Source organism: Anopheles cruzii, chromosome 2, assembly GCF_943734635.1.
Source record: "Anopheles cruzii chromosome 2, idAnoCruzAS_RS32_06, whole genome shotgun sequence".
In the NCBI taxonomy this organism is placed as follows: Eukaryota; Metazoa; Arthropoda; class Insecta; order Diptera; family Culicidae; genus Anopheles; species Anopheles cruzii.
In genome coordinates, this window is record NC_069144.1 from 40,041,981 (window position 1) to 40,308,403 (window position 266,423).

The 266,423-nt window shown below is 49.3% G+C and overlaps 45 protein-coding genes and 1 long non-coding RNA gene across 58 annotated transcripts in view; 23 read left to right on the forward strand and 23 right to left on the reverse strand.

Annotated features, from left to right (window-relative positions):
- The window catches only part of LOC128278342 (protein prune homolog 2), a 3,476-nt gene extending 2,195 nt beyond the window's left edge, over positions 1-1,281 (reverse strand). Inside the window, exons 1-2 of the mRNA XM_053017055.1 lie at positions 1,220-1,281; positions 1-900 (exon numbers count right to left, since the gene is read on the reverse strand). The exon at positions 1-900 is cut by the window's left edge and continues 726 nt beyond it. Of these exons, the coding sequence (XP_052873015.1) occupies positions 1-900; positions 1,220-1,224 (905 nt within the window). The 5' untranslated portion in view covers positions 1,225-1,281. The remainder of the gene's footprint in view (positions 901-1,219) is intronic.
- Positions 1,282-2,169: 888 nt separating this feature from the next.
- LOC128267866 (uncharacterized) lies at positions 2,170-3,621 on the reverse strand. Of its 2 annotated transcripts, none has more exons than XM_053004814.1 (2): positions 3,497-3,621; positions 2,170-3,423 (listed from the first exon to the last, which is right to left on the reverse strand). In XM_053004814.1, the coding sequence occupies exon 2, from the start codon at positions 3,351-3,353 to the stop codon at positions 2,340-2,342; it is 1,014 nt and encodes a 337-aa protein (XP_052860774.1). In that variant the 5' UTR covers positions 3,354-3,423; positions 3,497-3,621; the 3' UTR covers positions 2,170-2,339. The 2 variants fall into 2 exon arrangements, with proteins under 2 accessions (XP_052860774.1, XP_052860775.1); XM_053004815.1 differs by having other exon boundaries at positions 2,170-3,420; positions 3,497-3,538.
- A 1,959-nt stretch (positions 3,622-5,580) lies between these two features.
- On the forward strand, positions 5,581-9,600 carry LOC128276245 (bone morphogenetic protein receptor type-2). Its single transcript, XM_053014718.1, has 6 exons — positions 5,581-5,699; positions 5,845-5,993; positions 6,071-6,164; positions 6,246-6,654; positions 6,724-6,869; positions 6,949-9,600. The coding sequence occupies exons 1-6, from the start codon at positions 5,636-5,638 to the stop codon at positions 8,865-8,867; spliced, it is 2,781 nt and encodes a 926-aa protein (XP_052870678.1). The 5' UTR covers positions 5,581-5,635; the 3' UTR covers positions 8,868-9,600.
- Positions 9,601-9,745: 145 nt separating this feature from the next.
- On the reverse strand, positions 9,746-11,754 carry LOC128279056 (zinc finger and BTB domain-containing protein 41). The gene is made up of 3 exons (XM_053017777.1): positions 10,423-11,754; positions 10,032-10,349; positions 9,746-9,963 (listed from the first exon to the last, which is right to left on the reverse strand). Exons 1-3 carry the CDS (start codon positions 11,752-11,754, stop codon positions 9,826-9,828), a joined length of 1,788 nt encoding a protein of 595 aa, XP_052873737.1. The 3' UTR covers positions 9,746-9,825.
- A 625-nt stretch (positions 11,755-12,379) lies between these two features.
- LOC128269409 (casein kinase II subunit alpha) lies at positions 12,380-15,174 on the forward strand. Its single transcript, XM_053006865.1, has one exon. The coding sequence runs from the start codon at positions 12,554-12,556 to the stop codon at positions 13,580-13,582; it is 1,029 nt and encodes a 342-aa protein (XP_052862825.1). The 5' UTR covers positions 12,380-12,553; the 3' UTR covers positions 13,583-15,174.
- A 565-nt stretch (positions 15,175-15,739) lies between these two features.
- LOC128279058 (zinc finger protein 652-like) lies at positions 15,740-17,955 on the reverse strand. The gene is made up of 5 exons (XM_053017778.1): positions 17,725-17,955; positions 16,710-17,659; positions 16,428-16,635; positions 16,047-16,361; positions 15,740-15,978 (listed from the first exon to the last, which is right to left on the reverse strand). The coding sequence occupies exons 1-5, from the start codon at positions 17,893-17,895 to the stop codon at positions 15,787-15,789; spliced, it is 1,836 nt and encodes a 611-aa protein (XP_052873738.1). The 5' UTR covers positions 17,896-17,955; the 3' UTR covers positions 15,740-15,786.
- An 854-nt stretch (positions 17,956-18,809) lies between these two features.
- On the reverse strand, positions 18,810-22,966 carry LOC128277972 (gamma-tubulin complex component 2 homolog). The gene is made up of 7 exons (XM_053016590.1): positions 22,914-22,966; positions 22,696-22,845; positions 20,617-22,606; positions 20,401-20,544; positions 19,694-19,798; positions 19,004-19,155; positions 18,810-18,929 (listed from the first exon to the last, which is right to left on the reverse strand). The coding sequence occupies exons 1-7, from the start codon at positions 22,964-22,966 to the stop codon at positions 18,887-18,889; spliced, it is 2,637 nt and encodes an 878-aa protein (XP_052872550.1). The 3' UTR covers positions 18,810-18,886.
- Positions 22,967-23,439: 473 nt separating this feature from the next.
- Positions 23,440-26,063, forward strand: LOC128277686 (aspartate--tRNA ligase, cytoplasmic). Of its 2 annotated transcripts, none has more exons than XM_053016182.1 (5): positions 23,440-23,557; positions 24,008-24,132; positions 24,204-24,939; positions 25,008-25,242; positions 25,321-26,063. In XM_053016182.1, exons 2-5 carry the CDS (start codon positions 24,025-24,027, stop codon positions 25,865-25,867), a joined length of 1,626 nt encoding a protein of 541 aa, XP_052872142.1. In that variant the 5' UTR covers positions 23,440-23,557; positions 24,008-24,024; the 3' UTR covers positions 25,868-26,063. The 2 variants fall into 2 exon arrangements, with proteins under 2 accessions (XP_052872142.1, XP_052872143.1); XM_053016183.1 differs by having other exon boundaries at positions 23,446-23,557; positions 24,005-24,132.
- Positions 26,064-26,734: 671 nt separating this feature from the next.
- LOC128277921 (WD repeat, SAM and U-box domain-containing protein 1-like) lies at positions 26,735-32,272 on the forward strand. 2 transcript variants are annotated; one of them, XM_053016525.1, is made up of 9 exons: positions 26,735-26,858; positions 27,306-27,420; positions 30,138-30,337; positions 30,407-30,528; positions 30,590-30,679; positions 30,746-30,983; positions 31,056-31,387; positions 31,452-31,651; positions 31,722-32,272. In XM_053016525.1, exons 1-8 carry the CDS (start codon positions 26,755-26,757, stop codon positions 31,619-31,621), a joined length of 1,371 nt encoding a protein of 456 aa, XP_052872485.1. In that variant the 5' UTR covers positions 26,735-26,754; the 3' UTR covers positions 31,622-31,651; positions 31,722-32,272. The 2 variants fall into 2 exon arrangements, with proteins under 2 accessions (XP_052872485.1, XP_052872486.1); XM_053016526.1 differs by having other exon boundaries at positions 31,727-32,272.
- Positions 27,463-29,718, reverse strand: LOC128277920 (anaphase-promoting complex subunit 5). Its single transcript, XM_053016524.1, has one exon. It carries the CDS (start codon positions 29,716-29,718, stop codon positions 27,463-27,465), a length of 2,256 nt encoding a protein of 751 aa, XP_052872484.1.
- A 5,829-nt stretch (positions 32,273-38,101) lies between the features above and the next one.
- Positions 38,102-40,238, forward strand: LOC128277604 (probable 3-hydroxyisobutyrate dehydrogenase, mitochondrial). Its single transcript, XM_053016085.1, has 3 exons — positions 38,102-38,370; positions 39,217-39,456; positions 39,530-40,238. The coding sequence occupies exons 1-3, from the start codon at positions 38,203-38,205 to the stop codon at positions 40,112-40,114; spliced, it is 993 nt and encodes a 330-aa protein (XP_052872045.1). The 5' UTR covers positions 38,102-38,202; the 3' UTR covers positions 40,115-40,238.
- A 92-nt stretch (positions 40,239-40,330) lies between these two features.
- Positions 40,331-41,684, reverse strand: LOC128279059 (programmed cell death protein 2). Its single transcript, XM_053017779.1, has 5 exons — positions 41,502-41,684; positions 41,322-41,425; positions 41,176-41,257; positions 40,886-41,116; positions 40,331-40,807 (listed from the first exon to the last, which is right to left on the reverse strand). Exons 1-5 carry the CDS (start codon positions 41,682-41,684, stop codon positions 40,331-40,333), a joined length of 1,077 nt encoding a protein of 358 aa, XP_052873739.1.
- Positions 41,685-58,056: 16,372 nt separating this feature from the next.
- Positions 58,057-64,889, forward strand: LOC128279060 (uncharacterized). Its single transcript, XM_053017780.1, has 10 exons — positions 58,057-58,318; positions 58,400-58,626; positions 58,684-58,888; positions 60,753-60,848; positions 61,501-61,548; positions 61,621-61,730; positions 61,834-61,968; positions 62,046-62,793; positions 62,875-63,079; positions 63,161-64,889. Exons 1-10 carry the CDS (start codon positions 58,057-58,059, stop codon positions 64,887-64,889), a joined length of 3,765 nt encoding a protein of 1,254 aa, XP_052873740.1.
- Positions 64,890-70,953: 6,064 nt separating this feature from the next.
- LOC128269179 (vacuolar protein sorting-associated protein 51 homolog) lies at positions 70,954-73,607 on the reverse strand. 2 transcript variants are annotated; one of them, XM_053006565.1, is made up of 4 exons: positions 73,474-73,607; positions 72,337-73,410; positions 71,300-72,255; positions 70,954-71,223 (listed from the first exon to the last, which is right to left on the reverse strand). In XM_053006565.1, the coding sequence occupies exons 1-4, from the start codon at positions 73,552-73,554 to the stop codon at positions 71,115-71,117; spliced, it is 2,220 nt and encodes a 739-aa protein (XP_052862525.1). In that variant the 5' UTR covers positions 73,555-73,607; the 3' UTR covers positions 70,954-71,114. The 2 variants fall into 2 exon arrangements, with proteins under 2 accessions (XP_052862525.1, XP_052862524.1); XM_053006564.1 differs by having other exon boundaries at positions 71,300-73,410.
- A 546-nt stretch (positions 73,608-74,153) lies between these two features.
- On the forward strand, positions 74,154-86,631 carry LOC128269211 (polypeptide N-acetylgalactosaminyltransferase 1). 2 transcript variants are annotated; one of them, XM_053006613.1, is made up of 6 exons: positions 74,154-75,155; positions 75,255-75,751; positions 83,845-84,058; positions 84,122-84,432; positions 84,502-84,607; positions 84,686-86,631. In XM_053006613.1, the coding sequence occupies exons 1-6, from the start codon at positions 75,021-75,023 to the stop codon at positions 85,208-85,210; spliced, it is 1,788 nt and encodes a 595-aa protein (XP_052862573.1). In that variant the 5' UTR covers positions 74,154-75,020; the 3' UTR covers positions 85,211-86,631. The 2 variants fall into 2 exon arrangements, with proteins under 2 accessions (XP_052862573.1, XP_052862572.1); XM_053006612.1 differs by having other exon boundaries at positions 74,154-75,751.
- Positions 86,632-86,862: 231 nt separating this feature from the next.
- LOC128267702 (dynactin subunit 6) lies at positions 86,863-87,625 on the forward strand. The gene is made up of 2 exons (XM_053004592.1): positions 86,863-86,938; positions 86,999-87,625. The coding sequence occupies exons 1-2, from the start codon at positions 86,919-86,921 to the stop codon at positions 87,558-87,560; spliced, it is 582 nt and encodes a 193-aa protein (XP_052860552.1). The 5' UTR covers positions 86,863-86,918; the 3' UTR covers positions 87,561-87,625.
- Positions 87,626-88,349: 724 nt separating this feature from the next.
- Positions 88,350-98,108, forward strand: LOC128279061 (homeobox protein unplugged). The gene is made up of 4 exons (XM_053017782.1): positions 88,350-88,637; positions 93,427-94,342; positions 97,302-97,528; positions 97,614-98,108. Exons 1-4 carry the CDS (start codon positions 88,350-88,352, stop codon positions 98,106-98,108), a joined length of 1,926 nt encoding a protein of 641 aa, XP_052873742.1.
- Positions 98,109-107,524: 9,416 nt separating this feature from the next.
- On the reverse strand, positions 107,525-130,211 carry LOC128269172 (PTB domain-containing adapter protein ced-6). 2 transcript variants are annotated; one of them, XM_053006556.1, is made up of 11 exons: positions 130,097-130,211; positions 128,603-128,973; positions 112,017-112,272; positions 111,774-111,938; positions 111,389-111,693; positions 111,039-111,319; positions 110,866-110,966; positions 110,464-110,803; positions 110,274-110,398; positions 109,371-110,120; positions 107,525-109,088 (listed from the first exon to the last, which is right to left on the reverse strand). In XM_053006556.1, exons 3-11 carry the CDS (start codon positions 112,161-112,163, stop codon positions 109,023-109,025), a joined length of 2,280 nt encoding a protein of 759 aa, XP_052862516.1. In that variant the 5' UTR covers positions 112,164-112,272; positions 128,603-128,973; positions 130,097-130,211; the 3' UTR covers positions 107,525-109,022. The 2 variants fall into 2 exon arrangements, with proteins under 2 accessions (XP_052862516.1, XP_052862517.1); XM_053006557.1 differs by lacking the exon at positions 109,371-110,120.
- A 2,457-nt stretch (positions 130,212-132,668) lies between these two features.
- On the forward strand, positions 132,669-133,783 carry LOC128277690 (NADH dehydrogenase [ubiquinone] 1 alpha subcomplex subunit 8). Its single transcript, XM_053016187.1, has 3 exons — positions 132,669-133,002; positions 133,142-133,317; positions 133,394-133,783. The coding sequence occupies exons 1-3, from the start codon at positions 132,874-132,876 to the stop codon at positions 133,614-133,616; spliced, it is 528 nt and encodes a 175-aa protein (XP_052872147.1). The 5' UTR covers positions 132,669-132,873; the 3' UTR covers positions 133,617-133,783.
- Positions 133,784-134,079: 296 nt separating this feature from the next.
- Positions 134,080-135,470, forward strand: LOC128279062 (uncharacterized). The gene is made up of 3 exons (XM_053017783.1): positions 134,080-135,003; positions 135,219-135,320; positions 135,390-135,470. The coding sequence occupies exons 1-3, from the start codon at positions 134,080-134,082 to the stop codon at positions 135,468-135,470; spliced, it is 1,107 nt and encodes a 368-aa protein (XP_052873743.1).
- On the reverse strand, positions 135,309-136,159 carry LOC128267289 (39S ribosomal protein L54, mitochondrial). The gene is made up of 2 exons (XM_053004094.1): positions 135,949-136,159; positions 135,309-135,875 (listed from the first exon to the last, which is right to left on the reverse strand). The coding sequence occupies exons 1-2, from the start codon at positions 136,040-136,042 to the stop codon at positions 135,568-135,570; spliced, it is 402 nt and encodes a 133-aa protein (XP_052860054.1). The 5' UTR covers positions 136,043-136,159; the 3' UTR covers positions 135,309-135,567.
- A 179-nt stretch (positions 136,160-136,338) lies between these two features.
- LOC128267471 (uncharacterized) lies at positions 136,339-137,687 on the reverse strand. The gene is made up of 5 exons (XM_053004308.1): positions 137,560-137,687; positions 137,134-137,497; positions 137,003-137,044; positions 136,852-136,936; positions 136,339-136,781 (listed from the first exon to the last, which is right to left on the reverse strand). Exons 1-5 carry the CDS (start codon positions 137,615-137,617, stop codon positions 136,494-136,496), a joined length of 837 nt encoding a protein of 278 aa, XP_052860268.1. The 5' UTR covers positions 137,618-137,687; the 3' UTR covers positions 136,339-136,493.
- Positions 137,688-137,808: 121 nt separating this feature from the next.
- LOC128268114 (uncharacterized) lies at positions 137,809-139,050 on the reverse strand. The gene is made up of 2 exons (XR_008269128.1): positions 138,897-139,050; positions 137,809-138,841 (listed from the first exon to the last, which is right to left on the reverse strand). It is a non-coding gene; the product is annotated as an uncharacterized LOC128268114 (long non-coding RNA).
- Positions 139,051-139,244: 194 nt separating this feature from the next.
- LOC128268929 (acyl-coenzyme A diphosphatase FITM2) lies at positions 139,245-144,936 on the forward strand. Of its 5 annotated transcripts, none has more exons than XM_053006235.1 (3): positions 139,419-139,510; positions 139,587-139,648; positions 139,721-141,905. In XM_053006235.1, the coding sequence occupies exon 3, from the start codon at positions 139,765-139,767 to the stop codon at positions 141,139-141,141; it is 1,377 nt and encodes a 458-aa protein (XP_052862195.1). In that variant the 5' UTR covers positions 139,419-139,510; positions 139,587-139,648; positions 139,721-139,764; the 3' UTR covers positions 141,142-141,905. The 5 variants fall into 5 exon arrangements, with proteins under 5 accessions (XP_052862194.1, XP_052862195.1, XP_052862196.1 ...); XM_053006237.1 differs by lacking the exon at positions 139,419-139,510 and adding an exon at positions 144,748-144,936 and having other exon boundaries at positions 139,513-139,648; positions 139,721-141,033; XM_053006239.1 differs by lacking the exon at positions 139,419-139,510 and having other exon boundaries at positions 139,513-139,648; positions 139,721-141,033; positions 141,496-141,905.
- On the reverse strand, positions 141,454-144,277 carry LOC128268930 (ganglioside-induced differentiation-associated protein 1). Its single transcript, XM_053006240.1, has 4 exons — positions 144,137-144,277; positions 143,876-144,056; positions 142,931-143,123; positions 141,454-142,860 (listed from the first exon to the last, which is right to left on the reverse strand). Exons 2-4 carry the CDS (start codon positions 143,963-143,965, stop codon positions 142,199-142,201), a joined length of 945 nt encoding a protein of 314 aa, XP_052862200.1. The 5' UTR covers positions 143,966-144,056; positions 144,137-144,277; the 3' UTR covers positions 141,454-142,198.
- Positions 144,937-145,411: 475 nt separating the features above from the next.
- LOC128268701 (nucleosome-remodeling factor subunit NURF301) lies at positions 145,412-163,100 on the reverse strand. Its single transcript, XM_053005893.1, has 15 exons — positions 162,758-163,100; positions 157,636-162,231; positions 157,156-157,563; positions 156,789-157,076; positions 156,484-156,704; positions 155,100-156,405; positions 154,808-154,980; positions 148,920-149,349; positions 148,172-148,848; positions 147,430-147,875; positions 147,152-147,361; positions 146,918-147,085; positions 146,631-146,826; positions 146,471-146,555; positions 145,412-146,378 (listed from the first exon to the last, which is right to left on the reverse strand). The coding sequence occupies exons 1-15, from the start codon at positions 163,098-163,100 to the stop codon at positions 146,095-146,097; spliced, it is 9,831 nt and encodes a 3,276-aa protein (XP_052861853.1). The 3' UTR covers positions 145,412-146,094.
- Positions 163,101-165,415: 2,315 nt separating this feature from the next.
- LOC128267490 (islet cell autoantigen 1) lies at positions 165,416-167,379 on the forward strand. The gene is made up of 5 exons (XM_053004333.1): positions 165,416-165,552; positions 165,611-165,716; positions 165,780-166,191; positions 166,256-166,531; positions 166,610-167,379. The coding sequence occupies exons 1-5, from the start codon at positions 165,489-165,491 to the stop codon at positions 167,258-167,260; spliced, it is 1,509 nt and encodes a 502-aa protein (XP_052860293.1). The 5' UTR covers positions 165,416-165,488; the 3' UTR covers positions 167,261-167,379.
- A 150-nt stretch (positions 167,380-167,529) lies between these two features.
- On the reverse strand, positions 167,530-171,484 carry LOC128278282 (armadillo repeat-containing protein 8-like). Its single transcript, XM_053016972.1, has 9 exons — positions 171,379-171,484; positions 170,547-170,967; positions 169,791-170,476; positions 169,650-169,721; positions 169,354-169,581; positions 169,098-169,280; positions 168,871-169,014; positions 168,652-168,809; positions 167,530-168,567 (listed from the first exon to the last, which is right to left on the reverse strand). The coding sequence occupies exons 1-9, from the start codon at positions 171,400-171,402 to the stop codon at positions 168,522-168,524; spliced, it is 1,962 nt and encodes a 653-aa protein (XP_052872932.1). The 5' UTR covers positions 171,403-171,484; the 3' UTR covers positions 167,530-168,521.
- Positions 171,485-171,941: 457 nt separating this feature from the next.
- LOC128268489 (coatomer subunit epsilon) lies at positions 171,942-173,285 on the forward strand. The gene is made up of 4 exons (XM_053005605.1): positions 171,942-172,178; positions 172,246-172,517; positions 172,585-172,750; positions 172,824-173,285. Exons 1-4 carry the CDS (start codon positions 172,077-172,079, stop codon positions 173,199-173,201), a joined length of 918 nt encoding a protein of 305 aa, XP_052861565.1. The 5' UTR covers positions 171,942-172,076; the 3' UTR covers positions 173,202-173,285.
- Positions 173,286-173,359: 74 nt separating this feature from the next.
- Positions 173,360-176,535, reverse strand: LOC128279063 (valine--tRNA ligase). The gene is made up of 4 exons (XM_053017784.1): positions 176,481-176,535; positions 174,222-176,407; positions 173,477-174,124; positions 173,360-173,416 (listed from the first exon to the last, which is right to left on the reverse strand). Exons 1-4 carry the CDS (start codon positions 176,533-176,535, stop codon positions 173,360-173,362), a joined length of 2,946 nt encoding a protein of 981 aa, XP_052873744.1.
- Positions 176,536-176,878: 343 nt separating this feature from the next.
- On the forward strand, positions 176,879-179,795 carry LOC128268488 (vacuolar protein sorting-associated protein 53 homolog). The gene is made up of 4 exons (XM_053005604.1): positions 176,879-177,674; positions 177,746-178,256; positions 178,333-178,611; positions 178,679-179,795. Exons 1-4 carry the CDS (start codon positions 176,879-176,881, stop codon positions 179,784-179,786), a joined length of 2,694 nt encoding a protein of 897 aa, XP_052861564.1. The 3' UTR covers positions 179,787-179,795.
- An 89-nt stretch (positions 179,796-179,884) lies between these two features.
- On the reverse strand, positions 179,885-180,337 carry LOC128268490 (calmodulin-beta-like). Its single transcript, XM_053005606.1, has one exon. It carries the CDS (start codon positions 180,335-180,337, stop codon positions 179,885-179,887), a length of 453 nt encoding a protein of 150 aa, XP_052861566.1.
- Positions 180,338-182,446: 2,109 nt separating this feature from the next.
- On the forward strand, positions 182,447-187,255 carry LOC128279064 (serine-rich adhesin for platelets-like). The gene is made up of 2 exons (XM_053017786.1): positions 182,447-182,552; positions 182,622-187,255. Exons 1-2 carry the CDS (start codon positions 182,447-182,449, stop codon positions 186,449-186,451), a joined length of 3,936 nt encoding a protein of 1,311 aa, XP_052873746.1. The 3' UTR covers positions 186,452-187,255.
- A 411-nt stretch (positions 187,256-187,666) lies between these two features.
- Positions 187,667-189,045, reverse strand: LOC128267499 (splicing factor C9orf78). 2 transcript variants are annotated; one of them, XM_053004344.1, is made up of 4 exons: positions 188,868-189,045; positions 188,688-188,802; positions 188,456-188,613; positions 187,667-188,362 (listed from the first exon to the last, which is right to left on the reverse strand). In XM_053004344.1, the coding sequence occupies exons 1-4, from the start codon at positions 188,999-189,001 to the stop codon at positions 187,876-187,878; spliced, it is 894 nt and encodes a 297-aa protein (XP_052860304.1). In that variant the 5' UTR covers positions 189,002-189,045; the 3' UTR covers positions 187,667-187,875. The 2 variants fall into 2 exon arrangements, with proteins under 2 accessions (XP_052860304.1, XP_052860305.1); XM_053004345.1 differs by having other exon boundaries at positions 188,688-188,795; positions 188,864-189,045.
- Positions 189,046-189,252: 207 nt separating this feature from the next.
- Positions 189,253-190,048, forward strand: LOC128268059 (uncharacterized). Its single transcript, XM_053005064.1, has one exon. The coding sequence runs from the start codon at positions 189,254-189,256 to the stop codon at positions 189,980-189,982; it is 729 nt and encodes a 242-aa protein (XP_052861024.1). The 5' UTR covers position 189,253; the 3' UTR covers positions 189,983-190,048.
- Positions 190,049-190,107: 59 nt separating this feature from the next.
- On the reverse strand, positions 190,108-191,550 carry LOC128279065 (uncharacterized). Its single transcript, XM_053017787.1, has 5 exons — positions 191,519-191,550; positions 191,337-191,455; positions 191,083-191,270; positions 190,359-191,023; positions 190,108-190,303 (listed from the first exon to the last, which is right to left on the reverse strand). Exons 1-5 carry the CDS (start codon positions 191,548-191,550, stop codon positions 190,108-190,110), a joined length of 1,200 nt encoding a protein of 399 aa, XP_052873747.1.
- A 137-nt stretch (positions 191,551-191,687) lies between these two features.
- On the reverse strand, positions 191,688-193,888 carry LOC128268620 (armadillo repeat-containing protein 6 homolog). Its single transcript, XM_053005753.1, has 5 exons — positions 193,696-193,888; positions 193,489-193,638; positions 193,085-193,377; positions 192,555-193,026; positions 191,688-192,494 (listed from the first exon to the last, which is right to left on the reverse strand). Exons 3-5 carry the CDS (start codon positions 193,370-193,372, stop codon positions 191,860-191,862), a joined length of 1,395 nt encoding a protein of 464 aa, XP_052861713.1. The 5' UTR covers positions 193,373-193,377; positions 193,489-193,638; positions 193,696-193,888; the 3' UTR covers positions 191,688-191,859.
- A 68-nt stretch (positions 193,889-193,956) lies between these two features.
- Positions 193,957-197,399, forward strand: LOC128268621 (presequence protease, mitochondrial). Its single transcript, XM_053005754.1, has 2 exons — positions 193,957-194,035; positions 194,129-197,399. Exon 2 carries the CDS (start codon positions 194,136-194,138, stop codon positions 197,190-197,192), a length of 3,057 nt encoding a protein of 1,018 aa, XP_052861714.1. The 5' UTR covers positions 193,957-194,035; positions 194,129-194,135; the 3' UTR covers positions 197,193-197,399.
- On the reverse strand, positions 197,301-200,198 carry LOC128268622 (peptidyl-prolyl cis-trans isomerase FKBP8). Its single transcript, XM_053005756.1, has 7 exons — positions 200,105-200,198; positions 199,368-199,750; positions 198,920-199,294; positions 198,685-198,852; positions 198,517-198,606; positions 198,294-198,434; positions 197,301-198,222 (listed from the first exon to the last, which is right to left on the reverse strand). Exons 2-7 carry the CDS (start codon positions 199,719-199,721, stop codon positions 198,142-198,144), a joined length of 1,209 nt encoding a protein of 402 aa, XP_052861716.1. The 5' UTR covers positions 199,722-199,750; positions 200,105-200,198; the 3' UTR covers positions 197,301-198,141.
- Positions 200,199-200,741: 543 nt separating this feature from the next.
- Positions 200,742-202,046, forward strand: LOC128277387 (transcription factor BTF3 homolog 4). 2 transcript variants are annotated; one of them, XM_053015838.1, is made up of 2 exons: positions 200,742-200,783; positions 200,880-202,046. In XM_053015838.1, the coding sequence occupies exon 2, from the start codon at positions 200,919-200,921 to the stop codon at positions 201,390-201,392; it is 474 nt and encodes a 157-aa protein (XP_052871798.1). In that variant the 5' UTR covers positions 200,742-200,783; positions 200,880-200,918; the 3' UTR covers positions 201,393-202,046. The 2 variants fall into 2 exon arrangements, with proteins under 2 accessions (XP_052871798.1, XP_052871797.1); XM_053015837.1 differs by lacking the exon at positions 200,742-200,783 and adding an exon at positions 200,789-200,823.
- A 731-nt stretch (positions 202,047-202,777) lies between these two features.
- LOC128277887 (eukaryotic translation initiation factor 3 subunit J) lies at positions 202,778-204,810 on the reverse strand. The gene is made up of 6 exons (XM_053016490.1): positions 204,650-204,810; positions 204,398-204,483; positions 204,074-204,190; positions 203,672-203,984; positions 203,450-203,589; positions 202,778-203,380 (listed from the first exon to the last, which is right to left on the reverse strand). Exons 1-6 carry the CDS (start codon positions 204,663-204,665, stop codon positions 203,318-203,320), a joined length of 735 nt encoding a protein of 244 aa, XP_052872450.1. The 5' UTR covers positions 204,666-204,810; the 3' UTR covers positions 202,778-203,317.
- A 325-nt stretch (positions 204,811-205,135) lies between these two features.
- Positions 205,136-205,828, forward strand: LOC128277776 (60S ribosomal protein L29). Its single transcript, XM_053016298.1, has 4 exons — positions 205,136-205,208; positions 205,289-205,349; positions 205,456-205,520; positions 205,610-205,828. Exons 2-4 carry the CDS (start codon positions 205,313-205,315, stop codon positions 205,736-205,738), a joined length of 231 nt encoding a protein of 76 aa, XP_052872258.1. The 5' UTR covers positions 205,136-205,208; positions 205,289-205,312; the 3' UTR covers positions 205,739-205,828.
- A 57-nt stretch (positions 205,829-205,885) lies between these two features.
- Positions 205,886-207,304, reverse strand: LOC128279066 (E3 ubiquitin-protein ligase TRAIP). Its single transcript, XM_053017788.1, has 2 exons — positions 207,189-207,304; positions 205,886-207,125 (listed from the first exon to the last, which is right to left on the reverse strand). The coding sequence occupies exons 1-2, from the start codon at positions 207,299-207,301 to the stop codon at positions 205,886-205,888; spliced, it is 1,353 nt and encodes a 450-aa protein (XP_052873748.1). The 5' UTR covers positions 207,302-207,304.
- A 1,477-nt stretch (positions 207,305-208,781) lies between these two features.
- Positions 208,782-214,919, forward strand: LOC128269321 (protein rogdi). Its single transcript, XM_053006760.1, has 5 exons — positions 208,782-208,792; positions 209,806-210,178; positions 210,760-210,963; positions 211,045-211,533; positions 212,146-214,919. Exons 1-5 carry the CDS (start codon positions 208,782-208,784, stop codon positions 212,212-212,214), a joined length of 1,146 nt encoding a protein of 381 aa, XP_052862720.1. The 3' UTR covers positions 212,215-214,919.
- A 4,290-nt stretch (positions 214,920-219,209) lies between these two features.
- On the forward strand, positions 219,210-225,757 carry LOC128279067 (NADPH-dependent 3-keto-steroid reductase Hsd3b5). The gene is made up of 4 exons (XM_053017789.1): positions 219,210-219,240; positions 224,420-224,527; positions 224,627-225,046; positions 225,144-225,757. The coding sequence occupies exons 1-4, from the start codon at positions 219,210-219,212 to the stop codon at positions 225,755-225,757; spliced, it is 1,173 nt and encodes a 390-aa protein (XP_052873749.1).
- A 9,075-nt stretch (positions 225,758-234,832) lies between these two features.
- LOC128279069 (uncharacterized) lies at positions 234,833-250,057 on the forward strand. The gene is made up of 10 exons (XM_053017790.1): positions 234,833-234,965; positions 245,154-245,583; positions 245,665-246,144; positions 246,295-246,510; positions 247,765-247,913; positions 247,991-248,186; positions 248,254-249,096; positions 249,174-249,409; positions 249,473-249,653; positions 249,730-250,057. Exons 1-10 carry the CDS (start codon positions 234,833-234,835, stop codon positions 250,055-250,057), a joined length of 3,192 nt encoding a protein of 1,063 aa, XP_052873750.1.
- The last annotated feature ends 16,366 nt before the right edge of the window (positions 250,058-266,423 follow it).

Sequence of the window (266,423 nt, forward strand, 5' to 3'; positions counted from 1 at the left end):
GCATCCTCCTGTTCCGAGTCACTGCTGAAAAAGTCCGAACCGTTGTCCTCCTCGTGCCGACGCACTGAGGCAGCACGGGTCGATGGTGACGTGCGGTTGGACGTTGAGTGTCGCTCCTTCTCGCCCTTCTGCACGCTGCTACTGTGCATCGCATTGTTTATAACATCCAGCGTTGATGTGGCCACCACTGAATTGCCATGCGCTCGCTTGCTAGCCTTGACGGATGATTTCACCGACGAAGATTTCAGTCTTGAAGGCGTCACCACAGCGGATGAAACCTCATCCGCGATGGTGCTGTTCCTTTTCTCCACATGCTTACGGCCGGAGTAGGGGCCCGATAGGCGCAGGGGTTGCTCACTCACCGGCACCACATCCGGATAGTGGTAGTAGTTGCGATTCGCGCCATTGCCCTCATTTTCGAAACGCCGCTGATGCTGCCCGACGATGTCCGACACATCCGACTCGCTGCCCGTCGGTGACATCATTAACGGGTGGCTGGACACCGGCGTCAGACCGGACGAGGAAGTAACGATGCGCGATGGCGACGGCCCTCGGCTGCCGACATCTCCGTCCCCCGTCGTCGTAATGGCGAGACTGTTGGTCGGCAGTTGGCGAATTTCGATCGATCCGGGTGTCGTAGTAGTGGTAGCACCGAGACGAGAATCCATCTCAGTGATGCTACTGTGCGATGCTATGCCAGGCTTCGGCGCCATGTCCGTTTCGCTCATAAACAGTACCCGTTCGTCGCTGGCATCATCATTACAGTGGCGCACGTCCGCATCCGCATCGTCCTCGTTGTCTGGGGAGAAGTCATCGTCGACCGGTGGTGATTCATGCGAGGTGGTGTTCTCAGATATATCCATTCTATTGTCCGACAGAGGACTGTCCTCCAAGCACTGACTGTAACAAGCGGCCCAGAACAAAAACTTTGGATTAGCACCAAAACACGTACGAGGAAACTATTTCTCAAACCAAATAACCATTTGCTTCGAGCGTACACCAAGAACCCGTTCTAACGAATAAGCAAATAAGGGCAGTAAGTGACGCAAAGAAACCCGATTAGCAAGAAATCGATCACAGCAATCATAATTTTCTCGACTGCTTTGCTTCGTATTGAAATGGGAACGAATAACAATTAACGAAACGGTATAGCGAAGGATGCTGATTGCAATGGAAAAGGATTTGCTTTGCTGACAGCCAATACACTTGCAATACTCACCTCATTTACAAGTCAAAATAGTGACTGGTTTATTTAAAAAAAATACCCCTAAACGATTGAGCCTTTGGTTTAGGGGGCTTCAGCACCGAAGTTTAAGACAGGAGTCAATTATGACGCACGCTCGTGATTACGTTTTACTACGCCCGGAATGCTTTGTTTACTTATGTTTTCTTCATACTACCGATACTACCGACTAGTGCAGCTTTTCGTGGGTTTCGCGAAGGGAAAACACTGGCACAATGAAGCACATAACAAAACCGTTCTCTACACGAATGCATCGATAAAACATCTTCACTGATCGTTTGTTGGTTTGGAGTGTAATCACCTATCACTGTTACTATCTATTAGAAGGTTTGCCCGTGAGTTGTTTGCACTGAAATCAATTGCCTACTGCAGCAGCAGCTCTCGCCCGCACATCTTCACCCCGTTCCAGAATGTCTGAAGTTTTCCAAGAAAGCTGACAGCAAAACAAACTCCCTTTTTCACCGCAGTGCTGCCAGCGGACTACTTTTCAAAGAAAGCAGTTTTGAAAATTCGGACGAACGAGGTACGACTTTTGCGCGCCGAATCCTTGCATATAATTAGTTATCGCACATAATTGAATGTTATAAAAGAAATGCGCCGATTTACACACGGTGAGTCGCACATTAGGCTTCCTCTCTCAAAACGGGATTTAAATCCTTTCATTCCGTTATGATTCATTTCGAAGCGCCAGCAAGTTTAGAATGTTTATGCTTCTTCGTGGGAATGTTTACGTTGCAATTCTCATGCGCACAATTCGTATTGCTTACTCACGTAACATCTAACACGTAACTCGTTCTTCGCTAAATAATTCGTTGAAATTGAATAAACATAAATTGATTACCGAAACCCAAAACCAATAGATAGAAGAATTACAAAACATAATAAAAACTATTTATTAGTCATCTATCGATTTGCTTCATGTGTTACTGTTAATGCCGCATGAGAAGTGAGCTTTTTCGTATTCATCAGAGTATTTACATTACAGTTTTCAAGAAATAATAACCAATATTCTCAACAGTTCACGCTCAACAACATTCCAACACTTTCTTTTGCTTATCCCTTGCATCCCGTTATCATACAAACGAAGGCTTACTTACTACGTCACATGGTTGGCATAGGTTTCGTCACCACACATCGACGGCCCATGGCACGAATCCCCAATCAATCGATGTTTTGCTTCCATATGTTCATCCAACCGATCGGCCGAAGAAAAAAATTCGGCACACTCCACACAGTAGTTGCTAAAATCACTACAAACATCGACGCTGGCCGATTGAGGGGCTGTTGTTCGATTGAACGATTGCTGACGCGATACTGGTACACTGGCGCTCTTGTGCCGCTCGATCGTTTCTGCTGAGATCAGCAAAATGCGGCACAGCTCGCAATCGTATGGCACAGCGGGAGAGTCCGGTTTCTTGCCCGAGTGGGTTGCGCTTGACACTGCGGCCTGCGCCGGTTTCAGCAAGGGTAGCTCATCGTAGTTGATCCAATCGCGCGACAACGATGGCGGTTCACCGTTGGGAATATACTCCGAGGTTCCCAGAAACTGATCGTCGCTCACTGAAGGCTCTTGGCAACAGTCGGCGGACGATGATGGCAACGGACCCGTGGCAAGCACCGCTGAAGTGGAAGTTGGCACATCGGCTGGTTCATCGATGAAACGTATGTGGTAAACCTGACCATCTTTTACCACCACCTCCTCTGCCATTCCGGTATTTGGAACCACTTCATGGTTTCTCTGTAGCGCGGGAACCATCGACGTAGATTGCTCCAACCCATTGGCGGCTGGTTCTGAGAAGCAGCTTAGATCGGAAAAACTAGAAGCCGATGTAGGAATGTTTAAAGGAAAACTCTGCTCCAAAGGTTCTTCGAATGGGGCAAACTGCATCGCTGGGGACGCGATTGGTGTGGCTGAAGGTTCGGCGAATGCAGAGCTTGGGTGCAAATAGTCTGCCATTGGAGATGGCTCCAAAGGCGGCAGTGTTCGGGTCTGTGGTAGTGGCGGGACATCATGATTGGTAGCTTGCGGAAGGCTGAACGGCCCACTCCAAAGGTTCGGAGTATACGGTGACTCGCTGGGGCGAAATCCGGCCGCGTGGATCGGCTGCATGCTTCTCAGTACATACCGCGTAATTTCACTATCGAATCGACCATCGGCTCCGAGCTACATGCTGGTGCTACTGAAACGTGAAAAGGTCAAAAGTTAGATAATAGTTCAAGTGAAGCACTGTTTTCTACGGGTAAATCACGCACCAGCACAAATAATAAAATGTTCTCCACTTGACTTGACGTACTTAACTCGTGCAAGATTTTCATTCAAATGAATTGCTTCGTACAAAAACACACGAACGCCAGTGTTGCCAAACGAACCGGCGCCACCGGCCTCTGACGGTGAATTTCAAATCGCCGTTTGCACTATAATGAGAGCCAGTTTTGCATTGGTTTTGTTTCAACAAACAATATTTCATATTTCTGAGGCTCTGCAATAAAATGTTTGTTCATGAAGAAACATTTGCACCGGAATAAACAGATATCAGTCGCGAACGTAAGTAGTGCCATCCTGCTTTCGCCCTGGCTTCTTTTCTCTCTGCAGCGCACGCCAAGCAACAACATAGGCGCCACCGCGCAAGTGTCAACCCGTGACGGTACGCACCGAGAACCGAACCAGTCCGGTAGTTCGGTATTCGATTGCTTTGCACTGCTGCTAGTCGGAAGTGGAGTGTTGCCGATTGTAACCCAGAAAGAAATTTTCTCTAGCACCCAAAAAACAAACCGCAGGCCGGAATCGGAAGGGAAAATCGCTCCCTTATCACGATATTCGCGTATTGCGTTGTGCAACGAGTGCAACACACGCACACGCCTGGTAAGAGAACAATATTCGTTCTGTGGCAGCAAAACACCACTGCCCCACAGGACAACGCCTCTGTCTTCGGTTGCGTTCTTGCACGGTGGAAAAATCAATATCCTTGAGGAACCGTAAGGATGATGCAGAGTGAGTGCGTATGGCAACGGGCGCAGTGGAGGTGTGGCGGTGCCCCGTCTCGAGTGTGTTCAAGCAGTGGAACTGCGGTGCAGTGATAACAGCGAATGGAAATAGTTTAGCATATACCAAAATTGGCCCAGACCGGTGTGCTCAGGGAAGAGGCGCATATCGCCTGTTTGGGCCATGTTGCTGCTAAATTCACCGAACACAAAAGTCTCGCCGCACGGCCTGGCCATTCATACGCGCGCGCTTAAGTGTACGCTGCGAAAACATTCAAACGAAGCGATGACGATGTTTTGATATTGTTCCCTGAGAGGAAACGAAAGGGACACACTCTTTCCCTCTCTTTCATTTCTTGGCAATTTAGCAATTTATTTGTTTCATTTCATTAGGAAAACGGAACCTCTCGCAGCGTTTGCTGTACCAGATACAGATGGTAAACATAGAAACTGTACGCAGAAGAAGCAAACCCGAAAAACGCGTGCTAATGTCGGATGTTACTTTGATTCACGTGAGGATCGCGACCACCTTGCCCGTGGCGCGGGGGCCCATGTTATTGGTGAGATAATATCTGTGTACCAGACAAAAAATGTCTACTGCGACTGATAACAGTAGTGGGCGCCGTCCGTGTCTATGCTGGAGATTTTCGAACACCATCCTCAGACGGTGGCACTTAAAACCAGTGATAAGACGCACCCCGTACTAGGCGGGATACTAGAACAGCTGGATTTGTAGTTAATGCCAAACGAAATATTGCATTTTTCCAACATAATGTAAAAGCGCCCTTCGTGTGCTATGTTTTATCGAGGTTTTCAATTTGCTTAATTCAATTTGAAGCCTATGACTATATTAAAAAACACATTTGCCTAGTAAATTTTATACGTTAGTCATATAAGACTAGGTTACTCCATTTTATGGCGAATAAGTTTTAATGCGTCGCTCACTCATTGTCCTCCTGAGCATTGTGCTACTTGGCCTTTCTCCAATTTTGTTGGCATCTTGCCCAACGGTTTCCGTAGAAATGTTTTTTTGTTAGTTGCAAATATGGCTTATTTTAGATACAACCATTTGTAACCAGGCTGTGCTCGATTTCTGAACATTCTTTCGTATCCAATTTTACAGATCGTTTGGGCGATTCGCTTAAAGGCACAATGGATGGCTACATCGGTGGGAGCCGTCAGGCCGATTAAGCTGCCCCGAACCTGCAACCTTCAATCGAACGGTTAGGCAAAGTACTCCACAAAAGGATAAATTTATTAATACTCACAAAAAATACTAGTCGCCAGATAAGTCAGTATTCGACGGGGAAAAACATAATGAGTTTAAAAATCAACGTTAAAAGTTGCGCAGTGCCTTCCGACGAAGTGAAAAGGGCTATAGTTATCCGTGGCCGAGTTCACCAAACATCGATGGGAAAGCTAATCAGCCTGGGCCTAGTACTGATGTCGGTTTCACTATTCGCAACAGGACAAGGTATGATTCTTGGGAAGCATATTTTCAGTAGGCCAAATCAGAAAAAGCAGCTTCAGTTAATAAGCAATTTCTCGGGCTTTCGAACCATGAAACTAGCAACAATGGAAACACGTTTTAAATTTTCTCCTCACATTGTTTGATGTAGCTACACCGTTGAAGAACCGTTGCTATCAGTACGGAACAACTTCTACAACCAATACGCAACAGAATGGACAGGAAATATCGGACGATTACGACGAGAGCTACGATGATCAGCCGGAAGCATCGGATGAACCAGTGTTCGATAAGGACGTTGTGAGTTAAATTTGTCTATACCCTGCCGTTGGGCACAACTGTAATGTTGACCCCTTGCTCTCCGATATCTTTCATAGTCGACGGAGGTGGCCTGCTCGCGCAACGCGCCGTACTGCTACTCACTGTGGACATTCGATGAGACGAAGAACGTAACTCGCGTGGTCGCCCAAGGTACAAATGGTTTCGTTAATTTTGCGCCACAAATTACTTGATTCTGTTTAGTTGGTTACTAACCACTCTTTTCTACTCCAGGATGTTGGGGATCGTCGGACAACCACGAATCGTGCAGCGACACCGAATGCATTAGTACGATGGAAACACAGAACAAACTGTTCTTCTGTTGCTGCAGTGGAGACATCTGTAATGGAAACTTTAGCTACGCGCCACCACCAACAACACTGGGCGGCCTACGGGAGGTCGATCCGGGTGGCATCAGCCCGTACGCACCGGAATCTTCCATTTGGATGGCACCGACAGTGTACATTTGCTTCGCCCTCGTCGCCATCTTCCTGCTGGGCAGCGTGGGTATCTTCCGGTGCCGTCAGCGACCGAAGAAGGGTATTGCCGAGCTCGAGCAAATGGCCCCGTCGGGCCCGGGTTACAGCGCGAATCTCTACAACGTCGACAATCTCAAGCTGGTGTCGATGATCGGTCAGGGCAAGTGAGTGAGCGCACCTGTGCCTGTGAAAGGACAGTGCATGAAACCTAACATGTCCTGTCTTGACTCTAGATACGGCACCGTCTGGAAGGGGATCGTAAATGAGCAGCCGGTTGCGGTTAAGATTTTTGCCGGCCAACACCGGCAATACTTTCTCAACGAGCGTGACATCTACACGGTGGCCCTGATGGAATCTCCCTCGCTACTCACGTACTTTGGTAAGTCAATCGCGAAATAAGGTTCCGCCATTAGACGCAATGAATATCGTATTTTAACGAACCGATTCGACCCTCAAAGGTTCCGACGAGCGACGCACGATGGATGATCGCGTGGAGTTTCTGTTGGTTCTTTCACTGGCACCCCTTGGCTGCCTACAGGACTGGCTAGTTGACAATCGGGTGCCGTTCGGTACGTTCTGCCGTATGGGCAAATCGATCGCAAACGGGTTGGCTCACCTCCACACGGAAATTCGAAAAGGCCACCTGACGAAGCCGTGCATTTGCCACCGTGATCTCAACACACGCAACATTCTCGTCAAGGCGGACCTCACGTGTTGCATCGGCGATCTAGGGTTCGCGCTGAAAACGTACGGCGCGCGGTACGAGTACCGCGGTGAAATAACATTGGCCGAAACGAAGAGCATCAATGAGGTCGGTACGGTACGCTATATGGCGCCGGAAGTGCTCGAAGGTGCCGTCAATCTGCGCGACTGTGAATCGGCGCTGAAACAAATAGACGTGTACACACTGGCTCTGGTACTGTGGGAATTGGCGGCACGCTGCGAAGATTTCTATCTCCCCGGGACGCCCGTTCCAGAGTACCGGGCGCCGTACGAAGAATACGTTGGGGCTCACCCGACGTTCGAGCAAATGCAGGTGCTGGTGTCACGCAACAAAGCACGCCCATCGTTTGCGCCACACTTCGAGACCAGCATTGCTGCACGAATTGTGCGCGACACGTGCGAAGATTGCTGGGACCACGATGCCGAGGCCCGTCTGACGGCGATGTGCGTTCAGGAGCGTCTGCAAGAGGTAGCCCAGCTTAACCCGAAAGCACAAGTATTGGTGAAGGAGCACTACGACGATGATGCTATCATTCCACCGCCGGGCACAGGGGTGAAGAATGTCCTCTACCATCAGCATCTACAAGAAAACACCGGCGGAACGGGAGGAATGGGTCAACAGCTGCAACGGTACAGTCCCGATGGAACAACCACCTTCCTAACGCCACCGAATCAACAAATCCTGCCGCCATTGGTGGCGGTTGGTGGCTATCGGGATGATACGACCGGTTCGTACGGTAAGCTCATCAACGGCAATAGTAGCCACAGCACCAGTAGCACCAGCAGCACCAGCAGCCGTAGGTCTGCCGGTAATCCAAACTCGGATGAAGATGACGATCAGAAGGAGCACAAACATAAAAAAGACTTGCACATTACATCTGACCCGACGAAGCGCAATCTCGGGTTAAACACCGTGAAGGTGATGCTGCAGAAAACATTCCACAAACCCGCCCTACACCAGCAGCTAGCGTACGAGACGCATGGGCGCGACGATTCTAGCGACGATCGTTCAAACTTGGTGGTAGTAGTCGAAGCCACCGAGGGCTCCATTTCCGTACAACAGCAGTTCGACTCACGGGTTATGCCGGCGGAGGACGAGTTCGGAAGCTTAAAGCGACGCCCAAACAACCTCGATCTCGGTGGCAGCGGTCGGTACGAAAGCAACCTTTTGGTGCACGATGCCACAACCGTTGACGGACAGTACGCTAAGTTACTCTCGGGGGCCGAGTTTGCCGATCATTCACTGTTGACGACGATGCTTGTTGCGGGTGATGGAGGAGAGGCCGGTGTTGCGCTGGGTGACAGTCTCACGGAGCAGAAGCTGCGGCTTGTTGTGAGCAAATCGGCGAATGCGATGCACAACACCGCAACAACGGACCGGCACGGAGCACGACTGTTGGCAGCCAACGTCGCCGCTGCCGAGTCAAGCGAAGATTCGCGTGCATTAAAGCGCCAACGCTCACTTGAAGTGTTTCACGAGGTGTTCGCACCGAAAGGAAGCATCGAGCGGCTGCGTAATCCAAGTCAACGCGTTAAAACACCCGGCGATGTGCCACCGTCGGTGCGGAAAATCCGTGCATCTAAAACACTGTCGTTGTATGACGACCGTATGATGACAGTGGGACCGGGAAGCCGGCTCTCGAATTCCGTATAGCACGAGGAGGTGCTACTACTCGAGCTGTAAGCCGTAGCTGTAGTATCACCCCCGGTTAGGGAGTGAGGACACAGTGTCCGCACGAAAAAAAAAACTATAATTCTCAGAGAGAAATCTTATTTGCTATTTATTCCACGATCGTGAGGTGTGATGGATAACCAAAACAAGGAAAACGAAAGCATCACACGAGAAATCGACAAAACGATTGCTAAAAACTAGTCTGAATGGGGCAACCCTACTCTACGCACGGCAAGAGATAAGCTTGAAATGCAACGAACGTGGATGCAAAGGTACAAGGAATGGTACGCAAAAATTTAGATGCCGATAAAAACAGGATATATAGGATGCAAAGCGATCCTATCTTAGGCAAGTGTTTACTAAGTGTCTCTATTTAGGCGTGAGGAGGGTGTTTAGGAATTATCCTCCCACTTTTCTCAATTGTAACTACTGCAACACAGCGCCATGTGTGCCGCCTTAGCACAACTGTAATGCAAAACCGTTCGGTAACACACGATCGAAGACTCTCCTTCCCTTACGGACGGACGGGGTCAGTATTGCGAGCGACCACTGCTGGTGTCCGCCAGCTGGGGGTGGCGAAGAAGATTCTGGCTTTTTCTTTAAAAACCAAACCAAAAGTAATGACGAAATTAACCAAAACAAACCATTGGCAGATCTATAGATATAAGCTGGTAAAGTTTAGCGAAAAGTATTATTAGACTTGCATAATATAGTATACAGCACTTTTATCATCGTTTGATTGGGCCACTCGTACCATTTCTTTCTGAGCACATCCGAAACCGTTTACAAATTTCCTATTTTATGATCAAGTGACCATAGCAAAGACGGTAAATTGTTTACCTTTACTGCTTTGCTTTGTTTGCACATTATTCTATACAATTTTTATTGTAAGGACCTATTAAAATTTAGCTATTGAAATAGTTGTTGTGTGAGAAGTTGTTCATCGATGGTCCGGAGAAAATTCTCTGGACATCTCTGGAGTGCAGTATTCCTCAACGTAACAAATGTGTTGCTTCTTCTCGGCCTCCGTTCGATCAACGTGGCCACACATCGTGCAGCTAGGAAGTGATTTTTTATTCTAGAAAGAGGTAAACTTCTATTACACACGGATGATGGGAATAGATTGCGTTGGTTTCAACTACTGACCGCAATTCGAATGGCCCGCTCCTGACCGGTTAGTAGGTTTGGCTTCGGTTTCACCCTAGCGTTCACCTTGACGCCATGTACCCTTTCCATGTGTGTGTTAAAAAGTCGGTGATGCTGAAATGTACGCCCACAGCACTCATAATTGTCCTGGTAGGTGATGCACACGTGGTTGTCGTACTCCTCCGGGGAAACAAAAGCGACCAAGCATACCCCGCACTCGAGGTGCTTCGGATTGGCGTGATATTCCCGGTGTTCCTGTAGTGCCTCGTCCGTCTCAAACGATCGTACGCAAATGTCGCACACGAAATACGTTTGTATCTGCATGGAACGGGACATTAGGAAAATTTAGAAACAGCAGCCTGGTGGGACCATGCCAGACCATACTCCTTACCATATGTTTTTTCTCAATGTGCAAACGCATCCTATCCTTGCGACCGTACTGTTTCCCACAGTACTCGCAGCTGAGCCGTGTACCTTCGTGCACCATTTTCACGTGTCTGTAGCGATGATTGGCCGTCTTAAAAGCGCGCTCACATTGATCGCACTGGTACTTCCGCTCGGATCCGTGTGAAAAGAGATGTTGCTGCAGTAACTTTTTGCTACTAAAGCAGGCGGCGCACTGATCGCACTGCTCGCGATCCAGGTTCAGGTGAATAGACCGCTCGTGGTTATTGCGTTCCGTCTGAGTGTGAAACGAGGAAGAACAGTATCTGCACGTCAACTGTGTCATACCGGAATGTCGTTCCAGATGAACGTCATAGGTGGCGCGCCGCGTCAGTTGAACGCCACAAAATTCACAAACGAACAGGTTGTGATTGTTCTTTTTCTTGTGTTGCGCGAACTGAAGCATCGTTCTAAACCACTGCAAACAGTACGGAAACGGACACTCGTATCCGCCGCTTGGGTTACTCTCGTTTCTTTTGTGCTTCTCGCAGTGCAGTTGGAAGGCCACCGTGAACCTGGTTTTATAGGAACACTTGTCACAGTGAAGACGATCAGCTTGAAGCGAAGTTCTTGTACGTTTTGAGCGATTCCGCCTAAAATGATCGACTTGATCCTGTTCGTCCGAAAGTTGTGATTCACTGCAAGCCGCATCGGATGGTTCATTCTCCTCGTCTTCATATTCTTCCCCTAGCACCAAAGTATCACTATCCTCCTCCGTTTGCGATGTAGTTCTGTGGAAACCTTTTTCGTTTATCTCTATCTGGAGTATTTTGTCCACTTTTGCAACAGGCACTAAGCTCTCCTCTCCTCCTTCTGGTTGATAGCAGTCATCGTCCACCGGTACCGCAGCCAGCATGTACTGATCGAACTCTGCAAGCAAGTCATCAACGGACGCGTTTTCCTTATTACAAAGTCCCAGATCGCTTAAAAGTATGTTTAGCTGTTCCACACGGCTTTCGAAAAGGTCCACCATGCGGGTTTTATCACCGAGCTTCACCGCAACGAGCGCGGCCATGAATTCGTGCAGGTACATCATCTTTCGGCGATATTTGAAGAAAAACTCCATCACTTCCATGCACTCGATGCAAACGCTGGTCGGGAGATAACGATCAAGTTCCGGTGGAATGGTGAACGTAATTTGCTGCAGAAACGCTCCAATGCTCTCCTGAAACTCCTCACGATCGATCGATCGATCGAGTGCTACCATCTCCTCGGAAGGGGTGGGTTGTAAGCACGCCCGACACACGTTTGGAAATGTGACCAGATTGAAGATGGTCATGGTATTCGTTTTTAATAAAATTACAATCGAATCCGGGGGGTAAGCGTCGTATAGTATAGAACTCCCGACCCTGTGCAGATCTATTTTTGTTGTTGTCCTTGTTGACAGATTGAAAGCTTTTTCGTTAATTCCCGCCATTTCGAAAACTCTGGCGGGGAAATAGTTTTCAGAAATCGCTACAATTTGGCAGTCGTTCGAAATAGTCAGTTTTCGCTACGAGCTGCGATTATGGGTTACTTTTAAATGAATTTATTTCTTCCGACCTATGGCGATCAGGAAAACGATTGATTAGTACCCTTTTCTTTCTACAAAGCTGAATCGTTTCTGTCGAAAATGAGAAGCTGACATCCTTACAGCGGGCCAAACAAGCTCGCCTCCGAATGCATCGTATAAGTGGGAACCAAAAGCCTTAAACTTACACATCGTTTCTGATTGGTTTATAGAACAAAACAATAACCGATAATCAGGCAAAAATAATTGGTACTATTTTTTTCTCAATCTGTTCATCGGTGGTACCGTAGTATCGAACGATACAATGTAGACGTGCGCGAACCATTGTCACGCCTCTGTCATCTACGTTTGCGACGTCTGTCGTTTGGGAGTTTTTTTAGAGTTGCGAAGAAAAGTTGCCGTAGGAAAGAGCAGCAGCAATAGCAGTAAAAGCAAAAGTAGCAGCATTAGTGGCAGCCGCAGCATTCCGGACGCGATTCAGCATTATTTCACGGCATTCCGGACGCGAGCAAGTGCGGCAGCAAAGTAAAAACGCCACCAGCCCAACGCCTCGGCGCCCCGCAGCATAATGACGCTGCCTAGCAGTTCCCGGGTGTACGCGGATGTGAATTCGCACAAACCACGTGAATATTGGGACTACGAAAACTACATCGTCGACTGGGCGAACCAGGATGACTACCAGCTCGTGCGGAAGCTCGGCCGGGGCAAGTATAGCGAGGTTTTCGAGGCGATCAAAATGACGAGCAGCGAGAAGTGTGTGGTGAAAATTCTGAAGCCGGTCAAGAAGAAAAAGATCAAACGCGAGATCAAGATCCTGGAGAACCTCCGGGGCGGCACCAACATCATCACGCTGCTGGCGGTGGTGAAGGATCCGGTTTCGCGCACCCCGGCCCTCATCTTCGAGCATGTGAACAACACCGACTTCAAGCAGCTGTACCAAACGCTTACCGACTACGACATTCGGTACTATCTGTACGAGCTGCTGAAGGCCCTCGACTACTGCCACAGCATGGGCATCATGCACCGCGACGTGAAGCCGCACAACGTCATGATCGATCACGAGAACCGCAAGCTGCGCCTGATCGACTGGGGGCTGGCCGAGTTCTACCACCCGGGCCAGGAGTACAATGTGCGCGTGGCGAGCCGCTACTTCAAGGGGCCGGAACTGCTGGTGGACTACCAGATGTACGACTACTCGCTCGACATGTGGTCCCTCGGGTGCATGCTCGCGTCGATGATCTTCCGCAAGGAGCCGTTCTTCCACGGTCACGACAACTACGACCAGCTGGTGCGCATCGCGAAGGTGCTCGGTACCGAGGACCTGTTCGCCTATCTCGACAAATACAACATTGAGCTGGACCCGCGCTTCAACGACATTCTGTCGCGCCACTCGCGCAAACGATGGGAGCGCTTCGTACACTCGGAAAACCAGCACCTGGTGTCGCCGGAGGGGCTGGACTTCCTCGACAAGCTGCTGCGCTACGATCACTTCGAGCGGCTGACCGCGCGGGAAGCGATGGAGCATCCCTACTTCGCCATCATCGTCAACGGCCAGATGCCGCCCCCGGCGACCTCGTCCACCAAGGGCAACAACTAAGGGGGCGGCCACCACCTTCGCCACCTGCAGCACCCATCGCCAGCCTCCGTCTCCCGTGCGAACGCTCGTGCGCAGTTCGAGCCGTTCCGCTTCCGTTCCGCCTCCCCGAACCTTGCCCTCCGCCCTCGGTCCTACCTTCTATTCCGGGGTCTTGTGCCGACCGTTACACGTCTCTGCGCCACCACCACGCCACATCCCGTGGGTCGAACGGTGGCCACCATGCTCGGGTTCGTCATCGGCGGAGCAGCGCACGGAGTGGGCTGGACGAGCGTTCGTTACGCGCGGGGAAAGGAATTCATATGGGGGAGGACCGATGATCGGCAGTAGCACTGCTGGCCGCCGCCGCAGCAGCAGCAGCCAGGGGGAGTAAGTAGCGCTTCGATTGGTGCCTCTGCTTTTTGTTGTTTTTTGATCGTTTTGGGTGGCAAACGAGACGAGTGGCCGCAGCAGTGTTTGGTGTGGAAGGTTGTTTTCGGTGGTAACATGGAGGACGACAGTGGAGAGCGTAAAGTACGTATAACCAGGCTTGAATCGACTAGATTAGAATAGGGTCTCAAATTCAGGAGCGAAAACATCAGACTAGTAAACCGCGAGGAGAGCGCGCAAAAGAGCGCGAGAGAACGGAAGAAGAACAAAATAATAACAATAACAACACCTTCCTGTTCCTGTTCCTGTTCCTCTTTTCTATCCTTCTTTTCAACCACCCCCCCCGAATCCCCGTCACGTTTCACATCCAACAGCGTAAAGAGCAACAAAAAAAAAGCATAAAAATGGGAGAAAATTGAACGAAATATGGAGCAGTGTTATTTGTAGAAATAGTGGATGGTTTAGTAGACTCTTCAACCGCAGGGCCGGCCACACTAACGTGCGCTAGTGAACTTGTTTAATTTGCCAGGACAACCGTTTCCGTTACCGTTCCTTAGCCTCTAGCAAAACCACCCAAAACGGCCAGTTGGCACCGTCGCCTGGTGTCGGTTTGGTTCTGTTTTCTACATTCGTTTTCATGCGCGCCTCGTAACGTAGCTTCCGGCTATGGTAGTGTTTGCGTGGCTTCATTTTTTTCTGATATCTATTTTGCGACTACCGTTATCGTCTACCTTTTGCCATGGCAGGGGATTTAGCAGTTTTATTTCTTCCGAGACAGTGCAAAATACTGTACCGCCGAGAAGCTAGTAGAATTACCATCCCGCGGACATTTACACAGCGTTAGTAGTTCATTACTTCATCAGTTCCGGCGTTTCCGGCTCCCGATATCATTCGCGTGCACTGTTATTTCCTCCGCGCTCGCCTCACCTTTTACGTTCTTTTCCTTGCGGAAGCTAAGTTTATAACATTTTTTTCTCTGTCTTTTGTAATTAAAGAACGAAATCCATTAATAAAAACAAACACAACATACCCCCAAAAAACCAGTCCGAGTATGCGCTGCGCTAGAGGAGCACGAGGCAGGGACTATGTTTGGGCCTTCCCCGCCATTAGTTATCCCCTCTTTACAATCCTGCAATATCCCGATGGTTTGTATCTGTATCAACTGGGTTCCATTGTTTTACTTGTGCCGTTTCCGATCGACCTACAATATAGATCCCGATCATCGAAGATGCATTTCCGCTCCTCGGTGTCTCGGGTGAGCTAGTAATCCCTCAATCTAAGCTAGCGGTGAAAATCAAACGTCCCGTGATATCATAGTGCCCCACCGTGTTGGTTTCCGTGTGTTGGTAGAGAGTAAATTGATCTCACACACTTTAGACTGGCCTAATGCGTGAATATTCGTGTTGTGTAAGAAGATCTTCACCGCGAATGATGAGTAACGCGGGTATTCGTCATTGGAATGCGAACGCCAAACTACTACCAAGTTCAGTGGCAACGAGGCAATTTATTCATCTTCACACAACGAATGCCCGATTCACAATTTGCGCTCACTAATGGGTATCAGCTTTTGTCAGCTTTTGCTAGTGATCATGGGATCGTTAAATTATTCGCTTGTATTTAAAGGTTAAAGGCCCTCATGAGGACCGCACCTAGTAGCCCAATTACAGTACAAAACAATAAACACTGTTGTTTGGACAACTGATTTTTTCCATAGTTTTTATTATCTGTATCCAGATAATACACTTAAGAAGCCAATTTTACCTAACAATACTCGGTAAAACATGTGTCGAACATTGAGCTTAATGGTAATGGCCAAACTGGTTGAGAAGCTTCTTCCTTCATGTCACGTCCTCAAGCTTTACCGTTGGTTCTATGCTTCCTTCCGGTTGCTCATCTCCGCAAAGCAGCTCAATACTCAGCATGTCAAGTGGATTCCCTGTGTTTGCCTGTCGGCACACCTGCAGATGCTGTCGAAGAGCCACCTTCTTCTCGAACCTTTCGTCACAATTTTCACATTGGTGCGGGTGCGGCTACGAACGAAGGAAAAGGGGTGTTTCAAGTACGGCTTGTAACCCGCGTTACGCTTCCACGCGACTACCTTGTTCATGGCGCGAAACTGACTGAGCAGTGCACCTTCGGGCGGTTGTACTCGTACGTTCACCTTCATCCCGTGGCGAATCAGCATGTGGTGGTTGTAAAGTCTGTGCTGGCGAAAGTCCTTCCCACAGCACACGTAACTTTCGCGGTACGTGATGCACAAGTGCTGTGCCAACTCCTGTTCGTTGAGAAACTCCTGCAAACAGGTGCCACACTCCAAAGGGCGGGGTTTTCTGTGCCGCTGCTGGTGCCGTTGCAGATCTTGGTCCGTTTCGAATGTCGCCAGGCAGATGGAACAGTAGAAGTAGCTTTGAAACTGAAAGGAAGCAATCAAACTGGTTAACGATGACTGGCCTACAGGGAACTAACGGGTGCTACGTACATTATGTGCCACTTCCAGATGGGCCCGCAATATATCCCGGCGGCTGTAATCCTTATCACAGAACGTACACTGATAGCGAAGATCCTGATGGATGATCTCGTGATGGCGCCGCATATGGTACAATGTTTTGAACGTCATTGGGCACTCAGGACAAGCGAACATTCGATCGGACAGATGTAATCGACGGTGGCGCGCGACATGTTTGTTCCTGTATCGGGAAGGAATGTTATTATTAGCTGATCTGTGGACAAGATTCCCATCTTGAGTCGACAAACCCCTTACCCACGGAACACCATTCCACAGTCATCGCACTGCCACTCGATGTCCGGGTTGCGCACGTGCTCCTTTTTCAGATGATCAGCCAGTTCGTCCCGGTCTTCGAATGCCGTCCGGCAATAGACACACTGCAGCGGGTTGCTCTGCTGGTGGCGTTCCATGTGCCGCTTATGCTGTGCGAACGATGGCTGCTCGTTGCCGCATATTTGGCACTCGTACAGTTGGTGCTGATTCTGGATGTGTCGCCGGCGGGTACCCTCATTCGGAAACATATGCTCGCACATCTCGAAGGGGCATTTGAGCATTTCGGCCTCGGCCTCTTGCTTCACTGCTTCCTCCATTGGTTTGCGCTTTGGAATACATTTTTTCTTCATGTAGTCAACGTCCCGTGGTACTTCCCTCGCCAGCGATTCTTTACCCACTAGGGGTGTACCACGTTTTCTTTTTCCCAGCGGGGCGGGACGTGTTGTTTTTCGAACACCGGAAGTGGTGGTTTTTGTTTTTGCTGCTGGCGAAAGATAGCTGTTGACCAGTGCCTCCGGATCGGATCGTTCATTGCGATCGTCCTCCGCACCTGAGAGCGGTTCAGGTTCTGCTTTAACAATCCTATGGGGAATGGGCAGCGGTGATTGATCCTTTACATTGGCTTCGTCATCCTCCATAGCGGACAGCTCGAACGAAGGTAGCTCATCGAGAAGGGTGGCCAGCGTGGCATTTTTAATTTGTTTCCCACAAACGTTTAACGATTGGAGCACCTGCAGTAGGTATTCGCCATCGTTCGCGAACAGCTCCACAAGCCGCCTGGAGTTGGAATATTTCAGTTCGGCCAGCCCAACACAGAAGCGCCTCACGCATCGTAACTTTCGCTGGTATTGATGAAAGATGAAGAGGGCTTCAACACACTCAGCGCAGACACTAGCCGGTAGCAAGCGTTCGAGATGATCCGGTGCAATATTCTGCTAAGTGCAAGGAATGAAACTGATAAGAACTGCGACACGGAACTGCAGTGGGTAGCGCTTACCTTTGATTGGTCCTGGCACAGACCGATCACTTCATCGAAACGTTGTTCGACCGTACCATCAAGTTTGGTCACGTGCTCACGAATGGAGGTAAATCGTGCTCCAGAATTAAGATTTGGCCGCAAACAGTGGGCGCACACGTTGGGGAATCGTTGCAAACGATACGTTACCATCTTTCATCCGGCGTAGCCCTACAACCTTCGCTCAATTGGTATTTGTTTGTGGTACCGAAGAAAGTTCCAAAACCAAAGCACTGTAAAATCCGTTGGCTTTAACGCCCCACGGTGATCGTACGACGGAACAAGCACAGCATCACTGTCGATTGTTTTTGGATATCGATCCCGTCATACGTTTGTATACAAACGGAAGGGCCAAAGAACTGAAACACTGAAATTGACAGCTCTTTTTTTACCATGAATTTGAATAAAAGGTAACCGTCGCCAGCGAATGGAGTTCAACGTTAATATACTCCCAAATTTATTGATTACCTTCATGTATTTTCTATTTTAACATTCGTTCGAGTTTGCGTTGACAAAAAGCAACAGAATAGCAGTAACGGCAATTCCAATACAAGCATGAAATCGGGATGTGCTAATCGAAGGCTCTAGCTGTCAGTTGTCCTTTCAAAGTAATGCTTCATTGGCAACACTGCCTTGTTTTGAATCTCAACTTAAAATCGCGAAGTTAAAAGCGCGAATTCCGGACACCATAGATTTCTGTTACTGTTTGATGAAAACTGCAGCAGAATCGCATCGAAGCACTGGTTTACCCTCGTTCTGGAGTAGCTGGGATCGCAGACCAGCGCCACAATTCGCTACTAAAATGCGGCTTCAAGAATGGTTTTGCTTCGATAGAGGAACAATTCTTTTGCCTTGGCCTTCACAAATTGCCAGAGTGCGGTGGCAAATACTTTTAATAAAACACTTGTTCATTTAAATACAATAAATATGTTTATGTATTTTTCTGGTTTTATACTTTTACACCTTCAGTTTTACTACGCGACAACACAACAGAAGAATAAATTTAAATCGTGAACATGATTATTAATAACCGTGAACTGAGTGGATACTGAGATTGGCTAGAGAGTTACTGAGGTACAGGAGGGCTGTGTAGCAAAGTGGACGAATTTGACCGCCAAAACTGGAGAGAATTGATTTAAAGCCTTCAGTTTTCGTTTCCCTCGCTGTAGTACGAGTTGAAGTTGATTCTGTTGGGAAAAGGAGAAAGAAAGAATGGGTAAATGGAAAGACTCGTTTTGGAAAAATAATAAGACCATTTTACCTGTGTATGAGATTGATGAACCTCTCCGAAGTGCTGGACGTGGCAGCTTCGTTGATTTTTCGCAAAAGCGTCATCAGTTGGTTGGTGAAATCGTGACGAAACTGTTCGACCCGCCCGGAGAACGTTTCGGTCGGTGCCATTGTAGTAGCATCCTGGAAGCAGAATCACCAAACGGGTGTGCAGTGTTAGGGCCGGAGTTAACCTTTTTTTATCGTGCTAGCACCGAACGTAGGCAGAAAACGATGACCATGAATCGGTAGTAAAATAGAGAATGTGCTGGATGAAATTGTGCACCTTGAACTACGCAGCTATAAATTTAACGGTTGATTAATTGCGAGATGGCGTGTGGAGAAACGCATCAAACTTGATAAAGTTTTGTTCACATTTTGCGTTCCCAACAGTCTTAAGGCAGCGGCACGAAGAATCATTCGAGGTTTAGTTCATTAGGTTTATCGTTAGTTAGCGATGTGTGTCCACAGCCAAACATGCCCCTATGACCACCGATGCATACACCACGACTAGCTAAATGGGGACATTGTATTAACGGTGTACTGCTATGACGAACCGATGATTGAAATCCATCGTTAGTACCATTGTTTAAGGCAGTTCGGTTAGGACGTTGGAAATTGGAATGATGTGACAAAACGGTAACAATTTTGCTGCAAAGATCAATCCCCCCGGTGGTGGTACCTGCGATGCGTATAGCTCGTAATCGGACTCGGAAGACAGTGAGTAGTCGTCGCCCGAGGCAATCATGCACGTCAGCTCGGCGTCAACGAAATGGCGCTGTGATTCCTGCGGTGTATGTATTCGAACCCAAAATGGAAACAGGCAACACACAAGGACAACTCGAATTGATGCAGCAAGCAGTTCGATGCAGCCCCGATTAGCATCGTCCATCCACGCGGAAGACATGTCCGGTCACGCGTTCGGAGAGGCCGCAGGGAGGCGCAATGAAGTTGGAATTTGAAAGGAATGGATCAACCAAAGCGAAACAGGAAGCGTCCAACAATCCACGGGAAAAGAAACAACCAAAAATCCACACCAAAATTCAAGTCCAAACAATCCAAGGAAAGACGAAACAACCGAATGTTATAATTAAAGTAGAATTAATAATTTTATCAAACCATTTAAAAAACGTGACAAAATTATTTGGAACCAACAAGGACAAAAATGTAAAACAGAGCAAAATGGCAAAAAGAGGAGAGAGAGAGATAGAGAGAAAGAGAGAGGGAAGAAAGAGAAAAAACGACAAAGGTTGAAATACTGTTTCACAAACACTTTGCCCCTTTGCTCATATTAGTTCTTGGTCAAAAATCAAACCCGCCTAATTGCTACCAGACTACCAGAATTGGGATTTGTTTCGAAAAACTTGAGCAACTACCGCCAACACTTACCGCCAGAAAGTCGCAAAATTTGATACAAATATTGCATAGATTGATAATCGGTTTCAACAGCTCCGGTGTGGTCAGCGTACAGTTCTTCAGACACTGGTCCAAAAAGTCCTGATGATAGATCAGAACGTCGTCGATATTTTTCACCTGTTAAACGATGGAAGGAGCAAAAAGTTATCAGTGATTGTAACCTGGTCACTTAGCGCCGCCGCTTCTTGCCTGTTTCATGTTTTGATAGAAGATATGCCAATTCGGTTCGATCACCTCGATCATCATGTAGGACTCGAAGCTCTGGATTGCGATCAGCATCTTTTGGCGCAACGTAAACGCCGATCGATACAGCTTCGCCGTGTTGGGCGCAAACTGACGTGTTTTGTTGTTGTCGATCCACACACGGCACAGCATTCGTTCGACGTACTTCAGGTAAAACAGTTGCCGAAAAATCATCTGATACTTGGAGATTGTCCACAGGTTCAGCACTATCGAGACGGGCCACTTCGCTTTGTACGAGAAGGCGAAACACTCGATTCCCTTCAGCTGCGAAGTATCCCCGAGCGCATCGCCGAACGCATCCTCATTGTCGACGATCTTCGAAATTTGCGTAACGATCCCGTACGGTAGCAGTGTCGTCTTGAGGTCATCGTGATATTCGTCGTGCTTGGCGGACGACAATCCCAGTGTGACGTCGAGCAGATTGGCAATCCTTATCGGGTGCAAACTGTCCACATCCTTCCGCAAGTCGTCCTCGACGGCGTCCATGAATTCGGTAATAAAGTCTCCCTGTTGCAGGAGGAAGTAGTGCTTGACGGAAAGCAGACGGCCCATCAGATCGTACTTGTTCATGATCAGGTTCAGCAGGGACGACGAAGCAAAGTTGTACGCCTCCTCGATCGCATCGATGTACGACTGATCGGCGTGCCGGTAGCCGAACGGTTTGCTGACGGGAGAAATGGCCGGGTGGAGCTCATCGGCGCTGCCGCAAACGCGCACCACGTTCAGATACTTTCCGGTGCGCAGTATGATATCGGCGTGTTTCACCAGGAAGCACGGTACCTTCTCGCATCGGATCGTGTACTGTTTCTCCCAGTAATCGAGCAGTTCGTTCTCGCTCAGCTCCATTACGTTGTGCTCGATAAGGAACTCCTGCTGCGGATCATTGATCACCCCACGGTGGATCCACAGCTGCAACATTTCCATGAACGGCACGGCTGCGGCCTCAATGAGCCGCTCGAGGACACGCTGCGTGTGATTCGTGCCACTCGTGGCCGTGATGCGATTGTACAGCAGTGTAAGCACTTGGCCCCCGCGGCAGTTAGTGGCCCGTATCTCCGAAACGGTCGCCGCCAATTCTTCCATCGTGGGAAAGACGGGTTTCAGAAACTGCAGTAACCGCTGCATGGTGAGGCCAGGGCGACACCGCAAATCGTCGAGCTGCGCGATGGAAAGATAATAATCGGTCATGATCGCTTTCAGCACGGACCGGAGTGCCTGCAGCACGAGACCCCCTTCGAGGATGCTCGACTCTTCGATGAACTGCTGGACGCAGGCAAAGTTCGTGGCAAGCGGCAGTATTTCCTGGACCATATCGCGACACGAATCGGCAAGTTGGGGCGAAAGTTGAAATTCGACACGTGCCGCCGCCGCCAGAGGATCGGCCGAACAGGAGGGAGATTTTTTCGGCACGATTAGCGAACCTTTGACACCCACCAGACACCGGAGCAGTTCCTTCAGTACGATCGGTTCCTGCGAGGCGACGGGAATTGCGGCCACGTTTTTGCTTTGCAGCGGATACAGCTCGTCGTAGTTGAAGTTCCACGCCACTATCGGGGCTTTCTGGTGGGTGAACTCAAAGTACGGTCGTCCCAGCTGATGGTGACTGGGGTCAAGGGCGCATGCCGTCAGAGAGGCAACATTCGAAGAGGATAACCGATTGATTGCACCGCCCGTTGTGGCCTGCACAAGCTTCTCCTTAATCTCTTGCACATTTTCTGGGGTCACTTGGTCGTTTACGATGCGTGTGGACGAGAGTGGGGGACTTTCGAACAGAGAAACACGTTTTTGAACCGGTTCAGATCCCGTGCCCGGAACCGTTGTTGTTCTCGCCGGGGGCTGCGATTGCTGGTTGTTGGTGGCTTTCTCCAGTTTTGCGTTTTTCAAATCTGTCGCAAAGCGCATTAACACCCGAACCAGCACGGGATACGGCTCTTCTCTGCAAGAACACGGGTGATGTGCGAATTATTAGATGAATAGTATATAGTATATAGTATATAGTATATAGTCCCTTGATTCTGTACTTACGCATTGGCCTTGGCGAACATTTGCACGTACTTGGTACCATTGGGGATGCCCTGGAATAGCTGATCCAACAGGGCGGAGAGCTGCTTTTTCGTGAACTTGCCATCCCGATTGAGAAAAATCTTTACGATAGTGTCCACCGAATGTGTGGCACTGAAACAAAATGGTGTTGATAATGAGAAGCTGAAACATGCCAATTCTACGGAAATTGCGGCACACACCCAGATGTTTTTATCAGCTCGCCAAGCAGCTTCTTCACTACGGTTTCCGACATGGCACACGCACAGCTCGGACGACCGAACGCAGAGTCGTTTTTCGAACAACCCTCAGCGGCCTGTTCCACAAATTGGTGCACAATATCTGTTTATACTAAGTTACTTAAATACAAACTCTGTGGTCTGTTTACACACATCTGACGCGATGCACGAACCGGCAGCTGACACTTTGACAAGTGTTTTGAAACCACACCAACGGTTTCTGTACCGTTCCGTACCGAAGTAAAAGATGCGTGTCTGTTGTTTTGGCGTTATTTTCATGCAATCCTTATTTCTATTTCCTTAAAGTTTTACCTTATATTAATTTGAGAACGATCAATCGAAGAAAATCTGCATCACAAGGCGCGCGTCGACGAACGATGGGTTGTTGATCGATTGTTCGATGAATGCATTCGGAAGCGACCCTGAAACTGTCAAACGTGAACGTCAATCTCACTTCTCATCAGCATTCTCGCAATCGTTTTGCGTGTCTGGATCAGTGAGATTTCTCTGCACGAAGTATGCGATAGTATCAGACTAAAGTTGCGCTTTCTACAACTTTTCTTTGAGTTTCTAAAAAGTTTGCCCCTCTCTCGGTTTATCTTCCAGTGGTAAGTTGTAGGAACATCTTCACACGGGCCTTTTTTTGCTACAAGTGCTATCGATTTGAACGAAACGAGGTTAGAACAGGATCGGTTGCAGATGCCGGGTGGTTTTTTTCTTCCTACCTCTTGAGGGATACTCTTTCGCGACAGTAGCATTATTGTGATAAGCTCGTTGCCGGTGCCTTCGTGGCTTCTTGTAAGCGATAAGGAAGACACTTGCACCGCACACGAAATCAAACCTACACATTTCCTGACCCCGTATTAGGCGCATGGCAACGTGCCAGGTGGGAAGAATGATGCAAATTATGCAAGCTTCTTCGTCATCACGCCTTCTTCCGGCAAGCTAAATAAACGTCGTCTCGTTGATATATGACGCAGAGCCCAGCAAAGTCGCGTGGTGCAATGTCGGGAAAAACTGACGTTTGATCCAATATTTTTTGTTTTCATCTCAAGCAGTGAAACAAGTTTGAAGAATGGTTACTGAGACAGTTAAAGAGGAACCTGTTGGTTGCGAGGCAACCGAGGAACCATCGAAGAAGGCGTCCAAGAAAGCAGCAAAGGATGCGGCAAAAGCCGCAAAGGTAAGACTCCTTTCTAATTTCCCAGGGCTTTCGAGGTCTTTACAGTACGTTCGCGTGTGTCCTAATTTTAGAAAGCAGAACATAAGGCAGCCGCAGCGGAAGCTTCCGGTGCGGCCGATGCTTCCGTCGATGATTCAGGCGTGGATTATGCGGCGGAAAGGTATGGAGTGATGAAAATGATCCAAAGCGTCGAAAGGTACGCCGACCGTTCGTTCGTCGCAGTTTCGGAACTGGCCCAATGCAAGCGGGAAGCGGTGGTGTGGGTGCGGGGCCGTGTCCATACGTCCCGGTGCAAAGGCAAACAGTGTTTTTTGGTGCTACGCCAGCAAAGTAGCACCGTACAGTGTTTGCTCGCCGTCAACGATACTGTCTCGAAGCAGATGGTCAAATTTTCTGGCAGCATTCCGCGCGAAAGTATCGTCGACCTGAAGGCACGCGTTATTCCCGTCGAGCAGCGTATTGAGTCGTGCACGGAGCAGACGCTTGAACTGCACGGTCTCGAGCTGTTCCTGCTTTCGGCTGCCAAGGCGCAGCTTCCGCTACAGATCGAGGACGCGTCGCGGCCCGAAAAGTCTGACGACCCCGAAGCGTTAAAAATTCGCGTCAACCAAGACACCCGACTGGACAACCGAGTGCTGGATCTACGCACCCCCGCCAATCAAGCCATATTTCGGCTGGAGGCGGGCGTTTGCAAGCTCTTTCGCGACGTGCTGACGGCGAAAGGTTTCACGGAGATACACACGCCGAAAATCATCTCCGCTGCCAGCGAAGGTGGCGCAAACGTCTTTACGGTCAGCTACTTTAAAGGTAACCGAACCGAAAGCAGCAAAGAAGTCGAAGAAATTGAACTGATGATCTTTCGTTCCTTATCGCAGACTCGGCGTACTTGGCACAATCGCCCCAGCTGTACAAACAGATGGCGATTGCGGCCGATTTTGACAAAGTGTTTACGGTCGGAGCGGTGTTTCGGGCGGAGGACTCCAACACCCACCGGCATCTGACGGAGTTCGTTGGATTGGATCTGGAAATGGCGTTCAAGTACCACTACCACGAGGTCCTGGATACGATCGGCAACACGTTCACGGAGATGTTTAAAGGGTTGCGCGATAAGTACGCCTTCGAAAGCTAGCCCGGGGCTCGTATCTCGGTCTGGCTAATTGAGTGTCATTTTGAATGTTTTTCTTTTAGTTACGCGAAAGAGATTGCCGCCGTCGGTCAGCAGTACAACGTGGAACCGTTTAAGTTTCTGGAACCACCGCTAAAGCTCGAATTTGCCCAAGCGGTCGCAATGTTGCGTGAGGCGGGCGTTCAGATGGAAGACGAGGAGGACTTGTCGACGCCGAGCGAAAAGCTTCTGGGCCGCCTGGTGAAGGCAAAGTATGACACCGACTTTTACATGCTCGACAAATTTCCACTCGCCGTGCGGCCTTTCTACACGATGCCCGATCCGACCAACGCCAAGTACTCGAACTCGTACGATATGTTTATGCGCGGCGAGGAGATCCTTTCCGGGGCCCAACGAATACACGACCCGGACTATCTGATCGAACGCGCGAAGCTGCACGCGATTGACCTGTCGAAGATAGCGGCCTACATCGATGCATTCCGGTACGGATGTCCACCGCATGCCGGCGGTGGAATCGGTATGGAGCGAGTGGTGATGCTGTACCTCGGGTTGGACAACATTCGCAAAACATCCATGTTCCCGCGCGATCCGAAACGGCTAACGCCGTAATCGTCAGAAACGGTTCCCATAAATGAACATCATGCTTAAATAAGAAGAAGGATGCAAGATCGAGACCGGAACGGGTTAGACCTGACGCACACATCGAGCACCGACTGACTGGCTGGAGGGGCCTGAGTTTATTCGACGTAAGAATGGTGAAACGAAAATCAACACTACCTTGGGAATAAATTAAACAAAATCTTATCCACGAAACTAAGAAGTACGGATTTTTTTATCGTTTTTTTCGGGGTAACTAGACCATACTCTAAAGGCTTAAAAGCTTTAAAAACAAAGCACGTGAAACGCACTGGTATTGGTGGATCAAAGGAGGCGCGTGCGTCAACTACGGAATCGTCCTTTCAACAGGTGCTTGCTGCCGGTGCGAGGTGAAATTGTTTATTCATGCCCTTGCCGGTACTTTGCGACGGATGTAGATGTGTCGTCCGCAGTTGTGACAGTGGCGGAAGTCAACTCACACTTCTACCAGCATACAACTACACACTATGATGTGTCAAGTGGGTGGGGGGAAGTGGGCGAACGGTGGGCTCACAACTGACTCAGAGTCGAGAATCACAAGCTGGAAACCAAAACATTACCCCGAGCAACGATAAATCGGCAATGTAATCGGTTCTGTTCCTCGCAGTACTCGCTAGGCTCAGTAGGCGGCCGTTACTCTGTTCCTTCGTCGATTAGCGAAACGCGTAGTTTAGTATAACAAAGAATAACATCACCCTGCGACATCGTAGTGCAGCCTCTGGGGGGCGTGTGATAAGATACGACAATCTTTGCATGATTACGCTTGTCTAGAAGCAAATTTCAGCGATTTTTCCCTGCAATTCAACTTTGGCGAGAGTAAACTCGGCTTTTCAAGGACTTTCGACCCAAGAGCGAGAACAATGAGTGCCTCAAAAACTAACGTTCTTCAAAAACTAACCGCCAATACGAGCGACGTGACGTCGTTGGACTTCTACGGCAGTTCCCTGCTAGTGTCGGGATCAAGGTAAATCGAAGCAACCCAACATGTGACACATATTCACCAGGAGTCTCATCATGTGGTCGGATCGGCCTTTCGTTTGCTGCTTAATTATTCAACCGTAGCGTGTAATCGATAATTCGCAATCCTATCATCACCAGTAAGGGATTCATTAATCCTTCGTTTCGATTCGATGCGTTTCTTTTTTTATTTTATCCTTTGGCCATTTCATCATTCTTTCGCAACCGAAGGTGGTGCTCCGCTCCGCTTGTGACGCACGTGGTTCGAATGTGTACTCTCCATTGCCCAATGGGGCACACTGTTGTCCATTTTATTATTATCAGTACCCATTGTCAATCATTGCTCATCCACAAAACCCACCAACTACTCAACACGCTGAATATGTAGAATAAATGATTTATTTGCCTTTCTTCCATTTCCTCTTTCTTTTCCATATTTCCGCATCTTGGGCAGTGACAAAACAGTGCGTGTATGGCGTTGGACACCGGGCAGCGGTTTCCAGGAAGCTTCCTTCTCGCCCCTTCTGGGTCACCGTTATGGCGTCACGAGCGTACGAGTGTCCCCGAAGGTAGGCACAGCTTCGTTAGAGTGCCTGTTCTGCCTTCCCCCGTTACAGAAACACGTTCAGGAACTGCTTTGGGGTTGGATGTTCAACCTCCAGCAACCGATAGCGGCAAGCATAGCCATTCCTTTCGTCCACCAGCCCCAGTTCGTGATATGCGAAAGCGAGGTACACGTAAACGTCCTTCGCTTTGCTGTAGCATTCAAGCTTTTCAAACAGGCCGATCGCTTGCTCGAACATCGGTAACATAGTGGTTAGCTGCTGCTGCTGCTGTCGCCGACGATGCGCCTGTTCGCCATCGGCGCCGGCACGTTCGCCTTCCGGTGCCCCATTCGCTGCCGCTTCGATTGTGCAGCGGGCAAACAGGAACAGTGCCCGCGCCTTGTCGTATGCCGGTCCGTCGGCTAGAATGGTGTCGAGACCGGCCCGTAGCGTTACCAGGGCTCGGTGAGGGACGTGGAAAAACGATAGCAGCAAGTACGCGTAGTGTAGCTCCACGACTGCACGCTCGTAGTCCAGATGGAACTGCTCGGCCACCTGCTGCGCTTCGCTCAGTACGTTGAACGCTTTGGTTTGCCCGAGCTGTGCTTGCACGTTGGCCGACAGGATGAGTGTCCGGACACGGGTCGTAGCACTGATGGTGTGATCTGCCAGCAGTTCGCGGATCAGGTCACGAGCCGCATTGTAGTCCTGCTTGGCGAGTGTTACGTGAGCCAACAGCAACCGGGCCAGCTGGTTGTCGAGTGGGTACAGCTGCAAACATTCGCGCCGAGCCTCGGCCCAGCGTCCACGGTAGATGGCACGCAGCGAGGACACGTAATGGTCAGCCACGAGCCAGTGGTGCGACTGGGGATAACGCGGGAACCGATCCTTTGCGTGCTGTAGAGTGACGATCGCCAAACCGTAGTCGCCCAGCAGCGCCAGCCGTACGACGGTGGCACAAAGCGCTTGACAGATGCCGTCACCGTTATACGTTTTATCGAGTGACTTCAGACTCCCGTTCAGCAGCACCTGGGCGCACAGTGATGCCACCTCGTGTTTACCGTACACGGTCCACAGGGCAGTCCGTTCGGCGATCCCGATCGCCACGAGGTCCATCATCGATTTTTGTGCGTTCAGGTGATCGTTAATCATCAGCACACTGAATAGCCGCGAAGGAAGCTCGCCGGCCGTACAGGACGTGCGCAGCTGTGCCACGATGCGGAGCGAGGTGGCGTGCAAGAGCTTTGAGTTGAGATTTTTCTCCGGCAACGGAGGCCGGTGTCCGTCTAGCTGATACAGCCAAGCGTGCGCCAGATGCAGACACGTGTGGTCACCGCTTTCCTGTGCCAGCATGATGCACTCGCGCAAACTAGCCAACGCCTGCTTCCGGTGTCCGAACTGGGCGTGCAGAATGGCAAGGTTAAGACTCGAGTACTGATAGTCTTTGTTATCCGAGAACGCCAGAGCACCGGCGCCGGATGTACGATCGAAGAAATTGTGCAGCGATTGGAGGGCGTTAAAAAAATCCCGCACGCGTACCGCGTTCAAGTAGCTCAAAAAGTAAACCCGCGAGTAAAGCGGCCGATCGTGGATGATTTCATTCACCCGTTCCTGTAGTTCGCGCGGCGGCAGTGCACGCACCTCGTTCTCCTCCAGCAGCGACTTTTGCTGGGCGATGAACAGTTCCGATTGCTTGATGGACCACTTGGACGCGAGCGTCCCGTGGTCGGGCGGATCGATCGGCGTGTACTGATTCGCTTTCATAAAACTGTCGCAATCTGAGAGCGACTGCTGGCCGAGAAGGCGTAACACACGCACCCCCTTCTCGTAGTACGCTAGCGTGGTCCGGTACAGGGCAATCATCTCCTGGAAGTTCATTTTTTCCAGCATCACAAACACTCGGCGCAGGTAGAGACTCACGATATGGAAACTGTTCGAGTTGTCGATGATCAGCTTGTCGATTTCGTTGTACAAATCGAACAGAACGTCGATGCCGACAGATTTTAGCGTCTTCATCAGCTTCAGAAACTCTTCCAGGTGAACTCGGTGCAAACCGTACACGGGCGATACAAGCAAACCGTGCAGCTCCTTGTACGGCATGTCCGGGCATTGGATGAGCTTAAGTAGCAACAAACAGAACCGCTTTCGGTCACCCGGTCCAAAGTCGGGCGGTTCGTTCGTTGTTTCGACCGCCTTCTTGAGATGCATGTACTCCTGGATCAAAAACACTACGGCCAGCTTGTGGGGCGTCAAGGCATCGAGCTTTTTTATGCACTGGTTTGGCAACCAGAAGCACACGTTTTCCGATTCTTTTTTGCTCATGGTCGTTCGCCGATAGTGTTGCGAAATATAATTTGGCCTTTTGGTAGTGCTGTGCGTCACTTAAACACATTCGATGGTACTTCTACACGCGTGAAACATAGAAAGTCTTTAGAAAATAGGCGCCTGTAGTCCGAAAAGTTGTAAAATTGACCGGTTTACGCTGTAGAACCGCGAAAGGTTGGGTTTGTTTTGAAGCACAGTTTGACGTTTCTCTTTTGACAGCACGCTGTGCACCACACAAGGGCTAATTTCACACCCTTCACTGTACCCTTCACATGGCGCAATGTCAAATAGATGAAAAAGAACGCTTAATGGACACTTTACGATATATTAACAAGCATCGTGTATGTTATAAGATTTCTATTGAACTCCTATGCTGATGGTTAATGTTTTACTACATAAAATTACATCATTGCCAGGGTGGAGTACTAGCTTCCGCGTCGGTCGACGGAACCGTTATCCTGTGGAATCTGAATAATGGCGAGATATGTAACATCATTACTCAGGAAGGTGGTGAATCCATTCGTGCCTGCATTTTTAGTCCCAACGGAGTGTCGATCGTAGGCTCTGACGATAGTGGTTCGGTATGCATCTGGGGACAGGATAGACAACTCATCAGGTAAATCAGTTTGCTGGTCTAAAGTGCTGTTCTGGATTGTACCCTAAAGTACTTTGTACAATTTCATAGACACGTGAAGGTGCACGATGAAGCCGTTCATACCATGGCTTTTTCGAGCGATTCAAACATTTTCTTGACAGCGTGTACTTTGGGGAACGTTCGACTCTACGCCGTAGAAAATAATTTCACCAGTGAGTTAATTCCGTAACCAGCTTACCGGCGGGTGCCACTGATTAATACCTTTTCTTAAAGATGAACTTGCTGCAGCCGACTGCTCGATAGACGCGGCTCATGATATGGGTGTTCTTTCGGCGGACTTTTGCAAAATAGTTCACACCGATCGTAGGTTTATCTCATTGTTATTGGCTCAGAGGAGAGTTTAAATATATTGTTTCCGAACAATTGCAGCCACCGATAAACGGTCGTTAATCTACACCGTAGCAACGTGTGGCACCGATCATAACATCAAAATTTGGCGCGTATTCTTCATGCCAAGCAACATTGATCGTAGTCGGGGTTCCCGACTGATACCGACAACGCCTCAGGAACATTTCGCTGGCCAATCGTCCATCTACAGCACCGTGGTTATGAATGCTAGTTGTGCTCAAACGATTTCGGCCCATGGGAGCTCCGTTACATGTGTGCGGTTAGCATTATCCATGATTCCGGGACGCAAGTTCCGTTAGTGAACCTTTCTACCACGTATTTGTCTCTGCAGATTCAACCCGACCGGCACACTGCTGTTTTCCACCAGCCTAGACAAAACAATCAAAATCTGGAACCAACAGGGCACGTGCTTGAAGACGTTGATGGCACATTCCCGATACGTTAACTGTCTGGCGGTAAACAGCAACTCATCGGTGATTGCCTCTGGATCGAACGATCGTACCGTTATCATCTGGGATCTCACCGGAAATCTAACGCTCGACTCACACATCAGTGACGTTCGGTCACTGTTGTTTTCGATGGCGTCGAAAATGGCCGAAATACCGCTCGAGTTCACCTGCCCCATAACGCACGAGCTAATGAAGGATCCTGTCTATGCCGAAGGTAGTGACCGAAAGGCCACGCCAGGGGTGCAACATTCAAGCTTTCTAAATGCTCCAACTTTCAGACGGATTCACGTACGAACGGGCTGCTATCGGGGAATGGTTTTCGCGGGAGAAGACGATCTCGCCGATGACAAATATGGAGCTTTCGACCGACGAGTTGGTGGAAAACGGCAAGCTGAAGCAAAAAATCGAGGACTACATTCGTGCCCTAGAAGGACCAGAGAGCGTTTAGAGTGTCCATTCAATGAGCAGGGATTTTGAAGTAACTATGAGAATGATTAAAACCATTTTTATATGTTCGACTAATTTTACTCTTTATTGGTTTGTCGCAGTACAGCATTCGGATCAGTCCTAGTGGCATTGCTTGTTTGTAAGATTAACTAATTCATAATGCCGTTGTATGCCCGCCATGCTCCCGACACGTGCCACACCGCTGTAGGCTTTTGAGTTGCCTGTTTCCGCCTAGCTGGTGATAAAATGTGATAGCGCCGCATTGCAACGCGCCACGTACTTACCTTAACGACTTACCGAAAAAGGCTGCAGCCCACGAAACCACGCACACCAACATGGACCATTAGAGAATTCCGGTATAAACCTGCGTGTGCGTGCAATAACGGGTGGTAGCAATCAATCGAACTTACCATATCTTGAATTGTCCTAACCCTTATGTCGAGAGGTGTTTTTTTAGTTCTGCACCTGCAACAAAATGTAGTAATCGCTTCGAACGAGCAAATGGTGTTTTAATAAGTGCCTGAAAATGTGTGACTAACTGGGGTAACCATTTTGTGCAACTCACAGCGCTGCGGGTACCGAACCGATACCGTGCACGTGTACCTCACTGCGTTTGTAGCGTACAAAAGAACAGCCAGAGGGGAAGTGTTGAAAAGAAAAAATAAACCACGATAATGAGCAACTCATGTGGACCCTCGTTATTTCTGCAAATTAATATCACCAGTTTACGCATACGACACCAGGTAAGCATCTTCGTTTCTAGTCACTTGTGTCGATGCAACGTGCCACGATCACGTGCTGTTCAGGGCGTTTTCGTAGATGTAATAGCTGCACTTTCTCCGGTGACTATCGAATTGTACATAAAGAGAGCAATTCCATGACAGTGAATTATATCCCTACTGTCGACGGATAGCTCTCTTTATTTTCACATTCGATTGCAACTTCTTTGCAGCGCTGCTTGGCGGAAACGTGGAACACTCGGAAACACACACACAAGCGCGCGACCACCGACAGCAGGAACCATGGTCCGAAAACGTGGTTACGTTGTGGGTGCTAACTTCTGTGTTAATTCTTTCCATTTTGCTTCCTCCTTTGCTTACAGGTGGTTTGGGGAATACACAAAATGGCGCATCAGAAAACGTGTTTCCTCGAAAGTTTCTACAATCGTAATCGCCACCATAAGCAACGATGTGTTGGCTGCTGCTGAACAGCTACTGGCACCTGCGTCGTTGGAGACCTCATCTGGGCTTTGGGGCTGGGCATTACATTTGTTGACACAAACAATCGAGCGTAACCAATCGACGGAAAGAGAGAAGGAGAGCGAAGAAAAGACCAGTATGCGCACACGTCATGCACCAACAAAAGCCAGGTTGCACCATGGAAAGTTCCCTAGTGTTTTCTACAATATATACAGAAGGAAAGAGAAACGAACGGGCAAAGGAATCGAGTAACCCTACTGAACTAAACACCACATAAACTTTTAGCACACATTTGTCTACTGCCCTTAAGTGCCTGCGCCAGCGCACGGTTAGCTATCTTGAGATAAACTGTGGCGCTGCTAGAAAAAAAAACCACGCAATATACGCCATCCGGGCGCGTGTTACTTCGTCCACGTTTGAGCACCAAATGAGCTGACGTGCTGCGGTAGCTTCCTAATAGCCTTCCGGAATGTCCGGTGACACCGCAGCAGCAGAAGTGCCACTTGTGTACCTTTGGCTCCAGCTTGCCATCATTACCATCACCACTACCACCACCACCAGTGGCCAACCGTTGGCCGTGCCGCATCCACCCTTTGTAGCTCCGGGACGGCTCTTCCGACGCACGCAGCTCGTAGTAGTCGTTGTGCTCCGCGCAGGTTACCGGTGCGATTTCGATTTGGGTTTCGGTTGTCTGGTCGCTCGGAGCAGTTGTGAAAAAAGCAAATATGTGATAATTGATAAGATATCTACACACTTGTTACGGACGTTCACCATACCCTAATGGCCTCCTCCATTCTCCTTCTCTCTCTCTTGCTTGCTCTATCTCAGTCTCTCTTTCTCGATTCCAATGGCTTCTTATCGCATGACCGTTCTGGCCATCCGATAGCGCACAGGTGCCATAGAGAGTGTGCGTACCTTTGTGGGTGCTCGGACGCACATCACTTTGCCTACGAAACCGGCTGCCTACCAACACTATACGAGAGAACAATATGCAAGGAACACAGATCTAATGCCTCCCCCAGCCTCGGTACTCGTATTTGCATCCTTTTCTCACATGCGTTCTTTCCCTTTTTGCTTCTCGCGCACATCGTTTGCAAGTGTTCGAGCTGAAAACTCTTGGATAAACAAGCCCATTACTTCTGCAGGTCTGCAGGCCGGGTTTTGTCTCTGAAATTGCACTATCGCACATTCATTGGAACACGTGGATGACTATCAAATGTAAGGTTGTCATCCTTTAGAACCTGTATGGTAACTGTTTTAAAACACAACCGATCAAAAAGTAATGTAGTTTCAAATGTTCCAATATCACAGGATGAAAACACTAATCTTGACATTATTTTTCGCTTCGTTAACGCCACGGGTAGCACTTTCTTATCCTCCGACGGCACAACCATGCAAACAAGATAACGCGCAAACGTTTGCGCGGTATTGCAACATCTTCCGTGAGGCTGAAAGCTTTAGAAAATATTCGCGCAGGACTTTACTAGTACCAAAATCGTGCTGCGAAAGAAGAAATGATCGTCATTACTTTCTTTCTCTGCACTTCCCCACCTAAAATTGTAGTTTATTTAAACTATGATATAATTTTGAACAAAAAATGAGTATTAGTATTGGGTCGGTTAAAGCAAACAGCATCTTTCGATGATCTACAGCAACGGCACGATCCTCTACTCTATCTCTCTATCTCTCTCTCTTGCCCTACCTTGATAAGCCTTTGTCGAAGTTTTTCAGAAACGATCGTTTCTTTTTGGGGGCGATCGTCTGATCGAAGCAATGAAGGACGTACAACACACGAAGGCAGATCGAGTAACGAGTACTGTCCTCGCTAACGGTACGACTGGCTGTGTATGTAGTCTGTTTGTCTAACATGTTAACACGGTTTGCTTAACGTACGTATAAGCGGCACAGGTGATGTGGGTTTGGGAAATATACATGTGTGACCCGTTATGGATCTTTCCGGTCTTTGCCCGAGTTACAGCTCCATCCAGCGGCACTCCGGCGTGCAGAAGACTACACCCCTTGCCTTACAGGTCGGATACGAATGTGCGCAACGATATACTGATATACTGCAGTGCGCGATAAGTCATGGCTTTATAAGTTCCTTTCTTTTGCCGATGTTGCAGAGGCTCTTCACCTCCTGCCCCGGCCGCGTACTGTCACGATAAAATCACGACCAGGGCAACGTTGGGCTTCGAGAGCATCGAGCAAGATGAGACACGGTGGTGGAGCAATCATCACGCACATGACCGCGCCATTATCACCGTCGAACGATAGGCTGCGGCGTGTTTGCTGTTCTACTTTGCCGTAGCAATCTAATTTCGAGCACACAGGACCACGACCAACCGCTTCGGACCGATGGTACCGTCATCGGTGGAAAATGTTCCAAATACGCGGCCTCAGCGCGTGTGGCACTCGTCCGTTGCGTCAGCACCCAGGGGTCGGTTCCGTCGTCGCCCGCTGGCCACCAAGGCTTTTGGCGTCATCACAGGAAAAGTGACAACTTCTTCCCACTATCCGACATGCTCGTGAGGATGTAGCGCCAACAAACCGATCGATCATCGATCGCACGAAAGCAATCAGGTTATGGGGTCGGCCCTTTCCGAAAGGGTCTAATTAGTGGAAGTAGCTTTCGCACTCGCTCAACTGACGACCCGTGCAAAGAAAGAAAACAACAGAATGGTACTATTTTTGTACTTTGTTTGACTATGGCGATCACGCGTTGTGTGTATCGAATTTAAATAGTAACGGTACCTGTAGGAGTTTTGCAAGGAGCTATATTATGAAATGGAAATTCCTTTGTGACTATTTGTGGCTGGGGTTGTGCAATAAAATAACCACAGACGGTGCAGGTCACATTGCGTTTTTTCCTCGTAGTGAGTAACAATTATAAAGTGCAATAAATTTTAAAGCATCCCGTTTTCTAGCAGAAATAGCTGGCTTGCTTGAAGTTAGTCGAACAGCAAGAGTATGGCGACGATCAAGAAAAGTACTACTTTACTGGAACCGTTGTTTTAAGTTTTTTACCTCTCTTATTTACGGTGGAACGATGCACAGATAAGATAAGGCAGACTGTAGAAAGGGGCTTCACTATCAGCCTGTTGGTTGATACAGTAAAGAAATATCACATTGTTGAGGGTGAGCTCACATTGTCCACGACAGCGGTTGGTCATAATTATATTGCCCAATGCGACTGTGTGCTGCTAAAAAGCGCTAACACTTGCTCGACTTACTCCATTTAACTATCATTATGACTGTTCACATTATTATTGGTGGTACAGGTCCCGCTTTTATCTCATGTTTGAAGCAAAAATGACAGACCAGGTGATTGCAGAGATTTCCGTTCCGACTGTTTGTCATGATGGCGCCAGAAGGCTCTGGAGGATTGCTCTCGTCATCTTGAATTTGCTGTCTGTCCCGGATGCCAACAAAACAAACAGACCTCTGATGCGAGAGGCATACCAAGGATTTTGAATATTTCTACATATTTTAATTTCTACTAATTTTCGTTTTTGTTATTTCTTTCTTAAGTGAAAAAGTTTCGGTGAATAAGCAATCGTGTTACTGTCTTGGTAATCAGAGCAAATTCATCAAACTAACGCCATCATAGAAGGCTGCGTGATTTGGGCCTTGCCAATTGCGCTCCTCACTTCTCAACATGCCTCGCCGGCACTCAGGTTCCAAATCGCCCTCTTACCCAAAATCCCCAACTGGGCCACACAAAACGGCCACAGCTCCTGTTCACCACACCCCAAAAGAAACCCCGAAAACAGAAACCAAAGCCGGGAGCCCCGGGCAGAGTATATTCGCCCAAATGGCAGCAACAGCCGGTGGAGTCGCGATCGGATCCGCCTTGAGCCGAGCTTTGGGTGGGTTTTTCGAACCAAAGGAAGAAAAAATAGCGACGAACGACAACACTCAGAACACTCCTGATGCCGGTCCAAGTGATACTCTTTCCGATCAGGCCGATTCTAACCGCTGCCATTGGGAAATCAAGCAGTTCCTAGGCTGCCTCGATGAGAATCACGACACGAAGTTGTGCGAAGCACTCAAGGAAGCGATGCAGCAATGCAAGCTCAGAAAATCGGTTGAATCGTCCACAGTTTGAAAAGAATGAAATCGACGTGGTTTACGAGGATACAACGCAGGAAAATTCTGTTTTAAGTAACGAACTTTGAACGAAAAATTATTCAGTGTTTCAGAGGGACCAGAAATATTTCGAATCATGTCAAGAGCAGCGCGACCAATGATTAAAATAATTTGAATAATTTGTAGTCGTGCGAAAGCTGGCATTGAAATGACTTTAAGAACATAATTCAAAATATTGTTACAAAATTTAAAGAATAAAATATTCGTAAAAAATCTCACACACAGAGGGCGCCCGAGAATGGAGCCAAGCTTTGCGGATTGCCTAACTTCGGCGCAATGCTGCGATGTTTCAATTTTTTACTATCGCAAATCGCGCGAACCGACGCAAGACGATCATCATTTGCCGCGGTCTGCGTAAATTGCCTTTAATCAGCGACGATCATGATTGAATTACACTGCTTTGGACGATACAGAACGTTGGGCTGTGTGCGTTTTATGTTTAATTCAAAACTACAGTGCATGGCGAAAAGAAGTTTAACTCCTGAACACTTGAATAATATGAGAAAATATGAATACGTCTTCTATTTGAGTGGCTCTTTTGAGACGTTGAATGTTAGTTTGGGGTTCTAATAGCAACATTTGGGCGATAAAATGACATTTAGATGTAATCTAGTAGCTAGGTCAATTTGAGCACGACGAAAATAAGTTTAGTTTAAGTTGGAAGCTTGATGTTTGCAGTTTTTCACACCAATTCCTTCGTTTTGCTCGGTCATAAAGCAAGTAGAGTACTTTTTTTTTAATTTATGAGCAACAATAACGTGATTAGAAGAACTAAAGCTGAGAAACGCACGGTAAAGAATTCACAAGACATTATGCTATTTCTCAGCTTGAAATATGGTAGAACCCTCTAAATATCCCAAGTTAACCAATTAACCAGAAACTAAACTTCTTTTCGTCATCCACTGTATGTTGAACTTGCCCCACGCAATCCGCAGTCTCTGCCGCCGCCGTAACACGTCACGCACGATCTCGGGTGGCATGCAACAATGTTAAGCCGGTTTCTAACCCCACCGGGACCGTTGTTGGTATTGGTGTATCGGCCGAAATCGCACACGCGCACGGCCGGCAGTAGTGCGTTGCTATCGGCTCCAAAGCACCAACTGCGCGGACGGATTCGGGTGCGCAGTACAGTGCAAATAAACGACCCTGGCGGACTGTTCTCGCGATCGCTCCACCATCGCTCAGTGATTCACAGTGTTTTCGGGCCAACCCCACAGCAGTAATAAGTCAAGTAAAAATGGCTTTCCGCGTTCTAACCCGTTCCACCGTCGGCAATCAGCAGCAGCAACAGCTTAAATTGCTGTCTGACCTGTTGATCCGATCGTTCAGCAGTGGCCCGAAGAACGTTGGTTTCATTGGGCTCGGTAATATGGGCGGTCCGATGGCGAGCAACCTGATGGCCAAGGTAAGATCGTGCTGCCGTCATTCACCAAGAAATCTGTTACGTAAATATGGATCGAAAAAAAACATATGAACTCTTACACTGACCCACGTGCCCCCGTCATATATCCTGCAAACACGCCCACAGCTTCGCACACACACACACAGAAGGGCCATAACGCACGTTTGCCGCCACCCTCAGCTGTGGAACAACCTTTTATCAGGCGACCGAACGACTATTATCGGTTTGATAAACGTTCGTAAGTAACTTTTGACGTACGGAACCCGGTCGGGTCGGGTTGCAGGACGTCACACACGCGCCCATTGCTGATCTGCGGTGTGGCTCACGCAAACGCAGGGAGCATCATCCGATCGGCAACGTTGCTAATGACTGATAACTGATACACCGCCGTGCCCTTGTGTGGGTCATCCCCCTGGAGGGTGTGTGCCGAAACATGTGTTGAACCTCAGCCGCAGGAATCGCCGGTTCGAAACTGCAGCAGCAGGAAGATGGTGGTCGGCGGTGCAAACTATTCTTAGTTCGACCTTGAAAAGCGATAACATTGCTCCGCGCTCACAACCAAAGCCGGCGTCAAGATGAAAGTGAAATTCGATAGAACATAGTTATGTTTGTGTTAATGTTTCGCGATCAGCAACTGCGCACATGCGGCTCAAATCGTTTCCTCTAACGACAGCTTCAATTAACTGGGACTCTGTAAAGTGGCACAATCTATCATTTCATCTCGTCAATAGTTTCGATGTTTTTTTTGCTGCAATTACACATAAATTAGGTTTCAACATAATGTACTGATATTTTTAAAAAATATTTGAATATACTTTACAAGATATTACAACTCTTTCCGTTCGATAGGGACACAAATTGCACGTGTTCGATATTTCCGCCGATGCCAAGAGCGCCATGAAGGCAAAAGGTGCCACGCCGTACGATAATGTAGCAGACTTGGCAAAGGCATCCGATTTTGTGGTAACGATGCTGCCGAACAACGATATCGTGGCCAACACATACGACAGCATTATCGGTGCCGGTGGTGTGAAAAGCAGTACTGTTTTCATCGATTCCAGCACAATCGATCCGAATGTGGCCAAGGCAGTAAGTACCTAGTGATTCGGAAACTCATGGTCGCTACCAAAATACCGGTTCATTTTTGTTGTTGTTCTTGTAGGTCCAGAAAAAGGTAAAGGCAGCCGGTGCCACGTTTGTCGATGCGCCGGTATCGGGTGGCGTTCCTGGAGCCCAGAACGCCACGCTTACCTTCATGGTCGGCGGAAGCACGGAGGAATACAACGCGGTGAAGGATCTGCTCGAGGGTATGGGCAAGAAGATAACGCACTGCGGCGGCTACGGTATGGGCCAGGCGGCCAAGGTCTGCAACAACATGATGCTGGGCATTTCGATGTGCGGCCTGGCCGAGTGCATGAACCTCGCGATTCGTCTCGGTCTCGATGCGAAAGTGTTTGCCGATATCATTAATGCCTCAACCGGTCGTAGCTGGGCCTCGGAGGTGAACAATCCCGTGCCCGGTATCGTACCGACTGCTCCGGCCGGCAAATCGTACGCTGGTGGTTTCGCTACCGGTCTGATCACTAAGGATTTGGGCATTGCGTCGGCCGTGGCCACTACGTCCAACACACCGATTCCACTTGGTGCGCTTACTCACCAGATCTACCGCCAGTTGATGGCCAAGGGCCTTGCCGATAAGGACTTTTCCGTCGTGTATGACTTCCTCAAGAACAACGAGGGCAAGTGAGAGGCTCAGAACCGGGCTGCCATCAGGAGTGTGACATAGAGACCTCTTTAAGACGTCTTCCAGAGAGTGCATTTATAACATCGTAAAATAAACCAGAAACTGCGTTCAGTTTTTTTCCTAATAATTCTATAACAAAGCATGAAATAACTGACAAACATTCGGCAAAACATTAATATTATTTAAAAGTTTAGCACGGTCGTAGTAATTGTACACATTTCATCCCTCTGACTGATGCGAGCCTGCGGTAGCCGTAGTGTCAAGAACATCTTGCCGGAAGAGAAACTCCTCTGCGTAGCCTTCCACACTGCAGCTAGCTTTACATGTAAAACAAGCGAGCGTACCCCAGTCCAGCTTTTCTCTATCCAAATAGCTCAACAATTGAGGCATAATTTGGAACTCGAACATCCTTTCTCCGCCACAGCGCCCGCATTTCGGAACCTCTTGTGGCTCGATCGGTGAAAGCCACAGGGGTTTACCGCCTCGCTCGTACCGCAACACTTGGCGTGGAGCATTTGCGATTCGCTCCTTGAACCGAGCAAACACTTTATCTTCAACCTGGTCCTCCGCATACTTGTCCAACTCGGCTTCCGCGAGATCGTCTAGCACTCCTGCCTTGCCTTCACGTTTCAATCGCTCGAACTCTTCCATCTGATGTTTCTCGTTCTCCTCTTCCGATGCCTTCGGCTTAGGTTCCTGTGAGGGTGCCAAGCAGAAAACAAGAATGATAATTTTGCAACTTTTATCCGTTGGTGGTTAGCAAAGATACAGTACGTAGTCATCCGGTTCGGTGACGATCTCCATTTCTGGGAGAACGAAAGTATTGTGCTGCTCTTTGATGGTTTCAACAACGGTTTCCTCACCGCAAGCGGCTTTATGGGCGACCTTCCAATCGTGCCGTTGATGGACAGGGCCACAATAGTTTACCGATTGACAGCGGCCACACCGCTTTGGGCCGTGACACCCACAAACGACACACAATGGCACACCAGACTTTACTGCGGGCTAGAAAAGAGGGAGTTGCATTGAATAAGGTGAAATGGGGCAAAACTAGAGATGCTTACCGATTCCACCGTTTCATCGGGAGGATCGTAGTTGTAAAATTCGTTCCGTCGCGGTAGCTGACTTCGATATACTTTCATGTTGCTAAAATGAATACAATTCTTGAGCTAGAACGGGCAACCGTTTTATGCAAAACAAACCCACCTACCGACAACTCGCGTTCAAAGAAGAATCGCAGGATTCATCCATACATATGAAAATGTACAAGGTTCTGTGGAAGCAGTTTTCATTGTCCTCGATCGGTGCGTAAATCTGATGGCGAAAAGGTTTTCAAACGTGGTTTAACGTGTTTGCAATAGTTTAAATGAATAAAACACTCATAACGTACCTGGCAGAGAAAAGACAGCGGTTTGGTGCAACGCTCGCACAGCAAATCGGTAGGTGACGGTAGGTTCTTTAAGTCCAGCCACGCCGGTTTACCTCCCAGTTTGCTGGGAAAAAATTTATTCGTTAGCAACCACGGTTCGCAGGATTCAAGAAAACCCAAATCAATCGACGAATTCTGGTCCATGATGATTCCGAATCAGCGTGGCCGGTTCAACATAAACAGCACGTGCGTTTTGACAGCTCAACTGACAACCGCACTCACGTTGCGTGCTTCAGAAAAAAACGATTCCACAACTGCGAAATATGCTTAATCTTGATCAAAAAACGTTCATTATAGTCTCACAGTGAAGCAGATTTTTTTAGAAACCCAAAAGCAGCATCCTCTCGCCAATTCGGCCTCAATAGGCCTTCTCCAGTTAGTTTTTGCACCACAACCAAATCAACATTCTGCAAAGGAAACGTTTGCTTGCTGGCGTAGCATCGTGACATGACAGGTAGGAAAAGGATCGACAATTGTGCCACAAATATTTACCAGCTGAAAATGATCGAACACAAGGGCAAAGAAAAACGGAAAAGGTAAATAAAATTCTAACATAATTCGGGATAAATTGATTAGCGAAAATGCCACAGTTGATCGGAAGGGTCGCAAGTATGACATCATCAGCAGCGGTACCCTTCGCGAAAGGGGTCATCCTTTTCTCGCACACTTCGGCCGGGCCTGGCGGTCTGTCAGTTTGTAAAATGTGCCCAGCATGCGAACGATGCGCAAGAGCAGCCAAGCTAGCTAGTCTAGCGGCAACGGCACCACCGGGCACCGGAATCGACTGTGGCCCATTGTGAGCCGGACGGCTTCGAAGGCAGCTCGTAGCACAACGTCGCCGAACGTACGGACGCACGGAACGGATCGCTATCGGGTTTCGTTGTGGTGTCAAATTTTATTCGTTTTCGTAAGCACCTAACCCCGGACAGGAAACAATGGACCGTGAACAATATCGGTGGTGCTGCTGCAGTTGCATTTACCAGTGCGCAGTCTAATGGTGGTGGTGGTGTAAAACTTTCGCACCGCAGCCAAAAAACAGGCCACCTCGGAAGGGAAAAAGAAGGAACCGAGTTTGCTGCTCTGCAGTCGCCTCTCTCAGCGCGGGTGCGGCGGTGTGTGTGGTTGTGTGCGGTGCTTCGTTTCCGTGACGATTTTCGCTCTCCCTCTGGCTCTTTCGTTTCGCTTCGCTCCGCTCCGCTCCGCTCTTGCCCACACGCGCGCCGGACACTCAGCAGCAGTGTGTGCACGCTGGTCTTCCTTCCCCGGCAAGGACGTCTTAACCAGCTGCTGGCTGTGTGTGGTGCGTGCACGCGCAAGCTCCAACAAGCTCCCGTGCGTTGGGAAGCATCGAGTGTGTGTGCGTGTTCGTGTGCCGTGCGTGCGTGCGTGCACTGGAGAGCTTGTGTGTGTGTGTGTACACGTTGTCGTCGCTCAATCCAGTAGCCATTGGCAGCCAGCGGTGGCAGAGCCGTAGTAACCACTCAGTTGAAGCAGCAGCCCGCCGTGGTAGTGTAGTGGCACAGCAGCAGCAGCACGGCCTGTCCCCAAAGAAAGGACAAAGAAAGTGGCGTGTGTGTGTCTGTGTGTGCCTGTGCGTGTGCGCTGTCGTTTCATCTCCGTGTTTCGATCGGGTTTTGCAAAGCAGAACCAGTCGGCCGTGCCATCCAACATCACACACAAACGAGAACGCAACGCTACCAAAATTGACCGTTTTGACGGCAGCTTGCTATGATTTGCCGATGTTCGAGGTAATTGTCACTCTCAAAAATCTACATTAAATCCGTTGCGAGATGACCAGATTTTCAGGCTGGCTGCTCTCTGTTGCTCGGGAAAGGCGGACGACGACGAAACAGGACCGCAGGACACGAGGGGGGACAGTGTGGTGGGGATGGAAAAGTACTCAACGTTAATCCGAGGCGAAGGTTGTGTGCGTTCACAGCAGAGAGCACACACCGCGAACGGCCGCCGCCGCCGCCGCACGGTAGACAGCTCGTCAGTTTCACGTTTAAATAATGGAATATATGATAGACGGTAGGGGGGGGGGGGGGAGGTTGTTGCTAAAGGGGGACGGAAGGGAGGTGGTGGTGCGGCGCGGGAGTAGAGCAGCGCGCAGCATATGAGAGGATCGAAAACGGAATGAATAGCGGGTGGAGAGCGATTAACCACAGCCGATGCGAAGAAGCGATGGGATCGGGCGGTCGGTCGGGTGGTGTGGTGTCCCCAGTAGCTGCTGCTGCTACCATTGTATGCGCAGCACGTATGTAGGTGTGTGCGTGTGTTAGAAAAGCATCGGAAGGTGCGTACCACTCCCGCTGTTGTTCACCTTCCCGGCGCCCGGTACGGGAACCAAAATTTATTCCATTGTGAATTGTGACTCCGTTGAACAGGAAGCGACACAAACCCTTTGAAAGGGGGAGGGGAGGGGGGGGTGAGCCCCATGAAGCAACAGCGCGAAACCGGTGTGGGGCGAAGGGTGGTTGCGGTGACGCGCTCTCGGTGGCATTAGGAGCACCACCGCTAATCGTTTCGAGGAAAATCCTCGAAAAGAGGCCTACTTTGAATATACAGAAATCGTCGAGTGAGGAGTACGTTTTCTCGTTTGTCTCGCTTCTTCTCGCCTGATACCGCTGTGCGCGAGTATGAGAAGGCCGGACCGGATTGTAAGCGACTGTGTGACTGTCTCGTTCACTCCGCGCTGATGCTGAGTGTTTGAGAGTGTGTGTGCTTGGGTCGCCCATTCGCGCATGTAGGTGAACTCCTCCTCTCCGTGGTGTGTTCGTCGAGGTGTTTCTTTCTTGCTCTTCTTCTTTGTCGCGGCTCTCCCCCCTCGCGGGCGAACGCGAGTAGTTTGCCGTGGAAACGTGTTTGGTGCGTGTGTTTGTGCACATATGGCCGGCGGTGTAGATGGGTCGCCGCGTTTGGTGGTGAGATGTGCGGCCAATTCAGCCCTCGAGCGATAGATGCCGGAGTATAGGAAACGCGGACGACGGCGCTGCCTACTTTGTAGCGACGCGAAGCATTGGCACCCGCCGCCGCCGCCGCTCTCTACAACGACACACGCTCACTCGCTGGTCACCGCGGTGACAGTTTGTGCTCACTTGACGACGCCGCAAAGTAAGCGGATGAAACAGAAAAGAAATGGGTAACTGCAAGGGGGGGGGTTGGTGTGGTCGCCTGTGTGTGTGTGCGCCCCTCTTGCGAAAGATGTGGCCTCTGTGCCGTGCCCGCGCACACATTGTTTCATCCGGCGGTAGCAACATAGTTGACTGCTGCGATTGACAAAAAGGAGTTTAAAATGGTAATCAAACTGTGTGCCTGTGTGTGTGTGTGCGTTTGTTGCTTGTATAACCTTTTCGGGGACGCGTTTGGAGAAGGGGACACCCCGTCTTTCCGCGCCTGTGTCACTGCCGTTGGTGTGCGGTCATCGTACGATACGAGGCACACCGAGAGATGTCAGCGAAGGAAGTGAACTTTCTCGAATCCTGTCAAATATCGTGCTCTTCTGCCGTCCAGGCACACGTCGCCAGAAGGGGGGATCGTTTCGAGATCGAGGATCCTTTTCGCGTGTGGTGGCGATGCTACCAATAATCCAATGATCTCTCTGCTGATCAAGTGGTTATGACGTGTGACGACGGAGCACGAATACTGGACGGCGAGTGGAGAAGCTGAAAATGTAAATTTATCTCATCAAAGAAGAAGATTCCGCTGGCGAAGTGTGTGAGAGCAGCACATGTTGGAACCCGGCCTGGCCATGTATTGGTGTGATGTTGCCCCGTGCCCCACTGCTGTGCCGCGAGAGCAGCGGTCAATGATTGGGCTGCCCGCGATGGGTGGGTGAGGTGTGCTGCGATTCCGGTTGCGAAAGCGAACATGAAATTGAGAGTTTGCTGCCGGCCGCCCCGCCAGCCAGCACATTCGCCCTGACGATTGTACGGGGCTGGTTCTCCATTGAAAAGAAGGATATTTCAGTGTTGAAAAAAAAGGAAACACCAATAATCATAAGTAAAGGGTCGGGAGAAACTTTCTTCTATTCGAACGCTGGTAACTTTTCTTTCTCTCACCCGTCATAGGCAGCCGACGAAAGTATCTCATTCTCTCTCGCTCTTTTCCACACGTCGAGCAAAAGGGCCTACTGCGCTGCTGCTGCTGGAAATGGAGAGCGATTTTTGACGTTTCCATCGTGTTTCTTCTCACCTTGAAGGACTCTCGCAGCAGCAGCACGCGAAACTGGCTGTGACTGACTGACGTTTCACCCGGACACATACCGGTTACGACAAGAAAGAAGAGGGCCTGATGAATGCTGGCCAAAAAGCTACGACGACGACGACGAGATGATCCTTTTGCTTTCCGATGTTTCGTAAGAGGAGAGGTCTCTTGCGTCTCGAGACCCCCCCCACGCCACTCTCAAACGGAGGTCAAATTGCAATCGGAGCAATTAAACTTGTTTCGTTTGATTTGCATAATGTGCCGACCGGCGAGCTCGACTCGACGACCAGTCCTCCATCGAAGCTTCTGACGTTCTTGTTCGCCTTTCTCGAAGCATTCCGTTTCTAGCTCTCAACCCTACAGCAGCCACACGTGCCGCCGCCGCCCGCGAGTGCATTTCCTGTTTCTTCATATGAAAATGGTGTTCGCGGTTCACAATCCTGTCACCAGTAAAACATATGGACCACGAAGGTTCCGACGACAGCAGCAGCATGATTCAAGGTTCTCTTCGCAGCGACGATCGATCAGAGCGTCGTGCTCTCGTCGATTCGGCAGCCACCAGATGTTGATTGTTGATTGAACAATGATCATGTTTTCAATTTACCTAAAACTTATTAAATTTGTGCACAAATAGTGGACAGAGCCCGGCTGACTGCTTGCCGCCGCTACGGAAGTTGCTTCGATCATCTTTCGTGTGTTCATCACGCCATCATCATCATCGTCGTCGTCTGCTGTGTTAAGAAGGTGGAGCTCTTGGATTGGGTGGTTGTGTGTTTGTGTCGACGCAAAGTGTGTGTTGGTTGGGGCCACACTTTTTTTTCTTACCTTTGGAGCGACCAAATCAAGTCGCGAAATGCGATCACGACGGACCGGTCGTGGGCCCGGGGGTCGTCTACATGTCGGCCCCCCACCAGTGCTTGGCTATCGTGTGTCCCCGGCCGCGCCGTATGTGTGGCTTTTTCCGGAATCTGATTCAGTGGCCCCCACCCCACCACCAATCAAGAAAGACAGGAAGGAGCGGCCGGTGTGCGACGACGACGAGGACGTATTGAAATTGTGTTAATCACGCACACACCGATGGCGCGGGGCGCGCGTACGGTGTGAATATTTATACTCCCGACATGCACACGGAACGGAGCACCGCGCCGCGCACCACACTCATCAAATCCCGCGGCACGGCATCTCTCTGTCCACATACACACACAACCGCGGAACCGCGTTTTTACATTCAGCGAACACGAACGATCGGCCGGCGACTACTCCCTCTCTCTTCGCGCTGGCTCGTGCCGGTGTGGAGGGGGGGGGGGGACTTGATGCCGCCGTGCTCCCCATCACCACCGCACGTGTGCATTGCTCAGTAGGCGAAAGTTAGCCGAAAAGACGTATCTCTAACAGCACATGAGAATGCGCGAAGCCAAGCAGGCGGCGGACGGACGGACGGACACAGTAGCACCAACTATCGGTCCCAGCATGGTGGTGTGTGCACTCGGATGTATGTGTGCACACACACACACTTTGAGTGTGTGAAGGAGCGAATGTAGCGCCCCGAAACGTGTGGTTGCTGAGGCGGCGGCGCCGCGCCGGTAGCGAACAATTTGTCCTTGAGCAAGGAACATCACATACACAAGCGAGCGCGCGCGCCAGTGTGTGTGTGCGTGAGCGTATACACGCGAGCGAAGCTGCTGTTGCGCTTCACACAGCATGCCTTGGCAGTTCTACCCTCTGCCGGGTGTACGTACGCGTTTACCGTAGCGGGTCCGCTACTTTGCCGGATGGATCGATGTTTCCGTGCTGGCCGCCGGTCCCAGGCACTACACCCCTACACACATTTTTCCTCTTTCTCTCGCTTTCGGGACTCTCGTCACTTTGTTGAGCGACATCAAATCAGCAACGAAGACGACGGTGACGCCGGACGCCGATGGCGGATGGCGTAAACTACTCTGCGGGGGGCGGCCGAACCCAGGTTGGGCTGTGGACCGGGTCTTTCGAGTGGCCGCCCCGCGCGATCGTTGTGTGTGTGTGTGTGTGCGCGAGCGCGATAAATATTCTAAATTCATTTTTTTTCTTCTGTGTTTCAGAACGCCATTTGGTTGGCATTTGGTCGGTGGGTCGCCGGTCCTCTCCGACGACGACGACGATGCTGGTCGCGCGCACACACTGTTGGCCTTCTTTTCTCTGCTTCCTACTGTTTTACGCACCACCGGGCTTCTCTTGCGTGTGTGTTTCCGGCCGCCTGGCATCGTCGTAATACGTTGCCTTTTTTTTGGGCCGGTTTTGCGACGTGTGTAGCTCGGCGTCCCTCTCCTGGGCCGCCGCCTCCTGGGGTTTCATTGCATAATTTGTGCCATTCGCGTCGTCCTCCTCCCGCCCCACCACACTCATCGTGTCCTGGCGCTCGATGGCACGATGCGCCGTGGCCTTGGCAAACGCAACGAAACTACATCGCGCGTCGCGCTCAAGAACTGCGCTTTTTTTGTTGCCTTTGCCCCCTTCTGGAGCCGACCGCAGATTTGGGTCTTTTTTGTTTAGCGAACGACTTTAGCTGCGACCATCTCACCACCGCCGATATTACGATCGAGTTCCGAACCGAAACACGAGGCGGCTCTCCTGGAAATGGCGTTTGCTATAGGCGGTGGCCCACGAAAAGGGGATAGTCCCCCCCACGGGAACGATTGCTATTTGGCTCAAGGTCGCCAACTATCTGCGTGCGTGTGTCCCCGCGCCTAACCGAATCAGCAAGGCTCCTCCCCAGGCACAGCAAGATTACTTTTGGGGCTTTCTAATACACTATTCTGGACAAAAAAATATTGGGAATTCGCTCGCAAAATGTACCTTTATTTCTCTAAAACTAATTTACCTACAAAACATGCAATACGTCAATGTCCACATTTGTCCTTTTTAGGGGAAGCCTTCAACACATTCTTCGTTTCGGCCCTCGATGTATCGCAACTATTGACTGTAAAATGTGCCCAGGAAGCAGCCGATTGGAAAGAATTAATAATGCACCAAACCACGATAATCGAAAACAGCTGGTTCCCGTTGCTTTTTGGCCACAGTAGTATTGGCCCCGTTTGATAGAGAGTAGCCGGTAACGTCGTTCGTCGTTGTCACGGAGTTGTTGTAATTACCGGATAAGAAGACGAAACACTTGTCACGGCGTCAAAGAAGGAGAAGTATGATGCGGCGACGGCCAATTCCAGGTGTCCATGAGGAGGTGCCTGGTGCCGGCCGGTGTGTTAATTTGTTGTAATGCTGTCCGTGATTATGATTGCCTTTTAATGGTTGTTTGGTGAAAACTTACATCTGACGCGCGCCTTCTCCGCTCAAATTCTGGACCCCTCCGAGGACAGGGGGGTCTACCCCCAAATGGGGCTTTGTTGCGCAAACAATCCGCAACTTCTGGGGTGACCGATCTTGGAGAAATGTGTCCCCGGAAGTAAATCATTTTTGAACCGAAGCGAGCGGCTGAATGTGAAAATGGGGCTCGTCTTCTCGCGGGGTAGTCCGCAGTGTCAGTGTCTTATCTCACAAGGAACGTGACACTCCGGTGCTCTAGTAGAAAAGTCACCGGGAAGACCGGCTGAGGGTGAATCGGGTCAACGCCACAAAGCGAACGCGATTTCTCAGCTTTTCTTCGTCCGCGCGCGCTGTGTTATCTCTGTGGTTGCGCCCCCCGCGGCAGCCCATTCGAACACTCCTTTCGCCCCGGTTGTCTCTCGTTCTGTCTCTCTCTCTCTTTGGTTCCTTTTCCGTTGTCCATCTACCTGGGCGCGCGCATATCTTCTCATCGCTCACCGGAGAAATGTTCTCATTCATTCGATTTCTTTGTTATTTGTTCTTGCCTTCCTTTTGGGGGGTTCGATTCGAAGGACATTGGATTGTGGGACACGAACGGGACGGGGGATGGGTGTCCAAAATCGGTGCAAATCGGGCGCATGCGCGACTTGTACCGGTTACAGGGTTGACTTCTTCCCCACAACTCTGTTGCTCACTTCGGTTCCGTGGATTTGAATGATTCTCTCGCGCGGTCGCCATCACTCTCTCACCCGTTTCAGCACAGAGAGAAACCTACCACAGAGTCTTCCAGCACAAAAACGGGAGAGACGGATGATTCTCCATTCAATTCGATATCTAGTTACCTTTGCAAAATAAATTGAAAGTCACCCCATCGGGACACACCGAAGTAGTCGCCTGCTTAAATCAGCTACACCAACAAAGGTTTCGTGCAATTTCCAGTTTACTCTCTGCCTGACGCTCACTTTCACTAACACCGGTCTCACTTCCGGCCGGCCGCGTGCACTCCACGCACCACCTGGCTCTCCGTCGACGACGACCCGTTACTGAAAGAGCCAGGCCACCGCGAAAAGAACAACAATCGAGGAGGCGGTGGTGAAGGGATCATCCCCCCCTATGTTCTGGTGCAGCTTTTAGTTTTAATAGTTCTCTGCCATTCGTCCGGGTTCTCCTTCGTTTTGGCAGCTTTTTTTGGTGTTCCGTTCCGCGGTGGCAGGAGATGCAGTTTGTGTTGTGCTGCGGAAGGTCAATCCGAACCTTTTCTACGCAGCGGCAACTGTCAGAATCGCGGCGACCTGTCATCGATCGCGGACAGTAACGCGAAAGTGTGTTCGCGAAGGAAGTGATCGGTGTGCTTTGCTGCAAAAGCTTCCCTGAGAAAAAAACCTGACCCAAGATATCAGCCCGTGTCCTCTCTCCGGTGGTGGTAATTATGCAAAAATTGTTGCCATTTTTGGGGCACGGGTTGGGAGGGGAAATGACCTTACACGTGTGCCACCAGCTGGCCCGTGGCTGTGACTTTGTTGAAGGTCCGCCGTTGCCCGGTTGGTTCAGTGACTTTCTCGACGTCATCGCGCCTGTCTCTCACTGACAGAGTTTGTAACTAATTTCGGATGAATTCATGGCGCTCTCGGTCCCCCCACCCCACACTCGGCGCCTGCGATCAAACGATCATCATCCGGTGTGGCCGCTGCTGCTGGCGCACAAATCGAAATCTCTCTCTTCTTTGCCCTGCTACCATCGGCGGGTTTCTTTCGCCACGACGACGACGGTGACGATGATTTGGTGATGATGACGCAAGCAAAGTCGGTCGACGGACCGATTCCGTGCGCGCCCTCTCACGCTCTCTCTCAAGGACCATCGTGTCAAACGTGGCGCGGCCCCGATCTTCGACTAACCGGCCGGCCGGCAAACGCGCACGCCGGGCGCGCGCCCCGCGACCTCGCGCGAGATTCGCAAGAAAGATAAATTTTTATTCCGATAGCCACCAGCGCGGCGGAGGATTATAATAGTTACTTGAGTGTGCCCGTGTGTCGTGGCCTCGTGGCCGCGTAGGTGGCGCTCTTCATTGCGATGAGGGAGTGGCGAATGCGAGAAGTATCATCAGAGAGCAGTGATCGTCTTGAGCCATCAAGGTTTTTAAGAACCTCCCTCTTGGCTCCTCGGCCAAGATTAAAACACCGTCTTTGGGGCGCTGGTTTTACGTGTCCTCCTCGACGATACGGCGGGCTGTCTTTGGGTGCCGGTTGCCCACATTTTTGAAGGCTTATACTCCGAGCTGGTTGTAGTTCTATATGCGCCACGTGTTGTTACGACCTTGAGCCGGTTTCTGATCTTTTCCCGAACACCACAATATTATTCGTTTCCCGGAGATGGACGCGCGTGTATCGGCTTTGGTTATTTCGGAGTTACTCCACCAGCAGCAAGAATGAAGGTTCCGCCCGGGAAGCCATTTCGTGTCAACTCGCGCCCAACCTACCAATGCGTGAAATGCGCCATTGATCCTCTGTGCGCGTCGCGCATAACACGTGTTTCACATTGGAACGCACGGCACGGTGTTCAGGGGTCAATTGTTTTGGATTACAGGTCCTCCATGGTGTCTTTTCATCCATGCCTCTGTTCATTCAACATTATTTATTTGAAAGGTTCATTCATAAAATTTATTGGTGAAAAAAATGTCCACCACGGCTGGCTTGGCCCATTCCGTCGACCTATTTTTAAGTACATTTTCGATTGTATCTGGTCCTACCTCGGCAACGGCAATTTGCATTTCGGTTTCGGTAGGTCGCCAATAGCTGCTGGTTTGTTCACGCAACATATTTGTCTTCCACCGCCCAAAATGTCTTCCAAAATAATAGTCCAATGATGTCAAATCGCCGCTTTTGTTTGAAGGTCAATTCACAACACCATTTTTGTTGATTATTCACTGTCCGAAGATCGCTGTATGGCACGTAGTGCGCCGTCCTGTTACAACCAAATGCCGTCCAAGTTCTCGGCTTCAATCCAAAGAACCAATCAACCAACATCCGCACCAAACAGTCACTCGATTTGGGTGCATTGGCTTCTCTTGCACGATATGTGGGTTTCTCCGAACTATAATACTGCTTATTAACATGGACAACGGGGGGTGGAAATGGGCTTCAATGAAATGTGTCAATCTTCAATGAACTTTGTAAAAAGATTTTTCATATCTCCCAATTTTCTGCAACCAAAATAGTATTTTATACATAAATGCCATGAATTACCCTTTCAAATAAAAGTTCAAGCACCGAAAAATATTCAGACGTTTTTTACAGCCAAATGAAAAAGTACACGTTAATTAGCTCAGCCTGTATTTCCCAATTTTCGCCAAGTTTTAAGCGTCCCATTTTGTAAATTTCAAAGTTTTTACTATATGTTTACAACTTCCAGAAGGAAGTGTGACGTTTTAAAAGTCAAATAATCGGTAGTTCAGAAAAAGAACGGTAGAGGGGCTACCCCTTTGCCATATTTAATCACCTTGAAGGCGGCCCACCTTGACCACCACCGGCCGGCCTGGGGGTCGCTCACATGTCCTTCCGGTGTGAGCCTCTTCGACTTGACTCGCCGATTTTTATTTTTCACCTTTCATGGCCTGTCTCTGGTCCAGTAGATGGTGTCGGTGACATTGCCGGTCATGCCATTTCCATCCTCCACTGGCTTGATTATCACGAGTGCAAAAGAGAGTCTACCCCGGGTCGGGTGGGTGGTGAAAACACCATCTGCCACCGGGCAGACTAAGTGTCACCCGGGGGGGTGTGAAGAGCGAATTTTTAGACTGTGCTAATGAATAAAGCAAAATCCATTAATTTGTGCGGGCACGTCACTCGCGACCGCGCGCGAGGATTGATCGTCGTCGTTGTCCTGTCGGTCACCAATCGATCGCTAATTTCGTCGCGCTGATGCTATATTCCCCGCGAGCGGCCGCCTCCAGAGGGCGTTCCGGTCCAAGTTGGTGGGGTGTGCCCCAAATATAAGATTCGCACACAACACAGCACAGCATCTCTTTTCGGCCGGAGGTGTGTACGGGCGCGCTAAGTGCTAATGAGCGCAGGAATCATGGGGCCAAATCACCGAGAATTGTGAAGTAATGTGTTTGTTGTGAGGTTGTTGTGTGTTAAAAATAGGCTCCGCACTGTCTTCTGAGTAGTGGAGCGTGATCTTGCATTCGAAAAATTTGTTAAATGATCGTTGCTAAATAAAAATTCGTTAAAATCAATCTTCTCTTTTCCCGGGGTGGCTCTGGTGGCCACACCTATCTTTAATTACCGTCCCGGAACGGGGGTCGCATTGGGCAGTTTATTTTTGCGGAACCTTTCCAGGGTCCCCCCGCTGACCACTTTTCTGGCGATCGAAGTCCCGGGAGTGACATGACACGATTTAAAATAATCTCATCAATCCCTCTCGGTCAAAAAAAGATACGGGGTCGCGTCCTACAATCGGCGCGGTCAACGCTTGATATGCTGGTTCTTTATGGTCCGATTAAAATATATTCTCGTTCCCCCCCGTGTTCCATTCATAACACCGTCCCCGGGTGTGGATTAAACACAAATTAACAAAGAAAAGGTAATCAAAGCGTGCGCAACCCTCCTAACTTAACTGTCCGGCTGATAAGCGGCACGATTCCGATTGGCGATATCTGTTCGACGCTTGTCTTTTTCTTTTCTTTTGCTAAACCTCTGCCTGGGTCTAATCTTCTTAGACCAGCGGCGGCAGTCTCGTGCGTAGCAAGGTCTGTGTCCAAAACGACGAAAATCGTGTGGCCAGTACTTCTTCCACACGAGGGAGATGCACCCGAACTCTTGTGATGACGGCATTCACTTCTGGCTGGGGTCACTTTTAGGGGTCCCGCAGTCGCACCGGCAGCAGTGATAGGACGCCAAATGTCAAGGTGAAAATATGGTTCCACTGGAGGAGATTAACGTGGCCGCCTCCCTAATGCTGCAGCTCTTTTCGGCTTCCAGTTTGGTCCGTTTCGTTCGCTGGCTGGAATTTTACACTCATCCATCCGAGAAGGGGTCCGATACATTTTCGGGAACCTGAATTTGCATTCGTTCTCTCTGGTTTCGACACATCTGTCCAAATACTCGGCGCGGAACTCGGTGGTGGTGGATAACCCTTTGTGGGTCGGTTTTGGGGGAGGCTTACCCCGGTTCTTCCCGTGCCTTCGCAGAATTTATGCTGTCCCCCCTCCGTGTGTGTGTGTCATTTCGTCTAGGCCTCTCGTCTGGGCCCTTGACGAGACTCCGCCGTCGAGCAGTCTCGCCCTGCTGTGTGGCTCCTAAGTGCCCTCGGCTGCGGAGGCAAAAAGTGTGGAAGGAACTTATCAAACACAGTGCCAAGAAGCCAACACAACACAGGCCATTGGAAACGTGTTCGCGAATGTGTGTGTCGTGGGGCGATAAATGGATGATACCGCAAGATAACAGCCTTTTTATCTATCGGCCGGGTGGGGTGGCGGGAACGAATGATTGAGTTTTTCCTTCGCCCCACCTCCGGACACACTTCTGGCCGGGCTGGCAGACTTTTGGGCAGGGCTAAAAGAGGCCCACGTGAAGCTGCGCTCTCCTCTCCGGTCCGGTCACCGTCAGAGCCTTATCAGACGGTTGCGGTCGGAGCAGGGAAAAGTAAATAAGAAAGCAGCTTGTCGTGTCTGACTAAGCTAGAGAAGAAGAAGATCTCTAGGCGCGCCGCCAAGGTGTGTGTGGGTAATAACCCGGCTTCCGATCTTATCTTATCGCACGCTCGCCGCGGCGGCCGAAAGAAAGCCGACGAAGAAGAAGAGGCGCGCGCACGGCAGACAATCGGGTGCGGCAAACGAGAGGAGGATACCGTAAGCTGTGTGGACAGTGTGCTAAGAAAAGTACACAACACGGTTTTCTCGTCGCGGCGACCTACGTGTTTTTTGGAAGGTAAAGCGCGCTCCTCTCCTGGACTGGACACCCGGGGAATTGTGTAATATCCCCACGGATATGGTGATGAATAGCGGAAGAGTACTATAAAAACGTGTTTGCTGTCCTCGCCTCGCTGTGTTATCACACCCGCAGTGCCACCGGATACACGCACGAGGCCTTGAAGAGATGTGCCGCGAAAGCCGCGTCTCCTCCGAGCGAAGAACCCTGTTGGAGGATCACGCGCCGTTTCTAATTTTACTCAAGATCACAGTTTTAAAATCCATCCCAATTTCGCGCACTGCTTTGGGGGGGGGCGCCCAGTGTGTCCTCTGCACTTTATAAATCATTTCGCTCTCGCCGGCGATCGTTCCGCATTCTCTCCCACACACGCCCGACACGCGCCACGCGAAGTGAGGGGATCACTTCCTGAGAGAGACTGTGGCCCGAAGAGGGATTTCGAAACGAAAATAACCCCCCATCATCGCGCGCAGAATTTAAGGGTGTACGCCGCGGGCGGCAACAGCAGCGGCGGCGGCGGCGGCGGCGGGGAGCCCACTGTTCCTTGAACTTTTTTGCAGAGAAAGAATTGCGTCGTTCCGTCGCCGTCGGCCAGAATCAGAAGGGAAAAAATCCGCGTGACTACTGCCCGGCGGCCGCCCAGGGGTCCTCTATACTCCATTCTCTATACAGAACGCGATAGAGAGAGAGATCGCGAAAGGCGAATCGCGAGAGGACAATTGCGCGTCGCGTTTGCGAATCACCCTGTGCCTGGTGACGATTTCGATCGGATTCCGGAGCGCTCCAGATGGCGAGCATATGCTGCTGTTTACACGCAACACAACATACCGCGCGCATTCCTTTCCCGATTCTCGGTTCCTGGGGTTTTTCACACGTTTGTTTTGGTCACTCTTTTGGCATTTATTTCGGGTCTCCCCCGATACGGTACGCGTGTTTGAGACGATCGTTAACTAGACGTCGTTACTTCCGGACCCACGCGGCCCCCTGCACGTTACTGGAGATCACCTCGATCTGGAGTGTTTCTCGATCGCCATACCTCTCGCCGCACCACCCGGGTGGAAAGAAGTCGTCGTGAGGTCAACTGGCTGGAGTTGTGGGGCTTGCTTTCAATTGCCTGGAGTGCTCCGGGAAGTAGATGGCGCTTTTCCGCGCCTTCACATACTAACAAGGGTCGCGTGTGAGTTATGACGATGATCATCGCGACGACGACGACGACGTTGCTGCTTCTCAGCGCTCCGAGAAACAACGGGATCAAGTGAGCGGAATGAATAATACGGAGGGGGACTCTCGAAGGTGTCTCTGCCGCCCCCTGGAACCTGAAAGCGGGAGAAGAGAAGCCAGAAGGTGATGCCAGAGGGTGGAAGGTGGTTTGCAGAATGAAGTCAGCATTCCAGCACCCAGAGCTACGTAGAAATCAGAATCTGACTCGGATTTGTGTGCGTTTATCGTGGCTTAGTTTGCTTTCCTTTGAGCAGCTCTCGGGTTCTCCGGTGGATAGACTTTGTCAATTAAAGGACAGATCATCAAGAAGCCGTACGTGGCGGTGGGGTGGTGCACGGTACGGTTCCGTGTGAAAACAACGTGTTTTTTCCCTCGATCCTCTCCGGTGGGGTCTACCGTCCTGTGGTGGTGTGTATAATTTATCCAGTTCCAGTTCGATGCGGTTTTGGAATAAATAAAATTCCAGATTTCGTTTCGCGCGCGCCTTCCGTTTGCCAATCGGCGGAGTGGCGCTACGCACACAGGCTCAGGCTGTCTGGGGATCACTGAAAGTAAGGAGTCGTCTCTCGTGGGCCAGGATACACTCACACATATGAAGCGCGTAGTGGCTCTTACTTATTCGTTCGATTTGCTGTCAACAACACACCCCGCTGCGGTGGCCATAAACGTGACCTATAGAAGCCGGTTCATTTGTTTTGATCCAGAACACTCCTTCTTCCGGTGGGGGGACCCCTTCTCGATCATTCACGATCATTTACACGACAACCACCGTCTAACCTTTTCGTGTCTCTTCTTCTCTCTTTATAGCAATGCTGCGACAGTTTGGTGAAAATCAATCGTTACCCATCATAGGCGATCGCCAGCAACAACAGCAACACCACCACAATCAGCCACGCCATTAGTTGCTCGGACCGCGGACCAAACCAAACCCCGGAACCACCCCACACACACACTCTGTTCGAACTAACTGCGCGATGCATCGCAAGAAGCGGAAGTGTAGATTGTTTGTTCCTTCTTCGTGAGCGCGCTCCCGTCTCATCCTTGTGCCTTATCTTGCGTGTGGACAGCAACAGGAAGTGGCATAGTGGCGCAGTGTCCTGTGTGATCAAGAACCACCACGTACAAAGCAACAACAACAACACAACGAGTAAATTCATCGTTTCAAAGAGTTTGACACCAAGCGGCCACCACGATGTTGTGTGTGTATGAAATGGATCTGAGAAACTGCGAAGGACGATGATGACGATGATGATGCTATTGAAAGATCTGGAGGAAGTGATCGCGCAAGTACAACGAACCGGCTTTGCAACGGCAGCAGCAGCGAGAGAAGGAGCAGCTTCGCTAGGAATCTGAACCCGGTCGGACAAGGGAGAAATGGGGAAATAATAAGAGAGAGACAGAGAAGCTGAAGCAGAAGAGTGAGACGATACGTCCTGTAAGGAAACCCGTAGTACAACGTAACCGTAACCGGCTTGTCGTAGACAAGCGAGACACTTAGCTTTTAGGGACGACACGCGCGAGACGCGCTCGTCGACACAACGCAACGCCATACGCACACCACCACGATCCCCCCCGGGGCAAGAACGGCCCCCAGCATCCCAGCCAGCAATCTTCCCAAGGAGTTACAGACCGTTGTTTGGCCGAGCTTAGACGAAGGGACGAAGAATACACCCCGCCGCGCGCGCGCCCTACATGATCGACCGATCGCGCATTCGGCAAAGTGAACGCGCGACGATCGGCGGCAGGGTGAAAGCGGAGGCCGTAGAGACACCGATCCGGTGTATGTAGTGTCCGCCCGGTCTAGGGCACCCGGCAGGAGACGAGCGGGTTGTATGTGCGAGGCGAAGGCGTTCGCTTAGAAGAGGATGGACGAAACGGGCGGCCAGCAGATGCAGGGCGAACAGCAGCAGCAACAGCAACCGCAGACGGGCTTTGCGACGTTCTGTGCGGGAGCGGAAAATGCCGCGCCCCAGTCACCGGACGAGCTTGCGTACGAAAAGGATGACGAGCTGCACGTGTGGATGCCCCCGACGACCAAACCGCCGACCACCACCTCCGGCGGCACGCAAACCACGGCCTGGTACAAGGCCACCAACGTGCGCACCAAGCAAACGGGCTTCGTCCAGTGTAAGTGTACCGTCGAGCATATTTTTCGCGCAAAACCGATTCTTTTCTAATACACGATCGCTCTCTCTCTCCCCCGGACAGTGCATCAACTGGTGCTGGTTGATAGGGCTCCGTATGGAGCGGCCACCGGTCAACCGACGACGGTGGTAGGTAGTGGCGGCAGTGTCTATCTGTCGATTTCGAGCATCGTCGATGGTGGTGCTGGCGCACAGTCCACGGCCACGGGAGGAGCGCCGCCTGGTGGTGGAACCGGACCCGGAACGAACGCTGGCGGCGGCAATGGTGGCCCCGGAAGTGGTGGCGCCCCGGTGCCCGCCAGTGGCGGTGGCTGCGTTTCGATCGGTTGCGCGTGCGTTACCCAGCAGCAGCAGCAACAGATGGTCGATGCGTTGTCCGGCCTGCGGTTGAACACTAAATCGGCGGCGACGGCGAAGGACGTCGAAGGTGGTGGCACCGCCGATCCAACGGTGGTAACCGGCAGTGGTGGCGGTGGAGCCGCACCGGAAGATCTCTACGTGAAGTGTGTCACACCGGCCACGGTGGCTACCGTCACGACGCTGAACGATCCAGGTACGTGCGCGCGCCGTGTGCGTATGTGTGTGGTGCTGCGGGGGAGAAAGAGAACCGGCGGGGGGGCGCGCCTCCCCCCCGCCGGGGGGTGGTGGAAATGAACGAACGAATGACGACGGCGGCCGCAAACATTCACATATCCCTTTGGGGGTTTTGTTTCGTTGTTTGACCACAGTTCCTAGTGTCCGTCCCCGTGCGTCTAGTACTTGACCACACGGGGAACGGATCATCGGAACGGATTGAAGCGTTTGATTTGTCTCTCTGCTTATTGTTTGTGTTGTGGTGGGGTTGTTGCTGTTGGTGGTTCTACTGCACTCTAGGCTGGGTTTGCGTTGCGAAAGGTTTACGTAAAAAGGTTTACCACCGCGCACCGCGAGTAAAGCAAATAACGGACACTTTCATAATCGAAGAATCGTCTCGATCGTCGATAGAGCCCCCCGAGGCGGGCCTGACCGACAGCCGGTGACCCCTTTAGGCCCACGCCCGAGTCCGATAGCAGCATATCATCACTCTGTTAACATCATATCACGATCATTATCACCATCATCATCATCAAGCACACGCAAACAACTACACACACACACACACACTGGCACACAGACAGAGAGAGAGGAGAGAGACGCATTGACATAATGGAGAGAGAGAGAGAGACATGTTTTAAAGAGTCGAAGAGACATTTCGGCGGTGGACCATTTTCACACACGCGGATGGCTTGCCGACCTTCGGGCGGACAAATGTAGTGCAGGAAATACGTTTGAATCGCGATCTTCTGTTTGTTGCTAATGCCTTTGTTTTATCAGTGCCTCCGACCTCCAAAATATGGTCAAATTGTGCCATTGTTTACGAATTTATTTACCTTTGCCTCGGTTTCATTGTCCCCCCATTTTTTTTACGTACCCAAAAGAGAGAAAGAGAGTGTCGGTGTCGCTTATGGGCCGCCCGTTGGCCAAGTCGCAAATTAGGTGCGCGATTACAGACGCGCGAGATGATCGAGAGAGTGGCGCGCTGCTTGTTGTCCGAAGACTGATAAGGCGGATGATTGTATTGGAAAAGATTTTACACAAAAAAAAACTGTACAACATTAAGCACCAAACGTGTGTGTCCGTGTCCACCGTTGTTGGTGGCGGCCTTGATGGCCTGGAATTTGCTCTCAAGTTGTTGCTGCTCTCCTTAGTTTTTGAGAGAGCCTTTTCGGTGTAGATTAGAGTATAGAAATATTTTTTTGTTCCCTCCTTGGCACAATCCTTTCGGCGGAGGAGTTAAGCTAGGCTGAGATTGTGTTCGTTTCCGTCTAAATAAGTAATAGACACAGCCAGAGTGCTGCTGCCGCCCGAGGTGGGGACACTCTTTTTTTTCTGCCTGCTGTGTGTGTGTGTGTTTGGCCGGTCCGTTTGCTTATTTGTTTGTTTAAAAGCACCTTCCTTCATTCGCTCCCGCTTTCGCGCTCTCTCTCTATTCCTTCTCTCCCTCTCTCTCTCTCTGTCTCGCTCTGTGCATCTGTGCATTCCCTCGCGATCCTTGCGATCGCGCGCAAACGATAAAAAAGAACAACCCAGACACGCCACCGCGGGTGTCCTCTTCGCGCGATACAAGTTGATTTATACTTTTCTCTTTTTTCTCTTTCTCTCTTTCTCTTTCTCTCTTTCTCTCTTTTTCTCTAACTTTCTCTAAACACTACACCACCAAATCACGCTCTTGTTCTAAAAAACGCCATCTGTTGCCGCGGTTCCGTTTATCGCTGTCCCTTTGTGTTTTCGTTATGTTTTATTTTTCGTTGTTTTTCATGTTTTTAACCGATTGACACTCAACGCAACTCAACCCAACCCAACCAAACACCACCTCTCATTATGCCTCTCATGCATAGTTGGTAAACGGGACGAACTTACTAGCAGCAAAGCCTACAGCAAAGGTCATGCCCTCGAGTTTGTTTACTTTGTCACTCCCATTATATGTTTGTTTTGTAAGTATACACTACTATTGCACATCACCCCCCAAAAAAAAGAAGAGGGCACAGGAAAGAGAAGGATGAAAGAATGAGAGTTAGGTGCTGTGGTGGGTGGTAGGACGCAAGTGAAGAGGAAAAATTGGTCACTTAGAAACCCCCAGTTCTAACTTCTCCAACTCTGTGTGTGTGTGTGTTTGATTGGGTGGGCGTGAGCTTTTTGGTTGGTCACCGTTGGTCTTTCGGGGGTCGGGTTAGTTTTTTAACCGAACTTTGTTCTTTTCGCAACACGATCAGGAGGATCGTGTGGGGTCGCGTGAATGTTGTGTCTTGTCTGTTTGTGATGAGAGTGAATGGAAAACAAAACGAAACAAAGCAACAACAACAAAAAAGCATAGAAAAGAACAATAGAACTAACGGACTCTACTGTATGTTTGTTTATTTTCTTTTCTTTGGCTCTTTCTTTTCAATTTGTCTATATCTTATCCATTTTTTTCTCTTTCTCTTCTTTCTGTGCCTCTCGTTTCTCTTTTCCTATCTCTGTCTCTCTCTCTTTCTCACTCTGTCACTATCCCTGCGATCGTCAATGTGTTCGTCCTACCAAAAACCATCCTTTCGATGTTTTCATTCGGTTGGCGATCATCACCCTTTCCTGCTCCCCACCACACAGGTCGAGATTATATCTGGGGACTTGGAAGGCAAGGAGGACAGTGTAGAAGTAAGTACAAGGCGGGCGAGCAGAAGGAGCCCCCTCCGAGGACAGTGTTTGATACTATTTTCTTCGCCGCAGAATGTGCATCATGTTTCCACATCAAATGCCTGCCGCTAGCCATCTACGAGCCGTGCCAAAGAAATTCGGACATGTACCCGAGTATACCGAATACTTTCAAGACGGAAAAGGTACGTCGCGTCATAAGCGTCGTCCTCGATGCCTCGGATGCCTCGGATGCTAACTTGCTCGGATTGCTCGGATTTTTATGTTTCCATCTCTTCACTTTTGCAGTCAATTAACGAATGGACGACGGCAAACGTGTTGGAATGGCTGGCCGCTGTCAATATGTATGACCACGTGGAGGTATTCAAAACGAAAGCTATAAAAGGCTGTGATTTACCGAATTTGGATCGTGATAAGCTTGAAGTGAGTTCGGAAGGACTGGCGGCAGTGTTGGGACAGCTCACAGTTTGCTGACATGTCTCTGTCTAACCCTCTTCCAGCAAATGGGTATTAAGAATGAATTCCATCAGCAAACCATCCTGGCGACGATCAAACATCTGCTGACCAGTGCGGAGCTGGCGTCGGGGCTGCCCGCGGACAGCAGTGCGGCCGATTTGGTCGGTCCGCCACCGGCCGCCGCCCTGTGCAGCCATGAGCTAGGGCAGCTGGGACACCACCAACACCACCAGGGCCACAATTTGATCGACGGTTCGTTCACGAAGCAGCAAAAATGTGATATGTGCAAGCAGTACCTTCACGGACTGGTCCACCAGGGTCTATGCTGCACCCAGTGCAATTTGATCGTCCACCGCCAGTGCTCGGTGGCCGGCGGGTTGAAGCCTTGCTGCGCCCCGACGGCGGCCGGAACGACGACGGCCACGACGGCGGTGGTGGTACAGCAACCGCAACAGCAGCAGAATCGGTACGTCTTCGGTAAGGGCCTCTGCCTGCAGTTCGATCTGTCGCACGTCCAGCCGGCCCCGCTGGTGGTGATCGATCTGTGCATGGCGCTCGAGAAGAAAGCCCAGCTGGACAAGGGACTCGATCTGTACGTCGTGTACCGCACGACGCCACCGCGCTACGACGAGGTTAACAAGCTGCGCGACGCACTCAACGAGAATCTGCTCAACATCGATCTGACCGGCTACACGGCCGAGTGCGTCGCGACGGTGTTGAAGAAGTTTTTCCACGAACTGCCCGACCCCGTCATACCGGTCGTGCTGTACGAGTCGTTCATCGAAGCGTCCAGTAAGTACGCCGTCGTCTCTATTTGAAGTTTGAAGTCCCCTTCTAATACGGCGCATTATCGCTTCTTCTCTCGCCCAACAGAGCAAGGCGATATGCAAGCGGCGGAACAAATGAAGAACCTCATTCAGCAGATGCCCCAACATCACAGCAAAACCCTACGGTACATCGTGCGCCATCTGATCCGGATCTGTCGGTTGCAGTTCCTGCGCGGCAACAAGCAGCAACCGACGATGTTGCTGCAAGTTTGGTGCCATATTTTGATGCGCCCGGCTTGGGAAAGGATTGTGTAAGTGGTCCGGGCGGGTAGTGGTCCGGTTTCTAGGTGGTTCGGGAACTTTTTTTTTAAACGGTATTTTTCACCTGTCAGGCAATTTGTGACCAACATCAAGAACCATCTCCGGATTTTGGAAATTCTTATGTACAAACTGGACTGGAACGAACCGCTGCCCGAGTTTCTGTCGATTCCGGCCGTTCCCCCGAGGAAGACTTCGCGCTCCAGCGTGACCAGCAGTGGCAGTGGTGGCAGCAGCAGCAGCGCCAATGCCAGCGCCGCCGGGAGTGGCACGTTGATAAAATCGCTCCTCACATCATCACTGGGCATGTCGGAAGCCGCTGGCAGCGGCAGCAGCAGCAGCTTAGGATCATCGTCCCAGTTGTACAGCAGCTCCACTGTCTCAGAGTCCTCCGCCACTACTGACAGTTCCGCGGCTCCGACGACGACGACGGTGGGCATGGGTGCGGGGCTGCTAGTGACGGATCCGAATACACCCCAGGAGCTGCGCGACGCCGAGTGGTACTGGGGTAAGATATCGCGCGACGCGGCCAAGGAAAAGATGATGGACGCACCGGATGGTTCGTTTTTGGTGCGCGACGCGATCAACGACGCGGGCGAGTACACGCTCGTGCTGAAGAAGGACGGTGCCGATCGGCCGATCAAGATCTTCCACAAGGCGGGCCGGTATGGGTTCACGCACGAGTGCACCCACGACAGCCTGGTGGCCCTGGTGCACGAGTTCCGCACGACCACGCTGAAGGATTACAACACGATCCTGGACATCAGCTTGCTGTACCCGGTGTCGCGGTTCGATGACGATGTGTACCCGGCCGAGGAGGACGTGCACAAGCTAGCGAAGGCCCTGTACGAGACGGTGCAGATGTGGAAGGACTTGGTGAACGAGCGGGAATCGATTGCCGAGGCGTACAATCAGGCGCAGCTGAATCTCGATCTCCGCCGGCAGGCCCAGGACGCGTTCGTGCACGCGGAGAAGCTGTTCAACGATCAGCTGCTGCTGCAGGCCCAGTACGAGAAGGAGGCGCAGCCGCACGAGAAGCGCGGGCTGAGCTTGAACAATCAGCTGATCCAGAACCGGCTGGCCGAGCTGAAGGAGTGCAAGAAGAGCCTGGAGAACGCGATGGAGCGCGAAAAGGAGCAGATACGGGAGCTGCAGCGTGACCTGATGAATCTGAAGCCCGAAATTACGAACCTGAGCAAGCGCAAGGACCAGTACTTGGAGGTGCTGAAGCGGCAGGGCATCACCGACGGGCAGCTGAAGCAGATACTCTCCGACGGGTACCTGTCCACGGCGAGCCAGCGGGCCGAAGAGATGCCGCACCTGGACGAGACGACCTGGCTGCTGGAGGGCTGCAGCCGGCAGGAGGCCGAAGAAAAGTTGTCCAAAAAACCAACCGGCACGTTCCTGATACGACCCCGCAGTGCCGGCCACTACGCGCTCTCGATCGCGTGCAACGGCGTGACCAATCACTGCATCGTCTACGAAACGGAGCGCGGGTACGGGTTCGCCGAGCCGTACTTTATCTACGAATCGCTGAAGGCGCTCGTGGTCCACTACGCGACCAACTCGCTCGAGGAGCACAACGATTATCTGCAGACGACGCTAAAGTATCCGGTCTTTGCCCCGATTCCCACTGCCGCCACCAGCAGCGGTGCTGGAGCAGCAGGCACCGGAGGCGGTGGCAGTGGCAGCGGAGGTGGAAGCGGCAGTGGAAATGGCAGTTCCCAACCCGGAGCATCATCGTCGTCATCACGACAGCAGCAGCCACAAGGTTCGGGTATGATGAACAACTTCGCCTCCTAAAAAGGCGCGGGGGATGATGGGTTAGGACGCGCGGGACCAACGAGCACACCTCCTCTCAATGCCAGTTTTTTTTTCGGATTCAGATGTCCTCTCCCTCGTTGCCGTCGTTGCAAGTTTCTAAGTTTTCCACCCGTCAGCCGTCGCTTGAACTGAGTTTTGGGTTGCACGGAAGTGGGAAAGTATTTTAAAGAATTTTATCAACATGTTGTGTGCCCCGAAAATAAAGCGGTAGTGTGATCAACGGTGGCCAGGGGTCTCAGGGGCGGGGTCAATGAAAGAGAAAGGTATGTGGCCGAAGCCTCTCTTTCTGGGTACGATGATGTTCTGCACAAAGGCACACAGCGGGTCCCACCACCGTTCCCCTGTCCGCATGTTTTATTTACTTTACTTCAATCGATTCTACCCTTGAAAGAGAGAGGACACGCAAGCGACGCACGTGTTTTGAGTTAGTTTAGTTAGGCTCTACTAGGTTAACCGGGACGGGGGGGATCAGGAACGACGATCTGTTGTTCCTTTTGATTGACCCGTCGTGTCCCTGTCCCTGCTTGTTGCTCTCCATATTGAACTCCATGAGTTGGCCAGGACGGATCGGCGCATACGCAGGGGACGCCAGCAGGAACAGGCAAACACACTAAACCTCACACACACACACACACAAATACACGGGTGATAGAAGGGCAAACAATGATAAACGTAATATGGTAAGCAAAACACTCGATCATAAACATAGAACTTGAACTCAGCTATATATATAGAGGGCGAGAGGGAGAGAAAGAGAGAGATAGAGAGAGAGAGCCAGAAGAGGAACCAGAAAAGCGTTGGGGTGATAAAACACATTAAACACTACAATATAAATGGGCCAAAACGGGGAATGATGAGGGAGGAATGGCGTAGAACGCACCACAAACACGAGGCGTGCTGCGCCCGCCGACACGTGGCCGCCAGAATGCGCAGGAAGAGAGTCGCTCCCAGTAGTGTGCTCGGCGCCAAGGAGTCAAACGGTTCGGTTCGAGAACGGTTTCGTTAGGCGGTTACTTCCGATGGAGAAGTAATCGCCCGCAGGACGACAACGGCGACAGCGGTCATTTGTGGCGTGAGTTATTTTATTTTTCTTGAGTCGCGGCGAGACGAGTCGACGGACGAGGTGAGGTGTGTGTGTGCGAGATACGAGTCTCTGGGTCCGCGGTCCGTGGGGCAGGCGGTGTACTCTAGCGAGTTAAGATGGGATCATACGTAAAAGTCCCCGTGATTAGTAGTGTAGGCCAGGCGAAGAAGGTGTGTGCGTGTGTGTGTGTGTGTGTGTATAATGGGATGGACAGGAGGACACGTTAGTCGACGCGCTCTAGTTGTAGGAGGCGAGGGGGGCGGAAATCGAATGAATGTTTTAAGATATGTGTGGATGTGTAGGAATCAAACAAATATTGCGTAACTGTGTTAAACTTTAGCTTTAAGGCTCTACATAAGAGAAAGCAACAAAACAAAACATAAAATATGCGTAAACATATATCTGTACATCCAATACATATATGCAATACCGTAATACGTTTACATATATGTAGGTGTATAAATATATATATATAGGTGCATTAGCCGCGCGTGTGTGATGCGCTCGGTTTAGGATCGGAAATCGGAATCGCGAGCGGCACCTTCTTCGATATAATCAACCGCAGCACCGCAATCGTTGTGATTCGGGGGAACTACTCTACTAGGTGTTGTCTAGCCGGGGACTGCGGGGTTCTCGGGCGTCCCTAGTGTAACTAGGGCCGGGAACGGAAACGTGAGATAATAAGATGAGGGAACAGCATAGCAGGCGAGGAAAAGGCGGAAAATCAAAACTAACGAACGAACGAACGGGAGGCTGCAGCGGCAATGTGTAAAAACCCTTTATAGTAGACGTTTTTTCAACTAGTGAGTGGCAAAAGCGGAGGGCTGGCTTTTTCATCTGTTTGTGTTTTTAGATTGGAACACAGGGATGCGCACACGACGCAGTAACGAACACTCTATTATGAAACCGTCTGGAGGTTCGATCGAAACAGACAGAGTATTGTGGGGACAACAATTGAAGGCGACACGATGAGGTACAGGGCGTTCTCCTTCTGAGTGAGAAATAAAGACGCTTACCGCGTATGCGAAACAACATCATTCTGTGGGGCGGTGATATGAGATTAGAGAACCTTATGAGATATGAGAACAGTGACAAAGTTTCCCGAGAGCGTTGTTGGAGCGTGTTTGTTCTGCTTGTGAACAAAAAGGTACAAAGTAAAATCTACTAGACTACTAGACTCAACTAAACACAAACGTAGAGAAGAACAAAAAATACTAATTATTGTGGTAACCAAGGGGGGCCCCATTTGCGGGTCGCGCAAACAGCAACGGACGGAACAAAGGCCCGCGAAACACAGGATGTATGATGTGTGTTGTTGTTGTTGGGATGAATGGACGAATAATAGGGCGGGGGGCCGCATGTGACGGTTGTCTCTAGTCCTTATAGAATGGCAACAAAAAACAAAGCAAGCCCTCCACAAAACACGTAGCAACTTGCGGCGAGGATTGACAGCAGCGCCTGCTTTTACTAGTAGCGCGTTGCTCGCGCTACAATTGTACGTTGGTGTGAACATGTTAATGATATGGGTGTCATGTTAATGTTTTCAAGTAGCGATTTTCGTTCACTTCCTCGTCGTCCCGGTTACGCGTTTGGCGCATTTCGACACCGGCGTGAGTGAGCATGGTGATCTTCACACGCTTTTCCCCAGTAGCGTATCTCCCGTTCTCCCGCCAAAGGGCCGTGTCCGTAGCGTAGTGCGCACCACAACACCCAACACGCCCCAAAATAAGCGCAAAATCTTAACCACAGTAGTAAACTGGTTTTCTCTAAGCAAAAAGTAGTAGCAAAAAAAAAACAAAGTGTAGAACCCGCGAGATAGAAGCTAAAACAAACAAAATAAAAGAACAACAACAATCAGCTAAACAAAAAATAAACAATAGTAGCACGCGCCGCAGCAACATGCATCACGACAGCAATGGCGGTGCAACACACTCACACACACACACACAGACAGGCGAAGGCGCTTTACTCTGACACTCTTTATTGTACACTACGTCCTGCTTTTTAGTAGTCAAGACAACGGCGGCGCGCACACTGAAGTCTCGCTCTTGGGATATAAAGAACCGAAAGGGAGCGCTCTACTATTGGAAGAGAGAAAGAAAGCGATATCATCTTCCAAACAGCATCGAACATTGCGGAACCGATCGAACGTGCAGAAGAAAGGAACACACACACACACACACACGCAGTACACGAAGAACGACAAACGACAACAAAATAAAATAAATAATACTTATAAAACAAAATCCAATCGGTCAATGTGAACGCATAGCATGTGAAACATGTACAAATTTAATATTAATATTGATTACAATAATAATAATAATAATGATAACGACGGGGCGATGAAGGTAAACTATAATAACATTACTAAACATTGATACAAAAAACAATAAAAGAGACACGCGAATGTTTTGCGGCGGACACACGAAACTACACACTAACAATGGGACAAAAGTATCAAACCCCATTCGGCGGAGGTCGCGCGCGCGCAGAGAAACTGTGGAACTTTTGAAACAAAATTACAAAAAACACCGACGAGAGACCGTGTGATGCTGTGGCTAATGATGATGATGCTCTTTGGCAATAAACAAGATACAAAACAACTCGTTCAAAGAAAAGGGTATGCGCGCAAGTACACGCGACAAAGTGTAATCCCATCAGCGCGGTTCCGGAGCGCCGCCCGCGCACTGTTTTGTTGGGGCTAAGAGAGAGACAGAGAGACGATCCGTGATCCGTGATTCGCGATCCGTGATGTGTGTGGTGTAGAGCGGTCTAGAGAGTAGTTTTATTTTATAGTGTGTAGCACCGGACGGATGCTGGAACCGAGATGTGGTGCGCGATGTTAGGAAGAGCGCTGGTAACATTAAAACGTAGCTTGTAAACGCACATAATTTAATACGAAGCAAACCACAAACAAGTGTTTTGTGTGCGAACGAGAAAAAAGGGAGAGATGGAACGTGAGAGATTGTGGGGAAATTTAGTTGTTTCCTATCATTGAAAATACCTCTATAATCGCATTTGTTGGTTCTTATTTCGTTTTAAGAACGTTTCTATTTTGTGTATAACGGACAGACAAACACACACACAATTATTACTCTCGGATAAGAAGGTGGGCAAGTAGTTCGCGCGTCGTGACGTGATGTGTGTTGTTGAAACGACGACGACGACGACGGATTTATTGACAAAGGCCTTGGAGGTGGCCAAATCGTAGAGCTCCCCCCTACAGCCCCTCGTTGTGCGTTCGTGCGGGTTTTGGAGGTAAAAAGGAATATTAATATAGTTAGCGCTAGGGACAGTGAGAATGAGCAATGAATGGGGCGGCGACACACGATGTTGTTGCAAGTAAAACCAATAAAAGGGAACCGCGCGGAGGCAAAGCTTCCACCAACAGCAGCCAACGGAACCGGACACACGAACACACGAACAGCGCAACCAATTCTCGAACAAGCGCAGCGAACGAAAAAGCCGCGGGAAATGGCGATATCTATCTAGTGTTATAAGCAGCCGCCACCACGAAGGGGAAATCCCTGTGGGTGTGTTGTGTCTCGTCGGTCCAGATTTTCCCTCCCGACGTGAACGGTTCTGGTGATACTTCCAACTTCCGATTTTATAAACGTGTTTTGTTTTGTTTTTACCCCGTCTTTGTCAGCTAATTCCGGTTAGTGGCGATTCTTGTTGTTCTATAGTACCTTGCTAGGGGTTCTGTTTCCTGAAGTCACCCGGTTACTTTTTGCCCGGTGCTTCGTCAATTCCTTGGTTGCTCTTGCGTTGAAATGCACCACGCGTTGTGTGACGCACGTGCGTACGAGACTGTTGAGAGACTAGTGAAGTGAAGTGTAGAAGTGCAAACTGTCGAGAAACACACACCAGGCGCGGGCGTTGGGCGCGCTGCCTAAAGATCTGTCGAATTTTATTTTTACGCGACAAAACGGAACACTAAAATGTGGTCGGCGGGATGTGATACGTTTTATCACTGGTTCGGCAATACTCTTGTGTTCTCTCACTCGAAAAACGAAAAGGCATGTGACACACACCCAGCAGCAGAGCAGTGGCGAGAACATGATGATGATGATGATGATGGCGAAACTTGGTGGTAACTGTCCGTCTTAGTGCAGGAGGTTGATATTGGATAACTTTGGGAATCGGTGAATCGCGTGCCGTGGCGGCGGGATCTCACCACCGTGTTTCTTTCCTTTTGGTACAAATTTCCAGTAGAGATGTTCCGCTGCTGGTAGAATAAAGAATAAATTTTAATCTCTTATCTTATCGACTCATTAGAGAGAGAGAGAGACACACAGTGAGGCGGAGAGACAAAAACGAACGAACGAGAGCACGAAATAGAGGGAAAGAAGATTGAACAAACAAACAAACAATAGGTGGTGCAAAGTGCCCTGCGAAGATCGGTAAAATCAAAATTGAACGCTATCGAAACAATTCCTTCCGGAAGTCGCCAAACACACACACACACGAGAAGAAGCTGCGATGCGAGCTGAACAATGAAAGTACACACAACCACCATACACACACACAAAACACCCTTTGTGCTTTCACGCCGCAGGAAAGTTACGATCGACAAAAAGGATCGATCGTGGAAAATCGCGGAAAAGAATGAACGGCTCATGAGAAGACCCACCACTGGGATGGGTGATCATGATTTTTAATTCACATAAACTGAGCAACCACTGAGGGTGCCACGTTGGATGAAAACAACGAGTGTGTGTGTGTGTGTGTGTGGAGTTAACAATGGGCGAGAAAGAACTGCTGGGAAAAAAAGGAAGAAAAGTGAAACAAACACACAAACACAACACATGATAAAAAACAACCCCCAACCCAAACACAAGATAGAAGCAAAACAACAAAACAAATTAAAGATTAATGTGATTGTATGTACATACATTTGTATTATAAAGAAGCAAACAAGAAAATGTGGAATGAAAAACTCCAACCCGAAAATTATTGAGGAAAACAAAACGCTGCTCTTTGTGTTGGCCTTTATTGCACTTCGCGGATCCGAAACGACGGAAAACGATCCGATTCGAGGGAGAAGTTACCGCAAATGGTTCGCTAATCTAATTCTGCTAACAGCTTGGAATGTCACGAAGCACCGCGTGTCTGGTTTAGTTGCGTTCGCAGATAATTTCCACGGCATTCGGTTCCATCAGGATCGGCTCGAGACAGCGAAGAACGGCGGAACCGAGGATTTCATCGAGGAGCACGTGTATGAGGCTGTAGAGAGAGTGCGAGAGGGCGGCGATGAATTGCTTTACCAGTCGGTCGGTACGAATCTTTTGACCCCACTTACTTTTCGTCGTTCACGAAGCGCCACAGGTTCATCTGCAGGTAGTGTGCATCGACTTGAATCTGCTGCAATCCGTAGCGGCTGAAGGTGCGCAACCGTACGCACTCCAGCAGCGTCTTCAGGCACAGCTTGATGATCCCGGTAATGATGGACACCTTAGAGAACTCGACCGGGGCGAAGAGTTCAATCTTTTCCGAAAACAGTCGCTGAATGTTCGACACGAAGCTGCTGTCCAGCTGCGAAGGCGTGTACGTGGACCACGTCGAGCGGTACTGTTGCGATTGCTTCGAGGCCGCAATACTGAAGTGCGTTTTGCGACTGGAATCACTGCTGGCCGCCGTGCGGGCCCCCGCACCGTGCACGGAACCATCGTAGAGCTGACCGAGCACCAGATCGATCGCGGACATTTCCTCGACCACCCGCTTCATGACGGCACGCACCGAACGGGGCTCGAGGCAGTTAAGCCAGTCGCGCGTTTCCACGCTTTTGCGCAACATTTGCGACAGATTCAGTCCCTGCTGGCGGACGTACGAATCGAGCAGCTGCTGGGCAGAATCACGCATCTCGGTACACAGTTCCGACTCGTGCACCAGCGTGGCGCTGCGCTCGGAATCCAGATTGTACAGCTCGTCGACGAGCGACGTTAGCGTGTGGACGCCGGCCCGTTCCATCTCGAGGCAAACCTTCGACAGCACCAGCAGCAACGTAGGTGGAGCGGCCGAACTCACGCTCCCGTAGCTGGTAACGGTGGCGCAAAAGTGGTGCAAAAAGGCGACCAGTAGGTTCTCGCGAATACCTTCGATACACTGGACACCTTTCGGGTCACCCTTCAGATTGAACGACCACTCGGGCTGCAGGAAGATCAGCAAGTCCTGCATCAATCCTTTCACCTTCTCGATCGTGGACACGTACAGATTGGAAATGAGCTCCCGGAGGCCACCGTTGGCCGTGGTGACTGTCTGCGCACCACCGACGACTGGCAGTCCCGCCGTGGAACCACTTGGCGACGCTACCGGGTTGCTTGTGGTGGCCTGCGAAGCCGCGGATGACACGAGGGCTAACCGAACGGAACTGAGACTGTCGGTGAGATGATCTTTCAGCGATTTCATGTGCGCCAGGCAGAGTTGCTGGGCCGCGTTCACAATGATATCGAGCCCGGACCGGGTCATTTCGAGCGATCGGCTGAGCGTTTTCATGGCCGTCATACGCCGGTGCAACCGATCCAGACCGCGCAGTATGATTTGCGAGTCACCGTGACCGATCTCCAGCTCGGCACGGTCTTGCACCAGTGCCAGATACTCGTCGACGTTGCGGTTCACAAACTCATTCAAATCGAGCCGAGCGATCTGCTCGAAGTTGTCCGCCTCCTGTTCGAGGTGACGCGTGAGGAACATATCGTTGTACGAGCTGATCACCAGCGTGAGGTCCTTCAGGAAACCCTCGATACCGAGATCGATGAACTCGATCATGTCGCGATCGGTTTGATCCTGCAGCATTACAATCTGCTCGTGCAGCCGTTTGGACGCACACTCGAGCATCTCCTTCGCTAGCGTTGACGGCTGTTCGCCGAGCTGAAGCAACAGTTCGCCGATTTCCGTGAGCGATTGTGCCGGCTTTCCCGTTTGACGGAAATCACTCTTCAGGCGACCCTTTAGCTCATCCAGAATCTTAACGCAATCATCCTGAATGCCCTGGAACGAGGGTTGCTGACCGTACTGTTGCAGTACCTTCTGGGCGTGCGAGTACTCTTGCACCGCTTGTTGATAGTTTTCTTCCTCGATCAGCGTCTTCAGCTTGGACGGTAGCGAAGAGAGAAACTGTAGCTTCTTGAGCAGCTGGTGCTTGCCGGACAGTCGCGTGAGTTGGGACCGCGTGCCCTGGAGCGTGTCCGTGATGCGTTCGCTAAAATCCGTAATCGATTCCATGTTCACCATCAGCAGGTTCATCTCGGTTTCCAGTAGATTCATTTCGGTCTTCATCTTGCGGATCGTATCGGTGGCCGAGATAAACTTGTTGTAGTTTTCGTACACCAGCGTTTGCATGTCGCTGTGCAGGGTTTGCGTTTGCCGCACGATTCCTGCCTCCGTGTCCATTATCTGCTTCAGGGAACACTCCTGTGTGTGCGATTGAAGGAGACAGTCGTAGACGCGGGGACGGATGTGGCTGTCGATTCTTACCTTTAGCAACTTCTGCAGGTAGCGGTCGGCATCAAAGGCCGGGCCATCCATGTCGTACGGATTTCCCGACTTTTCGCCCATATTGTGGCCCGTATTTGCTGCGGAAAAGAGGAAATTATTTATGCTGCTCGCCGTCGACGTTTCGTACGTGGAACCATCTGTCAAAGGATTTGTTTACAAACAGTGACACAAAGTGACAGTTCTCGCAACTGTCAAAGAAATGGTGCTTTTGTATTTCCACTGGGTTTTCGTCCTCAGAGCAGGTTATTTTCAATTGTTAAAAATTGGCGATAAGTAGATAGTGATAATAGAAACAATTGCACGCAAACAATCGGTGGAAACAATCGGGAACAATCAACAGGCGAGTTGGCGAGTGACATTCGCCTCGTCGTTGCTCCTTCTCTTTCACGCGCGAACCAGCTGTTTTATTTTTCTTCTTCTTGTTTTCGAATTCGAATTCGAAATTTCGAATTTTGGAAAGAGCCCGGGAACGCAAAACACACAAAACATAGTCAAGATGTCAGAAAGTACAGAAACAGAAAAGGGTTTATTTCAACATCCGGATGATCAACATCAACATCCGCTAGTGGTTAATGGGAAGAGCTATTTGATTATAAAACTGCTCATAGCGTTTGAAGCGGTGCCTTCAATCTTTTCAGGCTCGCTATAGAAGGCGACGATCCGCGTTCGGTCTGTGTTAATTCGTTCCTTTTGATTCCCTCGGTCCCGTGAAATTACCCGTGATTGTGATTCATACTGGCTTTCGGGCAACCGCGGCGTCCGATGTTGTTGATAATCGCTGCGAACGCTAACCTTGGACGTGAACCGTGCGGTGAGCGGCGATAAGAGAAAGCACAAGTTCGTCCGTGTCGTAATGCTTTTCGTGTTCTTGGCTTCCTACCGGTTCGGAATATCGATGTGAATAAAGTGCTGCTTTTGCGTCCGTTTCTATTATTACCCTTGCGCGTGTGCCGGGTTCTGAGTTCTCCCGTTGTCCGCCACTGGATGCTGGAAAAAAATCTGTTCGGCTGCATCCCGATGGTTTCTTGCGACAGGTGTTGGGGTAGTGTGGGTCGCTCAATGCGCTTGTGCATCCGTCCTTGAGAAATTGGAAAGTAAACGCTGGCCAGACCACTCTCGCACACGCGGAACCATCGGGTGCAAAGTGCGGCTTACACACGACGATTCGATTTGCTCACATTCAACAGTCTCAGCCCAGCATCCGTCGGTGCGCGAGAGCGAGAGGGGCGCGATTGTTGATCGAATTATTTGGTTGGCCATCTGCCAAAGCGCCCAAACGCAAACATTGGGCAAATCGATTGGAAGCGGCTGACATCATCGACGGGAACATGCCGCAGTTGAGCAGCTGAGGATCGTTCGATTGGTACGACAGAGGAGCGCTACGGTTGCTCTCGGGAGCATCCGGATGATCGGCGACGGTGGAACGCAGGGTTCCCGTTGGTGCCACAGCTGACCAAGCGAGAGGAAAACTGGAATATTCCATTCCCCCCCCCAGAAAGCCCTAGCGCAGCAGCACGTGCCGAACGATGTTCTTCCGCGGAGGGCTCAGCATCCGGCGCAATCTGTACTCGAAGGTGCTGCTGCTGCTGGCTCTGGGGCTGTTTGCGTTGTTCTACTTCAAGAATCTCACCGGATCACCGAACGCACTCGGGACCGACCCGGTACAGCCGCCGCAGCAGCATCCGAAAGCAGCGCTCGGGCTGGTGCAAAGCGACAGTCGGAGCGCCGGAGGCGATGGTCAACTGCTGCTGGCGGCCGAGGCAGCCCTGGGCAGCGTGCTGAACAAGGGTAACGTGCTCACCGGAAACAGTGACGCCCTGTTCGAGCAGCTGATACGGGCCGATCTGGCCAAACAGCGGCCCGGTCTTGGCAACAACGGGGAGGGCGTCGAACTGACGGGCGACGCGAAGGAGATCGGCGAGAAGCAGCTCGCGACGATCGCGCTGAACGAGGAGCTGAGCGAACACCTGAGCTACAACCGGACGCCACCGGATGGGCGACATCCGGCCTGCAAGCGGAAACAGTACGACATCGCCAGCCTGCCGTCGACGAGCGTGATCGTCATCTTCTACAACGAGCCATACTCCGTGCTCCTGCGCACCGTTCACAGCGTGCTGAATACGGCCGATGCGCGGCTGCTGAAGGAGATTGTGCTCGTCGACGATGGCAGCACGAACGTGGAGCTCAAGGCGAAACTTGACTACTACGTCAAGAGCCGGTTGCCGTCGAAGGTGAAGGTGCTCCGGCAGCGGCAACGGTAGGTTTAGAAAGAATGTGGGGCGAAGAAGAAGAGCGCCACTATAGTCAACCAAAACGTGCGCGCGATCGCGCAGGAACACGCACACACCGATTAAACGGCGTGAGCACGCATCGCCCGACGACGAACCGCCACGTAGAACGGCGGCCACCCGAAAAGGTGGCTGCGACGTGGCTCCGGTTGTCATCTTGCGCGTCTCGCTCTGCCACCTGGCCCGGCCATGGGGGTATATGGAAAAACTCGGACCACGGTCACGGTTCCAATCATTAAGATTTTCTCGTTTTTATTCCGCGCGCTTAGCCCCTTCAACAAGGGGTCACTTTGACTTGATGGCCGCCACAAACTCTGTCTGCGTGTGTGTGTTTGTGACCGAAAAGTAATTACATTCCCGGGGCGACCCGGGGGCAGCTGGGGAACTCTGCTTTCTCGAAAGTCAAACACTCTGGGATGCACCTTTTTGCTCCCTTTCGCTGTACTACGTGTCACGGCGGCACCCATCCCTGGTGGTGGCCCTGGTGAGACTTTACATATACGCTGCAGTAAGGAATGCTTTGAACTTTGGCTTGCCGCGGATGCCGGCTCTCGTTGGAGCGATGCCAACTGGCCCGGTCCCGGTGAAGCTTTCCATTTTGGAAGAGGCGCACTCCCAAAAGGCGGCTTCGCGTGGGTTTATCTTTTATTCAACAGTCGTCCACTCCCCGAACGGAGTCGGAGTCAACGTACGTTCCGTCTGACGAGAGTGCCGTCTCGGTGTTCTCCGGTGGAGCGCGCGCGCGCCGCTACATTCTGGAGAGTGTTCAATACACCTCCTCAGAAACTCCGTCCGCTATGTAATTTCTTAACGCTCCGTGATCCGCAGCAAACAGCGACCCATGACGGAGTTTGGGGTCTGAAGGGAAGGTGAGGTCGGGTGCGCGACCGAAGTCAAAGTGTAGGGTCTAATGGTAGCTAATTTACGGTCGCTGCCGCTGCTGCCCCAGGCCATTCCGTTCGGCCATTCCGATTGCGCGATTACGGGCCAATAGATGGGCTGATAATGATCGGCTTCTTGCAGCCCAGTTGCGCCACCGTGCGCCAAGATAAACATTTATTATTTTCAAACCCTGGCAATTGGCAATGGTTCCGACACCTTTTCCTAACACCTCCGGTAACGGGTGCTTGGTTTCGGATTCTTTCCGCTTACAACATCAAACTTTATTGGCCATTTGATCGTGATCGTTGGCTTCGTGCTTTCGAATGTGCCTTAACGCTAAAACTGTGACCCAGCCACAGAACTGAATCACCTTTTCAGGGAGGAAAATTTAATGATCCAAACGGAATACCTTTCCGGCATATTATGGACACATGGTGCCGGGTGGGACCCGTTATGTTTATCGTCCACGATTGGCCAGTATGCGACGGTTGGCGCATTTATGCATATAGCTTCTATTGTTCCAGCATCCAGCTATCGCAACTCACACACGTGACCAGCCCGTATGACCTCACGGTTCCCAGAAATCAATGCTGTCCCTCCCCGCCCGCGAGCCCACAAAGGTCGTAAGAGGTGCGAACCGCCACGTCACCGGCGACGGGGACGATAATCAGCCGCGGGAGTGAAAGTGTTTTCTCCCCGCGATCCTGGGGGGGAAGGGCACGCGCGGGAATGGTCAAACATTTGCGCCACCATTTTACACACAACGGGCCACAACGGGGAAATAATAGACCCGCGATTTGCGCGAGGCGTGCGCCCCCCCCGAGAAAAACGAATCTCCCAACTCGATTATCTTTCTCCGCGGTTGCGCGGCGTCATGCCCCCCCAACCGATCGGTTCTCTCGGGGGTAATCCGATCGCCACGGTCCGGTTCGTAGTCCGCTGGCCCGTTGAGATCTTTCGTTCGTGCCCGAAGACGGGGCACAGAGTAACGGAGGCCGTAATTGTTTCACGGAGCCCCCAGGAGAGCACCTCCAGAAGGTGGTGTTTTTGGGCCTTTGGGCGCCTTGCGGATGTGCGGTGCGTTTTGATTTCCTCCCAAATTGGATGATGGCCGCTTCCCGTTTAGAGGATGGGTTCGCCCGGGTTTTGTTTACTTCATTGGCGAGGTTGACGATGTTCCACGCATTGAGGTGCTACGAGTACGAGTGAAACTCGGAGACCATGCTCGTCGAAATGGTTCCCAGCGTCCAGCGCCCGACGGTCAGTCGATGCGCTGCGGACCGACCGTTTAGTGGTTTCTTTGGACTTTGGGTTTGGTTTTGTACTTTTTGAAATTAGTGTTACCCATGCGGCTCTAGCGTACTAGTGTTAGGGGCAGTTTCACCCTTTTTGCGTCGTCCAGCTTTGTCGTAATGCAGCGCGCAACGCATGGTTGCGCCGTGGAGCAGCTGGCCCTTCTTCGGTATGTTTATGCGTGCTGCGTTTTGGATGGCGCTACCGCGCTCGGATTGCTCGGAAAAGAATGCACAACCCTTTTCACCCTCGGTGCTGCGATCGCTTTCACTGTTTTCTGGTGGTGGCTAGCTTTGCCAGCCATTGACCAGTCAGTTTGAGTCCGTTTCTTTGTCAATCCACACTGTAAGGTGACTCCCGTAGTCACAGTGACTAATTCCGGAGATTTTATTTTCCGAGTCCACCCTGCCCTGAGTTTGGTGATCATTTTGCTTGCAGCACATTTCTGCGCCACGCGGCCCAAGAAGAAACACACCGGTTTGGGGCGCGCGACGCATAACTCACCCATTCATTAGCTAATGAAAGGTCATCCTTATGGGACGTACGGGGCGAAGAGATGAAGCAATTGTACAGCGCCTAACCTGAGCCACCAAGACGCGGAGGGTGCCGGCTCAATTTAATGCACCAGTTGTGCGATATGGAAGAAAGGCGCGCGGGAATTGAATGGTTGGATGAGTCTCTTGGTTTGTTTCGATGTGCTTTGAAGCGCCCGAAGGCGCTCTGTTACTCAAGTCGTGTTACGTTAGCCGACGATGAAGCTAAGCCCTGCGCCCTGGGACGGGATGTTGCGTAAGAGTTCTGTTTTGTCGAAAGTGTAGCTACTAAAACACAACCGACGTGTGTACAATACGTGCCATTAATCCGAAACAGAGGGTCCAAGGACACGCTGCGGCAAGTTGGTGGCCGAAACCGACGGTTTTTCAAGTCGGTTTGGTGGACTGAAACTACGTTAAATTCGTATTTAGACATGGACGCCATCCAGGCATTGGTGGATTGCAGCTAGAAATATACAGTGGATGGCGACAAGAACTATAGCCCAAGAGCACAAAAGATATTAGGAAATACGAGAATGAAACATTTGCTTTAATTAATCAAAAATCAAAAAAAGAAATATTAGATGTGTAAATGATAGTGTTTTACACCTCCTAATGATTGTTTCCTAATGATGATTTAGACCCCACATAGCAGAACATTTCAACTCCTTATAATGATAGTTTGCCATACCATTTTGATAGCCATACCATTTTGAATATGAAAACATGTGAAAAATCATGTTATTATTGCTCATAAATTTAAAAAATGTGCTCTAGTTGCTTTATTACCGAGCAAAACGAAGGAAATTGGTATGAAAAACTGAAAACTTCAAGCTTCCAACTTAAACTAAACTTTACAGCTAAACTAAACAGCAAATTTAGTTGAAGAAAAGTTGTAAATTTAAAGAATGTTTCTCCGCCACATAATCGTCAGTGACTCAACCCAGGTTGTGACTGACCAGTCACCACTAAACCGTCGTAGATCCGTTGACGTTGCGCCACGGGTTCGGTAGTTCGTGGCGCGGCAATCTCTCGCTCTCATAAGCATAAATATTCAAATTCAGTACCATGCCGCCGTCACGCGTACAGGATCGACGACGATCTGTAGTGGTGGTGCCGTGTGACCCATCAGAAACCGGTTCGTATATCAATCTTTATATACACGGAAAGATTTCCCTGAAATCGATCAGCCACTCGATCGTGAACCACAGCACAGTCCGTGATTCGATCGATTCCGATCCAAATTTTTAGATCTTCTTCCCGAGCTTCGATCGTGATTCGCGTGATCGGCTCTGGGGGCTGTTTCGTGCTCCGTGACACTGTGCGTTTTGCGTGCACGAAGATCACACTAAACCAGCTTTAAGGCGATCGCCTTCAAAGTTGTAAGTTTTGGGTCCGAAGAGTGGTCCCTTTTATGCTTCCTCGGATTGATGCTCCGGTTGACATCGTTAACGCTAGAAGCGCGTGTGAAAGTTGTTTTTTGCTGTTTGTGGTATTCAGCTTTCGGAACCCAACAGAAAGCGGAATCAAAATTGTCGACACACCCGAAAGTTGTTTGCTGGGTGTGTTTATTTCACGATCGCCAATCTCGGGAATATGTTCTCACAATTATCGCGAAACGATTGTCTTCCGCTGCTACTTAATGAAACAACGGGCGGCGGTCCCTTTTTAAATTTTAGAACACATTTTCGGAGAAGATCGTTTCCGAGCGATATAGACGAGAGGGAGATGAGGTTGTGCTTTCGTGGTAAAAGACTTTGTAACCCGCAAGTCGCACCGCTTGGCTGATTGAAGAGGCTCCGTACACTCTGCTAGAACCCGCCCCGTTCCGGTGGAGCAATCAATCATTCTTCGCCCCCGGGTTAGCCACCGGGGGCCGTGGAATGTGGCCGGTGATGTAGGTGCGGTGGCCGTAGCCAGAAACCGCGGGCCGTGAATACCTCTATTCATCGCTTCCGTGGGTCGGCCACCTCATCTCGATCGACGTCGTTGTTACGACACACAATCGAGTGACAGAATGGACCGCGAGACGTGCCGTGACGGGCTGGAGGTGTCGCTTTACGAAATCTAACCGCTCTTCGGTCCTTTGCAGTTGCGGCCGTTGCAGAATCGGGCAAATTGCAACCGATCCCGCAAGCGAATCTTCGGCACGGATTGCCGTGTCGTTCCCAATCCGTCGGAGATGTGATGCTCCCGGCCCGGCATCCCGCGAAAGGAGGTCACTTTTGAAACGGGGACACGTGCCGTCGGGCGGACAGAATTTGCATACGGGTTGAAGAGAAAGCTCAAACCGGTCGAAAAACCAGAAGGACATCCCGGTGGCGTCCATTAATTATGCCGCGGGTCAAATTGACCGAGACAGACCGGGCAGCCTCGTAGAAAGTGCGATAATCTACCCTGTCCCGTCCGTTTTACTGTGTTTTATGATAAAAGTGCATCGGGATGTGCGCTACAAGGTGACAAACGCAATTTAGTGGCCCCCCTTCGAGCCACTCTGCGGTTCTCGGTGGAGCATGCCATCGTGCAGCTTTCCATCAGCGGAAAGAGAGTCTAATGGTTGGTGGGTTTTATGCTCGATAGTGCGGCAAAATCAACGCACGGCAGCCTGCGGGTGGGGAGGAAGGGAATTTTAATTAAAGCATTAATCGGCCCCACCAGATCGGGGGTTCCGGTGAGGTGTAATTCAATTATGGCCGCTGCTGGAGCGTTCGGCCATTACAATAATGTGTTCGACATTCAACACACATCGCCTTATCGCGGCGTTTGTTTGGTAATTAAATTGTTCTTTATCACGCCGTATCAACGAGTGGGATCGCTCGATTGGATGTTGATAGTGTACCCTTTACCCGAACGTATTGGCTGAGTGATGTTTAATGTGGTTTTAAACATTGTTCCGTACGACTGTTATCAGACATGATTTTATCAACGCACTTGGAAAGTGTGACAAGTAACAGTGCCGTTGCCTGATAAGAAACAGAACATTGATTCCACATGGATCGAACTGTTTGTCGATATGTTTCTGATACTTCATGTCTTGCATTGCCTATAATGCAGGAAAAGGAAGTCGACCTAAAGGGAGTTCAGTTATAGTCCCAGTGCGTTCAATTAACTTCAAAAGATTCAATTTCTCCCGTTTGACGTCATCGGCAAAAGTCGAGGAAGGATTCCGTCTGTTCGCTGCGCTTTTCTCCGCTTTCAATTGAGCAACTACCGCTTGGCATCATCAATTCGATCTGTCACACTGTACCCTGCGCGTCTAGGGAACCATCAATTAGGGTATCGTTCCATCTCCAACTGGGACACATATATGTCCCTAAGGAGGGTTTGAACACAATATTCAATATGAGTGGTTGAAGTGACACTTTAAACCTATAGTTTGATTACTTTCTTACATGTATTGGGATGGTTTTACTCTGGTAAAATTAATTGTCAATGCTCTCTGTTTAAATTTCGATATATTTCTACATCGGCTTTCAAGTATTGTTGTTTCTTGATTGTGAATGAGAGTTCAATTTAATCCTGTGAAGCTCAAGAGTATTTGGTTCAATTTACATCTCTAAACCCGTCCGAATCGGTCCGCTTTTTTGGACTGTTGTATCAATGGTTAGGACCCTTAGTAAATGTGTGAAAAGAAATTCAATTCTATCAAAAACTCTTAAAACAGTTCTTTACAAAGCTTTCCAAACGCGACATCATCATTTTGTTGACAGGTTTTCCCAATTACTATTTATGCATTTCATTACTCAACGTTCGATTGAGATTGCAAGTTAAGTTTAATAATCCTTGCTGCCTCAGGGGAACACAGGACTTTTGGAAGCTTCCATCGAACTCCTTACTGGGCCGAATCGAACTGGGTTACTCTTTGATCTGCACAGGGGACAAATATACGTCGGCTCAACTGAGCTCGTTGGTAAGCCTCTGGCATCATTACAGAACTCAGTGCTTTGGAGCTGAAGCTTATTAGTCCTTATCTCACATGAGTGTATCAGCACAGACTTGAGACATTTGATACCGTAAGGATAATGGTTGTCTAGAAAGAATGCCAGTTGATTGAATCTACGGATTATGATCATGTTTTAATTGAAGCTTTTGTGTTTTCAAATAAAACAAACGTACATTTTGGGCGCCCAACATTTGCTATTATCCATGATAACATTTGGGATTCTATATCGTGTTTCAAAATTTGCCAAATTTTACAATTGGACTGATTAAGAGATCTCCTATAATGCTGTTTCGATTATCCAAATTATTTCTTGCTGAAGGAAAGGAAAACAGCGTAAAGAAAACGATTAGATTACGTTGCAATTGCCACAAAATGATCGTTGTAATCCTCAAATGACTTTATTATTTGCGTTCGAAAAGTCATCAACACTATCGGCGTTGGCCTTCGCAATTGTCCTTCTTCACTCACATTACAATCCGTAACCATCATTGGCGTGATTGATTAATTTGTACATCCGATAGATAATGTACTGTACTCCCCAGTACCGGTTCGCAGTTCCATTTCAGTGCCCAGCACAAGCGTGGCCACCGGAAACGGTAATCTAATTTCCATTACCAACGGCCTGGGAGCGACAGTTAATCTGTTTGAGCGCTCTTTTCGAAAAAAAAAGAGCCCCACGCTGTACGATCGGCTGGATGCCGGTTGGACCGTGTCGGGGGCATTGTCGGAAGGAGCTGTTGAGCTGGGCGTCGGTGCAGTGCCCGGCACTTTGGCCATCTAATCATTTCATTTTGCGTCTTTAGCCGAAGAAACAAGCGCCACCCGCCAACCGAGTGTGAGCGGGCAGACGAATAAACAACCGACTAATTTATGTCACTGTGTGTGTGTCCCAGGGGGGAACGGGCGTACCGACGGGGGCGTCGTCGGGCGCACTCCAGTGGCCACGGGTGCGAAACAATAGACTTGCGCGCACAGATACGAAAGTGAAATTGATGGCGCACTCCACGCAGCAAGATCCGATGAGGAGGTGCGGTTCGAGTGGGACTCAGTTGTTGTTGGGTCGAATTCATTGCGGCATCATTGTGCCGGTGGCGACACAGCATTGCATAAATCTTTGTTTTTTTTGTTTTGTTTCCATAAAAAACGTGGCGAAATTTAAAATGCATTTGGCGGTGTTTATCACCGTCGGAAGTTGTAGCCACAGAACTGGTTCACTGGGGAGGAGTCTTTTCGCACCCCATAGCCACAGACAATGGTCGCTCGGGTGAGATAGATGGAGAGAAGCTACTCGACATCCGTTCGGGGGTCCGTTACATTCGATGCAATTGGAACTTCCTTTTTTTGATTACAAATTTTAGTATTCTTTAAAAAACAAGTTAATCATTAACAAGTAATCTTCTCTCATCGACAGTGTTGGACTGATCAGGGCCCGCCTGGCCGGGGCTCGGCTCGCGAAAGCGGATGTACTAGTCTTCCTCGATGCACACTGCGAGTGCATGCCGCAGTGGCTGGAACCACTGCTCGAGCGGATCAAGGAATCGCACACCAGCGTCCTAGTGCCGATCATCGACGTGATAGAGGCGAAAAACTTCTACTACAGCACGAACGACTATAACGACTTCCAGGTACGATCCTTCCTTCAAACGGTGGAGCTGTGATAACATTCCCCTTCTCTGTCCCGCTTGCAGATTGGAGGGTTCACCTGGGACGGACACTTTGACTGGCACGATGTGACGAAGCGAGAGCGGGAACGGCAGAAGCGCGAGTGCCAGGAGAAGGACGTCGAGATCTGTCCCACGTACAGCCCGACGATGGCGGGCGGTTTGTTTGCGATCGCGCGCGACTACTTCTGGGACATTGGCAGCTACGACGAGCAGATGGATGGCTGGGGTGGCGAAAATCTCGAAATGTCGTTCCGCGTGTGGCAGTGCGGCGGAACGCTGGAAACGATCCCCTGTTCCCGCATCGGGCACATCTTCCGGGACTTCCATCCGTACTCGTAAGTGCACCTTTGATGATCGATTACCGCATTTCCGGCCTGATTGCGATCGTATTCCTGTTCTTGTAGATTCCCCAACGATCGCGATACCCACGGTATCAACACCGTCCGGATGGCCGTCGTGTGGATGGATGACTACGTGGAGCTCCTGTACCTGAACCGACCCGATCTGAAGGTAAGCGTCGGCGGCGGGGTGAGGGCACACTAACGGTGGCTAACTAACAATGCTCGTTGGTCCTCTTCGTTTACGCAGGATCATCCGGAACTGGGGGACGTAACGCACCGGAAGGTGCTGCGAGAGAAGCTGCACTGCAAGAGCTTCAACTGGTACATGACGAACGTGTACCCGGAGAAGTTCATTCCGACGCGCAACGTGCTCGCGTTCGGCCGGCTGGCGTCGCAAGCCGACAGCCTGTGCCTCGACACGCTGCAGCAGAACGCGGAAAAGCCGTGGAATCTGGGCATCTACACGTGCTTCAAGCCAGAAGTGTCCGCTTCGCAGCTGTTCTCGCTCACCAAGCGCGGTGTCCTGCGCAATGAGCGCAGCTGCGCGACGGTGCAGGCCAGCAAGTCGGAGTCCAAGTTCGTGGTGATGATACCGTGCATCGACGATGACGACATCGACGACACGTGGGAGTTTACCGAGCACCGGCAGTTGCGCCACAAGGAGTCCGGCCTCTGCCTGGACAGTAGCGACCTGTCGACGAAGAGCTACGTACACGTAGCGACCTGCCATCCGGGAATCAAGACCCAGAAGTGGGAGTTTCAGCACCAGTAGTGGGCGGCGAGAGTGTGAACGAGTGAGCGTGAGCGGAGATGCGTGAATGCGTGTTAGGATAGCTAGGGAACGTATCGAATGGCAGGATTTAGGTTTGGTGGTGGCACCAACGTCACTGAAAGCATCACAACCCACTACCGTAGACCACTATTAGTTCGCCCGTAAACTAATACTACTAACCGTACTTCGACTGGAAGCAAAACATTACCTCGTTAAACGTTGATAAACCTCGGGGACGCCTGTCCGCGTCAGGCGAGGGCAATGGAATGGTTCCCCGTTTCGGGTCCCGGGTTACGGCATCGCTGAACTAACAGTGTTTTCGTATTTAGGTTTCGGTTTTGAATGCGTAGCTTCCACAGGTGCGTTCCATTCTTTTCGTTGAAAGGTTAGTGAAGGCCGGAAGCGCGTTTAGATCGTGAAGGGTGAATCTTTTGCATTTTCGGCAGATTGATTGGAGAAACCCACAACCACCCAGCCAGAGTGCTAGAAATCGAAGTATTTTTTCTGCTCAAAACATAGACAACTAATTACCGGTAACCACGGAACTGAATGGATCTTTCATGCTCAAAGTAAGGACAGATAAAACCGAAACCTCCGCACGTTAGGAAGCACTTTTGTCCGTGATTTTAAAAAGGTGAATCATTTTTACAACCTCATCGTTTTAAAAGCATGTTTCTCTACTAACACTGCATCACGCAACCACCTACGAACGGTTTGAAACATCACCCACGAGTACTATATTGTGATACGGTGCACGGGAGACACGGGGTCGGTTCCCTCTAGAAACAGGTAATAACGCAACGCGACAGGATAGAAGATCGACTGCTTTTCAGCTTCTCTTCGACGGAACGGAACAGTGGAATTGAAAGTGCCACGGAACTTATGCTTAACGTAGGGAAGCACCGGGAAGGAAACAGTTGGCACCACAGTAAACCAGCTACACAGCCGGGCGCTAGGGTGGAGAATGTTTATGTAAAAAAGGGTATTATACTTAAAACAACGCACGGAAAGAACTCTGCCAAATTGCTGCGCCATTCTGAACGCCAAATGCGCTTCTTTTGCGCATCCCTCTTTAGTTGCGTATGAAGAGTAACAAATATCACGAATAGGCGGGCAACACAATCCTTGTATTGACCAAGATGCTCGAATACCGGGTCGTTGCCGTTGGCAGCGTCTCCGTGAACCTTCCATTATTTAGCGCGTACTACCGAATGTCCTTTGATAGAAAACCGTTGGATTTGAAACGAAACATTCTTCCTACACAACAGTCCCTGGAACGGAGTCAGCTGTTGAACGAAAGCGGGAATTGGGAAACAATTTTACACACGTAATGCGAAAATTGTACAATAAAGCACCGAAAGATAGTGGACGGACTGGCACGAGCGATTTGCTCGTAGAAAGGTTGGTAAAAAGCGGTAGGATAGGAAGAGAAAACATTGTTACAATAAACTATTTGTTTAAACTATTGTGTAAAATCGGTCTACATCGGATTTGTGGGATAAAATTAATCGTTTCATCACATTTACTTTTCGTAACGTATTTTCAAATCCCCTCAGTTTGGTTGTTGACAGCCTGTCTCGAATGTAATCGTTTCCAAAGGGGCATAGCCGATGACGTTAAGCCTTTGACAGTTCACAGCTGAGAAGGTTTGTTTACAACTCAATCGACGCAGCGAGCTGTACCGAAACAGCAATTTTTCAAGCCAACCATGAGTGCTGCAACAAATGAGTAAGTAATCTGGCCGACAGCTTTACGAGACCATTATTTGAATATTGTTTCATTGTTTAGCTTCAAGATAATGCCACGTTCGATGGTGTGCGAGGACAGCAACCTTCGCGGAGACATCACCATCTCGAGCGGGTGCGTCATCCATCCGAGCGCAACTATCATTGCCGAATCGGGACCGATCGTGATCGGAGAGAACTGCATTCTAGAGGAGTATGCCACGGTGCGGTATCGGATACCGACCGACCATCCGGCCGCCGCCGAACGCACCGCTGACGGGGAACCGAAACCGCTCGTCATCGGGCCCGATAATGTGTTCGAAGTCGGGTGCACCGTAGAAGCACTTTCGATCGGCGAACGGAATGTGTTCGAGTGCAAGAGCTACGTGTCGGTAGATGTTACGATCGGCAGTGGGTGCGTCGTGGGAGCCGGTTGCCGGTTGGTCGGAAAGCAAACCCTGGCGGACAAAACCATCGTCTACGGCGGATCGTGCCTGCAGCGGGAGGCGATGGACAAGCAGAAAACGCAAATGATTCAGCTCGACTACCTGCGGAAGATACTGCCAAACTATCATCACCTGAGGAAAGTTAATTATGATCCCAAGAAAGTGCGTGCCCAAGTTTGAGCGAACCGAATCATTACCTAAAAAACCACTAATTTATTAATAAATATTAAACGCTTAAAGATGAATAAACCAGAATCCCTTTAAATGGTCCTTTTTGCTAAACATCTCCGAAATTTACGACTAAAATTGTAAAAAAACAAAAAAATACTTTCGGCAATATTTCAATCAATTTGCCCTGTCCCGTATTTGCCCGTTCTCCAGTCGTTCCTGTTCCCCTGGTCAAATTTCGGATTTTTCGGGTTTCGGGTTTTTGTCAAAATAATGTTTGGATTGGTTTTTGCGTATCACTGGTGCTACCTACCAGTCGCTCCTGCTCCCCTAGTGTTCCAGAAAACCGAATTTTTACTGGTCGGAGCGTCGCCGTGGCTGGGACGTTGCCGCAGCAGTTTTGACGTATTTACGGAGCGGATTTTTCCGATTAAAAAAAATGACCGCCCAAGACACTGGAATGGCTAAGAAGTGGGGCAGCATGCGAAAACCTCTGCGTCAGGTCGAGAAGGAAAGCACGAGTAGCGTTTTCTCGAATATTTTCCCTGAAGCCTCCAACGGAAACGGATTTTCTTTCGTGCATTGCTACGAGTCTTACCTTACTTTCCTCCCCCATTTCTTTCGATGGCCAATTTCTTTCCAATTTCATCGGAAATAAAGAAAATTCTTAACGCGGCTTTCGTGGTTTTAACAGAAAATGTTTGGAATTTATTTCCACGGTCACAGGGTGCAGGCCAAGGGTCTTAAGGAGAAACACTACAATCACACAGCTGGCCCCCACCAGGCCAGTGGCCCGTAAAGATGTTCTCCTCCTGCGGTGGCGGCACCCTGTTCCCGAAACCGATCTCCGACAATGCTGCGGATCCGCTGGAGGCCCAGCTTCCGGTTGATTACGCCGGACCGCGGACGTCCTGGCCCGACAGGCACTTGCCCTGCGTAATGATGTCCTGCGAGGGGAGCGCCGGCTGCTTCCAGTCGATCGTGCTGGAAGATGCTGGCCCTGTCAGCGCCGCCGATCTCCGGAAAGCACAGCAGCGTGGTGGATCGATAGAAGGTTCAGCGATCCACGCCCTCCCTGGTCACTATGAGGTTGTCGCTGCTGACCGCCGCCACCGCCGACTCCTGTTCCATTGTTCGTCGTCGAGTGTTCGACTTTGAGCAATCCCTTGTGTGACATCGTACTCGTGAATGGTCCTTGAAAGAAAACGAAAAAAGGAAACAAAAAAAAAGGTTGATCATTAGGTTGGTCGGAAATTTGATTGTATTTTTTGGAAGGAGATGCTGATGCAGAAATATCAATAAATACGTAGTTAGAAGTTGTTCCCTTGGATGCGTGTCGTAAAAGTATTCGTAAAACTCGGGACCTTACATTCAACAAACACATTTTGTTTATTCGTAAAACCTTAGTTCGTGTAATTCTGGGGGTTTACCGGTTCTTCGTTGCATCGGCGCATCATGTTGCTACAGTACAGTTTCTTATTTTTTATTGGTAGGCGAGTTCTCGTTATTCTGCTTATGCTTCTCCTAGGAAAAGATCCTGTTGTGGGATTTCTAATCAATGAGATCTCCGTGAAATTATTTTTACCGTGCTTACTATGTATGAAATGCTCAATGCATTTAAAATTCCTACACCACCAGCAGGTGTGTGTAACATCGCGCTATCTAGTGTTTCTCTAGGGTGCGATCACGCCCTCAAGGTACCATTCATACGATCAGCACACCGAGTGACACCGAGAAGATGTCACGTTTTCGCAAGCCTAGCTAAAGAGATGCAAGAGATAAGTCAAGAATCCTGTGGGACTGCATCAAAAGAATTTATCCGTCAGACGCCGCCATGGCTACAAGAGTCGCCGGTCGATTGAAGCAATGTGGCCACCGTAAGACGATGCAGCACACCATTGCCGATCTCGTGGCCAGGAACCTACAAAGCGAAAACATCGGCAGTCAAGCGAGTGTCAGTTAGGTAATTAATATTCACAGATGGCACCGGGATCCGCCGACGACGCCCCTAGACTGACTGGGAACGCGGGAACGCACATTTTGCGGCAAATCGCTTCTCGCTGTGACGTCCTCCGGGTTCCGCGCTGATCGGCTGGGTTTGAGCATATTAATTTACATTGGAATTTAATGTAATTATGGCAAACGGTTGCACTGCCCGCGGATGACCATAAGAACGCAGGCATATTTATGATGTGTTTCCTTTAAATTTAACGACTCTCTTCCGCCCGTTAGGGCCGGGGCCTGGACATCAAAGCGATGTGGCGAAAAGTCTCGGTTGATTGATGGGCAAATCGGAAAGGAATAATAAGCAGACACATAGCTTCGATTCGAGCTTTGTCGGCACCACGACAAAGCGTTTGTCTTTAATGGTCTATTAGGGACCGTGATTGTGACCTTGTACTAACTAAAAAGACACTGTTGACGGCGAAGAACCTTTCTAACGGATTGTGGATTATTTCATTGAGTGACACCCCATTTACCTTCACGAAAATCTTCAAGTTCTCTGCATTATTCGAGTGTGATGGTTTTCGAAGATCAACTATGAATATAAAAAATAGTGACGACCGCAGGACCTTGTGGACACCAGAGACGATAGAAGTTTAAATGGCTTCGTTGAATCGAACCCAATTGAGTTCTATTGACTTACATTTAAACAAGTTTGAAGCATTGACCGTTGAAGATCAAATGTCCCTTCCGAATGATCCCAACATTATTCAAACTGTAATGCTTTTATTGAAATAAGTTGTATAAATATTAATCCCAACCAATCATGAGGTCATGTGACGCATTTGTCACTTTCGAAACAAAAATATTAGTGTTGATTAACAAACCAATCCGTTAACAAGGTTGTCCGTCCCCGTGTGCCGATCGGGAATGTTTTCCGTTTCCACAGGCCGTGTTGCGTGACGATTGCGCTCGGCGTCGTCCTCGGATAATCTGTCACATCTAACAGCTCGTGAGCCTCGTTTGCGGCACAGCTCGTTTGCGGTAATTAATGAGATGAAAATTTAAATTTAATTTTCACACCACGATCTCCTCATTTCGGGTGCCACTCCCGGTTTTCCCCGATCGTTGTTCTCGTTTCGGAGTCGTTGAATGATGATTTTAGACCAAATTGCACTCCACCCGTTCGCGTTCGCTCGGCATCGAACAGGATTACAACAACCTCGACCCTAGCGGGCAAGGTTGCAACGTTTTAATTTGCTCCGTTTGCTCCCTGGTTTGGGCAGGCCCTCTTGGCCCCGCAACGGCTGACGTTGGTTTAATTTCACGCCAAGTTAACGCACGCCCGCCGTCGGGACCGCATACCGGATGAAGGCATTTTTCGGAACACTTCAGTGCGGCCGAGGCATGTGTGGCGCATATGTGACGAGCGGTGCATATGTACCGTTACACCCAGAGTTGGTCCGCGTTGGTGAGCAGCAATTACGATATATGGTAAGGATCCAACTTTCTCCGCTATCAGGCGTGAAACGAGGGCAAACCAAAGCCACGCGTGGGGTATTTTGTGTTTAACATTCTTCGAAGGAGGCCACATCAACTCGGCAGTGGAGGTCCCGGAAAGTTCGATCTGGTTCGATCCAGCAACAGTGAAGTTCAAACGGGGGGAAAATTTTACTCGCGCGATCGATAGTAGGACCAAAAAAAAAACACGAATTCGGAAGCACAAAAATCAATAACGAGACCGCTGAGCCACTTTCCACTAACCGTTTAATGGTGGACCAAACTGCCCCTACTGCCGCAGGGTTTGCGGGTTTGTAAAGCCAGAAACATGATGTTTCGGGCGCGGGTAACAGCGTTTAAATTGACATTAACATAAAACAAACATTCTGCCATGTAGTCGCTTAGCCACAACCGCCTGTAATACGTCGGCACTTTTTTTTTCGAGGGGGTTGTTGGTTGTTCTCAATTTTTAACCATATTTCAATAGTGAAACCCCGATGTGTCCTTCGACCTAACGACTGTACCATAATTGAGTGCGGGAGTGCGGGAGTTAGTGAAGGCCACCGAAGGTTGGGTATTTTCGTAAACCATAATCAACGGGGAATCGTGTCCATGTTTTACCCTCTGTAGGGTGAACTGTAGTAATTGTTGATTTTCCCAACAGGTGACGCATTCGGTAATCAATTAGAACGATGGTAAATATTGGTGGACCCCATTTCAATTGACCTACCAGTGCGTGCCTACGCACCGCAAATGATAGACCAGGCGGGCAGCATATTGCGTACGTTGGACTTGAGCACTATTATTAGGGTTGGTGGTTACGGTGGTCGGTGAAACCGGGTATGAGGGCGTCATTTAATTATACTTTGTATGGTGTGTTCAAAACACAACTTTGCCAATAATATGAAAAAAAAAAAACGTTTCCTTTTTGGTAACGGAACCAATGGTTTAGTCCGAAATTACACTCTGATATAATAAATTTTGAGTCAAATGCGTTTTACGGTTTCCAAAGTCCCTAATTGAGCCACCGTAATTGTTCCACCGGAAACTGACACATCAATTGATGTGACGCTAATTAAGCAAACACATTTCAACGTTCAATTCGCGAGTTTTCCACGGGTCGCAACGACCTAACGACTGCCATTGTTAGACGCCACACTTTCGCGTGTGGTGTAAATGTGTGTCGGAATGTGATTTTCCGTCTGTGTGGGAAAGCAAATCGATATTTGAATGATCGGAAAATGTGCGCGCTTGCGCTGCTGAATTTTCACCCTTTGACAGAGTAAAACGTACGCAGCCAACCAATCATGGCGCCCCTGGCTGGTTGCAGTGGGCGTGGCCAGCAGGCCGGGGGTTTCTGTTTTTCTTTACATTCCGGTTTTCAGCAACAAATTACCGGACCCTTCCGGGGAAATGGTTTTCCCAGCAAACACAGTTGGCAACACTCTGACACATTGTACCGAAATTGTCTAGCAATTAGAAAGCAATTTTTATTACTCTCGCGTAACAGTGTGAGTAATAAATTGTGGAACCTTTTGGGTGCGAGAGGACAGTAAAATGGAACATGTTTATTGCAACTAGGCTACACTGTGGCACTTGTTTTCAAAGTATCACTGTGAGTGAATCGAGTGAGTTTCTAAAAATAATTGACACAAAGTAAGAATAAACGAGATAGAATTTAAATTGAATCTTTTGACAAGGTTTTCCAAATTGTAGAGGTTTATCTAATGGTTTAAGTTTCAGGGAATGTATTAATTGCTTCAAGATTATAAAAGAAAGTCACGAAGAAAACCCTTGGGCTCTTCTAATAACAATCACCCGTTCTAGATTTGACGCCTCAACTTAATCTGCTACCATCGTTAGCACCGCTCGAGCAGCCAACGTGGCACATTTTAATCAGGTTGTAATCAAGTTGTGTTTCCCACCAGATTGTGGGATGACAACAAAAGGGCGGCGATGGCGAAACAACGGCCATTAAAGCGGTCCGAATCTGGCCACATCTTAATCGAATTATCCTCTGACACGGAGAAGCACACACACACACACACAAACCCAGACATCACGTCCTTTGTTTTTCCTTTTTCTTAACACTTCGTACTTCGTCCTTTTGAGCTTAACGCACTCAGCCCAATGCATAGTGAGTGAGCGAGAGAATGCCGTCGCGAGAGAGGGAATGCGATGACTAGCTGTCATCACCGTGGCGTTGTGTCTGTGCCTGTGTGTGTGTGTGTGGCGAGTCTTCGCCATACTGGTTCCGGGATCGTTGGGACGCGCACATCAAATCAGTCGAAAAGTGTCGCGCGCTGGTTGTCGATGTCGGATCGGATCGGTGGACGTCCCGAGATTTCCGTTCGCGTTCGTTTGGTGAAGCAAGTGACTGGATCGTGAATCGCTTGATGCGCCACCGGTGATTGTGGGTTCGGACGTGACGCAGTCTGGCCAGGCGATGGATAAACTATCGACCGCACCGTTGCCGACGATGGGGCACACGGAAGTGAAATATGCACGACCCCTTCCGAGCACATCCTTTTCGATCGAAAACCTAATCGCGGTTAAGCGCCGTCGCACCGGCAATACACCGCCACCACCACAACCACCTGTGCCCCTTTCGCCCGTGATTGACCCGGTGGAGGACGATCGAGGATCGACGTCGTCACCCACCGAGCCGGAAGTGTCCTCTCAGCAGCAGCAGCAGCAACAATATTTGGCGGCGGCGGCCGCAGCAGCCGCGGCCGGCTACAGTGCCGCTATGCTGTCGTTCGGCAGCAACTTCAATCCCCCCCTGTACCACCCGTGGACGGTCGGGCTTCCGGTGGGCTATCTGTCACAGGCGGCCAACGAGAAGCTGTCGGCGTTGCTGGGCCACGATAAATCGCACACAGCCGACCCGAACTCACCGCCCGGGAGCCGCGTTCGAAGTGGTGATAAATTTCACGCCAACGACGTCGGTCTGCTGTCGAAGGTGTACGCCGCGGCCGGATACGGTCCCGGGTATACGGGATACCTACGGGCCGACCATCAGGCGATACCAACGTTTGCGGGAGTGCTCCCGAATGGCGACTCTTGTGACTATTTACGAGCGGCGGCCGGGAATCGAGAGCCATTCATCAATGGGCCGGCGGGAGGTGTCTCCCCGGATCAGCCACCTCAGCTACCAGCGGCAGCAGCTCCGACGACACGGCCTGCCGTGACAGGACTATCGCAGGATGCCGGCTTAGATCGGTCGACGGCGGCCGAGGAAGACGGTGGCGCACCGGCGGACGGTGCGGACAGTGCCGACGGGTCGGCGTGCAGTGACGGGGACATCAGTCTGTCACTTTCACCGTCCGGTTGTGGTGGCAAAAATCCCGGTAAGTCCCGCGGCTCGGCCGGCGAGATTAATGACCGACTCGTGAGTCATCGGAATCGATCGGATCGGAGCAGTCCGACTCGAAGGCACTACAAGACTTTTTTACTCCGGGTTTGGAAAATGATTGGTCACGATTTAATTTGATTCGACGCGACTGGTTGTAACGGGTCGCGGCATTGTGCTCCTTAAGCGGTCCGTAATTGATACATAGTTTGCGCCGGGTTTTCTTTCGCGGTTGTTTCTTTTCGCCCCGTACTATTATGATAGCCAAATTCAATTTGTTCCATTGCGCTGAACGCGTTGAGAGTGGCTGTAGATTGCTAAAGATGCCTGATTTCAATTGATTCGATACGCCAAACGATGTAGTTTTGATCGGTATATCTAATTTATCGTTTTATCTATTAAGTGTCTTTGTTAATCAAATACAAGCCGACTATTTCGAATCGATGCTGTATATTTACGAAAATACAGCATTATCCATTTTGTAGTTTCGAAATCACAGGACTGGCACTTCACAATTTCCGAATATAATTATCAATCGAAGTACTAAACTTTTAGTAGAATGTATCTCATTTTTGAAAATGAATCGCTTAACAATAGAACAATGTATTAAATTTTTTTAAACTAGGGTCCTTGACGTAAACAAGCAAACTTACCGGGGCACTGAAAACCCTCAATTGATTGAAGAGAGGTCGTTACATCCAGAAAAACTGACTTTATCTTTCCGAAAACCACAAAGGGACAATCCGAGCGATAGCGCCAGATGAAAGCATAATTGTTATGGCCTGCAATTAAGATATGGACTTAGAAGATATGTGATTTCAGCAAGACGAGGCAACGAGCAAAACACAAGCTGTTGACGGTTGAAAATTATCTTATCAGAATCGACTGTTGACGAAGAACGCTCGGGAGCCAAGAACAAACTTTACGATAAAAAAATTACTTCAAAAACATAATTTTTCATGTGTTTTTTAAAGTTCTTTTATGAAAAAAGAGAATTAATAACCCTGTATTATTCTAAACATTTCTGTAGGCGCAAAACGGGCATAACGGGTTATCATAATCAGTAACTGATATTTACTACCTCATTTAGTTGAAAAAAGTACAGAATCAAAGAAGAAAGAAGCCTCGAAAAGCTGCATTCACGACGCTGGCCCATCATCGCCATAGTTGTCATACGCAGCCCTAGGGGGCAATATTTTTTGTGATAAATCAATCATAGTTAAAAATAATTTGCTTCATTTAGCTAACAAGTTTCTACAACCCTTCAAAAGCATTAGAGAGACTATCGTTTACTAAACAAAACTTAAAGCTTGGCTTCTAGAACTATCTAAAGTCAAACAGCCTTTAGAATTACAATTTTGAAGAAGTGCTGACTTCACTATGACTTATCATAAATGCCGTCCTCTTATGTTGTGCCTTTCAAAGAGACTTGTAAAATTTAAAATAAAAGAAAAATCCAAAACGAATCGATTAATTACGCTTTGTCAGGGTTCCCTTGTTTCCATCCAAAACACTTAAAACGCTGTCGACGGTTGACATCCTCACAGCTCGTGGCCGTTTGAACCGTTTTTGAAACATATTCTCGCTCAGATTGCAGCGCAGGATGCACCCAAAGGGCCCACTCCCCCCCACCCGAGAGACGGCTTCATGGTCGGCCCTCGCCCTCGTGACTCTCCCTCGCACCGGAAGGAGTGTGTTAATATTCACTTAAACGGATTATGAATAATTTACCGTTCCGGAGCGCACGTTTTGAAGCCGTCGTTGTCTTCGGCCGCTGGCGTCACGTGGCTCCGGAGGGTTGTCCGGGTCCGGACGCTGTTGACGCTACGCACACGGCCCCGGCAGGACGTTCGCGGTGGCGAATTATGATTCGATTATCATCGTTACGGGGTGGTGGCCACAGGAACGGCCACTTGCCACCGCTGCTAAATTGACTTTCACTGTAGGTGGTAATGAAAACTGGCGCCTTCGCGTGGCGCATCCCTTTTCTTGCCGTTTTTTTGTCGGTCGCCTTGCCGCTCTTTTCGAGATGAGCAATCCCCTTGCGGGAGGGTGAAAACTTGCGACGTTTGCGACGGCTGAATAGAGGGCATTTTTCTCACTCAGTCCGTCGAGCCGACGGCCGTGTGCCGGGCCACCTTTCAACCCCTCGGCGGGGGTTGACGAAACATTATGAGCTACAAATTGGTGGGATCAGTCGTTCGTCGAGTGGGTTATCGAGTTAAAGGGGCCTTTGACTCACCGCACGGGCACTGATTTACCAGGACATGGAGTGCGTTTGGTTGAGGACTTATTTCTCACCGACACACTGTATCGTTTAACGAAGATTAATGGTGTTGATCCAGGAGATTCTGCAAGCCGAAGGGGGCGCCAAAATGTGTACGTAGATTACATGATTACTGGATGTTAAATTGTTTTACTTGTTTACACTTGTTTCTTAATTGGTTGAGATCACTACAGGGTTCAATATAATTGAAGAATCCACTTGTCACTGAAAAAAGAACTAAGAATAATATTCTTTTGCTGAAATGATGAAGTCGCTATGGGCCAAATCTGGTAAAAACGGTGGATACTCCAACAATTCGAACTTGAATCCATGGATTTTTGCCACTTTCAAAATGCTCTTGTGACAGGATGCATTATCCTTGCAAGTAATCCGCTAACCAAATTCCATTTGCATCCCAAAAAACTAATGCTAACACCTTTTCGGGCCATTTCTGGACACGAACTCGTTTCGGAGCCGAAGAACCTGGTTCACACCACTCCTTAGCCTGGTTCCTGATCCACTCCACTACTCTTGGTTCCTGGTTCCTTCCACTCCTCCTGGTTCACTCGGACCTTATACACTCCACTCGTCATGTACTGATTCAGGTTTATGGGGATAGATCCAAGGCTCATCCTTAACTAAAATCCCTAACCCTTACTGTTTTTCTTACTTACCCACCCAATTCCTTCAGATCTCGGTGATTCCGATTCCGATGCATGCTCGGAGGACGATGGCGGCCCAAACGCATCCTCGAAACGGTCCGGGAGTGGCAACGAATCTTCCAAATCACGCCGCCGTCGGACGGCCTTCACGTCGGAGCAGCTGCTGGAGTTGGAGCGAGAGTTTCACGCCAAAAAGTATCTCAGCCTCACGGAGCGAAGCCAAATAGCGACGAGTTTGAAGCTGAGCGAAGTGCAGGTTTGTAGCGTCCAAGGACTTTTACCGTCCGGCCATTTGGCCCCGCCGACATAACGTCACTGCCGCCTGATTGTTCCGTTTGCAGGTTAAGATCTGGTTCCAGAATCGGCGGGCCAAGTGGAAACGGGTAAAGGCCGGCCTCAACTCGCACGGTCTCGGTGGCCGTGGTGCCGGCGGTTGCAGCGCTGGGTCCGGCGCGACCAACAAGATAGTCGTCCCGATTCCGGTGCACGTGAACCGTTTCGCTATCCGCTCCCAGCACCAGCAGATGGAGAAGATGAATCTGGTCGGACCGAAGGCCGAACTGCGGAAGGCCGACCTTGGGTTCGAGTCGGGGGGCTTCGAGCGATTCGGGGCGAACAAACCGCCCAAAGCGCCGCTGGCGGAAGTGCCTACGAGACCGGACGGAGGACTGCCGCTCGGTGGCGGTCTACCGACCGATGGAGGCGGACCCGGACCCGGTGGGTTCGCCGCAAGTGGGGCCGCGAGATTCGGATGTTCGATCGGTGCCCAACCACCACACAGTGCCTCGCTACCCGCGGCTCATCCAGTTCCAGTAGTCAACCCAAAAACGTTCTGAATGCGCGGTGGAGTGGTGGTCGTGACAAAAGTGGCTGATCGTGATCGCGCGAGTGGGCACAATCGTTCGTTTCCGGAAGTGACGACGGTGGCCAACACACAAATTACTTCCTGATTTCCCCGTTCGGCTGGTGACAGAAAACAATTTATATCAACTCAATTAAGAGCAGGCCCCGGGGCAGACCGGACACGGAACATGTGCCACTTAAAACTGCTGCGACTAGCGTGGGACAGCCAACAACCGTAATTGCCTGTGTCGAAGTGTAATTGTTAAGTGAACGTTAAAAAAGAGCGATTTTTGATTGGTGTGTTGGTTCAAGTTTATTATGGAACGTGGCGATCTTTTCGTTTGTTTTACCTCAAGTTGATCTCAGTGTGTAGCTTTCTTAAAGCCAGTGAAAATGGAAACCGGGTCTCCTCCGGAACAAGGTCCTTTAGCAATTCTTCCTTCATCAGCGGTGTCAGACTAGTCAGCATTAAAATCCATTCAAAATCTATTAAGCCTCTCTAACACCTTCGATCGATCTATGGTTTATTTTATTTTTAATGTCTTGACTTACCAGAAAACTAAAAACAGAAATAACGAAGCGATGGGAAAGGTCCAATTTGCTACGCGATAGAAACAACATGCAGCAACATTAGGTTGAGTGCGAAGGGAACAACGGCGCGTCGTAATTGAAAGCAATAGTCGCGTACTTTAAATTAATTTAATTGCACAAATCAGAACCAGAATGTGCTGGTGGCCAACAACATGAGGTCCGAGAGGCTCCAGACGAACCCAAATTGAGCGATAACCAAACTGGCGTTCGGTGCAGTGGCCGGCAGTCGGGGCTGAGCTGGGGTCTAGTGTTATGCCATTTAACTATTAAAATACTTAAAACTCTTTTGTGTCAAGCGATAAAAATAGGGAGGTAGCTAAGCGAAAGTGTACTGTAAAGATTTTACTCGATAAGTGATTAATAAAAGGAACAAGAATTCAGCATAATTCAACGTTCAACTGAGAACTAAAATTATAATTACTAAAGTTTGTATAATTTGTCCAGAACCCAATTCTATATGCCTCTTTCCAGATCTTACAGCAGCGAACAGGAGGGAGGCACAAATGCACGGCGCCTTTAATGTAAATAACGCCGATCGTGACGGCCTCCGATTGGTCACACCTCGTCGTGCATAAAATTAATCACGGAGGACCAAAAAGCCATCCCGGGTCCCATTACGCGCGATCGCGTCTATTTTGGCCTCTTGCAGCCCACAGATGGGCGCCCTCGGAAGGACTCTCGGCAGTGATTTCGGGGCGGGATCTAACGCCGGTGTGCCCGGAGCAGTGAATTACCACCATTAATTGTTGCCCTCTCTTGCCGGCCGATTAGCCCGATTAGAGCCCTGTTCCTGCCGGTCGGTTTCCTGCTCCTCGGTCGGCTATTGTGGCGGTGCGCATTTGTGGCGGGATTTAATTTATTTTATGCTGCCGTCCTCCGTCTCGTGGTGCCCCCGGGATCCGGGAGCGGACAGATGGGTTCGTGTGCAGGGTCTGCCTAGCTCCCGGGGGCACTTATGCGCGCGAGGCAGCGGCACCGGAAATAAAACAACGACCATCGATTAACGGGCGAAAGTCAACACACCAGGTTCTAGTGGCCGTGACGAAGTGGGCCAATTTCACGCACCAAATTGTCGTTAACCGGGTGGCTGCTCCTTCTCACCGTTTATGCGACCCACCAACACCACCAGAAGGGCGAACAGTTTTTTTCCCGAATCGGCCCTCCGATCCGGGCCCACAGTCACGGGCCGGTAGCCCGTTCATTCATCTCCATCCAGGTGTCTCACGCCTTTTCCCTGTTCTCGAGCTGCACGCTTTCTTCTCGGCTCGAATGAAAAGGACATCCCGAACATCGCTCGGGTCCCAAATGGATGTTCACGCCTTCGACGCCGGTTTTGGGCACTCCGCAACACTGGCTTTCGGGGCCGGTACTGCTTTTGATGTGGCATCCGACGGTACGTGCCCTTTTCACCGGAGACACCGATTAGGAGGGGTCCGATCCGGGATTGATCTTTTGTCCCTTCGCGCCAACTGACTTCCGAAACGGCCAAACGTGTGTCACCGTGCACGGCAGGATGCCGCCGCTTCACCGTTCACCGCGCGTTTTGCAACGTGAACGAGAATTAACAAATTAAAATTATTACAGAGGAAGGCCGAAAGGGAGCGATAATTTGTCATCGTTCACGTAAGTTTCCTCCCCCCGTCCAGCCGGTCGGATTTGCTATTGTTTCGCGCATCGCCCATCGATAAACAGCGCAGTCGTGATGAAGTGTCAGTGAAGTGAGTGACACTTAGCACTGGCTTTCGTGCCTGTGAAATAATGGCAAACTTTGGCTCCGTCGAATTGGCCGATCGATCAGCAGCGTTGCAGGCGATTTGCAGGCATTTTAAGCGCAAAATGCATCAGTGGCAAGGGTTACGGCGGTTGGCGGTGGTGATTGGGGATGATGCTTTCGAAGCAAACTTCTCGAAGTTCGCAGGATTATGTTCCATTGATAGACAAAAGCGGTCCTACGAAAGATGATTGATAGATGTAATGGGCTACGGGATCAATAAAAGGACCCAAGCTTAGTAGAAGATAATTATATAATTCACTTTGGCAGATTTAAATGAACAGAAATTTTAATGCGAGTATGTGCGAAAATGTATATAGATGGTTCTAAGCGAAATGTATGGCAATTTGGAAGAACATGAGTTCCGTTTTTTGAATTATCAAACGACAGAACAACAGATTTATTAATACTAAAGTAAAAACTATAGCCGAAACTGTAATGTTTTTGGTAGTGTTTGGGTCGTCAATTAGTAATATAAAGCTAGCCAAAGGGATCAAGATCATATTTTGCTACGAACTACGAATGAATCATAGCATCGTGGGCTGGAGCGAATTTAATTAGAATCGTGGTGTTTACAACAAATTAATCACCCCAGGAACCCCAGCCGCTCGGGTAGGAATTTTGCCCGGTTTGGTCGGCTCACATGAAAGTCGGCAAACTGCTTCAAAATCCTTTGACCTACGCGCATACCACTATCGGGCCATCGGACCAAGCGAACTGCGACGGAAAGTAGTCAAGATCAGTGAAGCATCCCAATGGCCCGGCACACCCATTGGAAACACATTCGGTCGGCGTTTGTCGCGATTTCTGTGGTCGCGCCCGGGTCGTTTGAACATTATCCCAATTTTGCCGAAGACCACCACCGAAGGACGGGCGTGCAATATTAATTAACGCCTTTCCTTTGAATGTACCGAACGGCCGCCAGGGTCCTGTCCGTAGCGGTGCGTCAGCTGGTTTGCAGATGTGGCTCGTTTGGCTTGGGTTCCAAAAGTGTCCTCAAACCGGCCTCCGCGGCCAACGGAGCAAGGCCAAGACGTTTGGTGGAAGGATTGGGCACGCTCAATTTAACTCTTTCACACATTGTTTGCGTTGCGCCTGTGGGTTATGTGGGCCCGTTACTCAACCTTCACTTATGCTCACTGCGCCGGCGAGAACCGTTACGTTGAACGCCGCAAAGGCGCAACAAAACAATTATGACTCTGTCAGGAGGTCCTTAAACATCTCATGGATCAATAATTAAGTCCTCAGGAGTCGGTGGGATTTTCAGAAACGGTTTATGCTAAATTTTGCCCAGCTGGGGAACTCGTTGAAAAACCGAGGAGAACCGAAATTCCTAACTCTGTGAGCGGAATTAAGTAGGTTTGCGGTCGCGTAGCTCGCAGCGTCAATCTCGAGCGAGATGGATAAATAACTCCCGAACGGTGCGGCCACTGCCCCTTTCAGCCCGTTTGATATATCGGGTTACATATCGTTAAAAATCAATCAATAAACCTATCGCATAAATCGTGACCGTGACGTTCCACCGACGACGACGGCGACACCGATCAGCGTTTTGTGATTCGTGAGAGCACGCGGACGCGAACGATTTGGCGGGCCACGCGGAGTCCGGGGCTTGAATTGACAATTGAACAAGAAAACACGCCGTTGCGTGGTTCGCTTGGGAAGCTTTGGGTGTTTTTGGGCGCAGTGCAACGCCATAGTGTGCCTATGATTCTGTGTGGTTCCGCTTTAAGGTTGGATCCTGTCATAAATCAACCGAACCTTCGCATAATTGGATTCGCACGTCCACGTACTTTCAATCAGCAACACTAAGGTATGCAGCATCTATAGCAAGATCGATACGTTATTATCCTCTGTGTTCGTGGCTTCGGATTGGATTGGAAGTGTTGGTAATAGTCAAACACCGCGACCGTTCCGTATCTTGAAGTCCTTTATTATCGATCACGAAAGAAGCGAACCGAAAGAAGCGATCCGAAAGAAGCGACTCAAAATTAGTCCGTCTGGTCCGGCGTTTCGCTTATCACTCAGCTGTCACTTTGTTGTTGTGATGTGTTGTGGCGGCTAGCTGGCTCTACCAATAGCCGCGGCTATTGGTAACAGGAAGACTCAATAAAAAGTCCCGACGACCACTTCACCGACGACGAGCAGAGTCAACAGATTAAAACACGGTCCAGCTTCGACTTCCCGCTGCGCGTGAGCAAATTGCTGTGGCAAAATTCACGACCTCTGCAGTGCAAAACCATTGCCCATCCTCGCCAAAGTCCGCAAAGGCCCGGTCGGCAAGGCACGCACTTCATTTCGGACTTGTGCTGCAATGTAAGCACAAAAAAACGTCCTGCTAGCGACGGCAGCAAGGAGCAGATACAAGGCCGATAAAGCGAGGCACCCCGTAGTGGCCAGTAGTGCTAAAAAATGGCTTCACAAGTACCGCCGAGTAACCGGAAGCCAGTAATCGATGCGGTCGTTCGCTGGCGAACGGCGAACCGGAACAGTCCGCTGTGGTGCCGAAGGGGACGAATTACAGGGCTTCGATCTAGAGGGGCGGAAAGCAGCGGCCAACCGGAGCTGCTGCTCTCCGGGTGCAACAAATAAGGACCAGCGAGAGAGAGTAAAAAAAAACAGGACACGCAATAAAATTTCCCTTTGTCATCATACAAACTAATGACTTCGGGCACGCCCCTCAAAGTTGTGCGGCCGCCTGTGTGTGTGTGCGCTGGTTGCTTTCGGCAAGGATCTCGGAATTTTCCGGCCACACTAACGCAGAATGGACTAATGTTTTCATCGGTCACGGCTTGAGACCGGAATCGGTTTGGCGTTTTTTTATTATTATTTTGTCCCATGCGAATAATGCGGTCGGCGGGAAAAAGGGTCCATTAGGACGGCGGGAAAGGTTTCTGGTAAAGAAAGTTTGCAAATTACCAGGGTTTATGGGCTAGAAGTTGGTTACTGTAGGAATTTAATTTAACTTAATACGAGTACGATCAATTTGCTTTGTAAGTCAAGCTCGAGTTTCGAGTCATCGAGTATTCGACTTAGATACTATTAGAAACATTGATTAACTTAAAGTAACGAACCCTTTTTTTTAATGGTTACTCACGAATGAGAAATGCTTTCAGTTCGTGCTTTTAATGCATTTTTGCACCGGCAACATCACCACAGTACATTTTGGAATTCTCCCTTCCAAATTTGAATTAAATTATGCAAACCTCATCACATGCATTTACCTCGCGGCTCTCGCCCTCGGCTCGGTGCAGAGAATTGGTCTAACCGTCGAAATGCCCAAACATAATCCCCATTACACCAATCTACCTTGTTGGCCGCTTCTTTGACGACGACGGATGCCGACAAAGACGCACACGGTAGTTGCGGTCGTGAGGATGATTGACCACCGAAAACAAACGACATTAAAGCCCCGAGCCCTGGTTGGTGGCCAGGGACAGGAAGAAGTCTTAGAAAATGCGCGCCTTGCGCCATCGCACGTGCCCGATCGAGCCGAACAAATCTCGATTCATTCGCAGTAATTAAACAATTCATTCCGCCGACGGGCGCCGAATATCAATTCGATCGCGTTAAAGTGCGCGATCGCCACCGATTTTGGTCAATGGGAAGCACCAACTGGCTCTTTTCGTGGTCTTTTTTCCTTCGTTTCATTTTCCACCGGAGACGTCCGGCTTTAAATTTTTGCCAAGCATTTCGCTTTGCTAAGCGATTGTCGGCGATAATTTTGTTCCCTTCGGGCCACCGCACAGGAATCACAAGTAGCCGCGGCCAACCGAGACCTGAGACAACGAACCACGGGGTGGGTTGCCGAGTTGTTTTAGACCGTTTTCGGGCTGTGCGTCTCCGTAGCGTCTAGATGTCTGTCTTGGCCGTCGAAGACACCGGGAGGCGAAGACGGTGTGATGCAAATGGCCGATGGAAGGCTCTGAACACGGATGGCGGATGGCTTCTAATCTTGGCGAGACATTTTTCGTCGTAATTTAGACAATAATGCAATCGATGTACGGAGGCACGGATCATTCGCGAACGAAGCGAGTTTGGGGATCGGCACGTCGAGGCGTGTTGCTGTTGCGTGAGTAGAAAGCGGAATTAATTACATATAAAGCGTTTTTTGGGTATGGTAATTGTCAGGTTACTTTCAATGCTTTCAATAAACTTTTATGTATTGATGATTGAAGATTTAAGCAGTTCGAATGGTTACTGATGCTTTGTCAGTCACTAGAAACCACTCAATTGCTGGTCTCAAACTGGTCAACAAACTCAAGACGCTCCAGCTCCCGAATCCGTTCCCGAAAACGGTCCCTTTTCGCTGAGATTCGTCCGTTTCGGTTCTTTTGCCGTCGACGCAATTTTCGCAATCACTGACCGCGCCCCCCGGGTGTTCTTCGCACCGAAATGGATCAAGGGCCTTGTCTGTGCGCTCTCGGGCCGAACCATATTCCTAGCAATAGCCACAACCAACAAACCAGCGAGCAGGGAAGTGCTCCGTGAAAATAATCATAAAAAACGGGAACCAGTGCCGAAGTGGCAAAAAATGGTCCGGGCAATCCGGGTTTTGTGGGTTGTCCCTCGGAACGCGCACAACTTGGTGACGGTCCGCTCCGGAGTATCGCCCCCAGGGCAGTTACGGGGGCGAAATGGGAGTCACGCGGGCAGCGCAGCAGACCAGAGTGACAACATATGGCCACCGGCCTTCGGCCAGGAGCGCCCAGTATGTGTGTGTGCATACATAATATGCAGTAAGCAAACGATAAAATAATCATTTGTGGTGAAAGAAATAAAGCTGCTCCGAAATGCGGTTCGTGAAAGCGTACGGTAATAGTTATAACAAATCACCAGTTTGTCGACGCTACGGAAACGATTACTTTTTATGGCCTATGTACGAATACCTACAGCCTGTGGGATGGTTCTGTGTCGGAGTTTTGTATTGGGATTGCTACAGGAATTCTACAATAAAATCATTTATATACCTTTAGATGGTTAAAAGAACGACCCAGGCTAGCGCCCTAAATGTGGCAAAAAATGTAACCGTTAATTGAAGTCCAATTTTGTTACCCATTGACGAACGCGTCCACGTGTCCGCGGGGAACAGAAAATCCTTCTTCGCATCAGTCGTAATAGTGGAACGAAATGGATCACAATGGCACTCGTTCGACGGGGCACATGTCCCGTGATGGACGGATATCAAGCAGATTACACTTATTATCCTTCACGCTAGGGTTCCGAAGTTAAAAAAACAGAAGCAGCAGAAGGACGATGATGATGGCAAATAAACTTGTCATGAAACGGACACAGTTGTCGCGCATTGACTGGCACGGATTTCATTGCCAGCGGATTGATGAGTCTAATCGTTGCACTCCACTGGGAATCTCGTGCATCGAGCGTGATGACAACCGTGCCTTTTCGCAAACCAGGGCTTCCGAGTTTAAGCAATGCAAATAGTTTAGCTACTAGTAGATGGTCGAGAATTTATGGCTTTTCATGTTTCCATTTACAGTATGTCTTCTTGCTGAAAAAAGTCAGATATAAAGTTCTTGATTAGATAAAATAGTAAAACCGCTCACCAGAAGTGTCATGATCCATCCATGGCGAGGTCCGCAATAAGGACATGCCAAGAACTCAGCGGCGGTCCGGAGCAATCGCAATCGAACGGCAAACCCTTGTACGATGGGCGAATCCGTCATCGGCTAATAGGGTCCTGGCTCCGGGAGGACGCATATTCATAATCGTCGAGCGGCGGCTGCCTGCCATGTGCACCACGGTGCGCGCTCCTAATTCATTTATCGTGTCATAATTTTTGAGAGGCGGAACCAACATGGAGTGATACCGTCACCATCATTTGGCTACGCTAGAAACATGCTAAGAAAGAGCCGCGACCGTGTGGATTGCCGACGTTCGTTGATTAATATTTATTCTCCCTGCCCGACACCGACACCGACGGGTCGACGGGGCAGTTGAGGCGGCGCGGTGAGGCCGATGCCTTATGCTAAGTTGGAAAAGCCAAAAGCCTGACCGGAGGGGTGAAGTTTACGTGAAAATTAAGCAATTTTGTTCAGAAAAGATTAGTAAATTTTGTTGCACAATTTGTACAAGTTTTAATGGAACATGAATTACATTTTAGGTTGTGTAAAAAATAAAACTATCCCTAACCGGAATTGAGTAGATTTTTTCTTTCTCGCATCAATTCCAGTTACCACATCCGAGTGCTTGTTATTACGTGTTCCGGTTCGTTTCCGAAGCCACAAATCATCCCACAAACAAATAGAGCTAAGCATCCGTTCCGACAGTGCGGCACACTTTCGTTGTCGTTTTTCATACCGATCCCCGCTCGGAATCCGCTTGAGAATGGTTCCAGTTCCGAGAGAACGAAGGCCACGAAAAAGTACCGTTAGAGAAGAACCGAAGGCCGAAGATAAAGTGTGTGTGTGTTTGGGAGCGGGCAGAAGTGAGACGGTGGTGCAGTCGTTCGTAAAAACGGTAAATTTTGCATAATTATTGTCCGTCAACCATGTACATCATCATCATCATCATCACCGTCATCATCATCATAAACTGAAGCGTCTGCTGTCAGAGGGGGTCCTGTGTTGGTATGAAAAATGGGAAAAGCATTCTCCGCGCGAAGCACTGCCGACACCGACAAAGTTCCGGACGATTATGCTGGCAATCCCCAGAGAGCGACAGCCTCTACCGAATGACTGATGTCGTTTGAAAAGAGAGCCCTATCCCTGTTCCTTTTCCGGCACAAACAAAATTTATGAATAATTTAGTAACATAAACGCGGCGAGAGATGCTCCTTTTGATCCCACCTACCGCGCGATCGTTTCGCGAAGCGGTCATCAACAGAAATTGTAAATGTGCTTGGGATGTCCTTAGTTTTTGTGGCCATTTTATGGCCGTTCCCTGGTGGACTATATTGCATTAAAACGGGGGAAACGAGAAAATCACGAATCATGATCATCATCCCTCATCCCGGTTGTTATCCTGAATGTTGAAATCGATAAGGCCTAGCAAGTATCTTTCAAATTAGAATGAACTGAATAGGGGGTTTATCGTTCTTTTTCTTTATTTTGTTACACTTTCTATTGGCATAATTTTATGTATATATGTATATTTAGTTGATATGTTTACTCATATACGATAACAATGGCCCTAAAATTTCTTGCTTAAACCTCTCTCTGTTTTATGATTGCTTGTTTACATGCCGACCGAGGCGAATCGGTTTGTGAATCTTATTATAAAAACACGATCGTACGTTTCCAATATGTTCTTAATTAGCAAAAACTTTCGTTCCCGTAATGCACCTCTTGCTAACAAAGTTCATCATGTTCACAAACTTACATTAACAGCATTATTGCATACGTGTTTATTGGTAGGTGAGTTTCTTTCACTTCACATTTTTCAATAACAACATAATTGCGGTCCCGTGTTGCGGAAGAGAGTGTGATCGCCACCGAGATTCGGGCTGATCTCAAAACAAAAACAAACTAAGAAAAATCAATGGATGTCCTGCATTGGGGACAGGCAGCATCCAGATACGAAAACTCCTTCAGGATGGTTGCTTGTCCCAATCGAACTAAAGAAAGTTGAAAAACACATTCTTATTAAATGGTAAATGGAATGGATGGTTCAGGGCTCATGGCGCACGATTCTTCTCATCGCGAAAGGAAAGGAATGTTTATGATCGACACCGAATTTCACCACAGACTTTACAGAGGAACCGATGGCAGAGACGCATCTCGACTGCAGACGGATCTCTAAGGGATCATCTTTACTTTTCTACGTTCTCTTCTCTTGAAGCTGCCATTTTGGAAAGTTATTCAAGCCGGAGCGCGATGAGGAGAGGCTGAGGTGTAGTTATTTAAATTTTGTCAATGATAATACTTGTTACTTTCCGCTGTTTTTATTGCCGCTGCCGAACGGTTCTGAGAACTGCTAACTTTCAGATTAGATTTACCGGGGATGCCCTCGCAAAGATTATTCACGTCATCATTGTTTATCGCGTGTGTCTGTTAAAAAACACCTTTCGAACAGCCATTCACTAGCACCGCTTAACATTGCTACCTTACGACGGTTTGGGAAACAATACAGAAAAGGCTGAATATCTGCTGGGAGTACCTTGCAGGGGAGGGCACCGGAATGGCTACGGAAAGCGGAAAGCGGGCGAGTAAAGGCAAAAGCAAAATATGAAAACTCACAGTTGAGCTACTAAAACTAGAGATGACGTACAATTACAGTAACAAATTACATTCTTTTACCACGCAATCTACACGTTCTACGTTTGTTTCTCTTCCTTTCTCTCTGTCGCTCCCTCGATCTTTATCGCTATGTTCTACTCATGTCCAACACTTTCATTCCTCATCCAAACAAAACTAACAAAAAAACACATATCAGCTAACCAATTGTCCGCACAGTGTGCACCTCCGGCTACCTCTGCTGCTGTAAACGGTGGGCAACCCCTAAAAATGGTCCCCATTGGCGCGCGAAAGACTGCGAAGAATGGAACCGGAACAGGGACTGTCAGGACTTCGGGTTCGATCGATCGGCTTTACTTCTTCAGCGGATCGAACGTATCGAGCACGTCGTCGGAGCTAAAGAAACCGTTCTTGCTCGTCTAAATAACACATGAAAGTAAGAAAAGAGAACATATTTTATTAAAACTCGCTGTTATCAGAAACGAAATCAATACAAACAGCAATCTACAAACAGTGAACAACGTTAAACAATGCTGACGTAACAGTTCCTCGGACAAAGCGCACGAATAAGCGGGAAATCATCTCAGAACATTGAGACCTTTGACACAGCACAACCAGCAGGAGCCACGAACGAACGAACAGGTACATTGACTCAGGATGTTAAAAAACGAATACAAACACGACCATTACCACACCATTACCTTCGTATCCGGCTGGAGCACCATTGGGCCACTGGCCAAGCGATTAGCACCCTCCTCCCCAATGGTATGCATGCCGACCACGGCACCGCCAGTGTTAGTGATGGATGCGACATTGATCAACGGTGGCTTAATCGTGCCGATCGAAGATCGACCCCTCGGCACCGGTCGCGTGTTACCGCTCAGATCCCGTTTGAACTCATTGAACGCCGTCTGAGCAAAGTCGTCGAACCGTGCCTCCGAGGTAAGCGGATCATGAGACACTCCCGCGCCCGCCAAAGATGGAATGATTCCCGTGCCGTGAGAGTTAGTGGTACCATTTACATGATCATTGATGGCCCCAGTGCACCCGCCGCTGATGACCACCTGCGGTACCGTACCGTTCGTTAACCGTTCCCGGTCGTTAGGGTTCTTAAACACATCGTAGGCCGTGACCGGGTGGTGCTGGACGGCGGACAAAGGATTGCCCGAGCGCAGCACCGCTCCAATCGCGGTTCCGCCGCTGATGGCCGCGGCGAAGGGATTCAATTTTGATGTCAAATGGGTGGTGGCGGCACCAGCACTAACCCCGGCACCGACTCCACCGAGATCGTCTGGACCGTGCGCAAGAATTGTGTCCAGCTTGTGGGAATTGTTTGCCAGCACGCGAACCTCATCGGAGAACCTTCCGCTGGCGTTCGCGTTTATGACGTACGTCGAATCACCCATGCACCCGCCACTAGTAAACGACGCGTCCTCCACAAAGGCCGAATCCTGTTCGAAAGTTAGCGTTAGGTTGTTAGGATTAACCGGAGAGGACCGGAGAAGGTGGATCGCTTTTTCGTCCCGCGGGCCGTTAATCGATTCACCCCAATACGGTGAACGGTTGATGATCGTTTGCGGCCTGTTAAACGGTGCGTTACTTACGTCATTCGATTGCGGATTGAAGGGCGCCGATCCGAACAGATCCTGGTAGGCGGTGCTCGTCCCGTTGCCGTTCGTCAGCGGAGCTGCCGTTCGCCGTGGCGCAGACTTTGCCGGTGGAGGAGCCACTGAAAAAGCGAGCATATCGGTTAATGCAAGGCCCGTTGAACGGTGTTCACGCGCGGACACTCACGTATCGGAGGAGGGCTTGTTGGGGCTTGACCGAAACCATTCGTCACGGATGCACCGTTGGTGCCATTGGTGAACCCATTGGTGGCGCTGTGGCCGTTGCTACTACCAAACAGCTGCTGGCCGAGCGTAGCGGCGTTGGACGGTTTCGGTGGCTCAAAGCCGAACAGATCGTTGCTAATCTTGTTGCCTCCGCCCATCGTCGCGGCCGTCGATGCCGTCATCGAGCCATCATCGTTGTCCGGAGCGCGCGGATCAAAGTCGCTGTCCGAGTCCGAGTTCAGCAGCAGCCCCTCGAGCTTGGTGCCGACCGACGGCTTGAATGCTTCCAGTGTGCTGTTGATCTGTGATGAAAAGTCGGTTTATTAAGAGACCCATCAGGCCGCAGAATCGTCCCAGCCCTAACCTGGTTCTGGATGTTTCTCGGTGGCACGATCGGTGCAAAGTGCTTCGGTGACGTTTCGATCAGCAGCTGGTCGTCATTGTTCGGTAAAGATACGTCGATACCTGCAAAGGACACACCGAACGTTGTTAGTATTGCCAAAACACCATTCACTAGCTGTGGCGCCGAATACTTACCCAAGTCGGGCGTTTTACTTCCGTTGACGGTGTTGTTGTTGTTGTTCATATTGCTACCATTGTGGGTGGTGTGGCCATCGACACCATTCTCGGCCGGCGGCACCTCGCAGATGTCTCGCAGCCCCAGGCGCAGAAGCAGCTTTTCGAGGTCCGCCTTCAAGACCAGCTCGGACAGGTCCTTCAACCGCTGGCGGTAGGCAGTGATCGTGTGCTCGAGTTGCTTCTTTTGTGCGATCAGTTTCGTTGCTTCGAGCGACTTGCCACTATCACTGACGTAACGCCTGCAATGGAGAGGGGGGTAGATGGCCATTAGAAAGCGTTCCCGAAGCGAGTTGCGTTTTGGGTCGCACCTGTACGCAAGGTCAAACGCCTGCCCAATGGTCAGCGTAATGTCGGAGGCCAGCTTGTTCGAGATGAACACGAAACACTCGTGCCGATCCTCGCTGCTTCCGTTGCTGCTGGTGCCATTCGAGTTGGTGGAGCCGCTCATCGCGTCGTCTCCGACCGAGCTGATCGACGAGACGGTGCTCGGTGCGCTGCTGTTGCAGCTCGTTTTCGCGATGAAGCTGAAGAACTTCTTCACGCCCTTCTCGTCCGCGCAATAGGAGATTTTGTGCAGCGGAAACTGGTGCATGATCGTTTGCGATCGTGGTTCCTACGGTCACAGAAGCAGAGAAGCGTTAAGTACCGTCCCAAACGAACCCCGTCCTCCACGGCGCCACACGGCGTACGCACCTGTATTGCAACACCATCGACACTGACGGTAATTTCGACCTTCTTCGTCTTCACATTGCCACCGCCCTCGGCCTTCTTCATCTGCTGTGTGAACTGCAGCCTCCGGATTGCTTCCTTCACCACTTCGATGCCCTTCGGCTGCTCGACGGGTGTGCTACCGAGGTACTGAATAGGGAATGAAACCAGAAACACGGGGTTAAAGATCGCGATCAGCGGTTAATCGGGGCGCGAGCGGCTACTTACTTTGACTAGATAGGCGACGTGCCCGTTAACGAGCACATCCGGTGCGTGCAGCCAGTTGCGGCCGTTCTTTGTGTTCTTGGCATCGTTGCTCCCGTTCTGGCCGGAGCTGGAGTTCTGCTTGTTCCAGAACATTAGCGTCGAGGCCATGATTACTTATTACCGGACCGTAGCACGGTCTCGTCGCGACTGACCGGTTCCGTGTGCCCGCCGATCGAAGAAGCCTATCCAGCAAACAGCAGCAGCAGCCTCCGTTGGTCTGGAATGGAACAACAACACAACACACTGCCTTTAGTCGGTTTGATAAGTCTGCGGAGCCGGAAAGCCGTCGAAGCCGTGCGTCACCGAGTTCCGATAAGCGGAGAGTTGGGAGTTATCGCTCATCACGGGACACACCATGGCGCCCCAAACAATGCCCCACCAAGCATCAGGACTCAAGTTACATCCGGGGTCCGTGGCGCGTAAACAACGGCGACAACCGATACACTCGGGGAGGTATCGTGTCGCGCCGACGAACGCCCCACAAAGACCGGGGTTGCGCGTACCAGAGGATGCGACATCGATTGCCTTGGCTCTCGGGTTCTGATTCGGCCCCCGTGCGCACATGATCGTTCCTCCCAGTGGACTGCGCAGTAGGCAGCCGCGCCGTGCCACCGATAACTACTTTGCATCTCCGCGGCGACGAATACTAATGAGAGAGAAGACCGCCGATCGGAAAAACCCATCCCGGCTCAGGCGCATCTTTAATGGTCGGTGATCGGCGTCTTTTTAAATATGTCTCCCTTGTTACATTCCACCATTAATTGCAATCCACCGTGGCGGCGATCGGTGGTGGCGCTCGGCTGTTGTACAGATTCCTTTTTTCCCCGCTTTCGCACAGCGCCCCGCTGCACTGGGATGCACTTAAAATGCAGCGCTGCATGCGGCGCATGTGCGAAGGGTTGAAATAAAAATCGTCAAAGTGCGCCATTACGTTTTTATTAGCCATTCGCTGATTAGTTGCTGTGTGCCGCCAGGCTGGCCAGTAAATTCCTTTATTTGCACTACGTGCGGTGTCTATTGGGCACCGTTTCTCACGTTCTTCCCACAAAGGCGCGCGCGCACCGATCGGATTAGTCAGTGGCGCTCCCGGGGAACTCCGGCGACTACTGGCTGGTATCCGTTTTTAGCTTTTTGGGTGTTTCATTTCGTTTCCTCTGTTTTGGCAGTTGCGCCGAGAGGAAAAATCGCGGTGAAAACTCAACGCAGCATTGTTGATAGTTCCCACAAGCTGCCCACCCGTCGCCTTTGGCGTTTTTATTGGTCCGATGTAGTAACACCGTTTAGCCGAAGGTTGAACCCGTGAAGTTTTGGTGCTTCGAACGCTTCGAACTTGTGGGGAGAGAAATCCGAGAGGGTACCGATGGACCAATAACGCCACCGAAACGAATCTTCTTGGCCCTCGGCACCGGTCACCGGCAAGAGAAGGAAACCCCGAGCGATCCACCTAATAACGCGGCGCGTGTGCTGATTCTCCACTAATGACCCAAATTGCAGCCGTTGCACACGGCGGCTGATTGTTCAACTCCTCGCAAGGACATTTGTGCAATCTTCCGCCGCGCGGCAATCCGTCGCGATGGAAACCGCGAAACTCGCGCGGCCCGATCGACGAAAGATGCAGTTTGTTAAGGTCAGGCGGCCCCTCTCTTACCGACACACACAGTGGGTTTCACTTTGATGGCAGCAGCGAAGGCATCTCCGTTACAGTTTTGTCGTTCAAGGTCGAGATCGAGTGCGCGATCGCGGACACGCGGCTTCCAATGAGTGGCTATCGTTTCAATTAAGGAAACCGAATTAAGGAGGAAATTATATGCCAATGCCAGCGCGAGGCTCGCTTTTATGAGCTACGAGGAGCGTGCGTGCGTGTTAAATTGTTGGCACTTTTTCGGCCTCGACCCACACACACACACGCAAGACCACCAATCTCGGCAGTATGACCAAATTTTTGGCTTTGGCCGTTCGCGTTGATTGGATTATTGGGTATGCAAAGACCGGATCGGACCGTGGTAAAAAAACGGTCGAGGAACAGTGCAATGGACCTGCTAATGACACCATTGGCCGGGCCCTGGGCGTGGGTTTGAGAAACTTTCGAGACGTCGAACTTGTCTTAAACTGTTGATTGATGAAGAGGCGCGGTTTCCGTGGGGTGGTTTGCCTTTTTTTTCTTACTACCTCGCAAAAGAGTCAAAAGTGGTGACATCAACAACGCGCATCTTTCGGCGACATCCGAGTGGTTTAGGAGATTTAACGATCGTTCGTTAACCGATCGTTTGGCTTCCAAAACGAGCGCTTAGCACACACGGTGCCCTCTTGGAATTGCGAGATCTATTATGGTTTATTGCTTGGCTTGATTTGTGATTGAATTAATAGTGTTTTATTCGTAGGAACGACACCACAGATGTCCTCCAAAATGTCCCTGCATGAGTTGAGCATTTAGCAAAGCCCGATTAGCGGCTTTGAGTTGAACTTTTGCTTCGAATATTTACTTGGGTTTTCGCGAATTGCTTGGCAAACATATGGCCCCCCGCCGATCGAGCGGCTGGAGTCTTTGGCACAAATGAATAAATATTCGGTATTCACGCTCCCGTCGATACACCCGAGAGTCCGATCATCCGGTGCATCATCTCCGTCGTCAATTGCAGCGATTTCGCAAAACGGCTTCAAATTTGGTGCGAATTACACGTCGAAAGCTTTGATTGCAATGAAGCTTGCTTGCGGCCAAACGGGTCCACTAATGACGAAGAAAGTTTAGCATAGCAACCCACCGGCAGGCCGCCATCGAATTGAGTGTTGTCGAACGATCGCACGTCGCAGATCGCCGTAAACGAAACGATCAACCGTCGGGCCGGGGTGGGTGCCAGAAAGTAGACTTTCGCTGCTGCAAAACCTCCAGTCTCGACGAATTTACATATCATGGCCACTACCTACGGAAGGAGTGGTCCACACACCCGAAGCGGACGGACACCATGATGGGCGGCCAATTTTCCAACTATCCGCACATTATTTCATTCACTCCAATTGTGGCGGCCCGACACGACGACACCGGGACCGATTAACGGCGTTTTTGGCGCGTCGGCAGGGCGTGTTGGGCCATGATTCGGTAGTCGGCTTCTATTTTTATACACACGGCCACGGCGCGGATGATGATGGCACACTGATGATTGGACCTTGTCCAGTTCCGACCCGCGATGTTTTTGTTGGAAGTGATTCTTTCCGTGCTATCAATATTCTCGAGTTCGCACTCGACGGGACAGCAATCACGTGGCCACGGCTGCTCCCGGGGTCCCTTATCTCGGCCAACATGGGAAGAACTGGAAGTAGGACACCCTCGCCGCCCCCCCCCCCCCCGCAACAGGCGACCTGATTTTGTTTATGGTCATAAAAATTACGCGATGATGATTGAAATGATCAGGATCACTTCACATGGCGCGCGCGCGCGCGCCCGCGCCCTGACCAGCCGTGACCCGGCCCGGACTTCTTGGGGATGGCGGCTTTTGATTTGATTACGCGCTCCGGAGATGATAAGACGCGCGATTGGGCGGCGCAACGTGACGAACGGAAACACGGATGGCCCCATTCCGGTTCGGGCCAGATTCGCTGCGCGGTGAGATGTTCCGTTGCGAAATGAAGTTGTTTGGCGAGCGGTGCGCTATCTACCGGGATCCTCCCGGGGGGCTTCTTTTTGGTGGCAATAGAATCTTTACACTCAATCGATCGAAGGCTGTGGGGAGTTTTTCAAACGGACTCCCAATCGCTACCCTCTGGCTCATTCACAGTAACCTCTCCAATGTCCCTCTGTTGATTGGGCTGGAATGTTTTTTGTTACATTCGACCGAATCTGGCCCACCGGCGGCGTGTGGTTTGGTGAATGAACCCAGCAGCTATCGGACGATTCACAAATCGGGTCCGAAGATTGGTTGAGCCGCACGGCCCCCAAACCCCGCCAGCCACACACCAGTGACGGCGAAAGCGAAAACCGGAAATTTCATAATTCGCGGTGGGGTATCGCAACTTCTTTAACATCGTCTTCGGCCCTGCTTCGGCCCCATTTCCTTCCTGTTCCTGTGGCCCACGGAAGTTCGGAAGGCCAGGTGGAACCGCCCGAGAGACGACTACCGACCACCACCGCCGCCGCCGCCGCCGGACCGAAGGCGCCCCGCACACAGAGTGGTAGTGTCAGTTCCTCGTCACTTTCTCCTTCGTGCCACGCTCACGGGCGTACCCACGGGCGGGTTGGGGAGACTACTAAGCTGTTGGCTGCCATCGGCAACATAAACACGCTGACCGAGTTGCCGCACAAGGCATGATTACGCGGCAATAACACACTTCGCAGACTTGGCAGACCTCGCGCAGTCCCAACAACCACTAATGTGCCGCGCCGAGAGTCGTGACCACCGCGAGGGCACTCGACCTGTGTTCGTGAGGTACAAACCAGAGGCATTAATAAAAAGGCACCCGAAACCCCCGTTTCGGGTGCCGTTTTGGGGCATCCATCGCGCGCCTCAAGGGTGGTATCAATATTGATGCGAAGGAAAAATTCCGGTGATGGGGCGTCTACTAAACTTTCATCGCTCATTAGGTCGGGCAATGGCTCTTTTTACACCTACAAAACGATTACGAAACACCAAAGCCAACCTAAAACGGGAGGCCTCACCACAGATCGGTCCCAAAAGCGTCCTGGAGCTCACCGCCGCCACCGCCGACATTCCATTCCATGGCCCGGGTACTTGAGGGCTCCCCGACACATAATCACCCGCGACAGGGATCCAGCGAAGGATGCTCTCTCTCTCTGGTGGGGGGGAGTTGTTGCGCGGAAAAAGCGCTACAAAATCGGTGAAATCACTCGACGTGCCACTGTGACGCCCATCCGTTTTGAGCGATGGCTGAGAGAGTGATAAGCGGCTGCTGCTGCCACTAATAGCGCGGTCGACGCGGAAAGGATCGGGGCACATATCGTCCCCCTCGAGAGCCCCGCCAGATGATGATGATGATGCTCTGGACTAATCACATACGCTCAGTGCAGTGCGCAGAAAACTAGTTTATGCTACCGATCGCTAATGTTGGCGTCGCTCTGACCGGCTTTTACTTCCTGTTCCTGTATCGTGCGCGCGCGCCCCGCTACTGCTACATAATAATGCGCCTGCCCTGGTGCATGTTCCCACGAAGTGCAGAGCGGTCATCAACGGCAGATAGGGCACTGCTATCATCAGCTACTGCCCGTCGATGTAAGGCGGTAGCAGTATGAACATTATTTTAGACACAATGTTTAGGCTTTCTCGGTGCGCTTTGATTGGAAGATTGACCGAACAAGACTTCGCCGTCACATCTCGTGACAGAGGATGCCAGAGGTTAAAGACGGTGCTACCAACGCGGGCGGGGCTCCCTATCGGATTGGAGCCATCAGCATCCTCTGCCCATTCGTCGGGTGAATGAACCTACTGAACCCGCTCCCGGTTGAAACGGTCCAATTTGTCATCGTGGCCCGTGGTGGTGGGGTTGTCATCATAACCGGCACGACCCCGCCGTCGGGGAGAGAGAAAAGAAAATGAGGTCCCCAGTCTTTTGGTGGTAAGAAAAACGAAAACCACAAACGGGGTCACGTCAGCAAGATCGGCCAGATAGGCGTCCGGATTAACCCGGTTCTGCTTGCTAGCAAACTCGACGGCCTGCGCCAAGACGGAAGGAAGCGAAGCCAATTGTCATAATGGCACACTGCTGTTAATGTGGCCGTTGATGGGCTGTCGAAAAATGGTTCCAAAAGCGACCGCAATGGCTCAATGAAATCCACTCAAAGCGTGTTGAATGCGCTACTACCATTTTCCATTCCATTTCCCAAGTTTCATTAGAGATTAATCATTTCGGTTAGGGAACCACGCAAGTTACAGTTATTAAACACGGCGAAAGCTGCCACACCGAAGACAGCGCAAGGGTTCTACGAAATTGCTTATTGTGTGTCGCTCAGCCTCAAACCGATGTCTTTCTCTGCCAACGAACACGAAGCATTAAAGTACCATTAACGCGGCGATTTTTTCCAACCCCAGCGCCAGCAACAGCAAAATAAAATGGCCAAAGAGTTCAATTGACAAACGATTCCCATTTCACAAACAACCCCCAATAGATGCGTCCGTTCTCATCGTGATGGGGTTTTTCTCTCTCCTTTTCAACATTGTCTCTAAACACGGCAATCAATCGTGTCTTGGCTAACCGACGTTCGCGCAAAACAATAGTACCCGTACACTGGGTCCCGAAGTTGTCGAAGCTGAGAGCTGAGGTAGCAAAAAAAAACGTTGCGGTAAACGGCGCCGGTTGCGCGATAACGATAGTTCTTGGCTGGCGCAATAGAGTTAATTCATCTACAACCGATTAGCAATTCATTCGCGTGTGCGTTTAATGCCGACCTGGAACGGGAACCATTGTTTTACATCGGCAGAAACAATAGCGGTAATGGCGATTGATTAACGCAGCACTGTAGAGCAAGGATCCCCGGCCCACGATTATCGGCACACTTCCGAGCGAGCGACCAAATTTCCCGTTTTGATTGCAACTCTGCACTCGATTGCACATCGCAATGTGCAATCGAAGAGCGCACCATAAATCATACCACCAGTCGCCGCCGCCACCATTCGCGCAAGACGATCGACCGCGTTCTATTGCGCCACGGATGAGGCGCGATAGTGTAGCCACGTTGGTGAAGAATGGTGCCGCCGAAAGTCTCCACTTCTAGCAGCTAGCACAGGCGGACGCAGCCAACCATCATCGTAGGAACGAACCTCCGTTAGGGAGCTGCAGCTGATCGAGAGAATGCCAGCCGGCTGCTGCTCCCCTCGTGACGGACCTCAATCGTGAATGGAGAGGGTCTTCGTTTTCTATGCCAGCGCGATAAGGGTCCCCACCCTCCTCCATCGCATAGATTATGTTAATTGAGGCCAGCAAACTTACTCAAGTGTTTCTCTGTTGGTTGGTCGCGTGTTTTGTGAATGGAACCAGTAATGGAACCCGATCGATGTTAATGTAGTAAAATTATTAGGAGTTTGAATAAATTCTTGCCGTTTTACAATAGATGGCGTTACTCACTAAATGTAACACTTTTTTTAATGGAATATGTGTTGGACAGCAACTGTCATAACGCATCTCACGCAACACTGCAGAAAAAAGGGGTTCTCGTACCGAATCGTTGCTGGTGATGAAAAGGGGAGTTGTTAGAAGAATCCTAAGTGCAAAAAGTATTGGGTACAGCTTGGTGAAGCAGGTCCATCGCAGCCAAAGCGAAATATTCACTGCGCAAAGGTTATGCCAAAGTTATGTTTCAAAGGTGGGATATGAAAGATGTGGTGCAATATGAGCTTTCAGAACCTAATAAAATTATTGATGGACAATCCCATGTACAACAAACAATGCGTATGAAGCAAGCTTTGGCCATAAAAACGTCAGAATAGGACAAAGGACATGATAAGCTGATTTTGCAAAATGACTGCGCTCGACCACACATTGCTAAACCGGTCAAAACCTATCCCGAAAATGCCGGATGGGAACTGTTAACCCCGATTTGGCGACACAGCGGTTCACTTCTAATGAAAGTATTGAAAAATAGGCCTCTGAGTGGGTTGCTGATAAAGATGAGGGGTTCTATCGACACGGAATCGAGGAACTACCTAAAATAAGGCAGAAAGTAGTAGCTAACGACGGACAATACTTTCATTAAAGTAGTCATACGTTTTGTTGTTGTAGTTAGCTCACAAATGTTGAATAAAAAAGACAAGAATTAAGTCATACACCTAAGAGTAAAACACTTTGGGAAAACGTACAACAAAACTTAACTAAGCTAAAAAAAGAGGCTTCTCCCAAGGCAACACACATTTTGGTCGCACGACCGCACTTTTGAGTATCACAACATTTTGGAAACCTTCAGCCAATGGGGCCCACCACACGTACGCTTTCAAGGTGGTCATCGCCATTACCACTAATGGATGGTCGTCGGATGCGACTCACAAGTTTTTGGTTGGCCCTTTTTCTAGTGGCGATCGATAGGAGGACACGCAAGCGTTAAACCATAAACTACCACAAATCCCGTTTTCTCGTAATCTTTTCGGTGCAATAGCGAACTCCGCGACTTCGAAACTTCGGAGGATTTCCAACCGAACTCGACAAGAAATCTCGACACCCGTTCCGGAATGTTTTCAACATCACAACGATCGTCAATGCCGCGACGTTAGGAGGGAACACCTTTGCGGACGGCGCGCAAGATTCCCAAAACAGTTGACGCGTTGTTTTGCATTCATCACGGCGGACAAATGTTGCATATTAAATCGTTCACTCGTTTTTTTCCGTCCATCCGTCCAGTGGCGTCTGTGGTGTCCAAAGCAACCCCCCTTTGCGTGGGTCTTATAAGCGAAGCCAAACATACGGACTAAGTCCACTAAGGTCACACTCGTCACTGTGCGCCACCAAGTGAGATGGGCCACCGGTCGCCTTGTTTGTGGCTCTCGCGGGCAACATTATGCAAAGCATCCAGCGCAGTCCCGCATTGTCACATCGTGTTCCCCGAGCGTAAGGTGTCCGCGTGGTGCTGCCACCGACACCAATTAGCGTGGCACAATTTCCTCCGCCCGCTAATGATTTCGCACCTCCCAGCGGGTCAGCCGGGTTTGTTGCACCCGACACAGCTCGCGGTCTCCCCCCGCTTCCTCCCGATCGATTGCATCGTCGTGTTCGAGAAGCGAATATTCACATCATTTTGGCGTGTGGGCGAACCAACCCGCCCGTTTGGCCACGAGCAAAAAACGTTCTCCCTATTTTCATTGTGCGCCAGTGGGCCATTCCTATACTGCCCACACACACACACACCTGCACGCCATCTTGAAATTGACCGGCCCATTGTGCAGGGGTCACTCACGACAAAGGGCCATTTTCCGGGCCAGATCAACGATCGCGCTGCTGCTGCTGATGGATAATGAGTCGGTATTGCCCACAACACCCCGACCGAACAGAACAATTCTTTCACAATTTTCACAACGATTTTCCATTTTCCCTTTGGCATTCTCGTTCGCACGGTTCGCACACGCGGGGGGAAACACGCGATCGGGTGTGGCCGTGGGGTCAATAGCACCACGGCGGCGACGACGGTGTGAAAACCGATGGAAATACTTTGCATTGGCTGTTGGCACTTTTGATATCCCTTTGCCTGACACACGCACTCTGCCGGAAGTAGAGAGCGGGTGGGTTAGAACTGGACGGAACAGAATATGGTGAAATGTTCTTTTAGTAGGGGCCACTTTGGCAAAACAAATGGGAAAAAACCACAGGATCATCATTCAATTATTCTGATTTGCCTTTTAAACTTCATCAAAAAGGAAGCTTTTTAGAAGCTTTTCAAGGAGGAGTATCACCAAAACATTGGTCAAAACCGCACGAACTTTATCTTAGTCTCCAAGTGGCAAGTCATTAATGTCGCCATTTCGAACGCTTTTGCCCGCAAAATCTCATTGGAAACACAAATTGTATTGCAACTTCTTTGCTCAAAACGTTTGTTCTGGCTGACTCCAAAAACAGAGCTCTTGTGGACAAACGCAAAGTGGGGCAAAGGCATTTTTGCATTTAGAAACGAGCACTCATGCCGAGCAAGCAATAATATGCGGGATGCTGCAGCAGTGCCATAAATAAACGGCTGAGTGCAGAATCGCCCCTCGTAAGCAAATGCCATTACTCAACAATAAATAAACATATAAGCCCCATCCTCCGGTTCGATCGCCGGACAAAATCAATTCCCGGATACGGCGATCGTCTATCTGCCAGCGATCGGCGGCGTGATACGCGCGTTGTTTACTGCGTCCCGTGCTCGGCGGATCAGCAAAAATCACGATCAGATTACGGCACCGTACGACGACGTACGAGTCGAACGAGATTTCATTCTCGGCTGGTGCAATCCATCTGACCGATGTCTCCTTGCCGCGGGGACGAAGGACGTACCGCGACGATCATCTTCAAACAAATCGGCGAGTGATTCCGTGTGCTGTACACTCGAGCACTCGAGCGTGGCGGCGCGAGCTACGAGCGATTAGGAGAAGCCCCGTGCGACGTCCAGAAAACCAGTTCCACAACAATCTCCACGGTACTAGACACCACCAAGGCTCGGGTGGGGGGGGAGGTCGGTGGTGCTTTTCCTACTTCCTCCCTGGCAACGTCGCAATCGGAGCCACAATGGCGGAACGTAGTGTGCGGTTGGGATTTGAAGCTATTTTGCTCGCTTCTCTCGCTTATCCGGCTTTAACCTTGGAGTCCGACTCCGTATCCTAGGCTCCGCCGTGCATTGCGTCATTCGTCCGTTTGGGTCTAGAGACGAGGATGCAAAACAATAGGCAAATTACGTGGCCACTTTGCTGTGAAGCTTTGTCCCGCTGGTCCACCAGACATTATGCTGAATATCAATATCAATTTGTCACTTTGTCGGAAAAAGCACCAGCGGATTTTTAAGTTTTGAGTTCAACCATCACTACGCAATTCTTCTACGCATTGCTCCTACGACTATATTAAATGTTTTATTTTCCCACAATCGAAAGGTAAAGATCCGGCAGGGCTTCCCGAAAGCCCGAGGCAAGTTATAAACACGCCACATCAAAAAGTTTACATTTAAATATCTGCGCTTTAGCCGGAGTAACCCCAGCTGCTGCGGGCCGTCGTAAATGAAAACAAACAGCCACGACAGATAAACGCTTGCCGTCTCGGGTAGTGTATCTCTCCCCGGTGTGGAAGCAAACCAGAACCGGTTTACGTATTTTGGACCTTGCCCAACCCGCCCCAGAAGACCCCGCCGGAGGTCTCCATGGACGAACGGAGGCTGCTGGCTGGCAGGGCTTTGGGAAGCCCGTGTATGCATCAGCAGCGTGTGACTGCTTTTCGCATTCCGTCTTTGGGGCCCAGCAGCAAGTGGACAGAACACATTCAAATATTTGTGCGATGTTGTGGTGGATGTGGCGCATAACGCTGTTTTAGGCATCGTTCTCGAAACCCTCTCTCGTCCGAGGCGAGTGTGTTCATTATTTCGCGGCCCTTTGCGACGCGCGTCGGGTGTCCTTTACAAGTCCACGCTTCAAACGTGGACGAAGGGCGACGAAATATGCGCCGCACAAATCTAACGGAAGTTCGTTCGTCCGACGTGGAATGCGTTTCACGTGTGCATTTGAAAGTTGCGGATCCTGCGTCACACGCCACCGGGTCTGTGGGCGCTAGAATTCTTCCCAGAGACACACAGGCGCATTCCAGAAGCCCTCGGCATTCATTCAACAACGAGCGATGCGATAACCGGCCAAAGTCAAGATGCGATCCGACGAGTGGCGGGTGGGTCATCTGCCAAGAATTCCGCCATTAGCCACGCTCGCCGTTCAGCTGTTTGTTAGCTAATTTATGCAAATAATTGTTTCCGATACTGCGCTCTCCGGTGCACCGCGCAGCATCATGCACCTTGTCGCCACACGCGATCGATCGATCAGAGAGGGCTTTCGCTGGCGGCGTGTCTAGGACGGCGCTCCTCTAGGGCTTGGGGCTGGTACCTATTCGCAGCGACTACAACGACGAGAGATGCAAAAAGATTAGCAGCTGGAATGCGATGCGTCTACGATACGATGGCGCGTTGTGCATCGGTGATGATGGCCCGCCCGATTATTGCATGCACAAGTATCGGGGCATGTCTTGTTTCGCAGATTGTATTTAAAAGTACATCTTTTCCCGTCATGTCGTGACAGGCGCTTGGTCGACGTATTAGCACACCTTTTAGGGTCATTTTTATGTGAACTGAATTTGTGTCCAGCATCGCCATAAGGGAATTACATCTCAATCCAGAGCGTACTTTGCATGTGAAGGTTAAGTGTTAGCTTACGATGCACATTATCTGAAACGACACACGAGAGTCAAAATCTACGGTTTAGGGGATTTAAGTGTTATTCTATGTCTTCAAGATCGCCACATCGCGGCACTCAGCTGATGTCCGAGTTTGAAGCACGGCACGACTGCGTATGCGTGTCCACCTGACCGCGGGCGGTGGTGTTGGTGTGCGGCGAATGGGTCAGTTTCCAGATTGCCACCGAGCGACAAGTGTGCTGGCCATCGGTCAGAACCGGTCAGAATCGATCCGCTCGCGGATCTGCTCTCCCGGAGGTACTGTTATACGCGCGGCGTCCCTTAACAAGGAGCGTTCTGCGGTGGCCCAAGAAAATGGTTGCACAGCCCGACGACGACGATGACATTCGCGCGCGCTCTGGGTTGGTTTAAAAATCCGTTTGAATATTAAACTTTTTAATGGTCTCCTCTCATCCACCGACCGGGACGACCAGGCGGATGAGTGAGCGATAAAAACCGGTTTGTTTCGAGAAGCACGTCAGTTCCGTTTGAAAGTTTTCGGGTCGAGCATATTTTGTGAATGCAAAACATGGCCCGGTCGGTCGCCGGACAAAAGGAAAGGAATTTGCAGCAGTAACGGCGGCCCAAAAGGGCACGAACCGTTTGGTGCTCTAACCCGAACACACACGGGCCGCATGCCCCTTGAAGGAAACAGTTATGCAACGGCTCAAAGTGTCTACCGTCGTGCGCGCTTCCCCAGACGTCATGTTGCGCCAAACGTTGGTCACCTGTGTGTGGTGAGAGTTTATTTTCCAAATGCTAATTTATGGTCCACTTCTCGCTCTCTCTCTTATCACACCCGCGAACTGGATTGCCGTTAGAATGAAATCTCTGATAATTGGCACCGAAAGCCTAATTATTTGGCCGACTACCCATGCGAACACAATCCGCGCGTGAAACGAAGGTGAAACTTAATCGCTTCATTCTGTTTAATTAAGCTGCGTTGGTGTTCAAGGGTGGTTCGATTTTTTTCTCTTCTCTCCATTTGGCCACCGTGTCTCTAGAGCTGACCCTAGCTGAAATCTTCGCGGTTCCAGTGCGATTCCGGTGCCATTCTGACCCGTCCACGGACAGGCGGCTCACCATCATCGGCAGCCATTCTCCTTCTCGAGAGCACACGGGTGGAGAACGTGGCACTCGCTGTAGGACACAAAAACACGGTCGACCCTCGCATTGTCAGCTGACCATAAAGTACGGACGGGCTTCCCCATTCCGCTGAGCCAGGCGCAAGAAACACCTCTTATCGTGACTTTGGAGCCTTTTTCTTCCCGCTCCTTGTGCACGCGTGGCACAAATGGTGACCGGCCAGGGTCACCACGACTTCGGCGGTGCTAAACTCGCACGCTCGGTGGTCGGTCGGCAGCGAGCGAACGGTGACCGATCGCAAGTGGCAATTATATTTAAACGTATTCCTTGATTTGACGGTCAAGTCTCACATCTCGCGAACTTGACGGCGAACCGCCGACAGGCGATTTGTTATTTGTTCCGATTGTTTTTTTTTTGTTTTCGCGAACAGAAAAGCCACACCACGGCGGGAAGGTTCTAGTTGTCTGTCTCTTTCGCGCCGATCGCAACGCGATCGTGTGTATGCGCCCCGCGGATTCGTGGAACCGTAATGCACCGTCATCAAACACCGGCCTCGTTGTGCTTCATCTCACATAATCACTGGCGCGCTGATGCACAACCTCGCACCGTGAGGCATCTCTGTAGATAAACAGCATCGAGCTTTTTTTGTGTAGGTTTCTGCTGAAATCGACACAAAAATGGTTGACGTTAACTGTCTAATGAAAACACACATCACGCTCGGTTCGATACTTAGTTGCAACGCGTCGAGATGAAACATTTTAAAAGCCATCTGGCTCTGGTGGTTCCGTAATCGATCAATCGGTTCGATTGATTAACGATCGTCAGCAGCTCGCACGTTTGCATTTGGTGGTATCGTCATCACGTTACGACACCATTTTGTTTCATCGGCCCACCGAGACCGAGGGCCGGGACTCGCGTAATGAGTCTCACCGAGAATTCCTATTTTCCTACTTCAAAGCAGCGCGCCCAACAATTCTAAGCGTCTGCATTGTGGTTTGTGGGTCCCTTTTTTCTTAACACAGCCTTACAGCAGCAGGCACCGAGCGGTCGAAGGTACGCACAGCGTGGCGCAAGGCATTCTTTTAACTTTATGTAAACGGATAATTGGTGCCACGCAACAACGTTATCACTGCGGGCGGCGTCGTGGTCGTGGATTATGCTCCTCGGTGTTATGTAGCGCAACCTCGAAATGTGTGGTGTACGAGACTTTGTGGATGGTTTTCAGGTGAGTAGTTAATTACTAACGAAAGAACTGCGAAGCTTAAGCTCGAAAAGAAAACGATCTCTCAGTACGCAGCGCTGCGCTTTCGTAGCGCTGGGCACAAGGCCTTTTCCTTTTTCCCATTTGGGCGCAGAGGCAAAACAATCGATACGATGAACTCGCCCGTGGAGGACCTAAATTAAGCATCGCCGCCAACGCCATCCACCCACCATCCCCCGGGGCCGCTGGGCTGGGTGATAGTAGGACGACGACGGCGCACTTTGTTGCCTATAGCGGTGGGCCTGCGCCTGATGAGACTGCTGATGGTGTGGAGCCATGATTTATCTAGCTTTCACTTCGCCCATTCCTATGCTGGGGCGCCCGCGCGGAGTGTCTATCTTTTATATTGTTATTTTTCACACACACACCACAGTCGCCGATCGGCACACGGTGAACCCTTCCGAGCCGAGCAGCCAACAGCCACGGAGTGTGCAGAATGGGAGTCGCTTACCATGCGCGCTCTCTAAGGTGGTGCTTAAGATATGATATTTTGTTGTTTCTCACTTTTTTGGCCTGTAACGCATTTAGATAGTGACGCAGTAGGTACGTGCCATCGAGAGGGCGCGCGATTAGGTTGGATAGCGAATTGCGCTTCACGAAACACCGCCACAGACGGCGGCCGGTGGACGAAAACAAAAAAACTAAAGAAAAATCGTGCGCACAGAAGTCTGGCTGAAAACAACACAAGTGATGCTGACGAATGCGAAAAGATCGGTTGTCGAGGATCGTAACCAATCGATGGCACGATCCTAGAGAGCTCCTACTCCGCGTTAGACACGCGGACAGTGTGTTCTCAGGCTCAGGCAGGAGGTTGTGGCGTTGTTGTGTGTCGCTCTCGGCAACGCCAAATTATACAATCGGTTCGAACGAGAAGTGGCGAATGGCGGTTAGAGTCCAGAGAGCTGGAGGGAAGCTGGATCTTTAGTTGTATGGGTCGGATCTGTCGCTCGGTTGGAATAGGGGCCGAACCGACACGAACGGAATGCCAAATGGATCCCGGCGATCGGTACGCTGCTGCCGGTCCCTCGGAAAGCTTCGGTTCAGGGCGAGCTTTTCCGGCTCCGGGCCACACACAAAAGTAACACCGTCATCGTGGCCGCCTAGGACTGCGAGAGAGGCTGTGTGTGGCTCGTTCGTGTTAGGGATAGATCGTTTGCGATCGCTCGTACACTCGTACTGTGCGGTGTGTACTGTATTTTTTATCTCGATTTAATGACCTAATGGATAGCCCCGTCACCGTCGGCACCGTCGCTCGCCACCGGAACCGTACCACGCTGGGTGTGTGGTATGCAAATTTCACACTCCTTCCTAAAAAAGTAACAACCCAAAAATTTCGCGTCATCTTTTGACATTTCACAGCGCCAAGAAAACCTGCAAAATGACGAAAGCAACAAATGAAAGGCCCCAGGGAGAGAAAGAGAGCGAGAGAGAGAGTGAACAAAAAGCAACATCAAACAAACAAACGACCTAACCAAATGAAGAGAAGAGAAAGTTACAACCGGGCTGTGTGGGTCCCCCCACTCCCCCCTTGGATGGATGGCCGCCGACACACGCACAGCCAGCCGATCGCGGATATGGCGCCCGCGGCCGGACACCAACTAGCCGGCCGCTCGGTTGCGAACCCGAAAACCTGGCCCAAGCCAACCCGATCCGTCGGTCGGTCCGGGGGGAAAACAAACGATCGATGATGGTTGTTTAAAAGAAGCGGAAAAAAACACAAACATTGCCAGCACACACGAACGGGGCGGCCGGATTGCGGCCCAGTTCGCTGGAACCGTCGACTAGTCGCTCATTACCTAACCACAAAAGTCACCCGAATCGGGTGAACCGATCGGGTGCATGTGCGCTTTCAAAATCGGTCACCAAAGTCGGTCCGCAGCGATGTTTTCCTCGCTTCTTTCCTCGCTGAACTGTAATGGGTTGCAGAGAAATGGGTTTCATCAGAACCCGACCCGGTCTGTCGGAACTCGGTCTGTCGGAACTCGGTCCCCGGTGGGGCGAAGGCACGGAAACCGCAATCCAAAGAGACCGCGGCGCACCACTAACACAGCAGAATGGCACCGGGGCGGCGGCGGCATTAGAGTTTGAACCGGTTCGGTCGGAATCGGAACATAAAAACGGAATTAAGGAACCACAGCAAGGAACCAGCCCGCCCGTGCGATGGGTTGAGAGTGTGTGGCTCATAAAACAATAAACACGGCTCGGTTTATGTCGCGATTTTATCCGATAAATGGCCGTCACGCACCGGTCACGGATGCTGAGTTGACCCTAAAAGAAAACCAGGAACGTAAGCTTGTGAAACTCAGCCTACCTGACCGCTGCGCGTTCTAGATGATCGTGACACGCAAAAGAAGCTTCAAGCCGTGGCCGTGATTGAGAACCGATCTCCGAGGTGGATGTGAAGTGGTAGAAGTGGAACCGCTTGGATCGTTGTTGTCGTCGTGGCTTGTGAGCTTCTCCGGGGGAGCTCCCGCCGTACAGAACCAATAGCGAGAGCAGGGCGAGCCGTGTATTCTAACACTGCTGACGGAGCGACGGCACTTTGGACGGCGAAACGAGAAACGATCTGACGCACTTTGCGTACTTAACACTAACACGCACCGCACATACACACACACTCACACACGCACGCACGCGTACGATCACGCTGCACAATGCACTGCTGCTGCGAACCTCAGTTTCCTGTTGGGAGGGATTGAATTAAGGTGCGGGAAGGGGAAGAAGGGCAAATAGGCTTCATAATCAGCAGAACACTGCGCGATCCGACGGCGGCGCGCACGATCCGATCTACGATCGCCAGCAACACGGCGGCAGTGTAACGAGCGGCGGTAATTGCAGCGATCACTACGACGACGACAGCAGAATCGTTCTGCCAACGTCACCGCGAAACGGTCCGGCCCGGAGGAGGTCCGTAGGTTTTATGCCTTTCCCTGACATTTACTTTTGGCCTCACCGGCCACGGGTAAGGCCTGTTTTTGTGCGCCTTCTCCGGGAGGGAGAAAGGAAGCGGCTTACAAATTGAAGCCGAACTGATGTCGTCTCGCGGTCGAGCTACGGGTGGCTGGTAAAAGTTTGGTACTCGCGCCGAAACCACGTTAACGGGAGTCTGAAACAGAACGGGAATGGGCGAGGCGAGGCTGCGGGCAAAAAGCACGTAGCAACGGTGCGACGGTGCCGCTTATCGTGTGTGTCCGTCATCACACCAACACCGTTTGAAGTACAATAGCGGTCCGAGGTCCGCAAAATGGCACGGGAGAGCGAGACAAGGGCCAGCCTAGAACAAATGAACCGATCGAGCGCATCGGCAGGTGGCAGGCGGCGACCGCAGCCGATCGATCGTTAGAGGTGATCGAGAGCGCCGATCGGTGACTGCTACACGGGCTGTGGGAAACTAAGATGGATACCGAGCAACGGGCAAACAGGACGAAGGTTGTCCGCTCGATAGCGCACAAACACGGCGGACTACGACGGATCCGCAGGCGTCGTCATCGTCGAGAGGGCTTGGCGTACACGTAATACGGCTCCGGCGACTCACGACCTTTCGGGGCTGCGCTGTACATGACAAGAGATGGCGAGAGATGACAAACCGATTGAAATGTCCGTGCGATCGTAGCGACGTGTGTACACCAGCACTCGGCCGCTGCCCAACACAAAGAGTTTGCCCTGGGGTAGGGCGCTGGCACTTCCAGTGCGCCGCGAAGAAAGGGGAGCGGAAGCGGCTACGCAACACCAAAACGGAACGCACACACTGCGGACGGGGCTGGTTAACAATGGTGACCGTGGACAACAACAATCGAGAACGTACGGCGGGACGCTGCAGGGCGACAAGAAAACCGTTGTTCCAGATCTTGGCACGGCGATGACACGATTGGCACTGAGACGCACCACAAACAACTACCACTGGATCGCGGGCGGAGCGTTCGACTGGCAACCCGTGGCCGCGGTTGCTGCGCTGGAAGTGGTGCGTAGCGTTCGCGATCGCACCACCACCGACGCGCGCCTTGTCGGATCGTACGAACGGATGGTGTTGCGTGTGTACAGTGCTGTGCGGAAGAGCAAGAGCACGACCAATGATCGTGCTTTGGTGCGATCATGTTACTGTTGTTGTGTTCTATTGCTCTGTGCTCGTATGTAACATACTCTTTTCACCTTTTTCTAGAATTTACCACAACATACGATGACGTAAAACATATGTTGGCACCTCGTACTGTACTGTCGCGATCGCTACCGAGTCTACCAACACAACGAGCCCAGCCTCCCGTTCTCAAACGCACACTGGAGCGCGCATTCGCACAATCGGCCACTCTCGTCATCAGCCTGATGATCCGCGACTTCCCAGCTGGGGCGCCTAAGTATCCTCCAACCGTGCACGATCGCTGTTCAAAATAAGGCAACTTGTTGAATTCTTACTCTGAATGCGATCAGCAAACCTCGGCCATCTGCCCTAATCACGGCGCCCTGCGAGATGGCGCAGGAAGACAAGTCCGGCTGTCGGCAGTATGAATCCGAATTATTTGCCCATTTCGAGACGGGTCGACACTTTAGTGTATTCAAATCACTCGCGTCCGTCACAGATCACAGGTTCAGCGCGCGGGGTCCAAAATGGCGGGCCGTGAGAACGAGCAAACCAAAACAACGCATTTGCACTCACCGCACGGTGGCGAGATGGCGTGAAAATTATCGCGTCGATGGCGCTTTTGGTAGTGTTTCATTTCGGCATTATTCATTTTATTTGCGCTTGATGGGTGCAATAAAGCGGATGTTAATGTGACTCTAACGCCCCGCCCGCCGATCGGTTCGAAATGAGCCGTGGAATGTGTTTTTGTTGCTGGCAATTTTAATCCTTTGTGGCACGTTCCATTGAAGGTTCGATTAAATTTATTATCTTTGTGTTGAACGTAAAATGAATTATTTCTATTGCACGCTTAATCAATTTATTACGCATACAAAGTTTAAGATAAAATCTCTGCTAGCCATGATGAAAATAAGTGGTACATCTTTAAAACATATCCCGGCGCCTTCGTGCTCCTCAGCTGAGGCCTGGTAAGTTTGCCGGGCTGGGAAAACTTTCTAAAAAGTCTTACTTCCAGCTCTAATGATAACATTCCGCCCCGTCGCAACCCAACAGGGAATCGGTAGCGGGTCGTGATGTACCCGAGGGCCGCTGCACATTGCACTGAGGTCCGTCGGCCGTGCGATTGCGTATGTGACACGGCGCGATCGCTCATACTCGCGCTGATCACGAGGCTCATATCAATGTGCGGCCGCGCCAGTGCGCTCCGAATGATAAGTAAGTAATTGACTGAAATGGTACAGAAATGGCAGCCACCGCGACCAGCTGCATTACTTGAGTTTTGGCCCCACTAGTTTTCGATCCAATCTGGCTCGTTGGCGCAGTGACGGGACCGAGATTATCTTTCATGATTGAGGCAAGTCAATCTTGTGTGTCATCTACAGCGGTACCGCGCTGCTCTCTATTGCTTATTTCCGGATCTTGTTTCAATACCGACCGGCCGGCCGTTTCTTCGAACGCGCGGTCCTGGGAAGGTTATTTTTGGACCCTCCGTACCCAACGGAGACACGGTGCTCCATATTTGTAGTTACAAGAAGCATATGTGAAGTAGAAAAAACCACATTTTACTTAATATTGTAAAGCTACCGTTTCATATGCTAATGTGTGTGTGTACTGGAGAGTCTATTGTTTATTTTGATTTTTTGACTCAGCTTTGTTGTCTCCTTTTTGGCTCTTCCATGTGTCGTAAATGCTTTCTGAGTTTGCATTGATGTGCTAGAGACACGTGCGCAGCGTACGGCGCACAACGATTATGGTACGGCTCGGTACGGCACAACAATGCTGTCGATGAAGATAACACAATAGACAAAGCAATAACAGCAAGTGGGTCGCACAAACGTGAAATAATGTGTCTACATCGCGAACGCGACTCATATGAGTTGCCTCCCACGGGACGAAAGCGATCGGACATGAGAGATGTAGTTTGATCCGAATCGTTATGCGGAAAGACGTTTCGTTTCCCGTAAAATTGATTTATGTAACCCGACCGTCATTTATGCAAAACAATAATTTTGTATGGCAAAATCCATAAACATCATCATCATCATGAATATGGCACAAACATTGCAAAGGTTTTCTTTATGTCATGAAATTGGTGCTATTCGCAAGAAGGTTGCATTATGTGTAGAAATTTCATGATGCTTTTAATAAAAGATGAAAGTCTCATCTGTGAAGACAGCAACGGTTGAACGATTTTGAACGCTGAACGTTTTCAATCGGAACCATTTCCGCAGGGGCATTAGGAGTGACGTTTCAGAAGGGCTTCATAACAAAGTTGACGTTTTTATGCAATCGCGGCGGCTGTCAGATTGGTGTTTTGAAGAAAAGGAGCCAGAGAGCTTAAAATTTTCATTCATCCGCTCAGCTGGCCAAAGGATTTAGGACCTCGCTCGGTGCGATTTTCTTCCGGATTTTCCCGCACGGAGGCCAGAGCGATCCGTTAAACGGCCGATAGGAACGAAAGTTGAAGAACCGGTCGGGGAAGCGAGCTTCTTACGTTCTGCTGCGCCATGGTTATTACGAAGGATACCTACCTTCCGCCGGAGGAAGAACTCACCGTGCCGGAAATCAATCTCTCTGGTCCAGCTCTTCGGGCCGGTGCTTTTCATCTGGGCAAGCATTGCGAGGCGCAGAATAATGTAAGTAAACTTGGTAACGCCCTTTACCAAAGCCATTCCCGAGCGACTTTGGAACGTTTTGTCCGCGGAGTTTGTTATGTAATTTGTCAATCACAACATATAATCCTCGTTAAATTCGCGAGTTTTGTTTACATTTTAGGAGTTCATGTTATGTCGCCAGGAGCTGGACGATCCGAGAGCTTGTATCAACGAGGGCAAGGCGGTGACCAGCTGTGCGTTTGAGTTTTTCCGGAAATTGAAAAAAACCTGCGCCCAAGAGTTTACGCAGTACGCAAACTGTTTGGACATGAGCAGCGGCGATTTGGCGTTCAAGCAGTGAGTTCAGATTGTTCGTTGGTGGTCACTACCGTTTCTAAGCCTAAGTTTTCTCTACCCACGGTTATCGCTGCAGCTGCCGCAAAACACAAGGAGTGTACGATAAGTGTGTGCTGGACAATATGGAGCTGGAACGTCCCGACTTTGGTTATTTCTGTCGTGCAAAGGTTCACGCCACCGAGCGTCCACCGCCGCCGAAGAAGGAAAAGACCGTGTATCCCGATGCCACCCCAGGGCTGCCGGAAGACTATCCAAGGGAGCCGGCAAAGTATGGTTCACGGTTCCACTGGTTGAACTAATGATGAAGGTGCGAACGGAGGACGAAGATGGATCGTGGCTGGTGGTGTAGATAAGCGATGATGTGTGTGTTCGGAAGCGCGAACCGACCCCGAGAACCGGGCATTGTTAGCAAACATCATCGGAATCGTTTCTTTAGCTACAGTAAAGCGTTGCTTAATACAATGGACATGCTTTCGTTGGCGGTAAACTTCCATTTGAATGAAACGAAAGAATACCGTTTACCGGGCTACGGCCGTAATATAACACTCCCAAGGGGTATTTTCAAAAGTATTTATTTTGGGCAGGCCACTATTTGCTCCGCGAAAATGAATGACAGCACCGGCTATTATTTTCTTATCGTGCTATTTATCTTGACGAGTCCTGTGGGCCGGAGACCGACAGACCACTGCGGACGCTGCACCCTTTGTGCATTTCAAAACAAGACTGCTCAGTTTAGAGCGCACATTGACACGAGCCATTACAATGAAGCATTTCAATTTATTCTACATTCTTGGTGTGATCAATTTTCGCTACGATGCAACGACGGCCACATTTACTTGCCGCGAAGTGTCCGGGACCATACGGAAACTGTGCGTCCACCTGATTTTGCCCAACGTTGTGCTGCTGTACATAGTGCTGATTGGCAAAAGCAATATTTTACTAACCATTTCCTCTGTGCAGGGTGTAGTGTTTTACGGTCGACTCATGACAACGGTCGCAACGATGAATATTAGCTTGCTTCTAAACTACTTGCACTCCAGCGGGACGCAGGTGCAACTGCTAAACGATTGCCTTGCATCGATTAAGAATTCGGAACGATACATGCTAAGACGAAAGATATCCCCATTCTATGGCTCGATCATCGTGCTGGTTCTGTTTACGTCGCATTACACCAACTACGAGCTCAATCAGTATACCTACGTGGTGTTGTACAACGAAGAGCTACCTGAGCTAACGTTTTACGTGATGTTTTACTTCACTGAGATGGTCACCGTAATGACGGCGCTTTATTACGCCTGCGTACTGGCCGTCATCCGCCGTACGGTTCAGCTGGACTGTGAAGATCTTGAAACAACCCGAAGGAACGATTGCTCGGGCTGTTGCTCTCCGGCCAAAACCGATCGCAATTGGTGGCGTACGAACGAATGCTACTTTAACCGTGTGCTGATACTGATCGAACGCAAGCGTGCCTTTTGCTGTGCGTTCGAGCTTCAGCTGCTCGTGATTACGTTGAACACGTTTCTTGTGTCGTTTTCTATTTTTTACGTCAATTTAAACAAAGTGCTCCTCTCAACGCACGACGAGTGGCTTCAAATCTACTGTCGAGTGACGGAGTCAATGGGGTTCTTTTCACTGCTAGGGGCTCTGCTGATGATTTGTTATCATACCTCGAACCTGCACGAGGAGGTAGCCACGGCCTTGAGCACAAAATGGATCATGCTACATTAGTTCTCATGCGAAGTTGAAATCTGTTTTGCAGACACAAAGCTTAGCGCGCATAATCCAAAGGGTTCAATATGATCTTGCCGAAACATCAACAGCTGACATGGTGAGGATCTTGTAGCGCGATCGTCCAAATGCTTTTCGCTCACAGTCGATAAAACCTGTGTTCGGTTTTACAGTATATTATGGATGCCGTTAACTACAAGAATTTGATGATGAAGGGCATGGAATCGATCGCTCCGTTGGGTCTTTTCAATATGGATATGAACTTTTATTTCAGTGTAAGTATTTGCTCATATTTATCCGATGAACCGTTCGAATTGTTCATTGGTCCGTCGTTTCATCCACAGACGTTGGCAGCCATCGTAACCTATTTGGTGATTCTGATGCAGTTTCGCGAATTTGAATACAGTCAAACTGAAGTGCACTGATAACTATCATTGCGTTGAACATATTTTTTGTATCTTTACTCTTTTCTAAGAAAACATATTACTTTTGAACAATAAAAGTAAATATCTGTACACTGGACTAAAACTTTTTCAGCTTCGCTAATTTGTTATTGCGCTGCAGTGCCAATCGCCGGAGTTTGCGCCAATATGCTTTGGTGTCTGGGTCTAACTGCTCTAGCGTAAGGGGAGCGCCAACGTGTATTGACCATAGCCATTCCGGATACTCTGAATTGGGTTTTAGTTTAACGTCTTCCCCCTGCTTAAGAATATTGCTTCCGCACACATAATTCACCAGCCGGTTTACGTCCGTTTCGACCGGAATTACTTTTTTCTCCACCACCGGTCCAAGCTTTCCGAGTTTTTTCTTCTTCGAGCCACCGAGCGCACCTGGAACAGATCGAGTAGAGCACCGTTTTAACATTCTGAGGTCGAAGGATTCCATTTGGATGGGTTACTTTACCGCCTGGCTTTGCTGTTGCATAATTTCTCACTGCACTTTGTATTGCTAAACTACGTTTGAAGAGTGGCAACACAGTTGAAAACCACAAATTCATTTTACTGCCCACAAACTGAGCTTAGTACAGAATCTAGTATATGATTACGTTTTAATCTTTACACAATATTATATTCCCACCGTTCAATATTTGTGCCGGGTTTGTGTTATGGTTTTGCACGTCTCGTGTTGTTTTTCAATGAAACGTCAATTAACCAAGGTCTGTAGAGTTGGAGCTCAGCATGAAATAGCCAAGGTGCATAAGTCCATCAGCTACTCCACAGGAATTTGTTCACTTTATTTTGAAAGATTCTTCTGAGAGTTGAATTCAACATGCAAAAAATAACATTCTTGTATTTAGCCCTTCAGATTGAATTGTTTATTTTGCACCATCATTTACGGTTAAAATATATCACATTGATGTCCGTTACAATAAAAAACCCTCAATCCCGATACCGCGAATGCGCAAGGGATGGCAAGCGAGAGATGGAAAGCAATATTCGACCCACTGTTTAGTCCCGTTGTTTCTTGGGGCATAAAACACTGTCGTCTATAGTTGAAACAACCTGTGCTGGGTTGAGCAATAGATGGTCGTACTGACCGTCGCGGTATGTTTGCTCGGGACCCTTGAGGGCGTACTTCTCGATAAATGACTCCACAATGTTTCGAACGAGGACGGAAAATTCCAGTGTCGCGTGCCACGTTACAAGCACGAACGGACGATCCCGACTCGGTCGCAGCGACGGGGTTATAATGTGACGGTAAAGGCATCTCTTAACTATTTGCTTCATTTCATCAACCTAGGAATCAGCGGAAAAAATACAATCGACTTATTGTACTTCTTGCGAGAAGCGGTTCGGGCCGTCGTACCTGTTGCTTGTTTGCGCACGGGTGGTAGAGAGCAACGACGGCACCGTGTTCGCTGCTGTGCAGCCACCGCTGTGGTGGAACGTATCTGTAGAGTAAATGGATGTTGAGAATGGTTTTTCTTTCACATAATTACGCATCTGTTCAAACATACCGATACTCCCCGTATCTTGGCCAAAGGGGGCGATGAGTTCCGCTGTACGATAAAACAAAATTGATTTAATCAATCATGCTTAAGTGGCACTGATTGAGGTGCTCGGTGTCAGTCCCACACACCGCACTTACTACGTTGGTATCCGCTCCGGGTACTCTATGCTGCTGTTCATGCACTTGTGATTGGCCACGTACGCCGGTGGCACAAGGCGCTCCGTAATGACGGCGTCCATATTATAATCACCTTTGTAGTCAGCCTTCGGTTCCAGGCACATATACACCGGCGAATGCGTAATGTTGTACGGATCGAAATCAATCTCCAGCCCATGTTTTGCGTCGTCACACTCCGGATTTGCTATTCCCATCGCCACACGCTCGGAGCCCTTAATTTTAGTCCCCTCATCGTTTGCGATTGCATTCGGAGAGCCTTTGATCGGTCCACTCGCTTCCGATGCTAAGTCCGCTGGAGCTTTGGGAAACCATGATCCTTTCCATTCTGTGTAGGTGTGAAGAACACAATGGAATCACACGGAATCCACATCGGAACGCCAATCTTACCTTCAGCACCGTGAGCATAACCAATCAGAGCCAAACAAACTAAGAAGCAACGAAACATTTTGCACCGAGTATCCCAAAGCCTACGAACGAAGGAACATATTGCGCGCGGCGGTGAATCCCAATTTGGTTCTGAATGAAGTGTTTCGCAAAAATATTGACAGCAGTGATTTCGATAACCCGTGCATGAAATTTGTTTGACAGCTGCTGCTGTGGTCGTGGTTTTGTGTCTCATAGATAAAAGCCGGAGCGTCAGGAAAGCAATTGTTCATCGCTCTTTATTGGTACCGATAGCGCCACAAGGAAATAATATAATCGAGCGAAGCATTTGGCCATTCATGTCACGCACCGTCCGAATAGATTCCTCGGCAGCTACAATGGCTGGTTCGAAGCTGATATTAAAGAATTAAGCACGCACACTACTGTAAACATTCAACCACTCAATGTATTTGTAATCGATTGTGTTTTGGTGAACAGCATCCTTCCGCGGTTCCCTATTCTGATACACAATTTACTGCCAACATTGCTGCGGTTCTTTGTTTAATTTCCTGCGAATCCTTTCTTCTTCTGTTTCTCTTTCTTCTCATTTTCTCTTAGTTGCTTCTTTTTCTCCTTTTTCTCCTTTTTCTTCTCAAGTTTAGCTTTCGTTGGTGCTTTGCCTATCATTGTTGTCATTGCCTCACAAAGTCGCTGTTGAGACTGAGGACTTATCTTTTTTTGATGGGCCAGTTTAATCATAACTCCGAGATCTCGTAAAAGTTGCATTCGGGCGCCTGGCGATGGTTCATATCTGCTCCCTAGTTCTCCCGTTTGCTCTTCGTCTATTATTTTAGCTATTAAGCTACTGAGCCTGAGTTTGGGGCGTCTCTTTAGCTGTGTGCGTTTGCGAAACGCTAAATGTTTCGTTTGTTTTAGAAGGTCCAAAAACTCCGGCTGTTGTTCATAGCAATGACTTCGCTCATTCATCCCCATAAATTGGTGTAACATCGATTGTGCGCCTGCACTATTAGTGGGTGCGAACGACGCTGCAACCGAGGGCTGGCGCAGCGATGGTTGAGGTTGAGCAAATAGAATTGCTTCAACCATTTTCGCTGCCTGCAACTGCTGTGATTGATCTTGCCCATCCGCCATGTTCCACATTGTGGCTGATGAAGAACCGTCGCCGACATGTTGAACGCCTGCTGACCCGGCTAACAATTCTTTCCAATGATGACCATCCATCGCAGGGCTTTGCTCAATTCGCTCTCTCCAGTAACGAAGGTCTTAGATTCTGCTTTTCACGTGCCTAAAACATGAAATGCAATTTACTTCTGCTGTTGTTTCTTGCGCAGCTTACTAACCGTAGCCCAACGATGAGAATTGACTAATCACGTAACGTTAAACTAGGTTATGTGGAGAATCGCACAATTTGCTAGACTTTGTAACGTTTGGGCTGTTAACGTTCCAGCAAAACTCAATAATTTCCCGAAATATCTCCAATGTTTCCGACTGAAAACAATTTCTATGCGAAACAGGAACGAACCTGTTCATTGACCTGTCTAATTGACAGCAAAAACGCATCGCATCGTGAATCGAAAATGGCCGCACAGAAGCTGTCAAACGCAGACGCGCACGTGCTGTCAAAGTGAGCAACAGCTGAAAGGTGAAATTGCACTTCTCACGCAAAGGCTTTCGCACATTCGACAACAACACTTTCTAATTAAGGCGAGCAATTACGTATGAATTTTGGCTGTTTGGCTGTTCCATCGCACGTCGGCCAGTGTTTTGCGATAATCGCAAATTGTTTCGTTGTAAACTGTTAATGCGGTGATCCAAACAAGTGATGTAAGTGTGCCCAAGACCTTTGGTTGGGTGGGATAGGCTTTTTATTTTTGGAACACAGGGGCGCCGAAAGCTGGATGGAGCTCCGCTCGCTTGCCGCTCCGCTTGCTTAGGATTAGTCCGTTAGTCCGTGGTCAGTGTGTGTGTGCTTATGTGGCTGTGTTTATTTTTAATTTCAAATTAATTTTTGCTTCTCATTAAAAAATCAGCGCCTGCTGTACGATACGTACGGGTCTATGTACGATTTTTTGCCGACCATTTCAAGTTTCCGGTATCTTTGCACTGACCAACAGTATCGTCAAAACAATTGACATTCACATAAATTTTCTCCCCGTTTTTTCAGTCGTCGCGCGCGTCCAATAGAAGTAGCAGAAACGACACATAAATATGGCAACTAAGCGGAAACCAATTCACACCCCATCGAACGCATCAAATGCTAGCCGACCACAGATGAATTTCCGGCAAGGTTTGAACGACACGACGGCTCGCAGCGAAGCAAAGGGAACCCGTCCAACCGCAACGCCTACTTCGATCAAAGAAGTGTTCACCATGATGGTGTTACACGTCTGCAAAAAGATTATCTTCTTCGACACCGGCCTGAAGGTGGCTTTGTACTTGGGCTCTTTGTTCATCGTCTCCCTGATCGGCGACTTTTTGCCCTACCCGAAGACCTACCTGGCGAGGACAGACAATCTCTTCAATGTTTACTTTGTGAAAATGGGCTGGGCCTGGACGTTGTTGTTCTCGTTTCCGTATCTGGCAATGACGTCGGTGACGCTTTGTTGCGGTGACAATCAGCGCCTGCTAAAGAATCATCTACCACGGTTAGGAATAGCGACCGTGGTTTGGTTCGTGTGGACTAAGCTGTTCAACGTCATCGAGTCCAGCTATGGACGGTGTAGTATCCGAGGTTTTGATTCGAAGACGGCTTGCCTAAAGGCCGGCCATTTTTGGAACGGTTTCGACATATCTGGGCATGCCTTTATCCTGATCTACTCCAGTCTGGTGTTGATGGAGGAGGCGCGACCGATCATTGGGTGGGAGAGCATCAAAGATTTGTTGCGCAATGAGGAGCACAACCGCAGCAGTAATGACACATCTCAATCGGCCAATCCACTCAAGGGGCTGAAGGACGACGATTTGAAGGCACTCAAATACTTTTATAATCGATTCACACCCACCATTCGGTTACTGTTCGTCGGTATGACGATGCTGCAACTTCTCTGGGACGTTATGCTCGTGGGAACGATGCTCTATCACCATCGAATGGTGGAGAAAGTGCTGAGTGGTATCATTGCAGTAGTTTCGTGGTTCGTCACGTACCGCGCCTGGTATCCAGTGCCAACCGTGCTGCCCGATCCGGTCGGCAAAGGAATGTTCAACTACCAGACCAACGTGAAACCGGAACTCGTTGGGCTTAGACGAAGGGCCAGTTTTTTGCAGCCCGGATCCTCTTCAGCCACGACATCGGGTGCCGGCGGTAGTACTAGCAACAACAAGGATATTCCCAAGTTCATGGGTATGCCACTCTATGCCGCCCGGCAACCGTACAACACCAGCTCGAACGTTGGCGGTGCAACGTCACCCCTCGAACCGTCACTCGGTAGTCAGGCATCGTTTGGAAGCAACAGCCAACAGCATCTGTTCGGGTCACGGGTGGGTACCAGCGGTGGCATTAGTAGCAGTAGTAACTACGTTAACCCCGACTTTAACCATCCCTCATACGCTCGCTACCGTAGTCGCTTTGAACGTTTCGAATCGTAAATAGTGTCCCTAGTTGTGTATTGTCGTTTGTGCTGAACAATAATTTCCGTCACTGTAAATTAACCGAGTTGAACGAAAGGGTGTATACTTGGGCGAAACGTGGGTTTGCATGTTACCAGGCAGCGGAGCGGAATTCGGTGGAGGGAAACGGACAATCATGAGCAAAAGCAGCTATTGGCAATTGGCTGTTTGGTTTGGGTGATCTAAGATTAATGTACATAAATTGTTGACACAAAATTTTATATTTTTCGGGAGTGGAAGCTAAACCAGTGCAATAAAGCTTTGTAGAAAATTTGCTGTGAAAACGGATGGCAATTTGGCAAATACGTACGTGACCCCTTTCTTCGATTGCAGATACCGTGAATTCCGTGAGTCTTTCGAACGTGACTGAAACGGCCTTCGGCAAAGGGCACCAGGATTCGCCAGAACTCGCGTCACCGTTTAACTACCTTGTTACTGTTAACACTATGGTACCACCTTTCGAGTAACGAGACCGCGGGGGCAGCAAACATGCATTGTGAGCCGAACACTTTCTTAAAAAGCGTGCTGCTTTACGAATCTGTTAGCGTACCATGGCACTATTAGACTATCGATCGATCTTACCGTTAGAAATGGGAAGGGTTTGAGTGTTCCAAACGGGGTTGGATAAAGTATTTAAGTTGTATTTACGTTTGTTCTCTTTCGTTATTGATTCTTGTTAAGTTTGACATTTTTCGCGATGTTAATCCATAAAATTCCTCGAACGACCAAAAATACATGACCATTTATAAGTGTAATGTCTTTTGTTTCTGTTACGTTTAACCAATATCTCTCCGGAAAGTTTATGTTAATGCACGTAATGTACCAAAGTGAATGTTTTAATCTTATTGGATCGCATGGCTTTACATACGATGTTACAAATAATTGATATGCTAATTTTTTATCCAGTTGGGGAACGATATAAATTCAAAAATATTCGTTAACGTGACTTCATGACTGCTGCATAATATTTAGCATGATGAAAATGGTAAAGGAACAATGGCGGAACTGGAGAAAAAAAGAAATCATTTGGCCCTGTTTACCTCTTCAGCAACGTTGAGCTGATAAGAACAGATGAAGCAGCCGCCAGACCGGCCTTGTAAACCGTTGGCGTATTGACCCACACAGTGCGCAAAAGGGACACCTTGGAGGGGAGTACACTTACGAAAGATGGCCGCTGGCAGATCCTGTTGAAGTACTGCTCAACTCGCGGTCTGCGACCAGCGTTCCAAAACCGTTCTTCCAATCCGAGTACGTACAGCCTGTTCAGAAGTGTCGCTAGTCCAATGTCGACGATCGTGATGGTATCGGTACCGCAAAACCATTCGCACTCCGGATCGCGCCCATCCAAATAGTGCTCGACGTCGGTCAAAAACTCGTCCAGCGCGCTCAGCAGCTTGCAGAAATACTCTTCCTTCTCAATTATGCTTCGCTTACGCTCGTGAAAATCTGCCTTCTTTAGTAAAACCTCGCGAAAGGCCGGATAAGCATTGGCATAAGTGCGCAAACGGTCGACAAGGGTTTCCTCCCGCGCCAGAATTGTCCGGCGTACTGGCAGCACGAAGGGGAACTTGGGGCTTCCCGTGTGATGCGGATGCAGGAACGCACCGATCGTTATCAGCCCAATCGGCAGACTTTCGATTGTCTTGCGGAATCCGAGCACTAGCTTATCCACATCGTTTGGCATTCGGAGTGATTTGGCTGATCAGGATCAAGATTAAAAAAGAAACATGCTGAGGAACGGAAAGGACGAAGCTGGTTGGCAGTGTACCTTTGGGATACGTCTCCTCCAGGTAATCCAAGATACGATTCGATCCAGGGACGATCAGCAAACCGTTCTGCAAAACCGGTAGCTCGGCCCGGGGATTGAGCTCCAAAAACCATTCGGAGAAATGCTCATCATTGGTCACATCGATTTCGTACTTCGTGAAGCGAATGCCTTTCTCGTGGAGCGCTTGCAGAACCTAGATAGAGAAGCACAATGAAATAGTTTTTGACGCAACTTTGAGCGCTCTTGTTGCGGACTAGACGGTTGATAAATTCGTTTCGGACTCGCGCTTATCTTTAAATAATGCTTCAACAGTCGCATCCTAATGTACATAATGAGAACTCGGATTGTAGATAATATCAGCTAATGCGCGCGCCAGCGATGCGTGATTAAATTTCGTCCCCAACAACGTGTTTGACCACATGATCTACGCAACAGAAACGATGGAACACAGATTTTTTCTTTGATCAGTCTGTGAATATGGACAAACTTTTGTTTTTACTTCTTTGCCAGTTGCCGAAATGCTCTAAGCTCACTGAATAGATTCAAATCTAAACAATTACCTTAATCCACGAAAGCAAATTAATACTACTTTGAGAACCAAATTGAACAGAAAAACTTTGCTAACGTTTTGTTAGATCAGGCTAGACCACGATATAGTCCCCACAATGCACAAAAGCCGGCTTTGGAATGGTAGGTTTGCTATGAAAAAAAAGGAAAACTCGTAAAAACCTCATCATTCTTATGCAACATGGCAAATAGGCGCCAATGCGCCACTACGAGCCGTTTGGTAAATAGGAAGTGCAAACAACGTTACGGAGTAATTCGCAGACTGGCAAAACTATACAATCGCCTTATACGGCGATTTAAGGAATTCCGGGAACACCTATGATTCGCCGGAGTAGAGGGCCTATTGTAAAATTACCTAAACTTTCGTTTTGGACCTACCTTTTGGCAATAGTAGCTGTACTGGTTACAGTATATTATTAGTCCATCATTCTCCGCGATGCTGGGCCGTTTAAACCTTCTCTCGGTCATTTCCGATTGCACAAAATGCACGTTCCAGCACCCTTACAGAAACTTGTTGTACTTTGTAGGAATAATTCTCTTCCAGAACCTATGGAATAAACTTTACACACGAATGATGGCCGCTCCAGTGAAAAGTGCGCTATGCTTTTGTCAGCCACCGCGATCACATGCTTTTCCTACGTTGCAGTCGTCGTTGATGTAGTTGTGATGAGTGTGTACCGCTTTTCCCCGGGTTGTCCAGGGCGAAACAAACAATACGCAATGTCGTCAAAATTAATGGGCCCAGGTGCTAACAGACCATCGGTAAAGGCCTCAAAGGTACGACGAGCGCTCGCACCGGCCACAGACAGACTGATCGTGGCGACCACCGACCAGATGATGATTATCGTGTACGCTCATCAGCTGATCGTTGTCGTCGGCAAACGATTCATGATCTCACCGGCTATGCTAAGCCACTTCCGAGTGCTCTCCTTTCAAGCGAGCTGAAGCCAAACACAAAACAAGATATTGCCGAACAACCGAAATTTAAATGGTCGAATCATCGGAACTAGACAAATACATTATCGCCGTTGCTGAATGCCGTTATGCACAGTTATAGTCACGTCGCTCATCATTTCATTCTTTGTTCCATTTGTGTACTAATCGCTTCCTGTGAGGTACACATAAAATCTCACTTCATAGAAAAAGTGCATCTGCTTAGCATATTTCACTTCAACAGTAGTAAATATAATAGATTCAAAGCCATCCATCTTGAATAAACGAAATTTGTTCAATCTACTGTCTTTCCGCAGGGCAATGGAAAGCGTTGCAAAATTATGGACAGCAGAAATCCCTCCGGTTGAGCCATCTGGAACATGGATAGCAATACGATCAAAGCACCCGTTGCATATTCTCTGCCAAAGAATCATCACCGACCGTGACGAAAGATAAATGTCGCTCCCTCCGTTGAGGGAAAGTAACATCGAATTTACTAATTTCTAAACACTTTTCGTGCGAATGTGAATAAAAAACGAATGCCAGCAAGTGTTATGAGATATTTTCGTTTTATTGCACGCACAAAAATCTACACGAACCCAAAAAGCACTTATTAACTATATTTTGCTTTTGCACCGGGTGTTTCTACAGAAAAAAACTAAAGGTAAATTAAGAAATTATTTTAGATGTAAAAGTATGCATTCATCACTGCAGCTCCCTTAACAATAACACTACGTACACATCACCACCTTGTCGTGTTCTAGGTTTTGTTACACCGCGTGCGGGCGGTCTGGTCTGCGGTCAGGGGTTGATGGAAGGTGAATCGTGTTAATTGTGTCATCTCTCTATTTCGACATGTGATAACTCCCCAACTTAACTTAACTCTTACCGGTCGGTGGCCTATCGAACGGCGTAACCGTAAACCGATCGCAGTGTAAACGATTATATTCAAACGTAAAATGTGTTAAGTTTTGTGGTTTAATTTGTATTATTTATTTACAATGGCCAAACGGTGAACCACGCAGTTCCCCTTTCCAGCAGACTTGGATCAAGTATTAGATATTACAAAACTACTTATAGTTTCCTCAGTTTGTATCAAGTGACTTATATTGGAAAAAAACATATTTACACCCTTTAAAACGGCTTCATAGTTAGTTCTCTTTTCAGTAGCTTCTTGTTATTGAAGCTAACCCGTTTACATTCGATTTCTCCTTATTCTTTACAACTCTTTGTTCCGATGGGGTTGCTTTTCCTTCTCTCTCTCTAGCTGTCGAGTACATAGGATGATTTTGGCATTTGAACAATTTCCTATCATTACACCACAGTCCCGGTCATGACCATCACTTCTATTATTCAAAATCAATACAATTGAATTCGAATCGTATGAATGTAATACTATTTAAATAAATCTTAAAATAACAACAAACTACTTACTGTTCTACTTTGTCTGGTAGCAAGTACCAACTATCCTAAAAAGCAGTAATACATTACAGAAAAGAAGCCACTGCTAAGCCAGCGCAGCATGCGTACTGCGAACTATAATAAAATGGATCTTTCCCCGGCATTGGCCGGCATTTTGGGAATTCGTTCCGAGCTTACACAAGAATCGAGTTCCCTTGCAGGTAATTGTACAGAATGGACGACCGCGGCGACGGTAGGAAGGACTATGTGGGAGCGCTACCTTCGGCCGAGGGCGCAACAACCACTGCTGCCGTCGCTGCTGTCTGTGTGCTGTTGGCGGCTTCTTCGGTCTTGTCGACAAGATTTTCGCGGAAAAATTTTATTTTTTGCACAAAAAAGGACTCCAAACTCTCGGCACACCGGAAGAAGGGCGATTCCTTGGGGTTGTAGAAGCGACAGTTGTCGAATATCTTCGTCATGTCACCGATAAACTCGGACAGCATCTGATAGACTTTGTTGTCTATCTTTTGTTCTATTTTTTGGAGGTCTGAAATGATCAATCGATCGTACACACACGACACGGTTATGGAGATGTTGTTTTGAAATGCGGTAGTTTCACTATTGCTTTGTTTTACGTACCCATCGGCTCTTTGATGACGTGATAGTAATCGGGAGCTTCATTTGGATCGACGGGTTCCATAAATGGCCATGCGCTCTTGTGTTGCTAAAATAAAAACGGAGGCAAAAACAGCATGATCCTCGGGTCTACTTTTGTTTTTGGTGCGCTCCCAAAGCATACCTGAATTTGTTTGATAAGCTTCTTTAGATTGTCAAACTCTTTTGGGCTCAAAGGTTTCATGTTGGCAAAGTTGACCGAGTTGTTGATTTGACAGTTGGGACAAATGTACTCGTCAATGAAGTCGGCCTCACTCTGCAGTATACCAACGCAACGGCCATGGAACCAGGCCTGACACTTATCACAGCCGATGTAAAATCTATCGGAAAAGTAATGGTTCAGGTATTCAGAGCTTTTTTCTATTACCAATTCGTCGTCGTTGTGGTCACCACCCTCAGAAAGAGACTTACTGTGTTTCGTCGTACGGTTGCTGACAGAGGCAATACAGTTGTTGCGTTTCGCGGGCGTGTTTGCATTCGTTACAAACGTATTCCGTCATAACTTTCGATTCCTCCTCATTGATGCCAACGCAATCACCATGGAACCAGTTGTTACACAGATCACAACCAACGTAGAACCTATAGGCGAACGAAATCAATCAATAAGCACTCGTAAACACAATGACAAGTCAAGCTAACACTTACTTCGACTCATCATAAGGCGTTTTACAGATGCAATGCATCTTATTGTTCTTTTTCGATCCTCTTCGCGGTTGACCGCGAGCGCCTACTGACCGATGGGCACCACCACCCTTGGATGCCGCAGAAGTGCCATGCTTTTGACCTCTTCTGCCACCGCCGGCAGCTTCTTTGGCCGACGAACTGACAACGTTTGTACCGGTGGTGGCGATGGTTCTGCAGGGAAGATGAAGTTTTAGCAAGAAGTCTTCCTGCCTTTCGATCCTCAGCTTTCGTTCACTTACTTTCGCCGTGTGCTGGTCGTCGTGGTGGAACTCTTATCCGTCGTTTGCTTCGAGCCACTACCACCGGGCAGCGTCAGCAGCTCTTCTCCGCCATCGACGCTGTCAGCAGCACTATTGCTGTTTGCAGGGGTCGTCGTTTGACGTCGACCATGAGACGTTAGGTTCGTTTGCTGCTGTAGCTGCTGTTGCTCTTCCTGCTGGTGTTGTGACTTCTGCTGTTGGTGCTGTTGCTGCTGCTGCTGCTGCTGTTCCAGAATAGGAGATGATTTCGAACCTGCGGCTGCTGTCGCCGTCGCTGACGCCGCCCGGACGGCCGGAGCCGTAGTGGCTGCCTGCAGCTCGACGGAGAGTTCCTTTTGTATCTGAACCTGCAATTCCTTTTCGAGATGAGATCGTTTCTTGAGAATGACTTTCTTTAACTGTTCCTTGTGACGATTCAATTGGGCCTAGCGCAAAGGAACAATCACAAACAATAAGGTTCGATTCAGTTTGCTAGTTTGCTACAGTTTACCGCTTGCGAACGGTCGCACAAGTAACAAGGTAAACAAGAGCAATTATGTGCTGGTGATAAATAGAATATAAAACAAAACATGTGCAACGGTCGATCACGGCCATTATAGAGGTTAAGTGAAATAGCAACTAGTAGGGCGAATGCGGGAGGACGCTGCTCAGCCGGAAGGATGGGATGCTCCGGAACACTCCGGCGTTGATCGTGAGCCGTACACGCGCACACGGAACATACCTGATATTTACTCTGACGCTGCGCTGCGTTGGTTTGCTGAGGGCTGGTCGCTGCTGTGCCACTGCTCGCCTGTGCGGCCATTTGCGGCGACGATGGCAATTTACGTTTTTCAACGCCTTTACTATTTCTACCGGTCGCACTGATTGACGAGTGTGAATCAGATCCTCGGTTATCCTCGGTTGATGAGATCACAGCATCACCAGAACCTCCTCCACCACCACCACCGGCGGTTCCGGTTTGGGAGGATTTGCGTGGTGATAATGGCGTCATCACGGACGTTCCCTGCCCAGAGGACGCGGTAGTCGTACGCCGTTTGGTAGGCGTACTCATGGCACTCGTTTCACTGTGCGTCGGTTTCTTTTCCCGGCCTTGCTCGTGCGATTGTTGCGGCTGATTTGGGTTTCCCGGTTTCGTGGGTCGTGCTCGCTTTGGTGTGTCGAGCTGCCAATCGTCGTCGTCATCATCGGTCCGCACCGTACGCTTTCGGACACGACTACCGTGACTGTGCGATTCTCCCCGGGGCACACCTGACATGTTGCTGTAGTTGTGTTGCAGGGCGATCGTACGATCGGGACGATCTTCGGTTCGCATCTGCTTTTCCTGGTAGCGCTGCAGGTTCAGCAATTTTTCCGTTATTTCCGGATTCAAGTTTTCCTGCTTGAGTGCCGTTTTGATCGCTAGATGAGGTAGAGATCACGTGTTAGTCTACGGTTTGCTATGTTTACTTGCTCTGAAGCTAGGTACTTACTCTCCTGAATGTAGTCGGCAGTCACGATGAAGGATTTGTCTTTTTCCTCTTTACCACCGCCGCCACCCGCGGCATCACCATCGCCGTCCGCATCCTGCTCCTTGGCATCGGTTACCGCTGGCGTTGGTGACGGTTGCGTCTTCAGCTGCTGTTGTTTGCTGATATTGTTGCTCACCTTTTGGATCAGTTCCTTCTTCACCAGTGGGTTGATAACGCTGCCACTGTTGGCCCCATTGATGATGATATTCGAGATAATCCTCGGTTTGCCATCGTCGATAGCGGATGTGCCCTGGATCATGACGGTGGTGGAAGCGACCGTGCTGGAAGCACTGCTCGGAATAATAGTGTCCCCACCACCGACCTGAACCATTTCCTGCGGGACGCACGGGGAAGCCGCTTCCACGAGCTCACTACTAGTCGTATCAGCTTCCTGCTGCTCAGGGCACACGTCAGATGATGGAATAAAAAACGTCAAACAAAACAAAGATACGACACACGTGTGCATGCATGCACACACACGATAGCAGTACCGATGAAGAAGCGCAGGATTAGTAGAATCTTTGGCACCGGAAACGCCAGTGAACGCGTGTCCCGTCCATTGATCACACCAACGAGTCGACGACCCCCGAAGTGGATGTTTTCTTTGTTTCTTTCAAGGATTTGAGGACTTTTTTCCGACGGCAGTACACGAGATGCCACCGTCACCACCGATCCGACCGAAGCAACCCCGTTCGCAGTATAGTCTATCGAAAGTTAACAGGGACAAACCAACAACGCGGAATTCACGGTATGTGCCGAATTGGGTTTATCGTTTGGCCATCACAAAACATCGCCAGCTGGCGCTTCATCAATCAGCAGCAATTCAGTCCGAGCAAAGAGAGCGAATTGCATGAGAATGGAAAGGAAAGCAACGTAGAGTCAGGAAAGATAGCCACATGCGCAACGGGCACAGCGTGTAATCATGGCTGGCATTATTCACAGGTTCTCCTAAATTTGCTTGTCTTTGGATCGATTGCTGGCAAACCCTGCTCAAACCTGCTATTCTCGACACCCTCGACGATCGCCACAGCGTTTCATCATGACTCTAGACATTGGTGTGCCCTATATATGCTAACATGAATGCTTTAAACTTTCTGCAAAGCTATACTTTACATTTTCTGCTAACTTTAGTGCGTATCTAACTGTTTTTGGTCAAAATCATTTCCAGAGCATTTTTTGCACGACACAACATCAATGTTTTTTGATAAGAATCATCATCAATGTTTCGACTCTCTTTCACTCAGGCACACACACGCACACGTCACACACACACACACACACACACACACACATATATAAATGGACGCGTTCTTCATTATCGCAGCAAAATAAAGGAACACAACTAACCGAAATCAAGATGTTCAAGGCAATTGGTGTGTAGAAGACATCGAAAAGAACAAAACTCAAGTCTCTATATACAAAACTAATTGTGTAGGGAGGGAAAAAAAGATCAAATATTGGAATTGCATTGTTGCTGCTTTTCCTCCTTACCTCACAAACAGGGTTTGGGTTTAGCAAGTTTGGAAAGAAAAGCGGACCGTACGAAACCACTATAGTCCAGAATGCGAAAGCGCGCCATTGATAGTCCCGAGAAAGTAAATGTATAACACGATGCCATTGTTTAAGCCTAGTACACATCGCCCGTAATGGAAATGTTTTAAAACCTGATGGTGCTCAGTTGATAGAGGGGAGAGCATGGACTGCATTTTGAATTCCTTTTCGTTGTGCCGCAACTTCGATTCTGATGAAAACTCGAAATCTGCTATCTGTGTTGCATCTGTGTGTGCACAGGAGGTTGTTCGGTCGGAACGGAGCGGTACGGTGGTGAACAAAGGTACACAAAAAAGCGCTGGACGATTCTTTTATCTGGATTGACTGATTTTCGTCGCGATCCCGCGTGAATTTGAAACTTACTTTCGCTAAAAAAACATCCCTTGCTCTTCGAATCACACTTGGCGATCAATAGACGAGAACACGGCACACGGTCGAAGGCAGAGAGAGAGAGGGGAAAGAAAAAACTAGGAATGATATCGAGAATGGAAAGGAAGTTGTTTCATCCGTCACATAGGTAGGTCATGATGTGTGGCAGGAGCGCAGCAGTTGGAGTATGCTCAATAGAACAAAAAAAAAACAACGCAAACAAGACACACAAAAGTCACAAAAAGTTAATGAATCCCAAATAAAAACGAACGAAAAAACATAACACAATTTATGCACGGTAAAAATAAAAGCATTTCCAACAAAGCAGAATGAAACCCATACTAAATTAAGATTAAGAGGTCACGGTGTAACTTTGAAACTGCGTGTGGGTATAAGTAAGATATGCCAGCCATGTGATGGTGTGTCCTTCGTCTTTTTGCTGCTGACTTATAAATGTTACAGTCAAAATGTAAATTAATCCCCTACACATCAACCGAAAGGATCATGTTGCTTTACCAGAAAAAAAGAACACTAACCAAGTCTGAAATTGTCCTCTTCTTCGAACGGCAGAAGCAGTATATCGAAAATAATCTATAACGGAAACCCTGCCCGCCAACATGTTAAGCGACTACAGTATATTATGAGACTCTTGGACATAGTTACGAACATTTGTTTTCTCCGCCTCATTCTGCCTTCCGCTTGCACGTAGAACTAGTTATACCCGCTGCTGGTTGTATTCCTCGCCTAGAGCCATCAAAACTATAACTGTTACTAAAAGCTCATGCATCTATAGAATAATTGTTCTCGAAACACATTCCCCAAGGGGAATGTACATCTCGTAAGCCTACGCTGTGGTTCTATTAGTGGTTCATGCCCCTCCGGATTGCGCGGCTCTTTTGATAGCGAATTTTCTTTAAAATTTGTCCGTCTTGGCGACAGTGTGGCTTGCTTTCGCGCTCATACATATGCTTCCTCTTTCCATCCACTTTACTGAACAGTCTGTTGCTGATTAACGCTCCCGAACTGCCCCCTGATCTGTGGTCGCTCTTACCCAACAACGTGAATTGGAGTCAGCAAAAGTAACGTACAAAAAAGGGGGCCAACAACATGTGGATCGTAAGACACAAGAGAATGCGCCATTAAGATACGATGATGATCATAATACTTTGCTTTCGGTCGGGATCGTTACCTAATGATCCTGGGTAAGTCACGGTTTGCTTTGCTTTGGACAGATCAATTTTTGGTGACAATCTACAGAGCTCGAAGTTGTATTTTTATTAAACTTTTGTTCTTTATTTCTTTTTCCGCATTCGTCCTCATTCGCTTTCTTTGCTACTTTTATGAGTTTTTATAAATTTGTTTAGTTACTATTTTTTACACGTTTAGTTAAGGAGCTTGATTATTTTCGGTCTTTTACTTTCTCCGTCAGCAGAGTCGTACTCTGAATGTGTTGTAGTGCAGAAAATGTAATCATGTAAACCGTAAACGCCTCTCCCATGTCTCATGTGTAAAAATTGTCAAGTCGAAGGTCTAATAATCCTACCCTCCAAGCCGGAGGGTAACGACGAACGACAATAATTCCACAGAACGCATCCACCCAATCGGCGAGACAGAAACAATGGATCGAACTTAATTCAGACCTCTTTCTAAACATCACACGCATCGTGCACGTGGTGCTTCTCCTTTATGTTCATCACTTTCAAAAGAGGCCTTACTACGGAGAGCGAGGCGAAACAACCAGAACATGAGTGCGGGAGAAGAAGGGATAGAAGGGAGGATTTTGAAATGCTGCGGAAGGAACACAACGCTTACAGTTTAGTTATACGGTTAAATAAATTAACTACTTTCTAAAAGATGTCCTATCTTCATGTAAAAAACATGATCGTAATTGTCTTTATTACGAATTATGTGAACTATTTAACTTACAACATAAAATATTCATGAAACGATACGATGCTCTTTCCCAACAATACTTGTCGCTCGGGAGTCTTTTATAATCTCAAGTCGTTCTAAATGGGGGTGCTACGGGATTTACGACGAATCGCTAGAGAACGTCAAAAGTCCAGGGGTATAATTTGGACGTTCCTTGGAAATAAATAGTAGATCAATGAATGTATAAAATGAAGCATCGTCGTAACATTGCACAGTGTCAATAATAAAACGTTGGTTTCATGTTACTCAATGATCACACAACGCCAAAAGTGGCAACGAAAGCCGCCAAAGTGCAAATTCATACCATTCCCAGCCAAACTTGCCACTGTGTCGGAAAAGATTTCTTCGTCTCCATTCTCTCGCGCACTCTTTGATTGTCTCGAGTTGAACATCTGCTCTCGACCACTGCCTTGTTTTAATCTGATTCATTTAATTGCAACGCTCCTTTGATGTATTCGATTTCGAATGTGGGCTTCCATTAAAGTCGACTTGCTTGGAGTTTAGCCAGCCATGTGGTAAAGTCAGTCCGAATCAAATGGTCTAATAATTATTTGTGATAACACATCCACTACCAGCTACTTGCTTAACTCACTAATAATGCTCATTATCATGTGTAGTTAAATAGTTATTTTAGTCAAATTTACAACTGGCCACCGAGAAAATCGATGCTCATCTGCGATTGCCAGTATTACTTTAGTTTCATTTGCTTTTGGTGTATAGTGTTGTGAGAGCTTTCAGAATTGCAAGCTTATTGTAGTTCCACCGTTCGTTCCACACAGGTTTGTACACCGCAGTGAACTGTTTTCAATTTTGAATGGCTATCTTTATCAAAAACATTCACTTATTCTCTCCTCAAAAGATTGTTACGTCTGTTGCTTACATTTGCTTGTGTGTACGGGTTAAGACATTGATTTTATTTCGTCAAGTCGCCAAAAGTAACATAAATCCATTGCTTGTTCTACTTCCGATCTTCATCATGAGGGGCAGCAGTATTTTTCGGTTTCTTGATTCGTCTTATTTTCATAGAAAATTATTCGCATTTGCAGAAACATAGCTCGCATGGAAGCGATGTGTTTTTTCTTTCTTGCTAAGGAAGTGCATTATCAACATTTCTACCAAAACCCAGTAATACCAGGCGGGACACGTAATTGGAATGCACGTTTTGGCAAATAGCACAAAAGTTAATAATGATCGGTGCAATCGTAAAATTCTTCATTCTTTTAGGAATATATTACTGTCAAAAACATACGCTTATAAAATGGATAATGAACTTAAGGTAAACGGAAATGACATGAACGGAAAAAGTAATCACATAAAGCACATTAGCAGCGCTGTCCTAACTTCTTCGCACTGCCCTTAGCAACCCTTGCTTTTCTCTCGTCTTAACAGTCACCGTTGTAAAGATCAAATCAGATGAAAGAGAAAGATCGAAAAGTTCGCAAAAAGTTAACCCTTAATAAGCTTTGTTAGTAATGTTAAGAAGTTTGAAAAACGAAAACTATTAAAACCATACGTCGTTTTGGAGTCCATTACAAAAATACGGGAATGATGCTCGTTTGTCTCGTCTACCAGAGCCTTGTTTGCTGCATCTTAGAAACTAAATATCAGTGTAAAACGGTAAGTATAGGCAAGAGGTTGGCAGGCAGGGTGTTGGTGGGTAGGTTGGGATACCGCAACAATTTGTTAGATAACAAATACAAAAAGTAGGTAGAATTCCCTTCGCCTAGACATAAACTTATTGGACACAGCATTACACAAACACACACGCGGCACGCACATAACTATCCTGTGACAGCGTGAGAAAACGAGTGTTTTGTCATGATTCTTTGTCTCTCTCTCTCTCTCTGTCTCTTTTTATCTGTCTCTCTTTCTCTCTTAAGCGAGTATCGCAGCATTTTTTGGTAAAGGTCTCACAGTTGGAAAGGTTGGATGTGGATGGTTGGTTGGTAGGAAGAGAGCATGATGTTGGGAAAGGCCAATGCCTAAAAACGACTTACTTGTTGGTGATGTACCTGTATTGCTGCGGAGTTTGCGTCGTGCTTGATCTGGACCGGTGCCAGCGGTGGAGGCTGCGCAACGGTCGCGGTGGTGAGCGTGTTTTGTGCCGGTTGGATAGCAAGATAGATTTTCGTGGGACCAATCACACCTTGCCGACCATTGGATGCTTGAGCTGTTGGCGGTGGAACAAAAGCACAAGAAAAGTGTTAGAATAGATCCAACAGTCTCTGATAGGGAAAGAGAGGTATTGAAGCTACACGCGCTGATTGCGACGAGCTTGGCAAACGTTACCTTGCAGTAATTGTTGTTTAACTTGTTGGTGAACTAAAGCCGACTGCTGAGGTGTAAAATCGCTCCCCTGTAATCCCTGTAGCACAATACGCGGCCCCTGTTCGGTCTGCACGACCTGTGCGGTCACACACTTGATCACCGTTCCCGGAGGCTGACCTTGCAACAACGATTGCTCTACGGCGTTGCTAATCTGTTGCTGTTGCTGCTGTTGTTGAATAAGTTGTTGCTGCTGTAATTGCTGTTGCTGCAACTGTTGCTGCTGTAACTGTTGTTGCTGTTGCTGCTGAAGCTGTTGCTGAAACTGTTGCTGCTGTTGCTGCAGTTGCAACTGCTGTTGCTGCTGCTGCTGTTGAGCCGCTGGGTCGGTTAAGTTTGCGACCGGAATTATCTGGGCCGTTCCGTTCGGTTGGGTTTTGATATGTGCAACCACCTGCGCCTGATTGTTACCGATCGGGCGGAGCAAAACTTGTTGCCCGTTTACGTTCGCCAGCTGCAGTTTACCGCTGGACAGTTGCTGCGCCAAACTTTGCGCCTGATTCATAACCGTAGTTTGCGGCACCACCGTTGCCTGCGCTGCTTGCATCACAGTAGGCTGCTGCTGTTGAACCACCGAAGCAGGCTGTTGAATTTGTATCTGAATTTGCTGTGGCTGCTGTTGTATCGCGGTCGCTGTGGCAACGGTCGGTTGAGCTGTGGTCATGATTTGTTGCACTTTTTGAATCTGCGCCCCACCGGCAGTAGTGGCGACCGACATCACGGGTTGTGTGTGGATCTGTATCGGGGTGTTGCTGACCAGCTTCTGCCCACTGTTGAGTGTGATCAGTTGACCACCGATCATGATCTGCCGACTGGGCGTGGAAACCAGTTGCTGGACCACCTTCTGTCCGCCGGCATGGTTGATAATGATCTGCTGCGATGTGCCGCCCGCTGTTGCGGTTGCATTTTGAATCAATATTTGCTTAGTCGGTTGGCCCGGGGTAGTTGCGACCAACACTTTTTGCGTCTGGATCTGTGGTTGTTGCGGGGACGTGGCGGCAGCAGCTGATGCAGCAGCCGCAGCTGCAGCTGCCGTCGGTTCGACGATAACCTTCTGAGCACTACCCTGCAACAGCTGCTGAAGGTTCGATTGCGTTACCACTTTCTGCACCGGTGTGCCAGCGGTCGTCAACAGTTGGCCTCCGCTGGCGAGCACTTTCTGCAGAGCGCCCTGAGTGTTGAGAACAATTTTCTGTGGCGTTGTCGTCGAGGACACTATCTGCTGGACAGTCGTTTGAGCGTTTCCAACGGGGCTAGTGGCCGTTTGAACCTAAAACGCACAAGAGCAAGGGAATGAACGGTATGAGAAGAGAGTGACGGATATAAAGCGCTGAGCTACGAAACGTACTTTGTGCAAAATTTGCCTCTGCACAACCTGTTTCATCTGATTCTGCGGTGTGCTCGTGGCACTGCGCACCACGACACTTTTGTTCAGAATGTGTGGTTGCTGCTGCACAGGTGTTCCAGGTGCGCTTCCACTAGCCGCTGCTATCGTCGTTGTACCAGATCCCTGGGTGTGAGCGATTTTGACAATCTTTTGCCCAACCTTTGTTATCGTTTGTTTGGGTGCTAGAGAGAAAAGTTGGGTTAAAACAAATAATGCCTGTAAAACTACAATGGAAAAATCCATTGTCATCAGTGCGCTTCACTTACAATTGGGGTTGCTGCTTAGCACGTGCAGATTGCCGTCCGTCGTCTGCACTATTTGTTGACCAGGATTCAATCCGCGAACACTGACCTTACCGTCAGGACCACGAATGATTTGCACCTTCTGCGTAACTTCCGTCTTGGGAGTGGTGCTGGTTTGTTGTTTCGCCGCTTGTGCCGCGGCTGCCGACGTTGAAATGCTCTGGTGCACAATTTTGGTAGTACCGTCCGGATTCTTGACCAAGATCTTACGATGAATGATCCCACCACTGGTGCCGCTTTTCGGTGTCGTACCTTTTGGGGCGGCGGAATGTCCCAGGGCGGAAAAAAATATTAACCACCGAACTGTAAAACACTAAAGGCAACTCCTTACCTTGCTGCTTCATTTCGAGGGCTCGCTTCTGATTGTGGGCGGCACGCTGTAGGCGGAGCTGTTGCTCCATCTTTTCGTTTATTTCCTCCCTCGACGCTTTGGTCGAAATGACCCCGGTCGACGATGAGGACGAATTGCCGGTTTTGTTCCCTGATCCTGCTGACGACGACGACGACGGAGATTCGTTCTGCCGGCTAGATGATGCCGGCAGCTTGCCAGTGCTGTTCCGGGTGACAGGTTGGGCGGAGGCGGCCGCCATTTTCTCCTGCTTTTCACCATACAACTTCACTTCCCACAGTTCCAACTTGTCCTCGTCGATCCACTCTTCCGTCACTTGGGGTTCCGTTTGCTGCGGCGACTCGGCACGCTTCCGCTTCCGCAAACCAGAACGTATCGATTGCACTTCAGCTGTGGGGGGGAAGAAGGGAAGGAAACATATGTTAACGGTGTTGCAACCACTTCCGCGAAGGTCTGACCTACCTCGAACCGTTTTGGGTAGCTCTAGTGGGATGACCACCTTCCGGCGCAGGTACTGAAGGCGCTCGTTAAACATGCCAATGTGCCGGTGACGGAGCAGCTCGAGCGACATGATTTCCGACTCGGTCGTCACCTGATGCTTGCCGTCGGCCGTCAGCGGTTTCATAGCCATATCGTCCCACCGGAAACAGGTCCACAGAATGCGCAACTGTAAGCCGACGGCCGCTAGCGAAGTGAGATTGACGGTTCGGAACAACCAGCATGTCTTGAAGAGCGGCCTCGAGCATGGATACGGCCAGACGGAGGTGTTCGTTTTGGCCAGATGGTGGAACCCGGTCACCGACAGTCGGCCACCGTGTTTTGCCAGCTTCAGCAGCTCGCCGCGCGGCAACACCATGATCGATGTGACTCCTTTCTTCTTCGTCCGGAAATAGTTCACCACCGGATAGCGAGGTTTTCCGCTTCCCAAAACCACTATTTTTGGTTCACCCTTTGACTTTTCGCCACCACTGCCACTGTCTAAGGTCACCGGGGGTAACGTTTTCCGCAGGTACAGCTTTCCTTTCGTGCCACTCACTGAGTAGACACGCAAGCTTCCATCCGGTGCTTGCTCTTTTTCCTCAGTTTCTTCCTTCTTCACACTGCGCGATGTCATCCCGAAGCGGCGGTTCGGTGCCCGCATAAGCATCAGGTAACCGGGTGCCTTCGGAGGTTCCGGTTTTAACACCGCAACCTCTTCCTTTGGTTTTACATCACTAGCGGTCCCCGGATGAAATGGGGCTGCAACACCCGACTCATCGTGGCCCTTGTTGATGGCCATCATACGCGAGCGACCACGGCCACGGGTGACCCTAGTACCGGCACCAAACTCGGTGGACACATCTTCCGAGGAGAAGGAATCAGAATTGGAATTTTCGTTCAGTAGCGTCGTCTCCTTCTCGCCACCATCCACACTGCTGTCGACATTCGTAGTACTCTTAGCTTCAGCCACGAGCGCTGTCGTAGTGACATCGAGCATTGTGGAATCCGTTACTGCGCTATCCTCCGTACTGCAGACGACCTCCTCCTTCACTACCGATGACGATGGTTCATCCAACAGGACATGTTCATTCTTAACAGCATCGTCGTCATCACCCCTTACAGTCCCATCCGCCCCATCGGCTTCCTCCTTTTTTTCCTGCTTCAGTGTCAACTTGGTCAGCATACTATCATCGCAGTCGACCATCGTCCGCTTCGAGCGCTCCAGATCCTCGTTCATTAGTTTGAACCGATTGATCGAGAAATTGCTGAGCAACGTTTCGAAGCTCTCGTTCTTCACCTCGGTCAACTTTTGCTCCAGGATGGACTTGGAAGGAGCCCCCGAGGCGGCCCCCGTTGCACTAGCGGGCAACGTACTGCTGTGCTGGATCTCCAGCACTTGCATCTGTTTGAGTAAAGAGTACAGCTCATTTCTGACGGTTTGCTTCTGACGACAGAGAGGTGAAAAACAGCTGGCGGACGAGGGCGACGCCGCATTGTTCTCACTGGAGGTGCAACACTCAATCGAGTAGCATTTGTATTGCTGGGCTTGACGACTCACGTAGTAGTACTTAACCCGCAGCTCGTTCGCCCTGGTCATCATCGCTTGCAGCTTTTCGCGGTGCTGACGATTGCGCACATGCTGTTGGTACGCCGAAAGATGTGGTCTGGGATTTACCGGCACGGCGGTGCCACTGGCTGCACCGCGGCTATTGACGATTCGGTGCAACTGCTTTTCGATACATTCACTAGGCGGAAGCACACGAACGGTGATCACCGTTGTCGAAGACTCGGGTTTCGTTATGATGGTCGCCGGCGGCTCGTCGGATCCGCATTCCTCTGCCAGCTGGTCTAACTTGGCTTTCGCCTGCTTAATGCGCAACTCTTCGGCGTCACGCAGATTGACGCGTCGCTGCAGTAAACCATCCAGCAACGGACATTTGCGGGCAACCTTTGGATACAGTATCCGAGCCTGCGGGGATGTGAGCGCCCGCGATACGTCGATCTCCGCACCGCACGTCGGCGCACGTGCTTGGTCGTCCAACTCGATGGACTGTAGCTTTTGCAAAAGTTTGCCATTCAGCGCCTCGATGTCGGTAAGATATTCGACCGCCGTATCCGGTTGCCTCGCCCCATCCGCTCGGCAACGCTGCAGTGCCTCGTACGTGCGCATTTCTAGCTTCTGCAGCTTACGCTGACCGATCTCGGGCACGATCACCGGCAGCACCATTTGAACCGTTTCGTTCGTCGTGCGACTGATGGCCGTGGGCTTGCTACGGCGTCCATTCGACAGCCACACCCAGTCCCACTGGCCATGGATTCGATATTCTTCTCCTTTCTGCTTCCAAACCTGATGCTTCAACCCGAGTGCATACTTTACGAAATTGACCGCCGTCCTGTTGCGCTCCTCTTCGTCGTCCCGCTCTCGCTTTTCCCGCTTTTCGAGCTTCTTCTTTTCCTCCCGTTCCGCCGACGTGATGCGGTACATGAGCGTGTGACCCAGTTGCTCGTGCCAAACGCTCGCAAACACGACGTTTCGCAGACACGACTGCAAGATGCACATGGTGCGGGCAAAGTCCTGAGGCCGCGTGCTCGTACCGATAGCATTAATCCACAGCTTCCGCAGGCGCGTCCAGTTGTGGTGCATGAACGGAGACGCAATGGCCTGCTCCAGGGCGAGCATCGTTTGCCGGATGGTGGTGATGATCTGCTGCTGGCTAGCGTACAGTCCGCCACCGAGCCACTTGAACTCCGATGCCTGGGTGAGAGAGAATTTGTGCGACAAATGGCGCTTCTTGTCACGCTCTTCGTTGCGCTGTGGTTTGTTAAGTGCGATCGGATTAATCGTGTACTGGTTAACGTAGTTTTTGAACCCATTCTCCATTCCGAGCTTGAAGTGCAGTGTGCCGTTCGAGAGCTGCGTTAGCTTCTGCCGCGTCACTCGATCGATTCCGTCGGCAGTCGACCCAGCAGCAGCAGCAGCAGCACCGTTCGTTGCCGTCAAACTGGCCGACTCTTCTTTGGGGCTTTTCTTTTTCAAATCATCCAAATTGAAAGTGCGCGGCGTCAGCGAGCCCGTCTTCGACCGTGTAACGTGTTTACTGCTGCCTCCATTCTGTTGATGCGCACCCGGATCGTCCGATTCGTGTGCTGCTGCTGAGTCCTTTTCCTTCGTGTCGCCACTCTCATCCGATCCCTCACTTCCCGAAGGACAGCCGTCTTTCTCAGCCCCGTCCGTGTCTTTCTCTTCCTCAACACCCGCCGACTCGGCGTAGTCGGTTGTCGCCGTTTGCTCACCTCCTCCTTCATTGTCACCTTCGGTTCCCGCCGTCTGATCAATCAGTTTGGCTATTCGTTGATTGTCGACCTCAATGTACGACTTCTTGCTTCCCTTCTGCTGGTTGGTGATGGTCTCGGTTAGCGTCATTTGCCGTACGATCTCATCGCGATAATAGTCGTCCAGCTGCTCGTACAGTTCACTCTCGAACTCATTCGGATCCAACTTCGACAGTAGCAGCCTGAATTGCTTCACCGTACTGTAGTACCAAATCTGCGACGCATCTTCGCTCTCGACGAACAAACGACGCACAATGAACCAGTACTTTCGCCCGTGCCGATCAAAGCCCAGTATTTCCTGCCGGCAAAGCATTCCCTGCTTCTCCTGGCTTGAAATGCAATCGGAAACCCCCGTCACCCGGTGCGACTTGCACAGATTGCACTGCCAGTCCCCGTTCGGTACGTTCACCATCGGGGGCTCCACGCATTCGAGATGAAATACGGCGGGGCATGTTTCACAACACAGCAAATCACCAAGCCGGTGACACACGCGGCAATGGTCGTCGTAGTGTATTGGGCCCTCCTGTGTCATGTCGTCTCGGACCGTGCTGGTTACAAGAAACTGGTCCGTCAGAAACTGCAACACGTACAGTCGCTGCTCGGCCGGCACGTACGGGTACTCGGTAGTGCCGAGAATCTTCAGAACATTCTGATCGAGACTGGTGTCGCTTTCGATGTAACTTCGCAGCACCTCGGGCCAGGTAATGGCGTCGATCAGATAGAGCGCAATGTTTACACTATCCTTTTGATCCAGCGGTCCGAAGTGGGTCTGCTGAGAGTCTTCCTCGCGCAAGATTGCCTTCAGCAGCATGATGTGCAGCTCCGTCAGCAGGGCACTCTGATCCTCGCTCCAGATGGCGGCACAGAAATCCTCGAACCGGAACGGTGACAATCGCACCAGATGGCGGAACCGGCGGATGATCTCGTAAATGGAGGTACACCGCAACACGATGTCATTCGGTACCAGCAGGTCCTTCGATGATTCTGGCAGCTCGAGCGGTGGTACTTCGCGCTCTTGCAACCAGATCGGATCGGGGCTCGGTTCCTTCAGGCAATTCATTCCATTGCCCCCTCCCGTACCGACGCCAAAGCTGTGTATCGAAAAATCGCTCTCCGATGCTTGGCCAAGACTTTCTTCCGAATCACTAGCCGAACGCATGGAGTCATCGTAAGGGTCACTTTTATCACTTTCGTCGCCAAAATCGGACCCGTAATGATATTCAGAATCATGGTACGACGTATAGGCTGTAATGGATGTACAGATATATTAACCAAAATGTATTAAGTTGGTTTCGTAAAGCAAATTAAAAGGCTTAACACAAGCGGGGATAGCTGTGCATGTTTCAAATGGAAGACTGTCTTCTGAATCACTCTGAGCCGAGCGGATAATTAAAATTTCGAAAAAAAAAACAGAAAACATAAAATAAAACGCGATGCACGCGGAAAAGTTTCGCAGAGACAATATTAAGAATCGTAATGAAAAGTGAAGATCAACAAAAAAAAAGGGGAATTAACCCAGAAGGGGAACAACATTATCAAAACAGCTCTCCTCAAACAGTGTTTTGTTTTTCTTGTTCCATGGTTCCGCGTGTTTCTGTTTCTGTTTCGTTCGGCGTCGAAATGTCAAATCGAACGCATCTACGCAAAGGGACAGAAAAATGGAGGGAAAACAAACATACACAGCCACGCAAACACACGCATATGCTGAGCGCAGGAAATGACCTCGATGGACAGCCTCATAAATGATGCAATTTCACATGATATCCCTCACCTTTCCGGTTGCTCGATGAATTGTTGTGACCCCCGCGGCCTCTTCCAGCTGGTCGGCCGCGTGGTGTTGCTTTTCGTCCCCTGGTCTTCTTGGCGGTCACAGCCCTCCGGGAAGTGGAGGGCCGGCTTTCCTCGCTTCCCTGTGGGGAGGATGCTCGCGAAGCCGACGGTGTGCTGCTTCCATCCTGAGCGCCCAAGTCCTTGCACAGATATTTGGGCTTTTTCATCAGATGGTACTGAAATTTTTTGGGCCTTTCCATAGTAGCCGACTTCGGAGGGCGTCCTCTCCGTTTGCCAATGGACGGATTACTCGGCGTGCCGCCATTCGTTTGCCGGCCAGTCATTTTCAACTGTTAGTGTTTGTTTAGCTTGCCGAGAAATACTTAGTATAGCTTCGGTATTAAATATGTCGTATTTTCACTGTTTTCCATACACTCTTGTACTGAATCATCTCTTATATGCTCCTGAATCTCCATGAAGGTTCGCGGCCGATGCCTAAAGAAGCCGTAACCACTACAGATGGTACGAAGCGGCGGCTACCTGTATAAGACAAAAGCATTTTAGAAATAATATGTATCACTTTCAAAAACACGAAAAATGTGACGCCTCCGAAGGTACAAACAAGCGAAAAGGTTATGTGCATTTGCTAAACCTTCAAATAAAGTGCTTTACGGTATCATCACTCTTCATCCATTGTATGTAAACACGCATAATGCACCAAAAGCAGCATCTCGCTATGTTATGGGATGAATTGAAGCAAAATTGTCGCTTCCCAGATTTCACTGCAACTAAAGCCCTCTCCAAACCATTACTCTCCTTAAGCGTCACAATCCTTCGGCGGGATGGGATTGGAGGCAAAGTATCATCCTTGCAGTGGACGAGAAGTTCGAGGACTTTCCCTATGAATGGACTTTCCCTAAGCATATTAGGCGCGAGACTGGATGTCGCTGCACGCTTTATCGAGAGGCGCCAGCAGCAGCAGCACTTAGCTCTGCCACACAAGGTATTACACGTTGAGCGAAAAACCTACCTCCTACCAGAGTCTCGCTGCTCCGTGCGATAACCTATTTCTGCTGGCAAGATAAATTGTTGTCCTTTCCTCGTTACTGTATTCACCGTTCACTAGATTTCCACCCTGACACATGTCAAAATAGTGCAAATTTTCTTCCTTTTTCCCAGGCTTTCAACACGAATTGCTGTTACTTTGCTAGTCCAACTTTTCTATTCGACTTTGCCCACCGAAGACGCACTCACTTCTGCAGTACGGGACGCGATGACCGAAATGTATGAAAAAATCCGACCCTGTACATCACGCATAGAAGCTCGACGCTGATTGGTCGGACGGCACAGTCGCCATTTTGATAAGCCCCAAGCGTCGGGGCTAGGAGGAATAGTTTATTTCTCTATTCTACAAAACCAATATTAGGAGTATAAACTGTTTTCCTTGTGTTTACACGCGTTTCCATACGCACAGCAGACTATTTATCTACCGCTAAACTAATATTTCTCGCACTATTTTCACAATTTTTCACCAGCACGAAACGCTAGCCAATCAGGAGCTCGCTTCTATCCCATCGCAATGCACACTAGCGACATCTACGTGTAACGCGCAAGCCGTTCTCACTCTCAGCCGAAGCTGTTGTTAAAGCTACGGATGTCTCGTTCTCTCACCCACATTAGTCGCTTAGCAATAGCAAACGGAAAATGCAACGCACATCACTTCACCATTTCTGCATCACGAGAAAATAACATATTCAATAAAGTATGTTTGTTTATTGGAACACTTTTCTTACTATAAATTAACTAACCACAAACGTTTATTCACATCTGTACGAGCGCATTGATCAAACCATTCACAAATGGAGCTCACACACAGAGCTCAGGCAAGCACCAAGAACGCGGCAAAGTATCGTGCTCCCAACACGAAAATCGACCTCGACCACAACACTACGCTTCTTCAAACCTATGCCTTGGCATTATCGTACGTCGAACTTTCAAAACATCTATTCTTTCCTTGATATACAACACGGAAAAGCACAAGGAAAAGGAGCGCAAACTTACCTGCAGTTACACTCACACATCTTGCTGATTTCCACTGATGCTGTCAGCTCTTTGCCTTCCCTCCCTTCCTTTTTTTTGACGGTTGTTTACGTTTAGAGTGCAGCGTTCGATTTGAAACACTTAGACTAAATTCATTATTTTTATATAATTTTTCCTGTAGTATGGCTGCGAAAAACGATGTACCGTGAAACAATCTATTGTGAATTATTTTTTAAACACTAGGCTTCATTTTTTAAACACCTACGCGAACTCTTTCAAAGACACTGTCCGTTAGAATGCATACTGCATTCATAACTTGTTTCTCTTCCGCTAGCTTAGCTAAACTAATAATTGAACAGCTAAGAGGTAAATCCTAAAGGTTAGTATATCCGTTGGCTTATTCGTATACCACGGTACCAAGAAACCAAATATTTTGCTTTCAAATTTCATTGCACGCTTTTAGTTGCATATCGGAACAATCGGCACGTGCGCATAATCACGCTTGGCGAAATAAAACGTTCGAAAACACGTTGCACGGTCGCTGACATTTGTTTTGGAAGGAAAATCCTGGAGGAGAAGTTAGAAAAATCGATATTCCAACGGAGACAGTAAAGAAAATAACACAATCGTGTCACTCGCACTCGCATACGGTGGAAGAAAACCTGAAGTTTTCGCAATAACGTAGTTTAAGAATGTTAAAATCCGAATTGCAACACCAATTTTGGGTGACCAAAAAAGCTGTCCAAAGAAAGCTTGGTATGTATTTTCGTTGGGAGTGAGTTGCATTTGAACTCATACAGGCATTTTCATACAGGCTCCAAAGAGGACGAAAATATTGTCGCGTCCGATGGAGAGTTGGACACCAAAATCGAACTTTTCAGCTCGCTGGCAGAAAGCAACAGCAAACTGTACCGTATTATGTATGTATTATTGCCTTACCACTTGATTACTTTACTTTATTACCCTCGAACGACTCCTCGTAGCGACCAGTACCAAGAGCGAATGTGCATACTGGCGCAGGAGGAAAACTCGTTGGGAAAATTTTTGCGCGAGGTCAGCAAAGAAAGTCCCACCACCGGTAAAATGATGTCTACCACCGGAAAGGCAATTTCCTATTGTGGCCAACAACGCATTGCTATACGTGTGCCATTACTACGGCTGCATCATGATGTGCACACATTCAAAGGACGGGCCATTGCCGACACCCACCATACGATTCAGCAAATGGAGAGGGAGAGAACGGAGTACAGGGCCGCCCTAAGTTGGATGAAATCGGTTAGCATACAGCTGGATCCAGATACTGGAAGGGGTCTGGAAAAGTTTCGAAAGGCGCAACGTCACGTAAAGGCGGCAAAAACAAAGTTTGATAAATACACCCTGGACTGCCTCGAGAAAGTAAGTAAGCCACAAGCGGGATTTGAACTGAAATTGTTTTATTAATCTAATCCAATCGGTTCAGATTGACCTCTTAGCGGCTGCAAGGTGCAACATGTTCTCTCACGCGCTCGTAGGCTACCAAAATGCTATCCTTCAGTTCTCCAAGAAAACGGACGAAACTTACAAGAACACGCTAAAGAGCCTCGCAAAAGATCCGCATTATCGGTTTTCTATATTGAAAGAACTCACCCAGGCGAACCCCAACGAGGAAGATAAAGACAACGATGTCGATACGACACTACAGCAAAGTGAACCGCCCGGCGAGCCGGCGGACGATGACCAAATGTTATTTTTCAAGGTACTACTTATCCGTTCACCTATGTTCAACCGGTTTCCCTTGTGCTAATGTTTACTGGTGATCGGCACCTTTTTTCAGGACGAGTATAAAGATGAGCTGGAACCAGTGGCTGCAAAGCAACAGGCACCCACAGTGCAAGACACGCTTTCCGCGAGCATTGACGGAGAAATTGATGCTCTTCTATCCGGTTTGCCAAAACTGAGCCTTGGCGCAAAAACAAATAGAAAGGAAGCTGTGGACAGCATTGAAATCGGAAGCGGAAACGCCAACTGTGACCTACTGGGACTTAATTTGGACGATGAATTCTCTGATTTCATGTCAGCTCCAGCGCCATTTTTGCCTTCGATGTTACTAAGTAACGGCAGCCTCGTGGATAACGAGTTTGAATTCACACTGCCGCAGGATGCCAACGGCCAGTCTCAGACACTTCCGGAAGAGGCATCCGATAGCAATCGACCGGAGAAAGCGTCCGACATCTTCAGCAGTTTGTTGCAGGGGTTTTCCAAATCAAGTGTTGTCGCCCCGAACGTTTCCAGTGCTTCAACGAATGGGGGGCCTTTGGTGGCTTCGGGATCTAAACCAAAGGACAAGTTGAGCACAAAAGACAGCGGCAAGAAGGGCAAAGACCTCAGTGGATGGTATCAACTGTTCGCGGAATTGGATCCTCTTTCCAACCCCGATGCTATTCCGTCCAAAACGGATGCACCTATTAACAGTATGGCAGCTTGAGCAGAATCAAGAAGATATGTTTTGTTACCGGTTTTTTTTAATGTTAATTGTAAGAAAATGCTTCGTAATGTCATTGTATTTATGCTTACTTATATTGAATTACCTACCACTTTTAACCGATTACGTTGATCGTCAATAAAATAAGATGTCTACATGCAGTGTTGTCTTGTAAAAACCGCAGTATTCCTTGTGCAATCATTATTCGGTGTTAATATACATAAATACTTCGCAGCTTTATATTATGTGTTTTTTTATTGCGATAGTTTGATTCATCGTAATTCTTCGTCTCCGATGCGTATTCGCTTTCGACCAGTCGGTGCGTTTTGCTGCACCTTCGACAACCACACTATGTTCCGTTGTTCATTACAACCCCAACAGAACCAAATCAATAACGATCTCTTCGTTTCAGTCGAGTCGTATGTTTACGAAGATAGTCCCTTCTTCGTTATCGGATTTGGCTCAACCGAACATAGAAACGATACGAAATGGTGTTCATTCAGCGACAAAAAACTTTTCCTTCCAGTGAGCCGTTGGTTATGCCTCGTTTAACAAAAACATTTCCAAAACCGTGTTTGAAACTGATTGACAATTTTCTAACTTTTATATTTTATCCGTTCTGGACGCGCTGGAGCTCAGGTAGGTTCACTGCATTGTTTGATATCCGTTAAATTTAGTATCTTAAATAAATTAATAAAATTAGAGTAAACTTAACAAACGAACTTTACTGGTCGACGCCTCTTTCTCGCATCAGCACAAAATCTCTTATATCAGCTCGAGGTATGAGCCTTTTCATTTGTTTTGCTCTCTTATGACGGAACTAATTTTACGTACCATTTATGATTGATCCAACTTTTTTGCCCCCCGTTTTAGGACGAAGGGAACATTTCCATTCCGAAGAACATAGTATACCAACAAGCTTTGTCGGTGCATCGTCTATAACAGCCCTCCGCCACAAACACAAAAGATTGGAATCGTTTTGTTTCTATTGATTACAGCGCACTATCACGACTGTGGTTAAATGGTGGTTTGTTGGGGAAAAAAACATTAACGTAAAGGCTACGAAGGAAATTGACTAAGCCGTGTTAAATCATTTGTTTTTGTCGAAACTTAAAAAAAGACTACTACGATAACCCCGAAATAAATGAGAACATCGTAATAGCATAGACGGGCCACACCAGACCGCAGCAGACATGGATCACGGAGATGCAGGTAAATAAACAGAAGACGACGAAAACTAACAACAACAAGCAGTAACAAACTTTCAATGGTCTTCTGAATAGTCAAACCTTAAAATTTCGTGTCTTATGCTGCACGTTTTGAGTGGGAGAGAGCAAGAGGTAAAAATGTGTTAAAAGTAATAGCACCGATCAGCACGATAACCCAACACTTACTCCTCATAGAACTGTGAGTCACGTGGAGTCATGTGTAGCAGTTGTTCGAGATTTTCCAGGAAGCCCCACTGTCGTAAGACTTGCTGCCGGCCACTTTTTTCCAGCAGATTCCGCACGACAAATACGGCACCCATCTGTAGCTTATTGTCGCTGGCGACCTTAACAGAAACCATGAAAACAATTAGCAAAAGCGAAAACGATTCGAGATTATAGACTTACCAAAAAATCCCTGATCTTTTTGACAATCTTCTCATCTTGCAGTACGTAATCCTTGTCGCGTGCCCCCGCCGTTATGTTACTTATTATAATTAAAGCTTGCTCTTTAACCTCTGGTGGGTGCGGGTCGTCCAGTACAAGACTCACCTGTCGGTCGCCGATAACGAGAACAGAAAAGGATTCGATTTAAGAAAAAACATGGTCAGCCACTATGTCACAAGACTTCTTACCGCCCTAAGCACTTCGGTTGAGTGTTCCGACATGATTGTTTCGATATGGAGCGTATTGCTCAGCAAGTTACGCAGCAGTCCCAACGTTTTCATGATGACTCGCTCATCCCGATCACCTAGTAATTGAAATATTCTATCCGTCCCCAGTGTGTTGATGATTTTCGTTTTCACATGCTGTTCGGCCTGTTCACACGACACAATCATGAGTTAATGGAGCGAAAAGAAGCCACAATAATACTTGGCAAACGTTGCGAACCTGAAAGGCCATGTTCATTAACGCCCAGCTACCATTCAGCCTCAGCGCTGGATCGACGTGGTTTGTAAGTTCGCACAGCATTTCGACTGCTCCCGATTCGAGCATTGGTTCCTTGGCAGGTGAGAATTCCAGCAGCAGATTGCAGATGGTTGATGTCACTACGGTTTGAAGCTCGAGCGAAGGATCGCCAGACAGCAGATCCATCAGCGGACGCCAGACGGAGTGATCCTGTTCACGTAAAACATACCACACGCGTTCAAAGTAATTGTTTCATGCGCAACACGGAATGGAATTACCTGAAACGTTGTCCTTAGCAATTGTACCGATCGTGAGAGCGAATGAAGACAACGCACCGCTGATAATCGAACCTTAAAATAGCGGAAAACAGAAAACATCCTAAGAATACGCTTCTTTTACTCATCCCCGGCCAAACATACTTCCGGACAGCAGTCTTTCAGCCCACATAGCACCTCTTCCATGAGTCCGTCCATTTCGATGATACGCTTTCGAATCTCTTCATCGTTCGCCGCGAGCGAGGCAAAACACCGGAATGCACCCTGGCGCGACAGTACCGAAGGACACTTCACCAGATTTGCCAATGAGCTGACGAGATGATTGCTGATTGCGGCCAGTCGCTGAAGCTCGGAATCGATCTCGGCCAGGTACGCGAGTGTTTCGGCAGCAGTCGCGCGGGTATCCTCCTGAAACTCGTCCGAACAGAGGCGCGCCAAACAGGGCAGCGTTTTGTACACGATCCGATAGTCGTCGGCCGGTAGCGAGCCAGACCGGTGCAAGTACGTAAGACACCGGCTGGCAGACAGCTGCACTTGTACGTCGCGCGTACGTGACAATAACACGGTTAGGATGTCCAGTATCGAACGGTCGCCGTGGTAGGTCGCGTGGACGATATTCGAGACGGACTTGTTGGTGAAGCACATTGCCGCCAAACACTTAAGCGCAGGTACTTGCAGGGTCGTATTGTCGGAAGTCATAAGCCGCGCCAGAAACGGTATCACATCGGCCTGGCACAGATTCTTCTGTTGCTGCGAGGAAAGACACAGAGGAACGAAGATGTTCACGACGTACGTCTGGCACGGGATGCTGGTGGATGGCGAAGCAATCTCTGAAGAGGGGAAACAAAACGAAATCGGTTAAACACCGTGCAACCGAGATCGACGGAAAGAACTACTCACGAATCAAGCGTCGAAGGTGACTAATGTTAGAGTGGATCAGTTCGAGCGGCGCGAACGGATATTGGACTATCGTTTGGAGCGCACTGAGACATGTTTCCATCAACCGCTTGTCGGTGCTACCGTCGACGATGATGGCCAGCAGCACGTCGACGGTATCGTAGCGAATGAGCGAGTGTACCTGAGACACGGTGCCCTTGGCTAACGATCCGAGAACTATGCCGGCATCGATGCGAAGCTGCAAAGGCTTGTCGCCATCCCGCAGTATCGCAATCAATCGGGGCACAATTCCTTGCGAGATGATTGAACCCTTTTTCTTGTTCGATCCGATAACCGCATTCTTAAGACAGACGATCGCTTCTTGGCACTTGTAGTACTCTTCCGAGTACAGCTCGTCGATGTAGGAGCGGGAGTTTTCGACGTCCTTTTTGAGGGGTAAAAACAAATGAACAAAGCCCATGTAAAGCAAAGAACACAATTCAACGTCCCAAACCCGCCACCGGTTGCAATGATTGTCCAAAATCTCCCTCGCAGTGCAACTCATTGTTTATAGGAGCATTGTTGTGGATTGAGGTTAGAACAACTGCTGTGATAATGCGAGATTGTCGCTTCGTTTTTGCTTCACTTTTTTCACGATTTTCACTCTCAAAACACCAGGCAGCAGGCTACGGGATCGCGTTGGAGGCTGAACATTCAACAGTACATGCAAAGTACCATCCTTCACCAGCCGCAATTGGCTTAACACATCACTTCAAACGCTCTAAACAGCCCATCTTTTACGAGGTAAAAATTACGCACCAACCGTACCGGAACCGTTTCCACCATGCTTACTTACCATGAAACAGGTGAAGGGTTCCATCCTGTAGCGGGCACCCGAGCTGCGACAGGACCGGGACAAAAGGACGACGCACGACGCAGAACTGCCGGTTGAGATGAGCGACTTGCGGCGCGGCCTGTGTTATTCGAGCTTTCTGGAGATTGGAATCCAAAACACACGCAATTTGATTTTTCACATTTCTCGTTTGACAGCCGACGATCGGATTGAAAGTTACGTGGGTGTGTGTGTATGCGTCCGTGTGCGATGACAATGAGCCAAAAACTGCCGAACCGGTTGCAACCGTTTCGACGAGCAACCGGTGATCTAGTGCATAGAACTTGATTAAAATATTAAGTTAAAATTTGTAATTGATTTTGCGATTCATTGTTTCAGTGAAACCTACAACCTTTCAGCGACGTACAACTGGACGAACTTGACGAAAGCGAAGGATCAAGTTTTATTGGTTAAGACACACACTGTACTGAAGTCTGACAAATTGTATCTGACGGACGACAATCCGACAATTGATCAAACGCTGTTTTGACTTTTCTTTAGACACATCAAAACACTGAAACTTTAAGTCTTTTCCACGTCATTAGTGCATAATTTTTCCATAAAATATACCGCGTTTTTCGTCTTTTAACGCGCTTATTGTGCCAGTTACAAGCACAGTTGGGTTTTTTATTGACTGGAAATAGTGTGAAATCAAATCAACAATGAGCCGCACAAATGGTGAGGGGTCTGAACTGATCGACATGGAAAACTTATTCTACACTGGTGACTACTCCGGAGCCCTTAACGAGTTTTACAAAATTCAGGTACTTTACATTGTTTGTTTTATCGCCACTGTTACTAAAGTTCAATCGATGGTTGATGTAATTGCAGAAACCATCCGTAGAAAGGGATATCCTTATGTATAGGTCGTATATAGCACAGGCCAGATACCGCATCGTGCTGGACGAGATCAAGCAAAACAATGAAACTCCGTTATTGGCGGTGCGCTATTTGGCTGAATATCTTCACGTAAGCCACCGTAAAAACGAGATCGTTGCTTTTTTCGACGAGAAGGTCCAGGGCGAGGCTAGTGAGCATGTGATTTGGACCATTGTTGCGGCTGTCGTATACATCAACGAAGAGTTGTACGAAACGGCCATAAAGTAAGTGAGATCCTGCCTCGCGCGAGAAGCTTAACATAGTTACACTTTTACTGGCTCTTGGTCGTAGGTTGCTGGTGGAAAATAACAACTTAGAGTGCCTCTCACTCTACATGCACTGTCTTCTGAAGATGTCACGCGTCGATCTTGCGAAACAAGTCCTGCAGACGATGCAGGAGAAGGACGATGACGCGACCCTTACACAACTCTCGCAAGCTTGGCTGAACATTCAAATCGTAAATATTGCCATAGCAACTATGTTTTATCCTTAGCCGTTCAGCTGACATCCTTTCTCCCATCTCTGCACAGGGTGGCGAAAAGTTGCAGGACGCTTACTACATCTTCCAAGATATGTGCGACAAGTTTTCTCCCACTTTGCTGCTGATGAATGGACAAGCCGTGTGTGCGATCGGCCAACAAAAGTACGAAGACGCGGAACGGGTTTTGCGCGAGTGCGTAACTCGTACTCCGGATGATTACGACACGCTTGTCAATCTGTTAAATCTGTCACAGCAGAAGCTTAGAAAGCAAGACGAGGCTCAGTTTGGCCGCTACTTGTCGCAGCTTCGAGAGCACAAGAATAATGCGCTGGCGACTACCTACACCAAGAAACTTACTGAATTCAATCAGCTAGTGCTTCAATACGGTCCATCGAATAAGAAATCCGTCAGCGAAATCGAAGCATAAAATGTGCGAACCGGATGAAACCTTGCTTGTACCCATTTCAATGTATTCCAACACTTTTCTGTAACAATAATCATCGCAAAAGCGAACGAACGTATCCGTATTTATTTCTGCTAAAGAAACGTCTGACTAGGCTGGGAGGCGATACGTTACGCGATGTACTATCTTTGTGGGGCCATTTTTATCATTTCTTCTTGCTGTTTTTGTAGTTCTTTTAGCTAAAATTAAACAGCAGAATTGAGAGACGGAACCACATCTGAAGGTTTCAAGTAACATACCCGCTGTTGGTGTCTTTTTTGTACCGCTTCGCTCGCCGACTTCCGGTAACCTTCGTTGTTTATGGTTTTGCACAGTTTTTCGATTTCAACTTCCAATTTCTGTACTTTCTTGGTGTGAGCCGCCATTGCTGCTCCGCCGTTATCCTTCGACGAAACACTCAGTCCATCGGCTACCACTCCAACGGTACACTCGTGGTTGACGGAAGATTGCACCGCGAAGTTTAACCGCAATCGATCGAACGATGCCTGCTCGGTGTGTAGTAGAACATTGTTGCAATGCGTTAGCTGACTTACTATCGTTCGTTGCGAGTGCACTAAATCATAAAGACCGCTCCGTTTGACGTAGATATGAGCTACCGGATTATGTTTCCGTACGATTGGTATGGTGTGTTCGTTTTTCGATTGTCGTATGTGCTGGCAAATGAGTAACAACTGATCCACGTTCGTTTCAAGCTCAGAATCGATCTTTGGTTGGTACGATGCATCTGTCTTGGTTTCCACGGCCAGATGTGAGAGAAGCTCCGCTGCTAGGAAGGGAGCGAACGGTTCCAAGTGGCATAACCCGGTCGTAAGGCAATGATGAAGCACAGCGCATTGCACCGAGGCTTTAGCTGCGTGTTCGGTTTTCATGTTGATTTTAGTCGTTTCCTTCGTGGATAAAAAAAATATATTATCACTTTGTTAACTGTCATGATTTCAAAAAGCTCTCACCCAGCAATTGTAGTTGCAAAAACGAAAAACTCACCAAATAGACATCACAGAGGTTGGTGTAGAAAAACGTTTTCAGCGCCGCGGTTGCTAGATGAAAATTGTATGCTTCGAATGCTTCATTGGAAACTTGTATGGTGCTTGCGAGACGACTTAAAATCCATCTATCCATCATGGACAAACGGTTAGCTTCTTGAAGGGTTTGTTTGGTTGCCAAAGGAAAACGTTCTAGGCAACCGAGCGTGTAACGTGTCGCTTGCCAGATTTTGTTGAAAAATAGCTTATTGGTATGCGCTTCCTGTGCGTTGAAGTGTATGAAATGGTTCTTCACGTTCACTGAACACAAAGTAAAGCGCAACGCATCGGTGCCACTCTCCGAAATGCCATTGGGGAACATCTTCCGCTGTCCGGCAAGCGATTTCTTCAGTTCCGGTTCCGACAGTATGCCCTGCCTGAAGGAGGCATCCGTTTCCGCTTCCAACCGTTCCAGGGATATGCCATGTATCACGTGTTCCGGTTTGATGACGTTACCGAGACTCTTGGACATTTTCCGTCCGTGCTCGTCGCAGATGATACCATGCAGCAGCACCTTGCGAAACGGCAGTTCTCCTGTCAGTTCTTGGCCGAGCATTACCATACGCGCCACCCAGAAAAACAAAATATCGTGTCCAGTCTCCATCAGATCCAGAGGATATTCTTCCTTATTGGGTGACTTTGCGCGAGGCCAACCAGTCGTAGAGAACGGTAGTAGGGCGGAAGAAAACCACGTATCTAGTACGTCGGTGTCTTGTTCCACTGATATCGGTTCGTTGCTCACGTTTTCTGCTTGATGCTGCATTTGCCGGACGTATTTTTCTTGTGCCTCACCTAACGACCGAGCAGCAATCCAGTGCGTTCGACCTGCGTGTTGCACGCGAAACGCAGGAATTCGATGTCCCCACCAAAGTTGCCGGGAAATGCACCAATCGTGACAATCCTCCAGCCATCGGAACCATTCACGTTCGAACACCTTTGGTATGATTTGAAGCTTTCCTTCCTGCACGGCTGCCACCGCCCGTTGTGCCATTTCTCGACACCGCACGAACCACTGAGGCCGTAGTAACAACTCAACCACGTCTTTTGATCGTGAACAAACCGGCAATACCATGGCGTGCGGCCTTATGCCCCGCAGCAGCGAAAGCTTCGAAAGATAATCCATTAACCGTTCGCGTGCTTCGTATCGGGGCAAACCGGAGAAGGGCTCGAAATGCTCCCGAATGATTCCCTGTTCGGTCAGGACTTCGACCGTGGCTAATTGGTGCTTGCGAGCTATTTCAAAGTCGAACCTATCGTGGGCAGGCGTTATCTTAACTGCCCCTGTTCCAAAAGCTCGATCGACCGACTCGTCAAAGATGAGCGGAATATCCTCTTTGCGCACCGGATGCCAGAGGAAGGTACTTTTGTTACGCAAATGCGAGTACCGTCCATCCTCCGGGTGTACGGCGACCGCGACGTCACCGAGAAAAGTCTCTGGGCGTGTAGTAGAGACAACGATTTCCTCGGTAGATCCTTGCACCCGGTACGCTATGTCCACCAGTTGCCCAAACGTAACACTTTTGTCGTATCCTGGCACAGCCAGCGCAGTGGGACCGTCGAGTTGCAAGCTTTCGACTTCAACGTCCGAAATGGCCGATTCTAGACTACATGACCAGTTCACCAACGATTTGTCGCGATACACCAAGCCACTTTCGAAGAGTCGCACAAAAGCTTCCTTCACCGCGACCGACTGCTGTTCGTCCATGGTAAAGTACTCCCTGTGCCAGTCCATGGAACATCCCAGCTGGTGGAGGGCACTTCGAATGCTGCATTCTTTTTCTTTTTTCCACCGTAAAACTTCTTCCAGAAAGCGTTCCCTTCCTAGCTCGTGTCGGGACACATTAAGGTTTTTTCGTATACGCTTTTCGACCACAACCTGCGTTGCGATCCCGGCGTGATCCATGCCGGGTATCCATAGCGGTGTTTTGCCATTGTTTCTTGCGTAGCGGATCAGAGCATCTTGTATGGCGCAGGTAAGAGCATGTCCCAAATGTAGCTCACCGGTCACGTTCGGCGGTGGTAGAAGAATACTGTAACGTTTGCCGGCGGTCAGTTCGTGGTTACCATTGTTGTACTGTATCCTCGAGAGAGAGTCGTTAGAATGAGTTTTTGCTTCAACTAGAGATGGTTTATATGCCGGTGCAATATCTGAGCGAAAGTCAATACACGTTATACATTTGTTTTTCGGCGGAATTGTGTTACTATTTACAAAACAACAAACAAAAGTACCTCGTTTTGTAACGAAATTCCTTGCAGTTGTGGCGCAGTGTATCCATATTTTCACATATCGTACTGTAAACCGATGGTGCTGAAGTAGTCGCTGAAGCATTGTGAAGCTCCTTTTTGGCACCGGCTGACCGGCACCAGATAGAAATGGTTCAAAACATTCCTCTTCTTCTTCTCTTCCTATCTATTCGTCGATTCTTTGACAGTAGATCCCGTAGTGCCCGAAGAAGATCGTTAGAAGAAAGGCTCGCTCTTTGCTTGCACCTACCTTGGGATGAAACCAATTGTCACCTGCACTTGCAATATGTTGTGTTTTGATCTTACGTGTAGCATTTTCTTTCAAGACAAAACAGTGTTGCAGTTGTAGCATATTTTATCACGTTTCAAGCGAAAATGAGCGCGGGTGACGAAACGGAAAATGAAACGAAACAAACGGACCACATAAACGAAATCGTTCTGTCGGACGATGTGCAGCTCGCAATCGAACATGTGCTTAAGAGCTCCGATCCGCTGGACCAGCCCGATTTCAACCCAACCGATTACATCAACCAACTTTTCCCGAACGAGCAATCGTTGTCTAACATTGATGAGGTCATTGCAAAGATGGAATGCGATATTAGCTTAATCGACGACAATATTCGCAGTGTCGTGCGGGGTCAGGTGAACACGGGCGAGAATGGTCGTGTGGCGCTGCGGGAGGCGCAGCAATCGCTCACGCAGCTCTTCGCGCTCATCACCGACATTAAGAACCGAGCCGAGAAGACGGAAGACGCGGTTAAAGAAATTACACGCGACATCAAACAACTGGATTCGGCCAAAAATAATCTCACGTATGCTATCACTACGCTCAACCATCTGCACATGCTTGTGGGTGGTGTGGAAAACCTGAAACAGCTCTCGGAACGGCGTCAATACGGCGAAGTGTTAAACCCGCTGCAGGCCATCATGGAGGTAAACCAACACTTTCAGCAGTACTCGGAGATTTCGCAGATACAGACACTGTCAGCGCAAGTTCAACAAATCCAGTCCGAGCTCGCGACCCAGATTACGGACGACGTGAAACACTACTTTTCCCCAACGAGTCACAACAGCACCAATCGCATGACGATTACGCAGCTCAAGGATGCGTGCCAGGTAGCCTCGGTGCTGGACAAGCCCGTAAAAAAGAACATCCTTAAGTGGTACATAAGTAGGTGTTGAAACGCAAGCGCGAACCCAACTAGGACCATTTGTTGAATATATTCTTCTCTTATCGCTTAGACTTGCAGCTACAGGAGTACGTACAGCTGTTTCACGAAAACCAAGACATTGCCTGGCTGGACAAGATCGACAAGCGGTACGCCTGGGTTAAGCGTCATTTGTTGGAATTTGAGGAGAAATTTGGCACAGTCTTCCCATCCGACTGGGAGCTGTCTGAGCGGATTACCGTTGAGTTTTGCACCATCACGCGCGATGAGCTAACGAAGATAATGGCACGCCGGCGTACGGAGATCGACGTGAAGCTGCTGTTGTTCGCAATCCAGAAAACGGCAAACTTTGAGCAACTGCTTGACAAGCGCTTCAACGGCACAACATTGGTAGAAGCCACCAGCGAGGAGGTGCGAAAAGAGCGAAACTCGTTTAATAATCTTATCGGTAGCTGCTTCAAAGCGTATCTCGATATCTACACCGACAGTATTGATCGTGAGCTTGCAGCACTAATAGAGCAGTTTGCTCAGCAAAACCAACAGATGGTGGTACCGAAGGAGATCAATCCGGGTGTGATTCCGAAGTAAGTAGCAGCAGGAAGCAGGTAACGCAGGACCCTAGCACATCAAATGATCAACCATGTTTTCTTCATTCTGCAGCTGTGCTGATTTATTTGTGTTCTACAAGAAGTGCATGGTGCAGTGTATGCAGCTCAGCAACGAAAAGCCAATGTACGATTTGGTGTTGATTTTTAAAAAATATCTTCGCGAGTATGCCAACAAGGTGCTGGAGGCGCGTATCCCAAAGCCACAACAACCGAACACGACCACTTCGTCGATCAGCTCAAGCATGTCGCTGCTTACGAAGGATTTTCAAAACTTATCCACGGCTGCCGGGCAGGTGATACACAACTTTCTGAAGGAAGGCGAAGCTCCAAGGTACGCCGGAAGGCAATGTTCAGTCGTTCACGGATCGATGGTATCAGACCCCTTTTTTGTTGGCTAGGTTTTCAGTGGACGATTTGCGCAAAATTTGCTACATCCTCGCTACCGCAGAGTATTGTCTCGAAACGGTCCAACAACTGGAGGACAAGTTGAAGGAAAAGATTGACAGTAGCTACCACGCAAAGGTGGATCTGGCCGATGAGAAGGACGTCTACCACCGGATCATTTCCAACTGCATTCAACTACTGGTACAAGACCTTGACGCAGGTTGTGAGCAATCGTTGCTGTTGATGACCAAAATTGCGTGGCACAGTATCAGCAACGTCGGTGACCAGAGTGGTTTCGTCAACCAGATCGTCACTAATCTCCGACAGACCGTCCCGGTGATACGAGATAATTTGGCCAACAGTCGAAAGTATTATACGCAGTTTTGTCACAAATTTGTCAACTCGTTCATCCCGAAGTACATCAACACTCTTTATCGATTGCGGCCAACCTCTTCCGGAACATCCGGGGCAACAACTTCCTCCACACTTACGGCAAGCGCATCTAGTTCCAGCATTTCTGACGGTCCAAGTGCAGGGGCAGCGCCTGGTACGGCGGCCAGTGGCGGCAACATTCTGGGTTGCGAGCAGCTCCTGCTCGATACGCACAGTCTCAAGACCGTGCTGATGGATTTGCCTTCGATTGGCTCACAAGTGCAACGCAAACCACCGGCCAGCTACCAGAAAGTGGTCGTCAAAGGCATGGCCAAAGCTGAGATGATCATAAAAGTGGTCATGCAACCGGTGCACCCGGCCCCACTCTACATTGAGCAGTATCTGAAGCTACTGCCCGAAAGCAACGTGGTAGAGTTTCATAAGGTATTAGAAATGAAAAATGTGCGTAAAATTGAGCAGCAACAACTGGTGGAAGGCTACAAGCGGGCCTGCCCACAGCATCAGCAATCCCACAACTCGGCTGGATCCGGTTCCGGAGAAAATGGAAGTTATGTGCCATCGGCTAGTGATGGAGCAACCGGCAGCAGCCACCAATCTCAGCAAATGGCTGCCGCAGCGGCAGCTATCAGTGGGGCGGGTTCCAGTATAATGGCGTTGGGTGATTCATTGATGGACAAAGGACGGATTAGGAAGATAGAAAATTTAATCAAAAATAGGCTTCCCAACTAGAAGCATCATAAATTATTACCTAACGATAGGCTGGTACGAAAGCAGCAGTTTCTTTGCCGGCAACGGAATAAAACACGCAAACCACCATACCGCTGGTCCTATTTCGATAGCATGAAAGCAAACTCTTCGTAGTTAATTAGTCCATCCCCGTCGATGTCTGCCTCAGCCAGGAGATCCTGTAGCTCTTGCGGAGTTAGTCGTTCACCAAAATTTTGCATCACATCCGAAAGCTCGTCCACCGACAGGAATCCGTCGCCATTCTTATCGAACACCTTGAATGCTTCGTAGAGCTCCTTCTCGTTGACGGGTTCCCGCGATTTTCGCTTCATTAGTGCCAAAAACTCCTCCCACTCGATGCGCCCGTTGCCGTCGGCGTCCACTTCGTAGATCATTTGCTCCAGCTCGGCCAACGTTGGATTTTGTCCCAGCACACGCATCAGATCCCCCAATTCGTCTGCCGATATGGACCCGCTACCGTTGCGATCAAACAATTCAAAGATTTCGCGATATTGTTGCTCCTCGAAGTCGGATAGTTCTGATTCCGACAGCATCGTGATTTTGCAATTTTGCAACAAAAAGTTTCGGTACGATAAGTTATTGGTAAAACAAAGTTTGTGTAAAATTAGTTGCGAAAATATTTTTAATCAAAATTTGGCTTGGCTCTGCTGATTTGTTTGAAACGACTGCTTGGATTTGGATGCAAAGGGTAATCTGGGTAACGATTTGCTGCCGCGAAACGATGAACGCGATGAAATTGAAGATTTAACAATGAAGGGAATCGGAACGAAATTTTTATTAAGGATCGATTAAGGATTAAGGATCTTATCGTTTGTGGTTTTGAATGTTTTTTATTTTGAGCAACTCCCCAGATGTTTGCCAATAATCGTACCATTCTCACTGGGCTGGCTGTCAGGCCGGGCAGCAACAAAGAGAGAAAAAAACAAAAAAGCAGCAGCTGTCAGTGTGGAGTGGTGTTGACGGTGTGAAGATTTCGATTTTCTTCGCCCAACAATTTCGACCAAGAGCCCCAAGAATCGTGTCCCACGTCCCACTGGCACGAGAGCACTTGGGCGGATTATTGTTTGGCTAGTTGGGTTGGTCTCAGTGTTCGCATTGTGGTGTACAGTCGATGCTGCGATCGCTACTAATAAGTACCCAGCGACCCCAATCTTGTTTCAACACAGCTCAAGGTAAGAAATTCTTCGATAAGCGATACCTTCGGAGCTGTCTCGTCTGGTCTGTCTCGCCTCGATGCTACGCACCTCCGGCCGCCTCCGGCCTCGCCCTCCAGTGTATATATCCTGTGCGTGTACTGACCTATGATTCGAGTGTCAACTTTTGTTTGGAGTACTGTTATCTCTGTTCCTCACGTTAAGCTTATGAATGAACTGTTGGCTACACAGAGTCTGTTTCCATAGTCTGGCTCTTCTGCTCCGATTTGTGTTTCCCAGGACCCGTAAAATCGTCGACAGTAGTGAATTTGGACTAATTAACACAACAGTGACAACTGCGAAAGTTTCGGTTTCTGAGGATGAAGCAGGCTTGAATGGGCCACGAATGATTGCAAGTACAGCGCTACTTCATGTCCAGCCTGAGAGTAATGTTTCTATAAGAAGAGGTGCTGAAAGTCCAATCCGTAAACTCCTTAAGTGTACAGGTTTTTGTATTGTGGTTGTTCCTAGTGGCGACTGTTTGAAATAAAAAAGGATGTGAACCTTTGAGCATTTCGCCTTGTGTTTAGCAGTCTCCCATTACGTACGACAAACTGTTTGGTCTGCGGACAGTTGAGAATAAAACGGGTTGTGGCCGTCGTGCTTTGCTCATAAAATACGTGTTCTGCATTTGCCACGAAGCCGGGTGCGGTGTTTGTGTACGCGAAACATAAGTGAGTAATGTTTCATAATTGGATTTTTGTATCGAAACATTGCATTGAACAGTTTCATTGTTCGCATGGGGAGCAGATGAGAACAAATGGAGGTCTGGCCTCGGTTCACCGTTCTCGGCAACGAGTACTTCGTGAATCTGCATCGCGCAGACACGCCACCAACATAACCATTGTAGCGTGCTTTCTGTCGAGTTGCGTGGCGCTTGATGCAACACCTTACCATGTATTAGTTTTTTGCGTTAGTATTCTGCGGGTCCTATTTCAAGTGCAACATGCGGAACGTAGCGGATCCTCACGAGAGAAACGTGTAGGTGTAGCAGAGGATTCATTCATCGATATGCATCGACGCAACTACGTAAAAAACGCGAACCTCTGACGATGACACGATGGAAACGATGTTCCATGGAACGTCGCGACGATGCGCACAAGTGTGTTAAGAGAGTTCACAGTGCAATGTATTTATTATACTAGTCATTTTGAATGCAGCAGAAGTAAGAAAAGCCGTGCCATTTCATTCACAGGACACTCCACCAAAAATAAACTGTTCGACCAATCCTTTTCCGCATTCAGCTGATCTGTCTCGACCAAGTCTCACACAAAGCTAACCATAAAGGATACAGGATAAACAAGTTGGGCAAAGTTCGTCACGTAAGTGGGAAACAAAGGCTGCTTCGATCGGATTAATACAATTCGTTTGCCGGTTAAGAAGAGCTTCATAGAACCACCACCTCGGTTCCGAATCGCGAGCCGTATCGTGGAAATACGTCCAGCGGAAATGACTAGCGAATGTACTTCAATGGGGGTTGGAAGTTTGGCGAAGTTGAGGGGTAAAACGTGGCGAACGTTCGTCGAGCGGTCGGATAATGCACCGACTTTTGCTTGTAAGTACCGGTGGATCGTGTCGTATATTTGTTCTGTTATTTCATCGCGTCACTTGATCTTCAACACAGCCGAAGAGGAGGACGTTGGTGAACAGACGGTAGGAGAGCCTGGCAACGGCAGACTGCACGGCTTTGCAGCGGCACCCCAAACGCAACCACCGACGCACCACTCTATTCTGGGAAGGCAGGCGGGATGTGGGACCTTACGCAGCAGCATACAGCAGCATCGCAACCGTGGCAGTGTGATGCGCCTGGATAGGGCCGACATGGGTCTGTACGGTATCTGCCCCGAGACGGACCCATTCTATGCGGTGATCTGTGATATTTGTGGTAGTGTGGTCAAACCGCAGGGATTGCAGAAGCATATGAGCAATCGGCACTATTCCTATTATCACCACGCTTCCAAATTGAACGCCAATGGAAGCGCCACTGGGTCGGCGGCGTCGTCCACCGCCAGCACAAGCACGGCCGGTGGCGGAAATGGAAATGTCGGTGGAAGCAGCACTTGCAGCAACAATCGTAGCAACAGCACTGATCAGTCACTAGCCACTAGTGCGGCTTATGTGTCGTCGGGAGAAAAGACTGATTTTACCATCCGCATCAGCACGTCCGCGGACGGAGTAGCGCGTGCGGAAACTAAATTATCATTGTCGTCTTCGTCATCGTCCTCGTCGTCTTCGTCTTCGTCATCGTCTGTTTCCAGTTCCTACTCTTCTTCTGGAGCTGGCATCAACTCTTTGCGTCATCATAGCGAAAACGAGGTGCCAAGTGGCGACCAGGAATCGTTGACAATAGTCGTTCCATCATCCAAGGTACGCACCAGCACCGGAAGTGGAAGTAAAGTGAAGAGTAAAAATGCCAAATCGGTACATTCATCGAAATCGTCATCCAGCTACGGGTCATCCTCAACGTTGTCGTCCTCGTTCGCTAAAACGTCCATCACGCCGACCACGGTCGGTGATGTAACAGCGGACTTCGGTCGTGACGCATTTGCCACCGGAAACGGGGCCATTGGTAGCGGTGGAGTGCCAGTAGTACTAATGAGCAACTGTTCCGTGGTACTAGACAAGAAAGGAACCTTTCCCATCGCCACGGACGTAACTGCTTCGTCGAAATCTTCATCGAAACGAGGTTCTTCCAAGCTAACATCCTCATCGTCCTCAAGCTCGTCACCATCATCGTCTTCTTCGTATTCTTCGTCGAGCAGCAGCAGCAGTTCGAGTAGCAGTTCGAGTAGCAGTTCCAGTAGCGGGTCGAACAATGTGGTCGGTGCTGCTCATAAGGGTTCAAGCGAGAGAAAAACCGACCGTTCGCGAGATTTCGACCCAGATCGACATTGTGGCGTTGCCACACCGGATGGGAAGAAACACTGTACGCGACCACTGACGGCTTGCAAGTCGCACACGCTATCGCAGCGTAAGGCAGTGCAGGGCAGAAGTAAAAATCTGGATAAATTAATGGCCGAATTGCGTACGCCAAGTGTCCCCAAGGAGGACAGCGGTGCGTCAGGAGTTTTCCTAGAGGTAATCGAATCGAGCAGCAATTCCTCGACCGGCTTCGAGGGCGATCGCAGCCGTAGCGGGGCAGCAACGTCCGGAGTGTCCGGAACATCGAATGAAAGCATCGTCCGTTCTACGACACCAATGCCGGGTGTAGGCAGCGGAAGTGCCGAGATGTCAGCGGCAGGCAGAATTGTTAATGACGCGGTAGTGAAAGTGACTCAGCTATCCGGCCACAGAAGTGGAAGTCCGGCTACATCGGCGCTACAGAAAGGTGCTCCCAGTAGCGACAGTAAAAGTGAGCGATCGAAACACAAAACATCATCTCGCACACATGGTGGTGCGGATAGAAGCGGAACGACGGCTCATCAGGGTCACGGACAGGGTAAGTCGAGTTCACACCATCACCGCAGTGTCGGTTCCACGAAACAAGGACAATCGCGAGAATTTTCGATTGGAGTGACGACAGCAACTACCATGGCGACTACGACAACGCTTGGTCCACAGCAACAACCACAACACAAGTTGCCGGCAACGGTAGCAGCTTCGCAGCTATCGTTGCCTCAAGCCATCGTTCACCAGCAGGTGACACAGCCGGTGTCGTTGTCTCAACAACCCCTTCTCATGGCCACCATGCCGCCCGAGACGCTCGCACAGCATTTTATGGACGAATCTCCCAGTGCCGGCTTGCCCGAACAGACGACGATCGTAATGGATCCTAGTACGAGTCTGCTAAAGCTGTCCGTTGCACCCGGAACGTTACACGCCACTGCTGAGGGTGATCTTTCGCAGCAGCAATACACCACCTCTGTCTCCAATAATAGCGTCAGCCTGCAGGACCAGCTGACTGTCACTCTGCCACTATCTGTGATAAACTCCATGAACCTTTCTGGTACCAATCTGGTGAATATGGCACATGGGACCACTGACGGTACTGGGACTGCCAACGCAGCGGCCCGTGTGCTTTCCACTGCTGCAGCTTCGGCCACACTGCTAGGGGCCGGAATTGAAGCAGTGGGAGTTACGCCACATACGGCGGAGGCCTTCATTCCGGCCGAACTGATTGAGCAGCTCCCTCTGGTGGCCGGTGCTGGAACTGAGATACACGATCCGTACCGCTTGACTGCCACTGGAGGCGGGCCCGCAGTTGCCGGAGGAACTGTGGCAACAGGAGTTTCGGGTGAAGGGGAATTGGCTGATCTGGCGGTGCTGCCGAACTTTAGCGATCAGATCAACTACACGCTTCAAACGCTTGCCCAAAACCTACAGTCCGCTGAACCGCCGGCCGATCTTGTCGACAGTATCGATGATATCGTTCCCACGATCAATCTGCTACCAGCGGCTGCCAATCCGCTCGTTATGCCGCAGCTGCAGGGAGAGCTGGGCGATTCCATTATCCTCACGCCGACACAGTTAACAACGCTGTCGCAATCGCTGGTCGATCAGCACTTTATCGACAACATGACACTCAAGTCGGCAGAAATGGAAATTGGACTGACGGTGAACGGTCCGGTCGATATATCGAAGCTGATGCTGCTGAAGAAGGTCGATGAGGAATTCGTGAAGGAACGCCAGCAACAGCAACAGTCGTCCCAAGCGTTCACGGCTCTTGAACAGCTCGATGAAGTGCGCGGCATACGAATGTGGTACAGTTCGTTGCCCAAACCGTTGCATGTGAACAATTTTCAACTCCGCCGGCTTGCCGGTGGTTTCGTTATGAATCGCAAACTTCTCGCCTTGCGAAAAAATCTTCTTAGCGAAGCGAGTGGCCTTGGCAGTGGCAACGGAATAACGGGAAGTGGGACATCCCAGCAGCAACAGCAGCAGCAGCAACAACAACAGCAGCAACAACAACATTCACCTACAATAGGTGGCCGCAGCACGGGCGGTGGGTCCGACATTCTACTCTCTTCGCTTTCGTCCTCCAATAAGATGGGTAAGCTGGGAAACGAAGGCGCTGGCATGAACGGTGTTGGTGGCGGAAGCATGTTGGGCAGTCCGACGGGTGCCGGAGGTGGGATTGGTATACGAAACGCCACTGGACCATTCAATCGTGGTCAGCGCAGGACGCTAATTGCGCAGCCCCGTAGCAACGCAGGCACAGGACAACGGTCGGAAAAAGCTTCCTGTTTGCTGAGCAACACATACTTTCGAAATTTAATCACTTCAATGCAACAAAATCAACATCAATCTCCCGCACATTCCAAGGGAGGACACTCCTTTGCCGATGGAGTCAGCAGCTACGCGGCTAATCGTGCGCACTCCTTAAAACGAAGCGCTTCTTCGCTGACTACACTATCGAACAAAAGGCTAAAGATAATTAGTAATCTCCACAATTCGACCGCTCCACCCCAGCTGTTGCTGCAGCGTAGTGGCAAGGTAAAGCCGAAGGTATTATAATTGGTGGTTACAGTGTACGATGATTGTTGGGCGATGGATTGATGACTAATGCTTGCAAGTCTGTCAACAGATTTAAGCCTAAAACCAAAATGGACTGGACAGGACTGATTACTCTATAAAACGAAAACAAAACATTTTCCGAGTGTTGCATAGGTAAGGAAAAAGCGTGTATTCTTTTCCCACAGTTAGAATAACATAAGAAAAATGTCTAGCAAACATTAATCTCTGCCTCTTCGACTACCTTAAATATCCACGATAAAGCCGCGTGCGCTTATGTTTTTTTAGTGTTCGTTCTCTTCTTTACTTCGAACTGGCTACCAAACCATACTGAAACCGTCGATCAAAAAGCATGTAATACAATTTGCTTCTAAGTTGGAAACATGCTCATATAGCCACGGAACACTTGAACCTACAATTTGACTAATCACTGAAAGTGTGTCGTAATTATGCTCTCCGGGCGATTCAATTGTGTCACGATCAAACGCTAAACATCTGGCCACCAAGCAGCGACGGATCTTTATCTCCAATTACAGTCGTTATGAAGACGCAGAATAGGACGTTGGTATAAATAGTTAAATCAAAAACGGTATAGTTTATAGGGACATTGATGGTGCATGCTGTAACCTATTTTGACGTAATGCCTCTTCTTCCTAACGTAAAAGAGTGGCAAAATTTAAAGAGAAGTGTGATAGTTAGTTTTTTAAGTTCAATTATGTATGCTAGGCTACGTATAATGATGTACACTATGGAAGCAAACAGAGTAATACAGTAATATAATTCAAAACAATAACAAAATACACAGTCTAGACACAACAAGAGCAGATGTTTTCAAATATCGCTTGATGGATATACAAAAATCCGAAGAAATGGATTTTTAGTCATAAAAGCCCGACGATGTTTCCGATCCATGCGATACAGTTACTCGATGTTGTTTGTGCAAACATCCGGATCATTTTCCTATTTCTGGCTCATACTGATCGTTAGCTCTAAAAAACTTATGCAATGTTACTAATCTAATCTTCAAATCTAAATATAAATGCATAAATATACGATTTGAGAACTACCAAACAATGTTGTATTAAGAAAGAAGGACGAAAAACGGCTCAGATAGTACAATCATAGTCATCATCACCCATTTAGAATTCAAGTATTCAGTATATTTAGAATATTAGCGTTTCAGTTGCATTATTCATTAAAAAGTACTGATTTTTCACTTTATTGTGGCAAAAGTTGTGCATCTTGTCTGCGGTGCATGTTTCAATGTCAGCGTTCAAAAGATTTAAACGGCAGCAAAAGAAGGGAACGCTTTAGAACTAATATTAAGCACAAACCACAAACCTCGGTGTTGCGCGCCACGGAAGACAAACAACGCCAGAGGGGAGATGTGTTTCTATTACATGTACACAGCCAAAACGTCCAACATATCAGTGTCGTCTGTACTGTTTTTTGAATTTATCAAAGTGGTAATCGTCCGTTGCCTTCTTTGGAATTCGGTCATCATTCCGTTGATCTCGGTTATCTTCCTGATGTCGTCGCTTCGGAGGGTTCGGATTGTCGATACGATAGCGATTGTGCTGCATGAAATTGACGGCCATGTTTGAAGGCACAAAGTGTGACGGAAGATCCTTTTTGCGCTGCTGCTCCTGCATGTACTTAAGTTTGGCCTCTTCCGTTGCCTCAATGTTTTTGATTTTCGCCTCTATACCCAGATCGATCTCCGGGATTCCGCTGAGCATCTGATTTGACAGCATTTCTTCGGAGCGTAACGAGGACGTCTGGCTGAGATGAGCCGGCAGCGACAGTAAGGCTGCTTCCTCTGGACTGAGGTATTTAGTAGAAGATTCTCCATCGATCTGTTTATCCTGCTCCTGTGCAAGACCCTTGCGTTTACCGAGCTCTTCCTCAATGTACCTGAGCAAAATCAAACGAAAATAAGACGAAGGTTAACGCGCTGGAATCTTGCCACATGCACTTTGCTATGGCTATAAACAATATGCTACTAACTTCATCATTTCCTCGTCTTCGTCCCGTTTGTTTGTTTCCGCGGAGAACTGGGTACCGATTCCGGTATCGTATGGATCTTCGACGGCTGTTTTCAACTTTCCCGCTTTTAACGCTTGCATATTCACCATGCCACCAGTTTTAATGTTGAATGGATCTTTCTACGAACATAAACCGAAAAGATTGTTACATACAGAGCCATTCATTTGGCATCATTTATAGTGGGTACACTTACTACTGTTATTTCTTCTTCGGTGGTAACTTTCTTGCCGGCGGCCAAACTCAAAATGTTTACACCGTTGCGCCGGTTGCGCAGCTTCTGTCGTTCTTTGGTTTCTTCTAGCTTTGATCTGAGAACGAAAAAGGAAATCATTAGAACGGTACATGGAAAATAAAAAAAGTCGTTTAAACATACAAAATTTCCTCTTCTGTGCCGTGCTCTAACTCTTCGCCATCACTGTTCGATGGTTTCCGCTGACGAAGATGTTTCCGGGGTTTCTTTTTGAACTCAAACTTTGTTTGCGTTTGCGTGTCCTCACCTTCCGACATCTTAACTTTGATATAATATAAATATATATTAAAATTTTATGAAATAGCTGTCTTCTCACGCCAAACTCAATGCACGATATGAGCAGAAATTGTATAAACAAATAAACAAATTGTGTAAACAGAACTAGACGTTTGCCTGTCAAATGAACGCTTTGTATGATACGTATAATTTGCACCGGGACGGTCGATATTTAATACGTGAACCTCGTGTTGTTGCTCATGACCATAAACATTCAAAACATCCTCTAAAAGATGGGAAAACTCAACAAGAAATTAGTTAAAACACAGAAAATCGTCACGAAGCAATCGGCAAATCAAGGCAACAAAGTTATTGGGCCTTTTCCACTGTACCGATCTACGCCAGTGCTACTGAATGAAGCGGAACAGTCAAGTTTCAAGATTGTAGAAACTAAGCGCAAGCCTTCGAAGAAAGGCAAGATCAAGGAGAAGGGCGATGAACCCGGTTCCGGACCGAAACAGCCTCCTTCGGACGATTCCGACGAACAGCAGGACGAGGTTAAAGTGAAGAAGCTTCGCAAGCTGGCCATCTCACGCATGACGAAGAGGGAAAAGAAACAGTTCAAAAAGGATGAGATGCTGAAAAAGGTCGAACTAACGAAGGAAGCGTTCAAACGGGATAAGGAACAGAAGAAACGCGAAAAAACGGCCATTACCGGAGACATGCGTCCGCTGCTAGACGCCCTGCCCACGCTAGACTCCCTATTTCAAATCAAGTCGTCCGGTACACTGAAAACAGGAGTGCCCCAGTTTGATAAAAAGGTGAAGCCAAAAACGAAAAACCAGCTTCGGACGGACCGAATGAAGAAGAACAAAAAAGCGTTTATCAGTCGGTGCCGTACGATTAAAAAGGTTTTCAAGAACAAGGAGTACCGGAAGGATCCTAAGAAAATGATAGCTGAACATATTAGAAATACCCGCAGTGGGCAGTTGGCTCTATTGATGGGCGATGGGGCCAGTTAGCCGCGCGGTCTGTTCAACGGTGCTGTTTGTTTCTTTTAAGGTTAATAAAATAAAAGAGAATCATATCAATCCAAACTACATTTATCTTTTGTATCATCTTTGAGATTCACACAGAGCTGTTGGTGCTACCGTAACACGTTGGCCGTCGAAGAATGATCGGACGATAGAGTGATGATGTTGCGAGATAATGGTCTCATATCATACAGGAAACAGTTAACGGTTAAGCTGTCCGATACGAGCATCAGCATTAGTGGGCTAGGAATTGGCTGAGCTTGGTACAGTTGTTGTAGTTCCTTAAAAGATGGCATTGGTTGACAAGACCTGCAATTGATACAATGCAATTAGAATGAGAAAAAGTCCTTCAAAAGTAACCTACCTTCGCACAAGAATCCTTGCAATCGGTAAAGGAGGAAGGGTCTTTTTGAAGCTTTGCGCATCGGCTGAGAACAAATCAAACGTGAGCTGCAGGTCAGTCTCAGGTGTTGGATGTTCGTTGCTGTGAACGTTCTCATTCTCACTCATGCTGCGGATGATATCGAACCTATCGAACATTCGCCGAAAACGTTCGACTGCTTTGAAGCCATCGAGTTGGTCCTCCAACGGATAGGAGTCTTCTAAATGGGGTTTCTTCGGAACCGGCTCATACGTATGGTTCGTTGCTTGCGATGTAGTAGCGTTACGCGTCTCATTCATGGAGCATGATGTTCGAATTAATTTGCTGTAGTGCAACATGGACCTTCGAACACGTTCCTGCAGCTTACTGTCCGCCGTGCCATATACCGAGTCCCGTGGGTTCGGTTGATTAAGCATCCCGTACAGAATGCTCCAAACGCATCGTTCTTCCACCGACGGAAGATCACTCTCGTCGCTTTGGTATGTTTTGCGTTCAGGATCGTAGCGAAGCAGATAATATCCCGTACGATTTAGAACCGAATACACATGATATTCCTCCAACGTCAAGCAGTCTGGAAACCCCAGGAACAAGCTATAGCCTTGTTCGATAGACACCACTATACCGTCCCATTTAACCATTAACCTGTTCTGCAGAGGGAAACCTTTCGTTGTTCATTGCTGTGCTCCCGTCATCGTGGTATGCTTACCATTTCCATTAGGAAAAGCGCTTCGTGACAGTCTACGTACTTTCCGGTCGCATTCTCGTAACCAAACGATTGCCATTTACCTTCGACGTGTGTTAGCCGTACTCGATGTCGATCGTTTTCCCATACTCCTTCTGAAATGCATCCAGTTTTGTTCACTCGTTCTTGCGCTAGCAAATTGCGGAGTTGCTCTGTTATTAAAGAAACATATTTTATCCCTAACTGAAGGCACGAAAACAATCTTGTCGCTAGTAAACCTTTCATTCGGGTTAAATCGTCGCGTCGCCGCTCATCAAGTTCGTCCGGTGATACCATGCGGTTGAATTGCGCATTCACCTCGTATGTGGCTGCATGATGTTCCAGCATTTTGCTTCCACTACAAAAAGATCGCAGAAAATTGTCATACAACCAGTAAAGTTTTCACATTTGGATAGATTACCTCAACAACTTCTTAACACTCTGTTCATCCATGCTTTCCGCCCGGCTGATAATTGTTTACAAACCACCATGTTTGACACATGTTTGAGAGTTTAGCTTTTGAATATTTGATTGGACACGTTGACGCAAGTCACAATTCCGGAATCGCAAATAAAATACACAATTTGAAATGAACTCATTTTATTCAAAAAAGATTGGTGATATTCTTCTGATTACATGATTTGTTAATTTGTAAATGGGCAGTAAATAACGAGTCAGCGTAAGCGGAGACCTGGTGCGACATTAGAAAGAGTTAATAATTCATAAATCCATGATAATGATAATCGGTCGCACACTCGCAGCCTAATCGGCCGTAATTTGCAACTTATCGGATTGTTTCCATTCCTCGTTTAGGTGCACCTTACAGCCCAGGTCACGCAATGCTGATTTTATATCGTGCGCAATGCTCGGATGGTCAATCAATGCCTGATTCAGGACGTCTTCGGCACCGTACGCTATAAAACTGTCACACTGATCCCGCGATCGCGACACCATGTTTCGTATGGCCCAGGCTCCGTTTCGCTGCACCACCTTGCTGGTGGGATGTATTTTCATCGCCTGAACGATCGTTTCGGTGATTCCGGTCTCGAACAGAGCCGCGCTGTTGGTGGGCTCGCGCAAGGCCAGTGTCGAGAGGCAGAGCAGGGCATGCCGAGCGAACGATTCGTTGGCCTTGTGACGATTGAGGCTTGACTCTAACAATGGAGCGGCCCCGCACTGAATAATCTGCAGCTTCACAGTGTCGTTGCCGGCCAGGGCCTTGAGTAGTTTGCAAGCTTCACGAATTACTTTGAGTGAGTCATTGAACTCGACCATTGCGTCGAGCAAAAACTTGAGTCCACCGGCCTCTTCCACCGTCTGGCAGAACTCGTTCCGAACCGTTAGCGAGGCGATGGTTAAAATTAAATCACAGATCGTATCCTGGTCCGATTTGAATCCTGTGGACAGATCGGTCTATGTAGAGTGATTGTGAACTGAACAATAGACTATGCACTTACTAGTCAGCAGCTGCGTGATATCGGCTAGGGTTTCGCCAGCCAAAGTGCGCGCATGTTCGTGTGCCTTGCCGAACTCTAAGCGAATATCGTCATCTAAAATAAGGTAACGAAACAGGCAGCAGACATTCCGGATTATCGCCGGTTCGGGGCGTGCCAGAAACGTTTTAAGCGTCGCAACGGTTAGGTTATCTGCCATTATCGTCTGTCGATTCATTTCATGCAAGATGCACGCTTTCTGCAACCACTTTAACAGCTCGCATATCGTTGGTTCATCCGTTGCGCTTTGTAGGCCCTTAAGCGCCGCGGCTAGCGAGTTTAAATCGAATACATCAGGCTGTTTGTTAATAATGGCATTGGCAGTATACAGTAGCTTAAGTCTCACGTCGGTATTGAAGTTGTCTTCGGAAAGCAATGCCTTCAAAGCAAATTCGTATGCGCCCAGCTTGGCAGCTAGTACACGATGAGGAACGCTCTAGAAAATCGCGAGTGTTTAGTTATTCAAAGTCGAGTGGTCGGCAATTCATACTTACAACGTTACACTCATCGATGATCACCTCCAAAAGGCGGCAAACTTTTTCTTGCTCTTCATCAAACGATCTCGTCTGGATCTGTTTCAACTGCTCCACGCTGTCATTAAGTATCGGTACTCCCGTTTCAGGATTAAGCTTAAGGTCCTTGATAATATTACCCAAATGGATCCCTTGAGCCTCGAACTGTTTGATGGTTTCTTCTCGCGCTTCGTCAACCGACATTGAAAACTCGACAATATTTTCTTTCACTACCTCGTCGAACGTTTCCTGTGTGATAACCTTCGCCATTGATGCTGAAATTAGAGGATCGTAGGATATCATTCAACAAATTACTAACATATGGACATTTTCTCCATGTTTAGTTAATAAATTCACATATCAATGACTCACGGAAGCCCACGCACCTGCTTAATGACTGTCGTTCAAGCCGCAGGAACCCCGATCTCACAATTGCATTCGTCTGGCTCGTTCGGTTCGATTGCCTAACCTTTCCGTTCACGGTACGCGCAACTTTAAACCAAAGTGGCAAATTGTTGTGCTTGAAACAATGGTAACTAATTTACACCAACAGATAGAAAATTATTCGGAATCACGATTCGAGCAAAGCATACTCAGACTTTCTCTCCCTTGGCTGCGAAAATAGGAAGGGAAGATGGAACACGAAGACAAAGTGGATCAAAACAATCAGCTGTCACATCTTGCGCAAGTAAAAAAACACTCCTCAAGAGAGAATTGGTTTTCAAACAATTATTAAAGATTGACACTCAACTTTTTAAGTAAATTTTAACTATCGCCCTCTAATAATTGTAAAGAAATCTTGAAGAATCAAAACCACAGCTTACTTTGTCCGAATAATTTGAAACTATTTTGACATTAAAAACTCGCCCGATTTTGACACTTGGATAGTTTTGTTGTGAAATATCAAATCATATTCCGATAGCGAAACACAAGGTATGTTTCGGTGATAAATTTGCTACACATTGCATCACATCACGGTTCACGGTTGTCGTTTTGTGCTATTTAACATTTGTTCATTATCATCAGCCCAACCATGCTGAGACAAGTATCGTCGATGCGACGCCTGATGTCACCGCGCCGGTGGCTTTCGTCTACACCGGCTCCGAAGATTAATCCGGCTGTTCTTGCCAACATAAGGGCATCGGATCGCTACAAACCCGGCGATCGGTATAATGGTTTCATCTGTACTCGGGCCCAATACATTGCCGACTTCAACATGACCGCTTACATGTTCCGACACGAGAAAACTGGTCTACAGTATCTGCACGTGGACCGGCAGGATACGAACAACGTGTTTTCGATTAACTTCCGCACGACGCCGTTCGATTCGACCGGCTTACCGCACATTCTCGAGCACACTGTGCTGTGCGGATCGCAAAAGTTTCCGGTGCGCGACCCGTTCTTCAAAATGCTGAACCGGAGTTTGGCCACGTTTATGAACGCGATGACCGGGCCGGATTACACGCTTTACCCGTTCAGTTCGACGAACGAAATCGACTACCGTAATCTGCAGACGATCTACATGGATGCCGCTTTCCGACCCAATCTAAAGTATCTGGATTTTCTGCAGGAAGGTTGGCGCCTGGAGCACAGTGAGCTGCAGGATTGCAAATCCGAATATGTGTTCAAAGGTGTAGTATACAATGAAATGAAGGGCGTTTTTGCAGAAAATTCTGCTGTCTTTGGACAGCAGTTTTTTAACAAAATGCTTCCCGATCATACGTACGGTTATGTATCTGGCGGTGACCCATTGGAAATACTGTCACTACGGCATGAGGATTTGGTTAACTTTCACCAGAGATACTACCATCCGAGCAACGCACGAATCTTCAGCTACGGTTGCTTCGATCTCGATCGTACGATGGCCTTTGTGGATGGGCAGTACCTCAGCGACTATGAGCCCATCGACACACGGTACAGCATTATCCCGTCGCAAGCGCGATGGAAAACGGCCAGAAAAGACCACATCTCCAGTCGCTACGATAACATGGGAGCACCGATCGAGCGACAGAACCAGATTGCAATCGGTTACCTGATGGCCGAAATAACAGATGTCTATGAAACCTTCCTAATGCACATCCTGTCCGAGCTGCTTGTGAAGGGTCCGAACTCGTACTTCTACAAAAGTTTAATCGAACCGAATCTGTCTGGCGGCTATAACCAGTTAACCGGGTATGATGCGCACATTCGCGACACGATGTTCGTCGTAGGCCTGCAGGATCTGCCAGCAAGTGAGTTCGAATATGTTGAAAAAATATTTGACCGCACTGTGGACCAGGTGATCGAGAATGGGTTTGAACGGGCGCACATTGAGAGCGTTCTACACAACATCGAGCTAACGATGAAGCACCAGACGACTCGGTTCGGGTTGGGGCTTCTTTTCAACCTGACACCGCTGTGGAATCATGACGGCGATCTAATCCAGGCAATGAACGTTAGCGAAGCAGTACGCACATTGCGCCAAAATATTGACGCCAACCCGAAATACCTACAGCACAAGGTCGAGTACTATTTTCGCAACAACCGGCATCGTCTAACGATGACAATGTCACCGGATGCAGGGTACGATAAACGCTTCCTCGAGTCGGAACGCAGAATTTTTAACCAAAAGGTGGCAAAACTCAACGAATCCGATCGAGAGCGCATCTACCGTGAGGGATTGGAGCTTTCGGAGGAGCAAAAATCGGTTCCAAACGCGGAGATATTACCGTGTCTGCGGTTACACGAAATAAACGCCAAAACGGTCTTGGAAGCGCCAATTGAGCAGCGATTAGTCGCCAATGTGCCTACACAACTCTGTCGCGTCGATACGAACGGAATCGTTTACTTCCGGGGCGTGCTGGACGTGGGTGGCTTGACCGAGGAACAAAAGCTGCTTTTGCCCCTCTTCAACGCGATCGTTACACAGTTCGGTACGGAACAACACAATTACCGTGTGTTCGATCAGCTGATCAGCTCTAAGACGGCAGGAATCGGATTTAGCACGCATGTGGTACAGAGCGTGGACAGTACCGAGCAGTACGAGTTTGGGCTTTACTTTGGCACGTACGCCCTGGACCAAAACGTGGCCGATATGTTTGAAATTTGTCGGCAAATTTTCAACGAACTCCAGCTCACCGATGTGTCACGGTTTGAAATGCTTCTCGAGAACTACCTTTCGGAGTTGTCGGTCGGAATCGCACAATCCGGTCATTTGTACGCGATGCAGAATGCTAACGGTCTCGTCACTGAATCCGGTCGACTTCGGGAACGCTTGTCAGGAATCGAGCATTTAGCGTTCATGAAGGAATTCACGCAGCGTCACACGCCGGCAGAAATTCTGGAAAAATGCCGCTCCATCACCCAATTGTTTTCCGGAGCCGGGTTACGGTGTGCTCTCAACTATACGCCAAGCTCGGAAGAGCTGGCGTTGGCCAAGTACGAATCGTTTATTGCCAGTGTACCCCTCCGAAGTACGGCGCGTGTTTGGAACTGTTCACAACCTCTACCTGGTACCAACCCAAATACCGTGCAATGCCGTCACACGGTCATGAATATTCCGGTAAACTATTGCGCCAAATCGCTCCTCACCGTACCGTACACCGATCGACATTACGCTCCGCTCAAGGTGTTGGCCAAATACCTTTCGGCCAAATATCTGCTGCCAGTGGTCCGTGAACAGAATGGAGCCTACGGAGCCGGTGCGAAGATTGCCAGTGATGGATTGTTTGGTTTCTTCAGCTATCGCGATCCGAACGCCCGCACCACACTTGATGTGTTCGATGAGGCTTACGGATGGAACGTGGCCAAACTGCCGAAACTGGATGAGCAAACACTGTTCGAGGCGAAGCTTGGTGTACTGCAGCAGCTTGACGTGCCGATAGCTCCTCTGGAGCAGGGCATGGACCTTTTCCGGCAGGGGATCAGCGACGAACTGTTCGCTCAACATCGACAGGCCGTACTAGAAGTCAGCAAAGAGCAGTTGCTAGAAGTAAACGAACGTTTTCTCCGGCCTGGTGCACCGTCCGTTACTGTTGGAAAGTCTGTGCTCGGACCGGAAAACGGCTCGCTGCCGAAGGAAGGGGAATCGTGGACGACTTTCGCTTTGTAGAAATGTTAGGTCTGTAGTTGTTGGTTGTTGTTGAATAAAACTCGAAGAAGTTTCGAAGAGTAAAGATATGTCTGGTAGAACCAAATTCAGAAAGAGCAGATATTTACATACATAGGATAACATTTATTGGTCGAAAAAAGACGTTTATCGGATACGGTATTGCTCACCTTGGATAGCAGCATTAGAGTAGAAGAAAAATGTCTAAATAAAAAGCACCGTTCAAAATTATCTCGTCTTGTCAAGCTATACAAAGGATAAATTAACACTCCTCTGGTCTCCGTGATTGTTTTGCGAGTTGCTTCTGGTTGAAGTACATTGGAATGATTGTGTCCTGACTTCGCTACTATGTAAATGCGTCCATCCAACGGAAGGAAGATCGATTTCGAATTGAAACGAGGAGAACAAAAACTCGGAGTTATGCTGCTTTTGCAGTAAGAAAAAAAACATGAAAAGATGATTGCACCCTGTGTCTTTTACGTCATGAACAACGAGACACAGTTAAAGTAGTTTTTGTTTCATCATAAACCTTTTTAAAAATATGCTTATGTCTTTTCTTCAATCCATCATTTTTTTACACATTATCAAACAACAATCTGCCGACCATAAGAGCTCCCTTTTTAACCGGTACGGAAACAAATCTTTATAATAAGGTAACACAAACGAAAAACACAAAAAGTCACCGAGTCCCGCACTCCCTATCACCAACGTGTTCTATATCAATTGGTTGTGTCGCTGAAGACTAAATAAAAAAAAAAAACAAAAAATTAACTTAAAGCCAGCTATTATTTTCGCATCCATGGAGAAATGAATCATACACTACTTCAGCAACTAGCAATCAAGTATTCTGTCGCTAAGGGAAGTTTAGGCTCCTTTATCGTTCGTTCCTTAACCTAGCTGGGAGAACGTTCGTAAAAGCATCTTATTCGCGTTGTATCTTGCACCGTTTCCACTACGGGTTGTTGTACCGGTAAATGGCCACACCGGCTACACCAATCAATATGGTGCCGACGAGATAGCCCCACAATTTAAGCTGAAAGTAAAGCCGAACGATGTTCAGTAAGTGTTCGACAGTACCCATCGTAGTGACCTTTGCAAATTTACCTTGGACGAATCAGTGCTTTGTTTCGTCGGCACAACTTTCGTCTTTTGCTCCAGCTTCTGCGCCTGGCCGAGCATCTTCTGGTAGAGGTCTTTTTCGTTGCGTGCTTCTCGTTTCGATTTTAGAACCAGTTTCGACAGTTCCTGGAGGTTAAGAGTTTGGGGAATAATCACAAGCGTTGGTAACCTAACTTTCAGCGCGCAACGTAGACGATTTTCGACATACCGATTGTATTAGCTTATCGTCAACATCAATTGTGGCAGCTTTTTGTAGTAAAGCGATCGCTCCCTTCGTATCGCCCTTCGCATCGTAAATCTGAAACAAAAATTACATTAAAACAATGAAGCACCGCAAGACAAGACGTCACGCTGGTAAGAAAAGGTCCATCCTTACCTTTCCCTTGCGGAATAAAGCTTTGGCATTGTTGGGCTGACACTTTAGCACATTATCAACCGATTTTAGAGCCGCTTCGAAGGCCGATATTTTCAGCTGCGCCAGTGCCAGGTTGTTGTAAACCTTCATCCGATCTTCAAGCAAATCCTGTAGCTCTGTGGTAGAGAGCTAAATAACATCGAAGAGTGCAATTAACTAGAGAGATGTACGAGGGTCAAAGCGTATCCTTGCGTACCTCTATCGGCCCTGCTGCGTCCGTCTCCATCATGCCTCCTGCACTAACCGTATCGTCTAGATACTCAAGCGCTCGACGATAGCTCTGAATGGCTAGGTTGTACTCCTGCCGTTTCATCCAGAAGTTTCCTCGTAATCGTTTTTTGTTACCAATCTCTTTTCTCGACGCATACGTGCGCGACTCCAGCTCGCTCTCTTCCTTCATGGAAACTAACTCGACCGTGTACGTGATGGTTGCGTTTGGTGGAATGGTCCGCTTGGGATCGGTTTCATGCTTTAGTCCGACTTCGCCATAAGCGAACCGCGCATTCACAACCACCTCCGCCAGCTCACCTTCGTTCATTAGTTTCAGCGCCATGTCCAAGCCTTGTACCACCTGGGATATATCGGGAAAAAATTTAAACTACGAACGGGTAGACCTGGTTTGTGGCACTGGGCTTACAACATACCTCAACATCGTCTATTTGCACTACGGCGTCCTGTTCCTCCTCAACGACTGTTCCATCGTCCAGACGCCCGGTATAGTTGATGGTGGCAATATTCTTACTTTCGGGCCGCAGCTCGGATCGTCCTTGGCGCAGTACCTTTTTCATCAGTGTACCATTGCCTAGAATGTCCATGTGCTCTGGGGGCTCCTGCTTATGGTCTGCCGGAGTGGCTCCAGGGCTTTCGGTTTGCTCGGATGTCGTGGCATGCCCTGATGAACCGGCCCCTGGCGAAGACTCGGCCAGTTCGGCGCGCTCTTGTTCATTCAGGTTCGACAAATCCTCGAACGAACTGCTGCTGGACTTTTCCGCATCCATCGTGAAGGTTGAGAACAATTACTGCAAAACTGAAAAACAAGACAAGTTGCTAGTAGGTTGCTGCGATGTAATAACCAGCGTAAATCGATAGATATCGTGTTGCGATGGTGCCCCCACCCTTTAACAGCGGGTCAGTGCGTCGTTGCTTCACATTTGCCAAACAGGCTTTCTTTATCAAACTCCTAATTCCTGCTAACAGCAGCGCAATGACGTCGTCAAAAAATGGCACTCGAAAGTTGTTTCGATAGTGAGAGCACGAGCACACGCACAGAAGGCAACGTTGGGAGTGGGAGATCATTTATTATCGCACACGGAAACGTTTCCACGCGAACCAAGCACGATTGGTAGAATTAAACCTATCGTTGATCCACAAAAAGGCTTACCTTCAAATGGACGCAGGACGAAGAAAAACAAACGTAAACTGAACAAGAGTAATGCCTTGCCAATGCCAATACAAGACACTGGAATATTCTCAAAACACTCTCTGTGTCTGAAAACACCCAACAAGGAGAGCAAAATCAGATGACTTTGCGAGCGAAAACATGAAAAGCATGAACTGTCAACATTCCCGTACACTGTAAAATGATCGTCAATAAATAAATTCGGAGTGTGCTATTTTGTTAGTTACGTATCAAATTAAACCAAATGAAATACTTATCAGCCAACATAAAATGCACTTAGATTATTGATTATTTCGACTCAATTTATCCTGATCGTTTGTCGGTACTGGTTTTGGGATAAATTTCGTTACTGCGCACGGATTGCTAAAAAAAACTATGCACGAATATTTCAGTTTAATTAACTGCTTTTGCTTGCTTTTCTGGGAACTGAAGATAAATTTAAATTTAAATTTTCATGTAAATATTTTCCCAATAAATGCTTTTCCGTCGTTTGAGCACTGGAACGGGCGATATATTCGCATTTGAGCGGCGTAGCAAACTGGCCAAACTCGCCTACTGCGGCAAACTTCGCCTACTGGTCGAATTGGCAAAATGAAGGCATAAGCTCAATCATCGAGCATTGGGCCTCTCTTTCGTAGGACGATTGTCACAATTTTCACATGTGCGTTTTACCGACTCCGGCTTTACAGTGCAAAATTAAAGTAGTTTTTCGCTAACTCCGTCTTTGTTTCCATTCTCAAAAACCGTCACATTTCAGTGCAAAAGCGGCCCTGCGGCTAGTGAAACGGTAGCAAACATGAACGCAGAAAAGCTGAAGAAGATGCAGAATGAGGTGCGCATCGGAGGCAAAGGCATGCCCCGCCGCAAGAAGAAGATCGTCCACACGAGCTCGGCCGTCGACGACAAGAAGCTGCAGATGTCGTTGAAGAAGCTCGGGGTTAACACTATTCCCGGCATCGAGGAGGTCAACATGATAAAGAACGATGGCACGGTGATTCACTTCAACAACCCAAAGACGCAAGCTTCGCTTGCCACCAACACGTTCGCCATCACCGGTCATAGCGAAACGAAGCTTATTACGGAAATGTTGCCGAATATCATTTCGCAGTTGGGACCGGAAGGTTTGAACCAGCTGAAGAAGTTGGCCACCGCGGCGGTCGCCGAGGAAGACGACGATGTGCCGGAGCTGACGGAGAACTTTGAAGAGGTGTCGAAGAAGGAGGCGGAAAGTGGCAGCCAAAAGACACCAGAAGTTCCTGTCTCTTCCTAAACCGCTTCTCCGCTTCTGTTTCGCCGCACCACCCCGCCTCTATAAAACACATACACCACATCTTTCCCGCGCTCGGTTCCTTTTTGCTCTTTCCGAACACGAACACTCACCCACCACGGTGCCGTATCCCTTTCACGTCTAACATTTTCTGTACACCGTGCAAATTGCAAACGTTTCTTAGGCCGCCTGTAATGGGTTTGCTTCGCTGAGTTATCAACAGTTGTGTGGACAAGAGGGGTCGCTTTGCTTGAGCGATGCTACTCGATAGTACGGTGAAATTGTAAGAATTATAAAAACGATAAACAAATGCACTCCGTGGCGGTCCTGTACCGGCACGGAGTGCACCAAATCAGTAAAACGCTGCATTTATAATGTTCTCATAGTAAAGAAAAAGATAGATAGAGAAGAACAAGGATTTGACCTTCGACGATTGTTTCGACGTATTTACGCATCTTTGGGAAGATTCAAAATTTAACATACTCAAACCATTGGTATATTGGATGAGAAATTTATATGGTTCAATGGATACGAAAGCTGTTTGCGAGTTTACAGAGAAGCTAGAGATCAAGACAAAGCCACACGTTCAAACTGCTGCTGTCGGCTTTTCGCGAATGTAATCAAAAATCGGCGAGAAATAAAAAATTGAAAGCGAGAACGGTAAAGAGAATCCAAATGTGTAACTATTCATTTTGCTACAGTTGTCCGGATCGTTTCGGATTGTCTTTCGCCGACACTGCCGGAGAGAGTCACATAAGCCGGAGACCGGACCGGCCGGAGACAACAATACGTGCGTTCTTCGCCACAAATTCGGTCTCTCTAAATATAGATCGGTGGGCAACCCTCGTGGTGTTTCCTTTGCGTATTTCCATTCCGCAATCATTACAGAATGCGTTTTGGACATCTTTTTATCGTTCTGCCAGAACAAGCATTGCGGTTTGGCGGCTAACCATAGCATCATTCATCCATTGATAACAGAAGGGTAACGTAATCAACAGCATTAAATGGCCTTTGTTTCAGCGGCTTGCAATGTTTACCAGAATTGACTTCCGCAAGGAAACGAGTTTATGCGTGTGAGTTCGCGGTCTGTCAGAATTGTGTGTTCGAGAAGGCCATGATGCAAAAAAAAAACGCGCCCGTTTGAGCTTTTCAATGCAGCGAAGCTTCTACGGAGTGCGTGCAGTAGTCCAATTGAGTCGGTTCACTGGTGTTCTTTTGAACGCGAGTATTTTCTAATATATCCAATAGTTTTAGGGTTTTTTCCCCGTCATCACGAATCATAATCAACGCTTGCTTTCTGTTTACCTGTTTACCACCTTTTTTAGCATAATTTTACAGTCATCGTTCGAACAATTTAAACACAATCGTCGACTTTTTGATTTGCAACCTTTCTTTATTTACAATCGAGTCGCTATTGTTTTTTTATGTTTTACACATTTTCGCCTGCTGCAAACCGTTATGAATATGATTGGCGCGGAAGCATATTCTAGTTATATGCATCCGCCCCTGAAAGAACAAACGCTACGTACGTAAGTGCCGAAGTTGTGTTGAAGGTAGATTTATCCATTGGTTGTTATTGTTGTGTTACGATGTTTTTTCGTTTTCTTTCTACTTTTTTACTGTTTTGTAAATATTTTCTATCCTATATTATTTTTTTAATCTTATTTCAAACAACGTTCCATGCGTAACGTACCGGTGACGGTGTCATGTTGAGTAAGACAGGGTAGACAAATTGAATTTAACAAAATAACAAAATACCGGAACACTGACAAGAGAATACACCGTGTAATGTAAATACGTAACTTTAGCCCTTGCTCGGCTTCCTACGGGGTGTGGTTGACGCCATTCCCTGTTATGACGATGGCGATGATGGCGCTGATGGTGAACGGCTGCGGCGGCGGATATTGCCTTCGTACGATTGGTCGCCGTTACATGAAATCATCAAACTCGTCGTAATCGTCATACTGGTTGGTGTACTCGTTGAGCGTCGACTAAAAGTGCGATTGAGATTTGTCACATGAGTTGTTTAGCCGGAGGATTTGCAAACTTCCAATACATACGTTGTCACCTTCGACGCGCAGTTTGACCTTCACTTTGCTACCCTTGGTCTTCTTTGGTTTATCACCTTTCTCGACCTTTTGCTTCTCCAAGTACAGGTTATCCAGTGTGTTCTTTGCCTTTCGAATATCCGCCGAAGATACTGTCGAAAGCGAAACAGAAAGGTGACGAATGACGAATGGAGCAACTTCTCAATGCCAAGAGTTCTCTCAGTTTCAACTTACAACTGGCAAACACTTTCAGTAGCAGCTCTTCCAAAAATCCCTGGTACTCGCTGTGGGCTCGATAGTTTGCAAACTTTTTGCTAATCGCTTCCGCCAATTCACTAAACTCTTCCTTGCTAGTCGGATGCATTCCATCGATACCACCAGCGCCACTTGACATGGACGTGATTCCTAGCGTTTCCATCGCCGTCTTCAGGTCATTCTCTTCCTGTAGCTTTTGCAGCCGCCGCTTTTCGGCGGCCCGCTGTTCCGGCGTGAGATTGGCTTCCCGTTCCTCCTCCGTCCGTCGCCGTTCTGCTTCCTGTTTCAATTTCTGTATTCAGGGAATTGAACCAGTTGGGGCATATGTTTTGTAATCTTCCGACAATGGACACCTAGTGTTGGCTGTTGGCCACAACTTACCTCTTTGTCTAGAAGTTTCTGTTGTGCCGTTTTCTTCGGTTTTCCATCCTTCGTGGGCGTTTCCCCCTTTGGTTCATCTTTCTTTTCTTCCTCCTCGTCATCGTCTTCCCAGTTATCCTGTTGGCGAAGGGGTTACGGAAAACTACTATTACGAATGGCATTGTGTAGAGATTGCATTTCGAAATAACATCACTAAATGATCCATGCCGTCCCAAGACCTAACTATAGCTATTGTGGATGTGACACAGCGTCAGTGGTGGCCCCGCAACATTCCCAAACACTTTTACTCTGCTTATACACGTACACAGAGGAACTGGTTCATACCTTTACATCATCTTCGTCTTCACCAGCCCATTTGTTCACGGCCGCGGGGGGGAACGGCTCGCCCCCTTTCTGCTCAGCCAGTTGCTCTAGAATGGCACAAAAATATCACACACCACGGTTAAGGATGCACACGCTGGCCACAACAGAACATCGGGAGCAAAGGTGACAATGCATGTATAGAAAGCACCGTCGTGGCAATGCAAGGTACACCTTTGGCACTGCACTGCGAGACCTCAGAATGTGTTTACGTACCCCAATCTTCTTCCATCGCTCCAAGTGCTAATGGTCCGCGTGGAACTTCACAAGCTGGAGATTCCGTAGCACCTTCTTGTTGGAACGGATTTCTATATCCTTTCCTTGCACAGCCCGAACCAATCTCGTCACAGACAGCAACCGTCGTGGTGACTTTTAGCCTTTCCTTTTTGTTGCTTCTTTTTTTCCTTACCCCAATAGTTTGACAGCTGGATCGTGGATTTGCGAACTTTGGCGTAATTAATAAACTTTTAACTAATGACAAAAACCGTAATATGAATGTATTATCGAGCGCGAAATGCATTTTTTTACTTTCAGTTCTACTATTTGAGCAATGTAATTGGAACAAGGCTCATATTAAGGAAATATGTGAAATTTTTTTAAGTTCCATCATAATGATGAGCTCATTTATACCAGTCGAGTGAGCTTTCTAGTTTGACAAAACTTCGATTTCCGTCGATTGACGTTTCAAACGTCAATGCCACTGTGCTCTCTTTCCGGTTTCTTGCTTCGCGTTGAAAGGTTGTTGTTCGACGATAGTTTAGCAAATTTGTACCAGGTATGCGCGATAAACGAGTCTGAGCGATGCGAATATCGGTTCGAGGTTTATGCTAATGATAAGTTACTCTTTCTGGGTAGGTACAAAGCAATTAAGCAAACACAATGGCCAAGTCGAAGAATCACACCAATCACAACCAGAGTAAGTGCCGAACTGGATGAAGAGCGGAAGGCGTTCCGTTTAACTTTCTGCAGACTCGCTTTATTCTTAAAACTTGAATTAATCGCCCTGTTTCTTTGCTCCACAGACCAGAAGGCGCATAAGAATGGCATTAAGAAGCCTAAGCGTCAACGGTACGAGTCCACCCGTGGTGTAAGTATTCGCGTCAGTGCGTTGCAGACCCGTTTATGTGGTTTTGTTGCTGCGTTTTGTTCAGTGACGAATGTGTATGTCATTTCCAGATGTGCCAGAAGTTCCTGCGCAACCAGCGTTTCTCGAAGAAGGGCAACTTGCCGCAGGAGGAAGCACTGAAGCGTGCCGAGGAGCGCAAGACGAAGAACGCTGGCCTACCCGCCCCGGTTAAACTGTAAACAGTTTTATTTCCCGAATGCCTTGGCTTTGCTAGCAAGCAGTGGACGAGGAATGATAGGAGATGCAAAATAAAAAAGGGGTACATGGAAGTGAGTGTGACTTAAAATTCAAAAGTTTATTGTAAAAACATTCACCCTGACGTGGGTTCACTTGCCAACGATGTTGGCTATGTCCAAGTCTGCTATTATATCGAGCGCGTTTTCGCCGGTCAGTTTTTCTCCGTTCAAAATGGTCGATGGGTGTCGTTTGAGTTTGCCTGTCTTTAATCGCGCGGTTACGGTAGATGACGTGAGTATGAAACGAGGCTTATTCTCCGGTTCGCTGTCCGGTTCTGAATTATTAGACGAGCCCAAAGATAGAAGAGAAGAGCCTCCTTTGATGGACGATGACGGTCTTTGATGGGCGAGCAAAGAAAACTTTGATGACGATGCAGTGGCGATGGATGTGGCAGGGACTTTACTGGTTGCTCGAACGTCTTTGGAATTGCACGAGGACATTGGTTTAGAACTAAGCCCGCTACGCATCAGTGGGGCCAGGCCGAGGTTGCTAGTTTTGATGCGTAAATAGGGCGAGGTAGAATTAACGATTTTTCTCACTTTTTCCGACAACGGGGTACTGCTGTTGAGGTCTTCTTCCATCATTGGTCGTTTCCGTCGTACCGGTGGCTGCTGATCGGGAGTGTTGACTATTACTGACGCCTCTGGCGAGGCACTTTCAACCGAAACATTATGGTGTTCCGCTTTGGCCGAGAGCTGCTTTACTTGCTGCTCAAGCCGGTATATTTCACTGTCACACGATGAAAGGTTCTCTTCGAGAGTTTTTCGCTTTCGTCGTTCCTCCATCAACTCGTTCTGCAGGCGATGTAGTCGGTCGGATTGTTCCTTGCGCCTAATCTCCTGTGCCTGTAGCTCACGTTTTAGCGTTGCGGCGAGTGCAATGACGGTTGCCCTACTCGTATCACTGGCTAGCATCTGATCCACTTCCTGGACCGTTGCTTTGAGGGCTTGCTGGATCGTGGCATAGGATTCAAGCCGCGGTTTAAGCATATCCAGCTCTTCCTTCATCTTCAGCATACAGTGCCGGTCGCCTCGCAGCATGTCTATTTCGTGTTTGTACAGTGACAGTGCCGACTCCTTAGAACGTAGTTGCTCTTCCAGACCCAGCAATGTTTTCCGCATCTTTTTCTGCTCATCTTTATGCTCCCCAGACCTTTTCTGCTGGTCCTTCAGGTTTTTCTCGGTTTCGTGAAGTTTGAGCGTCAAATTGTCTAACTTTACCAACAACTGAGTACCGTCTTCGCCCGATGCGTTGGCCGCTACGTTAAAGTAGACTTTTACCAGCTTCGACTCGATGCAACGATTTCGGCATTGGGGACATGTTTTCGATCTGCGGCCGGGTGAAGAACATTATTCATGGCACAGTAGACGAAGTTTTCCCTACGGCGCTTACCTTTGCAGCCACTGCAGGAGGCACACATAGTGGAACATATGTCCACAGGTGGTGCTGTGCACATCATCCGACGGTACGAACAGATCCGAACAAATGGCGCACAACAAATTCATAACGCAAAGTTCTGTTGTCCTGTGATAAAAAGGTTACCAGGGATAAACAAAATCTTTAAGATTTTGTTCATAAAAATAAACAGGGCGCTTCGCGCTCGCTCAACATACTGTAAATCGACTGACATTTGTTTTGATTTTGCTTTCGCCCAAAGTAGCTCATTTCGCCGTGACGTTTTGTGGTGGCGAATACAATTTCAAAAGTTCAAAAAGTTCGATTTCAAATATTCCCAATTTACAATATTGCAACATGAGCGCAATGGTGTAATTTATCACATGACACACGTTGTTTTTGCATGTAAAATAAGGAATTTATCATCGTGTGTACTTTTAGTTCTCTAACTAACTTATCCCAATAACTGTGTTGTAACGCATTTATTTTGAAATGATGCCGGTTCAATCCTCATAAGCCCCAATCGGAAGTCGAACAATTGCTTTCAATTAACCAAGCACGGCAGCACGAAATGTATAGCACCTTACGTTTTCCCATCATTGTCGTTAATTTTGCAGTGCCATTTTTAATCTCTGGATCAACCACATCCGCGGCTCCGCGAACTTTTCGCCAAGATGACCTGATACGATGGGCCGATTCCGATGCGTCACGCTGTTACCTCGGCGTGATGATGTTTGCCTGCGAAGGTCACGCTGGAACATGTGCGATCACATGGTTCAGCTGATTCTCGCGTAAGCTTATCAGGCGCTTATCAGTTCTTCGGTGAAGACAGTCTTTCGATACACAATGCCGCCACAAACCTAAACACACACCGTCACAGGCCGGAGTAAGAAGCGAAATACACCAATAGTATGTCGAGGGGGCGAGGAGATGAAAATGGAATCACCAAACGCCGGTACGCGCGCCTCGTTATCTTCGTACACAGCCATGTCCGTTCGGGGCCCGCGACGGAAGGAATGGAAATAAATAAAACGAAATCACAAACTAGTCAATCAGTGGAGGCAGCTCGAGGAGCATCGGGAGTAGTAGCATCACTCGTGGCAGTTCCAGTGGTGGTCGCCATCAATTGTGCTTCTTATGTTCTTCGTTTACAGTCGACCGGCTCAATCTGCTGCCCGTATTCAGCATCAGCTCCCGTCCCGTGCATGCCGGTAGAACGTCTTCATACGAGTGTGACCGAGTTTTTTGAAAGTTTCGCGTTGGGTACTTACAGTGCGCCTCTGCCTATCAACATCCAAATCATCGCGACACCTTTACTTGTCTCTCTGTTGATTTTTATCATTATCGGATCTCTCCGCCCAAACCCACCCAACGCCGGGGGCTCAATGTGTTGATCACGCGGGCACCGGTTGAACGAATTCTCCAATACCGCGTTGTGGGGTTCGACATTTTAGGCGACCTTGTTCCGCTGTTCGAGTAACCGGAACGTCGTTGCTACCACGAGATCTACTAGCTTCCGCACCCATCAGTTGTTCCATATAGGTAGTTCGCAAACAGTAGCCCTTTCTCCGTAACCGTTGAAGCTGCATCATGCTACGATTGTAAGTATGCGACAGTAAATCTTATCGGTGATACCAAAACTCAAGTGGCTAGCTGGGTGATCATAATCACACTTTCACTATCGTTGAACGCTTACTTAAGTGATTGGACATCGTCACAGTGTGTCTCGTGATTCGTGGAACGTGAATTTGTTCAATTGGGTCGCCTTTGTGTGCGATGCTGTTTCGTTTAATCGTTCAGAGGTTCGGAGAGTGCTGAGCGACGAAAACAAAGCATATAAAAAGTGGAGCACCTTTCAAGCATCAGCCAGGCAAGCCATAATTATCATCAGCTGGAGAGCTACGGAAAGATCAGAGATAAATCTTACAGACACACACGAAAGAGAATAAGAAGCTGAGTGAAGATTTGAATTTGGCTCTCTGATAAGCCAAACAATAAGGTCGTGACAGTGATAGGACGTCTTTTAAACAGGTTACTCCTACTAGACCAGTTGGTGTTAAAGAAAGAACACGTGCTCAAGGTGTTTGCGATCGGAATGGACACGTTCGGGAGATGCGAGCTGCTCAATTCACACGTTTTTTGTCGTTCTGTCGTTTTCTTAAAAGGTTTTTTTTATCAGTTTAAAGTGTCCCCGCGCGCGATATCGGTTGCCTTCGGGAACGGTCAGTAGTCGGGTATTTGAGCTATTCCATAGTCGAGCAGTGCGATGGCCTTCGAATCGAGCAGTTAAGGGCATACTTCGGTTGTCACACTGACAGCGATTCGTTCGCCCGAAGAGGAGTTTTAAGGAAATCGTAAAACAATCAAAACATTCACTAGCAATACGCTGGAACGCTCGTTGTGGTCTCCGTCCTCCGGGTCACCCCATTAATTTTAGCGGGCGACGGAAACGTTGCAAAAATCGACAGTAAAAATTGCAGACAGAACGATCAGCGTTTCGTCACGGGTGTTTGCAGTGTTCCGTTGCGTGCGCTTAGTTTGTTGTCCATTTGATCCATCCATCACTGCGGTCGTGTGGTCCATCACTTGCTTTTCCTCTCCCTCCCCACAACAGCAGCGGATCGAACTGGTTTACCAAACCACACTCGAGGCGAAAGAGTGGCAAGAAGGTGAAGGTAACGTTTTCCGACCAACTTGACTCGGACGGGAGCACCAGCAGCGGCCCTGCCACGGTTAACCCGAGCCCCTCGTCGCAGCGATCCAATTTTCTGGAAAACATTTTTGGGTCATCCAAAGACTCCTCAAAAGCGGTCCCCAGCGGTCGATCGGCGGCGTCGAGTGAGTTTGATCGCGGTAGCAGTTTGCGGCACAGTCTCACCGCGGGCGTTACTGGTTCGCCTGGCGGTCCGTACAACCGTCGACCGCCCGCGCAACGGAAAGTAGGCCAAAGGATGGCCGACTGCGAGAAAGAGGAAGCATCGAATTTGGTAAGCGATGACCAAAATAAATTGATCGCATGCTAGGGAGATGCCCCTGTCTTGTCTTATCTAGTGACACCAGGAGCTCCGGTTGAGTTTCCACCCGTTTGCGTCTCTATAACCCGTGACCCTCCCGTGATGGCGCACTTAACGCCGGTATAATTATGATTACGTATGCATAATCGATCGCGCGGTTGCCGTGAATTCATTCGAACCAATACCTGTACCGAAGCCACCATAGAGTGGGGAAAGCAATGATAGTGCAACGACACTCTCGTCCCCGTTATCGGTCCTTTGAGGCACATGGTGGGAGGTGACGCGGCGCGGCGTTTCTGCGCTCAAGTGTTCTAAATTTATCTACAAGGTTGTTCACTTGCCATGCAAGCCCTTTTTGTTGTCATGTCGTGTTGTCAACTCTTATGTTTGGGACATTTATTTCAACCTACCGCCCTCGTTTTACGTTGTTCCGCTGCTTCTTAATCGAATATCCTTGTAAGGCTGGCCGTTTTTAACTCTCGCTCTCTCTCTATCTCAATCGCTTTCGTTGCGTGTTGTGTCCATTGCGTGTGTTTTGCCCGTCGTCGTCACAGCAGGTGGAATTCGAGTGGGTGCTGCACGAGGAGGTCCATTCGGTGTTGAAGCAACTTCACGCCATCCTGGTGGAGTGTGCCCACCGATTTCCGGTTCCGCTGTACGGCAACGAAGGCAAAAAACAGGACAAGTTCGTGCTGACTGCCGCGCCGGAGCAGCTGAAGTGCGTCGTAACGCTGACCGGTGATAGCATAACGCATGCGGTACGTTTATCCTCGCTGGTGAACGGATCGGAAAAGGGACGATTTAGAGTTGTTTCCGATGTTTTCTCTCGCCCGCCGCAGGATATCAACTTCAAGGTACAGCGACAGCAGCAGCAGATACAGCGCACCTCGATTACGCAGGACTACCCGTGGAAGATACAGCAGGTGCAGGATGCGGCCAACCACTTGCAGCAAGCGATCAACCACATCGACAACGTGGACAGTGCGTACCACTTCAAGACGTCCGATGAGGTGCTCCACGTGCTGGGCAACATCCTGGGGGCACTGCAGCGGGGCCGCACGTCGCTCGTGGTGCCGCGCAAGAAACCGATCGACGAGCTAATGAAGAGCCGCAACATGAAAGCCCTATCGCCCAATCTGCCGGAGGATCTGGCCATCAGTTTCTACATTCAGAGCCATAAGCTGATCTTCGTGGCGTACCAGCTGACGAACTTTCAGGGCACGATGAAGTTCGACTCGTGCCAGGCCGAATGCTCGGTGCCGTGGCTGAACGAGGTGCTGGTACTCTTTACCGTCGCACTGCAGCTTTGCCAGCAGCTGAAAGATAAGGTAAATGTTCACAAGCCGCAGTGGGATGGGAAACGGACAAACTACGGGCTATGGGCAACGGTAATAGTTTCATTACACGTTTTCCGCGCTAATCACTCGCCTGGGTTGCAAGACGTTGGCAACAGTGTCGCCTGTCTGGCTTCCCGTTCCGGGGTAAGCTAATTAGATTACTTTACAACCTAATGGATGCAGTTCTTTATGGTGGGTCATTCATTTTTCCTTCATTCGGTGAATGATACTGCGCCGGCAGAGGACCGTATTCGCCGTGTTATTTATTTACGTGTCCCAGATATGTGGATACTTGTAGATAGTTGATACTTCTTATCAACGAGGTGTGATTCATTTGTCGTATAAATTGACTTGAAGTGATAATTCTTCGATAACCCGTTTACATCAATCAAATGTTTATCAATATCATTCAGTAGCTTGCCCATTCACCGCGTTCGGTTGACTCATCGGAATGAGATTTATTTGGCATCATTTCTAAGTCTCCCGTAATCCAATGTCGGCACCCGTGAGGTGCCGACAGTGGCCGACAGGTTTACAGCGCCGAAAGGCTTGCAACACCGACACTTTTTACTCATCGCACCCGTTTCGTTTCGATGCTTTCAGATATCAGTATTCTCGCAGTATAAGGACTTCACTGTTGGCTCGCGCTCACCGTCGGCTCTTTCCTACTGATGTCGTGCTTCGTGTGCAGCGTACGTGCCGTGCCCATCGTAGACTGTCGCATTGACCGTCCCAGTCGTCGTGTTCGCCGTGGTTAAACCACCGTGTGTTCAAAGGACAGCATAAACATTGAAAGAGCCGCAGAATGGCGGTACTTACGACCGAGGCAGTAGTCGCAAGCGATCGATTCGCGTTTGTGTGGAGCGCGGCTTTATTCACACGCGCCACCGTTTGTTGATGCATATGTTCATATTCCATGTTTGTTAACAAATTCAACACAACCGTTGTTACTAGCATTAGGCTAAGGAATTAAAATGGCCAAGTACCATGTGGCGCCATCATCTTACACCGGAATCCTCTCGCTCTTGCTCTCTTTCTCTCTTTGTGCCTATGTGCCATTGATCGGATGTATATGTAGACGCCGGAGGTTGAACTAAGAATGGTTGTACCCTGCAGTAGCCCTAAATGGTCGACACTGGCCGCGATCGGATGATGATCATGACAAACAAAAGGAACTACTATTCAGTAACACATTCTTAGCACGAACATTGTTTGGCTAAATGTACTTTGTTTCCGAGTGTTGAACGCTGAAACTAAGCTAGGGAAGGAAATTGGCACCCTTTCCCGGCATCATCGAAACCCATGCAAATAGTAGAACGCCAAAACGCGGGGCAGACAAATGACCGCTAGGTCCGCAAATTGTTCGCCGGCGTCCAGTTCAAGAAGCGTCCCATCTCGGCCTACGGTAAGCCAATAAAAGATTGGCTTTCACGCTGTAATATACACAACACCCAACATGTGATAATATGCCAGAAACCCAGAACAAACGTTGATCGTAAGCAAACTGTTAACCGGGTTGCGTTTGACTGACGGGGAAGGGGAGTGTCGTTGGATTAGCTTGAATCTCTGCTAACTGAAACAAGCGACGAGAACGGTACGAAAGACACACGCTGTTCGCGTGTGGAGGCCTTTTCGGTGAAGCAATCAATGATCAGTTAAATTAAAACAAAGAAATTACCGTTCGTAAGACAAAATTAAAAGCTTTTCTACAAGCACCCGGTAGGTGAGGCGTGACGAGACGCGCGGATTAGCTAGAATACGCACATTTTAAACTTCTCTCCCGTTGATCGTTCGTCAATTTGCGCTAGTGCGATGCAAAGAACGATGCTTAGATTTTATGTTGCAGGTTCGTTGAGAGTGTGCGCATTTTATTTGCCATTCATTGTTTATGTTTTAACTTGTTAATCGAACAAAATAGCAGTGTACGGAGCGAGAGTTTTGCCGTGCCCTTGTTAGCGATTAAAACAATTAATAAATGTATCTACTTTAAATGCATTTCTTGAGGATCAGCAGTTTTGTTTAATTTAACCATTCGTCTAATCAAGTTACTCTTCTTACATCAATGGTCATACATTGTATCATACAAACAATATTAGAATACGCTCCACACCATGGGTCGGTTGACTTTCCACTATTTAAACGACAACACGTGTGTATCAAAATGATCTCATTACATTGAGTGGTTTGAAATTTGAAAAGAACTGAGTTGTTACGTCGCTAAAAGGCACATGAATGAATGAAGTAAAACAAAAGAGAAAACTACGGCAAACTGTTTTTAAAACACGTAATTAGAACTAACATTGAACGTCAATTGCTTTAACAAGTTTTTAACATGTGACTTTGTTCCACTGTGAACATCGTTTTATTTGGCTTTTTGCTCGTTAGTATTCCCAACTAAAACACTAATCAGTCAGAGTGTAATAATGAATTGATACACGTATATACATATGTATGGTTGTTTCATCATTACTTAAACATCCGAACGGGTGTTTAAAATATTACCCACTAAAAATTGATCATTAATAAAAAGAGCACGAGAAAACTTGAAGACATTAACAAGAGCCCATGGTCACAAACATTAAATGTACGTGCACTAGTTCGGTTAACTGCGGATACAAGTCCCGACGGTCGCAGGTTATCGAGTTAATTGCGATGTTTTTTTCGGTCTGACAGACGGTCCTGAAGTCAGATAAATCGGCCTTCAATTTAATTTAATGATGAAAAGTGAAAACAGTTAGGCCGGTAAGCAATAAACGGAAATCTTTCGGCCCGTTTTGGACGACCAGTGCACACCCTTTTCAGTTTGACTAAAAGCTAGTAAATTAAAACAAATAATAACCCTAATCGCAGCGGATACGCAAAAATAAAGACAATAATAACGTGTAGGAGAGCAGTGAAAAGACACAAACATTGAGAATCGTTGCGAAATCTACAGCATTTTCAGTGTTGGCGGGTAAAGCGAAGGCCAAACTTGTAAGAGGATGATTGATTGCCGTCTTGTGTAATTAGGGTTTCTCTAGAAAGTTAGCCAAAAAAAAAAACCATCGTAATGTTGAGGAAATGAGATACCGAATTGATCCCAACGTAAACAATAAATCGGAAAATAAAGCAGTCGGAACAAACAAATAGTCTCTCCTCCAGGTTCGCATAATGCGGCCACACAAGGAGGACGATGTGTGAAAGGTGCATTATTTAGTTCACAGCATAAAACAACATAAATGGTATCGCACGGCATCGTTTGCCCGCTGCACCGTAGCAATAATAATGGATACAGTTACCGAGAATGACTAAAAATAATCCATAGCCGAAAAAACAGGGACATCATGTTGTGCGTGTTTTTCTTAATTGTACCAAACCCCGCGGAGGTCAGTGCCGTATCCGGATCCGTTAGTTGGAAAAATATAGAGAAACAAAAGAAAAACCTTTTTCCCGAAAACGTCGTTGAAAGAAACAAGTTGTGGGTTATTTATGGCTTATTTTTATAGTTAGCTTTCAATTTTTATATTGTTTTATTGTGACTCTTTTTCAATGGCAAAGTGCGGTGATCATCTTATGGCTGTCGGAAATGACTTCCAGCCGAGGCTGGGGAAGCAGCTCAATGGACATGTAACTTTTTGCCTTGAGCTTCGCACGTTGCCGCGCTGGCTTTGAATCGGTTCCTTGGCACTTACAATCGTTATTTTTACAATATTATGCGTGAAGGTATAGTTCATTGAACAATTGGGCTGGCCAGACACTATTTATAGACTTATGGAATGGCAAGGCTGCGCTAACTTCGTAGCTCATAATCCTGCTCCGTTCTTTTGTCTGAAAAAAGAATGGCAAGGTTAAACATCAGAACGTAGTTAATGGTTTTAGTAGTGACTCGTCAATCGGCCCAATCGGCCTGGCGCAGTACACTAAAGTGAGATGTTAACAATTGAGATGACGGAAACACTTCGGATCAAAATAAAGCTTTCGTACTACAACATGAAAAAAGACCACAAAGCAGCTTGAATGAAAGAAAGGCGCTGAAATGCATTGAGGAAACAACAAAAATGGCAAAGAGGTAAGCAAAATCATAACATAAAAAGAGTGAGGCAACGGTAATAACCAAAAACCTGCCCCAACATAATGCGCACATTGTCGGGTGTGCCAATTGCGCTCAATTTTCGTCTATGAATCCAGTGGATGGCGGTTTTAATAACAAATCAATTAAAGGCAAAGAAAAAAACAACATTCTGCTCAACCATCATCTTCACACGACGTTGGCGTCCGCGTTTTCGGGCATTTCGAGTGCCGGTGACCATGCCGCGCGAGCATCGGCGCAAACATATCCGTAACAACAGTGCGCGTTGCCTGCGATGCAAGTTTAAAGAGATTCACCCACCGCAAAGGGGGACGCAACGATAATTATAATAATAATGAACGGCACGGTTGTTGTGGCCCCGGGCACATGAAAGCGCCGTCAGCCACACATTCGGCGGTGTGGCTCATGTTTCGCGATGTTTCCGCTTAACAAAATACAACAAACAAATTTAAAATAAAACAGTTCAGTTTTTTCAACCTTACCCGGTGCGTGACATGTTCGGTTTGCTTTAGTGCCGGCTTTTTAGGCCACATTGCCCAATGATTGCTTGCAAACACTATGTAACAGGTCGGTCGACCGGGAAGTTCGAAAACGAACAAGAAAGAACAAATGCGATACACGGAAAGACATGGCCACAGAAATCACGCAGGAAATCCCTACCGGACCGGAACTGGTTTGGTGGTCCCTTTGGTGCTCATCTGGATAAGGGATCAAAGTAATGCGTGCGGCGTGGTTTGTGTATTAGCAGAATAAAGCCCCCAAAGGTTACATTTCTGTAATCACTGCCATGATAGAACGGAGGGATTTCAGTTTTGGTTTATTACTTGATGCAACTTAAACATTAATTACAGTTCGTTACTCAAAACAGTGAACCTTCCTTGCAATCAAACAGAACGAAAACGTACCTCCCTAACCCTTCGTATACTTAAAAGCATCGGTAGGCATCGGGCGGTGGTTGCCGTGACAACCCGGCAATGGTTCCATTGTTCGATGTCGCGTGTCGCCGCGAAGAGAGGAAGAGGATTCCGGAGGCGAAAGAAGTCCAGGCTCCGCTCAGGGTTCACCGTACTACCGATTAAATCGGGCGACATGCGTTGTGCAGTTTAAATTGCAATTTGCAAAAACGAAAAACGAAATACAGACCAAAATGATGAAATAAACAACCGGAATGCGTAGTGAGGTAGTAATTGATCTGCGTTTGAGATTGTTTCGCATTGTAGCGCACGATCGAAGCGCCAGTGGCTCGCAGAGTAAAGCGTGACGGAGTTGAAGAGGAACCGAAACGGGGCAGGGGCCAACATAAAACGGTTCCACAAGGGGAAGGAACAAAAAATCGGCCCGCACCGTAAGCGTAAATAATTACGCTGAAATATGATAAATTTAATTAAAATTAGTGTTAATTGATTTCATTCGGAAAATTATTGTCAGCATTAACATGTTCGATTGTGTTGCACTGATTGAGTCCGCACCGATCTGCTGCCTACCGGCTTTGGTTAGCGGGGCCACAGGTCCGGGGGCTGGCCCCCGGAAAACCGTGGGTTGCGCGTGACGCGCGAAGAGGTTACGTAGGAGATCCATGCATCGGATGGTCTGCCATGTGAAGGCTAATCAGCATAAAGTGCAGCTAAATTAGTCTCTAAATTGTGCAATCAATTAAGGAGTTGCTTATCATTTCGACACTAACCTTCTCGTGCCGTCGGTACGTCGCACGAAAAGAAAGTTTATTCACGTCAACATGTAATTAATGAATGTCGCCCGGGAAGCGCTTTTAGAGTGCTAATTTGTGGTCAACTTCCCTTACGCTGTGTGTGTGTGTGCCGTTCATCGAAGGACATTCATCATCCTCGGCAGCAGCAATTTGCCAGCGCCCCTATGGTCTCTGCACTCCTCCTACGGTTGTGACCGGAAGCACCAGCTTTGCCAGCATCACATCCCCTGTACCGAGCATGCGGACATAGGTGACCTCTCGCACATGCACAAAAAAACACTGTTGACTTTTTGAATTTCGGAAATTAATCAATTTTACTGCAACGCTCTCGGCGGCGTACCCGGGGTGGCCGAAATGGATAACGCCGAAACTCGGAGTTTTGGCCAGCGCCGAGAAGTGTGATTTGTTGTTTGCAATAAAGCTTCAATTTGTGCCGATTATCTGTGCACGTGGATGGGTCGCCACGCCAAAAAGGGCGCTAACGTGTGGACGGTTGGGTCAGTAAACACGACACAACGAGTGCTCCGAACCACTGATTAGCCCTTACCAACTACTATCGTCCGAGGGCCGATTTGTGGAACTTGTTGCTGGTGTTTTGAAACTCGTTCTCGTTCGTTTGAAACCGAAGCTCATTTTCACGACGACAGCCCGTGACGAATCAAACAGCAAGCACCTCTTGCTAACAAGCAACACGGATCTCCGCAGGGGGCGCCAAGAGCATCGATTTTAATTAAAAGATGCTTATCGCAAGTAGTGCCAAACATCGCCTAAAGAAAAGCACAAATGTCGTCAACAAAGAAGAGGATGATGGATCCAATCCAACCATCAATCATCTATGATTATTGCACAAAACAAAACGAGCCACCAAAAAGGCCAGAGTTACAGAGTCCCAAAAACTTTAAAAGTCGAATCCCCTTCCGTTGGGCCAATTTTGGGTGGGAATTTTCGGCGCCCCGAGGTATTTCACCAATATTCTCACGCACAAAAAAAAAGCAAGAGATTCGGAGCGTGCACCGACCGTCCGCCGCGTTGCATAATTTTTTGTGTGGCCCCGCCGGGAACTTTTAGCTCCGCTAAGTCTCTGGTCTCTGTGTGTGCTACGAAAATAAAGAAGTTCGGCCCGAGAGCGGGCTCCCGGGAGCGAAAGCTCCGGCACGTTCCTGCGGTATCTCGCCTTCGGCTGGCCGCCGCCGCCGAAGATCTAGCCTAAAAACCAGCAAGAAAAAAAAGCCCCCAAAGGCCGATCGCGCAACGGCCACGGCCGCGATCTCGTTCGTTTCCCTTTCGATTGTTGTTTTTCGGTTTCGGGTGCCAGCGGCGGCGGCGGCGGCGGCGGCGGCGGCGGCGGCGGGTGCGTTGGTGTTGGTTGCCGACGGAGACAGTTTCCAAAAATCGTGTCTTCGAGCGGCCCGTCGATCGGCGGCCGATCACAGTCGGTGGGTTAGTAGCGCGAAGCTCGCACGCTTATCGCAGGCCCCAGAGAGGTGTTTCCGGCGAGAGGAAGTTTCGTCCATCGGGCAGAACCCAGGGTTTGTGCCACGGCACACCGATACGGCCTCGGACGGCGGCGTGTGAACAACGTTTCCTTGACCAACCCTGCGGCGGGTGGCAAAGAGTGATTAGCGAGTGCGGATGGTCCACAGAAATTAGATCTTCCTCGCGAGACGCGCGATCTTGACCATTGTGGATGCGAACGGGTGAAACATTCGAAGCGAAACGACCGCGAAAAAGATCGCGAGCGCCGTGTTTTTATTTTCCCAAAGTTGGTCCACCAAAAAGTGGGGGGCCCAGTGACAAAGAGAATCGGTGGTGACATTCCGACGCCCGACGAAAGCGAAAGTGTTCGGCGAGAACACGGTTCAAAATAGAATAATGGAAACACCAGATAGCATGGACAGAAAAGAAACGGTGTTAGTGACCGGTAAGCACTACATTAAGCTACTACTGTGATGTTTAACTATTGTGATTCTTTATTTCGCAACTCTCGAATACCGATCTAAGGTATGAGATCGGTATTCAAGAGTTCACGAAATAAAGGCAGTCGCGTTAGTGGCGGGGTTGTCTAAATACCAGACGATGTTGCAGCGACGACAGTGGTCCCCACGTTATCGCAAAAAGCCAAATGGATTTTATGCAAATGGGCAAACTTCTGCCCAAGAGTGTGTCCTGCTGGCTACCAGGATCTGCGCCGCCCCGGCGAATGAATGGATGATGAAGAGTTCGGCCCAGACTTTCAGCCGAGAGCAAACAAACCAAAACAACACTCGCTTAACATTGGGCGAAAGCTTTTGAACCGAATGTTCAAGGCCCCCAAAACCTGCTGATCATCCCAACCCACAGCGTCGCCGGGAACGGTCCCGGGTAACGGCACTTGAAAAAAACGCGTGACCTTGCAATTACTACTCCGGCAATGCAATTACTTCTTTCACTCTCGTCTCGTGCGCTGCAATTCACCTGCACACGGGCAAGGGCAGCCCGCACTTAGTACCAGCACCAACCCTCCCCTTCACACACGGAGGGAGACACGGGTTGAACTTCACCTCGGCAACGGCTTCGGCTCTCGGAAGACGATTAAATAACCCAAAATCTGGAGGGGCCACCGAAAATGGGGATCGAACATTTGTGTTAAACGACCACCGCGACGACGGCGACGCTCGCCCGGGCCATCCTGGAGAGGGGAGGCCCCCCACCCGTCTGTGAGGCAATCGGATCGCGGCGAGTTAGTTAACAAGCGCGTCTTTGGTTTAATCTGCGTCTTACTTCATCGTGCCGGAGCAACGGACGAATGATACGTCGCATTTTTGGTCGGTGCCCGGGCCCTGTTATGTATTTATTCCATTTTGGAAATGGCCAACACGCAGAAAGCTATCGGACGAAAGGAAAAAAAAAACCATGGCAAGGAGTTTGGAAATCGGCCGTTACTAAACCGTTGGGTCGGACGGATGCAGGGGCTTAGAGACGCGTATGGTGAGCCGCCGCGACATCGGCGTTACGTAAAAGTTTACAAACTTTTCGTTTTATCTCCGGCGCTGGGCCATCGAACTCCGCCGGCCGTTCCGATGGGTCCCAGAGGCGTGGGTTTTTTAATATTGAGCAGATCGTAACCCACCGGCGCGTGTCGATTGGAGCGGACCAAGTTTTCGGTGCCACGCATGATCATTAGCTGATTTGCCGGAGTCGGAGCTTTCCAGAAGCAGTTTCGAGTGAGCGAGCGCCGAGGAATAATGTTGACCTTGATGCGTCGCGATGCTCGTCCGAAACCTGCACACTAGCGGTGAAACCGGACCATCATCCGGGCCAATTAGAAACGCCGCATGTCGGCCCCAAAAGGAAGCCTATTTGAGAGTTTTTTAATTCTTCACACGTTATCGTAACCGTGGGGCCCCCGGACACCTGGTGGATCCAATCGAGATCATCATCACGCTTGGATTGGGGCACTTTTCTCTGCGTCGGCGGAAATTGATTCGAACGTCAACAATCTAATGCGGCGAATTTTCTGGGCCCTCCCCGTAATAGCTTCCGGTCACCGGCGCGCGCGTGAGGGTTGCGTTTTGTCATCAATTTTCCGGTATTTCGGGCGCCGAAAAGATTACAAATCTGCTCGGTCGCTAACCGCGTGACGTGGCACGAAAATTTAATAACCACATTCCGCAATTCCACCGGCACCGGGGACCGGAAGTGCTCGAAAGGTTAGGGTACTCTTTGTCCGTTGGATTTTGATTTCGTTTCCTGCACAGGTTTAAAACCCGTGTTGTTGCGCGCCAAAAACCACGTTTCATAAGCACCGTTGGCACCGTGCAATGGCTTATGTTCGAATGGAGCCTGCATTTTCACCATTTTCGCGCCCCGCACTCACAGACGTTCGACGGCACGAGCCTGGCCTCGAGTCGGGTCGCGGAAAATGTGCCGTGCGTGGGCAGAACCGTAGAGCAATTTTCCATCCACGGCACTCGGCTGCCAGCCGAGTGCCGATTGCCTTGGAGGCTGAGCCTTGGCGGGGCCAAAATAAATCATGTGACGCACGCAGCGCCACCGGTTCGGCCCGGCCAGCGCCCACGGGGCGGGAAAGATTGACTTTCTCGTGACGGTGGAACCGAACCATCTTTGCGCCGTGGCCTCGCGCGCACCGAAGGCTGGCCACGGCACACGGTGTGACTTTTTATCCTCGCGTTTCCCCCAAAAACCTGGTCCGAACCCAGATTCACGGCGAAACGCGCGGACCGTGAAGGTAAACAGAGCCGGGCATTGATTGTTGGCGGCGTTGATTCGTGTCCCGTTTGCCACGTGTCCGACGGAATCTCCATTTATTTTTGTAAATTCGAAAGAAATACAAGTTTGTGAATGGCCACCGCCACGTCCCAGGATTGGCCCAGGATATAGTTTAGAGTTTGTTGGCATGTTCTGTCGAAGAGCAGAGAGTTTAAAAAGGTTTAAAAATTCAGGAAAACGTTAAGTTGTGTGTTCAGCAACTCCGCACGCCATGGCGGTGATCCGCAAACCCGATTGATCGGGGCAAACCGTTCTGTCGCTCCTGGTTGTGGGAAAGTATCCAAATTAGCATATTAATTCCAGGGCGTAAGGGCTCGACCGGATAAAATTCATTCATTTACCATTCCCGTTCGGTCTCGGTTCGGTACGGCGGATTCAATCACGCCCGTCCGAAGTGGCGCAAATGGCACTTCCTGGCAGGAGCGCTATCTCTCTGCAGCAAGGGCGAGCTACGCCATCCATCGACTCGGGCAGATCCACCCGGTTTTCGCTAGGTGCTTTCGTTGATTTTAGATGATGGATTTCCGGAATGCGACAAAACGCTCTACCCGCGCACGACGGAGAAAGGATTCGCAACAGCGCACAGAGCACAGAGCGTGCGACAGAGTGCGAGAAAGTTCCCGGCGAATCGTCTATCCTGTGTTGGCCTTTGGCCTCCAGGCGAGGGTTTATTTAAAATTCAAATAATGTGTAAATACAAAATCAAAACGACGGCGATGATGATTCTATCAACATAATGAATCTGTAATATTGGCGCGCCACGCAAGCCATTGACTGGCGCTCGTGGTACGGCACGGTGACGCCGGGAAAATGAGGAAAACGAACGTATTTTCACTCAGACACCACCCGACCCGAATCGCTATGGCCCGGTCCTGTTTGTGTACTTTGCCGGTTTGATGCGCTTCGACGTCCGGATCCCCGCGGGGCGGATGGGTTGCCTGGGGCGGCGGCGTTTGTTGGTTCGATGCTGAGGAGCCCAGCTCGGGACGAGACTCTACTACACAACTCTGCCTCGATATTTACTTTTGCAGCGGAGTGGCCGATTCGTCGTCGAGCGCAGAGTCCGGGAGTTGCTGCGACGTGGTCACTTTTGGACGGGTCCGGAACCGAACCGAACCGAACTTTATTTCAAACGACAATCAACCGCATTCGCAGTTTGTTGATCGATATCATTATGAGCGCCAGTGCGTCAATGCACCCACGTAGGGGGTTAATTAAGCCCTCGGGTTGTTTTTTTCACTATTAGCCTGTGCTCGGCGAGTGTGGTGGCACCATCATTGAGGCGTCATTTTGTGTGTCAATTAACTACATTCTATAGGCAGCGCTCGAACGGAACAAATTGGACCGTTAAGTGGGCCACCGTCAAAGGCTAAAATAAAGTCACACATATTGCGCTTTTTGAGGCAATTCGGGGTCAGTCGGTGTTGCGGTGTTTGATGTCCTTAGTGCGAAATCGAAACCTAATACGGATAGGCTTGAATCCGTGAAGCTGATTGAGCTTCTGAAAAATCCCGGGTCTCCGAGGGCCCCGATCGCTTATCATTCGTCCTCGGCGTGTGTTCGCCTTCGTGTACATCCGCGAGACGCTCGGGAGGTAATCAGCGTTCGCGCTGGCGGCCATCGTCGTCGGATTCGTTTAATTCCGTCACCTTCACCTCCGACCAAACCCTGGGAGCGTCTTTGGCTTTCACACGACGACGACGAATGGGATTTATTTGACTTCTCCGGTCACCGGTCACCTTCTAGGGCGTGCGCACGCGCGCGTGGCTGATTGATGTAACGGAGCGTAAGAAAAGTTAAAACAAGACTTCGACTTCTCAGCCTGGGTGGGGGGGGGGGGAAGGTTCCGGATGCTTAAACCGGTTTCGGAACGATCAGCGCGATCTACGCGGCCCTGTTGGGTTGTTTTTAAAATGGAAAGGATTTATTTTTCAAATCTTTTAAACTACACACACGCGCTGAGTTAGGAGCGCGGTGACGCAACGCCATCAAAGGCTGTATCCAAATTCGACGTAACACTAGAACCAGTTTTTAGTTCAATAAACAACTCGTGGCGAACTTCGTCCCGCCGGCCCGTTTAGGACTGTAGCTAAGGACTAGGAGGACGTTCGGGGCACATTATTTGTTGATCCTTCTCTGTTCCTTGGCCTCTATAGGTTGATAAATTTTTGGGGACGACCGCAACCCAAGGAGTCCCGCTGCCGGGGGTTGGGGCATCGCGTAGCAGAGTAAAGTAGCAATGCGTCACGTTAAAATTGTTTACAGACGACAAACAATCAACCCGGGCGACTGACGAGTTCGCTACTTCGGCGACCCCGACATCTTGACCCGGTCCCCCGGCTTGTAGTCGGTGTCAAGGAGCAGTTTGCTGACCCCGGCATGGGTTTCCGCCTTCTCAGGACGATATTTGCCTTTACCGGGGGTGTCGTTGGGAGGGTCTGTTATTTTGTGCCATGGTTTCACAAAACAGTCAAACAACGCAACATCGCGCCTGGTGATGCTTTATTTGGGAGAACGGCCAAATTTGGGGCAGCTGCTTGGTAAGCATTCCGGAGCGAGGACCCGTCAGAGGGGCCCACCCGGTATCGGCTGCTGAGAAGCCCACCCGGGCTCCCGGTGGTTACAAATGAAATTGAATTAAAAAAGCAACGCTGATTGCTTCGTTGTTGCTTGTCACCGTAATGTCCACACCAGCAAATACCAACATAAATCATCGCATCGCCATCGCGTATAATAATAAGTAATAACCCCACATTACCCACATTACCCGTAATAAATTACCCAATTTGTAACCCCTGGCTCACCCTACCGTCCCTCCCTTTACTCCGTAGGTGGCTCGGGCTTCTACGGTCAGCACTTGATCCGGCTCCTCCAGGAGCGCGACCCCAAGGTTGGCGAAATACGAGTGGTCGACCTTAACCCCTACCAGAATCGCATAGGTAACGTACGGAAGGCGCGCGCTCACATTCCCTTTCGGGTGTCGCACGTCACCAATCACTCTTCCGCTTTATTATCATGCTCTCGCTCTCCCCCTGAAGGTCACCTCGGGAGCAAGAAAGTGGTCTCGATCGTTGGCGACATCTGCGACCCGAAGGCGGCCGCGATCGAGCGCGCCTTCGAGGGCGTCGACTGCGTGTTCCATCTGGCTGCGTACGTGAACTTCGACTTCCCACCGCACTACGGTGAGCTGCAGCGGGTGAATGTTGATGGTACGGCCCGGATCGTCGAGCTGTGCCGCCGGTACAGCGTCCCGCGGCTCGTGTTCGCCAGCGACTGCCTCATCCACATGACCCCGTACCTCGGGAAGGCCAACTTCACGATCGTCTGCAATCAGACCGAGCCCAAGACGAAGGTGCCGGCGAAGGAGAGCGATTTCCAGGTGCCGGGTTACGCGTCGTCCAAGTGGAGGGCGGAGTGTCTGGTGCTGGCCGCCAACGACACCGAGCTGGCGAACGGTGGTAAGCTTCGGTGTGACCGTGACAGGGACCGACCGTCGGGAGATGATGCGCATCGAACTTTTATTGGTCCTACTACTCCGTCGTATCCTCTCTGCAGGGAAACTGAAAACGATCGCCATCCGGCCACCGGTCATGTTCGGTGAGTGTGACGAGCGCTTCATACCGACCATCGTCAAGGTGGCGGTCAAGTTTAATGGCGCCATCCCCAAGATAGCGGGCCCGGGCGGCAAGCAGCAGATCGTGTACGCCGGCAACGCGGCCTGGTGTTTGGTGTGCGCCAAGGAGGGGCTCGCTAACAACGCGGAAAAAATCGCCGGCTACGCGGTGTTCGCGACGGACGAGTCGGGCATCGAGGACACGACCCGCTTCTGCCAGCGGATCTCGCGCGCCAACGAAACGCTCAAGATGCGCCCGTCCAGCTACCAGATCCCGCTGTTCATCACCTTCTTCCTGGCGTTCCTGCTCGAGCTGCTGGTGAAGGCGCTCCACCCGTTCACGAACATCCGGCTGCGGTATCCACCATGCGCACTGCTTTCGTACATGGCCTCGATCCTGCTGTTCAATCGAATCCGCGCGTCCATCTACCTCGACTACGATCCAATCTACAGCGAGGAGAAGGCCGTCTCCAACAGTGCGCTCTGGTACGAGCGGTGGTACCAGAACTACCTCCGGTCCCTGCCGGACCGTGATCTGAAGCGAAAGGGGAACTAACCGTGAGCGCGGCCCAGCGCCAGCTTGTAGCTAATACTCAATTGCGCGCACCCTCCCGGGGGGATGTTGCCCGGAACTATTGCATCGATTCTCAGTATTATCGCAGGCGCCGATCTGACCGCGAACCATCACTCCACTTCTTCTACGCCGGGACTACGCCCTGTGATTAGCACGAATTTCGACCGATTCCGGTGCGCTCCTTCCGGCAACCGTTTGATCAAAATTAACTTCGTGGTGGTTGACACTATTTATGGCTCGGTTTGGTTCGGAGTCAGCGGCAGTAATCCTTCATTTTTCGGTCGGTCAGGCTCTGCGGAGCAGGTGGTCCTTGCTTTTGGGCGGCCTAACGCATTCCGTGCGCAACATTCCGCGCCCCATTAGATAGCTTTAAGCTCGGAAGGACGCATCCATTTGGAGAGCAAGCCGATAGCGGCCTCCGGGTGCCGGGTGGTGTCACCGGAAACGGCTCAATCTCAACGCTATCCGTTTTCGTTCAAGGATTAAAAGTGCTGTAAACAGCGTGGTGGTGTTCGAAGATCACTTGGTACAATAAATCTTCTCTCTGGTCTGTGGTATTTTCGGGGGGTCTTGCGTCGTTTCATCTCTCTCGTGGCACTTTCTGTGGTCGCAGTGAAATAATTATCCGCAAAGGCCAAGACCCCTGGGTGCGCGGCACAATCTACGGAATTAATGGTAATAAACCCTGGCGGAAGATTGTTTACATTAATCAAGGTATTTGCTTTAAAGCGCTCGCGGAATCGCGGTGGTCTCCGACAGACGGATCCCGCGAAAACCGGCCCCGGAAAACTGCCTGGAAATGATTAGGAAATTAAAACCATAATTATGATTTCGATGGCTGATGATTTGCGATTCGCGAAATAAATATATATATCTCTTGCCGGCAACCGCGGGAACACCGCGGGGGGTTCCGGTAGACTTATTATTTCAGGCTCTTGGTTGCTCCAGAACGCGAGATTATTGTTGTGAGCCAGGACTGTAACAGCAAAGATTGGCCACGGGGTGAAGACAAGCGATTGGTTCTTCCTCGCCACGCCGTTCGGTGCGGCCCGCGGCACTAAGCCAGGCGTCAGTGAAAATAATCAACGTGGCTGAAAAGCAATAAATCTTCGCTTGCCAATCCACTCCCGACGCCCGGGCGTCATCGGAAGCCAATCGAAGGAAATAATCCGCGCCCAGCGCCCGTGAGTGGCGCAAAAGGACCGCAGACGATGGCAGAATTGGACGACTGGCTTCACGGGACGGAATGGGAAGTCTGGAAGAGTGAGGGTGCGAAATAAATATACGAGTTCGTAAATATATTTAAGACGAAAAGATTGCCCCGCGCAGATAGTCGAGAGAACCGACAAATTAAGATTTTCAGACCGGAGCTCCGAGGAGGTCCGACGACGGAGGCTTCGGGAGGGATTCCTGGCACGCACAGTGACAAAACCGACCGGGGCCGGGGCCGGGGCCGGGGGTGCCTGCGGAATCAAAACAACGGACTTGATTTGCTGTTGGTTTTGTAACGTTCTGCCAGCAGGCGGGTCGTTCGTAGGTCGCTCCGATCCAAACTCAGACCGATCCTGGCAGCCCGGTACTCCCGGCTTCCGGTGTTGCTGCTGCTGCTGGTGTTGATGAGAAAACAATGCGGTGGCATCGGGGGAGTGTACGTCAGGGGCGACGGCGAGAGAGAGTGCCGAGTGTTTGAGAAAACAAATAAACAGCGTTTGACTATTCCAGTCCCTTTTGGAAGTTGTCTTTCGCTGTCGGCAACGTCTGAGAGTTGTCGGCGGAGTCAGGGAACCGGGAGCTCATGTTACACCCGGGAGCTCCCGGCGGTGGGGAACCACCTACCTGCCTTACCCTGGAGTGTAGCGCAGTTGGCTTTAACACACCGGGGGCCCTAAGATCACTGGGAGTCTTCAATCAGGAAAATGAAACCGATAGAGACGGAGCTGCTTCCGGGTGCTTATTCTGCGCTGAATCATCACCGAATCTTGGATGGCTCGGACTCGGGTTAGGATACTCCGGAATGGTCCGTTTGGTCCCGCAGATCTTCCCAGTCCACTCGCCAGATCACCCAACGCCACCGGGTTGACCAACTCTTGAGGTCGAGGTGACGAGGTGACGTTCCGCAAGATGGACACCACCACCGTCCGAAGGATGGGCCCGCGGCGGCGTTCCCGAGTACTGTAATTGCCGGGGCATTAGGAACGTAACGCCAAAGCCGCCGGAGTTGGTTGATAAATAATTTATCAAATTAATTTGGAATTAAGTTTCTCGATTATGATAAACTCTCCAGTCCCTGGTCGGGTCGGGCTGCGGGCGGGCGGGTTGGCTGGTGCGCAACCCCGGGTTGACCGGAGCCCACCCCGGAACCGCGCCCCGGCCACTCGCATTTCGCATTCGAATGATGAACGCGATGGCGATGATGATAATGAGATTTGGGTGTAAGATTTTCGAGGCCGAGGCGACGACTGCTGAGCCGAGCCGTGCCAACTTCTGGTCGGGTGAAGTCCCTCCCTCTGAAGTCGGGTGGTGGGGCGTTCAAGTTGCGGGTGGCCCGCAGGCAAGCGTTTAGTGGTTTTTGTGATTTGAATTTATTATCATCGCGTGGCGCGTCGCAGGCTTGCCGTTTGGCTACGTACGCAATGAGCGATCACAATGGGTCCCGCTTCGGCTCTAGTCCGCCAGTCCTGCCCAAGGTTGACAACACACTGCTGATGACGATGATGGTGATGACGATGCTCACGGTGGGACACGGAAATGGGTGGACTGCCAGCGACGGCGCGTTGGGTTATGATATTGAATATTTGATAATTTCACGCACCGCAGACACATTTTGGGTCGTCGAGTGTTCTCCGAGACCGCTCGCCTCCAGGGCGAACCACAGGCAACGAGCCCGTGGGGATTTGTTTTCGGAAGATGATTCAATGACTGGAGCCGGCAACTGGATTACTGCGCGAAGCCGAGAGCTTGTCGAAAATGGCAAAGTTGAGCGTGAAAGTACTCGACAGGAGTTTTTCTCAAATACGCTGATGACGACGACGACGAGGACGATGATGGGTTCCGAATCTTGAGGGCAGCGCGAAAGGTAATAATCACACCGAAGACGACGAGATGGCCTGGTGGGAAGCTTCATTCCGAGGCAATGGTTTGGTTTTGCAATATTAATTTGCATTCTAATCGCTCGCTAAGCGCCCGACTAACTGGCCCTGCGGATGTCTGGCCGTCGGCTGATTGATGGATTGATGGTGATGGCCTGGCCTGAAGATGGCAGAAAAATGGAAATTATGTACTTCGAGGTTTGTAGTTGCTGTAGCGACTTGCTGGTGGGTGAAGTATACTTTACAGTAAATTATCTTTTTTTGGCAGGATTTCGATTAAAATTTTAGTTTTTCTGATCTAAGGATTTTTTATATGGTTTTTCCTTCAAATAATACAGAATGTGGCAACAATTAAACTATTGGCTGGATTGGAACGGAGTACCTTGGAACGGAGTACCTTGGAGTTATAACCTTTTATTAGGACAAGCGATCTCACTTGCCCAGTTTTGATTAGTAAGGGAAAAGGTTTGTTAAGGAAGACGATCTTCAGGTCGATTACTATTTCCCAAAAATATCGGGATCCTTGTTGAAAGGTTGTGGTGCAGCACCCAAATGATCCAGGCCTGGTCATTGATTGTCCACTACCTTGCCCTGTTAATTCGAAGTGATTACATTATTTTTTTGTTAATAGAAATGAAGAATTGGGATAGTTTTACGGAAATTGGTTTCGATAACCAGTTACCATGCAACAAAATGGTGTATAGTTGACATGTGATGACTGATTTGTTTCTTTTTGGAACTAATTTTAAAATTGAACCAATATTCTTTATTGGTGTTTCATTATTGACAGAGACATACTTTTTGCTCCATTTGGAATGCTTTGGTGTACAAAATGTTTTGTGTGACCCTCAAGCTAGTCCTCTTTTGAGGTAAGGAGTTCAATTTGTTCGAAGTTTTGCGCCAAGGTTTTACCAGTATCTCCAAAACATCAACTAAAACCCTGCAGATTGATTTGTATGAATTGTTAAATGCCAGTAGTTGTTACCATCCTACGAGCATCAGTGCTTATCATATCTAATACTGGCATAATTGTGTACCATTAAAAATGTGACAACTGTTTTCGAGTTTTTGATAAAATTGTCTGCTTATAACACTGTTGAGAGCGCGAAGAACAGACCTAAGTTCAATCACAGTTGAATGGAGTAACATTTTCAAGCCACGAAGATGCAGAAGAGAAAACGAGTAACACCGAAACCTAAGAAACGCAGAAACATGGAATGTGAGAAACATGTGAGTGTAAAATGATAATAAAGCAAACTATAACACTTTTATGGTTATAATTTGCTGCGAAGCAAAACGATCGTGTAAACAGTACGAATGATGGTCCATAATTCGGATAAATATTACGTGGGAACAAAATGGAAGAATCCCAAACAAAACAAACAAAATGGAAAGAATAGAAAAGAAAACCCATACACTGAGCTGGAAAGGGATGCAAAAATTGGTTGTTAATTTTAGCAAATACGACACGATTCTTTATCAAATAGATCAGATGTTGTTAGGAACGGAACCTGTTCAGTCCAGTGCGAGTTATTTACTCTGAAGCCAAGAACCCCTATAACTGATTTCCTTTCCGATGTTAAAGGAATTCTTCGGGTTCCACACCTAGTTTCATGGAATATCTAGCCTGCTCGTTGCGGGCCACAGAATGGTTGATCGAACCAGACCAGCTTCCGGGTTTCGATACCCAAATTTCGCCCGATGGGTTTATGCTTTATTCAACATACCCTAAGCTGACAGTGAAATAAAAAATCCCATTTCAAATGGATGTCACTATTCGTAGCTACAACCTCAGCCGCGACATGTAGCTCTCGCACCGTCTACACAATTTATGAAGCCGTCAATTTCGGTTGCCGTACCGTGGACAAGACGATCACCCAAATGCCGCGTGGCAGGTCCATCAGGTATTCCTTGGTCTGCGTTTGGAAAGTTTTTTTCTCCGTTGGTGCTTTGGGGCCCCCTTTTGGTTGGCGAATTCATTGCGCCCGCTGGAAAACCCCATGGCACATGCCTACGGACAGAAAAATGCAACCCGCGCACCGGGCGTTGATGAATGAATTTTAGCCTCCGATCTGAATAATGAATCGCTTGTCCGCCTTACACCGGAGCATTCAATTCAAAGTCCGCCAACTGGTTCGGTCGTTCCGTGAATGGAGCGCAATGATGCTGCTGCTGCTGCTGTAAAGCAATCTGGTTTTGTGATGAAACGACTAAAAGCTGCCCATCGGCCAGTGTGCGAGCGATCTTATCCGCGAGCCACGGTTTGTCACCAAATTTCCGGTTGCCCTGTCCGGTGGACAACACCCGGGTGGGTGGCAACGTCGGCCGCACGGGTTGAAGAAAATCGGTCACTGGTCAGAGGCAACAAAAACGAATCTCGGTGCAATAGGTCGACACTGGCAGTGGGGGATGCATTCGGAGCCCGCTCCATTCACAAGCTGCTCCCGTTTTCTCGAAACTGCATCGCGGATGCACCGCGCTTCGTCGGTGGGGGCGTTTCGACTGGGCGCTAGGTAAGTAGGTGACACCGATTTTCCCGGAACAGACAGTGGACAGGTTACCGAACGGTTTAACATTTTTTGCACCCCTTTTTCCCCATCGCCACGTCAGTGTTTGGGTGGCCGTCAGAGCGGGCGTATGTTCTTCTATTGCTTCCGATCCGCCGACTGTCCCGTGGAGCCAATTGAATCGATACTTCGACAGGTCGGAGGGGACCGCCTTTTTGGCGCGCGAATCGAGCGAAAGGCCAACAACGTGGGGGGGTTTGAAACGGTAAACAAACGGGGGCTTCTTTCAGTTTTCTCCGGGTTCCGGTCAACGTAAACATTGCATTTCGTCCGGTTTCGACCGAAGTAAAATCCTTCCGTGTGCTGAACGGTATCGCGTGCGCCAGGACGACGCAAAGGCGCGGAGTTATGCAAAGCTCCGCGTACACTGTGTTGTTGTTCGCCGGTCGTGGCACAGTTTTCCGATGGACGTTTTCGGAGCAATCGAACCGCTGTAACTTACGCGACACGCTGGTTTATTCAATGCACCGATCTGACCGGTCGGGTCGGCCATAAAAAAGGTAAACCGTAACGAACCGAACGGCCTACGCGCTTCGCCGTTAACGCGCCGAATCGAATGCTTTATGCTCGTAGCATAACTTAGGAAGGCACGCTGGGCTAAAGAAGAAAAAAAAGGCAAACGCTACTCTAACCATAATTAAATTGTAGACCGACTCAATTACGGTGCCGTAACGAGGTATTCGATTATGATCGATGGCCGGCCGCTTATTTGTGGGTCTCGCTTTACGTGGGTGTAAATAATAATTTAATGATCGGAATTAAATCATCCCACCACCGGTGGCGGCCACCGGAAGTGAGTTAGTAGGGGGTGGCCGTGATAATTAGCACGGGCAATGAAATTAGTCTACCATTTGGCCATTGAAACCGCCGATTCTTCTTTCTCCACAAAACCGCTTTGCCTGCCTGCTGGTGCGGCCACCATTATGCACAGTACTCGTGTCATCGTGTCAGATATTGGTTACTATTGTGTTTGTTTTTGTGTAGTATAATTTTGATGACACATAAAAAATAGGATAAAATTAACGTAGCACGCCCGTGTAATACGCCGGCCCACGGTAAACGTCAATTTAACCAATTGCCCGGAACGCACGGAGACTAACGGCGGATAAGCGACACCGTGCAACTACGTGCGCAATTATACACAACATCTTAGCTTAGAAGACGAACTAAATAAGCTTCTGAACTGTGCCGTGTGGAAATACTATTCCTACTCGGCGCAGTTTGATGGCGTTGCATCCACTCAGTTTGTTTTCTAGTAGTGTCAGTAGGGAGTCGTGCTCTTGTGCTATGGAAACGCGAATTAAACAACTGCTGGGAAAGGGAATCCTCGAGATATTTATCATCATTTACCTGCTGTTTACAGGTTCATGATCGACATCCTGGAAAAGCCTTAACGGCTTGGACAAAACACATAGCGGCCGTCCAATCACTGCTTTGGACGATAATCATCGCAAACTTGTCGAAGAACTTGATTTAAAATGACCGAAAACAAATTGGAATATCCATGCAACGTGTTGGCTTCATTATTGTTAAATATTCTTGCAACACCATGTTTGCAACTGAAGAGACCTTAAGGGTGATCATTACAGCTCCGACAATGAGCTATCGCGCCCTTGCAAGGCCTTGGTTCAAGAAAAGTGTGTAGAATGTCTCAGTGATGGAGTGAAAAAACCTGCACATTGTATAATGATTAACGGTGACTACGTACTATATATTGGAATGCAAATAATAAACTAAATGAGACGCATTATCAATTGTGGACAAAAAGTCGCGTATTGTTGCATTAAACATCGACACATAGTGGGCACACGTCATAAACTGCCAAACATGATTTTGAACGTTAAGGTTTGTACTTCAAATTTATTTTCTACCCAATCTTGCTATTTGTTTTTGGTCAACTTCTACAGGCATGTGTGCATTACTTATCAGCATGGCCACGTAATTTGAATTTTGGGTTTTTCTTGACTTCGTTTGCCAACTGCCAAATGACGTAAAGCGAACACCGTTTGATCAAAACATCGCACAGTCACTGTGTTTTCAAGAAAATCATCGCCATCGCGTTCGATGTTTTCTTCCCACTGGACTGGTGCGCCATTAAACCCTCTGCGGCCACTGGTTACTCTTTGGACCTCCAGACGACCACAAAATGTCCAGCAATTCGTGTGTGTGTGTGTGCATTTTCATGGTTGTTTGCGTACGGTCTAACGACGTGTTCCGTTGTTGCATGCAGACCGAGCGGTCATTGTTTGCTCGCCCAACAACACGACCCTAGCAACCCCGGGACACACACACACACAAGCGTTGTGGGCAACAATGGCAACGCTTCCTCCCTTCCGGCGGCGGGGTGGTTGTTTGGCGCGTAAAAAGTCCATTAAACCCGTGGCTGCTCGGGGGCTTCCTCGGCCCGGCGCGCGCGCGCGCCCCCTAGCGGACCCCGGTTTCCATGACAACAATTGAATTAAACAACACTTGAACAGAACGCTGGCCTGAATGATGCCCCTGGCCCCACACAGGTGAAAATATTCGATGAATAAAAAACCCACACATAGCCCCGGGCGGCCATACACTAATCCAGTGCAGCCTGGGGAGCCGGTGAAATTAGGGGGTCTCGCCAAAAACGCAGTCACTGTGGAGGCGTTCGTCGGAACGGTTGCGACCCCCGGAACAGGTTGGCTGGGTCCCGGATTCTCGGTTCGGTCGGTAGTGTTTTCGGCCGGAAGTGCTTGACCACAGAGTTCTGGATCAGTGGGCCCGATGACTGACACGTGCCGTCGAGCGGTTTCGTGACAGGTCCGAGTCCGGAGTTAGTGTTTTGAAGAATCGAACATGAAGTGCGTTTATTCGCGTGTAGATAAACACCACCCCGGAGCACTAGAAACACCCCGGGAGTGAGTCACGCCTGTGAGTGTTTGACGTTTGGCGTGTCCGATGAAAAGTGATTGGTGATCAAAGTGACAGTTACAGGCGCCGAAGACAGGGTGACCTTCGACAAGTAGATCCAGTCCAGACTAGAAGAGGTGGTGGCGCATCGTTTAACGCCTCGATGAAATGAACTGGCCAATCCGCTGAGGAGCCGGCGCCAGAGTCAATTGGCAAACAGAGCGAGCCGTGCCGGACGGAGCAAAACACGGCGCAGAGTTTGTTGACAGACTGTTTACCGCGCCGGAGCGTCTACACGTGTCTACGGAGACGTTTGGTCCGTTTGGACACGACCGTACGGACGATCGGGCGGCAGCATATCACGGGGATCACGGTTTGCTGATGATATTAGAGTTGCCCGGTGAGTGACGGCGCCGTGCCGTGTGTTGTGCGGACTTCAGGCGGACTCTGGAAGGACCCCGGAAGCACGGTGGCCCGAATAGAACGCGGGCACCGATGGATGAGGAAGGCAAACAGAAATAATGAAGTGCAATTTTCGATACCCGAGCCCGGTGCTGCTGTTGGCGCTGTGTTGCGCCGGATGCACCGTGCAAGGATACAGCAGCAGCAGCAGCAGCAGCATCAGCAGCGATCCGCATCTGTTCGAGAATCGAGGTAACTTTGGAAGCATCCGTTTTTTTCCCCACCGTACTCCGGATTCGGCTGCTCCGGCTCCGCGATGTTAATGGCGCGTCCACGGGACGGGTGCGATGCAATTTTACGGTCACTTCTTCCGGAGATGGTAATTTTGTTTCTGGGATGGCGATCCGATGGCGGCCAGGACGACCCGCCGGTATCATCGAACTTCCGGCGGACCGTTACACTCGCGCTCGCCCGCAAAGGAATCGGAGGTCTTCCGCTGTTGTTGTTTTTCCCTCCTAACGGCACCTGATTGATTGACAAAAATAATTGCAATGCTTCAGCGGGCGTCCTGGCCGAGGTCCTTTGCTCGTGGTGCAAGATGCACCACGGCACCGGATGCGACTAACGACTTTTGCGACGGTTGCTGCAGCGCGTGTTGCCCCAGAGGCAAGCGGGTTGCGCATGACGATGCACCGAAGATGCACTGTGTCCCGAGAAGATAAAGTGCAGCAGAAGAATAGGAACAACAACCGGGGATGCTGCTGCTCCGTGTCCGGCAAAGGGCAAAACAACTTAATTACGCTTGCAAAACAACAACCTAATTGAATTAAGCGTTGCCCAAGTTGGGTGCTCCTCCGGGAGGACGAACATCGCGTCATCATGACCCGCCGCCGCCGCCGGGTGTCGCCGGCTTGCAGCTGCGACGCATCGTTAGCGTCGCGCCGGCATCGAGGACACCGAAGGCACACGGGGGTATTCTTTTTCTGACCCAAAGTTAGTATGATTTTTTCGGACTCCCGAACTGGCCAGGGACCAGGGAAAGAAAGTGGGAAAGTTTTGGCCCGGAACCGAAAGAAATGGAACTGGAACCGGCTGGACATTTGGCCACCGTGGGGACTTAACTTTTGACTCCGGCCCCCGGGGGAGGGATTTGCGTGAATAAATTATGCTCGGGGCCGGGCCTTACCATAAATTATGTTTAGTTTACAATGTACAACCCCCTTGCACCGAATGCTTCGTTTTCCCCGGGCGTTCTCTTCCCGATCTGCCCGTTAATCAATTAGCGCGAAACAAAAATCCAATCGGCTTATTGAGTCGGCCGGGTCCCGGAATCGATGCTCATTTTATGCTCGTACGCACCCACCCGCCCGATGAGCTTGGGCTTTGGCTTTGTGTTGGGGCGCATTTTCATTAAACGATCGGACATTGAAAAGCTGCCATGCGTTAAGGATCAACCGGGGGCCGGGGTCCGATGTGCGCTGTTCCGTGCGTGCGTCAACGTTTTGGGGCCGGATTTTTAGCGGCCCCTGTGGCCGGCTCTGCTTTGCCCGTAAGCCGTGGAAATCCTTTTCAAATGGCCTCGCAACGACATTCAACGCTCGCTCGCTCGCGTCCGTAACTCATCCATTTGGCCGGGGCCAAAACTTTACCATTACGGGCTCCGTTACTCCGTGCTCCGGCTCGCCTTCGGTTCGATAGCTGTATTGTTTATCTGACGCACCGTTCTGGCGGGTTTTATTTCGCCCCGGAAATCTCCAAATCGGCAATAAGCGGCGCCCAATCGAATGGCCTCCGTCGGCCCGGCCTCTCGGAGACTTCGAGACCGGCGACGTCAAAGAATCGGCGAGCGCTCCCGCGGGAACCATTATCTTGTGCGCATAAAAATGAGTTTTTGTGCACAAACGGCGACCATAAATAAATGGGGACATAAATGGTCGGGAACCCGGTCGTCCTCCCCGCCCGGGGGTCCAAGAAATATGCTTCCGCTACGGGGCTCCTCCTGTTGCGCCCGGTTGGGGAAGTTTTGCAAATGGCGCCCCCGTCCCGGGGAAGGTTGTTAATGGATTGTGTGTTAGGCACTTCGACTCCGACGTGCGCCGTGACAAAACATTCGCCAACAAACGGACGAGCGGACCGTGGAAACCGAGCCCGGTCCCGGGCTGTTGCGTAGATCAAAAGTTTGCTCGCCAGTTCGGGTTCTGTTCAGCTGAAATAATAACGGCCTCCGGGCATTAATGAGGGCCGCCGGGGCGCCCTCGGTACCGCCGGGTATGGTGATGTATTGAATGTATGCAAATATGCTGGAATCGTCCCGTTTGAGTTCGACGAACCCTGCCGCCGCCTAATCCGGCTCTCGGAGATGTCGTCGCTGGTCGTCGCTCGACCCGACCGACCGACCGAGCACCGCCGGAAGCCGGATTGCGGGATTGTTTGCATCGGGTCAGCGGCAGCGGAGTCGGCGACTCGCTCCCGGGTTGGCCAGGCGCGACGGATTGCGTTTTGCGACATTTGCGGTGATCTATTGGCAGCGAGATGTGGCTGTGTTTGCGCAACCCGGACCCGGATGGTTATGGTTATCGCCATGCTTAATTGCCAATGATTGAAAATTAATCGGCTATTCGTTGATGGCAGTCGGCCGTACGACTTTAGGTTCCTTCGTTATCGCTAGCGGGAAGAAAAATGGCCGCCCGTTAGCATAAAACATGTTGGGACACTTCGGCCATAATTCGGCTTCTGAGCCCGCGTAAAGTACTAATTCAGCGCCATTTTTCCTGCGAAGAAACGAATAAATAAAACCGAAAATGATTTTCGAGTGTCCGAAAGTTTCGAGCTGTCGCAGCAGGCCTTTTAAGTCTCGTTGTCATCCGAAGCGTGTAATCTTTTTCATCTTTTCAACCCACCGGTGGTCCGGTCCGGTGGAAAAGTGTAACACCCCAAAGCGGCCAACAATGACGATCTGATGGCACGCCGAAAAGCACCGGACGGCGGCTCGACATTCATCGGAGCGGCTCGTTTCGTCGTTGGACTCTGTAGGGCGCGCGTAGAAATAAATTAACGGTCCATGCAGTTTTCCACCCAAAATATGCTGCCCGCGGCCTTCACGCTCCGCGACACTCCGTGGCTGCGGACGGATGTGGGTGTGTGCGAGTGTGGTCAGTAAGTGAGGTGGCTGTGCATTATTATGATACCTCGTGTGATGGCCTCGTGACTCTGTTACGCGGCGAGCGATCAATCCGAGGCTTTTCCGAGCGCCGTCCCGTCACGGGCTTGAGGCTGTCGACTCTCGGAGCGGACTGTGATACGTTTTTGTGCGCCATATTTTTTTTTTATGAAATAATTTGCGCTTGTTGTTGTGTGGTGTGTGAAGGGCAAATTGGTCATCCGCGGCGAACCATGGGTGGACCCGCCGTGGACACTGGGGAAATTTGAGGATGACGGCTTTTTTTTCCCGCGCAAACCGACAGCATTGTGTTGGTTAAATTGCTAACAATTAGCCCCACAATTGCAGCTGTCCGCCACTGCTGTTGGTGTGGCGTGAAATTATGTACGGTCCGCAGGTTTGATGTGTTTGTTTTTGAGACATAGAAGACTGCTTAAGTTAATGCAAGCGGAGCTTTGCCTTCACAGCTTTGTTTCCCATTATTGCTGAGAGGCGTTGGCCAAGAATGGCCATGTTGAGGTTTAATTAATATAACTATTTTACGTTGTCGGCATTAGGTGGCTAGCATTTTCCGAGCATTACTACTTCCAAACTGACCATCGAAGACGAAGCGTGGCCTCTTACTGTTTAATGTGTCTCTCTGCGCTCGGTCAACCCAGACCTAGTTCAGCTAATCCATTTGGCATCCACGACTAACAACTTGACGTAATTTATACAGACTTCAATACCGCTTTTAACCGGGTACCGCATGTGATCTTGTTGGAAAAAAAACTCTTGAACATTGGCATTTGTCCGACTTATATAAGAAAATTATTATAGTTGTTTGAAAATTGATGATACTGTGTCTGATGTCATTTTCAATGTGACTGGTGTGCCTCAGAACAGTAATCTCGGTCCCTTATTATTTATTACTTTCGTTATTGCGATGTCCAATGCATTTTTCATACAAGATTAATGGCTCAATTATCCCTAGGTGTTGTGTTTGATTTTGAGCATGCTTTTAGGGATCATTATGACAAATTACTCAGCCAAGCACTCAAAATGTTAGGTTTCGTTTCTAGTGTGTCAATGAAGTTCCCCGATGTAATGTGCCAGAGAACTCTTTAACGTGGTCTGGTTCGTTCAATTCTCGAAGATGCTAGCGTGGTATGACTCCCCAGTCTGAATGTTGGAAAGATGCGATCTAGAAGCTGTTCAGAGAAGACTCACGAGAGCGGCTATCATGACGCTTCCTTATTCATGAAATTGACGCTTCCTTCTTGTAAGGCAATGTTATCTGGTACACACCGGAACGGGTTTATACGTAGCCTATTTCCTACTTATGAAACAAGCTTTGCATGTGCTGAACTACAAAATGTTCATCAATCAGTGCAAAAGTGTTATTTGTTTCTTTTCCGTTTGACGCGCCCTTTTTTGTTGTTTCATCACGACCGTTTGCTGTTATTATGCCTAATTTTCTATCTTGTTCGAAGCTTCTGTAACTGGTTTCAAGTTTCTCCTCTGTTCAGTATTAAGTAGCAACTGGGTCCTGTGGCCCGTTGACTATATGTGTGAATAAATAAATTAAACTGTGTGGACCATATTCATGACTCATTCCAAATTCCTTTGCCGATGGCCGAGCGCCAAGTAAACCCGGCCACACGCAGTCGCACATAAACAGCTTAAAGTGAATCGAGTGAACCGTACTGAACTGGCCATCTCGGAACACGGCACCGGATGCGTTTCCGTAGGCGCAAATGTGCCGTGCGGCCTGTCGTGGCGAACCAACGGCCCGTCGGTAGATGCAAACTAAATCCTCGAAAAGCCCAGCGGACCCGACCGTTGGGACGTCAATCAGTTTGGTCGCGAACGGAGTAGCCGGGATGTGGTCCCGGTGGCATCCGTTCGCTACCTCGGGCGGTGCCCGACCGTCGTTGCCCGGTACCGTGCGCTGCCAATTATTATGAGTCATTATAAAACGATCGAGATAAGTGGACAAAATGTATCCCGCCGACCGACCGACCGAACGACCCCGGGCCGGGGACGTCAACGCAGAGATCAACGTAGCGATTTTAGCGGCCCTCCGGTCACTTCCGGTCGGGCGGGCCGATTGATAAATTCCGTTCGCTCGGACCACTCACCGCGGAGTGTTGATCTCATTTTGATACCCTGACAACGGAAATTAATCCGTTTGCGCCGTGAACCTCCTGTGTGTCTATTTGGCGGGAATCTTCGTAGGCAGCGACACCGGTTGGTGTCACCGGCGCCAACAAAAAGCTCGTCTCACCAGGTGACGAGTGATGACGATTTAATACCGGCGTACGGTGTGGCCGTCGGGCAGTCTAGGGCAGACAGGACTCGCGTACATGCCGTGTGATGGATTTTATTGCCCGGCCCTTAAATCACACCTTTCCGATCGACGGACGGACGGACGGACGGCAGGTGCGATCAACGTGGTTTGGCCCCGAGCCAAACTGGCCCGCACCGGTCCCGGAGGTGCCCTTTCGGGTGCCCCATCGGGTGGACCATCGGGCAAAAAATGAAGTCATCCAGTTCCGAGCCATTGGGGGAACTGCGGACTTTCCGTCGATAAGTTTCGGTGGCTTTTCGCGCGTACGGCATTAGAGTTTTCCACTCGTTTTAAATGTGACCCGACACTGTCCGATTCGGTCAGCTTTACGCGAACGCCGTGAGTGGGGCCATTTCCTAGCCTGGCTTAGTGAATCCGAGCGTTTAAAAGCTGCCACTTTTGAGCGTTTCGCCGGGCTGCGAAATTCAATCCATTGACCATCTCCCGGTCGCCCGGAAGATATGTATTTTATTACACACACACACACACACACACACACACACACCAGGCACACGGCTCACGGTGATGGGTGGGCCGGAACGCGAATGGAGGCGGCCGAAATGGACCATTTTGTCGGCTTTTCGTTTTCCGCCCCATTCTCACCGGGTGGATCGGTGGGTGGATGGGTGGGTGAGAAGTCCATCATCATTTACGCAGCATCAGCAGCATGGCCGCCGGTGCCGGGAAATCCATCAGCAATCGGATGTGTGTGTGTGTGCGAGGGAGCTGTTGGATGATAAATTTTAAGTGTGCTCCCGAACGACGAACCGATTGCCGTCAACTGGACGGGCGGCTGCGCTCTGGTCAACGGGCATGGGGGTCGGAGGACGGGGCCCCCGGATCCGGGGTCTCCGCCACCAGAAGAAGATTGATTCCTGAAGGGAATTATTAATTTAGCGGAAATAAACTAAGCGTTCCTGTCCTGTGCTGTCTGTGTCCTGGCGTGGCGCGCTGGGGTCGTTTTATGGCCCGGCCGTTGGCCATTTTTTTTGTTGTCGGTTTCGGTTTGAGCTGCGAAGGATTCACGGGACCCCAAACATAAATATACTCGCGAGCGAGCGAACGAACGACGGTATTTTGTACGCTCGATTGGCCCGGCGCAGTTCCTGGGATCGGCCGGCCCTAATCGGATATTGAATCGGTGGCCAAAAACATTAAGCGGCCAACGGCATTTGCCCGGCCCCGTTGCCAGGAGACAGAGACGACGACGACGCCGGGATTGATGGGGCTTTTTGTACTTTTGGACTCCTTCTTCTGCCCCTTTGTTGCCGGCCGGTTCAAAAACTGGTTCCTTTCAAAGTTTCCGGCTTTCGGCGGGGGGGACGGGGCCACAAAGTTTCTGGCCGGGTGATTGATGCGGCCCCGGAAGGGACGCTAATATTCGGTGCGACTGAGTGATTCGATTTGCTTCCGGGAGTGGCACATCATTTTTGCGGCAATCCGAACTGCGGGGATTGAGTGACTTTTGGGCCTCCCTCAAATGGGTTGTTAGTGTTCCGGGTCCTCGAATGGGGAGCATTATAATCACAACACACTCCGGTCACAAAAGTGACCGGAATCACGCATTTCAAACTAGTATCGTCCTGTTTCTCTTAGGCACTCCGTTTGGCAGCTTTCTGGCATGTGATAGTGGCGAGTTGAAACAGTGTTTGTCCATTCGTTTGTTTAATGTTGCGATTTTGTTGGATCACTTTGAACACATTTTCTTTTTCGTGTTGTGTTTAAGGGCGCGTTAATTACATTTTGTGTTTCCGATTTCCCAATTTTCCAAGCCAAAAATTGCCAGTTCGGTGAAAACTGAAATTTAATCCCGCCTGTGGTCTATAAATAATAGGACTAATCGTTTGCCCAAGATTGTTACTTCAGCAGGGACGTATACTTTGTAGGCGCATATGAATTTATTGCTAAATTAGATTTTTTGTTCTTTTCAGTAATTCCTTTTTGGTTCTTGGTTAGGATGAGTTAAAAAGAAAATACTTCCGTTGACTTGCTACACTCAACGAATCCATCTTTCTTATGAATTCTAAACCAAAACAAGCAATGTTACTTGCGAGGAACTATGAACATAATGTTGTTAGTACTTCTACCTACAATAAAAAAAATCAATTTTTGTTAGAGATGAGAGATTAGATGAGTTAGAAAGTGAAATTGAAATTTGCACATTCCAACGACCTCTGCCTTCGATTTATGGCCCCTCCGTGCCCACGTTAAGGATAGTTTTGAAACATTAAAATTATAGAAAAAATTTACAAAAAGTGTTTTCAATTTTATGGACGAAGCAAAATGATTAAAACACCAAAACTTATTCCCACACACTTTAGCTTGATTGCTCATTGATCCACGGAACAGAACATATTGCACTCGGTTTGCATTACAATGATTTAATTCGCCGAAGCTTGTCTCTAATCGGAAACTCAACATACTGTGCAGTGATAATCATGCCCTAGTTCCGCCCATAATACAATGTTTTTTTTCCCGTTTTCTGATCGACGTCAAACGGCCCAGCATAACACGCTTAAATCCTTATCCTTAGCCCGCCCCGTAGGGAGATAGCGGGCCGTCGATTAGTTCCGAGAGGCGGTATCGATTTTTGGCCCGCGTGTTGCGCGTGCTTCAATGCTCGTTAACCAACCCCTCCCCCGGGTCCCGGTGGTGGTCCGTGGGAGTTCAGAGTTCGATTAATGGAAACCGTCAAACGGCCGGACCGGGCTTCCCGATGGACGGATCGCAACAATCCGTGTAACAACGCAACATGGTCCCGGGACATCGCTCAAATGGGCCCCCGATTCGGCAGCATCGGGGGCGTCGGGCATCCTGTAATGTTTGTTGAATCGATAACACCGTGTAAATGCGGAAGTAAATTGATACTAGCAAACGGGAGCGTGCGAAAGAGAGAGACAGAGAGAGTGTGTGTGGGTGCGTTGTGCTTCACCGATAAAGATCCTTCGGACGTGCCGGCCTTAGACAAGTGCCCAAAACTCCGAACGAGGTAATTTCTCATAACTGCTGTGCCCCCCATTCGTCGTTCACCGGATGGGCAACTTTCCTCCACGCTCAGTTCCCGGGCGCACTTCCGGAACTTTCGCAACTACGCGGGGTGAAAGTTGTGGCGACGCAGCTGATGCCGTGCGGTTCCTTGCGGGCCGATTCGGGTGCCGTCAGCAATAACGCCGTGGCTCCGGTGCGCGAAGGGAAAACTTTGGTTTGCGTCAAGAGACCGCGCCACGCAGCCGGGTTCCGGTGTTGTTTGGGGCTGGCCGTTCCCGCTCCCGTTGTGCCGCGCGGCTAGCAGGAAATATGTTTGCTCAGCGATGTTGGCTTCCTCCGCTGATGTGGCTCCGAAAGCGACATTGGATCGGTTATTGAAAAGTACCGCAAACGGACGGAACGGAGATCCGCGAAACGGCGTCACTTTTCCGCGAGTTGACACACCGGGCAAGGGAGATCTGAATGCCGACCGACGCCCGACGGGCGCGTTCGCATAAATCTTCCGCGTGTCGCGCACCACGCTCGGGCTCGAAAATCTCGAGTGACAAGTTGTTCATCTTCGTGCATTAATATTATTTTGATTCGGTTACCCGGAGACCCACGGACGGGCGATAAATCATCCGCCCAATCGAAGGCTCGCCGAAATCGGCGTTTGCCGTTTGCGGGTCCTTTCGGGTTATTTTTGTGGCCAACGGCACGGCGCCCTGGGGCCGGTTGGCGGTAGATGGCAGTTTTATGACTTTGTTTACCATTGTTTCCGGGGCAATGTTTCCGGTAACTACTGAAGCTACCGAATTGGACCGAACCAGGCCAGGACGCCCCGGGAATGTAACGCGGTTTACGCGTACGTTAGAATATCGTTCCGCACTAAGCCGTTCGGGCGAATTGAACGACAATTTGCCATGTTGAACGTACGACAATGAAGCATATTGTAACCGATATTTTTTTCTATTGTTGTAAGTTTATTTTCTTATTTTTGCTTTCGTCTTAATTGCCCAAACTCGTTCTACGTCAAGTCGTTCAGCGCTCATTCAGCAACATGAATATGACCCACCAAGCGCCTCTTTCAGTAATTCTGATAAATTTAGCTTAAACAAGCATAAAACAGAATTATAAGAGTTGCATTTTGAATCCAGCGAACGTGAGGAATAATTTACACATTTACTTCATTTGTTATTAAAATATTTAATTACCGACGGTGATCTGTCTGTCACTGTCTAGGCATTAAGGCATTAACATAAGTCAATATTTTGTCATGGAAACGCATTCACAGTAACCAGTCATTTTAAATTATTTTTAACCCATTAATAACTTATTTCATTGCGTCAGAAACTGCTGGCGAGGTGTCTGTCCGGGTTCAAATGGCCGTACATAACATAAAGTGCCCTTTCTCAAGGTACTCTAAGATGCAAATCTGTTGATTATTCGAACATTATTCGAACATACTTTATACGCTCGATGAACGCCATTGAGGAAGTGTTTGAGAATGTTTGAGAGGAATTGTGTGTGATTTCATTTAATGTCTCCTTTTTATGGGGTTGGCATTAATTTACTGTGACTAAGTTTTGCTCTACCCATCGGTTTGGGGCATGAGCCGCGTCGTCACAAGAATTAATTCCAATTTATTTTCTGAAAAGATTCCCTAGATGAACGTCCTTCCTATGAAATACTGTACTTTTGTGGCCACTTTCCTTTGACCCAATACCCGATTTATGTTTTATTTAAAATCTTTAATCTAATAAGTGACGAAAGCCTGTTAGAAAATAATAATCATTGAAACAAACTCTGCCGAACCGAAGACGTACAAGGCCTCGGTTCCGATCGTAACCACGTGTGATTGAAGATAAAGCGACGCTCATACCCCCGGGTTTCTCATGGGATGGACTTCCGTTTTGGCACAGTCCATTAATCCAGCCCGCTAACGATGTGCTACATTAACTAATAATTATCGATTTGCCCACAGACGGATACATCATCGGCAACTACCTGCAGGCCACGGACCAGGACATCCGGGACTTCTTCTGGACCGGGTCGGGCGACGGGATGCCGAGCTCGGTGCAGAACCCGTTCGAGCGGTTCCCGCTGAGCGAAGACGCCATCATCAAGACGGCCACGGTTGTGGCCACCGTCTACATCGACCGCAGCGGAGCGCCGGATGGTTACGATGATCTGTGCATCTTCGATTGCCCACCGGGTGGTGGGACCGGGACCGGGGGCCGGCCGGGACCGGGCGTGGATGATTTGGACGTCCCGTTCGGCGACCGTATCGACAACGTGACGCCCACGGACCGCCGGTTCTGGTTGATGACCGTCATCGGCGGTCTGTACGGTCGCCCGGACTATCCGATGCTCGAGAGCCGGTTGGCCAAACTGTACCGGGTTGCGTTCGCCAGGTAAGCCCACCACCGTGCACCTGATGCCCCACGTTCCCTCACTCACTCACTCGCGCTAATGGGGTCCCGTTGTGGTTCCAGACAACAGGCATTACACCTCGGCATCAACAGCAGCGCCAGCAACAGTCAGCAGCATCGCAACAACACCCTCGAGTCGATGGAAGAAGACGACCAGCATGGGCCATCGAGGCGCACTCGGCGTGGGCTCAGCCCGGACGTTAAGCCGAACTCGACCCTGGGCTTACCGGCACTCCGCACAATGGACCGCAAGACGGCGACGTTGCGGCACGGTGGGACAAAAAGTGCATCGACCACCACCACCAGTCGGGAGCACTCCTTTCCGGCCTCCGCCCGGGACGTGTTGACGAATGGGAATGTCGTTGCGTACGAGCAACGGCAGCGGCTTCTTAGGAAACGTGGAGGTCCTCGTCACAAACGCCACTCGCCGGGCGTGGGAGATTCCGGTGAACGGATCGGAAGTCAAGTGCTACCCGTACCGCCGATCGTGGAAGTAATTGGCGCCGACGGTCCGGAGGGTAGTGGCGGTGAGGAGCAGTCACGGTACGTGAGACATGCCACCGTCGGTTATCGAGTCGGGCCGATTGTGGGAAATTCATAAAACACCAGCCCCAAGAAGCCCCCTTTTCGGGAACTCGTTCGGCAGGAGTAGGACTTTGACGGCCTCTCTCTCACTATGGTGTGTCGTTTCAGGCCACAGAGGAGCGGCGGCGGCCCCAGTTTGGTGGCGTCCGGGTCTGACAAGGGCGCGTACTCGACGGACGGTCGGCGGAAAGTGCGAATCCTGATACACAACACCACCCACCTGCGCGAGGACGATCGATTGTCGCTGACGGAGCACGGGCCGGCCGGCCGGGAAAACAATCGCTCCGGCCCGGCCGGAAGTGGCTTTGCGGTGGGCTCATCGAAGTAAGTGCGTACTTCTGCGGGGTATCGGGCGAGAGTTGGACCCGAGAGTTGGCGGCCCGAACAATGTGCTTTGATCTGCTCTGGAGAGCTTTGTTTGTGGCACCGAGTTCCGTGTACCGTTCAGCGGGGTTGTCCAACGGGAGTTCCAGCGCGGAGTGCACCGCCTCCGAGGTGGAGTGTTTTTGTGACACCTGCACCGCGCGCGAAAGGGTCTGTTTTGGATCAGAAATCGGAATGTTTGAAGTGATGCGCTCCCTCTATCTTCGGCGTGGAAAACATTCCGGCAACAGGGTGGCTGGCTGGCGTGGCTTTGGTCCATAATGATGCTGGCGGTCGCTCTCAACGAATCGGTCAAATGCAGTGAAGATTTTGTAAAGAATGTTGGAACTGCCAGAAAGTTGTCGTCAGAAACTCCATTTGGCAAGTGGATTCATAACAAATGGTGGACGAGGATTTACGACACGAACTAGGAGCTATTAACCCCAATCCGGACGAACCAAACGTGCAACCAATAACGCGGAAACCTATATTTCGTAGTACTCGAAGGTCTGAGCTAAATCGTCAACATATGGATCATTGTTTTGTTTATAAATAGTCTCAACCTCGGTTCCATCCAGGTTACTTGGAATTCCTGTCTTTCTAATAGACGCAATAATGACTGCTTCTATGACACTATGCCAAGCGAGATTCACAGACTTGAAATTAAAAAACTTAAACTATTTACGATGAAGTATTATTTTTAAATTTATCATGGTATGTAAGAGCCATAGACAAATGTCTTCTTCAAGTAAACAAAAGTTTTCTGCCAAGCTAATCTTGGTGTTTGAATTCCGACGATGGGGCCCCCAGATCCAAATGAGCTTTTCAAATTTTGTACAGTTTGCATTTTGTACAGTACAGGAGATTCATCACTTTGGAAATAAGTTTTAGATATTTACCAATTCTTTGCAAAGGTAGAACGTTCCATTTCGTAAATGTCAAAGTTTTTACTAAAGGTATACAATTTCCTGAATGGAGATTTACGTGTTTAAAGTCAAGTAATTGGTAGTTCGGTAGACATTCTCAGAAAGCGAACTTCTTTTTTCCACGGCTCATTACAAAACTTACTCGCAGCGAGAAAACCTTTCGTTTCATGTGATGTAAAAATTCTCCGAGCAATCGAAAGCGAATAGTAAGGAATTGTATAAGGGTTGAAACTACATTACCTTCCTACATTACTACAGTATGGCGTTGCATTCCTTTTCTCCCGTGCAGTCAGTTGATCAATCAGACGGAAATCATCTACTCGGTGTTCGTTGGCGGACTGCCAGTGCTGGCGACGACGGCCGCCGAGGACATGAAGCTGATGTCGCAGGACGAGATGGAGCACGTGCTCGAGTCGACGGTTTACCTAAAGGCTGACCGTACGTAGGCTCGAAACCGGCCGGGGGATGGAAGATAATATTCAGCTCTCCGTTTTTCTTTCGGCCGCCCTCCTCAGCCTACTTGAAGGAGCCCCAGGCGACGCCACTGATACCGTCGACACAGAACGGGAGCGGCAATGTGATAGCACTGATCGGCCAGAACCCGAGCCTGTTTGTGGTTTCCTGCGTGGCGGCCGTGTTGCTGTTGGTGCTGTGCATCGGGCTGTTCCTGTTGGCTCGCGGCAAGCGGAAGCATATCGTCGCCATGAAGAAGTGAGTATCTCCTGAGCCCCTGCGTGACATATTCGAGCTAATCTCGAGCTAATCACGTTTGGCGCAGACTCGAATCGACACAGGCGCTAGTGATGCCGGGAACGATTGCAGAAGAGCTGAGCGCCCTGAAGACCGGCGAAAGTGGCAGTAGCCGGCAGCCGTCGCCCTATCCACGCGATCCGTCCGGAGCCGTTGGCGGCAGGATGGCACAGAAAGCGTCGCCCACGATCCACTTCCCACTGCCACCGATGACCCGGCCGACGTCATCCTCTTCGAGCTACTCCTCCGATTGCTCCGTCTACTACCCGAAGCGGAAGCAGAAACATCAGCACCACCATCACCATCATCACCATCAGCAGCAGCAGCACCACGAGCTGCTGGACGAGAAGGCGGTCAATTTGACGAGCAAGATGCAGAAGCAGTTCCATCTCCAGTCGCTGCTGTCACCGGGAGTGCAGGAGAACGTGTACGCCACGGTCCAGAAGCCTCCGCCCGGCAAGAAGGATCACAAGCGGCGCCGGAAGTATTTGGGCGAGAATCGAGTCGGTTCGCTCGAGGCGGGTGCTGGCGGGTTGGCACCACCGCCACCTCAGCGTAGTCCACTGACGACGACGACCGCCACCACGAGCAGCGCTAGTCCGAGTGATCGATCGTTCGACGATCGGCAACCGCGGCTCGTTCCCGGGGCGTACGAACCGAGCGAAACCTTCAACACGGACCTGATCCTGAAGCACTACCTAAAGCGGAAACCGTTCGGCTACGGAGAACCCGGCCTACCGGTGGAGGCCCTCAGCCGGGATCAGATCCGGGTGCTGGCGGAACAGTACGGCGGTGTGGCCGCTGGTATGTCGCTGGACTCCGGCAGTATCGGGTCGTACCTCAGCATGGCGTCGGTGAAGAGTTTCCCCAGGTATGACGGGTGGATCTCGACCCTTTTTCCAAGTCCGAGTTCCGCAAACCGTACCGTGCGCTTGGTTTCTTTGATAGGTGCTTCGTGCCGGAACCGTTAAGTCGCGTCTTGGAGCCGGTCACGATGACCCACCTCGACCAGTCGGATGCCGCCTACCCGGACGGGATGAAGTCGTCGGGTGCGGACACGGCCGCCACTAGTCAGTACAACACGGACACGGACGCCCCGGGACTGGCACGGTCCCAGAGTGATGGGGCCGACCCGGGCGTCGTGGGTCCTATCGTTTGGCAGATGCACAAGAAAGAAATGGAAGGTAAGGAGACGGAGAGATGGAGCGATTCCACGCCACGGTGACGTCCGATTCCGCCCCTTCCAGAAATGACCAGCCCACTGCGGGATCCGGTAGTGACGAGGAATCGGTTCGAGGGTCTGCTCGAGGGTGCCATCCAGCTGTACGGTGACGGGCCCGAACGGGACGAGGAACAGAAGACCTCCATCCCCCTGCCGGGGGTCATCCGGCCGGTGGAATCGCGCGGAAAGTCGGCAGTCGTTGTAAGGTACACCCGGTACCGGGCTTGTGTTCCCCCGTTCCTCTGACGTTCTTGTTCTTTTCTTCCATCCCCATCCATCCAGAGAAACGTCCCGGGCGTCGTCGGCCACGATCCGCCCGGTAACGGCGGCCCCCGGACGTAAGGGGACGGTCCCGGCCCGGGAGCCACAGTTGCCACGGTCTCCGAACGCTCCGCTTGGTGGTCGCGCGTGGGCCAGCGGGACCCACTCGCCCATGGTGCGGCCAATGAGTGCCGGGCCGTTCCATTCGCCACAGAGTGGACCCCCGCTGGGGCTGGAGATTGCCCGCGTGACCGCACCGCAGACGGTGCTCCAGTCGACCGAGCTGTCCACGGCACCGTTGCTCGACAACATCATGCACGAGCTGCGCCGGTACCGCGCGGAACAGTGAGCCGGGTCAGTTCCGCCAATAAGACGAGGCCAGCCAGGGAGACAACTTTTTTGTGCAAACTTTTCTAGACGTATTTGTATTTAGCTGTATACTACCACAACGCGGGTCCCCCAGGCTGCCCGGAGGACCGGACAGGGTGTTCAAACTATTGTTTATATTCTCGAACGGTGTCGTTTTTGACCGGACGGTCGCGCGTTTCAAACTATAATCTGCCTCTCACGCCTGCCGCCGGTACACGCCACGCCGCTTCGGGCCACGTGCCCACTGGCGTTGCGCAAGGATATGGGAATCTTTCGATCGTTTTCGAAGAACGATTCCCGGTTGTGTCTGGGCTGTGCGTGGTGGCGTAGGCATGCGCTAGAGTTTAAGGTAAATATACAAATACGTGACCGGAGCCCCAAGCATTCGGCTCTCGTCGGTGTCCCGGTGATGTTGGTGTTGTTGTTTTCTGGGGCGAAAGAAAAATTGTGACCCGCGGGGCGATGATTAATCGACCAGATTGCGGTTCGATAACAAAAACACTGAAGTGAAAAACTGAAAGGGCTTCAAAATGCGCTTCAATAGATGTTATCTTATCATTTGATGAAAAACGCTTTCCACGAATGAACGCATGCGTTTTTTTCAGCCCTGGTATCAGATGGAAATCGCTCGGGGCCAACGCTGTTAAATACGGTTGATTCTCCAACAATTTGAACTTTATTTCATGGATTTTTGCCATTTTCAAAATGCTCTTTTGACACGGTGCATTGTCCTGATAGAAAAGGATTTTTTTTCTTCAGCTGGTCTAAAATAATTTATAATAATCGGAATTTATTCTTTTACAAGTTTGGAATAATCCACAAACAAAATTCCTTTCGTATCTCAAAGAACTGAAGCTACTGAACCTTCTGCCGAACCTGTTTCGGAGCTGAAGAACCAGATTCACACCACTTTTTAACGTCTTGTTGTGACTCAGGACCATGCTGATAGTTCCAAGTCTCATCCATAGTGATGAATCGATGGACAAAATCTACTTTATCCTTTCGAAAAAGATCTAAATTAGCGAATCTACTACATCTCTTTCAGTCACTCGACGATTATCCAATACGATAACCTGTATTTTTCCTACGATTTCAGGTATTGTTAATGTTTTTGAACGCCCTTGACGTGGATCGTCTTCAAGGCTTGTAGGATCGCGTTTAAATTCAGCAACCTAGCTTTTTAGAAGGCGAAGAATCCTTTTATACTTTCAAATTTCGTTCATAAATTTCGTTTGCTTTTAAGCCTTCCAAAAATAAAAATTCAATCACTGCAAGATATTTTCGCCTCAAATATCTTGTAAGCAAAGAATGAAGAGACAGATTGAAATGAAGCTTCACATGCGTTCATCTGAAGAGTGTACGAACATAACAAATTAAATTTAGACTAGTGGCAGTACCCTCTGTTGTTGAAGCGCAAAACTGATTGAACAATCCAGTAATTGGGACATTCATCCACACCGACTCCGATGTGTCTGATGTCGGGTTTTGTAATAAAAGTAAATCCGTTCGGTGGCACCCGAATCCGTGTTATTCGAGCGCCGCCCACCATGGGGCTGCCATTTTTCATCCAACCGAAAGGCGGAATGCGTTTTTCGCCGTCACCAGCATAATACCGTTTGGCCGTTGCAACGCACAATAATCCCTGAACCGTGCTGCACGTGCAGTCCATTGGGGCAGAAGCAGCAGCAACATTAGCACCACGGCGGGGTGTGTGTGTCCATGTCGATAGGGGTTTCTGCCAACAAAGTGGAAACATTGAGACAAATGAGTACGGGGGGGGCCAGGGTAGAAACTACAGGGCGTCCGTGGCCATCGTAAGTGCACTTGTTGCTTGGGCTGTTGTACCGCAAAAGAAGCTCGTAGGATCGTAAATTATATTAGCCAGCCAGGCATCTTGCCGCTTTAACCCACGGTTTAATAGAGTAGTGCCGCGGCGGTCTTTTGCGGAATGCATCAGAAAAAGGAAAAGGATATTATCGAGCGCAGAAAGAACGCGTCCGTCGGGCCGACCGACCGACCGCCGGCGCAAATCGAATTCTATTTCACAATTTATTTTTCCCCAATCCAATAAATCATCGCCCGGGGGTAATAAATGCTGCATCGCTGGCCACGGCTACGATCCGGTGCGCGCCGTGGGTCCCTTGAATCCGGCCTCCGGTTGGTTGTTGAAAGCATTTTATAACTATTTTCCTGTCATCGCGCTTGTCGGCCGATCGGGACGTCTCAATTGCCGCTGCTGCTGGGTAGCTCACCGCCAACGCCGGGATCATTATTTTGAACATCTTACACCGAGATCCGAGATCCGATCCGGCCAGGCATTATAATAAAAAGAAAGAATGGATTCGCAGAGTGGGCAACTTCGGTGGATAATGGAATAGTCTTTGAAGATTTGAGAGCTATTCCTTGGTCGACGGTCTTACGGCCAAAGTTTTATCCTTGCGGTGGACATCTGACGCTGACTTAAAAGTAGTTTAGCCGTGCTCTGGTCGCGTTGTTTACCGGTCTTGAGTCCATCAGCGGCACCTTCTTGTAGTGCACCGACAACACCACCAAACTTGCTGCAGCTGCATTCTTTAAAACAAGAAGCTGTCCCACGATTGGCGAAGTAACTCTCTCTCTATGTCGAAGTCCTGTTGTGGTCTGGTTTCTTTCGCCGTTGCAGGTGGACTGTTTGATGGACCACCGCTTCCGAAAGTGGCCACAAAAAAAACCCCGGTGCAGCCCGGTAGATGAAGTTTTGGAGCTTTAAGCCCCAACTAAAGCTTAGAAGGACATCCCTCCGTCACACGGCGAGCTGATGAATAATGCAAAACCATCGCCCCGCCGCAGGGGACGGCTCTGTTCTCCAGTGGCTAGTTCTGCGTCAAAACCACAAAGAGACGGAAGGGAATTAGAAACGCACTTGGCAGCCTGAGAGAGAGCGAGAGAGATTGCGAAGTCTCAAGATTCCTCGAAGGTCCGGTCCCAAGTTGGGCAGATCGAGAAACTCGACGCCACCACGGAACACGGACGGACGGACGGACGGACGAACGGACCGATGAGGTTTGGAATGAATGCATATTTCATCGCCAGATGAAAAGTGGTGATTTGAAATTAGAAACATGTGTGGATGTCCACTGTGGCCCGGACAGGCGCTGTCATCCCCGGCCCCGGCTGCTCGATTGGAATCGATCCACGTCACGTCACGCAAAAAGGAATCAATCCTTCGGAGAGGAAAGCTCATCGTGCCGTCGTCTTCTGCGCCCGGGCACCACTGGGCATCAAATAAGGCCTGTGGTCCACTGTCGTCCTCCGGTAGATGGACTCTGGTGCGTCTTTTCGTTGCGTTGCGCTGTCAACCGATCGTTGGGGAATGGTCTGCCGCCTGCCGGGGACCACAGTGATGTGCACTGGCTATAGGGTCATCTAGGGGAACTCCTGCTTGGCTCCGGGCAGAGTTGGCCACGGTTTGAAACATGTGGCAACGTCTGTGTCGGAAGACTCGGAACTCGGAAGCCTGACCGATAGAAGAAAAGGTACACATCCTTTTGTCGTCCTGAGCGCAACGAGCACTCGGTGAAGAATGTTTTCAACGACGGGCCGACATTTCGTTGGCCGTCTGCAATTGAATCAATGCTCCGAAGGACGGGCTGAATGACAGCTTTTCCCGGCCGCCCGGCCGTGTGACTGAACCGGCCAGCAGCTTTAGGAGGCTCCCCAACGGGATGGACTTTACAAATTTCTCCCTCATCTCGGTGGGGGCGTTCCTGTGGAACCTAATATTGATAATCGCCCTCGGCCCGACGGACGATGGGAAGCCGACTTGGTTCAGTTGACCGACCGAATCAAAGATGAATTCTAAAATGGTTCTATTTTCATCCCTAATCCTAACGGCCACCAGCCGGCAAGCAGGTCCAGCGGTACCCCCAGGAAGGGAGGAGGTCGAAAAGATCATCCCGGATGTCCGGGATTCGGGAGGAAGATTGGAAAAATTGGAACCCATTCCGTTCCGGTGCTGCGGTGACGGTGGCCGTTTTTCATCATCATTAGACCTGCTGCCCGGGTCGGTCGCTGCCTTCGGGGTCCTCTCTCTCGAGGGGTGGGAAAGCTCGTCCTTACACGGACCACACGGTTGGCACGGTGAAAAAAATGGCTTCCACAGGAGTTCGCCGTCGGAATGGCACACGGGAAAGAAGAATTGGTCGTAGCTCTCTGCGGCTGTTAATCCGCAACCGGTGTTGCCAGCCGACCGAGGGATTTGGGAAATAGGAAAATGAGGCGCCCGGAGAAGGTGTCTCCGGGAAGGTGTTATTGGAAGTGCAACGGACGAGGTCTTACTGCACCTAGGTCCTGCAGTTGGTTTGTGTGCGCGGATGGTGTGGCGCAACAACCTGAGAAAGGATCGAAAAAGAGCGATACGGATCGAGACAGCCAGCCGGAGACCGGCGGCAGAGCGAGTCCTCGGGACGAGTGGGCTCCAGCGCCGAGGAACGACATTGATCCATGGTCTAATGATGATCGTTTGTCTGCTGTGGAAATATTTGAACGACTTTTCAGGCGCATTCCTCTTTCTATCTCTGCCTCTGTTTCCAGCCCTGGGTCCTGGGGAAGGACTCTCTGGCGTACGCGTGTGCGCATCGGGTGAATGCTTGAATCAACACTTAAATATACAGCTACAATTGGCAAGTGCACTTTTCCAGTGCATTTCGAGTGCATTATCATCTACTTTTGCGTCTAGCCGAATGTTTCCCGAGCTTTTGGAGTGGCTCGTGAAGAGGAGGACTACGTCATAGAAATAGTTAAAATTATGGCGTGCCCAAAAGTCCGTGACATAATTTCTCTGCCAAAAGCTCTCAGGAGTACTACATTTTTGCATGCTGAAGTCAACTGTGAAACAACATACGTTCCAAAGAAGATTGGCTTTTATGAAACAGAAATGAGACACTGTAAGGTTTATGTAGGGTTGAAAGGATGGCCATTGGTGACCGATAATATGTGAGTTGCATATTGTTTTTCGAAAAAACATTACACAATTGTTTAATAGCTCAACCATTTGGAGCATCCTGCACCAGACGGTATTCTTCCTTCAGTTCCCTAGTGCATGGAAGAAATCCTGGTGTATTCCCATTTAGGAAAAAACTGATAAGACTTGTGTCAGTAATTGTCGTAGCATTTCAACTCCATGTGCCTGCAGTCTATTTCTATTCCATCTTGCGATAAGCAGTTCATCTCACACTATCAACACGCCATCGGTCCCGGTAGATCTGTCTACGACTGGGAAAACTTTCACAATGGTTTTCAGGTTGATACAATCTACACCGATCTTAACGCTGCTCTTGACTTGTTTCTCGCACAGACTCCTGTGCGCCCAACTGTCTAAGCTGGGCTTATGTTTGCATCGTGGATTAGGCTGCACAATTTGTGTCAAAAGCTGGACTTTCCGTTGTCGAAAAGACTTTGACGAAAAGCTAGGCTTTCAAACGTTCCGTTCTGAATTCTCGAATGTAGCTGGGGTTCTTCAGGGTGCCTGTTACTCGAACCCTTGTCTTGATTGTACGTTACACATTTAAAATGTTTAGTTAGTTAATCTTACGATGTAGGCTTAAGTACTTCTTGTTTGTCTCAAAGCTCTTTATTTAGGTATCTTCAGCTGGACGACTTTTCTAACCAAACCAATAAACAACTTAACGAAACTAATTGATGAATAACTTTGATTCTTAAATGAGATGAGAAGAATGCCGAAAAGTGCCGTTACGTGGCACTTGTGGTTGAATCGTTCCAATCCCTTGCGTCCTGGGGGCCGACTCGAGCGCTACAGATCTGTGTCGGCGTCCGGATTGCTCACGGCCTATGCCACGACGAGATTTGATAGTGCCACATTAGTGCCGTCCGTTCTTAAACGATCAACGATGCGGTAGCACCGATTCGAGCGACACTGCCTCGCCTCCTGGCCCCGATGACCCGTGGTCGGGTGGACGAAAATGGCCACTGGCTTCAAGAAACCGGATCAGGTTCCCTGCCGGCTGGTTGATGATCCATCAAAGTGTACGTCGGAGGCCCGGGGGGCCATGATCTCCCGGGAACCCTTCTCCCAGCTCGAGCAGCAGTCGTTTCCTTTTCATCGTTATCATTTTCCACTCGGCTGCCCAATCAACATCCCGGGCCTCTTCGGTGCCCGGTCCTAGGACCCCCAGCGGCCGGTCGGTCGGTCTCGGGTCATCCTAAAACCCAAGAAGAATCGAGTCGAGACGCTCGGCGCGACCCGGCGGCCCGGCTGAAGGATTATTCTCGCGCGACTTTTGAAGAGTCTCCGTTTCGGTGCCCGTGCAGGACTTCCGGGGGAGGTTGGTGGCGCCAGGGGTTAGTGTGAGCGGTGTGAGATAATTTCGTGTTTGACCCGTAAACTTCTTTGTTCTCGCTGGTCTGGCCGGCCCGCCTCGCCCCGACCCGCTTCGCCCCACCCGCGTAGCGTCGGTTTCGGTCTCGGTGTCTGTCGTCATTCGCACTTCCGTTTCGGGTGCCTGGGCTTGGCCATTAGCAAAGCCGGACGCCGGACGGACTGGCCTCTGGCCCTTCGGGCTATCATTTGTGGGTCGCCCGCGCCGCCACCCCTGTCTGCCCTATCAACGACAGAAGCGAGGTCCACACCTGGCAGAAGGTGCGTGGCACGGATCGGATCGGGCTTCATCCTAGCCGGTCGGTCGGCTCCTTTGATCCTGTTCCTTCCTTGTGGTGGGTTTGAAGAACCGGCTCGAGAAAACTATAAATTAAATCTGCTCGTCCGGCCGGAGACCACGGGAGTCTCGACTCGGTCGGTTCCGTTTTCTTGCCCCCTGTGTGTGCGTGTGTGTGTGTGCGGACAGACGAAAACTCGGCCCACCAGAAGACAGAAGACCAAAGGCCTTGCCGACGGAGCATCGGGAAAGCTGATCCTTACTGCCTGGTGCCGGGTGCCGATCGGCCTACTGCAACCTGGCTCTCTGTCGGTCTGTCTCTCTCTCGCTCGCACGCTTTTTGTTGCGTCCAGAATCGCCAGGACACGCCAGGATGAATGCGAAACTGAAACAACCCGCAGGACCGCGCACCCGGTTTCGGTCGGGCGCATGGCGAGCGATGGAGGAGAATAATTTCAACTCATTAAACTTGCAAATTGTGCTTGATAAATGGATATGATTTCTGAGTTCCCGGGACCGGGTGCGCGCGTGTGGGTGACCATTACACCACCACCAGCACGCGGGCCAGCGTTGAAATGGCTATCCATTACATGGCGCTCCTGGCCGACGGAAGCCAAACTCTGCGACTCTGCGCGTTGATGGGTGCATGTGGCCACCCGATCCGATCCGTTTTTTTTCGCGAAGGTGGAACACCTTTATGCTCACTGGCCGTCAGCAATAGGATGGGTCGATTGCCCGGCGGTCTTGCCGAGTCCTCGTTGCCCGCTAGATTCGCTTCGCTCATTAATTTGCCCGAGGATTCCATAAACCAACGAATGTCGCAAAGGGCTACCTTGTTGGGTGATCCTTCTTGACCTCCTTCAGCCGAACACTGAAGGTTCCGTTGACCGTTCTTTAAATCTCTCCTCGAGCTCGAGCACAAATTTTGCGCAGATGCGTGCGGGAATCATAAACCACGCGGCCGGGCGACCGTCGACTGCGACTAAGAACTTACGATTTGTCAAGGTCCTCGCGCCCGCGCGCTGCGAAAGTCCTACGGTTCCATTCCGGCGGTCCCCGGAACGCCGTTTAATTTCTAATTAAAGCAGTTGCAGCTAATGATCGTCCATTTAAATAATCACTCAAGTTTTCGTGCCCTTAAGGGGGGTCCTGCCCGTCCATTGGATGGATGTCAAGCTGGCCACAACATCCGCGGGCTCGCAGCGTTCCGGTGGTCGCTGCGTACGGTGTCAGGTCCATCGCGATCGAGTCGCGAAGGTTTCAGGTGGGTGGTTCAGGAATTAGTGCCATTCGAGTGGCCCGAGTGGCCATTGATTCATTAGCGTCCTTTGCGTGGCCCTTCCGGGAACACCCCCGGGGACCGCTTCCCGGGTGACCAACACGACCATCGGCAGCGGCATCGGACTTCGGTTTTCGGGAACCTCCCCGTTTTGCACCGGGTTTAGTTTTCACTTGTCGGTCGCGTCCCAACCTCCCCCTTCCCCCACCACCCCGGTTCCGGTGCAAACTGTTTAATGAATTATTTTATTCATTAATTCATCGCAACTGAAACCATTGCCGTGCTACAGCAGCCGGGTCCGTGCGCCATTTTGTGGTGGCCTCGGAAGCTGTGTCGAGTGCGAGGGTGCCGGAGTGTGCCGGACAGAAACACGAGCCACTACCGGCCACTACAGGCCACTCCGGTTCGCCGGAAATGTCAACGCGAAACGCGTACCGGGCGGCGGAAACGGCCCAGCCTGACCGCAAACAAGTTCATCGGGTGTCGGAGGATGGTGTGCATCGGAGTGCATATCGGGTCCACTAATGCTCCGGTGAGTGGTTTGCTACCGGTGATCCCGCGGGGACGTTGTTTGGATCGAAAATAAAAGGCCGTTTGCAGTCGCCGGGCCGGGTCGGGCGTCGATCGGGGTCTAGCGGTTAATGATCGCCCTCGGGCGGTGCCAGTTGCAGGTGACAATCAGCAACGACCGGCAGGTGCCGGCTGGCCGGTTGGCTCTACATCATGCTTCAGGAGGAATGGCCAAAAACTCGCACTCCCCGGTAATTCGCGGGACTAACATACTGGTGCTATGTTTGGGAACGGAGCTAATCAATCGACAGTAATTTTCCAACCTGACATTCTCGGGATTCGGTCACATTTTCGAGTTTTAGGAAGATGCTTCTTGTTACGACATTAAGAACATTTGAATTTGCTTAACCCAACTCAACATTTGCCTAATTAGAAAGCTGTATTTTACGTAGTTAACACAGTAATGCGTCGATCGGTTTGGATCAACAAGTTGCAAGAAGTTAACGTGTTAACTTATTAATTTCATCGTAAAAGGACCATCGTTCAAAGGAGATTAAAGCCAGACAAGTTAGCAGATCGAAAAGGTAAGAAAATTGAAGAGAATCCACATTCAACTCTAGCATTAGACGCCTTCGGACGACCCGCTCAGGTGTTGGCAGATAAACATTGCCTAGGAGAGAGCATCAGTGCCAAGCAACAGGCAAAAGGGACTTTAAAAGAAGGCTGGTTCTAATGATAACACTATCCAAGCCTCTAAAGGGCCACTTGAACGGCTTCACTGGAGTGAACCTTATTGAAGAGTTTCACGTCAGTTCGTTCCTCGAACATAGCTAACATGCCGAACCCTGTCAGCCTGAGAACCAACCTGGTAGTCAGTGAAATTGGGAAGAGCAGTTCTTAGAACATGTCCAAGGTCCAAGGAATCAAATTTTCCATTCGGTTTCTAACAATTTATGAAACATGAATCCACCACCGTAACATGGGCACTTTGCTGTCAGAAAGGAATAGTTTTCAATTGTTTTCATAATAAAATATATGATTTACTTATTAAACCTTTACTTTGTGCAACAAAAGAGCGACTAAATTACTATTAAAGGACTCTAGGATCAATTGACGTTTCGAGAGTTACCAACCGTGGATGATGGCGATGTTTTTTTCGATGTTTTCGCGACTGCCTAAGTTTCGACACCAATTAAAACCCAAAATTACAGTCAAGTGACTCATAAATGCGTCTCAAAACTGGTTTGTGGGAAACAAGGGAAACAAAGCGCGTTCCCAGGACTGACTTCGAACGGCGTTTCGATTCGGTTCGCAACCATCAGCGTTCGACGCGTTGCGGTCCCTCAGCTAATTTGCCCCAACCGGAAGGGCACACATGAAGCAATAAAGTATTGCCGCATTGCAAATGGTTGGAAAAATTAAATTTCTCCTCACTGCGCACTCCGGTACAGGCCGGGCGGTGGCGGGTACAATTGGGTACCAGGGAGCAAATTGTGCCGTCATAAATTAACCCGTGGTGTGGTGCGTAACCCTTCCCGGAGGGGGTGGGATCATAAATGGCCCGGAATCGATGACCGGAGTGCCTCGGAGTGGTAGCCAGAAACTTTCGGTTCACCACCCAAAAAAGGACTCCATTTGGGCAATTGGCCCGGCACGCCCAGGAGGAGGCAAGACGCCACCCTTCTGGGGCGGGTGACGGGGTATTCCATTGAAGCGATTTCATTGAAAGTTCACTGGCGACCCGGCCTGTCGTCCGGAGTGCTTTGCATATGTCCGGAACCGTCTTGGAGTATTGGAAACGGAGCCACAGCCAGGCACGGTCAGGACATTTTTCACCGCCAACCCGTCCCAACCTTTCGCCGGCGGCGCGCACATGTAATCGGGTTCAGTTGTTTAGTGGATTTAGATTTTCCCTCTCCGGACGCAGACACACATGCCGATACCGGTGTTGCTGCCGCCGCTACTGACGATGATTATGGTAATCATTGGGATGATGGTTGCGATTACAAAAGTTTTTAGCGGCCGGCCTGCCGTTACCTTCATCGACGGCAAAATATGGTCCCGAAGAACACGCCGTCGCTGAAAAGGACCCACAACACACACACACGGACGGACGGACGGACGGACGGGCCGGGATGGGTGAGTCTCGTAAGACGTCGGCGACGGCGTTTCCGGGTTTTATTGCCCAAAAGCCTAATTAAAAACAGTTGTTTGCATAATTATTTCTTTGCCAAAAACGCCGGGCGTCGGAGACCATTCTGCCGCGCGCCTGGGAGAGGCCTTTCCCGGGCCCGCGACCACAACATTTCCGACGCACAACTCGTTAATGTTGGCACGCACGGCCCGCACGGCAGGTGTGCTCCTTGGGCCGCTCGCTAGGCCTACGATGCATAAATAATTATTTAATTAACGAATCACGGGAATCACGGGCCGCTTCGGTTCCGGCAAGCGGCCCGCAGTTTGACAGTTTTATTCGTCGACTTTTTAACCATCACCACCACCCCCCAGCAGCGGTTCTCCTATTGGTTTTCCTTCTTTTCAATTATGGGCCCGTAAATTTGCTTTCCCCGGGCTTTCTGTACGACGTTCTCTCGGCCTCGGGAAAATCTGGTTTTCGTCGTCACTCTCTCTGCTGGTGGGTGAGGCATGGGGTGGCCGGGGCAAATCATGACGCAAATGTGTGTCTAACCCCCGGCCACCGTTCGATCCACCGGCGCCGAAGTAACAAACCTCGCAACGAATTGATATGATCGTCGTCGTCCTCGTCGTCGTCGTCGCCGGCCGCCGGAAAAGGGCGTCCCATTTGTTTCGGGCGGGCGGACCTTCGCACATAATAATAATTTTACGGTCCACGAGGGACACAACCACGCCGGTTGCGAGGGACGGGAGGATGGCACGCGACTTTCGGTGTCCGGCTTCGGTCGGATTTCGATAATACAGTAGGCATCAGCGGGCTGATCTTGGTTGTTTCCATTTCGAAGGAAGGCACACGAATGTTGGGGCCCCTAAACTGACCCTTCAGAGAGAGGGAGAGAGAGAGGAAAGCAATCTTTCACCGACGTGCTGTTCACGTGAGAAGGCGGAAAAAACAAACTAGTGAGAGTAGCTCCCGGAAAAGCCCAGAAAGAAGAACACGCGCAGCTCGTCGTCCTGCCCGAAAATCCATCGTCACCCAATCCGTGAAGGCTCGGGGACCGGAACTGAACTCCCTCTCCCCGGGTTTGCCCGCCCCTTCCCCTCGGTGGCGCAACTTTTCAGCGCGAGGCGAAAGCGAAAGCCGAGTGGCTGAGGATAAATATTGCAAATTTATCGAAGGGTCCCTCCTTTGGGCTGGTTGCACTCTTGGCGTGTGCCTGTCACAGATCGCGCATCCGAGGATGTTGGTGGAGCTTCCCGCCCCCATGTCCGATCCGGATCTGAGGGTTGAGGAGGGTTTCATTAGAGATTAGAAGCTGTTTTTGCCTGCCCTGGACGGTCGCAAAGTAGAAAATCAATATGATCCGGACTCTTCGGCGGGTCTACCGGGTTTCGAAGGACCCCCTCCCGGACGAGCGAACGAAAGAAAAAGGGGGAAATCTGCGTTTTTTCCCGGGTGTGGTCCCTCGGGTGCAAGCTCTCGGGTGGCCAACGCCACCATGGCCCAGAAGTTTATATTCTTTCCATTTTTTCCCTCTACGATTCCGTTTCGCGCCGGTTCCGGCCAACAAACTTCGATTTCCCCCGTTTCGGGGGGGGTGCCTGTTTGCGCCTTAGGTAGCCGCTTTGCGCCGCCCGGCCAAAAGGGGATAATTTCATTTGGGAAACAAACACATTGGAAAACGGAAAGAAAAATCGAAGACCCACCAACCGAAACAAAAAGAAAAGAAAAAATCGAAGCGACGAAAAACCCCGACCGGCGGGGGCAAGGCGGGAAAGCTGATGGGCGATGCACGGGGACGGTACCGATGGCCCCGTGGCGGCCGAGATAAAGTGTCTAAATCGAAATAATTAAATAAACCTCTTAAAATCCCTTTTCTCTTTTTTGGGGCCAACTGAAATTGATACCTCCAGTGTCTGGGTGTGTGTGTGTGTGTGTGTGGTTCGTGACTGGGAAAGTGGACAGGGGTTCAGAAGGTTCCCTTCAGGCCGCAGGGAAGCACTTTTCGGTCGGAAGCTCTTTGGTTAATTGGAAAATTATGCCACTAACATGATGGGCTTTCAGGCAGGCAGCCGACGGAGTGGAGCGGACTTTTCCGGACATCCGAACGCCCGGATTGTGTTACGAGAATGATATTTTTACTTCGAACAAGGGTCACACACTTTCGGGCCAGCATCCGGACGGGGGCCCGGAAGCTCAACCCATAAGCCCCCCCGAGGGGCGAAGGATAATCTGCGCGGTCTTCACGGGCGCTCCGGATCGAACATCAAAAATGATTGTACTGCAGACACGAAGACCACAATTAAACACTGTTACGGGTCGGGTCGGCCTCCGGGTAGTTTGATTGTAACTTTCTAATCCAATGATGCATAATCAAATGGACACGATTTGCGAGGCGCACTAAACATTAATGGCCGCCTCCCGTATGGATGTTTGCGGCTTACTTCATAAGCGGTTTCCGGTGCGTAAGAGAGAGGCCTCCGGCCCGGAAGACCCCTTAAATCGATTTAAAACTAACCTCACCTCTTCGGCATGGGCTAACCCCATCTCGTGGTCCTTTATTGAATTTTCCACTTCGAACGAACTCCGTCCGCTGGGGTTGTCTTTTCGGCACACTCAGTGTCGTGGCGATTGGCGTGAGTTTTATTCGGACCGTCGTCTGTTTAATTATTAATTCAATGCTAATGCGCTTCACGTTGACGGTACAGCGGCTAATGGCAACGGCAATAGAAAATGGGCCCTCCCCAGCACAGTAACCGTATCCGGGCGCATAATGCGGACATTTGCCGGGGCGTTTTCGTGGTGAAGGTGTTGAGGTACTTTCCCAAGATGCTGACGAGGTCTTGGGTCGATCCGGGCGTTACAAAAGGTGTGACCGAGAAAGGGCGGAACAGTGTTCTTTTAGCAAGGATCTTTAGCTTTATTAGATCACCCGAAATTTAATTGATCATTTATTCAAACGGTTTGACAGTCCGTTTTGATACTTTTAGTGCGGGATTGTAAATTATGTTGCACGTAATTAGAGAGACTACGGTTCGCTTACTTGTAACAGAGTCATTCATTGATATTCAACGGAAACACCTTGTATTAAGCTTCAAAAACCCCAGCGCTCGACTTAAAAGAAAAGGAGGGAACCTCGTAGGGTATTAGCCAGCTGCGGGTATCGATCACAATCCACAAAAACCGAGAAAAACCATCCGCCAACTCAGCATTATGTAACTAGAATTCAATCGTGTCACTTTTGGTTCAATGGCAAGTTCATGAACTTCTTCCCCAGTCGCAGGTACCACTTGACCACGTAATGAATAGAGAATAGAAAAACGGCCAATAACCCTCGGATAATCCGCATCGCGGGGGTTGCCGAGCCGAGTGGTGTGGGTGCGGTAATCGGATTAGTGGGCACCGGACATCGGACGACACTGAGCTTTCCACCACTACGGTGACAAATCCTTAATCTTGCTGCACCAGGCTCATGGCTGCCGTGCAGTTTCTACTGCGGGTGGAACTGGTTGATGCAAAGCGCAAAGCTACCGAAATGTAACCTTATTCACTCCCTCGGCAACTGATGCGGACAGTTTGGCTCGCATATCGATTATTGGGATTTAAAAAGGGGAGACAACCTGATCCTGGTGGTGGAAATGGAAACCACTCCGCCAAACCTGGGCCAGGTTCGTTGGTCGTCATCGTTTGGTCGATCTCCATGTGCTTGCGTAATGGTTAATCTACTTCGATTGTTTTAAACTTTATTTGAACACAATCAACAGCCATTTTACGACAATAATTCTTCTGCGTTGACGCAGCAAATGCTTGGAAGGCAAAATGCTACCATCTAGTAACATTGTCTCGAGTAAATCAGGTAAATAAAGCGGCTTACGGTTTTAATTTAAAATCGCAGACGATACCGCCGCATACTGAAAAAGTAACAAGAACGCATACTGCTGGCACAGGTAGCGTACCTTTTAATAACCTTGAAAATAGCGTTTTGAAAAATGAAAAGTTTCTTTGGTAGCTTTTGCTATAAAATGCTTAAGCTGCAAGCTTTTTCAAATTGAAATGTTTCGCGACAAGCTGTTTCATGTTATTACTCGAACGAGTTATGCTTTCTTTGTAACATTTGTAACATTTTTTTAAAGGTTTCATAAGGGATCTTTACGAGCGGATAGGATAATTAAACTACAACTTTAAGTTCATTCTGTCATCGATCCTTTTTCTATACATTTCCCAGATTCCTGTTTTTTTGTTGAATCACAAATAATAATCAATCCTTTGCTAAGCATAAAACCACGGCTCGCAAACTGGCTCGCACTACCAAAAAAAAATGGTGTTTCGAAAGCGTACCAATTAAATTTTTCATCGACGTTCGCCTTCACCGTCTGCCGCAAAAAGCGCAGGAACACCTGAGACTTTGACGCTCGACACATCGTTTCTCACGGCGCCCGTCCTCTCGCGTGGTCAAAGATGTTTGGATCAAAATACCGCTTCGCTCGGTATCCTGTGCCAGGGATCCGGGATTGGTCCCAGAGCATTCGCCGACTTCGGCAGCATGTTCGCTTATTCTGATAAGGTATTTTTAATTAATCCTTTCCCGGCCCACAGTCTCACCACACGAGCCCGCCAACGCACGAACCGAGCCGGTGTGGGAGAAAAATGACCATTTCAGGGCTGGCGAGGGCTCGAGGGCTCGCACGGGCAAAATTAGAATGTTCAAGTTAAGCCGAAGCCCAGGCCGTAGTTACCCGGCGTTGGCGGTGGCTGGCAGTCTGCTTAACCTCCAGACACGCTCCTCTTCGGATCAGTTTTCATGGAGAAAAGTCAGAGAGAGAGAGAGAGCAAAAAGAAGAAGGAAAAATGAAAACGGCCAGTGTCCGGCGGTGGCCGAGAGATGGAAATTACATACATTTAGGGGCACAAAACACTGAGCACCGTGCTAGAGACAGAGTGGAGTAATAAAAAACACGACGCTCCCATTCTCAGGTGCGTTCCAGGTGCGGACACCGGCCCGGATTATGGACCGGATGGGCGGCGGAGTAGTATCAGTATCAAAATCCCGAGTAAAATCCAATTATTTTTACAAAAATGAAATTACACAACACAAACGGTTGGGCTGCGGAGGCCAGCGGCGACCGGGAGAGGGTCCAGTACCTAGTACAGTGCTGCTGGGACCGGATGCACGCCGGATGCCCGGGGTGCCACGGGATGCACGGGACGAGGATAAGCATTCTTCCTCCTCCTCGTTCACCGCCCTCTTCTTTGGCTTCTTCCAGGCACCGGGTCGGTTGGTTGCGGTCGGTCGCTTCTCGGCACTTCCCCACGCTTCTAGATTTATTTTTCACCATTTTCAGTAGTTTATCTTCCGCTTCCGCTGGTGCCGCTGCCCGTGTTGCCGGGCGCCTTTTAACGAAGGGCGAAGGGTCTTGGGATTAAAACGAATCCAGCCGCGACGGGCACGGAGCCGCCTGTTGACTGTGCCCGGTGTACTCGGTGTACTATTTTAAACTTGGCGTAAGAGGCCACAACAAGGATCCCGTGGATCAAGCGGAGGGCCTCAGGTGAGATCAAGCGGGCCGGCTTGGGGGGGGCGGTGGTGAGATGATTTTCAATTTTCGCAACTCATTTTTCCCTGTCGCAGCACGCAGCACGTGAGCGTTGGCCGTGCCGATGCTGATGGTGGCGGATTTGAGGCCGGGATTGGGTTTGATGAGCTGCTGAGCTACATCGGACGTAACCTCGGGGGCCCGCGCGTGTGGGTGTGTCGTCACCGTGGTGC

What these genes read in the sequence shown, in the direction of transcription:
- LOC128279065 (XM_053017787.1), bottom strand. Translation starts at nt 191,550, where the DNA reads ATGGATGAACAGAGTGTTAAGAAGTTGTTGAG. An exon ending in CGATTTAACCCGAATGAAAG is followed by an intron (nt 191,271 to 191,336) that starts GTTTACTAGCGA and finishes CTTTAATAACAG; the next exon opens with AGCAACTCCGCAATTTGCTA. An exon ending in GCAAGGATTCTTGTGCGAAG is followed by an intron (nt 190,304 to 190,358) that starts GTAGGTTACTTT and finishes TATCAATTGCAG; the next exon opens with GTCTTGTCAACCAATGCCAT.
- LOC128276245 (XM_053014718.1), top strand. Translation starts at nt 5,636, where the DNA reads ATGGGAAAGCTAATCAGCCTGGGCCTAGTACTGATGTCGGTTTCACTA. An exon ending in ACTATTCGCAACAGGACAAG is followed by an intron (nt 5,700 to 5,844) that starts GTATGATTCTTG and finishes TGTTTGATGTAG; the next exon opens with CTACACCGTTGAAGAACCGT. An exon ending in CTCGCTACTCACGTACTTTG is followed by an intron (nt 6,870 to 6,948) that starts GTAAGTCAATCG and finishes CGACCCTCAAAG; the next exon opens with GTTCCGACGAGCGACGCACG.
- LOC128269179 (XM_053006564.1), bottom strand. Translation starts at nt 73,554, where the DNA reads ATGGGCGAAAAGTCGGGAAATCCGTACGACATGGATGGCCCGGCCTTT. An exon ending in ACCTGCAGAAGTTGCTAAAG is followed by an intron (nt 73,411 to 73,473) that starts GTAAGAATCGAC and finishes TCGCACACACAG; the next exon opens with GAGTGTTCCCTGAAGCAGAT. An exon ending in CGCTTCGTGAACGACGAAAA is followed by an intron (nt 71,224 to 71,299) that starts GTAAGTGGGGTC and finishes CTCTCTCTACAG; the next exon opens with CCTCATACACGTGCTCCTCG.
- LOC128279056 (XM_053017777.1), bottom strand. Translation starts at nt 11,754, where the DNA reads ATGACCATCTTCAATCTGGTCACATTTCCAAACGTGTGTCGGGCGTGC. An exon ending in ACATTGAGAAAAAACATATG is followed by an intron (nt 10,350 to 10,422) that starts GTAAGGAGTATG and finishes CGTTCCATGCAG; the next exon opens with ATACAAACGTATTTCGTGTG. An exon ending in AGCGGGCCATTCGAATTGCG is followed by an intron (nt 9,964 to 10,031) that starts GTCAGTAGTTGA and finishes ACCTCTTTCTAG; the next exon opens with AATAAAAAATCACTTCCTAG.
- LOC128277604 (XM_053016085.1), top strand. Translation starts at nt 38,203, where the DNA reads ATGGCTTTCCGCGTTCTAACCCGTTCCACCGTCGGCAATCAGCAGCAG. An exon ending in CGAGCAACCTGATGGCCAAG is followed by an intron (nt 38,371 to 39,216) that starts GTAAGATCGTGC and finishes TCCGTTCGATAG; the next exon opens with GGACACAAATTGCACGTGTT. An exon ending in ATCCGAATGTGGCCAAGGCA is followed by an intron (nt 39,457 to 39,529) that starts GTAAGTACCTAG and finishes TTGTTCTTGTAG; the next exon opens with GTCCAGAAAAAGGTAAAGGC.
- LOC128277921 (XM_053016525.1), top strand. Translation starts at nt 26,755, where the DNA reads ATGAGTGCCTCAAAAACTAACGTTCTTCAAAAACTAACCGCCAATACG. An exon ending in CTGCTAGTGTCGGGATCAAG is followed by an intron (nt 26,859 to 27,305) that starts GTAAATCGAAGC and finishes CATCTTGGGCAG; the next exon opens with TGACAAAACAGTGCGTGTAT. An exon ending in CAAAATAGTTCACACCGATC is followed by an intron (nt 30,680 to 30,745) that starts GTAGGTTTATCT and finishes GAACAATTGCAG; the next exon opens with CCACCGATAAACGGTCGTTA.
- LOC128268621 (XM_053005754.1), top strand. Translation starts at nt 194,136, where the DNA reads ATGCTGAGACAAGTATCGTCGATGCGACGCCTGATGTCACCGCGCCGG.
- LOC128278282 (XM_053016972.1), bottom strand. Translation starts at nt 171,402, where the DNA reads ATGGAACCCTTCACCTGTTTCATG. An exon ending in TGAAAGACTGCTGTCCGGAA is followed by an intron (nt 169,722 to 169,790) that starts GTATGTTTGGCC and finishes CGCTATTTTAAG; the next exon opens with GTTCGATTATCAGCGGTGCG. An exon ending in CAACCGAAGTGCTTAGGGCG is followed by an intron (nt 169,015 to 169,097) that starts GTAAGAAGTCTT and finishes GGCGACCGACAG; the next exon opens with GTGAGTCTTGTACTGGACGA.
- LOC128267471 (XM_053004308.1), bottom strand. Translation starts at nt 137,617, where the DNA reads ATGTTTCGTTGCTTCTTAGTTTGTTTGGCTCTGATTGGTTATGCTCAC. An exon ending in TTATGCTCACGGTGCTGAAG is followed by an intron (nt 137,498 to 137,559) that starts GTAAGATTGGCG and finishes ACACCTACACAG; the next exon opens with AATGGAAAGGATCATGGTTT. An exon ending in CCGGAGCGGATACCAACGTA is followed by an intron (nt 137,045 to 137,133) that starts GTAAGTGCGGTG and finishes TTTATCGTACAG; the next exon opens with CGGAACTCATCGCCCCCTTT.
- LOC128268488 (XM_053005604.1), top strand. Translation starts at nt 176,879, where the DNA reads ATGAGCGCGGGTGACGAAACGGAAAATGAAACGAAACAAACGGACCAC. An exon ending in AATCCGGGTGTGATTCCGAA is followed by an intron (nt 178,257 to 178,332) that starts GTAAGTAGCAGC and finishes TTCATTCTGCAG; the next exon opens with CTGTGCTGATTTATTTGTGT. An exon ending in AAGGAAGGCGAAGCTCCAAG is followed by an intron (nt 178,612 to 178,678) that starts GTACGCCGGAAG and finishes TTTGTTGGCTAG; the next exon opens with GTTTTCAGTGGACGATTTGC.
- LOC128268622 (XM_053005756.1), bottom strand. Translation starts at nt 199,721, where the DNA reads ATGGATGCGGAAAAGTCCAGCAGCAGTTCGTTCGAGGATTTGTCGAAC. An exon ending in ACGCAGCAGGGCCGATAGAG is followed by an intron (nt 198,853 to 198,919) that starts GTACGCAAGGAT and finishes GATGTTATTTAG; the next exon opens with CTCTCTACCACAGAGCTACA. An exon ending in ACGATAAGCTAATACAATCG is followed by an intron (nt 198,435 to 198,516) that starts GTATGTCGAAAA and finishes CTTAACCTCCAG; the next exon opens with GAACTGTCGAAACTGGTTCT.
- LOC128279064 (XM_053017786.1), top strand. Translation starts at nt 182,447, where the DNA reads ATGACTAGCGAATGTACTTCAATGGGGGTTGGAAGTTTGGCGAAGTTG. An exon ending in TAATGCACCGACTTTTGCTT is followed by an intron (nt 182,553 to 182,621) that starts GTAAGTACCGGT and finishes TCTTCAACACAG; the next exon opens with CCGAAGAGGAGGACGTTGGT.
- LOC128279067 (XM_053017789.1), top strand. Translation starts at nt 219,210, where the DNA reads ATGGACAGAAAAGAAACGGTGTTAGTGACCG. An exon ending in AGAAACGGTGTTAGTGACCG is followed by an intron (nt 219,241 to 224,419) that starts GTAAGCACTACA and finishes TTTACTCCGTAG; the next exon opens with GTGGCTCGGGCTTCTACGGT. An exon ending in CACCGAGCTGGCGAACGGTG is followed by an intron (nt 225,047 to 225,143) that starts GTAAGCTTCGGT and finishes TCCTCTCTGCAG; the next exon opens with GGAAACTGAAAACGATCGCC.
- LOC128269321 (XM_053006760.1), top strand. An exon ending in AAGAGGAAGCATCGAATTTG is followed by an intron (nt 210,179 to 210,759) that starts GTAAGCGATGAC and finishes TCGTCGTCACAG; the next exon opens with CAGGTGGAATTCGAGTGGGT. An exon ending in GTGATAGCATAACGCATGCG is followed by an intron (nt 210,964 to 211,044) that starts GTACGTTTATCC and finishes CGCCCGCCGCAG; the next exon opens with GATATCAACTTCAAGGTACA.
- LOC128277387 (XM_053015838.1), top strand. Translation starts at nt 200,919, where the DNA reads ATGAACGCAGAAAAGCTGAAGAAGATGCAGAATGAGGTGCGCATCGGA.
- LOC128268929 (XM_053006234.1), top strand. Translation starts at nt 139,765, where the DNA reads ATGGCAACTAAGCGGAAACCAATTCACACCCCATCGAACGCATCAAAT.
- LOC128268701 (XM_053005893.1), bottom strand. Translation starts at nt 163,100, where the DNA reads ATGACTGGCCGGCAAACGAATGGCGGCACGCCGAGTAATCCGTCCATT. An exon ending in TTCATCGAGCAACCGGAAAG is followed by an intron (nt 162,232 to 162,757) that starts GTGAGGGATATC and finishes CATCCATTACAG; the next exon opens with CCTATACGTCGTACCATGAT. An exon ending in AGCTTATCAAACAAATTCAG is followed by an intron (nt 146,556 to 146,630) that starts GTATGCTTTGGG and finishes TTTTTATTTTAG; the next exon opens with CAACACAAGAGCGCATGGCC.
- LOC128269172 (XM_053006556.1), bottom strand. Translation starts at nt 112,163, where the DNA reads ATGGCCTCGACGCTAATGTTCTGGAACAAGCAGAACTCCAGCTCCGGC. An exon ending in AACAAGCCCTCCTCCGATAC is followed by an intron (nt 110,399 to 110,463) that starts GTGAGTGTCCGC and finishes TCGCTTTTTCAG; the next exon opens with TGGCTCCTCCACCGGCAAAG. An exon ending in TCAATCCGCAATCGAATGAC is followed by an intron (nt 110,121 to 110,273) that starts GTAAGTAACGCA and finishes ACTTTCGAACAG; the next exon opens with GATTCGGCCTTTGTGGAGGA.
- LOC128268489 (XM_053005605.1), top strand. Translation starts at nt 172,077, where the DNA reads ATGAGCCGCACAAATGGTGAGGGGTCTGAACTGATCGACATGGAAAAC. An exon ending in TTGTACGAAACGGCCATAAA is followed by an intron (nt 172,518 to 172,584) that starts GTAAGTGAGATC and finishes TCTTGGTCGTAG; the next exon opens with GTTGCTGGTGGAAAATAACA. An exon ending in CTTGGCTGAACATTCAAATC is followed by an intron (nt 172,751 to 172,823) that starts GTAAATATTGCC and finishes ATCTCTGCACAG; the next exon opens with GGTGGCGAAAAGTTGCAGGA.
- LOC128269211 (XM_053006612.1), top strand. Translation starts at nt 75,021, where the DNA reads ATGTTCTTCCGCGGAGGGCTCAGCATCCGGCGCAATCTGTACTCGAAG. An exon ending in GTGCTCCGGCAGCGGCAACG is followed by an intron (nt 75,752 to 83,844) that starts GTAGGTTTAGAA and finishes TCTCATCGACAG; the next exon opens with TGTTGGACTGATCAGGGCCC. An exon ending in CGGGACTTCCATCCGTACTC is followed by an intron (nt 84,433 to 84,501) that starts GTAAGTGCACCT and finishes CTGTTCTTGTAG; the next exon opens with ATTCCCCAACGATCGCGATA.
- LOC128279066 (XM_053017788.1), bottom strand. Translation starts at nt 207,301, where the DNA reads ATGAATTTGTTGTGCGCCATTTGTTCGGATCTGTTCGTACCGTCGGAT. An exon ending in CTCCTGCAGTGGCTGCAAAG is followed by an intron (nt 207,126 to 207,188) that starts GTAAGCGCCGTA and finishes ACCCGGCCGCAG; the next exon opens with ATCGAAAACATGTCCCCAAT.
- LOC128268620 (XM_053005753.1), bottom strand. Translation starts at nt 193,372, where the DNA reads ATGGCGAAGGTTATCACACAGGAAACGTTCGACGAGGTAGTGAAAGAA. An exon ending in TCATCGATGAGTGTAACGTT is followed by an intron (nt 193,027 to 193,084) that starts GTAAGTATGAAT and finishes GCGATTTTCTAG; the next exon opens with AGCGTTCCTCATCGTGTACT. An exon ending in TATCACGCAGCTGCTGACTA is followed by an intron (nt 192,495 to 192,554) that starts GTAAGTGCATAG and finishes ATCTGTCCACAG; the next exon opens with GATTCAAATCGGACCAGGAT.
- LOC128269409 (XM_053006865.1), top strand. Translation starts at nt 12,554, where the DNA reads ATGACGCTGCCTAGCAGTTCCCGGGTGTACGCGGATGTGAATTCGCAC.
- LOC128277887 (XM_053016490.1), bottom strand. An exon ending in ACTGAAAGTGTTTGCCAGTT is followed by an intron (nt 203,590 to 203,671) that starts GTAAGTTGAAAC and finishes CGCTTTCGACAG; the next exon opens with TATCTTCGGCGGATATTCGA. An exon ending in TGCGCGTCGAAGGTGACAAC is followed by an intron (nt 203,381 to 203,449) that starts GTATGTATTGGA and finishes TCGCACTTTTAG; the next exon opens with TCGACGCTCAACGAGTACAC.
- LOC128277972 (XM_053016590.1), bottom strand. Translation starts at nt 22,966, where the DNA reads ATGTCGGAAACCGTAGTGAAGAAGCTGCTTGGCGAGCTGATAAAAACA. An exon ending in GAGCTGATAAAAACATCTGG is followed by an intron (nt 22,846 to 22,913) that starts GTGTGTGCCGCA and finishes ATTTTGTTTCAG; the next exon opens with TGCCACACATTCGGTGGACA. An exon ending in AATTTTGCGACTTTCTGGCG is followed by an intron (nt 19,799 to 20,400) that starts GTAAGTGTTGGC and finishes CATACACCGCAG; the next exon opens with GAATCACAGCGCCATTTCGT.
- LOC128277776 (XM_053016298.1), top strand. Translation starts at nt 205,313, where the DNA reads ATGGCCAAGTCGAAGAATCACACCAATCACAACCAGA. An exon ending in TCACACCAATCACAACCAGA is followed by an intron (nt 205,350 to 205,455) that starts GTAAGTGCCGAA and finishes TTTGCTCCACAG; the next exon opens with ACCAGAAGGCGCATAAGAAT. An exon ending in GGTACGAGTCCACCCGTGGT is followed by an intron (nt 205,521 to 205,609) that starts GTAAGTATTCGC and finishes TGTCATTTCCAG; the next exon opens with ATGTGCCAGAAGTTCCTGCG.
- LOC128279062 (XM_053017783.1), top strand. Translation starts at nt 134,080, where the DNA reads ATGAAGCATTTCAATTTATTCTACATTCTTGGTGTGATCAATTTTCGC. An exon ending in CCTCGAACCTGCACGAGGAG is followed by an intron (nt 135,004 to 135,218) that starts GTAGCCACGGCC and finishes TCGGTTTTACAG; the next exon opens with TATATTATGGATGCCGTTAA. An exon ending in ATATGAACTTTTATTTCAGT is followed by an intron (nt 135,321 to 135,389) that starts GTAAGTATTTGC and finishes TTTCATCCACAG; the next exon opens with ACGTTGGCAGCCATCGTAAC.
- LOC128277920 (XM_053016524.1), bottom strand. Translation starts at nt 29,718, where the DNA reads ATGAGCAAAAAAGAATCGGAAAACGTGTGCTTCTGGTTGCCAAACCAG.
- LOC128279063 (XM_053017784.1), bottom strand. Translation starts at nt 176,535, where the DNA reads ATGGATACACTGCGCCACAACTGCAAGGAATTTCGTTACAAAACGAGG. An exon ending in TTACAAAACGAGGTACTTTT is followed by an intron (nt 176,408 to 176,480) that starts GTTTGTTGTTTT and finishes ACTTTCGCTCAG; the next exon opens with ATATTGCACCGGCATATAAA. An exon ending in ACCTCTGTGATGTCTATTTG is followed by an intron (nt 174,125 to 174,221) that starts GTGAGTTTTTCG and finishes TTATCCACGAAG; the next exon opens with GAAACGACTAAAATCAACAT.
- LOC128267702 (XM_053004592.1), top strand. Translation starts at nt 86,919, where the DNA reads ATGAGTGCTGCAACAAATGA. An exon ending in ATGAGTGCTGCAACAAATGA is followed by an intron (nt 86,939 to 86,998) that starts GTAAGTAATCTG and finishes TTCATTGTTTAG; the next exon opens with CTTCAAGATAATGCCACGTT.
- LOC128279058 (XM_053017778.1), bottom strand. Translation starts at nt 17,895, where the DNA reads ATGGTAACGTATCGTTTGCAACGATTCCCCAACGTGTGCGCCCACTGT. An exon ending in TGTGGAATGGTGTTCCGTGG is followed by an intron (nt 16,636 to 16,709) that starts GTAAGGGGTTTG and finishes TTCCCGATACAG; the next exon opens with GAACAAACATGTCGCGCGCC. An exon ending in ATCTGGAAGTGGCACATAAT is followed by an intron (nt 16,362 to 16,427) that starts GTACGTAGCACC and finishes GCTTCCTTTCAG; the next exon opens with TTTCAAAGCTACTTCTACTG.
- LOC128279060 (XM_053017780.1), top strand. Translation starts at nt 58,057, where the DNA reads ATGGACGAAACGGGCGGCCAGCAGATGCAGGGCGAACAGCAGCAGCAA. An exon ending in GCAAACGGGCTTCGTCCAGT is followed by an intron (nt 58,319 to 58,399) that starts GTAAGTGTACCG and finishes TCCCCCGGACAG; the next exon opens with TGCATCAACTGGTGCTGGTT. An exon ending in CCGGCTTGGGAAAGGATTGT is followed by an intron (nt 63,080 to 63,160) that starts GTAAGTGGTCCG and finishes TTCACCTGTCAG; the next exon opens with GCAATTTGTGACCAACATCA.
- LOC128268490 (XM_053005606.1), bottom strand. Translation starts at nt 180,337, where the DNA reads ATGCTGTCGGAATCAGAACTATCCGACTTCGAGGAGCAACAATATCGC.
- LOC128279061 (XM_053017782.1), top strand. Translation starts at nt 88,350, where the DNA reads ATGTTCTCCTCCTGCGGTGGCGGCACCCTGTTCCCGAAACCGATCTCC. An exon ending in TTGTGGTGGCAAAAATCCCG is followed by an intron (nt 94,343 to 97,301) that starts GTAAGTCCCGCG and finishes CAATTCCTTCAG; the next exon opens with ATCTCGGTGATTCCGATTCC. An exon ending in TGAAGCTGAGCGAAGTGCAG is followed by an intron (nt 97,529 to 97,613) that starts GTTTGTAGCGTC and finishes TTCCGTTTGCAG; the next exon opens with GTTAAGATCTGGTTCCAGAA.
- LOC128279069 (XM_053017790.1), top strand. Translation starts at nt 234,833, where the DNA reads ATGAAGTGCAATTTTCGATACCCGAGCCCGGTGCTGCTGTTGGCGCTG. An exon ending in GCATCTGTTCGAGAATCGAG is followed by an intron (nt 234,966 to 245,153) that starts GTAACTTTGGAA and finishes ATTTGCCCACAG; the next exon opens with ACGGATACATCATCGGCAAC. An exon ending in TTTGCGGTGGGCTCATCGAA is followed by an intron (nt 246,511 to 247,764) that starts GTAAGTGCGTAC and finishes TCTCCCGTGCAG; the next exon opens with TCAGTTGATCAATCAGACGG.
- LOC128277686 (XM_053016182.1), top strand. Translation starts at nt 24,025, where the DNA reads ATGGTTACTGAGACAGTTAAAGAGGAACCTGTTGGTTGCGAGGCAACC. An exon ending in ATGCGGCAAAAGCCGCAAAG is followed by an intron (nt 24,133 to 24,203) that starts GTAAGACTCCTT and finishes TCCTAATTTTAG; the next exon opens with AAAGCAGAACATAAGGCAGC. An exon ending in TACGGTCAGCTACTTTAAAG is followed by an intron (nt 24,940 to 25,007) that starts GTAACCGAACCG and finishes TCCTTATCGCAG; the next exon opens with ACTCGGCGTACTTGGCACAA.
- LOC128267490 (XM_053004333.1), top strand. Translation starts at nt 165,489, where the DNA reads ATGTTAAAATCCGAATTGCAACACCAATTTTGGGTGACCAAAAAAGCT. An exon ending in AGCAAACTGTACCGTATTAT is followed by an intron (nt 165,717 to 165,779) that starts GTATGTATTATT and finishes GACTCCTCGTAG; the next exon opens with CGACCAGTACCAAGAGCGAA. An exon ending in ACCAAATGTTATTTTTCAAG is followed by an intron (nt 166,532 to 166,609) that starts GTACTACTTATC and finishes ACCTTTTTTCAG; the next exon opens with GACGAGTATAAAGATGAGCT.
- LOC128268059 (XM_053005064.1), top strand. Translation starts at nt 189,254, where the DNA reads ATGGGAAAACTCAACAAGAAATTAGTTAAAACACAGAAAATCGTCACG.
- LOC128277690 (XM_053016187.1), top strand. Translation starts at nt 132,874, where the DNA reads ATGGTTATTACGAAGGATACCTACCTTCCGCCGGAGGAAGAACTCACC. An exon ending in ATTGCGAGGCGCAGAATAAT is followed by an intron (nt 133,003 to 133,141) that starts GTAAGTAAACTT and finishes TTTACATTTTAG; the next exon opens with GAGTTCATGTTATGTCGCCA. An exon ending in GGCGATTTGGCGTTCAAGCA is followed by an intron (nt 133,318 to 133,393) that starts GTGAGTTCAGAT and finishes TTATCGCTGCAG; the next exon opens with CTGCCGCAAAACACAAGGAG.
- LOC128267499 (XM_053004344.1), bottom strand. Translation starts at nt 189,001, where the DNA reads ATGTCGGAAGGTGAGGACACGCAAACGCAAACAAAGTTTGAGTTCAAA. An exon ending in CCGAAGAAGAAATAACAGTA is followed by an intron (nt 188,614 to 188,687) that starts GTAAGTGTACCC and finishes TTATGTTCGTAG; the next exon opens with AAAGATCCATTCAACATTAA. An exon ending in GAAGACGAGGAAATGATGAA is followed by an intron (nt 188,363 to 188,455) that starts GTTAGTAGCATA and finishes GATTTTGCTCAG; the next exon opens with GTACATTGAGGAAGAGCTCG.
- LOC128267866 (XM_053004814.1), bottom strand. Translation starts at nt 3,353, where the DNA reads ATGCAGCCGATCCACGCGGCCGGATTTCGCCCCAGCGAGTCACCGTAT.
- LOC128268930 (XM_053006240.1), bottom strand. Translation starts at nt 143,965, where the DNA reads ATGACCGAGAGAAGGTTTAAACGGCCCAGCATCGCGGAGAATGATGGA. An exon ending in ACAGCTACTATTGCCAAAAG is followed by an intron (nt 143,124 to 143,875) that starts GTAGGTCCAAAA and finishes TTCTCTATCTAG; the next exon opens with GTTCTGCAAGCGCTCCACGA. An exon ending in GGAGGAGACGTATCCCAAAG is followed by an intron (nt 142,861 to 142,930) that starts GTACACTGCCAA and finishes GATCCTGATCAG; the next exon opens with CCAAATCACTCCGAATGCCA.
- LOC128267289 (XM_053004094.1), bottom strand. Translation starts at nt 136,042, where the DNA reads ATGAATTTGTGGTTTTCAACTGTGTTGCCACTCTTCAAACGTAGTTTA. An exon ending in TGCAACAGCAAAGCCAGGCG is followed by an intron (nt 135,876 to 135,948) that starts GTAAAGTAACCC and finishes GATCTGTTCCAG; the next exon opens with GTGCGCTCGGTGGCTCGAAG.
- LOC128279059 (XM_053017779.1), bottom strand. Translation starts at nt 41,684, where the DNA reads ATGGACCAGAATTCGTCGATTGATTTGGGTTTTCTTGAATCCTGCGAA. An exon ending in CCGATGAAACGGTGGAATCG is followed by an intron (nt 41,117 to 41,175) that starts GTAAGCATCTCT and finishes CCTCTTTTCTAG; the next exon opens with CCCGCAGTAAAGTCTGGTGT. An exon ending in TCACCGAACCGGATGACTAC is followed by an intron (nt 40,808 to 40,885) that starts GTACTGTATCTT and finishes GCACCCTCACAG; the next exon opens with GAACCTAAGCCGAAGGCATC.